The 288,358-nt window shown below is 41.6% G+C and overlaps 6 protein-coding genes across 13 annotated transcripts in view; 2 read left to right on the top strand and 4 right to left on the bottom strand.

The window, feature by feature from the left end:
* The first annotated feature begins 28,543 nt into the window (after window positions 1-28,543).
* On the top strand, window positions 28,544-31,685 carry LOC128460587 (uncharacterized). Its single transcript, XM_053445831.1, has 3 exons — window positions 28,544-29,095; window positions 30,043-31,398; window positions 31,608-31,685. Exons 1-3 carry the CDS (start codon window positions 28,544-28,546, stop codon window positions 31,683-31,685), a joined length of 1,986 nt encoding a protein of 661 aa, XP_053301806.1.
* A 92,035-nt stretch (window positions 31,686-123,720) lies between these two features.
* gja1b (gap junction protein alpha 1b) lies at window positions 123,721-129,262 on the bottom strand. The gene is made up of 2 exons (XM_053445675.1): window positions 129,097-129,262; window positions 123,721-126,926 (listed from the first exon to the last, which is right to left on the bottom strand). Exon 2 carries the CDS (start codon window positions 126,908-126,910, stop codon window positions 125,744-125,746), a length of 1,167 nt encoding a protein of 388 aa, XP_053301650.1. The 5' UTR covers window positions 126,911-126,926; window positions 129,097-129,262; the 3' UTR covers window positions 123,721-125,743.
* A 4,265-nt stretch (window positions 129,263-133,527) lies between these two features.
* mcm9 (minichromosome maintenance 9 homologous recombination repair factor) lies at window positions 133,528-184,793 on the bottom strand. Of its 7 annotated transcripts, XM_053445669.1 has the most exons (16): window positions 184,264-184,406; window positions 171,324-171,564; window positions 170,986-171,169; window positions 170,567-170,732; window positions 167,812-167,918; window positions 164,496-164,702; window positions 164,257-164,338; window positions 163,781-163,981; window positions 163,559-163,684; window positions 160,436-160,555; window positions 154,943-155,117; window positions 150,063-150,265; window positions 149,572-149,775; window positions 138,127-138,209; window positions 136,625-136,770; window positions 133,528-136,313 (listed from the first exon to the last, which is right to left on the bottom strand). In XM_053445669.1, exons 3-16 carry the CDS (start codon window positions 171,148-171,150, stop codon window positions 134,558-134,560), a joined length of 3,741 nt encoding a protein of 1,246 aa, XP_053301644.1. In that variant the 5' UTR covers window positions 171,151-171,169; window positions 171,324-171,564; window positions 184,264-184,406; the 3' UTR covers window positions 133,528-134,557. The 7 variants fall into 7 exon arrangements, with proteins under 7 accessions (XP_053301644.1, XP_053301645.1, XP_053301643.1 ...); XM_053445670.1 differs by lacking the exons at window positions 171,324-171,564; window positions 184,264-184,406 and adding an exon at window positions 184,656-184,793; XM_053445668.1 differs by lacking the exon at window positions 171,324-171,564 and having other exon boundaries at window positions 184,264-184,410.
* A 3,420-nt stretch (window positions 184,794-188,213) lies between these two features.
* On the top strand, window positions 188,214-222,252 carry rmdn3 (regulator of microtubule dynamics 3). Its single transcript, XM_053444526.1, has 12 exons — window positions 188,214-188,817; window positions 189,275-189,464; window positions 190,737-190,880; window positions 199,325-199,667; window positions 209,260-209,362; window positions 209,584-209,644; window positions 209,732-209,807; window positions 210,465-210,542; window positions 210,649-210,747; window positions 211,845-211,898; window positions 217,126-217,206; window positions 221,338-222,252. Exons 1-12 carry the CDS (start codon window positions 188,619-188,621, stop codon window positions 221,395-221,397), a joined length of 1,488 nt encoding a protein of 495 aa, XP_053300501.1. The 5' UTR covers window positions 188,214-188,618; the 3' UTR covers window positions 221,398-222,252.
* Window positions 222,240-267,545, bottom strand: rad51 (RAD51 recombinase). Of its 2 annotated transcripts, none has more exons than XM_053444527.1 (10): window positions 267,405-267,545; window positions 266,986-267,091; window positions 263,796-263,933; window positions 250,195-250,312; window positions 249,960-250,051; window positions 249,587-249,681; window positions 249,298-249,411; window positions 227,555-227,684; window positions 223,678-223,799; window positions 222,240-223,174 (listed from the first exon to the last, which is right to left on the bottom strand). In XM_053444527.1, exons 2-10 carry the CDS (start codon window positions 267,067-267,069, stop codon window positions 223,051-223,053), a joined length of 1,017 nt encoding a protein of 338 aa, XP_053300502.1. In that variant the 5' UTR covers window positions 267,070-267,091; window positions 267,405-267,545; the 3' UTR covers window positions 222,240-223,050. The 2 variants fall into 2 exon arrangements, with proteins under 2 accessions (XP_053300502.1, XP_053300503.1); XM_053444528.1 differs by lacking the exons at window positions 222,240-223,174; window positions 223,678-223,799; window positions 227,555-227,684 and adding exons at window positions 241,460-241,746; window positions 247,519-247,636; window positions 247,753-247,848.
* An 11,232-nt stretch (window positions 267,546-278,777) lies between these two features.
* The window catches only part of cenpe (centromere protein E), a 34,780-nt gene continuing 25,199 nt past the window's right edge, over window positions 278,778-288,358 (bottom strand). Inside the window, exons 34-44 of the mRNA XM_053445830.1 lie at window positions 287,966-288,046; window positions 287,689-287,883; window positions 287,397-287,606; window positions 286,710-286,922; window positions 285,099-285,302; window positions 284,008-284,184; window positions 283,741-283,841; window positions 283,088-283,185; window positions 281,422-281,557; window positions 280,986-281,332; window positions 278,778-278,979 (exon numbers count right to left, since the gene is read on the bottom strand). Coding sequence (XP_053301805.1) covers window positions 278,894-278,979; window positions 280,986-281,332; window positions 281,422-281,557; window positions 283,088-283,185; window positions 283,741-283,841; window positions 284,008-284,184; window positions 285,099-285,302; window positions 286,710-286,922; window positions 287,397-287,606; window positions 287,689-287,883; window positions 287,966-288,046 — 1,848 coding nt within the window. The 3' untranslated portion in view covers window positions 278,778-278,893. The remainder of the gene's footprint in view (window positions 278,980-280,985; window positions 281,333-281,421; window positions 281,558-283,087; window positions 283,186-283,740; window positions 283,842-284,007; window positions 284,185-285,098; window positions 285,303-286,709; window positions 286,923-287,396; window positions 287,607-287,688; window positions 287,884-287,965; window positions 288,047-288,358) is intronic.

Raw genomic sequence — 288,358 nt, 5'->3', positions numbered from 1 at the left:
TCGGGCTCGTCGGAGTCATGTAGCAGTGCCACGGCATCAAGCTGATCGCCCCAGCTGGCACCCACGGGAAAGGTGTTTCCCTGGGTGTCTTCCGCACTATCCTGTGTACTGGGGAAAAATGTTCAATATGGTTGACTGGTACTGTGCAATCCGGGTTTAATGACTTGAATATTGGTGACTTATTGGCTCCAAAAACTAGAGGCCCTCTTCTGTCATTTTGTTGTATTATATCGCTTGCAATGTTATGATTCTTAAAGTGTGCTGTTCTTGTTTAATGCATGATATTTTAGCGTTGTTAAATTGGGTCTGGAGCCTTTAATTTCTGTCTTTTTAATCTGTTATTTGTATCAAGTCCAGGCCAGTACTTCAACCTTTGCACATGATCCTGTGCTGTTTGATCAGTCTTTTTAAATAATTTGCATGAATTGAATAAATTGTATATTGCTGAATCATCAGCCTCCCGTCCCGTTTATTCTGGATATATTTGGTGAACCCCATTGGCATTCAACTGTCACCCTAAACCTTTTTGACCACTACATGTATAGGAAAATATCATCAAGATAAAGGTATTTGCAGCATTGATTAGAATAAACACTTTGTAGCATAACTGAAGGTCAATGAATTGATGGATTATTGTCAGTAATGGTAGAGTATCTGAGGAGAAATTTTACATTTCAAGCAGTCTTGTTATAATCATAGTCCATGGTCAGCAGCCACCACGATCATGATCCACCACCATTATCAGATTTATAAAGGGGCAGGTTCAGAAATGATAGCCGAGTAAGGGTTGAGGCTCTCCTTGTGTGCAGGTAAACTTGGTCTAAGGTTTTGAGATGATGCTGAACTATAGCTTTCAAAATAGGCTCATTGATTTTAGGAACTACAAAAAAATATACCTGAAATCAACTATGGTTTTCTTAGTGGACGTCATGGCCTGTCAGAGATTTCTTCTTTTGATATATGCATGTTTGCTTATTTGTATATTTGCGTATACATAATACATTAAATTACATGTCATTTTGCAAATACTTATCTATTATTTTTATACTGAATTGTTTCATTCATAACTTTCAGTGCAGATTTCATTCAGCAGAGCGGTTCCAATGTGACTTACAATGATGACGTGGTCACTAGCTGACATACTAAAGCAACTGGTAACAATACTGCAGCAGCAGTGCAAGCAAAGGGGATGATGGGAAATTTTTGTCTGCTTAAATAGACCACGTGATAAGGTATGTGTATTATAGATGTTGTGGAGAGTGAGATATGTCACATGATTGGAGCAACGCAGCTTGATTTGGCTGCCTGAACTAGCTCGCAGGCGTCATTCCAGTTCAACACTTTTATACTTGCTTTCATTATCTCTAAGATAGACAATAACTGTTTCCAGTTATTATCTCAAAGTGATGCACATTGGGTTTATGGTCTCTTTAAAATGTGTCATAAATAACACAAGCATTGAGATATGTAATGAAAATAATTTATTTGACGAGCATTTTTCCATTGGCACTCTGAGTATTGAAGTGTGTGACTGCGACTTTGCAGCAGTGAAAAACCAAAATAACATATCTCAGAGGAAAGTGAGAACAGAAACTGTTTTTCACCTCATTTTGTTTGGAATGGACAGTCATATCAGCTACATCAAGAGTCAACTTAACAGTGTTTTCACTTTACACAGCATCCTGGCAAATCTAGCCTTTATTCATTCCTCTTTCCATGCCACACAGGGCAAGAGTTTATTGGTACATGGTGGGCAGAGTCTCTATTTTTCCAATTACAGACTTGGCTATAAAGTATACAGCTTAAATGTGCAGCTAACAATACAAAGCCATTACTGCAAACACTCATGTTTATGCGGCATGTGTGTTGTGTGAAGGTATGTGGTATGTGTGTTGAGCCAAGGAGGTTTGATTGTGTGCACGTGCATGTGTGTTTGTCAGTGTCAATAGGAGGCAGCTGAAAAGGCAGGAAGCAGGGAAACAGTGCTGTTTTTAATTAGCATGCCAGTCTGAAAGTCATTTCAGGGGAGAGAACTTTACAAGCATCCACAATACGTAGTGGATGAATGAGATGAGCAGCATTTGTGCACTAACTTCTGCTGATATATAATATGTTGTAAAAAGTTTGTGAGAGTGAGAGAGAGGTGGGTTGTGATAATTGTCAGTTATGTGTCTACAGTCAGCTGAAGGGAAAGAGTCTGTGTGTGTGTGTTTTGGTCTTTGTAAAAAACTTTTTTATTCCACCCAAAGGGCTGGGACATGTGAGGACAAACACGACTGAGTACTCCGCAGATCTAAACCTACTTGTGATTTACAAAATCACTCTTTTTATGAGGAATTACATTTTTATTTTGGTTGTCTCTCTCCAATAATGATGTTGCCCTCTAAACAACCCATCAGCCCCTTTCAGTGGTAGAACAGACTTATTAAATGGAGCAGAGGCTCGCTAAACTGACACATGGCCTGAAGGCCTGGATACATTTTGTCTTTTTGTTTTATGGCCTCCTCCTATGTGCAAGACCTAAAGTCAAGGTGTACAGTTGCAATCAGAAATATTCAACCCCCTCACCTCAAAAGACATTATAGTGATGTGGATGAAAGATAATGACAATAAATGACAAAACCTCATTAAACAACAAGAGATATTTATTGATACATATTTTAGTTATTTTGACAACAGAAATTGACTTAACTTTGCAGTTAAAATGAAAAATGTACCTCTTTTAACACGTGTGCATGTGCAGTATAATTCAACCCCCAGCTTCAGTACTTTGTGGCGCATCCTCTAGTTTTTCTAACTTCTAACAAACGTTTTCGATCAGAATCTTTGCCCATTTTTCACGTGCAAAAGCCTCTAGCTCAGTGATGTTTGATGCTTCCGTGCTGCAACTGCCTTCTTTAAATCCCACCAAAATTTTTCTCTCAGATTTAAATATGGTGACTGTGAATGCCACTCCAGGACGTTCCAGGATCTTTTTCTCAACCAAGCTTTGGTTGACTTGGAAGTGGGCTTTGGATCATTGTTGTTCTGACTAAGTTGCTGAGGGCCCTTGCTGAAATATTGGGCTTTCTTCCACGGCCAGGCAGGTTTGAAGCTGCTCCATAAGTTTTAAACTTCCTTATAATGCTCCCAATGGTGTCTCTTTGAATTTATCTGACATTTTTTGGAAATCTTCTTATACCCAAAGCCCTTCAGGTTTGATGAAATAATCTCCTCTCTCAGCTTTCGTGGAAGCATCTTTGTCTTTCCCATGATTGCAACTCACCTTGAATACCTTCAAGGGTGGAGTTGATATATGCATCACAGCTGAAACAAATGAAAGATCATTATAGAGTTCCCAAAGGCTTAACTATGTTTCAACTCCACTTTAGGCCATAAAAACTGTCAGACAGCTTTAAAAAATACAATATTACATAGGGGTTGACTAATTGTGACATGGCTATCTTAACAAAATATGCTGTTACACACAAATACTACATCATGCATTTTCTGTGTTTATTTTGTGTATCATTCAACTCATAAAGAAGTCATCTGAAGCAGAATCTTGCTCTTTGAAAAATCTTTAATTGATAAATCCTTAAATTCTTTGGGGGATTGAATATTTCTGATTGCAACTGTAAATGGTAAATGGTTTTGTATTTATATAGCGCTTTTCTAGTCTTGATGGCCACTCAAAGCTCTTTACAGTACAGTTTTACATTCACCCATTCACACACACATTCAAAAATGACACACGAAAATGTAAACAAAGGCTTACATATTAAAGTGCAAAACTGTAGGTTTAAACTAGCAACTCCAACGTGATAAAAATAAATAAAAAAGAGGGCTTATTATTTAAGTCAGCAGTGCAACTTCAAAAGATATCCAAGTTTCTATCAAACCCCTTATCACAATAAAAAAGTTAGGTCTATTAAACAAAGTGCAACATGTTTAAAGTGTAAGAAACAATGGTATCCAGCTCGAAATCCAACTCAAATATTGGAATCAAACGTCAGTTAGACATGTGTGTTTTAATGTAAGAATGTCAACATGTCCACATGTTATGGATTCAGGCTAGCTCTTTTCTTGGAAACTATGTTTCCAGCTGCGGAGAAGAGACGCTCGGAAGGTGTTGATGTGGCAGGTACACACAAATAAGACTTTGCCAGAACAGCCAGAGAGAGAAACCTTGCCTCATTTGCTTTCCAGCACTGCAGAGGATGTGTACTTTTAGGCAGAGGCTGTTCCCAAAAATACTTGAGAATCTCTCCTCTCACTGAATGACTGATGACATCTGCCTCGTCCCCATTGTCATTCTGGCTGGATGTTTCTTCTGAGTTTGACCCAAGCAATGTGTCCAGCAAAGACACAGACCTCTTCTCTGTAACACCTGCTGATGTTTGGGCCTCTAGGGTTTGCTTCTGTCGCTGACTCTCTTTCACTCTCCTTTTTGCTTCTAGTGCAAGGGCTTGCACTTTCATCTGCAGTTTCAGGCTTTCATCTGGGCACAGGAATTTCAGTCTGCGAAACCTGGGATCCAGGGCAGCTGCAATTACAGTGGTGTTTGTAGCAGCATCTTTGTAGGCCATCTCAACCTCCCACCTTTTTGAGATTTCATTTGCTTCAGCAGCCTGAAATGCCTGCACATGGGTGTTGTCAAAGGCTGGATTCTGTGTGGACTTCATCATTCCTTTAATTAGTGCATGTAGAGAGGAGAGGGTCACATACAGGGCTGGCCCTAGCACATTTGGCGCTCTAGGCAAGCTTCACTCCTGGCGCCCCCCCCATTTTTCTTAATTTTTTTTTCAAAACGATTTTCCACAAAAAATTTTTTTATAAAATTATTACTTCTTCGTCGAAGTTGCTTGGACACACATACTCTAACCATAAGACTCAATGTGCTAGCATGTTCTGACAACACCAAGGAGGTACGTACCCCTTCCGTTTTCGGCTCATTTTATCCTAATGTTAGATTAATTTTTTTAATGTCAAAATATTGGTTGGAGATATATGTTATGGGTCCCAAGATTGATACCACAGCAACAAAGTATATCTGTAGAATACAGCATGAATGCAGCAGCAATAACGCCATGGAGCCTTCAGTTCCTCGTCCAGACTGCATCTTATTTAAATTAAACACAATTTCAAGTACAAGCATTTCTCTGAGTGTAACTGCATTTTAAAGTGCATAAACCATACATTCAATTATTATGATGTCTCTTTACTTCAAACATCTTAATACACATTATCACTCATAAAGAAATATAAACATTTACAATATAGAACTATTGAACATTAGCTTATAACTGGTCTTTATGAGGCACAATAACAATACATGACTTAATTACAGAGTCTGTGTGTGTCGGAGCTGAACTACACACTGTAAAGTAAACAATAGACTATCGCGACCCGCCTGCAAGACGACGTGCAGGTAAAACAAATACCTATACAGGCGAATGTAGTCCCACCCACCTAGTGGCGCGAGTGTCTCCGCTCACTGCCCAGCGGAGTTTCTAAGTTTTATCAGTCTAAGTAGATAATCAAAACGACATCAACATGTCTCAATGACACTCGTGGTGATCAAGCGAAGCTTTAGGAGCTAAAGTAGTTGACTCTCACCCACTACTAACCTATAGAATACATGATGAATGCAGCAGCAATAAAGACACGGACCATTCAGTTCCTCATCCAGACCATATATATCTATGATCCAGACTGCACCTGGCATGTGGGCAGACATTACCCCCAAAGAGACAGGACGGGGTGCAACTGCTCCCGTGCCAAAGGTTCCACCTGAGTGCTGCTGTCATTTACTGATTTCTCTAATGAAACATAAACCCACGTAACTATCATGTATATTATTAGGAATAAATTACTGTTAAAGTAATTAAATACAATATTTTGGGGGCATACCATAAATAGAAGGGGGCGCAAAAAAATCAGCTGGGCGCAGTGTTTGGCGCCCCCCCCTCTGAGTGGCGCCCTAGGCAACCGCCTATGTCGCCTGTAGGAAAGACCGGTCCTGGTCACATATGACCCCCCACTAAGATAAACAGTAACACACACAAATGGCTTGAGAGCTTGTTCTAGCCACTGTTCCGCTTTGAGGTCAAGGAAATGCTTTGCTCTTTTTGTAACTTCTGGGTCTGACAGAGTCACTGTAACAGGCCACCTCTGTTCTAGCAGCTGATCATATCGTATGAGCTGTTCCATCTCACACTAACATCTTGAATCAGTTTGTGTTCAGGTTTGCCCATTTGTTTTTGTTTTGTTTACAGCTTTGAGCTGGCAATTTCACTCTTTTTAAAATGTTCCACCAAGCACCTTGCAGCTCCAATTGCTTTGTTAATTTGTGGATTCTACAATGCTTGATTTACCACTAGTTGTAATGTGTGGCCAGCACAGCGGATTGAAGATATCCCATGCCTCTCTTCCAACAACTTGAGGGCTGCTACTACATTAGCTGCACCACAGGCGCATGACAAAGGGTTGTGGCTGAGGGGTAGAGTCGTCCTCCAAACTGAAGGTCGGCAGTTCGATCCCCAGTCTGACCCATCTGCATGCCTTGGGCTAGATGCTGAACCCTGAATGGCCCCAAAAAGAAAAACAAAGTGCTGCGAATAGATGCACTGTATGAATGTTTGTATGAATGGATGAATGTAAAACTGTACTGTAAAGAGCTTCGAGTGGTCATCAAGACTAGAAAAGCGCTATATAAATACAAAACCATTTACCATTTACCCCAGCCTTGATTCTACTTGCAGGAATTCCAAACTTCTCAATTGCTGCTTCAATCCAGGATGCAATATTCATTGCAGTGTGTCGCTCTTCAAGTGGCATAGTCGTCAAACTATAGCTTACGAGCTCCCAGTCATTGTTAATAAAAAATGCCAGGTTATGCCCAAGTATGCTTCTGTGGCAATGCTTTTCCATGCATCTTTTGTTAAACTGACCATGGAGCTGGATGAGGAGAGGGCATTTTGACTTTCTGGAATTCGTCTCATATTTCTTCTCCTTAATGATAGTGAAGCATGTTCTTTTAGGGAGAATGTAGCCTGAGGGTTTCCGTTCTATGGTTAAACATTCCAAGAATGTTTAACCATAGAACGGAAACCCTCATCTTCTACCATTGACAGGGGTCTAATGTCTTTGATGATCATGTTGAGGACACTATCAGTAAGAGCTGCTTCAAATTGTTGTTAGCAGTCCTTCTTTTGCAGGAATTCGTTTACATGGATTTGCCTTTTACTCAGAGAAAGAGAGGTGAAAAACTAATACATCATAATTATTTAACAGTAACATTCCACCTGATCCTTTGACTTACACCTTTAATTTTATTGATCACAATTATTCAAACGTTATCTATTGTATTTATGGCATTCCCCACACCAAGAAATGTGCTTAAAATAATGGCAGAAATAAAATATATAGATAAGTCACATAACATATCCCAACAAGCCCAACATGCACGAACACACACACCCCTTTTCCTACAAAAATTCCAAGTTGCTGGTTCTTGGCTGGTGCTTATGCCAGTTTTGGTCTTACTCGTCAATTATCTAAGAACCAGCTTGATTTTCCACAGACTAGAGCCAGAGTAGGGCTACGTCTTTAAATCACTTCATACGCCTCTGTCCTAGCAACGCGTCATGGTTAAGGAAAGTTAGCTCAATAGCGACTTTAACGTTACCCAAGCAATTGAATGTAATATTAAAACGAGACACAGTTAATCAATATATTTAATGACTTGACGTTCAATTTATTTTGAATTTCTGTGCAGGACCACAGAGCATTTATACAATTAGTTTCATATTCGCTGTTGTCTCTGGTCTTTTTAAAAGTAATGTGTTTTTGTTTTAGAAATTCTAGATTCTAGCCTTCCTAAACATTTTATCAAACACTTATTCAATGGAAATGCTAAAGTAGAAGACAGACAACTTTATGGCTTTAATAATGCGTGTATTTAGCAGCTAAAATGACAAAATATATTAAAAAGGCTCTCTCTACTCATGGTAATAAGAGGCGGATGAGATTCGCCTAAAACGCCTGTCTGAGGAATACCCAAAGTAAATTGAAAGCTGTTCTTGAACCATTTGGAGTACATGCATGGTCTTGGTCTGTTTTGAAAGGTAACATTCTGAACTTTCCTCCAAATAGTCAGAATCACTCTAAGTGCTACTGGCACAAATGTATTTCCGCCTGAATATCTTTCGTAAACAGATGCCTGCAGATGACTCTAGCTGGGACTTATGAGCTAGAAAACACAATGGGAGCCTTGACTAGCCCAAGTCCAAATTTGATAATACCACAGAAAATGAATATTTTGCAAATGTTTTCCTAAGGGCATGTCTAGGCGTTTTCCAAAAAGACATTTGGAGACTCCAAATGTAACCATGGTCAAATACCTAGGCTTAAAAGGCTATTTTTACAATCAAAATCCTACATTAATATAAAGGAGACAAAACCGATCATTGGTTCTAAATTTATTCAAATAAACATCTTTCATGTTTTTGGCAACATGCCAGCCATTGTAGTGGTCACAACCGGGGACGAAACACGGACGCACGATGCTCTGGGACCAGTTGTTCATTGTTGCGCAGTGACTTGCTTGGTGTCTCCGTACATTTATCCCCTGAATCAGCACATCCGCCAGTCATCAGAACAATCAGTTGTAATTGGCTCAGTCTCTTGTGTGACAGTCCTTTACAAGTCTGGGACTCATTTGCAGAAAAGAAGCACGGGAGACAGAAAAATAAAGTATAAAAATAAGACTTTACTTTAATAGTCCATTCAGGGATAAGGCAAAATCCAAAGTCGTAAATCCAGGCAGAGTCATAAAGCAGGGAGTCAAACACACGGAGGAAATAGCTGGAAAGCATGAACACATGACGGACACAATGACAATCTGGCAGAGGGTGGGGGAAAACACAGGGTATAAATAGGGAGTGCTTAATGACAAACAAGGTACAGGTGTGTGGGGAAACCAACAGGAAGTAAAGCACACAAGACAGAACAACCCAGACAATACAAAATAAAACAGGAAGTGAACACAGGTGGAGAGGAAGGTCCAGGGTGGACAACCAGACTCTTTGGCCAAGAGTCTGGTATGTCTGTGCGGAGGAGAGCTGCCCGTGCTCTTCTCCAAGTAAGATGGCAGCGGCTTACCAAGGCCTGAGTAGATGGCACCATAATCTCCTCCTCCAGCTCAGGAAACAGGGGTGGCTGATATCCATATACACATTGGAAAGGGGAAAGTCCTGTGGCTGAGACAGGGAGAGAATTATGAGCATACTCAATCCTGATCAAATTTTTGCTCCAAAGGGAAGGATTTTGTGATACCACACAGCGGAGTCCTGTCTCCAACTCCTGGTTGTAACATTCAGTTTGGCCGTTCGACTGAGGGTGAAAACTGGAGGAGAGGCTGGCTGTGGCACCAATGAGCCTACAGAATTCCTTCCAAAACCTGGAGGCAAACTGGGGTCCCCGGTACGACGACACATCCTGAGGGAGTCTGTGTAAACGAAAAACATGAGATAACATAACCTCTGCCGTCTCTTTGGCAGAGGGAAGCTTCGGTAGAGGGACAAAATGAGCCATTTTAGAAAATTGGTCCACTATAGTGAGTACGACTGTGTTACCTTCTGAAGGAGGCAGTCCTGTAACCAAATCAATAGAGATGTGCGACCAGGGTCGCCGGGGAATAGGCAAAGGAAGGAGCAAACTGTAGGGCCGCTGGCGAGAGGTCTTATTCTGGGCGCAGACAGGGCATGCAGCGACGATCTCCTGCACGTCCTCCTTCAGTGTGGTCCACCAGAAACGTTGTAGGAGGAGACTAATGGAGCGGGCAACCCCTGGATGACAGCTAACGTTGGAACAGTGTCCCCACTGCAGGACCTGCAGACGGAGAATAGACAGAACAAAAAGACGGTTATCTGGACAGCCTGCCGGGATTTCTGCCCCCTCCAGTGCCTGTCTGACCTTCTCAGCAATGCCCCATGTCACAGCTCCTATGACGCACGCCGACTGCAGGATGGTGGCATGGGTTCCGGGGGTGTCCTCCCGCTCGAATTGGCGGGACAGTCTTTGTTTAGAGTTTAGTCTCTTAGCAGTCCTTACAGTGGCGTTTCTACATTAGGGGCAGGTGCACCACCAGATGGCGCTGTGGTGCAGAAAGCTCAATACATCTGTACTTTGTGGCAAAATATATTTTATTTTATTTTACATGCAAAGTAACGTGAATGTGTGTGTGAATAAACTTGACTCAAAAGCATTATAGTCTTGTTTTGGAGTCATTTGATTCGTGTGTGTTTCTGTCTGTGTGCTTGCTCTGTGAAACGCTTCTCTCTCACCGTCCGTCTCTGCTCTGGGGGCAACGGCCCAAGCTTAAGACCGTTGCCATCGAAACACCAATGAGCGTGAACCACACAGGCCGAAGTTAACATTGGGAGATGGGCGGAGTTGGGGCACATCTGAAAAGTGCCACAACTCCGCCCACGAAATCTGCCTAGCAACTCGACTCGAATAATGCGAAACGCGGATCCAGCTCCGAGCCTGTTGTCTGCTCGGCTTCACCAGAGCTAACAGGCTAACAGGCTATCCCCCGTCAGTCTGTGGACAGGTTTCACTCACAGATCGGATGAATAATACGGTTTGATCTTCGGTTTGTTCTCCTGACAGAGAAGCTAGAGACGTCTGCGCTCCCGTTTTTGTGGTGAGTCAAGTTTAGTATTGTGTTAGTAGTGATGAGCAGGTACCTGTACATGGCTTGTTAGTTTAGCTCCGCTAGCCTGCAGGCGATGCTAACTGGACCGTACAGAGTTATTGACCCAACATGAACCAAAATGAACCGGTCCAGCAAGCAGGGAAAAGCGTTAGAGTTTATGAGGATGAGATTTACTGTGATCAATTGAAACGTGAGTATTTAAAGTCACATCTGCATTTTAAGAGTAGCTGTTTAAAGTAGCATTACATCTCCTAAAGATCTTTATTCAGAGTATTGATATTAACGTTGATGTGAAGCTATATGTCTGTCTAATCTTTTTACTTTGTTGCAAGCATTTTACTTTAATGCTGTATTATAGGCAACATCTTTGAGTCACGCTGAGCGCTAAAGAATGTGAAATGTATTTGAAACAGGATTTCTGCTCCCTGCTGGCACTAAAAATATAGCCCATAGTATATCTTACTGGTCTATATAGGCCTACTGCTTATAATAATTAGCTACCTCTATTTTTGTGACGGTGACATGACGTCATACAAAATTGCCCCACCAGAAATTTCAGGCTAAAATCGCCACTGAGTCTTTATATACTCCAAGTTTTTGTGGTCGGTCCACACCAAAAACGGCTGTTCAGCCCCCTCCAGCCAGTGCCTCTACTCCTCTAGAGCCAGCTTCACAGCCAGCAACTCCCTGTTGCCCACATCTTAGTTAATCTCAGCAGGAGAAAGCTTCCTGGAAAAGAAAGCACAGGGGTGAACCTTATTATCCTTGGAACAGCGCTGGGAGAGGACTGCCCCCACCCCAACCCCAGAAGCGTCGACCTCAACGATAAACTGCAGCTTCGGGTCTGGCAAGGTGAGGATGGGTGCAGAAGAGAGATGCTGCTTAAGAGACCTGGAAGTCCTCTTCTGCCGGATGACTCCATGAAAACCTGGTTCTTGGGGACGTGAGGGCATGGAGAGGGGCTGCAACAGAGCTGTAATTCCTGATGAAATGTCTGTAAAAATTAGCAGAGCCCAGGAACCTCTGCAGCTGCTTTCTTTCTGAGGGAACAGGCCAATCCATGACCCCACTGACCTTAGCAGGGTCCATCTGGATGCTGCCGGGTGCCACAATGAACCCCAGGAAGCTAACAGTTTGCTGATGAAATTCACACTTTCAGCTTTCACAAAGAGCTAATTCTCCATCAGCCGCTGAAGAACCCGTCAGACATGCTGCACATGTTCCTCCTCTGACTTGGAAAAAATCAAGATGTCATCCAGATAAATAAAAACATACTTGTTTAAAATGTCCCTCATCACATCATTGACAAGAGCCTGAAAAACTGCCGGGGAGTTGGTTAAACCAAAAGGCATGACCAGATACTCATAATGGCCCGCTAGGGGTGTTAAAGGCCGTTTTCCATTCGTCCCCCTCCGGTATGCAAACTAAATGGTAAACATTTCTTAAATCCAGCTTGGAAAAAGCGGATGCCCCTTTTAATAGTTCAAAAGCAGAGGAAATGAGTGGAAGAGGGTACTTCTTTTTGACAATGATATTGTTCAGACCTCTCTAGTCAATGCATGGACGTAGGGATTTGTCCTTCTTACTAACAAAAAAAAAACAGAACCATTGGGAGAATAAGAGGGACGGATAATACCAGCAGCCAGGGAGCCTTGAATGTATTTGTTCATGGCCTCCGTCTCAGGGGCAGACATGGAGTAAAGACGACTCTTAGGAAGCGAGGCCCCAGGGAGGAGGTCGATGGTGCAGTCATAGGGCCGATGAGGGGGTAAGGAGGTAGAGCGGGATTTGTTGAAAACCTCCTTCCAATCCAGGTAGACGGGTGGGACATCCGAGAAAATCTGGGGAAGAGTCAGAGCTTTGGTGAAAACAACTAGCAGAGGCAGAAACAAGGCAGGATGAGAGGCAAAATTCACTCCATCCTAAAATCAACCCCGTTGTCCAGTCAATGTGAGGGTTGTGTCTCTTGAGCCAAGGCAGGCCCAAAACAAGTGGCACCTGAGGTGAGTCAATGAGCAAAAAGGATATCATCTCATTGTGGTTACCTGAGATCGTGAGGCTCAAAGCTTGAGTACGGTGGGTAACATGACACAACAGGTGACCATCCAGGGCGTTGGCCTCCCGGGGAACAGGGAGTGATTCTGGGATCAGCTGGAGCTGCTTGGCTAACTCCCGGTCCAGAAAGTTTTCATCAGCTCCAGAATCCACAAACACCGCTAGTTCCAGGGAAACCTCAGGAGAGCTCAGACAGGCGTGGGTTAATGGTCTGAAGGGACTAGAGGAAGTTGAGGTTTGGCTCACCAATAAACCTCTCCTTATTGATGAACCCGGTTCTTTTAACGGACATGACGCCAGGAAATGGCCCAGCTTTCCGCAGTAGAGGCATCTTCCCTCCCTACGCCGGCGCTGACGTTCCTCAGAAGAGAGGGGGGTGCGCCCGAGTTGCATGGGTTCCTCCTGACCACTAGGTGGCACTGTGGCGCTGTCCGCTGCCGTCCCAGGAACAGAAGTAGTAAGAGGAATACGGGATGGCGAAGGCTGCCCCCATTGGGCTGGCGGTCTATCGTTGAATCGAGCCTTCTCCATCCTCCTCTCATGGAGTCGATTATCAATCTTTATAGCCAGAGTTACCAGAGGAACGAAGTCAGATGGCAGGTCGAGTGGGGCCAGGTGATCTTTAATGTCCTTGGATAGACTGTGCAGGAAAGTGTCACATAAAGAATTCTCACCCCACTCGCTCTCCGACGCCAGGGTACGGAAGCGTATAGCATGATCGGCTACTCAACTGCCTCCCTGTCGCAGGTCCAACAGTCCTCGAGCCGCCTTTCTGCCTGGTGTACGGTGATCGAAAACCTTGAGGAGGGCTTCCGCGAAACTCCTCGCTGAGACAGAGGTGAAAGACTCCTTGTCCCACTCTGCGGTAGCCCACTCACGGGCTCTTCCTGAAAGGTGAGAAATCATGAAAGCCTCACGCGAGCTTTCGGAGGGGTAAGAGTGAGGCTGCAGTTCAAAAATCATTGAGCAGAGTCACAGGAAGGAGCGGCAAGTAGAGGGATCACCATCATACATAAAAAATGTTTTGTGTGTGTGTGCTCCTAGACAGCACACACACAGGCCCCAGTGCCCCACCCCAATTATTCATTTAAAGCGACACATTGAGATGAGAAGCGCGTTCAGTTCAAGCAGCCAATAAGTTACTTTGTTGAAGAACAGTGGAAACATAGCAAATACAGAGTTTCCTCTACAACTTCTCAATGATCAGGGCAGAAGCTGCTGTTGGTTTGGATCGTGCTGGAGATGCCTGTCATCTCTTCCACTCTCCTGCTGACCTGCTCTCACTTTAACAATAGATATTAGGACCTGATCAGTACAAGAAGTTTACTTTAGTCTTTGTTTAAGGAGTTTGTGAGACTGCATTTAAACATCAGGAAAAAGGTAATGTCAACATTTGTGCTCAGTACAACACAAGACGTGAACAGCAGGACACCATAGATTAATACTTAAACACAAGATCGTAAATTTGTCATCTAAATCTTCCCAATAAAAAACAAAACAAATGAACGTGAACAAGCTCATTTTTGGAACCGCAAACTTATATATAAAAAAATAACTATGAATTTTAACTGATTATGTATGTCTATGTCTTTTGAACCTTACTGCTATAAGAATCTGTTGCTCTCAGCAGTTTACTTTCTAAATAATAAAAGCATGGCTCCCTAAGCCAAACAGTGCTCAAAGCATATTTCCTTTTCATAAAACATAGTAGTGGGATTGAGAAGAGACCTTAGAGGGGTTTCAGGGTACTTTGCTGTTAAGAGGAAGAAGCAAAATGAGCTTTTCATTCCAACTTTGGCACAGTTTCTATCCAAGTGGGTTTTAAAAGAGGCTGTTGTAGAGGCTTCTCAGTTTGCTTTTCAAGTTTTCCCAGGCACATCCAAAATAAAAGTCCCATGGTGCTTTAGTTGCTGTTGGTTGCACAACTACAGCGGAAATTATGTTAACTCCTGAATGACATTGATATATTAGGTGATTTTATCAGCAAATAAGTATTTGGAAGATAGACCCAATAAAATGAAGCAATGATTATGTTCCACAGCACTTAAATAGCTTGTCCTATGTAATTTACAATATAATATATTTTGCAACACTGCGATGAGTTGTCGGACACATATTATTGGTCTATTGTTTGTCATTGTCAATCAATCATGGGCTGACAGGCTCAGAGAGCCCTGACAGTGCTGTCAATCACAACACAAACCAGGGTGGGGCGGGACCTCATGGCATTGGCGGGGGGAGTCGCGGGACAGGCTGCTGCTGAGACAGAAACTTAAAATGGATAATAACAGTAAACAAACGCCCGGGTGGCGCTGAGAAGCATCGGAAAAAAAAGCTGAAGTCTCTGGAGGTGGAGGCTGCTAAATGTGCCAAACTGACTGACCTATTTGGTGCCGGGTTCACCAGCCCAGCAGCAGCAGGTGCGCCGGGAGACGAGCGAGGAGGACTCCACAAGGATGAGCGAGTGGAGGCAGACATGGTAAGTAACGTTGGCCTGGGGCTGGCTAGGCTACATTTTTTAGACATGTCCAAAACAAAGTAAAAAACGTTTTGGATTTTGTTTTAATATGCCAAATTGTGATATTATGGGTTATTATTGTTCAGATGATTTAGCTAAGCTAGCTAAGAGCTGCTAACGTCGTTTACTGTTGCCAGAGGAGTTGTTCACCCTCTGTCCCTGTTCGAGGACTTGCTCTCTGTCTGCCTCCACTCTCTGCCTTCACTGTACCAAAGTTTGTCTGTTGTGTCTCCTCTAGTCTGGCGAGTTTATCATTTTTTATGTTTTATGAAATCATACTTAATTTGTGATGATTAGAGACATTATAATGTATCCATGTCCTTCTCAGGTTGACCACTCGACATGTGAGAGCCTGAGGAGTTGTTTTCCAGACACAGGTAGAGCTGGCAGGGGCGTCACCCTGGGCCTGCCCTTTTGGGCTGGGCTTCAGCTGCAGATCTAAAGGTTGCTTCCAGGGGCGGGGGGCCCTCAGCCTTTGTTTTTCTTTGCTTCTGCACCTTACAACATACATCACACCTTATTTTCACACATCCAAACACTGTTAACACCACTGACGCGTAACATATTTTACACATCCCACTACGTAGTTAGAGCTATCTTGATTTGGAGTTAAATAAATTTACTTTTGGCTTGAGAGGTTTGTGTGTGGCCACCCTTCTTGTTGCCATCTTTGAGCTAGGTGGTAACAGTAGTATGCATGAGAGAAGACGCCGCGAGATTTGTGGACTTCTATGTGGTGTCCGCTGATAATGTAGTGGGCTGGTCTGGACAGACAATGCAAGGGCTCAATTTTTGTCCCAGTCCACCCCTGCTAGGGACTAAAAGACAGCTATTTTGTTGTTTGAACTTTTCTATTGATAGGTCTTTTTAGGTTGTGTGAAAGTAACATGGGTTATTGTTCATACCTGCTTTGTTTTTGCTTAGTTTAGTTTAATTTAGATTAATTCTTGTCAGGGTTCTCACTGGCTGGCACCCCAGGACCAAGAATACATACAGTGTATCATTAAGCCACCCAAGGTGACCCTAGTGCCAGTCAGTCTCTGGAGGGCGTATGTCTAATTAGTATCGTTGAATGGTCTAACCTTGACAAATCAAACTGCACATATTGTAAACTATGCACATGTAACAGGTGGAACAAACCATAGGAATTAAAATTAAAATAAAAGTTTATTGTTTAATTGAACCTTAAAACAATGGTTTCACGTTGAAACTCTTCCCCCTGCTCAAGACAATTCTCTAAACAAAGACACCTGTCCTACTCACCGATGAGTTCTTATAACTGAAAAGGTAGAAACAGGTGTGCATAAATGCAATAAACTCCAAGTCAAGCTTAACACTCTTTCTTCTAACTAAATGCAAATTGATTCAGTTACATTCATTCAAAAACCCATAACAAAAGATTGTTTTACACAATAAACATCTTTCACAATCAAAGTCCAATGTTTTTCACATTCAGTCTGTTCACTCGCAGTTCACTGTTTTACATGTTCAGTTCAAAGTGGTCGAGCCACAGTCCTCAAAGTGAATTGAATTGTTCCCAAAATGGACGTTACCGTCCTGGACACTTTGCTGCTCGTTGACAATGCGGAGTTACATGTGGCAGGGTAATACTCACAAACCGAACCGTCTGTCGATGGCTTGGGAGAGGGAGAGAGAGAGGGCAAGTGAGCTGCGGACCGTCCAGGGCTGTAGTGGCGCTGCAGCGAAGTCCCCGACGCTGCGGGCACATCAAAGGCTGCAGTGGCTAAATGGCTAGCTGTCCTGTTTGGCCGGCGTGGTGGAGTCCCCGACGCTGCGGGCACATCAAGGGCAGTAGTGGCTAAACGGCTGGCGGTCCTTGGCGTGGTGAAGTCTCCGAAGTTGGCGACAAGCTAGTTGCTAAGTGGTTAACCACACTTCACTAACTAGCGAGGATATTTCGCCTCATGCTACAACGTGCTATACTTCTAATAGCGACACCGGGGAATCTTCAGTGCTGGTGGGGTAGACTCCTTCTTCACTCCATCGTAATTCTTCCGCAACACGGACACTAACAAACTTAACAAACTTGGAACTAAACTTATAATTAACTGACTTATCCTTCTGTCATTCACTCATAATCAGGTGTGAGTTCTCAGGGCGCCTCCATCATCTCTGTCGCCGTTCTCCCAAGCTCTGTGGTGCTATTGGGTGCGGAACCCAGGATTGATGTCCCAAAGTAATCGCAGGGGCTGCACATAAAGAAAAATATGTCCACACTCTGGGTGTACCCCTACACACACATTCAAAAGAAATGGACTAAACACACAGCAAAAAAAAATTATTAACTCACAAAGTGACAATATACTCTCACTTATATAACATAGTCCCAACATTTCTAGACACATTAATTCACAAAGACAATGTAAAATTTGTTTATGTTTGAATTATTATAACCAGATACATTTCTAATGGGTATAACAAAAAACTGAAAGGACAAAAAAGGGTAATAATCCATAACATTTGTCAGTTAAAGAGAATGAGGGGAAAGGCCTCCAGATGTAAGTCTGGATGGCGGTTTGACAGGAGTTTAATGAGAGATATTTTTGCGGTATTTCTGCACTAATTACCCTCCCCAACAGCTCAGCCCAGACCGCCAGCCTCTCTCCCCTACTGTTTCATCAAAACCTCTAAAAGCCCCCAAGAATGTAAAATTAGTTATCATAGTACCCATCAGCGGATCGGAAGAAAAAGCATGAGGAAATGCTCCATATGATTCAAACAGTGGTTTACAAACGAATGGAGTAGTTTTTTTTTAACTATTATTATTAACAATAATGGTAATAATATTATTATTAATAATATAAACAATCAATCAGTCAATCAATATAAATATAGTTGTATAGCCCATATTCTTAAATCACAATTTGCCTCATGGTTTAACAAGGTTGAACATCCTCAGCCCTTAAGGGGAGAGGCGGTGGACTAGTGGCAGAAAATTGGACTATGGGCAGAAAATCCGACGGTGGTCTCTGGTTCGACTCCACGGAGCGACAACAGAAAAACCTACCTGGATCTGTTCCCCACTGTCGAAGTGCCTACCCCACTCTCTAAGTGCACTTTACTCCCCCCTGCTCTGTGTGTCCTCCTGTGTTCACCAGATGGGTCATAGCAGAGTCGTGCTTGTGTGTGGGACCAATAAATCTATCTTATCTATCTTATTAACCCTCAACTTGTTTGTCACACAAACCCAAACTGCCACCTGGTTACCTAGGAGAGGAGTAGCTGAAGGATTTGCCTGCCATTCTACTCTTATGCTGCTACAGATGTATGTATGTAAGCTGTGATTTCATACGGGAAGACAGGATGAAGGAAAATTTGCAAACAATCTTTAAAACCGGAGAGAACATTGAAGCTTTGTAGGTTCTGTGAGGGTACACAATCTTTTCTTAACATTTTCCTCCAGTAGTACCCTGATGGTTAATGTATTGTTTGCACAATTGTTTTCAAAAATCTCTTGCATATAGTTTGATATAGTTGCTATACACTTAATCTCATTAAAAGAAGAGACCAACAGTTGTATAATAGTTGTATTAAATCAATGTCATACTGGTTGTTATTTTGACAATAATAATGACTATTGTACTTATTGATGTAATTATTAATAGCATGATAGCAGAACCTATTAATACTATTAATATAAACAATTGTGTTGATAGGAAATAATGAACCAAAAACAATACTAATCATCATCATAATTCACATAGTAGTTGAGTAGTACATTAATTGTTAGATCTGGATCTTCTATCCAAGGAGTCAATGCTACCTGCAGCATGAGGACAGCAAAGAAAAGCTAAATCTACACATGCAGTAGAATGTGTAGAAGTAGATTCAACAATGGAGGACATTTTTGTAAATATTTTGGTTGAGTATCCCCCCAACATCTGCTCCCTGTGCGCCGTACATGGCTGCTCACTGCTCTGTGTGTCCTGCACCAGATGGGTTAAAAGCAGAGGTTGAATTTCCCTTTCATTGCATGAGTGTGCCTTTGCATGTCTGTGCATGTGTTTGGGAAAAATAAATGTATCTTAATCTTAATCTCTTAATCTTAAACAAATGTTGCTTATTGTTGCAGATCAAATGATGTGAAGAAAATAAAATTAGCATTTTGGTGAATATGCAGTCTTAGTGCAGCCTCATTTAAAACTCTTAAGCTGTTTTTTTCCACTGGCACAATTCAGCCCACTTTAACAACAATCCATGCCTTGATGACATGCATTTCCACTGCAGCCTCACAGCAACCATGCTGTCTCATGCTTATGTGGTCTCGCTTGGTAGCAGATTTAACTCCAGCAAGCCATTTGTTGAAGCAGGAAGCATGCCGCGACAAACTAGCAAATACACTATAGGCTGTGGAGTTTTTGCCTCAACCACTGAACCATATATTTATCCTCAGCCATGGCATTTCACATCGAAAATGACTGGAAACTCCTGCTTTGAGACAAATTTCTTTCACACGGGCCAATATATTGCAAGTGGCTTAAGGTAGTTTCTTAACTCATGGAAGAGGACGTACAGGTTTGTGTGTCAACAGACAGCCAACACTATCAAAGTCAACGATCTCTAAAACTGGACCAGATTGTCATGCTGGACATTGCTATTGGTACATTTTATTTAACCATTCAAAAAATAGAAACCATAATGTTTTTTATGAAAAATATCACTCTTCCCCAAAAAATCAAGTAACAACAAGTCCAAAAATCTGAATTCTCTCTATTATAACCCCCACTCCTATGCATGTTCATAATAGCAGGCAGTCCCAAAACAATTATTGTCATGGGTCATATTGACATCGGCAATAATTCCTGCCTTTAGTTAATAAAATTTTCCTTTCGTTCGTGTTATTGATTTGCTTTCATTTGTCTATTGCACAGATTAGAATATCATAAATAATAGATTCTTGAGTAAACCTGTTTTAAACCTGTTTTAAACCTGATGATGGAAATTGCAGCCACCACTGTGGGAGGAAACTGAAATAAAAAATATATTTATATGTTTGAACCTTAAAGAGAGAGAGAGAGAGAGAGTGTGTGTGTTGTTGGACGATGTTGTCAATAGTGAGATTGTGACCCCTAAAGGCGTCCATGATCTCGAGCTCCACATTGTGTCTTTCGGAGTTGAGGTGATGTAGGACAATGTCACCAATGTATATTGTGTCTCCGTGGGGAACCCTTCCTCATTTAGATCGTTTAAATCATTTTCCAGTGTGTTTCCTGACACGATAGGCTCGCGGAGAGCGAAAAAAATAGACATAGCATCACAGGCAGCTTCTGGGGGTTAACAGGGAGTCTGTTGGCTTTCAGCCAGTGAGAGGCCAGAGTTTCAAACAGCGGTTTGCAACTCCAGGGGGTCCACGATGGAAATCTGGCATACCTTTACCAACCACTGAAAACTCTGGCTCAGGCTTCTGGGATTACATGTAGGCCTCTCTATTGTTCTCTTTACCTGGTTTTAGATCTCAACAGGTCTAATAGACGAGTTGATGTTGAAGTTGTTGATGAAGTCAGCTCATAAGCATCTATCGACTCTAAATATAAACTGGTGCTACAGATGGTTCTAAGACCTCTGTACTTGATAGAGTATTTCTGAGTTTTATTAAAACACAAACATTTGAAACAGTAAAGAGAAGAACCCTGAAGAAGATGTTGGACTTGCCACATAAAACTACATAAACAGAAAATTTCCCAAAATTACGAAAGAGGTGACGTGTGTGTGGGCGTGTGGGCGTGTGTCTGTCTCCTACAGTTTCAACGTTCAACGATTAATCTGATCAAGTCCAAGTGCTAAAAAGGAGGTCAACTGGACTTGGTTGAGCTTCTTGAAAATGTTTCTACTCTCATCCAAGAGGCTTCTTCGGTTGTAACTGAGTGCAGATTCCCTGCACTCAGGTATTTTGCCGGGTCGTGAGGAGTTGTTGAGGTTACCTGAGAGGCTGGACCCACCATGATGTTGATTTTGTCGATCGCGATTTACCGGTCTAGCTTGCAGTCTACACTGTCGATCCCAAACTCTCTGAAATCACTGGCTGCAGTTGCGCGGCAAATCAGCTCTGTGTCGGTTGTCTGTTGTACAGACTGCAGAGTGTCTGTTACTGGCGGCGGAGCTGATGCTTTATCGACTGCTTTGTACTAAACTAAACACCAGTACACTACGGTATGAAGACATGCATCTTCTGGTCTGTTGATAACAATAAAAGCCCAGTGAAAACAAATGAATGGATTCAGAAATTGAAACGCTGGAGTGCTTTTACTTTATATCAGGTTCGGGAAGTGTTGTAAATATGTTTGTGTCATAGACAGATAAACGTCGTTTCACAGAAGAATAAACAGGGAAAATGATATGTCACTTGAGTTTTAATGTTTATCTGTTGAAATTATGACAAACATGCATTTTAAAATGTTAAAACCACTTTCTGTATGCATTTCAAAATAAAAGCACTCAAGCGTTTCCGTTGACGGTTTGCATTCTTATATTTAAAAAGTTTTTCTACTGTGAAATATTTGCAAGATCGGGAGATGCACCGCCTCATACTGTATAGTACTTGTATAGTACAAGGGAATACTTTCTTCAAGGAAAAAGTCATATTTTAGGCCATATTCAAGGAAAAGCCTATGTTAAACCTTCGTGCTGCAGTAGCAGCTCCTCTGCAGAACATATTGTTGAACTGAAGCTCAATAGTGTGCACCTAACAGATGCTGTAAAAATGAATTGATAATAATGTGAATAGTGTGCATTGAATAGATAAAGTTGCACAACTGCCTTTCTTTGTGTATATTTTGCTCGTACAGTCAGCCTTTAACAGAAATTGCACTAACAAACTAATAAATAAGTGGGTTTCTAAGAAGATATCAGGGTGGTAGATTTCGGCTTATGTTTGGAATTAAAAAGCGATCTTGGGCTTGAAAAGGTTGGTGATCACTGCTCTAAACCTTGGATCCTATTGGGGGCTGTTACAGCACTTATCCAGGTCTGCTCAAAAAACATCCTTCCTTGCCATAAATTTGATTGATTGCCTGAAATCTTCTATAAACATCCCACTGCCTAAAAAGTCTGTCATCAGCAACCTGAATGACTATCGTCCAGAAGCACTCACACCCGTCAGTATGAAATGCTTTGAAAGGCTGATCTCCCAGCATATCAAAGCCAGCCTCCAACCCAGTGTCAAGCCACACCATGCTAGAATGCTATTCATCGACTTCCCTTCTGCCTTCAATTCTATCATCCCAAGCAGTCACTAAACTGACCTACCATTACTTTTCCCAAACTACCTGCTACTTGATCAAGGATTTCTGAACAATACATCCCAAAACAGTTGGGGTAGACTCCCACCTCTCCTCCACCATCTTACTCAGCACCAGCTCCCCACAGGGCCGCATGCTCAGCCCCATCCTCTGCACTCTCTTGATATATGACTGTGCTCCCAGTCGGAGCAAAGCAGACCCAATATACAACGTCAGGGACTCTGTGAAAGGGTTAAACTTTATGATTCTTTGGCACTCATGTTAATGAGGATCTGTTCTTGACAACCAACACCACCGCAGTGGTGAAGAACTATGCGAGCATCAGAAAGGAATTGGAGAAAATATAAACACCCTGAACACTGCAGCTAAAAGCTATTTTTACGTCTAGAATTAAATCCTCATTTTCAAAATCTCAAAAATCTTTTCCAACCTCCCTGGTCCCCCCAGTCCCCGTCCTCCCTCCACCCTTCTACCAAGCCAACTGACCTTGGTAACCGTCGCCCGCCCGACCACCTGCCCCCTTGACGCCATCCCATCTCACATTCTCCAGTCTATTGCTCCTGACCTTCTTCTGACCACTTAAGCAAGAAGTGGGTGAGAACTTCCTCGTCAACTGGCTGTCTCCCTAACTCTCTGGCGGACGCAAGAGTTAACCCTCTCCTGAAGAAACCCACCCTCAACCCGTCTGAAGTAAACAACGACAGACCTGTCGCTCTTCTTCCCTTTCTTTCCAAAACTCTGGAGCGAGCTATCTGCAATCAACTCTCCTCCTATCAACACCATAGCAACCTTCTTTACTCTCACCAGTCTGGTTTTCAAGGCAGGCCACTCAACTGAGACTGCCCACCTTGCTGTCTCTGAGCAACTTCACACTGCTAGAGCAGCCTCTCTCTCCTCTGTCCTTATCCTTCTAGATCTCTCTGCTGCATTCGACACAGTGAACCACCAAATCCTTATTTCGTCCATTCAGGATCTGGGTGTCTAAAGCTCTGCTCTCTCCCTGCTCTCATCCTACCTCAACGACCAAACTTACTGGGTAACTTGGAGAGGATCTGTCTGAACCTTGTCCTCTCACTACTGGGGTCCCTCAAGTTTCGTCCTGGGTCCCCTCCTCTTCTCTTTGTACACCAACTCTCTCGGCTTTGTCATTTACCCACATGGCTTTTCCTACCACAGCTATACGACGATGACACCTAACTAATCCTGTCTTTTTCCCAATCTGAAACACAGGTAGCAGCACAAAATCTCTGACTGTCTGACTGACATCACTTAGTGGATGACCGCACACCACCTGAAAATTAAGAATAAGACTACACTACTTCTCCTTCCAGGGAAAGTCTCTCCCACCGATGACCTGACTATTGACAACTCTGTGCTAGCCCCCACCCAGACTGCTAGGAACCTGGGTGTGACACTCAACAGTAAACTCTCCCTTACTGCCAACATTACTACAACAACACGCTCCTGTGGATACATGCTGCAAAACATCAGGAGACTACGTCCCCTTCTCACTCAGAAGGCGGCGCAGGTTCTGGTCATCTCACGCCTAGATTATTGCAACTCCCCCCTGACCTGTCTACCTGCTAGTGCCATCCTACCTCTGCAGCTTATCCAGAATGCAGCAGCTCGACTGGTTTTTAACCTACCTAAATTCACTCACCCTACTCCGCTCCTCCGCTCCCTTCACTTGATATCAGTGGCTACCCTCATACGTTTCAACACATTAGTACTTGCGTACCATGCTGCAAAACAGATTGGGTCCAATCTACTTCCAGGACATGGTCTAGCCTTACATCCCAGCCCGTACACTCCGCTCTGCATCTGCCAATCGGCTTGTTGCTCCCTCACAGCGAGCTAAACACTCAACAAAATCACAACTCTTTGCTGTCCTGGCTCCTAAATGGTGGAACAAGCTCCCAAATTACATCAGGACAGCAGAAAGTCTATATATCCTCTGCCGCAAACTAAAAACACGTCTCTTCCTACTATACCTTGAATAAAAATAAAAAGTAGCGATTTAGCAGCTCTTATATGCCACTTACCTATTGCACTTTGTTGTTTGGTTTTCTTGAAGAAAATTGTACTTTATAGATTCTTGTTGTTCTGGATTTGTACCCGCATGGTTGGATGCACTTATTGTAAGTCGCTTTCGATAAAAGCGTCAGCTAAAGGAAATGTCATGTAAAACAAAATGTAAAAAATCATCTGTGGCTGCATTACAGACAACGGTGAACTCACAGGGCTCTACCAGAAAGGACCTTGATCTCTCAGCTACCACCTGCAGTGATGACTTGGGCGCTCTCATCAACAAACTTAATACTCTTAGAGGTGAAGTTAAAGCAATCCAAGCTAAATGTGAGGACCTGGAGGGAAGATCAAGATCAACATCCAGCTGGTGGGCATCCTGGATGGTCTGGAGGGCTCCCAACCGAGAGATTTAATCTATAAACTTCAGCAGGATATGCTAGATCTGGATGAAATGCCCCTCTTGGAACATGCCCACAGATCCCTTCATGAGAGGCCCAATGATGGGGGCCCACCACAACCTTGTATTATCAGAATCCACTCCTTTAACATCGGTGCAGAGATCCTACGGTGGGCGGGGGAAGTGGCCCCCTCTCCTATACCAAGGCAAGAGACAGTCCATCTTCCCTGACTTTGCCCCATGTGTGGCCAAGAAACATGCAGTCTGGAAATGCCTAGCTCCTCCTGCATTCCTGTCTCTGTAACAAAATGTTGCCTCTTTTACCCGGCTAAACAGAGGATCACTTTACGAAGTGGAGCCTACCGCAAGTTCACTGACCCAATTGCTGCACTTGACATTGTTAACAGGATCTTGAGGAGAGCCGCCTCTCCAGGCTCAGAGTAACAGGGCAGACGGTACTGACAATCAACTTTAAAGAAACATATCGTTTGACCCGGTAATGTCAACCTATGTTAAATAAACCCTTTCAATACATCTTTCAGGCAGAATATATTCAGTTTTTTCAATAATATCATCAAACCTATGTTAAACCTGTCATTGCTGCTTCAAGTTGGGAGGTATTCAGTTATTCAATGATATCCTGTCTATTGCCTCTTATGTACGCTAAAGTAGGATATTCACTTACTGTATCCATTTGTGGCAAGTGAAGTTGTCACCGGGGTCTTTCCACAGCAGCCAGAGACCGGGACAGGGACATAGAGACGGTTTGGAGGACCGTTACCTGGCCCAAGGGTCAGTCTGCTGGGCCTCTACAACCCTGTGTAACAGGCCATAGTATACCCCCAGTCCGGACTATACCTGGGGTTAAACGGGCCTAGGCTAGATTATACCCCAGGTATATTATGGTCTAGGACAGTTTATCCCCGAGGTATAATCTGGCCTGGGCCAAAGTATACCCAGGTATACTCTTGTCTCTGCCAAAGTAGTATCTGGGTGGGGGTTAATTTGGCCTGTTACACCTGTAATCCACCTCCCAGAAGGCAGCTGCCACAACACACAAAGAAGGGAGGACGGTCTCAGGGGCCGTCTGTCGGAAGAGGGCATCAGGTATCTGGTTGCGGGAACCTGGTCTGTAAGTGAGAGTGAAGTTAAACCTTCCAGAGAAAACGGGGTCTCAGGATAGGGCCACTCCACAACTGCCTGCACCTTGGTGGAACATGCATTTTTCTGCCTCTACAAACAACTTGTTCTCCAGAAGTCTCTAGAGCGCTAACCTGACACGCTGCTAACGTTCTTGCCAACTTCTGGAAAAGATGAGGATGTCGTCTAGGTTCATGAGCGCAAAGCAGTTAAGCATATATCTGAGTACATCGTTGACTTGGTTCTGGAAGACAGCAGGAGCATGGTGAGGCCGATCGGCATCCTCCTATACTCACAAAGTTCCCCAGGGGGGTGTTGAAAGCCATCTTCCACTCATAGCTCTCTTTAATACGGACCAGGTGAAAAGCGTTGCGTACATCTAGTTTGGTTAAGATGGTGTCTCGTGCAGGGGACTAAAAGCTGAATCTATCAGGGGAAGTGAATACTTATTCTCAACAGCGATATTATTGAGCGCTCGAAAGTCAATACAGGGTCGTAGGGAGCCATCTTTCTTTTTTAAGACAGGGGATGGAGATAGTCAGATGAGTACTCCAGACAGTGGGGATTGTGTAGATAAAACCAGGGTAGACCCAGAACCAGGGGAGAGTTTGGGGATTACTAGGAACTGAATGGTCTCTTGTGGTTGCCAGAAGTAATTAGGGTGATACTGATGTTTTGGTGGGTTATTTTAGCCAGGTGTCTGCCATCTAAGGCAGAGGGGTGAGAATTATGCTTTGCAAGACCAGATTATAGTCTATCAAGATTTCATCGGCCCCCGAATCCACCAGGGCCTTGAGGGGAAGAGAGAAAAATAAGTAAGGAGTTTGGTGTCTAGCAGAGTTCTGGACGGGGTTGAGCCTGATGAGCTTAATCTTTTAGGCTAGTACACTGGGCAAGGCGGTGGCCAGGCTGACCGCAATACAGACAGAGCCTCTCTCCTAATCTCCATTTTCGTTCTGTTGCCGTGAGCTGAGCCCTCCCCAGCTGCATAGGCTCCTTGGTGGGTCGACAGAGGTCGAGGGGGTTAATATCTCAGGTGCCGGTAAACAGGTTGAGGTTTTAGTGTTTGATGCGGGGTTTTGCAGGCGACCTGCTCTTTCTCTCTCTTATTTGTTTTTTCTTACTTTGTTAATAACGCTCTTCATCTGAGCTTGAAAAAAAAAAAGATAAATTGTATAGTTTATCTTCATTTTGTGAACGTTTATCCACAGGGCAGTGGCCCACTGAGCAGAGAGGAGACTTGCAACAAAAGTTGTTTTTATGGGATCAGAAGTGTACGTGCAATGTTGGTCATCAAACACGAGAGAGCACTGAAGCAAAAATTGTCTGCAAGACCCCAACTCACTGGACTAGCGTTCGGGAGTGGGGATGTGGGATTCATGGGAGAAGAAGACCGGGAGTGGATTTGAGTTAAAATTGCTCCAATGGAGTTTACGGAGTACACTAATCACTTGAGGGTCTGGTTATGTTGTCGCTAAAGGTTCCCCTGCAATATTATGGCATGGCGCAGTGCGTCTGACTATGCATTGTCCATGTCTGGCCAGTTTGTTCTCTGACATGTAATGTGTGTTCGACCCCAGCGCAGAGAAAGATCACAGAGCACAACGCAGCATGGAAATTTAAAGGGTGTTTATTTCTCTACTAACGGTGGATAGAGGCTGCGGTGTAGAAGACGGAGGAAGAGGGATGTATCTTTGTGAAAGAACGAGCGACTACAACTGTAGCATTGAAGACGAACTGATGACTGTCAGAACGACCAGGGTAGATATCATGCTGGTGAGCTGCAGGTGAGATGGTGAACTGTCCCCGGCCGCGCCTCTACAGAGTCATCAGAGGGAGATAGCACACACCTATGGAGGGGAGACAAACAAGGAAAGGGGAACAAAAACTAGGGGGGACAAAAAGCATCAGAGTCGGATTCTACCGAGTGCCAGTCGAAAGAAATTCAGAAAGAATAACAGAGCTATGGCATGAATATGTTGGGCCAAGCATTGCCCTTTTATGTAGTTTTGCGCAGAAATATTTTACATGTACAATAAAGTCGGCCTATTTTAAACTACACAATAGTTTTTTTCTGAGATTTTTTTAAATGTACACTGATCCGATATCATTTAACTTTATCATCATAAATGAGGTCTATCTCGTAATGGAGCAAAGCCAGCGAGCTAGTTCTGGCAGGCAACTCGAGCTGCGCTGCTTCAGTCATGTGCCATACATCAGGTGACATAAATCATGTGACATATCAGGTGACATACAGTACTTCACTTGCCACAACCAGCCACAGCACTCATCCACCGTATTAGGCGGTCTATTTAAGCAGAGGGAAATCCCATCACTCTCTCTGATTCCTAACTACTACGCAGTAGTAGACTACTGCCTCAGCGTCACAATGAGTACACCTACCAATGAGATCGGTAACCTACCTCCTGTATCTGTGGATCGCCATGTCTCTTCCCATCTCCGATTCCGAGGAAGAGTTTCAGTCCTCAGAGGGAGACGTCGGATGCATCCCCGACACCCAGGCTCACTCTGCCGAGGTCCAATCCGACATCGATTCGGATACCCAACATCAGCACCGAAGCACCCGCGTCACCCACAAACGTCTCGCCGGGTGGCCCATTCACCGTATCCTGGAAGCGCTGTATGCTAAAAAAATCTCAGCCCCAGCTGGCCTCAACCATGAGGAGCTCTTCGAGTTTCTCTCGAGTCACGATAACCCAGATGATGAGGCACACCGCAGCTCACGCGCCGCCAATCCAGCCAGCGCTCCTCCAAAAAGCAAAGGCAAAGCTCCGGCAAAGAAGCGCAGTGCTCCACCAGACGCTCTGAGACCCGCGGACAATTATACACCATCAAAAAAGCAGAAGCGACCAGGACAAGGACCATCCATCGAAGCAACCATCCTTTCCACGCTACAAGATATGAAATCGTCTTTAAACGTCATGAATACAAGAATTCAAACTTTGGAATCAAACGCCACCTTCCCCATGGCCAATGTAAACACTCCTGGACCATCCTCCGCTACTTCCTGGCCGGCGCAAGCGTGCGTACTCCCAGCTGACGTCACACCGCAAAGGACTCTGGGAACTGCAGTTCCAGCCCCAAGCATGGGCACCAGGTTCTTCCCTCCAGCAGCAGCAATTTCTGATCCCCTCAGGAATCGCATTCTATCAGGTAAAATGTCGCATCATTCTGCACACAATTATAAATAGGGAGAAGAATAAAATAAGGGAAGGGGAGCAATTAGTGAGTAAATGGTGTTACTCATATTTTGTTTGGCAGGCCACGATGTCAATCTTGTAAAAATCATCTTGGCCGGTGCAGAAACTGCGGACAAAAGATACGTGGATTGTGGGGACTTTTCAGTCGTTTTGAAAGATAGCGACCCCAGATTGTCAAAATCACTAACTCTGGCAGAATTCAACGTTGCCTTCGGAGTTTTCAGAGACACTATATGTGAGGTCTTTCCAATACGTAGAGAGGAACCTGACACCTATCTAGCAATTATTTCGGACCTCGCACTCTCATATGGTGGATCACTCTTTTATGAATACCATAAATCTTTCTCTGCAAAAGCTGCCGTGTACATCCAAAAATGTAATCAGCGACTAAATTGGTCTGTAGTCGATCTGGCCCTTATCAGTCGTCATTTTACGGGCCAGAAAATACTAGCCTGCTCCATCTGCGGTTCTTCCTCCCACACCACCTCACTCTGTCCAAGAACGGCAATACAAGAATTATCTTCTTCAAGATCCCAGCCTCAGACCAATCATCCAGCTTCCACTTCTTTAGACCATTCTTTACAGCGCAAGGTACAACCCTCAGGCTTCAATTTACCAATCTGCAATAACTTCAATGAGAGTGTTTGTAGATTTCCGAACTGTAAATTCATGCATATTTGTAGTTGGTGTGCAGACAGTCACCCACGTTTTGTGTGTCCCAGGAGGCTCCGGCCCGCAAAAGAGGGGAAATAAACATGAAGCATCCATCGACTCCTGTGAATGTCCCTGCTCTCTCTTTGGCTCTGTCAAAACACCCGTGTGGAAGTTTTGTTAATTACCTCATCACCGGCTTGGTCCAAGGTTTTTTAGCAGGTTTATGCTGGCTCCCAAAAGTGACCCATGTATGTAAAAACTTGCAGTCTGCATGTAAAGAGCCAGAAGTGGTCGATGAACTCCTATCAAAAGAAGTAAAAAAAGGATACATGATAGGTCCACTGTCAAAACTCCACTTTCCCATCTTCAGAGTAAGCCCCATAGGAATCGCTACCAGGAAATATTCAAATAAAAAACGTCTCATCATCGACCTCTCAGCTCCTCACAACTGTACAATTCCTAGCATTAACAGCCTAATTCCTAAGGAACCGTTTTCTTTATTCTACGCTTCTGTCGACAATGCAGCACAGATGATTAAATTAGCAGGTGTCGGTGCATGGCTAGGAAAGGCCGACATTACCGATGCTTTCAAAGTCCTTCCACTTCACCCCTCTCAATGGCACCTTTTTTGTATTAAATGGAAGTCAAAGTTTTATTATTCCGTAAAATTGACATTCGGTTGCCGCAGTAGCCCCTCCATTTTTAACACTCTCTCAGAAGCGCTATGCTGGATTCTTTACAACTCGTACAAACTCCCATTTGTCCTCCATCTGTTGGACGATTTCCTGGTCATAGACTTTCCCTCATCACCACCAGCTCGCAACATCACGGCACTTAGGAACCTCTTCAGCGAGTTAGGCGTTCCTCTCTCAGAGGAGAAAACAATAGGCCCGTCCACCCGCCTGGAATTTCTCGGCATAACCCTCGACAGCTTACTCATGCAAGCATCTCTGCCACAGGACAAATTGTCTCGTATCAGAGCAGCTATCAAATACCGGTCGACTACTACCATTATCAGTAAAAGAGATCTCTTATCTCTACTAGGCCACCTCAATTTCGCGATGCGCATAATTCCACATGGTCGTTCGTTCGTATCTCGCTTAATAGAATTGGCTTATTCTGTCGAGAATCTAAATGATCCGGTGGTTGTAGATGAAGGTTGTCAATCAGATCTGCGCTTCTGGTCCTTGTTATGCGAAGAATGGAATGGTATTTCATTTTCTACAATGACCATGTGGAATCTTCAGATTCCATCAAATTCTTCACCGATGCCGCCCCCTCTGTTGGTTTTGGGGGATTCTATGACAACAAATGGTTCGCAGACGTCTGGCCAACTGAAATCCAGCGCCTTAATGACCAATCCAAATCCACAGCCCTTTATGAGCTCTACCCCATTGTCGTGGCGTGCATCCTGTGGGGAAATAGTTGGGCTAGGAAACAAATTACGGTGTTCTGTGATAATGCAGCAACGGTAGACATCATCAATAAAGGCCGCTCAAAAACATCGATAATAAATTATTTAATGCGACGTTTAACCTGGGTGAGCGTTCTCAATAATTTCATTTTGCGAGCAACTCATATTCCCGGGCACCAAAATAGTATAGCTGATGCTCTTTCTCGTTTTAAATTCCAGGAGTTCAAAGCTATGTGTCCCCAGGCCAAACCCTCCAGCATTCCATGCCCTTCATTCAAGCAGACGATCATCATTTGAACACGTCCAAGCCCCTACGGGTTCTGTTGCACTCTGCCTCTAAATATATGAGACTTGGTTTGGCAAAAAGCACTATTAAAACATATGACTCAGCTTGGTTTTTCTACTCTTCCTTTTGCGCCAGCCTCCTCATCAGTCCTCTACCAGCAAAAATTTCGGTAGTTTTTGCTTTCATCGTGAATTCATTCGAATCCCGTAATCTTAAAGCACAAAGTATAAAAGCTATGCTAGCAGGCATTCAGTTTCATATGCGATGTCAAGATCCAGCCTCCCAAAGTCTTCTCACGAATCCGTCCATCCAGCTGATCCTCAATGGTCTTAAAAAGGCACGTCCCCCAGGCAACGACCAAAGACTACCTCTCACTATTTCCCTGGTGCACAAATTGGTATTAAGGTTAAGGCAGGGTTGTTTCTCACCATATATCGATTCAATGCTGGAGGCCGTCCTGTTGATGGCTTTTTTTGGGTTTCTAAGGTGTGGTGAATACACGACAAGGACTCTTGCCTTTGATCCTCAGCATGACCTCACTCTCTTTGATGTTACACTAGAAGAGCACATGTACTTATTATATTTAAAACACTCCAAAACTGATAGATTTAGCTTAGGCACTCTAATTTACATTGCAGAAAATAATACTTCCTTCTGCCCCTTCTCTTCCATGACAACATTTCTCCATCACCGTTCCCAAACCCATCGATTGGCACCTCTCTTCTCCATCGACGGACGCAAACCCATGACGAGATCCTGGTTCTCCACTATGCTTCATGATCTCGTCCGGAGCTGCGGCCTACCACCCGAGCATTATTCGCCTCACTCTTTAAGAATTGGGGCCGCGACAACGGCGCTCTACATCTGCCTGCCGCCACGCTTAAATCTCTGGGTCGCTGGTCATCCTCCGCATATCAACGCTACGTCAGATTCCATAAGGAGGACATTCTGCAAACTCAAAAGATCATGAGTTCCTGCACCCTGGAGCGTGAGTAAGTAACGTATTCTCCGGCTGGCCATGCATCTATGGGGAATGGCCACCCCACCAGAGCTGAGACCTAAACATCCGAATGCTATTCCTGGCACTCCCTAAGACATGGCCTTTGATCGTGGCATATATAGCGCTCCTGTCCATCCTGGGAGGGGGATCCCTCACATGCGGCTCTCTCTGAGGTTTCTACCTTTTCCCCTGTTATAGGGGTTTTTGGTAGTTTTTCCTTACTCTTGTCGAGGGTTAAGGACAGGATGTCGCACTCGCTAAGCCATGAACGAATCATATTGTGAATACTGCTGTTCAAACAATACATATGAGTGAAGAATGTGTACGTGCTTGCAGCCAAATAAATTGTTGCATTTCAGGTGGTTTGCTGGACTTAGAGTATTAAATTCTGGGGTATAGGTTTCCATGTGCCAAGTTCATAATATATTCTCCTACAGCCAGGGCAGTTGGGGGAACCTCACCAGGCAGTATATTCTCCCGTGACAATGTGCCTACAGCGAATGACCACCCCACGAGGGTGCATGGTGTGCATCACAGTTTCACAGGTAGCATATTCTCCTGCAGGCATGCGCCTATGGAGAATAGCCACACCGCAGTGGCATGGAACACATAACAGGCTCACTAGGTAGCATATTCTCCAGCAGGCATGCGCCTATGGAGAATAGCAACACCGCAGTGGCATGGAACACATAACAGGCTCACTAGGTAGCATATTCTCCAGCAGGCATGCGCCTAGGGAGAATAGCAACACCGCAGTGGCATGGAACACATAACAGGCTCACTAGGTAGCATATTCTCCAGCAGGCATGCGCCTATGGAGAATAGCCACACCGCAGTGGCATGGAACACATAACAGGCTCACTAGGTAGCATATTCTCCAGCAGGCATGCGCCTAGGGAGAATAGCCACACCGCAGTGGCATGGAACACATAACAGGCTCACTAGGTAGCATATTCTCCTGCAGGCATGCGCCTATGGAGAATAGCCACACCGCAGTGGCATGGAACACATAACAGGCTCACTAGGTAGCATATTCTCCAGCAGGCATGCGCCTATGGAGAATAGCCACACCGCAGTGGCATGGAACACATAACAGGCTCACTAGGTAGCATATTCTCCAGCAGGCATGCGCCTATGGAGAATAGCCACACCGCAGTGGCATGGAACACATAATAGGCTCACTAGGTAGCATATTCTCCTGCAGGCATGCGCCTATGGAGAATAGCCACACCGCAGTGGCATGGAACACATAATAGGTTCACTAGGTAGCATATTCTCCAGCAGGCACGCGCCTATGGAGAATAGCCACACTGCAGTGGCATGGAACACATAACAGGCTCACTAGGTAGCATATTCTCCAGCAGGCATGCGCCTATGGAGAATGGCCACACCGCAGTGGCATGGAACACATAATAGGCTCACTAGGTGGCATATTCTCCAGCAGGCATGCGCCTATGGAGAATAGCCACACTGCAGTGGCATGGAACACATAACAGGCTCACTAGGTGGCATGTTCTCCAGCAGGCATGCGCCTATGGAGAATGGCCACACCGGCGGCGGTGAATGGCGCACACATAACAGATACCGATTCATCCGTCAGGCTCCGAATCTGTGCAGTGTTGGGGGGTTACAGTATTAGCTCATCACTCCCATCATTCCTGTGTCAGCATATGGGGAGTGATTAAGTTGGAGCCTAGACGCCAAACACAAACTTGTTCTACTATGAATAATAAATATCTTAATAAATAAGATAAATAATCAAACGTGAGTTGTCTGACTGAAATGGAGCGAAGCCAGCGAGCTAGTTCTGGCAGGCAACTCGAGCTGCGCTGCTTCAGTCATGTGCCATACATCGGGTGACATAAATCATGTGACATATCAGGTGACATACTTCACTTGCCACAACCAGCCACAGCACTCATCCACCGTATTAGGCGGTCTATTTAAGCAGAGGGAAATCCCATCACTCTCTCTGATTCCTAACTACTACGCAGTAGTAGACTACTGCCCCAGCCCTCCACCACCCCAGCATCCACCTGTAGGCTTCAACGGGGGGGTTACAGTATTAGCTCATCACTCCCATCATTCCTGTGTCAGCATATGGGGAGTGATTAAGTTGGAGCCTAAACGCCAAACACAAACTTGTTCTACTATGAATAATAAATATCTTAATAAATAAGATAAATAATCAAACGTGAGTTGTCTGACTGAACTCATGTCACAGCAGAAAACTAAATGGACCACATTCGGTAAATTGTCATCTGGGAAAAAGTACCTGTCCATTGATCTGCACTGCTCCACAATGGTTTTATTACCATCCACAATTATTAGTGTAATACCCCCCGCCATACTTTCCATTCACCAAGGCCAATAAGGAATTCTGCATTGAAATTATTTAAAGTTCTGCTCCACCCTGCCACTAACCTCTTCTTTCTTTTCTCATTCTGTCTTAGTAGAAAGGTTGCATCTGATTATTAAGGCCCCCAAACCACACGTACACACACACACACACACACACAGCAGCCAGTATCTGCCTTCCATAGAATGAAAGTATCAGACATTAATCCTTGTTGACGGCCTCTTTGTTTTCAGCGACATCTAACTTCCTTCACAGGTGACTGGGTGACCCCCGCCTAAGGATTAACAAATTTCTTTAACAACTATGAGCAGTGTGTCACCTTTACTACTGTCTTTGCTTTCAGACATGCTTGTAAAGCATGTCTGATATGTATGGTGTGTGTATGTGTGAAATTAAACCTGATAATGGCCCATCAACATGAAACATGCATGACACTTAGTGTTGCTTTGATGAGCCATTATCAGCTAAAATTATCACAGTAATTTGTTTCAAAGGGCAGATGGCCACTTGAGGAGTAAAGAAGAAGCTGTGACAGAATTTACATTTAGTTGATTTGCGATTTGCTTTCACTCTTAATTTAGATGAGAAGACTGATATTAATTTCATGTATGAACCTTTTTGTCATGACAACCACTGTTTGAGATGTAATTTATACATCCCATTCAAAAGTCCACTAAATTGTATCTCCATCACTAACAACTACTGCAAAGCCATTAAGGAATCAGCAGAATATAAAGATTATCTGATAAAACAGGATTATTTAACTGCAGTGTATTATAGCTCCCAGGTCTACATACAAATTTAAATTAAATTAGATCAATCATTTAAAATGTATTTGTATATACCATATTCACAAATCACAATATATATATCATAGGGCTTAATAAGGTGCAACATCCTCCATCTTTAACCCCTTGACCAGAGTGAGCCAAAGTGGCCCAAAACCTCCTTTAAACACAGAAACCTCAGAGAGATTTGTGAGGGATCCCTCTGCCAAGATGGACAGAAGTGCATTAGATCTTGCATGTAACAGAGTACAATAGTATCAATAAATTATCACAGTGGTCATGTACTCATGACAATTTTTTGTGAGGCCAACCTTGACCTCTGAACTTCTTCCCACCTTTTGCAAACTTTTATCAGTTATATTCAGATTATCATTTTACCAGTGAGTCTTCGTAAACATCTGTGCCAAATTTGAAAAGGTTCTTTAAAGGCATTCTTAAGGCACATTCATAAGCCAAATGAGCTTGACCACCAAGCTCTTATCAGGTCATCCTGGACTCTAAGTGACTGTTTTTGTCCAATGTAATGAAATTATCTTTGGGCATTCCTGATTAGGGTTGCCAACTCCCTGAAAAATAAATAAGGGACACCTCATTGGCAGGGCCGGCCGACCCGATTGCCTTCATCCTTCCTGGTGTGGTGAATTTTTTTAGCCCCTTTTTTTGTGATTGAAACGATTTTGTAACTATTTGACCCTGAATTGAATTAGATGCATGTTTTTGAGTGACATGAACACATGGAAATCAAATTATTATCCAGCAATTCACTTTAATATTATAAACAAAATTAAATAAATAAAATAAGAATCTTTCTTAAACAGAAACATGTCTTGCTTAACTTAAAACTGTATACATTAATATAAAACAATAGATAGAAAGCAGAACATCCATCCTGAAATAGTGCATATATTTTTGCATCCTTTTCTGCTTTTTTCTTGGAGGAGTACGAGTCGTATTGCTGCTCGAAGCTGTATCGCCCCGTAAAGCAGTGTCAGTGGAAGACAACAAAGCAGGATGGGGGAACGTAACACAGACGCTATCTTCTCCTTATACTTACTTATCTTCCACTATCTTCTCCGCGAGCAACAGTACCTCCTCGACCAATGGGATGAGCGTATTCTGTATCATCGCATTTGTGTATGAATATGCTGTCAGCTCATTGATCCCAGAGTGGGACATTGCCAGGGAACAAGTTTACCGTAAATGTTCATATAAAGCGCCCGTTTATTCATTTTCCATTGGCATTTTACTGACCATTTTTTAAAATCTCACAGTAATACGGGACAAAGTGTGTCCCTTTTCAGCTCAATACGGGACGGGTGCTTTTGTTTCTAAATATGGGACAATTCCGTTTTTCAAGGGACGGTTGGCAACCCTATTCCTGATATATTGCAATGTATCATCATGACCTTCAACCTTTGACCTTCAACTGAGGTCAGGGGGATCTAAAAAAGCAAATGTTTTGCCTTATGAACGCAATATCTCCATAAGGAAATCCTTTAACATAATGTACAAAAAATGTTTACACTGCAGTGATAACTCATTTGAGTTTGGTTGTTGGCGGATGCATACAACCACAGTGTGTTATTTCTAGTTATGTCCTGAAAACATGGAGTTTAGTTAGCTAATAAGGATAGCTGGTCATTGTTATAGCAAAGCATATGAGCATTTCATGATAATAATAATGATAACAAATTTAAGTAAATCTGATTAATAAAACAAACCATTTAAGGGATGGCTCTTTTAATGCCAATTAAATGTTCTGGTCTCTGTAGTGGGATGTGATGATCAATGGGGTCAAAAGCTGCACTCAGACCCAACAAGACAAGATCATAGGCAAACCCTTTTTCTGAAGCAATAACAAGATAATTTGTTACTTTTACAACAGCAGTCTCTGTGCTGTGATGAGCTCTAAAACCAAACTCAAAGAGTAAGTGTCTAGTCTTATCATCTCCAAAATCATTAATCTTCTATTATGCTGTATTTTTACTTTTCTCCTAGCCTCTTTTGTGTTGTGTGCACACATATTCTACTTATTCGGACGGAAGCTTGTTTAAGGTCATGCCACAGCATCTCAATCGGATTTAAGCCCGGAGTTTGACTAGGCCACTCCAAAACCTTCATTTTTTTTTTTTTTTGCCATTCAGAGGTGGACATGCTGTTGTGTTTCGGATCATTGTCCTGCTGCATAACCCAAGTGCGCTTGAGCTTGAGGTCACAAACTGATGGCCAGACATTGTCCTTCAGGATTTTCTGGTAGAGAGCAGAATTCATGGTTCCATCAATTATGGCAAGTCGTCCAGGTCCTGAAGCTGCAAAGCAGCCCCAGACCATCACACTACCACCACCATGTTTGACTGTTGGTATTGTCGTGTATTCATTAGACTAAAACATGTTGGTATGTGTGCTTAAAACATAATGACTTGGCTTAGATTGATGATGCCTGCCTTTTGGACTCTTAGTCATTCTCAGAGAGTCCTCAAAACGGTTATCTTATTTACTCCCTAACTTTTGGGTATGACCTTTGATCTAGGGAATTGTTTCTGACCAGCTGATGTATGGATTCAGAGGGAATGTCTTTGAGTAACTTATCTTAGTCCTCAGACACAAAAATGTGCCGTTATAGTCAGAAATCCCATGTGGGATGTGTTTAACCTGAAGTCATGGGTGGAACCAAACTCCCTATATATGTGTGCTTTCGACCACTGCAAATCAGATTTCACTATTGGCTGTGTGTCTCCGGGTATCTATATGCCCGTCCCGACCTGTAATTTCTTGTAATAAACTTTGTTACACTGAAAGTACTGGGTCCTCAGAATCCTTCCTTCATCATCAACAACTTCTACAACATCATTGACCTCTCGGCTGCAACAAATATACGTTAGAACTTGACGTCACGAACCAGAACGATTTGAGGCCTGCTGCATCTCCAGACGACTTCAACCAGGGTGAGCATTTCTCATTAGGCTGTTCTGTGTCTGTTGCAAGGTCACACCGTAAAGACCCTGTTTTTAAGGACATGTCTTGTTGTGTTGTTTGATTTGAAGTGAAGCTCTGTGCTAAATTAGATTTTATTTGCGAAGTGCACATCGCAATTAAAAAGGGGGGAGTAATATAGAAAAGATATAAGTGTGAAAAAAGGAAGAAAAGTAAAGGTACAGGACATAGTTTAGAATAGCTTAAATTGTAAAGATGAGATGGTAATCTGTGCAGAATTAAGAAAAATGGTACCTCAGTATCTTAATGGTAAGTCGCGGTAATTCCATTGTGTTACAATCTAAATGCTAAAGGCATAGACAGGAATTGAGTTAAAGAGAAAAATTGGGACAACCTGGGCCCAGGTCAATTTGAATAAATAAATAAATAAATATAAAAGTGGTAAGAAACCAGAGTTGTAAAAGAGAAAAATAAGAAGTAAGGAAATGATCAATGAGCCGCAAATTTGGATAGTAAAGCCCTCAGTGTAGGAAGCGTTAGTATGGGCCGTTAAAACCTCACCACAGGTCAGTTTAAATAACTGGAGATTGTAATATAAAAAAAAATTCCGATTGATGTTTTCACTCTGAACATTTGTTGACGAACAAGTGTCTGGTGAAGCCTCTCATCGAATAATATCTACATCTCATAAAGGTAGCACAAATTTTAATAGAAGTAGAGAAATAGCGGCAAAAAGCATGCTCGGGGTGTGAATGAGCTCTTGAGTTGTTGGATGAGAATGAGTGTGTGTTTGTGTATAGGGAGCTGACTCCCAGAGGTGTGTGTGTGTGTGTCTGTGTGTCTCTCGTGTGTGAACAACCCTATTGGAGCAAGGAGGGGGTAGTAGAAACGTGAGGAGGTATTTTCAGTGTGATCACTGCGTGATTTGTGAATTGATTAATTTGTTGAGCTGTTGAGTGCTTGATTGATTTCTTGATTAATCAATTCCTAAAAGGGGGGAGGAGTAATCTAAAAAGCTTTAAGTAGCTTTAAATCTTAGCAATTACTTTTAAAATTTACAATAAGGGAGCAAAAGGAAGCTGCTACTATGGGTAAAAAGGAGACCAAAAGTCCAAAAGTAATTACTCCTGTTGATGTAGTACAGAAAAATAATCCTTTAGTTAAAGGCATTGCAAAGATATCAGAAAAATGGCATGAACGCTGGGCTAAAATTGAAAGACCATGGCCGGTAGAGGGGACTATGAACCCAGATGTTATTAGAATAATGCGAATACTTGTGTCCACATACAAATCAGAGCAAAGAAAGGGCAAACAAGGACAGAAACGCAAAGAAAAAAGACAGGTGGAGCTGGGCATTCTCCAGTTGTTTGACAATGAGGGACAAAAATTTATCAAAGCTGCAAATGATAAGAAAGATAGGGACATAGAAAATACAAGACAAACAGAAAGACAAATACTGCTGAAGAACCAGGTAGGGGAGTTGCAGACACAGAGACAAGAGCTGCAGAAAGAAGGCTCTAAACTATTGTGCATGAAAAATACTTTGCGCTCAAGAAAACAGTTGGGTCTCAAGAAAATGTTTCCTGTGGTTGTCCGAGGGCAGAATTTGGAGTATAGGCCTTGGCAGGCTACAGATATGTCAAGCATAATAGAGAAGTTACCTATTCTTCAAGATGGAGCACATTCTTGGATTTCAAAGTTGGAAGAGATTATGGTGGGAGAGCAACTTGCCATGGGAGATATTAAGAGACTCTTGGCTAATCTTCTTGGAGTTCATGCTATGGGAGATATTCTACAGAAAGCTGGACTTAATCAATATGTGGGAACTGCTTTGAATGATTCAGAATTGTTTTGTGCAAATAGAGGTCGAGTGTGTAGAGCGCTGAAAGAGACGTTTCCGACAAATGTACATCCTGACAACATTCTTGTTGAACCACTGGGACAGGAAGAAAACCCGAGGGCCTATGTGTCCAGAGCTCATCAAGTGTGGAGAAATGTCACAGGAAATGACCCTGATTTGAATCAAATGGAACAGTCAATTTTGAGAGCCAAAATACAGAAGGGGTTGCCCCTAACAGTGAGGAGCAAACTGGCAGAGGTGGTTGGTCTTGGAAGCATGAAAAAAGGTGTTTATACAGATCATATAGCCCATCATGTGGTGTTGTATAGGAAGAAGGAACATGACCAGAAAGAACAGGATCATGAGGTCCTTAAAAAACTCAATCAAATACAACTGGTGGATAATAAGAAAATTAAGAAGTAAGCTCTGGTTCTACAGAATCAGGCTCCACTAGATCAATCACTGCTACAGTCACAGCTGAACCAGGTTCAGCTCCAATGGTTCCAGCCATCATCAGTGGCTCCAGTCATCTCCTACCAAGAGTCAGCATTTGATCAAGCGCAGAACTGGAGAGGGAGATTTGATCCAAATTTTGAACAGCATTCAGAAGAATGTTATGATTGTGGACAGTTTGCCTGTGAGTGCTACTGCGGGATAGAATATGGAGGAGGAGAATACTGAAGAAACATCAGAGAAAGAACGGAGGATGACATGATTTGTGATTCATCCAAGATTTCTAAGTTGTCAACGTCGCAGTACAACAGTGTGCTTCGTCTGTTCCAAATCTATATTTGTTTTAATTTGTGTCTGTTTTGTATGCAAAGATACTGGTTCTCTTCTTTTTCATTCTAGAATATATTGGGGAAGATCACTGAGAGGGTGATTGATGTTCAGGGACTCTGATGTGTTGAATGGACTCAGACACATCCTCTCTTACAGAAAAAAAAAATAAAAAAAAATAAAAAATGAATGGACTCAGACACTTCAGGCATGAAAATACGGATGGACTGAAGGACTCTGAACAAATGTCATCAATACTACAACGGAGAGTCAATGCTGCTGAGAAACTGCAGTGTTATACATTCTTATGTCTTATATATTGCATGAGTGATATTAAAAGTGAATTATATTCTTTGTGTGTTAATTACTACGAAAAATGATGTTTTCTATTATTGAGTAAATATACTGGGACCTCAGATGTTTTCTTTTTCGTGATGGTTAAGGATAGTGGTGTTAGGCAGGGAAAGGTCCATTGGGAAGCTCCAATGGGACAACCAGGCTGACCTTGGACATTGTTTTGATTATTATTTGCTGAGAGTTCCATATGTATTTGCTTAAAGTAATTTCCTTACACAATTTGCAAAAATTTCTAATTTCAGTGATATAGGAGTACGATGTATGACCGCCTGGGCAGAGGGGTCGTGAGAGAATTTTCCTGTCTAGTTGGTTTGATGGATATTTAAGGAAAGATAGCTGCCTGACAGGTTTTTCACTCTCACTCCTAAAAAACTCTATAACTGTTGCTGTGTTGTTAAAATTATGCTGTAGACGGTTTGTTGTTTTTGTGATGATCATATGCCTGTATGTTTTATTCTTTTGATTATTTCGAGACTCTGTTTAGTCTCGAAGGGGGGTTATGTCGTGTATTCATTAGACTAAAACATGTTGGTATGTGTGCTTAAAACATAATGACTTGGCTTAGATTGATGATGCCTGCCTTTTGGACTCTTAGTCATTCTCAGAGAGTCCTCAAAACGGTTATCTTATTTACTCCCTAACTTTTGGGTATGACCTTTGATCTAGGGAATTGTTTCTGACCAGCTGATGTATGGATTCAGAGGGAATGTCTTTGAGTAACTTATCTTAGTCCTCAGACACAAAAATGTGCCGTTATAGTCAGAAATCCCATGTGGGATGTGTTTAACCTGAAGTCATGGGTGGAACCAAACTCCCTATATATGTGTGCTTTCGACCACTGCAAATCAGATTTCACTATTGGCTGTGTGTCTCCGGGTATCTATATGCCCGTCCCGACCTGTAATTTCTTGTAATAAACTTTGTTACACTGAAAGTACTGGGTCCTCGGAATCCTTCCTTCATCATCAACAACTTCTACAACATCATTGACCTCTCGGCTGCAACAAATATACGTTAGTATGATGTTGTTTTTATGAAATGCTGTGTTGGTCAGCAGTGGCTTTCGCCGTAGAACTCTCCCATGGATGCCATTTTTGCCCAGTCTCTTTCTTATTGTTGAATCACGAACACTGACCGTAACTGAGGCCTGCAGATCCTTTGATGTTGGTCTGGGGTCTTTTATGACCTCCTGGATGAGTGGTCGATGCGCTCTTGGAGTTATTTTGGTAGGCCGGCTACTCCTCGGAAGGTTCACCACTGTTCCAAGTCTTCTCCATTTGTGGATAATGCCTCTCACCGTGGTTCACTGAAGTCCCAAAGCCTTAGAAATGGCTTTGTAACCCTTTCCAGACTGATACATGTCAGTTTCTCCTCTGTTTTTGAATTTCATTAGATCGCGGCATAATGTGTTGCTTTTTGAGATCTTTTAGCCTACTTCACTTAGTCAGACAGGTTATATTTAAGTGATTTCTTTATTCTACAGGTCTGGCAGTTATCAGGCCTGGGTGTGGCTAGTGAAATTGAATTCAGCTTTCCAAAAAATGTTGTTAATCACAATGATTGATCATGGAGGGCAATTACTTTTTCACATAGGGCCAGTTAGGTTTGGATATCTTTTTTTCCCTTAATAAATGAAATCATCACTTAAAAACTGCATTTTATATTTACTCGGGTTATCTTTGTCTAATATAAAAATTGGTTTAATGATCTGAAACATTTAAGTGTGACAAATATGCAAAACACAAGAAACCAGGAAGGGGGCAAATATTTGTTCACAGCATTGTATGTTTGATAGTTGGTTTCTAAATAGCTCTGTTTGTTTGTTGTTTTGGCATTTTGTCCACTATGGCACTAATTGGTAATTTTCCCTTTGTGCTCTTGATGGTAATTATCTTCTTTATTATTTATAGAAAGCAGCTATTTAGTAATCGGGGAAGATGTATTAATCAAAAGTATATCAATAACATACTGGTTAAGTTACTTTTGTCTGACATAAATGGTTTGGCTTTAAGATGTAGTGAAAATGTCTGCTCTCTTAGTTCACTAATTGTGCTTCAACATATGTTCTTTTCAGGTGAGGAAAGTGCACAATTAGAGACATGGCAGGCACAGCATGATGCTTATTACATCCAAACGACTTGTGTACTGTGGCTTGGATATAAATCTGGGAAAAATGTAACCTTTAAATGACATGCAACAATAACATAATTAAAAAGTAAAAATGTGTTAATTTATAACGTGCAAATGAGCTGAAGTGTTCAGCTCAATACTGATTGATTTAATAAGTAGCATATTTATGCATGCTGCTTATCTATATCGATAGACATAAGATATTGTCTACACACAAAAAAGTGCCTTATGATTTAGGTTATAAACAGTACTACAATGAAAAAAAAACAAGGAGCTGTGTTGATCCTGTAACCCTGAATATGAAGGTGAATGTATTACGAACACACAGCTCAGCAGTTTACAGTGAGACAGGATTTAAAGCTCTGGCAAATAATTAATTTTATCCTTCTCCGTTTTGAGTAATCTTACCAGGAATGTGCACTTGCATGTACGGTGAGGTCCAAAGGTCTGAGACCACTTCTCCAATCAAGTGAATTGTTTGCCTATAAACTGAGTTGCTGCCTATGTTTTATAAAGTCAGCCAAATAAATGTGATGTATGTGGAAGTAAAAAATAGTTTTATTTAGTTTAAGGCTTGAGGTAATCAACAATTATTCTATCTGTGTGCTTCTTTTTTTAAGCAATATGAGGAAACAATCTACCCCTCAGCTGTGCAGTAGTTTAGTCGTGGGAAAGGTCAGACGCAGTTTTTTTCCCCTGAAAACCTTTTATGAAAGGAAAAAGGTTGCAGCCTTGTTGAACTGAGCAACCCTAGTAGACCTTCCTTTTATAATTGATCTCATTTGGTAATCTGTACACACTGAGCAAGAGCTTACAAGCGAATTAGCCTTTCTTCTTACAGTTTTGAGAGTCACATTAGTGTCAGCAATGATGCATGCGTATCAAATCTGCCACAAAATGTCTCAAGCTTCCCCAACACCAAACCTCCTGGGAAATCTTGAAAGTGGGTTAATACTGTATGTGCAGTGATGGGAGAAGTACTCAAATCCTTTACTTTACTGAGAGTCCAAATACATTGATTCCAAAAACTAAATTTTAAGTAAAAATCTTACATACACACAAAATGCCACATATAGTAAGTGCAGAAGTATTATCACATGGCTCAGGTATCAAGTCATGAAAGTACAGAAGTGTATTGCTGCCCTTCTGGAAAAAGTGTAGAATGGGTAGAGTGCAGCAGTGCAACCAGTCTTTGTTGTGATTTTGTACCATGAAAAATGTAACTAAATTGAACTGAACCATGAATATTGCAGGATATCTCTCCAATTTCACACAGTATTTTAATTTGATCTGTTTAATAACAATGTCTCCTCTTTTCAAACAACTGCTCTGTGTGCTTGTGCAGCAATATCACCGGCCCATGTTCTGTTTTGTTTTTAATATCAATCATAAATCAAATATTATTTGTATAGCCCATATTCACACATTACAATTTGCCTCATAGGGCTTAACAATCCAAATCATATCCATAATTGTAACTAAACTTAAGCAGCAAAGTAGTGGGCAGGCATACGCAGAATGAAGATGTATGTCAGGTTCACGGAAAAGAGAAGGCAAACTACTGATCAATGAGGCTCAGAGGGCGGACTTTCTGCTCCACCAGAAAAAACATTTAAAATGCACAGCAGGGTCTTGTACAACAAAGCCAGCTCAACATTTCCGACTGAACTTAACTTAAAAAACACAATCAGGCTAGGCGGTCACACAACGTTAGTTAACAAGCATGTACACATAAAAGGGGCGGTGTTCACTGCATATGACCAATCGCCAACATGGACAAGTGAACTGCCAACAGCTTATTTCACATCACGGAGCGCTATTGCAGACAACTATATATACCAAAATATAAGTGCAAACACATTATCCAGACTAAAAGAAAAAACCTCGCTACTCCCAAATGTAGGTAGGACAGGTGTCAACAAATCTCTAAATGTGTTCCTGTGTAATTCATATCGAAAAACTGGACTATCGTTCAGGGCAAGAGTAGATCTGAGTAGATCTAAATATAATTATTTTATGTTTTCATTAAATTAATACGTAATTTACATGTTTTCTCAATATGTGTATGACAGCTGATTTTAATATTTTTTAATTCAACAGGTTGAACACTTGTTTAATTTCTACTGCATTTTGATATGAATATATAAATGCACAATGAGGTCAGATCCAAACTGAACACAGAAAATAACAATAAAATGTAAAGACATAGCTATTAACTTGCAAAATGCATGTAAAATGTGCACTGCGTACATTGTTTTCGCTGAAGCATCTCTGCATTACCCACATTGTACAGATCACAACCTCTGATTAAAAATAAAAAAGGGTCTGTCTTTGTGCACCAGTCCCTGCTCTCATTGCAAATGACCGGAGTCCTTAGGTGTGGAGGCATACACTGCTGAAGCAGAGACGATAGCCAGAAGTTATCAAGCAAGTCACGGAAAAGCAGCGAGTCAGCGTCTAGCAGTGCACTCAGGACTGTTTTCTTTTACTCTTTTTAATCTCTTTGTTAAGAAAAAACATCCTGCATCATCAACTAATCATCTATGAGACATAATTTATCAACTTTCACTTAAGGTTTACGCATCTATGCTGTTACTAGGCAGTAGTCACAGGTACTGATCGTCAGTCTTTAATGAGTTGATTACGTTGATATGGTTGAAAATGGGTTGAATGAGTTTTTTTTTTGTACAACAGCACCATCACATTACTCTAATGATGATAGTCAGAGATATACTTGGTCATATAGTAAATACCAGACTGGATGTGTTTCTGCAGGTCTCTCAGCAGTGAGCTGGTGGCTTGGTTATGGCAGAGGGCCTGACAGGCCTCCTCCAGGTTCTCTCTAATAGGTGCTAATTGCATTCCATCATCGCTGGTCAGTAGGCAGAAGGAATGTGGCTGTTATTATGGTGGACCCTAGAGCCACAAGCCATCAGCACATTCTTCTGAAGTCATTCAAAACACGCCTCGTGCAACAACAAAGGTGTGAGTCAGGCTGCTGAGAAAGCAGCCCCAAGGCAAGGATTTCTGATCAGTGGGTCAGTCTATATGTTAAGAAAGCTCTGCATAACAGGTGCAACAAAATAATAATAATAATAACAGTAAGGTTCAAAGAAGCGGCCTGAACCCCACATTAGTCTGTTATTTTGAAAGTTGTGTCCAGATTTTGGAAATTCAAATATAACTTCCAGAATTTTTATTGTGGAAGTTATACGACATATAGTTGGCATTGCAAAGCTTGTGTAGAATCCATGTCTACCACCTACATGTGTATGATTTTCCCGGGAGAGTAGACAGTCTTCCACTCTCCCGGGCCCTGAAAAGAAAGTTACCCCAGCTGTCAAGAATCCATAGATCATAAAGGTTCAGATTCATTTCTCTTTGGTAGTAATGGCAGGGTACCTGGACCACACACTGACAAGATGCAGATTGTGTAATAAAGCTAATGAAGCCACAGAGCTAAGATAATTTTGTAAAACCTGCCATTTCCAGGTCAAGGATGTACTTTTTTCTCCAACCTTAACAAGGTTGCTGGTGCCAAACCTGAACCAAAGCATGAACCACAGACACATATACAGACGTGGACAAAATTGTTGGTACCCTTCCGTTAAAGAAAGGAAAACCCACAACGGTCACTGAAATAACTTGAAACTGACAAAAGTAATAATAAATAAAAATTTACTGAAAATAATTAATGAAAATCAGACCTTGCTTAAGAATTGTGGTTCAACAGAAGAATAAAAAAAAAAAAACTAATGAAAATGGCCTGGACATAAATTATGGTACCCCTAGAAAAGATTGAAAATAATTTGTTATATCAAACTTGTTATCAATCAGTCTGGCTACTTAAAGGGGGAAAAGTAGTCTCTGTGCTGTTTGTTATCATGGTGTGTACCACACTGAACATGGATCACAGAAAGCTAAGGAGAGAGTTTTCTCAGGAGATTAGAAAGAAAATTATAGACAAGCATGTTAAAGGTAAAGGCTATAAGACCATCTCCAAGCAACTTGATGTTCATTTGACCACAGTTGCACCAACCGTCGCTGTTTGAGCCAAAGTGGTCTTCATAAAAAAAACTAGACTTGAATTTGCCAAAATGCATATTGACTAGCCACAAGCTTTTGAGAGAATGTCCTTTGGACAGATGAGACAAAACTGGAGCTTTTTGGCAAGTCACATCAGCTCTATGTTCACAGACGCAAAAATGAAGCATACAAAGAAAAGAACACTGTACCTACTGTGAAACATGGAGGAGGCTGGGCTATTTTCTGGGGCTGCTTTGTGCATCTGGCACATGGTGTCATGAATCTGTGCAGGGTACTATGAAATCTCAAGACTATCAAGGCATTCTGGAGCAAAATGTGCTACCCAGTGTTAGAAAGCTTGGTCTCAGTCGCAGGTCATGTGTCCTCCAACAGGATAATGACCCAAAACAAACAGCTAAAAACACCCAAGAATGACAATGAGCAAAATATTGGACTATTATGAAGTGGCCTTCTATGAGCCCTGATCTAAATCCTATTGAACATCTGTGGAAGGAGCTGAAAAACACCTGTTGACAGGTGCAGAAGTCTCATTGAGAGTTACAGAAATCGCTTGATTGCAGTGATTGACTCAGAAGGTTGTACAACAAAATATTAAGTTAAGGGTACCATCATTTTTGTCCAGGGCATTTTCATTAGCTGTTTTTTTAAATGATTCTGTTGAACCACAATTCAAAAGCAATGTCTGATTTTCATTAGTTAATTTTCAGTAAATTTTTTATTTATTATTATCAGTGACCATTGTGGGTTTTTCTTTCTTAAACGGAAGGGTAGGGGAGAGCGGGGTAATGTGGGACATTTTTTACATTTGCTCCCCTCTAGGCGAGCTAAACTGATATATCAGTAAAATTTACACATATCCCATTATTTCAGGATGTTTTCTAGAAATGGAAATTATCAGAATGTCTTCAGGACAAAGGGCAGTGAAAATATGATTGTTTTTAAAAAAGTGGGATGTGTCCCACTTTACCCCAGCTACGGGGTAAAGTGGTCCACTTACTTTTTCCATTTTAAAACTACCATAACAACACATGTTGTAATAGTTAAAATTCCGACAGGTAGATTGACAACCACTAATATCGGACTAGTAACAGATTCATGGGGATTGGTCAATTAAGCACATTTATGATTCATGTGATCTCTTGCACACCCTAGCTTACCAGCACATTGTTTCTCTGTCCAATTGGCAGGGACAGGTATATTGTTTTTCTCTGCGTATTCAAATGCCAGTTCACTGCGCTTAACTGAAGCAAGGCCATGGAACTGGTCAGCTAGTTGTTTCAAGTGTTTGGCAAGCTCCTCCTCCATCTCATCTTTGAATATTCTCTTTACCTCAGCTACTGCACCCCAGGCTACTGATTTTATTTTCCCTTTCTCTTTTTTCTTTATGAATCTTTTGAGGGCGGTGGTCTAGTGGCAGAAACTTGGACTATGGGCAGAAAAGGTCTCTGGTTCGTCTCTGGTTCGACTCCACGGAGAAACAACAAAAAGACGAACCTGGATTGATCTGTCCAAAAATCCAAGAGTCTCCCTACCCTGTCTAGTGCCCCTGAGCAAGGCACCTTACTCCCCCAACATCTGCTCCCAGAGCGCCGTACATGGTCGCTCACTGCTCTGTGTGTACTGCACCAGATGGGTCAAAAGCAGAGATTAAATGTCCCTACCTGCATGAGTGTGCCTTTGCATGACTGTGCATGTGTTTGGGACGAATAAATGCATCTTAATCTTAATCTTATCAATATTTCTATCCCTTCCAGCTTTGTTTAAGGACTTCTTTCCTTGCATGACCTCAGCGGCTGCACTCTCCATCTCTGCGAGGGGTGTTTGGCCCCAGGTTGTCTTCCTGGTGTATAGTTTCGTGGTATGATGGCTTTTCTACAATGTTTATGACATTAAAATTAAAACATATATTATGTAATATAACAGTAGAATATGTTTAAGACTAAACTTAACTTGTGCTTCATGGTGGGGTAAAGTGAGACACTGTCTCACTTTACCCCACAGCATTCGTCCCACTTTACCCTACAGCCACCATTTTAGAAAAAACAACTTCTCTTAGCAATTCAGGCTAATCTTCAGCTAGCATCAATCACATGGTTTTATATGTTGGAAGTTCACCAACATTTATGATATAAGTTTTTCTACCTGATTCATTTTGTTTTGACACAACAGTTGATTAAGTTCAAAGCAAGAAAGTGTACTTTTACATGCAAAAAACACATTTTTGTGAAAAAACATACTTTCCACAGCACCAGCACCAACTTCTCCTTCATGGCAAGGGGGGAATGGGAGGGGCTTGAAAACATAATGGTCAAATGACCACAAATGTCATCCGTTGCCTAGATACAGGGGGTATCTCACATTACCCGATGTCCCACATTACCCCGCTATACCCTACCAACAATTTTGTCCACGTGTGTAAATTATCTCCTCCACCACTGCAATGACAAACAATATTCAAGTAGATAACCAGAAATTATTCAATTAGTTTTTTCCTAAAACACCAGTTTTGCTTTCCAGGCAAACAATTTTAATCAAAAAGATAAACTTACTAGCTTTCAGCCACATCGCATGGCCTCCCTCAATGGAGGGACTTGCCCAATTGCCATGGAGATGGTCTTTCACATCTGACACCAGAGACCATCTTTGAACAGACAGAGGTTAACATCTAGAGAAGAGTAAGTAGAATAACAGAGTTGTTTTTTTGATGACAATAAGAAAAGTAATATGTTCCCTGTTTGTTTTTTGTATATCTAATGACTGCTTCGAGTGAATCCCAACAGTGTCAACAGAACGAGGAGAGGCCTGGAAGGGGAGAGCTGTGTGGAAAAACAGAGATCAGTCTGGTCAGTCTGTTAGCTTTTCCACTGGCTGCTGGTCATTGTGTGAGAGCACACTGAGGCTTGGAAGCCTGCCAGCTGAGGACAGTGGGGGATTAAAGTAAAACGCTGGCTCCCACACAGTATGGATAGAGAACAATGCTCTCATCCAGTGACATTTTTGAAATGTTAAAAGTGTTAATACTGGTGGGAACTGATCTCTTACGCAAGTTGATTAGAACTGATATCGTCAGTGGAACACTCAGCCTGTATTTGTTTGTTGATGCAGAAATGAGGGACGGCTCGGCCTTTCTCGCTTGTCTGTTTCTCTTTCAGCATTCCCTCCAGGTCATTGTAAGCCTATGCCAAAAGGGGAAGAAAATTAACTCTCCTATCCTTCCTGCTTTTCTTCAGCTAATTTATCTGCTTCCCAGTATTGTTTGCTGCCATTCAGCACATGGTAAATTCACGTGTAGTTGTTCTGTGTTGAGCAATGGACAGAAGGTTATATGACTATTAAAAGTGACTGGTTATTTATTAAAAGTGTCACAGTGTGACTTTTGTGGGACTCCTCTGGCTTCATATCCTGTTTGCTGGCCAGAGGCTGGTGAACTGCATTTCCACTGTCTATGTTATTAATTTAGCAGATTATCACTAGGAGACATCTTACTGATTTAATCCTGGAATTTGGTTGTTTCTTCCTGGATAGTTGCTCTAATGCTCACTAGTCCTCAACCTCCCTCTTTCCGTTTAGTGTGCAGTCCCAGGGTGTTGGATTTGGGGTTAAACCCTTCAGGAATTGTGAGGAGCTTTCTTGTTTTCATATCAGCAGCCTCTACCTCCTCCTTTGGCAAGGTTGTTATACAAGCGGGGTATCTGATGACTGGCAGGACATATGTGCTAATGGCTCCAATCTTGTTCTTTCCATACAGTTGACTTTTCAGGACCTGTCTCACTCTGTATAGGTTTTGGGCTATGGCTTGTTGGATTCTCTAAATTGAAAAGACACATTTTTGCAATTGTCAATGTCATTTCTAAGTTGATCTTCAAATTTTGAGGATCCAGTGTCATCCCTGAGCCATGTTATTCTTCACGACATAACCGAATGTCCTGGACAACAGCGATTATTAAAAAAAATTATAATCTTTATGTGAAAGCAAACTGCACAGATGATGTACCTCACTATAGCAAGTAAAAGTCTCTGCTGTTGCTCTGTACATTTCAGCATCTGCTGTATGGTTCAGTGGGGTGTAGCCGCATGGAGCCAGAGCTCAGTGGTGAGTGTTTTCAAAGTAATAGTGAATGGATTCACCTTACTATTATTATTGTCATATCAGAGGCCCCTCTAAGGGGTGCTGGGAGATAACAAAGCCTACAGGCAGGGCAGATGGCTCTCTTATTGATAAACAATCTAAGATCTTTGTTGAAAATGGCTGTTTGAGCAGATGTATCAAGTTAAATAAATATAAGGGAGAGTCTATTAAATCCAGATCCTCTCTCTGAGTGAGAGTGCAGCACCAGATGCTGAATTGCAAAATAGAAAACATGTTATTGCAGTTTGAATGGTCACAATATCAGAGGTTAAGTACTTAACGTGAGTTCTATGCTGTTCTAAGTGTATTTTGACGTAGGTTTTCCAATTTTCCAGCATTGGGTCCAGGGATAGTCCTGTCTCATCTTCTTATGTCAATGTTGCTACGCACACAACTACTTGCAGAGATCTGTGAACAGGCCTACAAACGCAATCAGTATGCAGTTTATCCAGATGATTTAAGTTACTTTTGAGTTCAATACTTCCATGACAGCACATAAAATGCTGCTAACAATCTCTAATTACACAGGCAACCTACAATATATGCAATTGGTCAAAGCTGAAGCAGGGAGTGCCTTGTAAATATGGATTGGTGAAATGGACAGTTTGTGTGATACTGTTTACAATTTATTTTGCTTTATCTCAGAGTTTTGAGATGTATTACTGCTAGTTTTTCTCCACCTGGAATTTTAATTACAATGTGTTCATAGATCATGTGTCTGAACTTGCCAAGTTCAGTATTATTACTGTTAAAATAAAATAGGGTTATTCTTGAAGAAAAAAAGAGCAGACTGTGGCAAAGTACCTTGTGGGATGTGGGACTTTGTCTATTCTGGAACTTGGGAAACAGACAGTGCTTCCAGTTAATCTGGCAGAGGCATTGACAACTCCTTTCAAAAGCAATAACCTTGATGACTGGGCTGTGAAGTCTCAGTGCTGCTGTCAGGTGCTTTTGGAGAAATATTCAAGGCCTCAGTCTATGCCTTCAATGCAAGAAGAGGAAGATTCAGCCTTCCCATGTGACACCATTTCTCTGCTTGGTTCTGTACTCCAGGCTGAAAATGATTGTTCTGACTCTAGATAAATAGCAGGCTTTTTCAGCTTGTCTCAGATGCATTCTTGGGTCGACTAGGGGGGCTCTTCGTGCAAATAGTCCCTCTTGCAACATGAATAGAACCATGAACCATTAATGTTGATTCTTCTTATCCCACAGGAACAAGAGGACACCTAACAAGTAGAATAGGATCCAGAACTAAGGACAGAGGATGTCACACCCTGTTAAAGCCCTATGAGATGAATTGTAATTTTTGAATACGGGCTATACAAATAAAATTTGATTGATTGATTGATTGAACTACAGTTGGGCGATGTAGCCTCAAAATTATATCACGATATTTCAAGAAAATTTGCTCTAACGATATTTATGACGATATACATTTTATCTGTGATTGCAGCTTGCAGGCAGCAGCATTTATAACTGCAAACAAAATTAAAGGTATTTTCCATCCATCGTTTCCTTCTTGCGATGTTAGCAGCAGGTGTTTGGTTGACCGGTTAGCCTTTAGGCCTTTTTCCACTTGAGCATCCAGCGGTGAGCAAAGGCAGCCACAATCCGACTCCTCTCTGAAGAAAAAGCAAGATAGTTAGTCTCTCTCTCTGTATCTCTCTCCCCCTCCCTCACACTCACACACACATACTAGGGTGACCAGATTATCAACAAGCGAGAGCTAATAATAATAATAATAATATAGAGCTGCAGATCACCAGCTGCTCTCTTACGTTTAAGAGTAGGCTAAAACCTAACGCTTTGATAAAGCTTATAGTTAGAGCTGGTTTAGGTCTGTCTTGAACCAGCTCATATTTATGCTAATACAGGCCTAGATCGTAGGGGACACATGACACATAAAGCTTCTTTTAGCTCTTTTCAATTCACCCTCTTCCTCACTTTAATGTCTCATCAATACATACGTATAACTGACTTGACTTCTTCCTTGTGCATCATTGCTTGCAGATCCAGGATCCATTGCTATGGCACCATCATGGATCCTTCATTCATCTTTCCTAACTCTTGCTGAGGGTTAAGGGAAGGGGATTTAAGCCCTTTATGAACAATTTAGATTTTTGGATATAGGCTATACAAATTAAATGTGATAGATTGATAGTTCAAAGGCCTGGTTCACGAAATATGTGTGGAAGTTTAAGTCCTCCTGCAGTGGCCACAGTTTCAGTTTGGATCCGGCCCTTTGCTTCTTGCCTTACAAAACCACCTCTGGAATGAGATGCTCGGCCTCTGCCCCCCCGAGGCATTTTCCAATCCATTACACCAATCTTAATTTAAATAGTATACAATATGTTTACCAAAAATAAGAAACATGATCAATATATACTAATGCATGATGGGTTATTTTCTGTTCTCTTGTATAAACCACTGTGAGCCAGATGCGAAAATCTGCATGCTAACACATTAGGAAAACCACCAAATACAGTATGACAGATGTCTTGCAAAATGTCATCCTAATGCATTAGTGAAATATTTTAGTCTGGTCCAAAGGGGTGGACCAAATTGATTACCATCCACGAAGTTGGGCTGCTAGCATGACTAAAATAACCTGTTATCTAAATCAAAGGCTAATCTTCTGCAATGACAAAGCTGAGAGTGGGATAGTTCAAGGAGAGATCAAATCTGTGGTGTGTGGATCACCAACAGATGCATATGGTTATGGTGTGAGCTTGCAGTGAACTGTCATGTGGAAACATCATTCATCAGATGTAGAAAATGTTTCTACATCTTACAGAAAGAACCATATGTACTGTACTCAAACAGACAAGCAGTCAGTGTCACATTAATACACATCAATATAGAATATCTTAAAATGTGTGTAGGTACAGGTATGTGGTTTGTGTAGCCTGAATAATTATGTCCAGCACAAAGGGAAAAGTGGCTGCAGACATTTCTATATTCAGAGGATAAACTTGCTTCCTGACACGTAACGTTTTTTTTCCGAGAGGCTTGGGCTAGGTTACATTGATCTGCACTGCAAGGTAAGGTGTGGTAATCTCAAACAATGACTATGAATAAAGATTAACAGCATGTCACCATTTCCTCCCCCTGTACAAAAGTGAAGCCAAATTATTCCAGGTGCTGGCGACGTCATTTGGAGACAGAGTCTCCAAATGAGGTGGAGGAGCTATGTGATGGAACTATGAAATCCATCACAGCTGTTGATAATAAAATACCACTCCATTGTCATAGCATCAAATAACTCATTAAAACCAACAAATACACAATATACTTAAAAACCAAAACATCAACAATCACCAATCAATCAAATTTTATTGGTATAGCCCATATTCACAAATCACAATTTGTCTCATAGGGCTTTAAAAAGGTGTAACATCCTCTGCCCTTAACACTCAACAAGAGTAAGAAAAAACTACTAAAAAAACAACCTTTTAACAGGGTAAAAATAACGTAGAAACCTCAGAGAGAGCCACAGGTCAGAAGTGCAATAGATGTGAAGTGTAAAGGAGAATATCATAAAGATAAGGGTATTTGCAGTATTGCTTAGAATAAACACTTTGTAGCATAATTGAAGTCAATGAATTGATGGATTATTGTCAGTAATGGTCGAGTATCTGAGGAGAAATATTATATATCAAGCAGTCCTGTTGTAATCATAGTCTATGGTCAGCAGCCACCACGATCATGATCCACCATCAAGATCGGATGCCACTATAGTACACAGTCATTGTCCACTGCCGCCAACAGGATCCACAAGCAGCTACCAGCTCAATCGTGGTCCACCACCATTATCAGATGCCAACACGATAGAGGATCTGCCATTGTTTGGGGTGTGATGATACGCTGAAAATCAACAACAAAACAAAAACATTTAATAATAATATCAACATACAGTAGATGAATAAGTAATCAAAATAATACATATTTGGATGCAGGGCTGCCAGAGGTAGCTCAAGACAAGAGGTTGCTCAGATTAAGGACAGAACATAACAGCAAAACATACAAATCAGACATTTAAGTCTGATCAAGCAATATCAAAAATGGTTTCCACACTTTCAAGAAGTAGATTTGTGAATTCCCTTTGTTCAAATGAATCTGTCCCATCCTAGCATTAGCAATGGGAAGAATTTTGTTGAGCCACCTCCTGAAACATGGGGATTTTCTGAGAATAAAGTTATGACCAATTTATTTGTTGGAAAGCTGTACTCCCAAAAAAATAAGCAATTGACAGAAAGGTTTAGGAAAAGGTACAAGAAACTTGGAAGTGCAACCTTTTTAATAGCATTGATGCATCCAATCATAGAAAAGGGAATCAAATTCCAGGCATCCGCCTGGCTGTTGACACAGGACGCGCATTTCTCCGCTTGTTGTTGTATGTAACCTGTTCAATGGAGGGGTTCGGGGGTAAATGTTGATGGTCCTCATAGCCTCCCCCCCCCCCCTCTCTTTCTCTCTCTGTCTATCTGCTTGTGTGCTTGCAGTGGATGGACAGAGGGGGACATTTAATTATGTGATTGGGAAAATTAGGAAAATTAAAACTCCATGATGATCGGTAGAATTTATGGGGTAGTAATCAGGAAGTAGTCAATCCTAATGTATGAGTTGTGGATATGACAGAAGAGAGAAGGTTATGTAACTCATCTGTTATGAGTTACATAACAGTTGCTACATAACAATGTATCTGACAACAGATACTGTTGACAGATACCTACATATGTTGTGGGATCACTGAAAGGGTACAGCAGAAGCAGAACTTTGGTAGAAGCACAACATACTTTTACAATTTTGTCGAGGTATGTCACATCATTTCTCTGTTAATGTCAGTTAAACCTATAGGGACAGTGCTTTACAAAACAGTGTATTTATGACGGAGAACTCCAACGAGTCATTCAATGTGTATCCTAAGAGATTCTAAGCATCTAGTGTTCTCCAAGTCAACAGTATCTAACTATTTCTTGCCACAAGTGATTGCTGGTATTTAGTTCAGCTTGGTAAGAATATATTTATTCTCTGACATTGAAACCTCTGTCTGCCTTAAACTAGGTCCCCTGGGAGCAAATTAGATAAAAAATTACTTTGCTCTGTGATAAACTTATAATTTGTGCGGCCTCCCCATCCTTTGTAAATGAAACAAATGGAACCTTTTGGGCAAATGGCAATTAAATATTTCATTGTATGGTGGGACTTGTATTTTGTATAACAAGTGGCTAACAAGTTATTTGGTTTCTAAATCATATTTCCAAACAGTCAATACTACAAACTTTTTTTTTTTTTTTTTTAAGTACCGTTCCTAAATACATATGGAAGAAGTTTTCTTTATGATTCACTATTAGGCCATATAACTAGACTTGGCACCAGTCTACAATACATGACACTACTACATTGTCTGAAAAGCTTTGAATCAGTGTTAGAATAAATGACAGAAGGTTATCATTTATTATGTAAAGTAAAAGCACATGTAGTTAAATGTTTAAAAGATGTAGATGTATCAAAGTCTAGCTCTTACATGAATTTTATTCTTCCTCACTAAAAATACAGTAACTTGAAAAAATGCAGACAGTAGACCTCTAAGCATAACCTTAATGCAAGACTTTTTCATATTAAAGATGTTAACACTGATAATTTTAGCAATATATGTAATTTGTTAACCCACATTCATTTCGCGTTGTGAGTTGAGTGAAAAAACACTGTAAGCCTTTAGCTTAGGTTTCGTTAGCCCCTCAAAATCCACGCCATAATGCATAGGTCTAACTGACCTTTTATCAAAATAAAACAAACAGAAACTAATTAAAGCCAATTACATAAGATATTTAAGTGTTGTTTTCTGTACCTGATATGAAGTGGTGAAGCAGAATCCGTTGCTTGTGGAGACAGAGAAGGAGGGCCCGGGGATGGGATGTGGAATGAAGACAGTCAGACTTGTGGAACAAAATGTTGAATGTTAGACGCTAGCATTCTGCTACCCAGCGTGTTGGGGTGTTGACCATCAGTCTTGAAGAAGGAGAAACTTGTTACAGAAGCAGGCAGGTCAGTATGATGTAGAGAAGAGAATAAATAAAAACTGTATAAAAAGGACAATAGAATAAAAATAAAGAATAAAGTTAAATAAAGAAATGCTGAGTATGTACATTTTATACAGGATGATGAATGGGCAAGAAGCGAGGTTCTATATCTCGGACATATTTGGTGCAATCGAATCCAAACTAGACATGTAAGAAAAGAGTCCCGGCCAGATGACATCTAAAGAGAAAAAATGACCAGGGGGCGCTGTGATTTCAAGTCATAATTTCTGTGTAGATATCATCAAGCCGGGACTCTTTTCTTACATGTCTAGTTTTGACTCGATTGGACAATGTATTTCTGAGATACAGAACCTCGTGTTTTGATGTTGAGCCATTTTGTTGGCTCAACATTTTGAGCCATTTTGCCACGCCCATTTCCAAATACTCCAGAATACGTAAATTTTCACCACTTTTTAATTTACTGCAAAGTTTAGAAACTTTTTGAGCATGTTAAAGCCCTCAAAAAGCCAATTCATTTAAGAGAGAAATAATAATTTCAATTTCAATAGGGCCTCTCACCATTCGGTGCTCGGGCCCTAATAATCCTTTCAATTTCAATAGGGCCTTTCACCATTCGGTGCTCGGGCCTTAATAATCCTTTCAATTTCAATAGGGCCTCCCACCGATTTCGGTGCTCGGGCCCTAATAATCACTTCAATTTCAATAGGGCCTCTCACCGGAGGTGCTCGGGCCCTAATAATAACTAGGGCTACGTTGTAGCACTGGCGGGCCCGAGCACCCGTACGTTGAAGCCTGTTGCGGTCGTAGGAGAGAGCGATCGATGACCAAGCGCACATCATCGATCGTGCATGCACTTTTCCACGTTGCATGCGTTTTGCGCTCTGCGGCAGTAGGTTTGCCAGTAGGTGGCGCCATCACTATTATTACGCACAGACATATAGATCTGTTCATGTAGGCGCTCTGATGTAGCGTGAGCAATTTTGTGTCAATTGGACAATGTTAACACAACTTAATTTTCGCACTGATCAGTAGGTGGCGCTATGACCCTGAACTTATATTTATATATGGAGCTGTTCAGATCAGGATTGTGATCATAGGTCAGTAGTTTGGAGCCGGTTGGATATGCAGAGTGGATTAACAAAGTACTTCCTGTTTCATGGCGAATCAGTAGGTGGCGCTATGACACTGAGGAAATATTGACACATATAGCTGTTCAGGCTTGTACTCTAATCATGTGACAGAAGTTTGGTAGTGATAGGACAATGCACAGTGTACTTATGAAAACATCGTGTCCTTTGGCGAAGGATGATCCTTCGCCGCACCTCAATGTTTACATGGTTTGAGGAAATGTCACAATTCTGACCTTGATTCAATGACTTAACTGAGCTCATTTGAGCTGTATATCGTAAAGCAGCCAGGAGCAGTTCAAAGTATAAAACATGTCACTTCCTGTAGCCACCAGGGGGCGCTGTAATATCAAGTAAAAATGTCGGTGTGGATGTCATCAGGCTGGGACTCTTGTCTTACATGTCTAGTTTGGACTCGATTGGACCATGTATGTCCGAGATACAGATGCTCGTGTTTTGATGGCGTGTAACCAAATTTTGACGCCACGCCACGGTCACACGGTGTGATGAAAAAACAATCCCTAAATCGTTTTTTTTCTCAATCTTGTTGTGATGACACTCATCTGCATTTGAAGTTGATCAGATGAAAGCCCTGGGACAAGTACGTCAAAGTAAAAATGTGGAATATGGCCAAAATGGCCACTAAATTCAAAATGGCGGGCTTCCTGTTAAGTCTAGCATATCAATCCAAGAGACTTATTTGTTTGTTAAGAAAAGACACATGCCCAAATCGATTTTTGTACATGTCGGCCAATCGTAGTGCCGGGGCTGCCTGTTAGGGGGCGCTGGTCAGTTTTTTTGCCACGCCCATTCCTTAAATATATATCTTGAATATCTTCAGGGGGGGGATGTTGTTACACACATGTAGTTTGAGTGAGATAGAACCATGAACACTGAAGTTAAAGCAATTTCGTGTTTCACTGCGAGTTGATGAACTTTGACGAAAAGTCACAGTTATCTTATGCCTTCATTATCAATGTCTTGAGACCCATTTGATACAGTTTGACATGGCTGAGGTCAGTGGATGAGGAGGAATACATCCAAGTGTAAGACAAGCAAAAAACAAGACATTTCCTGGTGCCACCAGGGGGCGCTGTGATTTTAAGTCATTATTTCTGTGTAGATTATTACTCTTGTCTTACATGTCTAGTTTGGACTTGATTGGACCATGTGTGTTTTTCGAGATACACTCCTGATCAAAATCTTAAGACCAGTTAAAAAAGTGCATGAATTTGCATTTTGCACTGTTGAATCTTAGGGAGGTTCTAAGTAGAGTTTCAAAATGCAAAAAGAAGAAATGGGAGCAAGAGCCCAAAAGTTGTGAGCAGGCAATTTATTGAAAACAACAATTTAACTGAAGTAGGCTGTTCATCAGCTGATCAAAAGTTTCCCTTAATTATTTTTTTCTCAATCTTGTTGTGATGACACCCGTCTAATCTTTAAGTTGATCTGACGAAAGCTCTACGACAAGTACATCAAAGTAAAAATGTGGAATATGGCTAAAATGGCCACTAAATCCAAAATGGCGGGCTTCCTGTTGCGTTTTTCATAATGCTCCAAGAGGCTTTTTTCTATGATTAGTCACGATACACCTGTGTCTCGATTTTGGTGAAAATCGCTTATGTGGAAACCTAGCGGCTGGTTCCAGGTGGCGCTGTTGAGCCATTTTGCCCCGCCCATTTCTGAATACCCCAGAATACGTACATTTTCATCACTTTCTAATTTACTGCAAAGTTTAGAAACTTTTTGAGCATGTTAAAGCACTCAAAAAGCCAGTTCATTTGGGGTCGTAATAATAATAATAATAAGAAGAAAAATGCCTACAATTTCAATAGGGCCTCTCACCATTCTGTGCACGGGCCCTAATAATAATCATTTCAATTTCAATAGGGCCTCCCACCAGAGGTGCTCGGGCCCTAATTAGAACACTGGAGTGATAGTTGCTGGAAATGGGCCTCTATATCACCTATGTAGATATTTCATTAAAAACCAGATGTTTCCACCTAGAATAGTAATTTGCTACATTGACAGTGTATAGAGTGTATTTCTGATAATTCAATGTTATCTTCATTCATTTTTACTTTTTAGTTGGTCCCATCTGTTTACATGGAGAAGATGGCATTCATGCCATGTAATGCAGCCAGCCTCCAAGGGAAGATTGAGATTTTTTAGCTTCACATTTGGGAGCTGTCACTTTGTCTATTGTAACAGTTTTCGCCTGTTAACCGCGGGTCCCTCAACAGTGAACAACAGGACTCGTAAGGTAGTTTTAGTTTTGATTTTTGTCTTCAAAGACAGTTGCACGCATGTGGGCGCACACAAATGCACTGTTTGTCTTTTGGGCCGTCTTCTGGCTGTCTTCAGAACAGTATCCAAGCGTCCCCAGCATGCTACTGCTGATAAAGGGGAGAGAGTGATGGCCAGCACAGAACCACAACCACATCCCCGATCTCTCACTCCTGCAGCCGACACTGATCCCACCCCACTACCACATCTATTATTTACATTCTATGGTTTCAAACCAAGAGCGATGTGGATCGCGCATCAGAGGTCGCAATTGTGGATCCAGTATGGCGGATTCTATATCGTGTGGGCTGATCATAGTGGTAATGGCGGATTTCGCGTTGGCATCAGATACAGGCGGTGGACCAGGACCGCGGCAGCGGCTCATGATAGATCCTAATAAGCGGCAGTGGACAATGACTGTGGACTAAAGGGGCATCTGATCTGGATGATGGATCATGATCCTGCTGGTTGCTGACCATAGACTATGATTGCAGCTGGACTGCTTGACATATCATATTGAAGTTATCCTTCAAGATGTTTACCCTCATCAATGCTGCTAAAAACTTTAATCTTGATGATGTTTTGTGGCATCTTTTGCACTTCCGTCCTGGGAGAGGGATCCCTCACATGTGGCTCTCTCTTAGGTTTCTACGTATTTTTACCCTGTTAAAAGGGTTTTTAGTAGTTTTTCCTTACTCTTGCTGAGGGCTAAGGACAGAGGATGTCACACCATGTTAAAGCCCTATGAGACGAATTGTGATTTGTGAATATGGGCTATAAAAAAAATTTGATTTATTGATTGATTGACCTTCAGCTCTTTTCAGATATGGCTTATAGATTTATACATTAAAATAATGCTGGTATGTGATCAAACAAGAAAAATAGACTGGAGCAGACCAACCCAGGCCTGTGGCAAAATCCAACTAGATAATATTGATAAACTGTTGGTCTGCTACAGTTAATGTTTTTGACCCATCTGAGTTGTAACTGTGCAGTTCACAATTAACTTGATGAGTAGTTTCATAATAATAGTGATCAATTCTACCTTTAGGTTTACCATTTTTAAGCCTCAGGTTAAAAGCATCACCTCCAGATTTTATTGTAGATAGATTGAAACAGATGACAGAAGTGAATGATTATATGTTTGAAGCAGCAGAGGGCGTTGCTTTTGAAAAGAGTCCAGCTGTTTTTTTGCAGTGTTCTGTCCATCCTGGTATTATTGTAAGTGTTGATCGTGGGGAGCTTGGGAACAACTGAGTAGCTTTGTTCTCTGCCATTGTTCATCTTCAGGATGTCCTTCAGGAATGTTACAGAGGAGGTCAGAGGAGCAACTCTGCTACTGTCTGGAAGGAAGCCAGCAGGATCCAATTCCTCTGATGTCCCTGGAAGACCACAAAACAGGGTACTTTTGTTCCACTGCGATACAACTGTTCATCTACTGTGTGTGTGTGTGTGTGTGTGTGTGATTCGTTTAATAAACCATTAAACTAATAAAAGATGAGTGAAGTGATGTTTTGCTTTCTATTTTTACTATTAATGTTTGCTCAGTAGAAAAAAAAAAACATTAAAAGGCACTGTTAAAGGGATAGTTCACCAAAAGAAGGTAATTCACTCATCACCTCACCACTATGGAGGGGTGGGTGAAGTGTTGAGTCCACAAAACCCTTTTGGAGTTTCAGAGGTAGTCAACTTCATATACAATTGAAGTAAATGACGACCACTTTTTGAAACATAAAACAAAACGACAGAAAAAAACATAAAATGCCTCCATACTGCTCCTGTGGTGTGAACCAAGCCCAGTAAGCCCAGACATTAAAATTCGACTTGAAATGGACTCACAAAATGTTTTGCTTAAATGTCCACAGTTATCCTCCTCCTAGTTACAGCTGTAGTAACTGCAGTAACACGAGTTATGGCGAGATGAGATCAGCAAGATCATCAAGAACTAGTCTTGATGACCACTCAATGCGCTTTACAGTAGAGATTATTGCCATCCATTCACACACACATAATCATACAGTGCATCTATAGGCAGCAATTCGGCATGCAGATAGGGATGACAGCGATTAAACTGCCAACCTTCTGGTTAGAGGACCATCGCTCTACCATCCAAGTGTTTATTTCTGTACATTATTCTTTCTCTAAAACTCAAAAAAATTGAAAACTCACGTTTCTTAAACCTCCAGGCTATCAGTCAGACACTGCAGATGGGTTAGGGTTAGTATGTACTAATGTATTTGCAGGAAACAGTTTATTAGAAAAGCAATTGTTGGAGTGAGGATTTTTATGGATTTCCTGAGTGGATTGGCCTCTTGACAATAGTCTGCCCTGTGGAGTTTAGAGTCCAAATTACAACCAGTGATGGTTGGAAACATCTGTCCTCAATGTGGTTTCCTCTGCTCTCTGTTCCCTGTTAATGGAGCCTGTCTACACTGTTATTTGTACTCAGTAGCAGGAGGATAAACTGACGAAGAAGGGAGGGCACAATTTGATTGTGTGTGTGTTTGTGTGTGTGTGTGTCTCTAGGGCAATTACATGAAGAAGCAACCCATGATGGAATTAACTGTTCCCATAAGCATGGCAGGGAGGAGGAGTACTGAATGTGACTAAGCAACCTGAATAATGTCAAAACACACATGTAGGCACACTTGCTTTATGAGCGTGCACACACTACCGCCAATGTAGGTAAGTAGTTGGGCTCACAGGCTCACACTCTTGTTGCTGGTCTATCTTTGTTTTTCAGTGTGCAGTGAGACAGTGTGATCAGCTCTGTACTGTATTATCATCCAGCCTGAGAGCAATAATTATCTCAGTGTGTGGATGTCAGCAAACATCAAACCCTCATTTAGTTGGCTGCTGCTGAGGTCCCACTGTAAATAATTATATTTTTCATTTGATAGACTCACCCTCTTATGTTGTGTCCAAATCTCTTGTCTTTAACTTAAGTGGCACTTAGACATCAAGATAATTACTATCGTCTTCTCCAAGCTGGAACGACAATAACAGACATTGAGTGAGAAAGTTGAGGTTCTGTTTTTCACAACAAGCCAGAAACAGATCTAAGATGATTTGGGAGGTTGTTTGGAAACAGACACATGCTGAAATTTGAATCATCATTTCAAGATCTAATCATTTTATTAACAATAATGTGAAAATCAAAATCAATTACTTCTAATTGCATTTTTCTTACCTAATAAATTGTAGGGAAGAGAAAAGCAATGACATTATGACTTTTACCAAAAAATTGCTTCTCATCTGGTCTGAAATAGCTGAGGAACCTGCCCCCCTGTGTCATCCACCAGCGGTGGCATCTGAGAGGTTGAACAATCTAATATCATCCATATTTTAAGTTTGATATAAATCAGATGTTGATCGAAGAGCAGGCTTCCTGTGGATATCTTAGCAAAACAGAGCACTTAGAAATAGCAAAACACAAGTTCATCACTGTCAATAAAGGGTTAAAATCACCTAGCTCTCGTTTTATACACAGCTGGTTTGGTGTTTAGTGACCAAAGTTATCCCTGTGAACAAAGCTGACAGTGTTCTGGTTAGAGCACAGCCAGCTCTAAAGTAAACATATTATGTCGGTAATGTTGTTGACTGATCAGACGAACACACCCTACTAAACTCGACTTTAATATTAAACTTTACCGTAGATCAGCCTTCTGTTATGAAAACGAGTAAGGGATGTGGTGTACTGGATTGTTAACAAAAAAAATAAATAACAAATACATTTTTTTCTTTCCAAATTGGACATTAGCTTTTGAAATGTCAAAAGGAAAATAAAGATTCTTGCAGATTGTTGCAGCATACATGACTGGTGGTACAAACAAACATTGCCTTATTTTATGCTTTCTTCTTTCTTCTTTCTTTCTTTGTCACACAATTTATTTGAGGAATAATGTAAAAAAGATGCACTGCATGAATGTGTGTGTGAATGTGTGTGTTTAAAACTGTACTGTAAAGTGCTTTGAGTGGTCATCAAGACTAGAAAAGCGCTATATAAATACAAAAAAAAAAAAAAACATTTTCAGTGGACTAAAGCCGTTTCCTAAAAACTGAGCTTGTGAGGTAGTGTAGTTTTAAAAGTGAATTCAATGTAAGCTTTCCAGCGCTTTATTCCTGACAACATGGCCAGGTTTAGGAATAATATAGGCTGAAACTATAAATAGAGTGACAAGACAAAAGGACATATGTAGTTATGACCCTCGTTAACATCTTTATATTTTGACCAAGACCGGAATAAATAATTGTGCATAATAAAAATGTTAAGATAAAGCTGCCTTTAATAAAGCTTATGATCATTTTTAAGAAACAAAAGAACAGCTAATTCCAGAGAAATACAAACAGAAAAGATAAAGTCAGTCAGTTTGTATGTGCTTATACAGATCCTCTCAAATCATTTTTGGCAGCCTGCGATGTGAACTGGTGTTCGGAAAATAATTTAATATTATTGTAAAACATACAAAAACAACATGTCATCTATTATTTTAGGTTGTAATTTATTTGCAACTATGTCCGCAATGACATTTTTGATAGGTAAATGAGTGCCCCACTGCTCCTTTCCAATGATAAGTAAACCCACTTGGTGATGGCTAAAGAATGATGACACAGCAGTAACAGCGCTCCTTTTCAATCTCCTCACTTATTATAAGCTTGCAAAATAGATGCCTTTGGAAGTGGTGTGTGGACGGCAATGGCTGCAGGAGGGAGTAGTCTAATTATGCACAGGTCTTCTGCGTAAATAAAAAGAAGAAAATAAATACAAAATCAGGGGCCCAAACTTAAAGAGGTCAACTAAGCAATAAGGGAACTACAGCTCCGATATGGATAGGTAATGGTTCAGGTCTTTTGCCTGGGGAGCTCAGTACAAACAAAGGGTAAGTGTCATTGCTAACTAAAGACAAAGAACCAAATAATTAAAGAAAATTTAAATAAAGATAAACTATAAACAAAGGACTATGCAATTTGTTTACCGGGATGAAATGTAGAATGTGACAAATATAGCTAACACTGAGTGAGGTGAAAGTTCAACTGCCACAAGGGCCTTTCTGTGACAACAGAGATCATAAATATACACATAAGAAACGTAAAATTGCAGCCTGCTCTCTGTCCATTTCAAAATTAAATTCAATTAAAAAAAGTTGTTGTTTATTTCTGACTTCTCAGTCTCCAACCTCAAGCTTATTGATACTGGTGTTTCTGGTTACAGGGTAATACCTTCTTTCATCCCCTACTCAAATCACAAATCTGATTGGTAATGTGGGACCGTATGCTTTTGGTAATCTGGGACATATATTTAAGTTCTCTGAATGGTGGAAATGCATTTAGGGACTTCATAAATTTACCTTTAATAAAAAAATTATTTATTTTATAAATATATTATTATTTATTATTATAAAAAAAATATTAAGAAACTAACAATTAAGTAGCACTTAAACGGCACTTACTTATAGCACTTTGTAGTTTTGCTTTATTTTGAAAAAATTGTACTTTCTTGATTCTTGTTGTCCTGGGTCTGTCCCCTCGGGGTTGAATGCACTTATTGTAAGTCGCTTTGGATAAAAGCATCAGCTAAATGAAATGTAATGTAATGTTATAATAAAATTAAAAAAATTATATACTAATTAGCTGTAGCATATGATCTGCAGTTGTCAGACAGGAGTTAATGTTAAATACAGTCTGTGCCTGTCTGTTTAAATGAATTGTCTGGTTAGCTATCTAGCACAAAATGATAATATTCTAACTATTAGAAATATAATCAACCATCTCCTGCCCTCAGTTTGCACTAATACCCTATCAAAAAAAGAAATCTCAGAAATTGCTGAAAATCTTACCAATTACTTAGACAAATTCTCTCTGATCACCCTTGATCAGCTGACCAAAATAATCTCATGTTCTTAACCAACAACTTGTTTCTTAGATCCCATTCCTACAAAATTACTGAAAGAAATTCTCCCCTTTATTGATAGTGCGTTACTGAATACAATCAATCTATTCTGTCATAATCATCAGGATATGTACCACAGTCCTTTAAAATAGCTGCAATCAAACCCCTTCTTAAAAATTCCACCCTGGACCCGGAAGTTGTAGCCAAATACAGACCGATATCCAACCTCCCCTTCCTGTCTTAAATCCTTGACAAAGTTGGAGCCAATCAGCTGTGTGAGTTTTTCAAGGAAAGTAATGAATATTAAGACTTTCAGTCGGGGTTTAGAGATAATCACAGCATGGAGACAGCCTTGGTAAAAGTCATGACCTTCTAATAGCTTCAGATCAGGGATATGTGTCTGTCCTCGTTCTGTTAGATCTTAATGCAGCATTCGACACAATTGACCATCACATTTTATTACAGAGACTAGAACATTTATTTAGCATTAAAGTAACCGCCTGTGATGGAAATTCATCTTGAGATTTGAAATTTTTCAGATCGATTCCAAATCGTGCAAAATAATGATGAGTCATCTGTGCGCACCAAAGTTAATTATGGTGGTCCATAGGGCTCTGTGCTCGGCCCAATTTTATTCTCATTATATATGCTTCCACTAGGAAACATTATCAGGAAACACAGATTTTCAATGCAATGCGGATGACACCCAGTTATACTTGTCAATAAAACCTGAACAATATTATCAATTAACTAAACTCCAAGCATTTCTCAAGGACATAAAAATGGTTTTAAAACTTGGCCCTAAACACCTTAGAGATACATTATCTTATGATATAGCTGCACTAGACGACATTGCCCTTGCTTCCAATGAAACAGTCAGGAACTTGTGAGTGATCTTCGATCCCAATTTGTCCTCTAATTCTCACTTAAAACAAATTTCTAGGACGGCCTTCTTCCACTTGCGTGACATCTCAAAAATCTGAAAAAATCTGAAAAAATCATTTAACGACTTACTGCTCCAGCAGTATGAAAATATTTTAAAAAAAAATGTTAAGCTTTATACAAGTAACCAGACTATTCATTTTCATTTTTTTTTTCATTTTCATTTTTATTCATTTTCCATTTCTGCACCCTCTGTTGAAATCTATGAGTTGTTTTATACATAAAACAGATATTAGATCTTGTGTCTTACCTTCTGACTCTGATTACTTACCACATAGCCTGCTGCTGCAAGCACTTTCAACTTCTGTTGAATACCAATGTATACATTGGTATTCAACAGAAGAAAAGGAGAATTAGTGTCATGGGAAATCTTATGGAAGTTACCTGATCCCCTGAAGTCAGTGCCTATTTACAGCACGTTAGCACCGCGTTCTTCTGCGACATAAACCTGAGGGAAGCGGAATAAATGTACCTCGGAGAGGGGGTCTGGAGAACAAAGGGAGAGAGCAGCGGGGGGTCGCGGAGCGAAGGTGTTATCTAATTAGCATATGACACAGGGCGAAGCCGCTGCTGAGCCTCTCTCGATTCCCCAATGGAGGAAACCAACCCGGAAGTCACTCTTGATTGGCTGGTAGAAGTGTTGCCATTGGTCACCCTGGTTCATTGCAGCACACACGTGGGGTAAACCCCTCCCACATAATATTAATAATTAAAATCAATATGTATATAATAAATCGTTATTAGTAAGCCTTTACCAAAAGCAATGCAGTTAATTAAGACTATACATTCATTCATTCATGTGATGCTTGATGTTACATGTGAACATATTGTTCAGGGAAGAAAAAACATGAACGAGGTATATGTTGAGTCAAAACTTTATTTATATACAGCACAAATATTGTACAAACACAACTAGCCTAGCCAGTGAAAAGCTAATCAGGTGAAGCTTGAAATGTCTCTTTGCAGCCTCTGGGTCATGTTGTTTGTGGGACTGTGTCCGAATCTGCCCCAGTGTGTAGACTTCTGTGGTGTGTAGCTGTGAGATCCAGTGTAGCCTCTAGTCTTATTTGAAGTGTGGCGCTCCTGGCTGTGGAAGGATGGATCCAATTCATCTGTCCTGCTTCAATCAGCTGTAAACACAATCAGTACAATTAGCACAGTTCAATGACAACATACACCTACACATGTATCTGAAAAATGATTTAATGAATCTAACCGTACCCTCTTTCTTCTCTGCCGACTCCGGAACTCCTTAATGCTGATGCAAGGTCCTTCATACTGGCTCATAGTGGATCTTAGTAAGTCATAGTACAGGCAGCTGGAAAACATCATGAGTAATATGAGTTTATTATTAATAAACGGAAATAGCCTTGCTGCATCACCGTTGGAAGATCCACAGCAAAATTCCCCCAAAAAATCCTAAACAGATACTTACGTACAATGGCGTAGTTTTTCCGCACTGCAAATGTGGACTTTCAGCGAGTCTCAGCGTAATGTGCAGTGAGTCATTGTGCACAGGAATCTGGCTGTGAAAGCACAACGATGAAAAAGATCAGATAAAGTAAAGCTGGAGGATGTATTTTAAACAGCACAGCACATATTTAATCATACCATCGCTCTGCCGGCCATATTCATCAGAACTGTGAAGAGCTGTGAAGAGACGGAAACTTCCTAGCCTGGATGCCAGACGAACTTAGCCCCGCCCACAACATTTTCGGTCGGGCAGTTCGGTCTGGAGTCGCTCCGTTGAGGGCCAATCAGATTGTCAGGGCGGGCTTTATACGATGATTGACAAATGATCAGCGGTAACGTAATCAACCACGTCATCACAGTGCCCTTGGGTTGAATTTGTTTTCAACAAACATGCCTGCCGCTGAAGAGCTGAGATGTGTAGATGCTGCCATTGAGTCTGTTTTAGAAGACATCGACAGCGCATTCATTTTGAAAGAGGAACACAGAACGTGGAGGCGACGCCAAAGCACCGCGCTAATCCCTATCGCCCCGGCGCTTGGCTGTTCACAACGGACACTGAAGCGACGCTGAACCGCCGGGCAGGGCTAATAATATCACCCGTTGATCCAGTAGATCGCTGCACGGCTTTGTGCCGGTCACACCGGAGGCTGAAGCACCGCGCTGCGCCAAGGCTGCCTCGCGGTGCTTCAGCCTCCGGTGTGACCGGCACAAAGTTTTAACATGGGAGTGGATGGGAGCCAGCTGTTATTTAAGGCTTGGCGCTGCGCTGAAGCGTCCGGTGTGAACCCGGCGTTAGTAAATAACTCACAATGCGTTGCTTAGCATACGTCACATACTACGTTGCTCTGATTGGTTGTAGGCCTATCCAATTGAGCGAAGAATAATTTTACTTCCTGGTCAGTTGAAACACGCCCCATAATCACAGCAGCCCAATGGAGCGGTCTCAGACTCACATTCTGACTAGAATTGTGAGTCTGACAACGTCAGGCTAGAAACTTCCTACAAAAATAAAAAAACGAGAAAAGTCACGTTTTTGAAAAAATTTACCGAGAACAAACTGTTCGATTTAATTAGTTCATACCTATTTAAACAAGCACTAACTCCGCTAAAGCACTCGATGCTTTATTCTACTTTTAGCAACTGTCGCGCTAATCCCACAGTGGTTCACACGTGTTTCAAATATGAGAGTTAGCTTAGCAGTTAGCAATGGCTTCGCTCTCTAGCTGGTTCTCACCTTAATTCAGGGACTGTGCGCCTGTCTTCTCCGCCTCGACTCCTCCACACCGGGCCCGCAGCTTTGCTTTCCAACGCACTCATCTTCTCCTCCAGGGAAACAGTGTCGTGTCAACTTCAGCAAGTTATTTATCCCGAAAACAGAGTCACTCGTAGGAACACACTTCACACAATCCTCTCATGTCTGCGGCAGACGCACTCTGTATTCACAAGGCTCTGATTGGACATGCACATCAGGTGATGACGCAAACGACTGACGTAAGTTCTTCAGAGTAAAGCTTCACAACTGTCCTTTTCATCTTAAAGCAGCTGTTGAAACAGTTTTTAAATTTTAATTTGATATGGGATGAGTATGTGACTGAGGACCCGTTTATTCTATCTGGTTTTAAGTTATTGTACTTACCTGATTTGTGCTGTTCTGTGTTTCTACCCTCATAGTTGAATGCACATCCAATGTGCATTTAACCAGCACAATTGAAAAAGTGACTGTAATCATGTCACTCTGTACAGTGGTTGAGATTAAGGATTGTGTTTTGGATAATAATAAAATGCTGAAATAATGTGCATTGTTTCAATTTTTTTTTCATAGCATTGATTTTGCTCGTGGTATACAATGTAATTAATTATAGCACACTTACTTACTTAAGATCAATTTACAATTTCAGGTTTTATATTTATTTTAAGCCTGGTGTACTTACTCCAGATAGTTTAGAAAAAGGAGTTATCTGCTCCGAGGGAAACTATCCTGATTTGTGTTTGTAAAGCGCAGAGCATTGGCATTTGCATGTGAAAGCCTCCCCTAGGCTTAGGAGAAGGGGGGTCACCTCCCAACATTCTCAGGCTTGTAAAACGGCAAGACACAGAAATTTCTCCAAGAATTTCCTACGACATTAACTGCCACAAATTCTTCTTTTCATGCAGTGGTACTTCTTTATCGGTCTCCCAATAAAATATTAACAAAATGTATAACTGTTTGAATGTTGAGGTGGCAATTAATCTCTACGAACATGCATTAACTCAAAGCACTTTACATTGTAAGGTCGAGACCTCACAATATTCTAGCCCAGGATCACTGGACCAACCTTTTCGACCACAAGATCACTTTTTAATTCCAAACTTAAGCCGAGATCTACCACCCTGATATCTTCCAAGAAACCCACTTAGGAGGGTCATACTTATTATTTTTTGCCATTCCTGTTAAAGGCTTAATGTACAATAAATAAATATACATAAAAGAAGGGCAATTGTGCAACTTTTTCTATTCAATGCACAATAATTAAATTATTATCTATTCATATTTACAATGCACAATATGTAGCTTCTGAGTTCCACAACTCAGCGTTGCAACTGCAGCACAATGTTTTTACATGTAGGCTATGATTTTAATGTGGCCACAAATATTATTATTTCCCTGTATGAAAGAAGTTCCTTGTACTCAAATAAATATCAGTACTACACACTATGAAGCCGTGCATCTTCCGCGCTGGAGTGATTTATTTTGAAAAGACATACAGAAACTGTTGCAACCATTTGTTTGTGACATAAATTCATCAGATAAACATTAAAACTCAGGTGAAAGATCATCTTGTGTTTATTCTGCTGTGAACCACAATCCATCTGTCTATGGCACAAATGTATTTACAACACTTTCCAAACCCGTTTCAAAGTAAAAGCACTCCAGCGTTTGACTTTCTGAATCCACTCATTTGTTCTAACGGGGATTGGATTGTTATCGACCGACCAAAGGATGCGCATCTTCATACCGCAGTGTCCTGACATTTACTTTAGTACATAAACCAACTTGTTTTTGAAGGAATGGCAGTAGATAAACATGCATCTCACACAGCACGAGGGAAACAACAGACACACAGCTGATCTGCGGCGCACCTTCAGCCAGTGAGTACAGAGAATTCGGGGATCGACAGTGAAGACTGCTAGATGGACCGGTGTATCGCGATCGATGGGTTGGCGACCACTGTTCTAGAGAAACCAAACAGTTCCCACAACAAAAGAAAACTTTGGCGGCAGTCGGGAGAAGAAACTGTTTCATTAACTGACAGAAACCTCGAGAACCAGACTCGATGAGCTTTGAGAGACCAAAGACATTTGTGTAACCTTCATATTAAAGCTCTGTCAGACAGGTTGTTACAATGTAAATAATAAGAATAATATTGATAAATGTAATGATATTATTATTTTTATCATTAATAATATTGACAGAGGGAGGGGGGAGTGGAGAGAAAACTGTGAGAGAAAAAAAGTTAAGAAAGTTAGGGACATAGTAATGGTATAAAAATACGTTGGGGGCCAGAGAGAGAGAGGGACAGAGAGAAGTGCTAAGAGCATGATGATGCAAGTTCCCCCAGCAGCTTGGGTCTGGAAGGAGACTGTCTTAGAGACTTATTTCATGGGTGAGTCAAATGACAAGACCTGTTCAAGCATAAAACCCAATTCATGCTTCTGAGCTTCTACACCCAGATTTATAGCTGTGCATAAGTGTTTATGAGTAGTGCTGCAATAACACCGCTGAAACGCTAGTGGTGGTAGAGTTTCTATGCTGGTATTGAGTTTCTTCCGGTTACTGGTCAATCAATTAATCAATTAAATTGTATTTGTAAAGCCCATATTCACAAATCACAATTTGTCTAATAGGTCTTTAACAAGGTGTGACATCCCCAGCCCTTAGTCCTCAACAAGAGTGAGGAAAAACTACTAAAATCAACTAAATTCTGTTTCGAGAGGAGCAACACAGTCCCCGCTGGATACACTCGCGAATGAGCAGGGGGGTTGATGACAACCCCATGCTACAGACGCAAAAATGAAAAAACAAAAAGAAAATAAATATCTCCTGGTGAAAAAGCGGTGACACCCAAGAAGAAGACAAAGATATGGGTTTTTAAAAGAGTTTGTGGTGATAAGAGCTGACGACAATGTCGGGCTGCTTGAAACAGTCACTTCATGCCACTGTCTGCTGCACCGGCTGCTCCGTGTCTTGCCTGAATAATGCTTATATAAAGGATTTGTTGCTGATGTGACTTTGTATGTGCGTCTCAGACAGTAGATAAGTTTATCAAAATTAAATCAGATTATTGAAAATCTATTATAATCCCTCAGACTGCAGATAGACGGCTTATTTTAGCGTTTCAATGACAATAAGCTTTTAGCTTTCCAACTGTGCTGTTCTAAGATGAGACTAGTCTCCTGCAGACTGTTGACCAAATAAGATTTCTGTTAAATTTGTGCTTTGATTAAGTTCTTATTCAGCCGTTTACTTTGTACTACACGGGCATAGTCCCTTTCAACTCAAGTTAACGTCATTTCACCTCTGTGTATAAGCACAGGCTCTTTGTATGAGCACACGTCAGTGTTTGGTGTGTGTGCTTGTAGCCCCGCCCCAGAGACAAGGAATAAGAACAAATGGGAGCAGCTTGAAATTAGGCCTCCTATTAACAAACGCCCAAAAATCAAGGAGGAAATCATCAATAAAGAATTGGCCAATACTGCTACCTTTGGTTCTACTACTACAATCGCCTCTCTGCATCTTGACTGAGAGCTTTACATTCTTGACAAATGATTTCAGTAGGGCAAGTATGACTTGGGGCTGTGGTAATAACACACTCTGTCAGCAAGGCTGTGAAGAGCCAGTTCATCCTAATGACAGATCTGTTAATTATGCAATGGTTCATCTACATGTTAGCAGGGGCTTACTGAGACAACAATTCAGGCCTGGAATTGGACTCCTTTCGGCAACCCTTTTCACGCAGAGTACCAGACCTCTAATTTTGTAGGCTAACCCTATTTTTTGATGTGATTGTTATCAGACTAGTAAAATATTAGGCGACAAAGTAACTCACTGCCCTCTGCCATCTTTTCAATGACATCATTATTGCTGAGTGCCATAAGAATCTCCTTCTCTGCTGCCACAACCAAAACGGGGAAAATATGATACTTCAAGATCTTTTACTTTGAAAATCTACATCAGAATTTCCTGATATTGTTAAGAGTGAGACTATGAGGTGGTGAACTTTCATATCTAAGAAAAATAAGTTTGTGGAAATAGTTGGTTTCTTCATGACAGTTATTTTGTTTCTTGAATTAAAAGTTTTTCTTCATTATAAAGTTTGACTAATTATTCATACTGTGGTAATGAGAAATCATACATTTTTTAACTCAATTGTCTTTGAAATAGTCTCACACACAGTCATAAGTTTTCATCATTCATTTTATTTACTATTTAACATTACTTCATTGAGTTCAATAATGTGTGGAGACTGGTTCTCTTCCTAATTCTCTCTCTCTCTGCTCCATCTTTCCTTTTCTTCTGACCAAAACTTTCCATTTTACCGCCTATAATACTACCAGAAGCGGGTTCACGGCTGCTAAAACGACTTCAGATAGTGGAGTTGTAATATCATTTGGCTGCTATGTGCATTGCCGAGAGACATCCTGTCCCACTTCATTAAGTTGGTTGCCAAATAAGATTTTAAAGGTCCGTCAACTCATTCCTGCTACATTATTGCTTCAGTTTTGTTTGCCGGCCAAAAAGAAACAGAGGCCAGGAGGAAATGTTCCGGTGCTCCCGATGTGCAGTCCGCCACTGCATGTTAGTGTGACTTGGCTATGATACTATTTTACCACCTGATGACAGTATCCGAGTAAATACCTGCAGTGATTCTCGGATCATGACACTCCCTAACAAAAATTGAAGTTGAACTAAAGTTACCTGCCATAAAGTTCACTTTTACAGCTTTAAACATTCTTTTAAAACACAAGGGAAGTAAGAAAACATCTTCGTCAATTTCACAACAGAGCACAACACATTACAGAAACGCGCAACAAATACAGAAATGCGCAGCAAATACAGTAAATGACATCGGAAGTGTTTCCCGAGGACTCCTAATAGTGATGGACACGTCAGCTTGTTGTTGTCCGTCAGTGATCTTGGAAACTTTTAAAAAAATTGGTTTATTTTAATAAATAACAAACTTTATTACTGCAGATGTATCCTGTTAACCCTCGTGAAATTGATGAAGATGTTTTCTTACTTTGCTTGTGTTTTGTCCACTTGCATGTGTTTTCTTAAGTTGCAGTGTGTTGAGCTCTCAGGGCCACCCTCTGTGCGTTTAAGAGTAGGCTTAAAACCTTCCCTTGGTAAAGCTTATAGTTAGAACTGGTCCAGGCTTGTCTAATACCTGCTCTTTGTTATGCTGCTATAGGTCTAGAATGTCGTGGGACACATGATACATGGAGCTTCTTTTTCCTTGTCTCCCTCCTTATCACATCAAAGAAATGAATATCTCATCAATACATCTAACTGACTTGACTTCTTCCCCAGAGTCCGTATGCCTTAACGTCCGCAGATCCAGTTCCTTCCAATGCTGCAACATTGTGGTTTATGTTGATGGATTGCGAATCAGAGATTGTAATGGCAGATCCTGTATCGTGCTGGCTGATCATGATAAAAGTGGTGGATCAGTGGTGATGCATGTGTAGCGAAGCGGTAAGTGAAAGATTGCCACAACGCCACCTGAGGAGTTTCACCTCAGGATTATAACTATTAATAATGTTTGCGACAGCACAGCTTCGTTTAAATCACTCGGGGCAAGAGACGTGTTTAAATCAATAATAAACCAACTTTAATGAACACAAAACCACATAATCTAAACACAAAACAAACCTAACACTTGAGCTAAAAATGAGTAACTAATTGGACAGGGCTGTGAGTTACCGCTGCGGCGAGAACCAAACAAAAAGGGTGAAGGGGCTAATAAAACAAACCACCCGTGACACAGCACACCAAACAAAACGGGTTGTGAAGAAACTCCCTCCACCAGGAATTGGGTCGCCGCCTCCGGGAAACAGCACCTTACCACAACAAAAATATTATTAAAACAAGTCAAGGTTTAAAACATGTTTACACAAACAAACAACAAGATAACACATACAAACACAATATAAGTGAGTTAAATGTAACTATAAAATATGGGCGTCCCCCTGCACGTGTTCCCTCCACGTGCCGTGAAGGCGTAGCGTGGAGTATAGATCAAGGGTGTTGGTTAACAAGGACACGGCACTGGTCAGTTCATATGATAGTTTCTGTGATATTAAAATCAACAATATAAAACCGGAGTTTCAGAAGGTGGACCCCAAACTCCAGGGGTGCCAGAACAGCAGGTTCCAGATCTGTACACACGGGGCTGCTGGACGCCGATGAGGGGGCAGGACCTCAACCACCGTGTCAGGCCAAGGCAGTGTCTCCGTAACCCGGAGGGAGGGAGTGTTGTTAGACGCCGCCGAGTCCTGTAGCATTAGCCCGCTGGTACGCTACCGCACTCGTCTTCCCTGGTGGAGCGACTCCACGCTGTAAGCCAGTCAGGGTGTCTAAGTCAAGTGTGCACCCCCAGCCACACTATCCTGCTGTCCGCCCCCCTTGACGGGGAGGGCGCATGCAGGCACAGCGCCCCAAGTGGCAGGGAGGGCACCCGCATCTGGCCACATTTATCCCCCCCTTTTGCATCGTCGGCTTGACGATGGCCAGAAAAATCAAATTAACACCAAGGCCTAAAAATGGCCAACTGGGCATTGGACATCAGGCCTAGGGGTGTATTGTTTTCCTGAGGTTGTAGCTCAACAGGGCAAGGAAGATGGTGGACATTTGAGTGGTGCCCTGCCGTGGACCGAGCATGATCGGCGCAGGGCCCACTGAGCGCGATCTAGCTGCTCGGCTAGGAACCCTAAGAGAGCTGGTAGGGAAGAAGGCAAACAAGCAAGAGGTGTTGAGATACTGGGCCTGTTCTCCAATGGGATCAGGACAGGAGGGCTTTCCAGACTGTGGACAAAGGGTTTCCTGAACCAAAATCCACAAGTCTCCGGCATTAGAGGACTCATCACCCCGTACCGCCAAGGACGGCGGAGAGGGCATGTTAGATGGGGAATTTGGAACCTCATGCGGGACCACGGCCTTGACCATGTCTCGATGTACGTGTTTGACCTTCTGCGGGTCATTCACAGGGGTAACCGTGTACACTGCTCCATCACCGCAGGGAGCCTTCACAACCTGGTGGACCACGGAATTCCAAAGGTTGCCCTTTAACGCCGTGGTCCCTCAGGTACACCAATTGGCCTACTGTGAAAGGTAGGTCTCGGACCCGCTGATCATGCCGCGCTTTTCTTTTACTAGCAGCAGCCAACCATCGTTCACGAGCACCCTCGAAAGCAACTCTGAGTCGAGCTTGGTGTTCGACCACCCAGTCCTGCACCCCGCCAGGTACTGAGTCTTGAACTCGACCCAGAAGGAAGTCCACAGGAAGCCGAGGTTCCTGCCCAAACATTAGAAGGAACGGCGACTCACTAGTGCCCTGATGAGGTGTGGTGTTGTAACAAAACAGCACCTGGGACAGACAAGAGGCCCAATCCTGTTTTCGTGAAACTGGCAGGGTACGAAGGAGGTTATGAAGAGTTCTATAAAACGCTCGCATTGGCCATTACCTGCAGGGTGGTATGGGGTAGTACGGGATTTGGTGACCCCGTACAAAGAGCAGAGCTGGTGAATCAAAGAACTCTCAAAGTTCCTTCCTTGGTCCGAGTGGAGGCGGCCTGGAACACCGAACTTATAAAACCACTCCTGAACCAAGACCTGAGCCACAGTGGAGGCTCGTTGATCCCGTGTAGGGATCGCGACAGTAAATTTACTAAACACATCTGTCATTACTAAGACATTTTCTAAACCGTTCCGGGAAGGTTCTAATAGTGTGAAATCGATGGCCACGATCTCATTGGGTCGGGAGGCAAGCAGGTGGCCCATAAAGCTATGTGGCACGTGCCCTGAGTCCTTAGCGACTTGGCAGCGCTCACACTCTTGAACCCAATTCTTAATGTCTGAAGACATTCCTGGCCAATAACAGCGTTGTCTGACCAATTCTGTAGTTCGCTCGATGCCCTGGTGGCCGTGCTCTTGGTGAAGCTGGTTCAAGGTCTCCCGCTTGAGAACTGCAGGTAAGAGTAACTGGAGAGACTCCTCTCCCCCATCTGAGCGGAAGACTCGGCGGAGCAGAACCCCGTCTTTCTCCACCAAGCGGTCCCATTGGCGCAGAATTGCCATGACTGGCTTGGGCAAATGTTGCCGTTCAGCCAAGGTGGGCGGCGCTTTACGTCGCCAAAACACAAACACGTTTTTTAGGAATGGATCATTCTCCTGTAAGGAGCGGAGATCAGGTGCAGAGTGTGATGGGAGAACTGAGACTAGGGACTGAGTGGCGGACCACCCCGGATCTGGGTGTGGCACTTGCTGAAAGGCTAGGGGGACTGAAGTGCCAGGCAAGACATGATCAACTAAATGGGCGCCAGAAACATACTGCCGTGAAAGCGCATCAGCGTTCCTGTTGCTGCGACCTGAACGATACTTAATAGTAAAGTCAAAGTCGGCCAATTGAGCGGCCCATCGTTGCTCTGTGGCCCCCAATTTAGCTGACTGGAGGTAGCTCAACGGGTTGTTGTCGGTATAGACAATGCACTTATGCCCCAGCAGATACTCCCGGAACTTCTCCGTCATAGCCCACTTGAGTGCAAGGAATTCCAACTTCATGGAACTATAGTTTGTCATGTTGCGCTCAGGGGGTCGAAGGCCTCTGCTAGCATAGGCTACGGGTTTCACGCCATTGTCAGTCTCCTGTGAGAGTACGGCCCCAGACCACTATAGCTGGCATCAATTTTTAAAATGAAAGGTCGTGTGAAGTCGGCATATACTAACACTGGGGACGAGACCAACTTTGCCTTTAAGGCCTCAAAGCTCGCCTCACACTGAGGTGTCCACGCAGCACCTAAAGTTAGGCCTGGCCCCTTCTTGGATTTGGTACCTGCCAGCTCGGCCACAAGTTTATGCAGAGGGCCGGCCAGCTTGGCAAAGCCCTCTACGAAGCGACGGTAATAGCTGGCGAAACCCAAGAATGAGCGCAGTTCTGATATGTGACAGGGGCGCTGCCACTTAGACACAGCCTCGATTTTCTTGGGATCGGTGGACACTCCCTGGCTTGTGATGACATGTCCCAAGTAACCGACCTCCCGTCTAAAGAATGCACACTTTTCGAGTTTCGCTTTAAGACCTTCCTTTTGGAGCCAATCCAGCACTATTTCCAGCCTCTGCAAATGTTGTTCAACAGAGGATGAGAAGAAAATAATATCATCCAGATACAGTAACAAGTACCGACCTTGCTCTTTACCAAACATTCTCTGCATCAGATGCTGGAAAGTGCTTGGGCATTACACAAACCAAAAGGCATGCGATTAAACTCGAAAAGGCCAAATGGTGTTCGAAATGCAGTTTTGGGTCCGTCTTGTTCCGTCATAGGGACCTGATTATAACCGCTGGCCAGATCGATGGTGGAAAACCAGCAAGCCCCAGAAAGTGCATCCAAGCTCTCCTCGATGCGAGGCAGAGGGAATGCATCCTTTCTGGTCTTACTGTTAAGGAGGCGATAGTCCACGCATAAGCGCAGGTTCCCATCCTTTTTCCTGACTAATACTATGGGTGATGCATATGGACTACAGCTCTCCCTAATGACCCGGGACTCCAACAGTTGATTAATGTGAGCCTTCACTTCTTCTTATTCTGAGGGAGGGATACGCTGGTACCTCTGACAAACAGGAACCTCATCGAGCAGAGGTATGTCATGGGAGAGAAGGTTGGTGCAGTCACCTTCATGGGTTGAAAAGACAGATTGATATTTGCGTATTAAGGAGTTTACATTGGCTTGCTCATGCTCAGACAATTCAGACAGATCTATTGACTCTACCCTATCTGACACTGAGGGGGCCACTGTATGGGAAGAGACAGTTGCTAAGGTTGACCTCTCCTCAGTTACCCCTGGAGGCAGGCTGACAACCTGGACAGCGTTTAAAACGCCCAAACTAGTCGGTGGGTAAAGGAGAATTTCAGTTGTCCCAACGTTGACAACTGGGACATACACTGTACCCCGGACAACCTGTATAAGGCAGGGTGAAACCAGCAACCCGGCTGGTAAACCTGACTCAGGTTGCTCAAACAGAGCACTTTGTCTAGTGAACTGTTCTGGACAGGTACCAGCAACTAGTTTCATCACTCCTCCAGGTATACGCACAGCTTGTTTGCCTCGGACTCTCACAATGCCAATGTGGCCCCCTGGGGTCTGGGTGGCAGACTGATGGCACTGCTGCAAGGCCGCAATAACGGGACCAGGTGCCTGTGACACTGAAAATGAATCAAAAAGAGAAGACCCGAATGCGCCGAAAAGCTCTCAATAGCATTTGCGTATCACGTTCATTCCCAAGATACCAGGGACAGAAGACGCAAAACCAGTGACAAGTGACAGGGAGGGCACCCGCATCTGGCCACACATGGTTATACGCCACTGCAGACAGGGAGGAGGAATGGGCGACACCTTCCCTGGAGGCACCGCTGGTACATGAATACCACTCCATGGAAGATTTTCCACTTGAGCATTCTTGTGATGTCACTTTATGCTTTGCCTTTGATCAAGAGAGGAAAATGTATGGTCACATATGCAGGCATACGAGCTACTGGGCATTAAATCTATTCTGACCAGCGTATACCATCCAGAGACTGATGGTCTCGTTGAGTGGCTGAATAAGACTAAAATAAAAAAATACATGATCCGTAAGTTAATTCACAAAGATGAACGTAATTGGGATAAATGGCTTGACCCTCTGTTGTTTGCAGTGCGGAAGGTGCCACAGGCCTCACGTGGCACCTTCCCACGGAATATCTATGAGCTGCTATTTGGCAGAAAACCAAGGGGCGTACTGGACCAACTTTTAGAATTTCAGGGGTAAACAGCGTTGCAGCCAAATCCAATACAATGTATGTTCATTCAGACAATTCACGTTCAAACATTTATTGCAGAAGTAGAACAGGTTAAGTGTTTGGCGTCTAGGCTCCAACTTAATCACTCCCCCATATACACAGGAATGATGGGAATGATGAGCAAATTCTTGTAACCCCCCGAAACTGCACAAATTCTGAGCCTTACGTATGGATTGGTAACTGCTATATGTGCGCCAATCGCCGCCGCGGCAGGGCCATTCTCTGTAGGCACCTTGGCCTGCAGGAGAACATACTACCCAGTGAGACTGCTATGTGTGTGCCATTTGCCGCCGCACCGTGGCCATCCGCCTTAGACACATCGGCCTGCGGGGGAATAGTCTAGTAAGGTTCCCCCTAAATGCGCCCTGGCTGTAGGGGAACATATCTAGTGAACTTTGCACATGGCCACAAATGAACCAATACCAATATTGAACCCTTTAAGCCTATCTAACCACCTGCAATGCAACACTATAATCAGGCTGCAAAGCACATACATATTATTCACTCAAATGTTTTGCTTTTATTACCCATATTCACAAAACACGATTCATTTCATAGGGTTTAATGAGTGCGACATTCTGTTCTAAACCCTGAACAAGAGTAAGGAAAAACTACCAAAAACCCCATTAACAGGGGGAAAATGTAGAAACCTCAGAGAGAGCCACACGTGAGGGATCCCTCTCCCAGGACAGACAGGAGCGTGATATACACTCCTGATCAAAATCTTAAGACCAGTTAAAAAATTGCATGAATTTGCATTTTGCACTGTTGAATCTTAGGAAGGTTCTAAGTAGAGTTTCAAAATGCAAAAAGAAGAAATGGGAACAAGAGCCCAAAAGTTGTGAGCAGGCAATTTATTGAAAACAACAATTTAACTGAAGTAGGCTGTTCATCAGCTGATCAAAAGTTTAAGACCACAGCTAAAAAAAAAAAAAAAACCTCCTAAAACAGAAATTAAAGTGTCAAAAACTGACTCAGTAATGAGTAGCTCCACCATTATTGTTGATCACTTCAAAAATTCGTTTTGGCATGCTTGATGCAAGTGTTTCCAAAAGGCTAGTGCGAATGTTGCGCAAAGTGGTGAAGATGGCTTCATGAAAGGCATCCACTGTCTGGAACTGAAGTCCGTTTTTGTAAACTTCCCTTGCCATCCATCCCCAAATGTTCTCAATTGGATAAAGATCAGGGGAACACAGAGGATGGTCCAAAAGAGTGATGTTATTCTCCTGGAAAAAAGTCTTGGTCAGACGGGTATTGTGAATTGGAGCGTTGTCCTGCTGAAAAACCCAGTCGTTACCACACAGACGAGGGCTCTCAGTCATGAGGGATGCCCGCTGCAACATCTCCACATAGCCAGCTGCTGTTTGACGCCCCTGCACAACCTGGAGCTCCATTGTTCCATTGAAGGAAAAAGCACCCCAAATCATGATGGCGCCCCCTCCACTGTGCCGCGTAGAAAACATCTCAGGTGGCATCTCCTTGTCATGCCAGTAACGTTGGAAGCCATCAGGACCATCAAGGTAAAAAAAATTCTCGTCAGAGAATAAAACTTTCTTCCACCTTTGAATGTCCCATGTTTGGTGCTCCCTTGCAAAGTCTAAACGGGCAATTTTGTGGCGTTGAAGGAGACGTGGCCTTTGAAGACGTTTCTTGTTTTTGAAGCCCTTCCTTCGCAGATGCCGTCTGATGGTTATTGGGCTGCAGTCAGCACCAGTAATGGCCTTAATTTGGGACGAGGATCGTCCTGTGTCTTGACGGACAGCCATTCGGATCCTCTGGCTCAGCGCCGGTGGGATTTTTTTGGGTCTACCACTTGATTTTTTTGTTCCATAACCTTGAGGATCTTTTAAGAAATGCAAAATGACTGTCTTACTGCGTCCAACCTCAGCAGCGATGGCACGTTGTGAGAGGCCTTGTTTATGCAGTTCAACAATCCTACCACGTTCAAAGACGGTGAGCTTTTTTGCCTTTGCCATCAAGAGATCTTCACAGTGTGATTACTTGACAGGAAATGACATGGAATCAAAATTTTTGCACAGATTTTGGCTTTTAAAGGCTGTGGTCTTAAACTTTTGATCAGCTGATGAACAGCCTATTTGAGTTAAATTGTTGTTTTCAATAAATTGCCTGCTCACAACTTTTGGTCTCTTGTTCCCATTTCTTCTTTTTGCATTTTGAAGCTCTACTTAGAACCTTCCTAAGATCCAACAGTGCAAAATGCAAATTCATGCAATTTTTTAACTGGTCTTAAGATTTTGATCAGGAGTGTATAACAAGACAATGGGGCAGTGAATATCTTTGCCTTCATTCGCCTTGTGTCGTCACCCCTTGCAACGGAGCCCCCAGACCAAATACAGGCTCACACAACGCTCATACCTCGCGCCAGAACCTGACACACACGTAACACAGGCATCGCGGAGACAGAGGGTTGTTCACCAGCAGCCGTGCCCGGCTCATGCGGGGGCCAATAGGAGACGCCCCTTCCGGCTGCAAGGAGTGGAAGTGTGAGGTGGTAGGAAGAAGGACCCGCACCAGAAGATAGGTTTCTCCAAGATCTGGCATGCAACAATGGAATAATGACATGATTAGCATGGATGATGAGTGCTGCAGTCGTAGCTGTGCCACATCTTAGGGAGTGCGGGGAATAGCATTCAGGTGTTAGGCCTCAGCTCTGGCAGGGACTGCAAAGCTTTGAGGAAATCTCGTGATGCGTTTTCAACCATTGCTGGTGAGCAAGGGTGTCACCAGATGGGTTGGAGAGCGATGCAATTGTTTCATAGAAGAGAAAGAACAAAAAGCAGTATCATTCTTAGCAATGATAATTCAGAGGTCTCAACAAGATCTATCCAAATTGTTGTGTACATGTGTTCTTCTAAAATTAGAGTTAGTAGGATCATGTAAGATTTAATGAAAATATCCTCAAGAGATTTCTGGCAAGACTAATTCCATCATCGTATCTACTCTGACTCACCTTGACAACAACTTAATAATACGGATATAGAAAGCCTAGCTAAATGCTGGGTAAGACTGTTATCATTGAGGGTTTATAGATTATATCTATTGTAGCAGCATTGATCCATGACAAAGTAATTTGTTCTTGATCTATTTTCTGCTCTGTAGGAATCGTATGAAGGGCGTGGGGCAAAGACCATTGGGTTTGGTTGGCCAGACATTAATGAAGAATCTCCCAAAACGGCTGTGGTCTAAACTTCTTTTCTATGGGCGGAGAATTTATTTATTTATTTGTATTGTGATTAGTTTCATTTATTTATATGTACCAACATCACGACTACAACACCAAACAGTACGCAAGAGGTTAAAGACAAATTATAGTCAAATAAAGTATAGTTTCTTGCTTGGGGGACACTGCCTCAATAAGTCCTTCATAACGGTGCTTATTGCTCTACCAACAGGGATTATATGTATTCTCTTCATAATCTAAATAAAACAGAGCCTTAACCCAAATGTGTATTGTTTATATTCTATTTAAAGTGTCCATGGCTCTTGTAAATCATTGTCTCAGTAAATATCCTGCAGTTCTGTGATTTATAAAGTCAAGTTCAGAAATGATAGCTTAGTAGCCGGAAAACTTGGTCTAACGCTCCGAGGTGACGCTGAACTAGGCTGCGGCTTGCTTTCAAAGTAGGATCATGGATCTTAAGAACTATGATAAATACCTGAAATCAACTATGGTTTTCTTAGTGGACGTCATGGCCTGTAAGAGATTTATTCTATTGATATATGCATATTTGCTTATATGTATCTGCGTATACATATTACATTATATTTGGCACACGATTTTATCCAAAGCGATTTACAATTAGTACATGGAACATCTCTGAGGGGTTCAGTATCTTGCCCAATTGAACCGCCAACCTTCTTGTTGGAGGACAAACACTCTACCCACATATAGATATTATATTAATATAATTGAATGTTTCCAGTATAACGAAAACAGATTACCTGCAAGCAAAGGGGATGATGGGAAATTTCTCTCTGCCTAAATAGACCACTTGATAAGGTGGGAGTGTATTATAGATTGTTGTAGAGAGTGAGGTATGTCACATGACGTATGTCAGGTGATTGGAGCAGCGCAGCTCTAGCTGGCTGCCTGAACTAGCTCGCAGGCGTCGCTCCATTTAATGGCTAAAACTTCTTCAAATGTAAAAAAATAAAAGCAGAACAAAATATAACATGCCTCCAAACTGCTCATCTGGTGTCGCCAAATTGTTTTTGCAAATTCGACTCAAAACTGCTTAATTTGCAAAAATGTTTTTCGGTCTAAATGTCCAATGATGTCATCCTCCTAGTCACTGTTGCAGTTTCTTGTGAGTTATCATTATCACGATACCCACAAGTTGTCATGGGTCGAGATCATCGAATCAGTAACTGCAGCTATGGCAAGTTTAATTTTATTTATGTCTATTTTTTACGTTTTAAGAAGCGTCGAACTATTCCTCAATTAACGCTGTTTACCCCTAAAACTCCAAAAGTTTTGTGGACTCAAACAATTCACCCACCCTGTATTGGCATAGTGGTGCTTGGATAATGGCTGAATATTCCTTTTTGGATGAACTATCCCTTTAAGCATCCAACTTTTCATTTTCAAGTTGGAAAAATAAATACACAAATACAAGTTCTAATGCATCCAGTATTATTTACAGTATATGTACCACCCTTTGTTCACTTAAACTAATTATTAATTGGTATAAATATTTTATTCAATATTTTACCTTTCTTTCAAATACAGACATGTTTTAGGCCTTAGTCTCTATAAAAAGTTTAGGCAAAAACATTTTTATTCTACTTTAGATTAATAACACACACACAAAGAGGGAGAATGGCTGAGCGAATTCCTATCTGTAAGCCCACTATATCTCAGAATAAAAGTAAAAAGGTGGTAACACTGAATAGTAGCACAGAAGCTGTGCTACTGTTTGTTCCAAAAAGAATTGTTTAATGTAGTCTGCTGGAGAAAGAAGACATACAGACAGACAAACTATCTGTAAATTAAGCTTGAATGTAAATTCAACCAGCATGAATTGCTTAGTATTACTCCCCAGAAAGGGCACTCATCCAGTCAAGTCAGTTTACTGGCACAGTGACTCGCTGACTCAGTCTTGTTAGAGAGGGTTGAGCCAGGCCACAAAAAGAAGGAACTTCAACTTTCTTATGTAAAACCACTGGATACTGTACACAGCATGAGTGTGTGCGTGTGTTTTTTTTTGTGTCTGTCTGTCTGTCTGTCTGTTGAACCAATTACAAACTAAAAACTAGTGGGGGGATTTTTGGTCAGTGGTTGAGGTTAGGGTTATGTCAAAGTTAGGGGTATTGTCAGTGTTAAGGAAAGTAGTGTTGGTCCCCAAAGGTGACCTGTGTGTGTGTGTGTGTTTGTGAATGCATGTGTGCGTGTGTCAGAGGTTGTACATACGGCATAGCTTTTTCTGCCGAGTCAGTGCTGTTCTCGAGCATGCAATTGATTGTGCTGTGGCTTTGCCAGCCAAAAGCAGTTAAAAATACCCAGCCTCACCAAATGAGGTGCAATTTGTTTGTTTCTCTTCAAGCCTGTAAAGTGGAACCATGTGAAACAAAGACTTATATCTCCTGAAGGCTGTTTGCTTTCTTGTCTTCTTTCAAAATAATTGGAAATCTTGATATTCTAGTTACCACATTTCAAACATAATTACAAGCTGTGGGCATTGTTTCCTTGTATGATGTGGTCCCATTTCTTTTTTTCTCTGATATAAAAGAGCTAAATAAGCATGAATAGTTAGTTTTTTCTGTCTTTTTCCCAAAAAATGTCAATGCTACCCCTCGACCCTTACACAAGCTCCACATTCATGTTTTAGATGTATCCTCATACCACAGGTTGTTCTCCAGCAACAAAGGTAAAGAAAGGTAGTCTGTCCTCGCTGGACTCCTAGGGAGGACTCCTAACTGCTGTTTAGACAACGCCCCTGCAGTCATCCTGTGGTGAGGTGGCTTACATGAAAGCCTGCAGTAACTCTATTGAAAACTATAATCATCAAAAACTGTAATCACAAGCTGAGGTTTGGAGCGGGGTATCTCCTGTCCTCTGTCAGCCTCAAAACATTTTCACATGGGTGATAAACAGGAGAGGGAAACCACCTGGTGATTAGGATTTTCTTCCATTTAACCCTCCTATTATTATGGTAAATTTGAACCCATCAGAGAAAGTCTCCAAATAACAGCTAAACATGACTTTTTCCAATTTAATGGGGACAACTGGGTAAACATAAAATGGATATGATTATATTTTTTCAATGTCTGATACACATAGTGTACGCATCATTGTTCCTGGTGGTCGATTTGATGATATTGAGGTCACCAAACATGTCATCTTCCTTCTGCTTTTTGGTCCTAATCTACATCTTACCTAGCCTGACGTTGTCAGACTCACAATTCTAGTCAGAATGTGAGTCTGAGACCGCTCCATTGGGCTGTGATTATGGGGCGTGTTTCAACTGACCAGGAAGTAAAATTCTTCTTCGCTCAATTGGATAGACCTACAACCAATCAGAGCAACGTAGTATGTGACGTATGCTAAGCAACGCATTGTGAGTTATTGACTAATGCCGGGTTCACACCGGACGCTTCAGCGCAGCACCAAGCCTTAAATAACAGCTGGCTCCCATCCACTCCCATGTTAAAACTTTGTGCCGGTCACACCGGAGGCTGAAGCACCGCGAGGCAGCCTTGGTGCAGCGCGGTGCTTCAGCCTCCGGTGTGACTGGCACAAAGCCGTGCAGCGATCTACTGGATCAACGGATGATATTATTAGCGCTGCCCAGCGGTTCAGCGTCGCTTCAGTGTCCGTTGTGAACAGCCAAGGGCCGGGGCGATAGGGATTAGCGCGGTGCTTTGGCGTCGCTTCCACGTTCTGTGTTCCTCTTTCAAAATGAATGCGCTGTCGATGTCTTCTAAAACAGACTCAATGGCAGCATCTACACATCTCAGCTCGCCAGCGGCAGGCATGTTTGTTGAAAACGAATTCAACCCAAGGGCACTTTGATGACGTGGTTGATTACGTTACCGTTGATCATCTGTCAATCATCATATAAAGCCCGCCCTGACAATCTGATCGACTCCAGACCGAACTGCCCGACCAAAAATGTTGTGGGCGGGGCTAAGTTCGTCTGGCATCCAGGCTACATCTTACCAGTTGTAGTGCGAGAACCTCTGATGGCTCACCCAACATGGAGAGGCATGTACAGCAGCTCTTTAAACCATTTATCTTGGTGCTCATGTATGCCTAATCTTCAAGCTCACTCTCAATTGAAAATAATAATCTAAGAAAGGTTTCTGCCACAGTCAAAGTAATATAGAGGAGAATATGTGATTTATATATCGACAAAGTGAGAAATACTTGATTCCTGATTTTTAGGAGTTTACAAATCAAGAGGTGACACAAAAACAAGTTACTGGAACACTGACCAGACCTAAAAGGGCAATGTTTCCAGCTGCTAGGAAGCCATTCCAGGTTTTCTGTCCTGTCATACACTTTGATGACATAGTAACAATGCAGGGCTGATATTACACTGATAATTCTGTATATCCTATACAGAATATAAAGGATATACAGAGGAAGTTATAGGAAGTAGATTCAGCCTACCTTATCAATGCTGACATTTACCTTGTATAGGTTTTTTGACTGTCATGCGTTCCTTACAGGGTTCTGATGATCATGATATTGCGATATTGCATTGAAAATAAATGTTTGAAATTGTGGGTTTAATTGATTGGGGGGGGGGGTATATTTTACATAAATTGCTATTAAAATGTCCAGTGTGTACGATTTAGGTGAAAGGGATCTATTGACAGAAATTTCATATAAAATAATCCCAGTGATGTTTTCACGAGTGTGTTTCATCTAAATTATACAAATTGTTGTTTCATTTATTTATAGGTACACCTATGGGGCCTGTCTATTAAGGCTGCCATGTTTCTTGTAGTAGCCCAGACTGGACAAACTAAACACCCTTTGAGTTTTAATGAAAACTGAAAGTTACCACAGGTTCTCTTTCATGTTTTATAAGGGGAGGATGAGGTGAGGGGTATTCAGCTGCAACATGCAACTTCACCACTTTATGTCACTAAATTCTACACACTGCAACTTTAACTAGTACTTGAAACATTACCTTGGATAAAAGCTTTGATTATATTCATTTTCTGAAGGTTTAATTTGCTGGGGTCAAAGTAAACTCAAGGACAAACAATGTTAGTAAACGTGAGGATAACAGATAAAAGACTAATATCTGATAAATGTCTATCATATTTAATACCATCATCGCACAATCTAAATTTGCAACGGTGATCTGGTCCTTTGGACTCTTTATGCATGATCATAGTTTCCCTATGATCATGCATAAAGAGTCCAAAGGAGCAGATCGCCGTTGCAAATTTATATTGTGCGAGGAGTTTATTAAAAATAATTGTACTTTACAGTGTCCTTTAGCTGGTTTTAATTTTCTATTTAATTTCAACTCAATTTGATTTGTAAAGCACCAATGAGAGATGGTGTCTCGCTCCAGAACCCAGAGTGGCAGCTGGTTCCACAGGAAAGGAGCTTGGTAGCTGAAGGCTCTACCTCCCATTCTACTTTATAAATAAAGAAATCTAGAATGTGCTTCAGGAGAAAAGTGATTTATTTGGATAATACGGTGTTATGAACTCTTTGCTATATGAAGGGGCTTGATTGTTAAGGGCTTTGTATGTGAGGAGCAGGATCTTGAATATTATTCTGAATTTGACAGGGAGCTATTGCAGAGAAGCTAAAACAGGAGTAATATGATCTCTCCGTCTAGTTCCTGTCGGCACTCGTGCTGCAGCATTTTGTACCAGCTGGAGGCTTTACAAAGAATAACTTGGTCATCCTGATAATACAGAATTACAATAATCTAGTCTAGAGGTAACAAACATATGGATATATTTGTCAGCATCCTACTGAGACAGAATGTTCATAATTGTCACAATATTGCGCAGGTGGAAGTAAGCTGTCCTAGAGACTTGTTTTATATGTGCGTCAAATGACATGTCCTGGTCAAACAAAACTCCAAGGTTTCTCACAATGGAGCTAGGGGGCAAACTAACACCATCCAAGGTATCTATAGGGTCACACATTGTTTCTCTGAGATGTTTAGGGCCAATTACAGAGACCTCAGTTTTGTCTGAATTTAGAAGTAAAAAGTTCTGCGTCATCCAGGCCTTGAAGGTCTGGAACTAAGTGATTAGACTCCTCAGGCTCCATAGATATGTACAGCTGGGTGTCATCTGCATTGGAAGTGAACATGGACCTTTTTTATGATGTTGTCTAAAGGAAGGATATATACAGTTAAGATTATCAGTCCAAGGACAAAACCTTGTGGAACTCCATGAATAACTTGTGTGTGCAGGGAGGAGTCATTGTTAATGTTAACTAATTTAAATCTATTGTCTAAATAATATTTAAATCCCTACAAAAAAACAACCAGATAAACATTTAAATGAGCCAATTACCTACTTAGTGACTGCAAATTCAACTCAAAAATTATTAGCCATATAATTTGTAATTGACTTTAGATTTTTCTTTGTATTTGTGACAAAACTCAAAGGTCCACTCTTGGCGGGCCCGAACACATGCATTTAGAAGTGTTGCATGCGTTTTGCCTGAAAAAAAATAAATGACTGAGGAAATGTTGACAAATGAGCTGTTCAGGCTTGGACTCTGATCATGCGACAGAAGTTTGGTGGTGAAAGGACAATGCACAGTGTAGTTATGACAACATCGTCTCCTTTGGCGAAGGATGAACCACCACTGAGGGGCGATGTATTGATCTCCTAGTGGAGCTCCCGCCCCGGCAGGCCTGCGCCTCATGTGCAGCAGCCCGGGTTTGACTCACTGCAATTTGCTGCATGTCTCTGATACTCTCTCTCTGTCCTATCAAAAAAAGGTTGAAAAAAGCTCAACAAATATATCCTTAAGGCAGTGATTTTCAACCTTTTTTGAGCCGCGGCACATTTTTTACATTTACAAAATCCTGGGGCACACCACCAACCAAAATGACACAAAATGACACTCTATGGCCTAACACAGTACATATAATACATATAATTAGTAATATAGTTTCTAAATGTATTAAAAAGCACTATTTTAAACTATTTCAGCCCTTTATTACTCTTACCTTTTAATGAGGTATTGAATCAGATTTATGAAACAATCTTTGATTTAACTAAACTTTATTTAACAGAGACATATTATACCCATTTTATCATAGTTGATATGGTTCCTTGGGGTCTTAATGAAATGTCTGTAACATATTTTGGTCAAAATACCACAAGGATCATTTAAAACAGGACCTTTTAACCCTGTCTAAAACAGATTGACCTGTTTTGAGTGCCAATAGTTACTCCCGCCGTTCACCCGCGCTTCATTGAATTTCTTCACTTTGACATTCAGAGCACTGGGCAGAAACCGAATCGCGTCAACACCCACTGTGGGCTATGTTATGAGCCACAGCACTCTCCTCAGCTCGAGGCGGCAGGTGTTAGCTGGGAAGTTAGCCGAGGGGGGACGCTAACCAGCCGGTGACCGGAGTGAGAGGCGGAGATCTGGCCGAGAAGCAGAGCCTGCGGTCGGGGTAAGTCACGAGCCAAAGCCCCCTCCTCAGCTCGGGCTCGCTAGGTGATGTCGGGCTGCTGGCCCCATGTCAGCGGCTCGCTTCTGGTGGACCTGTCGGTGTTTGTTTACGGTTAGCAGCAGGGAGCTAACGCTAGCTTGCTGTTAGTTTGTGTTTAAAGTTGCAGCACTTTCTGGAATGGCTGCTTGTGCACGTTTTTACAGCAGTATTGCATGTGGCAGCCCACCCGGGAAGCAGCGGAGATCTGGCCGAGAAGCAGAGCCTGCGGTCGGGGTAAGTCACATGCCAAAGCCCCCTCCTCACCTCGGTCTCGCTAGGTGATTTCGGGCTGCTGGCCCCATGTCAGCGGCTCGCTTCTGATGGTGCTGTCGGTGTTTGTTTACGGTTGGCAGCAGCCGCCTGACTGATCTCCCCACGGACAGGGGAGCGTTGGCAGTGCGTGTATCGTGTCGCAGTGAGTGTCTTCAACTAGAAAAGCTGTTGTTTCGGTAATTGACGGTGACATGTAAGCTAGGTGGCGTTAGCCTCATAGCAATCAGTGCCCGGCTTGCCGGCCGGCGTCGGCGGCAGCGGGCAGCCGGCTGCTCGGTGGCGGGTTGGTCCCCGGCTGTATCCGAGCGGCTCACTGTGAGGCTGGCGATGCTCCCGCTGACTTTACACAGCTGAGAGCCGGACACGTCTCACTGGCTCAGGGTTCCCCACGTCTGCAGGGTATGTCTCATTTTCATCATTGATCATTATCGATCTGTGACAAATCTCCAGCCTGTGTGTCCCCTGTGTGTGTCCCGCTACGGTTAGCAGCAGCGGGCTAACGCTAGCTTGCTGTTAGTTTGTGTTTAAAGTTGCAGCACTTTCTGGAATGGCTGCTTGTGCACGTTTTTACAGCAGTACTGCATAAGGCAGCCCGGCCGGGAAGCATCGGACTGGGAGGTGGGGGGAGAGATCCCATTTCAGGTCTGGAGTGGAGGAACAATATACACATACAATTATATAGTGTATACACAAATATCTAATACATGTATTTAAATAATGTACATCTTTATCAGAAGGTGTAGTAGTTTGAAAATTGTAGCTTCAATGAAGAAACACAACAAACAGATATAAACAGAAATATATGTGTAGGACAGTGACTTCAAATTATTTTAACAACCTTAAATATGCTAAGGGGGGATTCAAGATGTGTGTGTGTGTCTGTGTGTGTGTGTGTGTCTGTGTGTGTGTGTGTGTGTCGGGGGCGGGACAATGAGAGGGGGGGCGGGGCGGTGAGAGGGGGGGGGCGGGGCACTCAAAACAGGTCAATCTGAGGAAGGCTGTTTTAGACAGGGTAAAAAGGGTGCTGTTTTAAATGATCCTTGGGGTATTTTGACCAAAAAATGTTACAGACATTTCATTAAGACCCCAAGGAGCCATATCAACTGTGGTGAAATGGGCATAAAATGTCCCCTTTAAATTTCAAGTTGACTTTTTAAATTATTCTTTCAGTTAGCCCAAACCTAATAAACTTTCACTGTAAAACCATAATTTATGATAGGGTTACGGCAGGGGTGGGCAAACTTTTTGACTCGCGGGCCACAATGGGGTCTAAAATTTGACAGAGGGGCCGGGCCAGGATCAGATGGATGGAGTGTTTTTGTGAACTAATATAAATGACATGGAAAAATCATTACATAAAAGGATTTGGCCTTTGGCAAGTAGCAAAGCATTTATTTCCAAGTCAATTTAACAAAATTCGCCTTCGGAGAAAGGCTTGCTAGCCTTTGCTATGTCCGGGTTAGGGTAAGGGTTAAACTAATAAACGGGTGCTCGTCAGTCACTCACCATCACAGCCCATTCTCTCAACAAAGCGGTGCATTTAAATTCGACCTCCTTCGCTCTGATCAGCTCAGCTATAATGCCACTCATGTTCTGCTGCCGGCAAATATATTTGTATTCCTCTTGGTGGCAGACATCAAGAACTTTAAAGTTGCTTGTCACACACTTTCAAGAAGAGGATCAGACTGCTATTCCCCCTGTCACTCCTTCCTCTGCCTCTAAGAAATGTACATCGAAGATGAAGCATAGTGCTGCAGTTTCCACTAATGCCGATGTGCTGCTCAGGATAGCGTTATCACCTCTGCTAAACAAGCTTGACTCCTACAGCACACCGACCATCAGGATGAAGACCCAGTCATCGCTTTGCTGATCAACATCAAGTCCTACCTCAGCAAGCTGGGTGCCCGCCTCTATTTCCTGGAGAACCCAGATAACTCTCCACAAACTTTAACGTTGCCTCAAGGGCTGTCTGCTGTTGGCGCTCTGAGCATGGCAGTCAGATCGCTGCCAATCGATGTCAAGCCACACAGATCTCTGAGAACTGCAGTTCGTACAACTTCACCGGGAATCCCATTCTTCCCACCCCAGGTCTGCACGTACTCACCCACGCACTCTTATAACATAAGTGAATGAACATTTTACACCCGTCAACATATCAGAGCTTGGCAAAGCGCTAAAGACGCACCCAAATCGCTGTTTATTTAATTACTGGTTTATTTAATTAGTGTTCTGCAAAAAGCATCCCTTGTCTGTAATAATCTCAGCTTTGAAAGAACCAGAATATAAAACAAATAAATACAAATTGATTATAGATTCATCAGCCCCCCACGACAATTGTGCTTTTAATATTAATAGCCTCATACCCCCTCTCTTATACTAAGCAACTGTTGGATATTGCTCAGACCATAGTGTCTAGAAGCCACTAATTTATTTACATTAAAAGACCGAACCACCAAATATTTCTACATTTTACCCTGGAAGGCAAACCTGAGATATTTTCTTTGAGGATTTATAGGGATGTGAAATTGTTTGCCCTTTGGATCTATGAAAATTTAAGCCGTACAACTCCATCCCTCTTCGGGACAAGAAAATATCTTCAGTCAAAACCGCTCTGGCTTTGCTGTCGTGGTTCCATACGAACAGTTCCCTTGTCTTGCAGAGCAGTGATTTTTTTTCCCACGGTGGGCACAGACAGGGTGGCTTTTCTAAAGCAGTAAACACTTTGGTGAAAACTTTAGTTGTGAAGGGTTCATGTTCATGTTCAATTTTCTGTCTTGTAAGTGTAGTGTCTTTACTTCTGCGTTGTGAATGTTTTTTAAGACATGCTTCAAATACAATGTCTTTCCAAATGTTTTTATTGTTCGTCCAGCAACAGCTAAACAGATAACTGGAACCTTCAGACTCTTTTCTCCACACTGACCGCCACACATCTGCAGTTGTGGAAACAAAACAGTGTTTGTATGAAGTAGCTGCATGCTCATCGCCTCCCCAAGGGAGTCCAAGGCAAAGATAAAGCCCCACCCATGGAATCGCGGTAATGTCATTGTCAAAGTAAAACACCCACTCCACTTCCGCCAGTACTCCCCGACCCCCCCCCCCCCCCCCCGTCTTTCTTGCTGAAAACTTAACAAGAAAGAAACAAAAAAACCTTACCACAAAAAGTGGCGATCCCCCCCTCTACTTTAGTAGCTGTGGGAATTTCCTGTTATTCAATACCTATAGCGCAACAACAAAATACTACTACTGCATAAGTTTAATTGAAGAAAATAATTGATGTGACACATGGAGGCATTTACATTGCACTGTGCATCAGCACACCTGGGTTCATAGTAAGGATAACATTTTACCAATGGCAAGGCTTAAAGTTCTGTATTGAAAAAATATCAGCTTTGCCTGACCTTGAAACGGCCCATTTCCTTCAAACTGACAGCGGCTTCTGCCAGGGGTCTGCAGCGATTCAAAGATATGCAGTCACCTTATGAGGAGCTTATCAAGGAGGAGTTCCAGGAAAGACCAGAAATGGTGTCCTTTTGCAAGAGTCTGACCAGAGGTACTGTGGAGGCCAATGCAGAGTTGGACAAACAGGTCTCTGCTGATGAACTGTTTTCTCCTCTGCAGAGTCGGCAGAGCGTTAAGTGCCTTGATGGCCTTCTACTGATTTTTATAAGGTCTGGCAGGGATGTCTAAGAGACACAACACAACACAGAGCAGTTACCTTTGAGTTGCAGAAGAGCCATCCATACTCTTTTAGCTTATTGTAAAAAATCTTGTAGAGCAAGAGATGGGGACCCTTTCCCAGGACTACTTATTATTAGAGCTGTGAAAAATAACGCGTTAACGCGTTACGATTAAATTACAGGATTAATTCGTTTTTTTTTTTAACGCATTTAACGCATGCGCAGAAGGACCTTCCAATTCCGCCGCCTCTGCACTAGTTGCCGCTCTAATGCAGTCAGACGGCAGCTGCCATTCAAACAAACAAACAACATGGATAATTCTGATGAACCTGAGGACCTTCTGGACGGGAAGATCGTGTTCCAAAAAAACAAAGATCGAACATTCAGTAAAACCAAGGTGATATGCACACTCTGCGAGAAGTTATCTTTTCAACGTAGCAATACCCGCATAACCACTGCAACGCGAAGCATGTGTTGGTTGGCGAGGGGCGTTCAAGTGGAATGCGCCAAACCAGACTCACTCGCAGGACACATTGTGCAAAAGAAGCGGTCAGCTTTACTGTCAGAGAATTTGAACAAGTTAGTTTGCCTCACCAACTGGCTAAAGAACGAGTAGCTAAGAGGGCCTTTAGAGGCATTAGATTGTATCATGGTGTGGTTAATGGTTGTGTGACAAAAAATATAAAAAATGTCAACCATCCTATGGCTAAGAAGCTCAAATAATTTCTGTTTGATTTAAAAAAAAAAAAAAGTTTTATTCAACCACACAATGGCTAAGGAGCCCGAATATTGTTTAGGATGAAGATTATATTAATGTTCCATATCGAAAAGCAATGATAACTGCTGAAGAACTGCTGAGTTGCAGCACAAAAGAAAAGTTAAATGTCATAAATCTTGTTTTCACAAAAATATTCCGAGAAAATCGGTAATGTGATTAATCATGATTAATCCATAGAAACCTGTGATTAATTTGATTAAAAATTTTAATCGTTTCACAGCCCTACTTATTATCCATGATTTTGAAGACTTTGCTGGACATCTGTTGGAACCCAGTACGGCTCACAGTCTGGTTGTAATGAGGGAGAAAAAAAATAAAAAGAGTCAAAGATTAAACAAAAGGAAACTGAATAGTTGCACTAACACACCTTGGCAAGCTCAACAAGGAAGTCAAGCCTGAGCGGAAAGCACTTTATAAGCCCCTGCTTATCTCAAAGATAAACATGAATGTGCAGGTGGCATAAAATTCATAATTATTTTGTTTAATTGGAATAAAAACTAATATTGAGTGAAACTCATAAGGGGAAATGAGCTGTCCCAAACTGTTCAGATCATAAACATAGTGTATATTCTACACAAAGGGTTGGTTTAAAGAATAATATCACTCAAGTGCCCCACTCACTCACGGTGATTCCAGCGGAGTATCTTCTGCGGAGTTTCCGCGGACGTTGTACTCATGGGCCAGCCGAATAAAGTCAGCAGAGAGTCCAGAGGCTCTTACTCTGACTTTTGTGATATACACATACAGCCCCTCTGGAGAAAGTCAGAAAGGATCTCCGTGGTTCATTGCACTTCTGAAGGCAGCCATACAGAGTCAAAGAACCGTTCACACTCACATTCGGACCCATTAACAATACATAATTGGCTACTGTTAATTGGACAGTAACCAATTAAGCTAACCTAATATTAATGTCACAATGCTGACCATGCTTCTAATGTCTAAACTACAGCTAGCTCTATTTAGTGATGAGGTGATATTATGTGGATAGCAGCAGCCTGTGATGTGTGGTACAGACTGAGTGGAATGGAGGAATCCAGGCACTACTGGTGGTGCTGTTTGATCTGCAAAATAATCTGAAACTGTCTGGAAGCAGCTTCAGAGCACTAGATTAAACTTGAAGCATTTGCTTGAGTGGTTTAGATGAAATACTTTTACTTCTGAAACTATGGACTTTGTTGGAACTTGGGTAAAGGGTCCAACTGCAATTGGCGAGAAAGAGAGAGAAAGGGGGAGGCGCAGAATGTGTGCACGCATGTGTGTTTATGCGTGCATACTTCGGGAGGGAGGAGGGACACAGTCAACGGCCAAAAACACTTAGCTATAAAAGGGATAATTTCTTTGTTTCTGCTTCATGCTGACTGCACTTCCTGGAAACCCAAACTATTTCACAAGGCATTTAAGACCCAAGAACATGATAACCTGAAAACCAAATAAATTGCCTCAGTTCCAAACAATAACTGTTTCAATACTTTTAGACTGTTTCTTACAACTTTACCACTCAACCTTTTCAGAGCACAGACATTTTCTGTTGTGAATTAGATTTGTATGATAATCCTGCACCAATGGTTGACTGTAACTACATTTTTTATATTAAAGTGGAAAGAGCTGTCAATATTTAAAGATTCCAGTTTCTAAAGGACTAAAACCGTCATAGAAACAGGAGTAGAGTAGTTGAATGATTATCTTGATTTTAATGAAGTTACCACTCCTGATCTCACAGTTGATCATCTACATTGTGATGTACAGTGTGGTAACTCAGCCGATGTTTAGTTATTAATACCCCATGAGAGAGTGTAGTGCTCTCATTCATTTCAATGGGTCCACAGTTTTAGGGCTTGCCAATGCAAAGTATTATCTGGCAAATACATTTATTTGGTTCAGTTAAATGGTAAATAATCTGTATTTAATCCTTTGTCTTGATGGCCACTTGAAACAGTTTACACTACAGTTTTTGCCATTCACACACACACTTACACACACACACATTCATACATTGCATCTATCTGCAGCACTTTTTCTATTCCACTCATACACTGATGGCATAGTCATCAAGGGCAATTTGAGGTTCAGTTACTTTCCCAAGGACACTTTGGCACGCAAATTGGAGGAGCCAAGACTCAAACCACCTTCTGCTGCTTGTTGCTGGAGTTGCATTGAAAAATTCAGTGTTTCAGATCTCAGTAAATATTAAGGGTTATTAAAACCATACCAGGTTTCTTCTGCATGATTGCAAGAGGAGATATTTTTACTTAGCTCTTTTTGTTTGTTATATTATTTTTCACAATTGTTTGATACGGTTCAGCATTAGTTTTATACCATATGTTCAGGGATGCTATACAGACTCTTTTTTTTTCTTATTTTAATAATTATTAATAATTTATTATTTTCATCCGTGTGTGTCAGAACGGACCTATCCGCTTTTATATATGTTGAAAGACACCTTTTTGCTAACGTAAATTTATTATTTAGGATGTTCTCTTTTTATTTTGTCAGAGTTAATATATGACATAAAGTCTAAGTGTTCATGTAAGTTGATTGCAACATGACATAACTTTCCTGCTGAGTTAAAAATGTATGGTTTATTTAATATAATAATAATTACTTTTTAATTGATAATTACCTTCAACAGTTTTAAGTTGGTAGAGAAGGTCGATAACTGCATTAATGGAATTTTATGTGGAAATGTCATATTTATGAAGTGGTCCTGCAGTGTCCTGCACCCAATGCAGGTGTCTATTGGGAGGTGTATATTTTAAATATATGTTAGTTGCCTGCTGCTCCCTTGATGTTCTAAGCAATGTGTTGCTTATAGATTTTACCCTAAAAAACAACCAAAAGTAAAAATTAATAAAGTTACCATGTGTATAGGACAACCAACAGAAAACAGTCCAGCAGTGCAGTGCAGACTAGTAAATGTATGTCATGTACCATCAGCGGATCAGTGCTCAGTATCTGAGCCTTTGTATAAGATGTGTCTGTCAGTAACTATGTCTCTTTGAAACCCATTTATATTTTGCATTCACTCTTAGCAAGCATGCATGGTGCTGGCAAGCAGTTAATATGTTTAGTTTAGCAGCACAGTGGTACGCAGGTGACAGATGTGTTGACAGTGTTTGTATTCTCTGAAGGACAACATAGCACAGACGAGTTTAAAAAAACAATGTCATCCAAGTGGCAACCCACTATAATCCCACCACGGATGTCCTGGTCTGTCTCTCTGCTTTCAGATGTCCTGGTCTGTCTCTCTTCAGTTTGATGTTCTGGTCTGTCTCCCTAGTGTCAGATGTCCTTGTTTGTCTCACTGTAGATAGATGTCATGGTCTGTCCATCTGTAATCGGATGTCCTGGTCTGTACCACTGCAGTCAGATGCCCTTATCTGTTGCTCTGCTTTCATATGTCCTGGTCTGTCTCAATGCTGTTAGACGCCCTGGTCTTTCTCAGATGTACTTGTCGTTCTAACTGCAGTCAGATGTCCTGGTCTGTCTCTCTTCAGTCAGATGTCCTGGTTTGTCTCACTGCTATCAGATGCCCTGGCCTGTCTCACAGCTGTCAGATGCCCTGGTCTGTCTCACAGCTGTCAGATGTCCTGGTCTGTCTCACTGCTTTCAGATGTTTTGGTCTGTCTCACTGCTGCTAGGTGCCATGGCTAGCAGAGTAGTTATATTACACCCTTGTCCACTATCAAGCTTGCCTAAGTCTAGAAGTCAAAGCACACAACTGAGTTCAATATAAATATGAATAAACAAATAAATAGATACAGATGGTGCCATAAAGGATAGGGATCTTTCATTTCTTAATATGCAATATCTTATTTCTGAATGTACATACAATTCCTATTAAATGGAAAGTACAAACTGTTACAGTTTACTTGAAAAGCCTGACAAGATTACATCTTTCACTTCAAATTAGTTGTTTCAACTTCAGTGATGTAACTGCTGGAATATATAAGAGAAACATTAAACGTTCCATTAACGTTTGCTTAAATAGGATTTCATCAACATTCAGTTTGTGTTTCAGGACATAAATGGTGTCATTTACTCAAGAGCACTTATGGCAGGCTAGAAAAGTGTTTCTCCATAAGTTATTTTCTCTCTCATGTAAAGTGTTCAGCTGGCAGGAGCACCACTCGTGATAATTTCCACTGCAGACAGAGTTCAGGCTACACTTACTGCAGCTCAGGCCATTTACAGTGCAAACACAGTCGAGTACAAAACTGTTCTGTCAGCTGAGAGAGCCCAGCACTGAGTTTTGGATAGCTGACATCCACATCAGAGCTGAGGTCTGATGGTCAATAGTGTATCTGGTTGTATGTGTACAGATCACCACTCAGTTATTTTTCACCTGCCTTCTGCAGGGGAGTGAATACTGAGGGCCAACAATGACAGCATAGTGGATAGAAATACGTTTTGCTCTTAACTTTATAACTTGTATCACCTTTCCCATCATAAATACAACGTATAGCTCTATATGGCAACATCCCTTGATTTTTTTTTTTCTTAAACTGACTTTAAGAGGAGGTGTAAACATCTGGGACTGTTGCATGAAGTTTCTGTCTTGTGTTATTGAGTGACAGAGGTCAAGGTGAAATTACACAGGGCTGACACTGATATAGTATGTAAACCTGATTTGGACATGACACATGAAAGATTATCTTACTAATAAGTATATTAAATATAATATGAGTTCAAGAAGAGTTTGGCCTGCAAGGGTTGTTATAAAAATGAAATGACTCCTGATCTATTCTTATGGCCCTGTGCTCAGCACCAAGTAACTTCACATGCAAAAGCAATTTCAATTCAGTTAAATTCATTTAAATGTTATTGCAACAAATTCATGAAATTCATTATCTCAAAGCGCTTTACATTGTAAGGTCAAACATCAAGGAACAAGGAAAACTTATTTTTTAATGTTTTTGTCAATGGCAGCACATTTCTCCATTTGGTTTCTCCATTGTTTAGTGTCTTTTTTTTCTAATCGGTTCTATTGTGTGTTTTGCAGTGCATATGTTGGCCAGCTCTCATCCCCTCTGCCACCTAACAACATTTCTTCACTAGAGTCACTAGAGTCCTGCACTTTGTCTGGTACAAGTATGGGTATGGTTAATTCTAAGTAAACATGGGCAGGTAGGGGGTGAGAATTATTTTTTTCTGGAGGAATCAGAAATTAAAAAGATTAGTAGTAGTATTTTTAACATCTTAATCAGCTTATACAGTATGAAGCCGAATCAGATGTAAGGATTTGTGACCACACTCACACATTAATTAAATTCATTCAATATATTTGTATAGTGCCAAATCATAATATACATTATTTCAAGGCAATTAACATATAAGTCAAGACCTTAATAATTATAGAGAAACCCAACAGTTCCACTATAAGCAAGCACTTTGGCGACTTTGTAGAGGAAAAACTCCCTCATTAGCTCGAAGAAACCTCTTGCAGAATCTGACTCAATGTGGGCGGCCATCTGCCTCGACCGGTGTACATATGTAAAGCCTTTCTCTATGAAAAGGGGCAATTTTGGGGTTTAGTAGCTTGCCAAAGGACACTTCGGCATGGGGAAGACTGGGATCGAACGATGATCTTCTTGTAAAAGAACAGGAGCTCTACCCCCTGAGCCACAGCTACCACCTTTAACTGCTTCGCTTCTCCTCAAATAACTGTAATTTTCATAATCAGCAGGAGTAGGAGTGTCATTACAGCCCCACCTGAGATCATAAATTAGCAGCTGATGTTATGTTGTAGAAAATAAATGTAAATACAGATCATTTACCAAATGTTCTGATGTCACTTGACGGAAACGCTTATACATTTTTTTTAACATGAAACATATGTAAATCACACAAGCAGCATGAAGTATTAAATATGATGCCTAAATATAATCTAATGTTAGGGTTGACAGCTAGAAGTTTGTACACCGCCCTGGTAAGTGGGATTGGAGTGCTCCCTGCCCTTATAAGGACAGATGCGGGAAATGACTGCCTCTTTGTCTGATACCTGGTAGATGGTGACTGCTGTGTCTGTGGGAGAGAGATATCAAATGAGGTCTCTTATACATTCAGGCTGTTGGCTGTGTCCCCATGTTTGAGATAAGATTGAAAATACTCCCCTCTTTGAGCCACAGTACAGAGTCAGACATCCATTGTCGCTGTACAGTAGGGCACCATATTGACCAAGGTCATATTTAATAGCAACATAAAAGGGTGATCCACTCTAAAGTATTTGGCTGCAATTTGATGACTGACCTTGTCCTCCCCTTCTTTGCAGATTAAGTGCCAGACTGCTTATTAGCCTGCGTCAGTGTTGTCTGACCACTGGTTTCTGCGTTTGCTTTATACTGTTGGTCCAACATCTCATGCATCACATTCCTGATGGACTGTTCGACATTTAATTGTGTTGATTGTTTTTTTTTAAATCTTTTATTGGGACCCTGAACCAACTGCGTTTCTCAGTAATTTCCTTGTTTTAGGCAGCTGGATGACCTACGGCGAGTAGTCGTGGGATGCACACCACTTTGCATGCAGCGTTGTAGGCCTGAAGGTTGGTGGTCACTTGAACAGTGTGTTGTGGTTCTGTCCTTGCAGTGTGAGTTGAATTGGTAGTGATCACCGTGTGGTCACTTGTTGGTGTCTATTGGGGTTTGCGATAGAATCTCACTGTGTTAAGTACGCTGCATACATAATGGTCCCCACTATTTAAGGCAAAGTGTGTTGTATCTCTCTGGTCTCCATATTTGTTATTTTATCTTTTATAAAATTAGGAAATATAAAGTTATTTGTTTTTAACCATAATTGTCTATTTTTTCCTTTCTTCGGTCCGCCATTCTAATCTCCCAATTATTAAATAAAGATTTAATTATGAACTGAATGCTTGTCTTGGTCTTCTTGAAATTTGATGCTGTCCATATACACTGAGGTTATTGTGGTCTAGCATGATCCATAGGATGTTTTAAAGTTAAAAAAAAATTGTCGTTCTCAACACTGTTTCAGAAATATATAATTAAGAATCGACTTAAACCATTTAAGAACTGTGCCAAAGAGGCTGACCCAATGTTCAAGTCTGTCCAGAAGAATATTATGATCCACAGTGTCAAATGCCGCACTGAGATCCAGTAGAACAAGTACAGAGAGCTTTTTCTCATCGGTGTTTATGATGAGGTCATTAAGATCTTTGACCAAAGCCACCTCTGTACTGTGCTGAGTTGCCGTAGAGGAAGTCATTCAGTTGTCTAAAAACAATTCTTTCTAAAATTTTACTCGGGAAAAAAGGTAGTCTTGAGATTGTTCTGTAGTTCAAGATGACTAAACACTGTGTTGTCCTTTTTTAGCAGTGGTTTGAAAAACTTTAGGAACACATGCCAGTAATCATTTTTTGTTGACATTTCTTTTACAAAACTGTTAAAAATCAAGTGGTGGGAATGGAATCAAGAACACAGGTAGATGATTTGAACTAACTCACAACTTTCTTAATCATTTCCAGGTCTACTGCTGTAAAAAAGTGCATGTGCACATTTAGTAACAGCTTGGGTTGTTAGTATTTTTATATATAAGTTCTGAGAAATAGGATCACCTGAGGTGTCTGATCGCTTCATTGTATTCTCTTCTTTCTCCATCTGCATCTCCATCAATATGATCAATAGCTGATTGCAGTACTGTATTCAAATTATCAACTAGATTATCAACAGCTGAATAGAGAGCTTGCAAAAACATATAATGCTATTTTCTGCCATTTTAGATGTGAGATATTGTCTTCTTACAGTGCGATTTGAATTAGCCTTGTCCTGTGACCTACAACCACCAAAATCGAATAACTTCATCCTTGAGTCCAAGTGAATATTTGTACCAATTTGAAGAAATTTCCTCGAGGCAATTTTTGAGTTCTCACGTTCACCCTAAAGGCCGGTGCATGCTTCTGCAACTGCGTCTGTGGCTTTTCACGCAGCTGTGTCGAAGGACTCGTTGTCATTCATGCTTCTCAAAGCATTGCACATGTGTTACAAAGCAATTCACCGCCAGAACACTAGGCGGAGTAACGTTTTTTGTTGAAGACGGCCTTAGGAGACGCCTTCTTTGTGAGTGGCAGTCGTCATCGACTGTTTATTTACATCGCCACTGCGGCTCCTCATACCCTTTTTCTGGCGGACAAATCCGCCAGTCAGTGACGGGTTATACAAGTGGTCATACTTTCGGATCTCTTCTGCCAAACGCTCTTCTATTTGTTCCATATTCGTTCTTCTAAATCTTCCATTGTTTCTGCCGGTATTATGGGGCATGAAACCGGAAATGCTACTCCGGAAAGGATGTAGTTAGCAGACCAATCATAGCATTGCGGGCTGCGTGAGGCTCGCAGAGCTTTGCCGTATAGTTAGAAAAATTGGGCGAGGCACGTAAGCACGTAAGAAGGGATACATAAGCACGTAAGTGGCCCGGAAGGGCTCTTGTGCTTACCGGCCCGTGAAAACGCAGAAGCATGCGCTGGCCTTAATGAGACAGACGGTCAATCCAAAACATAATGCCTCCAGCCACCGACTGTCGTTCAATTTACTTTGATTTTCGGTACGGATTGAATCCAGCCATCAATAGATTGATGATTTTGATTTCCATTGATAGTTATTGCGTAATTTTTTTCTCCACAAATTATACAATGTATATTACATTACATTTCATTTGGCTGACGCTTTTATCCTAATCGATTTATAATAAGTGCATTCAAACAAGAATCATTTATAAGTTAAGATTTTGAACTTTGTTCATTAAGTGTTCCCTTCATTCTTTTGAGCACATATATATATATATTGTCAGTGGGCAACATATAATGTACAGGCTCATAAAATGTAGGTGGCATACAGGGATATCTTTCATTAAAAGAATGATTTCCACTAGGGGAGAGCGGGGTAATGTGGGAAATTTTTTACATTTGCTCCCCTCTAGGCGAGCTAAAATGATATATCAGTAAAATTTACACATTTCCCATTAATTCAGGATGTTTTCTGGCAATGGAAATTATCAGAATGTCTTCAGGACAGAGGGCAGTGAAAATATGATTGTTTTTAAAAAAGTGGTCTTGTGTCTCACTTTACCCCGGCTACGGGGTAAAGTGATCCACTTACTTTTTCCACTTTAAAACAACCATAACAACACATGTTGTAATAGTTAAAATCCTGACAACCACACATTCCAAAACTAATATCGGACTAGTAACAGTATCATGGGGATTGGTCAATTAAGCACATTTATGATTATTATGATTCACGTGATCTCTTGCACACCCTAGCTTACCTGCACATTGTTTCTCTATCCAATTGGCAGGGACAGGGATATTGTTTTTCTCTGCATATTCAAATGCCAGTTCACAGCACTTAACTAGAGCAAGGCCATGGCACTGGTCAGCTAGTTGTTTCAAGTGTTTGGCAAGCTCCTCCTACATCTCATCTGTGAATATTCTCTTTACCTCAGCTACTGCACCCCAGGCTACTGATTTTACTTTCCCTTTCTCTTTTTTCTTTATGAATCTTTTGAGGGTTGTCTTATCAATATTTCTATCCCTTCCAGCTTTTCTTAAGGACTTCTTTCCTTGCATGACCTCAGCGGCTACACTCTCCATCTCTGTGAGGGGTATTTGGCCCCAGGTTGTCTTCCTGGTGTATAGTTTCTTAGTATGATGGCATCTACAATGTTTATGACATTAAAAATAAAACATATATAATGTAATATAACACTAAAATATGTTTAAGACTAAACTTAACTTAACTAAAACAACATCTCTTAGCAATTCAGGCTAATCTTCAGCCAGCATCAATCACATGGTTTTATATGTTGGAAGTTCACCATCATGTATGATATAAGTTTTTCTACAATTTACTTTTACATGCAAAAAAAAACGTGAAAAAAATTTGTGAAAAAACATACTTTCCACAGCACCAGCACCAACTTCTCCTACATGGTAAGGGGGGAATAGGAGGGGCCTGAAAACACAATGGTCAAATGACCACAAATGTGTTCCGTTGCCTAGATACAGGGAGTGTCTCACATTACCCGATGTCCCACATTACCCCGCTCTCCCCTAGAGTAAAACTGGTTTTAACTCAATCCACCTTGTCCTTCAACTTTTCTTAAAATAAATGTTCCTAATGAATGAACAATTATACGACTTAGGGGCCCGACTGGAGAAGACATGAACAGAGGGCTCCTAACATTCAAATACCAAAGGAAAGGGAGAGACAAACCTGCATGTGTTGGGTATTTGTCCTATTAAAGTAAAAGGCAGTTTTTCAAAACTGATCAGTAAAAAATGTATTCTTTATATCTACCTTTTAGTAAAATTGAGAGAAAGTAGGCTAATTGTTGCCATATTGTATATGATGAAATGGAGAATAAGCAGCATAGCTAATGAATGGATGGATAATGTAAGTACACAAATTTAGTATTATTCTCATGGATTCGTTTTTACATATGAGAAGCAACAGGTCTGTTAAATGAAAACATGTCTTGTTCTTTCTTCTGCCACCACTGCTGCATTAATTGTTTCCAGGGCTGTAGGTTCCACTGAGAATGCTGAGGTCATGTCCTCTGTGTTTCTTTCCTGGGGATTGGAGTTTTTAGCAACGCACAGTGCATGTTACAGTCACTTATGCAGGCCATGTTACACAGTCACACCCACATTGATTGTACATTTCCAGTTTCATGTATGTGCAGACAGAATGCCACTAGGCTGATAGTTGTTAAATCCATTTATTACATTGTTATCAAACGTAGTTGCACAAACTGCATAAACAAGCACTTTCCCTGATCAGAGTAAGCATAACTCTAAATGTGTAATTACCAATCTTTGTGTTCAGTGTTGCTAAAGCTGCTTTCAGACAGAATTCCAGAGAATCTCCTGACATTATCTGGAATTTCTTCAGCCTGCCCCCTTGTACAAACTCCAGATAATGTCCAAATGAGCCCATGTGAGAACACTATAGCTACGTTGACGCAGCAAGCCTCAGTGCTCAAATCTGTTTTTTCCTCTATCCAATTGTTTTATGGAGCTGTTCACATTATCTTTTAAAATGTGGCTATTATCAAACTCCAATGCGAACTGGTCATGACCCTGATGTGACCTGCATGAGTGAGTACAACGAGGCGTCACAGGCAGCATGCTGTGTACTGAAGTAAACAAGGAGGAGAAGTCAGTAATAAATACGGAGGCCACAGATGTGAGCGTTTACGGTTTATTTGTCTTTGATGTGCTTTCAAAGACAGACCGGTTTCAAACGGCCCCTCAAGTATTGCTTGTGCAGAACCCCACTGTGCCTCCACTGACCTCTGTCACCCATGTTTGTTTCCGTCGGGGTCCTCCCGCCTCTTTTCCTGCACAAAATTATGAGGAATTTCAAGCTAGAGTGATGTAAAAGTCGTCACTCAAGCATTAAAAAAAATCTCATCTGTTTTAGAACCACATATGAAAGTGTCCCAAATCTGTTGAACATAGTCCAACAAGATTCTCTGAGCATTTCAGGGTGAGGGAGTGAGCTTGTTGATGGTGAACTGAAAAAAGAACAAACAGTATAAAAATATCTCATGAAAAAGCAGTGCCATACACGTAGAAGACACTGACTCAGGTGTCAAGGCAGTTGACACGGGGAGATTACACGTCTGTGCGGAGAATCTGCTGCTGTATACTTCATATATGAAATAAAAACAAATAATGCCAGTGTTCTGTCAAATAATGTTGTCCCTTTTCTTTCTGATCCTGGTGAAAGTTGAAGACACCTTCAGTTTAGATGTGTGAGGATAGCTAACTAGGATATTGTACCTGTTTTGTTATATCCTGCTGCTGTGTTACGATTTTAAAACACCCAATTATATAAGACTGGAAATGAAAAGCATATACAATTACATTACATGTTTAGCTGACGCATTTATCCAAAGCGACTAACAATAAGTGCATTCAACCATGAGGGTACAAACCCAGAACAACAAGAATCAAGAAAGTACAATTTTCTTCAAGAAAGACAAACTACAAAGTCAATCATTCAATCAATCAAATATTATTTGTAGAGCACATATTCACAAATCACAATTTGTCTCGTAGGGCTTTAACAAGGTTTGACATCCTCTGCCCTTATCCCTCAACAAAACAAAAAAAAAAAAACATTTTGACATGGTAACATGAAACCTCAGAGAGAGCCAAAGTGCTATAGGTAAGTGCCATATACGTGCTACTAAATTGTTTAGCTTGCATTGAGGGAGCAACAAGCCGATTGGCAGAAGCAGAACGGAGTGAACGGGCTGGGGTGTCACGTTTGACCATGTCCTGGCTGCAGACTGGACCCCGCCTTCTGAGTGAGAAGGGGACGTATATTCCTGATATTGTGCAGCATGTATCTACAGGAACGTGTTGTTGCATTAATGTTGGCAGTAAGGGAGAGTTGACTGTTGAGTGTCACACCTAGGATCCTAGCAGTCTGGTTGGGGTCTAACACAGAGCCGTCAAAGGTAATAGTCAGGTCGTGGGTGGGAGAGTCTTTCCCTGAAAGGAAAAGTAGTTCAGTCTTGTCAAGGTAAATTTTCAGGTGGTGTGCGGACATCCACTCCGAGAGATGTCAGTCAGACAGGCAGACTCATGCTACTACCTGTCTTTCAGATTTGGGAAAAGAGAGAAAGTATCATAGTTGAGTGTCATCAGTATAGCTGTGGTAGGAAAAGCCATGTGGGTTAATGACAGAGCCGAGAGAGTTGGTGTACAAAGAGAAGAGAAGGGGACCCAGGAATCTTGAGGGAGCCCAGTAGTGAGAGGACAAGGTTTAGACACAGATCCTCTCCAGGTTACCCGGTATGTGCGGTCGTTGAGGTAGGATGAGAGCAGGGAGAGAGCAGAGTCTGACGCCGGGTTCACACCGGACGCGGAAGCGATGCCGAAGCGTGGCGTTAGCGCAGTGCCAAGCCTTAAATAACAGCTGGCTCCCATCCACTCCCATGTTAAACCTCTGTGCGGGTCACACCGGAGGCTGAAGCGCCGCGCTGCGCCAAGGCTGCCTAGCACCGTGCAGCAATCGTTTCGGCGTCAGGTCTATTTTTTGCGCTTGATGCGAGCGTATTGCGCCAGGTAACACACTGAAAAATGATTTTAAACGATATTGATGACATTTTATATGATATAAATTATCAAATATGCATCCCACACTATGAATTCCCCTTCTGTTGTCCTGGAGTTTTAATGTTACCAATGACATTATTTAATGTCCCCCTCTGCCCGTGGAGAAGTACAGTGAGTTGTATGATCCTCAGAACATGTTGTATAAAAAGACAAATGTTGGGACGCTGTTGCTTAATGTTGGAGCAACAAGTAAGTATATGCTTGAATACTACTGGATCAACGGGTGATATTATTAGCGCTGCCCGGCGGTTCAGCATCGCTTCAGCGTCTGGTGTGAACAGCCAAGCGCCGGCGTGATAGGGATTAGCACGGCACAGCGCTTTGGCGTCGCCTCCGCGTTCTCTGTTCCTCTTTCAAAATGAATGCGCTGTCGATGTCTTCTAAAACAGACTCAAAGGCAGCATCTACACATCTCAGCTCTCCAGCGGCAGGCCTGTTTGTTGAAAACGAATTCAACCCAAGCGCACTTTGATCACGTGGTTGATTACGTTACTGTTGATCATCTGTCCATCATCGTATAAAGCCCGCCCTGACAATCTGATTGGTCTGAATAGTTTCTGTTCTGGCATAATTTCTCGCCAACGGAGCGACTCCAGACCGAACTTCCCGACCTCAAATGTTGTGGGCGGGGATAAGTTCGTCTGGCATCCAGGCTAGTCCTTCTTGGTTGCTGAACCAAACCAGAGGTCCTGGGATATTGTGGATCCCCAGAAACTCTGAAGCTCTCCAAAGCAGACACATTGCTGGTGAGTATGCTGGGGGGGGGGCTCCTCCTGAAGTTCACAGTCCACGGTTTTCAGCTCCAGGTTGCTCTAACCGTAGGGTTAGGGTTAGTCCAGAACTGTAGCAGCAGCCTCAAAAACACTTCAACCAGTGCAGTCAAAGCAGGCCTTTAACTCCAGCTTTGCCTCATCAGTCCATCTCTTCACAATCTTGACCACAGACTTAACAGTTTTAAGTTTCTGCCTGTAAAGTCTGGATGAGATGAACCATACAGTGATCAGAGCCCATCCAGGTCTAAGTGAAACACAGGGCGGTGGATCTTATAAAGAGGTGGTTGTGTCCAGAAGCAGCCATTCCATCCATCATGTTGGCCAATGGAAAAATTATCCTCTGTTGTAATTATTATTTTGTCCTGTATACTGAATTAAAAAAAATGTATCAAGCTTCTTCAAATTTTATTATAATGCACATGTTTTGACAGTTTTATTTTGCATACTTTTATCTATCTATTTTATGGCTGAAGCAGCTGTAATGGAATCCGATTTCGAATCAATAAAGTATTCATGATTCTGATTAGTGCTCTTTTACAACTTTAAAATAGTACATGTAATGACTATTGGTTATTGGTTATTTGTTGGTTCTCGACCTCCAGGGAAGGTGCCGCTGGTACCTCCTACCTATCTGCAGTGTCGGACAACCTCGCGCCACAACTGATTGCAGCGTACACGTGATATGTCCCTTTATGTCATGAGCGCACCCCCGCAGACTGCCCCACTACTGAATTAAATCCAGGCCAATCAATCCACAGGATTAGAGGCAGCATTCGGTGGGACCTTGTTTACATTTTTATCCCTCTGATGTATCATTTCAACTGTCACTACAAGGGTATTTGTGAATATCATCAAATAGAGTAAACGACAGTAGGCTCATCCTGTTGGATCTTAGAGTAGCATTTGAAACCATAGATTGTAAGATTCTGTTACAGAGCCACATTTCTAGTTCTGTAAAGCCCTCTCGGCCCCTTATCCACGCCCAGCTCTTCTGCAAAGGACAGAGTAACACTGTCTCTGTGCTAATTGACTCTGGGTTCGACACCAAACTCCTGGACCGTGCGCTTGCTAAACAGCTGGGCATTGAGCAGGAGCTCCTGAGCCAGCCCATCAAGGCCATTGCCCTGGATGGGCGTATCTTATGCACAGTAACCCACCGCACCATTCCTCTTCTCTGGGGCATGTCAGGTAACCATCTGGTAAGCTTCTCACGTTTCACCTGATTCATGCACCTCAACAACCAATTATCCTGGGGAACCCCTGGCTAAAGAGACATAATCCTCACATTGAAAGGGTTTTTGGTTCCATTTTCCAGTGGAGTAACTACTGTCATACTGTCTGCCTCAGATCTGCTTCTTCACTTGCCTCCGGTCCCTCTCATTTTAAGGAGGTTACAGATCTTAGAGGAGTCCCATCTGAATACTTGGCTTTACAGGGCGTGTTTCACAAAGCACGGGCCACCTCGCTTCTCCCAGTCCACCAGTACTATTGCGCCATCGATCTCCTTCCTGGTACCTCGCCACCCAGGGGGTGTTTATTCTCCCTGTCCTCTCCTGAGACCAAGGCCATGGAGAAGTACAGTGCCTTGCATAAGTATTCCCCCCCCTTGGACTTTTTCCCATTATGTACTGTTACTAACTGGAATTCAAATAGACTTAAATAAACTTTTTCCCATTTGATCAACAAAACATGCATAGTACTTTGGAGGTGCAAAATAAATTTTATTGTGACACAAACAATAATGAGAACAAAAAAGTTGACATCTGTTGGGTGCATAAGTATTCACCCCCCTGTGTCAATACTTGGTAGAACCCCCTTTCGCTGCAATTACAGCTGCAAGTCTTTTGGGGTATGTCTCTACCAGCTTTGCACATCTAGAGATGGAAAGGTTTGTCCATTCTTCTTGGCAAAAAAGATGAAGCTCAGTCAGATTGGATGGAGACCGTCTGTGAACCGCAATCTTCAAGTCTTGCCATAGATTCTCTATTGGATTGAGGTCTGGGCTTTGACTGGGCCATTTTAAGACATTAACATTCTTTAATCCAAACCATTCCTTTGTAGCTCTGGCTGTATGTTTAGGGTCATTGTCCTGCTGGAAGATGAACCTCCGCCCCAGTCTCAAGTCTTTTGCAGACTGCATCAGATTTTCTTCAAGGATTTCCCTGTATTTGGCTCCATCCATCTTTCCCTCTATTCTGACCAGTTTCCCTGTACCTGCTGAAGAGAAGCATCCCCACAGCATGATGCTACCACCACCATGTTTCACTGTTGGGATGGTGTGCTCAGGGTGATGGGCAGTGTTGGGTTTTCGCCACACATAGCGTTTTGCATTGAGGCCAAAAAGTTCAATTTTGGTCTCATCTGACCAGAGCACCTTCTTCCACATGTTTGCTGTGTCTCCCACATGGCTTCTGGCAAACTCCAAACGGGATTTTTTATGGATCCCTTTCAACAATGGCTTTCTTCTTGCCACTCTTCCATAAAGGCCAGATTTGTGGAGTAGACTTCTCCCCTTCTGTCTCTCTGCTCACACATTCAAATCAAGTCAGATCAAATGTACTTTGGTGCTACAGCAGCTGCAGAACAGCACGTTTTACAAATAACAGTACACAAGGACATATATACAAGACCCAGAATAATAATGCAGAATAAAAGTGAGTTGAATATTGCACCTGCCCTAAAACATTTATTTTACTACATAAATTGTTGGTAACCATCTGTTAAATAAAGAAAAACCCACAATGGTCACTGAAAGACACAGGTTCCTAGAGAAATTGGGCGAGGAGGTGGAGTTGCTGCTATTTTTAACTCCAGTCTATCAATTAATCCTAAATCTAAACTCAGCTACAAATCATTTGAATGTCTGGTTCTTAGTCTTCCACGCCAATCCAGGAACCACCAACAGCCAATCATATTTGCTGTAGTTTACCGCGCTCCCAGGGCTTATACTGAATTTTTAAAGGAATTCCCTGAGTTTTTATCAGACTTAGTCCTAAAGACCGATAAAATGATTATTGTTGGTGACTTTAATATTCATGTTGATAATAATAAAGATTGCCTTAGCATAGCATTTATTTCAATACTAGACTCTATTGGTTTCAGTCAGTGTGTGCACAAACCTACTCATTGTGGTAACCACACACTTGACCTTGTATTATCGTACGGTGTCGGAATTGAAAATTTAACAGTACTTCCGCGCAATCCAGTTCTATCAGACCATAATTTAATAACCTTTGATTTTTCAATAACTGAATATATGCCACTAATAAAAAAATCATTTTCTAGATGTCTACCTGATAGTGCTGTGGCTAAATTTAAGGAAATAATCCCAATTACATTTAAACCCGTATTAGCAGTAGATATAAACAACAAATTCTTTAAAACCCTGAGCTCCATTGAGATCGACCATCTCGTCGATAGCTCTGCAGACTCATTACGATTAACATTAGACTCAATAGCGCCTCTAAAAAAAAAAAAATGTCAAACATAGTAAATTAGCTCTGTGGTATAATTCCCAGACAAATGAGTTAAAACAATTATCAAGAAAACTAGAAAGGAAGTGGCGCTCCAGCAACAATGTTGAAAATCTAATAGACTGGAAGAATAGTGTTAAAGAATATAAAAAGGCTCTCCACAAACAACCCCAGGTTTCTCTTCAGCACTGTAGCCAGACTGACAGAGAGTCACACCTCCACCGAACCCAGTATTCCTCGATCCCTAAATAGCAATATCTTTATGACATTTTTTAATGATAAAATTCTAATTATTAGGGAAAAAAAAATAAACCATCTCCTGGCCTCAATTGGCACTAATACCCTCCCAACAACAGAGATCTCAGAAACGGCTGAGAATCCTACCCATTACTTAGACAGCTTCTCTCTGATCACCCGTGATCAGTTTACCAAATTAATCTCAGGTTCTAAACCAACAACCTGTATCTTAGATCCCATTCCTACCAAATTACTTAAAGAAATTCTGCCCCTAATTGATAGTTCGTTACTTAACATTATCAATCTGTCATTATCATCGGGTTATGTACCACAGTCTTTTAAAATAGCTGTCATCCAACCCCTACTCAAAACACCCACCCTAGACCCAGAGGTTTTAGCCAATTACAGGCCAATATCTAATCTCCCCTTCATTTCTAAAATCTTAGAAAAAGTTGCTGCCAATCAGCTGTGTGAGTTTCTCCGGGAAAATAATATATGTGAAGACTTTCAATCGGGGTTTAGAGCCAATCACAGTACAGAGACAGCCTTGGCCAAAGTCACTAATGACCTTTTAATAGCCTCAGATCAGGGACTTGTGTCGGTCCTCGTTCTGTTAGATCTCAGTGCAGCATTCGACACAATTGACCATCAAATTTTATTACAAAGACTCAAACAGTTAATTAACATTAATGGAACCGCCCTTAACTGGTTTAAATCGTATTTTTCTGATCGCTCCCAATTTGTGCAAATTAATGATGAGTCATCTGTGCGCACCAAAGTTAACCATGGTGTTCCACAGGGCTCTGTGCTCGGCCAAATTTTATTCTCATTATATATGCTTCCACTAGGAAACATTATCAGGACACACTCGGTAAATTTCCACTGCTATGCGGATGACACCCAGTTATATTTGTCAATAAAACCTGAACAAAGTAATCAATTAACTAAACTTCGAACATGTCTCAAGGACATAAAAACCTGGATGACCCGCAATTTTCTCTTATTAAACTCAGACAAAACAGAGGTTATAATACTTGGCCGCAAACACCTTAGAGATGCATTATCTAATGATATAGCTGCGCTAGACGACATTGCCCTTGCTTCCAACAAAACAGTCAGGAACTTGGGAGTGATCTTCGATCCTGATTTATCCTTTAATAGTCACTTAAAACAAATTTCTAGGACCGCTTTTTTCCACTTGCGTAATATTTAAAAAATTAGACATGTCCTTTCCCAAAAAGATGCAGAAAAACTAGTCCACGCCTTTGTTACATCGAGACTGGACTATTGTAATTCATTATTATCTGGCTCTAGCAGTAAGTCGTTAAAGACTCTACAGCTTGTCCAAAATGCTGCAGCACGTGTCCTGACGAGAACAAAGAGAAGAGAGCACATTTCTCCAATATTAGCATCGCTACACTGGCTTCCAGTTAAATCTAGAATAAAATTTAAAATTCTCCTCCTCACCTTCAAGGCCCTTAATAATATAGCGCCTTTTTACCTTAAAGAGCTGTTAGTACCTTATAAACCCGCTAGAGCACTCCGCTCCCAAAATTCAAGCCTACTTGCCGTCCCTAAATTCTCTAAAAGTAGAGTAGGAGCCAGAGCTTTTAGCCATCAAGCCCCTCGGCTGTGGAATAATCTACCACTTTCAGTTCGGGAGGCAGTCACCATCTTTTCGTTTAAAAGTAGGCTCAAAACCTTCCTTTTTGATAAAGCTTATAGTTAGAGCTAATTAGTGCGCCAGAACGTTACTTGTTCTATTTTATGACACATGACACACGGAGCTTCTCTTTCCAGCTTCTCCTTCCTCTCCTCCATCCCTATCCCCCTTCCCCGGAATTCCTTTGCTTTATCACCCGCAGATCCAGGGCCTCTGTGGCCGCACCATGGATTGCGGTTTGTGGATCGCGCACCGGGGATCGCAGTGTTGGATCCAGTGTGGCGGATTCTGAGTCATGTGGGCTGATCGTGGTGCTGGTGGCGGACCCTGTGTCGCGTTGGCATTGGGCACGGGCGGTGGACCAGGACCGCGGTGGTGGCTTGTGATGGGTCCTGGTGGGCGGCGGTGGACGGTGACTGAGGACTGGAGTGGCGTCTGGTCTGGATGGTGGATCGTGGTCTGGATGGTTGCTGAACGTGGACTGTGATCGCAGCGGGACTGCTTTGCATGTCATGTTGGGGTTGTCCTTCGGGATGTCTACCCTCATCAAATGCTGCTAGAGACTTTGATTATTGATGATGTTCTCCTACACGGGGCATCTATTGCACTTCTGTCCGTCCTGGGAGAGGGATCCCTCACATGTGGCTCTCTCTGAGGTTTCTACATATTTTTACCCTGTTAAAAGGGTTTTTAGTAGTTTTTCCTTACTCTTGCTGAGGGTTAAGGACAGAGGATGTCACACCCTGTTAAAGCCCTATGAGATGAATTGTAATTTGTGAATATGGGCTATACAAATAAAATTTGATTGATTGATTGAAATAACTTGAAACTGACAAAAAGAATAATAAATAAAAATTTGCTGAAAATGAACTAATGAAAATCAAACATTGCTTTTGAATTATGGTTCAACAGAATTTTGAAAATAAAACTAATGAAAATGGCCTAGACAAAAATGATGGTACCCCTAGAAAAGATTGGAAATAATTTGACCATAGGGACATGTTAAACTAAGGTGTGTCTCTTATTAGCATTGCAGGTGTCTTCAAACTTGTAATCAGTCAGTCTGCCTATTTAAAGGGTGAAAAGTTGTCACTGTGCTGTTTGGTATCATGGTGTGTACCAAACTGAACATGGACCACAGAAAGTTAAGGAGTGTTGTCTCAGGAGATTAGAAAGAAAATTATAGAAAAGCATGTTAAAGGTAAAGGCTATAAGACCATCTCCAAGCAGCTTGATGTTCATGTGACTACAGTTGCACATATTATTCAGAAGTTTAAGGTCCACGGGATTGTAGCCAACCTCCCTGAACGTGGCCGCAAGAGGAAAATTGATGACCAAATGAAAAGACGGATAATACGAATGGTAACCAAAGAGCACAGAACAACTTCCAAAGAGATTAGAGGTGAACTCCAAGGTCAAGGTCCATCAGTGTCAGATCGCACCATCCGTTGCTGTTTTAGCCAAAGTGGACTTCATGGAAGACGCCGAGGAGGACACCACTGTTAAAAGCAAATCATAAAAAAGCGACACTGGAATTTGAAAAAAATCATATTGACAAGCCACAAAGCTTCTGGGAGAATGTCCTTTGTACATATGAGACAAAACTGGATCTTTTTGGCAAGTCACATCAGATCTATGTTCACAGACGCAAAAATGAAGCATACAATGAAAAGAACACTGTACCTACTGTGAAACATGGAGGAGGCTGGGTTATGTTCTAGGGCTGCTTTGCTGCATCTGGCACAGGGTGTTTTGAATCTGTGCCGGGTACAATTGAATCTCAAGACTATCAAGGCATTCTGGAGCGAAATGTGCTGCCCAGTGTGATAAAGCTTGGTCTCAGTCGTAGGTCATGGGTCCTCCAACAGGATAAGGACCCAAAACACACAGCTAAAAACACCCAAGAATGGCTAAGAGCAAAACATTGGACTATTCTGAAGTGGCCTTCTATGAGCCCTGATCTAAATCCTATTGGACATCGGTGGAAGGAGGTGAAACATGCAGTCTGGAGAAGACATCCTTCAAACCTGAGACAGCTGGAGCAGTTTGCTCACGACTGGGCTAAAATACCTGTTGACAGGTGCAGAAGTCTCATTGAGAGTTACAGAAATCGCTTTATTGCAGTGATTGCCTCAAAAGGTTGTGCAACAAAATATTACGTTAAGGGTACGATCATTTTTGTCCAGGCCATTTTCATTGGTTTGATTTTCAAAATGATTCTGTTGCACCACAATTCAAAAGCAATGTCTGATTTGCATCATTTAATTTTCAGTAAATTTGTATTTATTTGTTTTGTCAGTTATTTCAGTGACCATTGTGGGTTTTTCTTTCTTTAAGGGAAGGGTAAAAAAAAAATTGTCCATGTGTGTGTGTGTTTTTTCCCCTCCCATAGTCTCTGTGAAGGTCTCACTAGCGTGGACGCTAGTTATCAAACCAGCTTAATGCTCTCAAAAAACTCCATGGCAGAGATGTCAACTTTCACGAAGTTTAATGCATTGGTGAAGCTATAAAAACAATACAGACATGACAGATTACAATCCGGCTCTCAGAGTTACTTCGATAACAACTTCACACGGCAGCTCGTATATTAAAAGACAAGGCGATACCCGTTAGCTTAGCATAGCCGCTCGGCAAAACTGCCGTTGTAAACAAAATAACCTTCTGATTGTAAAGACACAATTTGTAAACAACACTACTTACAGACAATGCGTTAGCCCGCAGAAGAATAACGCAACTTATGTGTAGAGTAAATACGCAAATAAACTAACCCTGAATTATTTCCGGGCGAATCACACCTTGACCCCTGGCAATGTTATGTACCTGAACTGCCCCAAGGGGGTATGTTGTACAACTAAACAGAATACAAATTTGAGGGACAGAAAAGTCTATCTCTCTCTGCTGGTATCTCTGACTCCAGAGCTGTAGGATAACAACAATTATTATTATTTAATATTATTAATTAAATTAATCCATTATTATATGAAAGAACATTTGTGAAAGAAAAACATTTATTATGACTATAATAAAGTATAAAAACCCAAATTGCTAACAAACGTACTAACTAAACAAAGATGTGTATGTGAGTGTTTGTGTGCCGATGTAAATTGGGGTGCTCTCAAAATGGCGGTAGGCCAAAGTTCTCACCTTCCTCAACATGCTTTCAAAATGGTCTCTGACCCCCCCTAAATTTAACAGCCCCCCCCTCTTTCTGAAGTTGTTCACGGCTGGTAGCAGGGGAAGGTTTAACTAGGTGAAGTGATATGCGTGTGTCTGTGTAGATGCTAAATCAGACAAAGAGGGTAGACTGAAATGCAAAGAAAGACCATGAAGAGCATTACAAACTAACCTTACTTTCGAATAACTTATGACCCAAAATGTCACACACATATCAAACTCATAGACATCACACAGAATCGAATAAACAGTCTTGCTTAGCTTATTATAATTATTAAGCCCAGTATGTTACCAGTCCTTAGAAAGAGAGAAATTAAGTTGCTGTGCAATTCGCAGTTCTGTGAAGCCTTCTGGTTGGTCATAAGGTTCTGCATTCGCGGTTCTGTCGAGCTGTCGGCCTCAGTTGCTCGTTGAATCTTACCTGCAGGACATAGGACTTACCTGTGGAGGTTTCCTTGAAGAGATGAGTTGGAAGCTGCACCTCTAACATCTCGTTGATTTGGATGCGAAGAGAAGATTTGAGCTGGAGCAGCCAGGCTTCTCCCTCGGCAATGCAGGAAGATAGGCCGGCAGCCTCCCTGCTGGAAGGTTGATGGAAAGAGAAAGAATTGGGGCAGACCTTGGCTTATATCGGCCCGGTGACATCACACGTCTTGGGGCCAGAGTGACCAATAAGAGTTGACCCTTGTGGTTTTTCACACCTCTTTGTGAAGTTGAGGAATCCTGGGAGGATGAGTTCCCTGTGCTCTGGCTTTTTCCAGAACAATGGAACCTGTTTGCACCCTTGGAGACTCTTGTGTTTTCATTATAACTATTCAGAGCTGAAATCTCATGATGCACTAGTGTTCCTGGTCTCCCCCCCCCCCCACCTTCTCTCTCTCTTCTCTCCCTGCTTTTCCACCCATATCTCCTCTCCTACCCATTTTTCCCTGCTCACCACAAACGTCAGATGAACGCCCACATTTAGTCTGGTTCTGCTAGAGGTTTCTTCCAGCTAAAAGGGGAGTTTTTTCTCTCCGAAGTGCTTGCTCATTGTTGGAACTGTTGGGTTTCTCTATCAATTTTAAGGTCTTGACCTTCTATGTAAAGTGCCTTGAGATAATGTATGTTATGATTTTGCGCTGTACAATATTGAATTGAATTGAACCATCAGGATGAGCAGGATAATGCCTGATTCTAGACGAAGCCATCCGGTTCTCTGTCAGATTTTGTAGGAAGGAGAAGTTTGGCTCGATGGCTTACACCAACTCTGTAAAAATGAGGTGGTAATATGATGGTTGTACAACCCCGTATCAAAATTGATGTGCAACACAATAAAGTAGCTATCACAACTCAGACATGTAGCTTATTTATATAAACTTATTAAAAATTAAAATCAAGTGACAACCAAACACAGCTTTTAATGAAGTGATGTGAAAACTTAGACTGAGATAGCAGACTCATTAAATAAATAGTAAATTACCTCAATTACAAAAAATCGACTTCACTCATGTAAGCATATCTAGTATGATTATGATAAAAGATAAATTAAATAAATTTTGTTGTTGTATACTCTAGTTAAGCTCATTGGGGCGACTGCTGCCATCCTGAAACACTGCAGCGCTAGCAGGTTAGCAACAGCGGGTAGCATGTAGCCAAGCTCTTTAGCCTGAGCTAACAAGGTAACGTTGAGCTCTGTGGACGTGGCTCAGCTGTCAGTCTTTATGAGGCCTGGCTCAGCTCGACTCGCGCTCCTCCTCTTTGCCCATATTTGGGTCAACCAGGAACTAGGAGGAGTCAGACACCGGCAAGATGGCAATGGTTGAAGCGCCCACTATGAGCCCTAAATTCCCTCTTCAGAAACCAACGAGTGATGTCAGGGACACTCTATATATTTATATACAGTTTATGGTTACGACTTCTGAAGCCTCTGTCCACATGAGAGCAGTCTTAGGAAGAGCTAAGATACTGCACAGGATCATCAAAATCCTATGTGAAGGACCTTAGCTTGCAGGAGGCATACCTCATATATCATATATATATATATATATGTATATATAATAATAATAATAATAATTAACAATTCTTCCTCTGGGTGGTATGTCTTCCTGAAGCTAGGGTCTCTACCTGAAGATATATATATATACAGTATATCGTTATTATTATTTCAGGTTTTAGCAGGTTTTAATGTTTCAGTGCAGGCAGAAAGTAAGTCCAGGACGAAGTCTAATATGTTGTATTTTATGAATATATTTGAACCCATCACACTCTTCTGTTTTTACTTACCAGATAACTATGGTTTTAATGGCAACATTTTGTTCTAAAAGAAATAAAGGGAGCATTTCACAGCTCTTGAACTGGCTAGCATCAGCTTCCTAAGAAATTCAAATGAATAAGTCACTAATTAAAGTTTGATGCCCCCCCTTCTTTTTCGTACTCTGAGCCACATGTGGTCTTCAAGCTGCAGCTTAGCTCTGCAAACATGTGTTTTAATTTAGTGCCGTGGAAAGATTAAATAGGAAACTTGGAGACCTGAAAAAGAGCTGTGTTCATATTATGAAATTTAACTCTCTCTCGAAAGCCTTTATCGAAGCTACAATACACTTTAGGCCTGAATACCTCCTGAGTCCTATCAACCCACATAATCTGGATCATGACTTTATGTGGTGTTCAGAAAGCCTTGCCAGTATTAGCTGGACAAAGTTTTCCTCTGTTTCAAGCTCAATAAGCAATTCACCGTAAATGTTATAATAGTTAAGTCAGCAAAAAGTACCAAAGAGCAAAGTAAAGATTCAGCACAGAGGACTATACATGACAGTCTCTATAAATCAGAGTATACATTAGTATAAAACACTCTTAAATGCACTTCATTTAACATTTCATATTTAAATAGAAAATACATAGTACACGAAATTTAATACATTTTAAAAATCCAATAAAGAGACTGTGATTAGGAGGAGCACTGGTGTGCCAGCAGTGTGTGAAATAAAAAAGTTCTGCATATGCTATGTGAATCTGCGCTTCGAGCCGTCAATAAGACCAGAAAAGCTGAAAAGACTTTTTACCATTCAGTGCTGTGATTAGGCAATTTAATTAAACAGAATCAAAAGACTGTTAAAATTAAACTTCTATCTTTGAAGTTCAATCTGTATTTTATTGTAAACTAGATCAGAGTATAATCTGAAAAGGACCACGGCGGTGTTAAACATATTTTCTCATCTAAGATGTCATAAGATGTCAAAAAGGGTTGTGTCTGTTTTAACTGCAGTGTTAATTCAACCAACAAAATTGATCTTTTCCTCTACAATGAAGTTTAGGGTAAAACAAAGAAGTTATCTTTTAAGAGCGCTTAAAATGTTGTTGGATCCTGCTGAATTCAATTTTTTGCTGCTGTCTCAAGTTAAGCCCTTCTAATTAATAATGTACTGTATGCAGAACAGAAAAGACTGTGAGCAGCTCTATTCAAACAGAGTTAAGAGAGAAATAATTCATTTGTTGCATACATTTCACCATGTGGCCAGCTGTGGCTGATGGGTAGAGCGGTCGTCCTCCAACCTGAAGGTCGGCAGTTCGATCCCCAGTCTTTTCCCATCTGCATGCCAAAGTGTCCTCGGGCAAGATGCTGAACCCCAAATTGCCCCTCATAGAACAACAAAGTGCTGCTAATAGATGCACTGTATGAATGGCTGAATGTAAAACTGTACTGTAAAGAGCTTTGAGTGGTCATCAAAACCAAAAAAGCGCTATATAAATAAAAAACCATTTACCATGTATATAAATTATAGAAACATTACAATCTGCTACTAACAGGTCAGCAGTGCCATATTTTCGAACTCTAACTCCTGTAACTGTCAATACCGAAACATGGAACATGGAAAAATAATTAAGACAGCCTTAACCTAAATCAAAATTAGGTAAATTAACACTTATTCAAACCCCAGTGATGATGATGAATGACTGGAAATGAAGCCAAGCAATCAGTAAATAAGAAAGAAAATATTTATTGGTTAAAATTGCTCTTCACAGGTACAAGTAATGGGTTTTAATGGGTTGCTATCAATCACTTACACTGTACAACAGTGGATCCCCATGGATTAGCATTGTCTGAATAACTGCAACAAATGACTGCTGCTCATGTTCTATCAATAGATGACATCTCTTACAGAACCAGTCAATGAAACCACTGGTGTCAGATGTCTGATATTATGCACTGTAGTGATTTTGTGTTATAAAATAAATTAGTAACATGTGTATCAGAAAACTCTTAACACTTACTGTGTGCATCATATTACATCTCAGTGCAAATGCCATTGTAGCTGAAAATCCATGACATATGTAAGTACCGACAAAGTGATGCACAATTAACAATAAAAAAAATTACGCTAAAGAGAAAGGAAGCCCAAATTGAGAATTATCCTACTGCTGTGTAGTTGTGAAGCTACATTGGCATATATTTTGATATAAGTGACTAGATATTAGTCCAGATATATCTTCTAAAAACTTAAATTTGTATAGTGACACAATTAGCTGGATGTACAGTAGTAAATATCTATTTCCCAAGCAGCAAGGGTAACAACAGTCTGAAATCAAAACATTAACTACAGAATGAAGAAATTATTCATTCATAAAATGTAAAACACAATCATTCTACTGTCTTTCTCCAAAACTCATAAATGATGAAAAAAGAGAAGATACATGTTCGATTAATGACACTTATAAATTCTTCTTGATGGAGACCATATACAAGCAGATGAGTTTACTCCCAACAGACGACTTAACCCTTAGCCCTGCCTGTCTCGCACTCGCAAAGGAATATGAGGACATAAGACCACATAAATTCAAAGTTTATCAGGAAACAACAGTCCATGTTACTAATAAAAAAAACACAATTGTTTTACTGACAATAAATATACAGTTGTTGGGAAGTCGATGTTGATGTTTTATGTCAGTATGAGAAACTGGATAGTAGTCAATTCTTCCTAGTAGTATGTGTCCTATAGATGGCAAGAAATAAATATTCACTACAACTGATATAAATCATTATTCTCATAACTCTGAATTACATGCAAAGGTTGAGCCGAACACATTTTTCAACACATGAGTCCTATCTTTGTTGTGAATTCAGAGACTAACATGTGATTTTAATTGAGAACTGGGTTAAGACAATCAGGACATACATTTGAACAAAAATATTAATAGTGTTGATTTATTTATACTCTTAATTACAGAAACAAACTGTAAGAGCTGGCTTAGACCATCAAACAATATCAGTAGAGGCACTTGATAACACAGGTTTATACAGTATATAAGTAAGGGACTGTCCTTACCTGACCTATGTTTAAATGTTAACGAGAAGAGACCTGCTGTGATGTACGAGAAACTGTCTGTCCTCTCTAAGGTGACATCATTCAGCAGAAATTCTACACTGGAAACTTTACATCCTATCTTTTATTTATTGGCAAAACTCAGCATTTGTTTTCAACCATAAAAGACATCTTTTAAAAGCTCAACTAGGTAGTTTAAGTTACTTAACCACAGGGTGATACGACAGAAAAACTTTCATACGGGTTATTTTGGAAAGAACTAAAAACAATTCAGTTATATTGTTAGACCAAACTGGTTGCAGCCTGTGGTCAGAATGGAGAAATGACATGCTTTGGGTTATAAAGCTGAATTAGGAGTTTCAGACTTATACTGGGTAAACTGGGTATGGGTTGAAGTGATCAGCGACTGGTTCTATGGAATGCCTATGTTTGACTACACCATTCCTGAAGCGGTTGTGTTCTCTTACAGCTAGGTTAGCTCCACTCAAATATTGTGGTAAAAGTTACTGAACAAATATTGACTTTTACAGTGGTAAATAATAAATCTTAATGTGTCTTTAATTGACTAAGAATCCCTCTATGCTAATGACAGTGGATATGGTTAATTCCACCTCTAGTATGAACCTATGTGATTGAGTTTTTCCTGATTATCTGGCTGGAAGTGGGAGGAGGAAGAACAAGGGCTTACACGTCCAGGTCATCTGGCCTGGCCCGGCTGCTCATCCTGCTGCTGGCCCGGCTACAGGGCCTGGCGTCCATCAAAGCTAACGGCTGCAGCTCATGTCCTGCTGATGACGACAGTTTCTTATGCTCTTGGGTATCATCAGGGAAGTCAAAGGCTTGTGCATGGGAATTTGAAATAGTGCTGCCTCCACCATTTTGGCCAAGCCGGTTCTGCTCTGTGGAGTAATTGGCCCAGTTCTGCTCATTGGCTTGCTTATTATAATTACGACATGAGCCGGTTCCCCTCTCCCCTGTGGCCAACTTGTAGCCTGGGGGGGACATGGGGGAGAGTGGGGCAGTTGGGGAAGAACAGCCGTTATAGTAAGCATACTTGGTGGTGGACAGTTCTTTAGGGGTGGGGCTCAAGGTCCCTCCACTTGGGTAGATAGTGGGCGGCTGTTTGCCCTTCACACGATCTTTGATCCTCTTATAAAACACATAAAAAAGCTCAATGATGTTGAGCAGCAGGGACACCATGGATACCACCAGCATGAAAATGATAAAGACAGTCTTCTCTGTTGGTCGGGACAGGAAACACTCCACCTTCTGTGGGCATGGGGCCCTCTCACAGGTGTAGACTGCAGAGAGGGTGAAACCATACATGTACCACTGGATTAGCAGGAAACCCACCTCGAATGTGGATTTGAAGAAAATACTGACTATATAGGTTCTGAGGAGAGCCCCCTTCATCTTCACTTTGCCATGCTCCTCAATGCCATACTTAAGCTTTTTTAACTCAATTTTCTTCAGTGGTATGTCAACATCACCTCCATCATTTTGCACTGCTTTAAGCTCATCCTCCTTCCTATTAAGTTTCTGTTCTTTCCTATTCAGATAGAAGACATGAGCCAGGTAGAGGAGTGTGGGCGTTGACACAAAGATGATCTGTAGGACCCAGAGGCGAACGTGGGAGATGGGGAAGGATTTGTCGTAGCAGACATTGTCACAACCAGGCTGCAGTGTGTTACATCTGAAGGCAGACTGCTCATCTCCCCAAGCTGATTCCACTGCAGTACCAAGGACCAGGATCCTGAAGATAAAGAGGACCGACAACCACACCTTTCCCCCAGCAGTAGAGTAGGCCTGGACCTTGTCCAGCAGACGACCAAGAGCACTCCAGTCACCCATTCTCAATGGTTGTTTGCTGGTGAGAAAAATAGGACAATATTAAACTGTTGAGCAATAATATACACATAATATCAACAAGTCTCCTTACATTACTTTGGGCCTTAAGAGAAGATTGATATCTTCAGCATTCATAACATTTCATTGTTTTGGTAGCATTATGTGATTAAACAGCATTGTTATTGCAGTAGACAAAAGTAGAAGTTTCCAGTTAATCAAATTACTGATTGCAGGTACAGAGAGGATTTTTTTTTCAGTTTATGCAACACTGCCTGTTAAATCAATGTAATGATGTGAAAATATGAACTGAAACTTTGAAACATTGAGGTGATAGAGCAAATACAATCAACATTTATTCCCATCAAAATCCTCACATCAGCTAAATAATTTATGCAAGGCAGTTTTCCAGTGAAAACTGATGGTAAAAAGTTGCATGGAGGAAACTTTGTACCATCAAATAATGTTAATTTCTAAATTCAAATCCCTGCAAAATTGAACATCTTAAAATAACCAATAATATCCATAGGCTTCTCAATCTTGAGCATCTGTCAGTCTGGTCAGTGTTCCTCATGGCAACCCATATCTCTGTAACATTTTTCTCAACCATTCAAACTATTCAAATGAGAATACCTGCAAACCGTTGTCTTGCATAACTTTTAGGCCAATCTTTTTAATATATGCATCAGTTTGTACATGTTAACAACTTCCATCAGTCTTCAACCCTCTGCTGTTATTCTTACTTTGCAGAGACTCAACCCTCTGCTTCAAATACCAAAGTTCTAAGCTCCTAACAGACGCAGAGATCATCATCAGACCGACCTGCTAGGCAGGTCTCAGATAACACCAGAAAATCTATTGAATGCTAATGTCTTAGCCAAAATTCCCAGAAGAAGGTTGCTCAGAAGCCACAATGCAGTGTGATTGTGTACCCAATCTGATAAGTGTTTGTGGCTGAACAGACACTCTTGCTAAATCTATTCAGTAAGGCAAGTGTTGAGCTTCTTTCCTCAGTCCCTACAGAGACATCCTGCAGATACACAGTACATTTCCTGTGGGAAAATCTGCCCATTGACTTAAGTATGGAATCAGCTGAGTTCCCGTTGACCAGTGTGACGCAGTTAAGTCCAAAGCTCCGACAGACCGTCAAAGAAAAGAAAAATTATACTGTTCACTTATTAATATGAACTAAAAAAACACAATGTACAAAAACCTGTAAAATTAATGGATCAGTTTTAAACCACCTTTATGGGCCTCTCCTTCGATACAGATTATGAGTCTTTTGGGGCTTTATCTATGTTTCACTCTAACGTCACAACTCAACAGTTAAATCTGAAATCAAGGATCTGATAATAGAAGAAGCTTTGAAGAACTCTTACAAAGTTTGACTAGAACATATGAGGCAAAGAACAAAAGTCTGCAATAGACACACATGGAGACATATTAGATCAGAGACATAATGTGGATAAGTAGGAACCTCAGTCCGACCCACACGTTGCCAACTACTTGCATGTGCTCCCACTTATCTTGTGATATCTATGTACACTGAATCCTGTGAACTGGGAAATATACAGATTATTTATTTGCCTGCGGTTTATAGATCTGAAGATTGAAACATGATTAGTAAAAGTTGAAATGTTTTTATTAGACTGAGAACATCCCGCCATTTTCTACTTGAATGTGCCTGTTTGGTGGAACTGAACAAGACAAAGCGGAACAATAGAGTTCAGCACAATGAGCCACTTGAGGGTTTTGGATATGGACACAATATTCCCACATTAGTGAACATAGCAGTTTAAACTCTCCCTGGTTTCATGGGGCTAATCAGCAGGTATTTAAGAGAAAAGTGTATTTGCATGTAATCCAGAACCTTAATTAAAAGTCCAGTTACAGCACAAATGCAGCACAACAGCAACCAGCTTTGGATAGAAAAAATACTAAACGTAACATATTTCAGGATTTCAACCAAAAAAAGAATAAAACCTTTTTAAATAAGATCAAATATTTTCATTCAGCACACTTTGTTTTTTCTGGATGAGAGCCCCTGTCTCTGAACAATGGGAAGCTGCAGAAAAAGGTGAAGTTGCACTGCATGTATCTTACAGCGCACCGGAACTTTTCTGACTCCTTTCTCTGAAACACAGAGAGAAGCGATTTTTCTCACTGTCCAACACAAATACTGAGTAACCTACCGGCAGAGTTGAAGAGAGACAGCAGAGGCCCACCAGGACCTTTTCCGCTAGTTGTACGAGCCGAAACAGCCTGAAGATTTTCAGATCTAGGTCTGGGACCAGCAGCTGAGAGAATGAGTCCAACTTGTCAAACTTCCCTTATAAGAGTCAGAGAAGTTCTAGTCACCTGATCTCTACGTCAAGACCCTGTTTGTGTGCGCGTGTGTATGTGCGCGCCCGCGTGCGTGCCACCTGATCGCTACGTCAAGACCCTGTTTGTGCGCGCGTGTGCGTGAGAGAGGGAGAGAGAGAGAGAGAGAGAGAGAGAGAGAGAGAGAGAGAGATATCTGTTATGAGAAATATATGAACTTTATATGTCTGATCAGTAAAGGAACAAAATACACCCATGTAGGGCACACTCCGCGTGTCTTACAGCTAAAGGCAGGTTTCATTTCAAATATGATGTGTCAGTGGTTCACATCAGCTCCTCCTCCACAGATCATCTTACACTTGAAGCCATCACAGATATCAGCCTATTTCTTCTCTTACACCCTGTTTAGTTGATCAATGTGCATTTGCTTCAGTAAAATGTAAAAATTATTAGATAAAGATTCAATAGATATTCATCTTTAAGGACATGGAGTTTTGATTAACAAGTAAATGAGTCTGAAAATCAAGTCAAATAAACGTTTACATCAGTGGATGTCCGACTTTCACCATGAAGTCGTATTGTTTATGTTAATGCTGGTGTTCTTTCTTCGTCCATTCCATGACCTGAAATGAGCAAAGCTGCAACAAACAGTTTGAAGAAGAACAAGTCACATCTCCTCTCGTGGAAGAGAAAATGACTTTGATACATGGCTGAAGCGTTGTTATACTGTTATATGTATAACAATACACAGTTTATTTTGAAAGTGTAATTTTAATGTGCTTTTTAATGCTTCCTACTTTCATATATTGCATGTGATATTGTGTAGCTCTTATAATGTAATGCTGTAGTTTTGTTATTTTTGTATCATTTTTCTTTAATGTATTAGACTGCTCCTAAGATAATTTTTCACAGTCCTGTGAGAGTAATTTCTTCTGATACTATTTATTTTAATATGAATCAATATGATGTCCCTGAAGGCTTATCATCACATCATATTCACAATGCACCACTGCTGAAGTTATTAATATTCTGCTTGTCTTACTTCAATTGACAAGTACACAGCACCACCTAGAGATGGCATTTATGTTAGGTATTGCTATATGTATTACCCAGTATAAAATGCTACAACATGAGTTAACAGGGGGACCTCTCTCTCTCTCTCTCTCTCTCTCTCTCTCTCTCTCTCTCTCTCTCTCTCTCTCTCTCCATCAAGTTAATGACATTTGAATGAGCAAAATGTGTGACAGTAGCATGTAGTTTGGGGCCAGGGGCTCATTTCATAGCCAGGGTTGACTGGGGAAATAAACAAATTGCTTATTGTTTTTCTTGCACACTACACAGATGTGAAGATGCATTAGATGTATATATTACTTAATTGTCTTTTCAATTTTGTCATACATCCATTCTTTGTTTTCTCTTTTGAAGATATACATGTAGAAGCTAGAACTTATGTGAGCTACCCATGTGTTACTTTTCTCTGTATTCATGAAGTATATTTTCTATACTGTACTCATGTCCATATTTAAAATGTCTTAATAATACATAAAATATGATTTATGATTATTTATTGTACAGGTAACCATATGTAGTTGTTGTGGAGGAAGACATGCACAGACGACAGTAGGAAATGCTAAGGAAAGGGGTTCATGTAGGAGGCGGAGCTTGTGAACTTCCTGTAGTCCCTACTGATATCATTGTATTTCACACAAACTAAATCCTAACTAGTTGGCAAAGTATTGGTGGCCTTCATTTCATTGTCTGTTTTATGGACAACACAGGTTGGTTCAGATTGGCTACACAGACATTCTTATAAGTTAATTTAGTGAAGCTGTGAAGGGTGACACAATTACTTGCTGGACAGAATGGGATTCATACTATGACGCTGATACGGTTGAACTAACTGTCAGGGGTAAAGTTTCAATACGACACTGCCCCCTGGTGTTTTACTGACACACCAGCATGAGTGTGACTCGACCATGCACATACAATTTCACATCCTTCACACACACATGAAGAAGTAGACCTTCTCTAATGAAGACTTAGCTTCTTCAAATCAGTATGATAAAAAATCTCTATGACAGTTGCTCATAATTAACAATGTATGTGGTAACTAAGAAGTCTATGACCTCTAGGCAAGTTCTGTTGAAGTACTTGAACACTGCGAAACAGACTCAGTAACAACCACCAAAGTTGTAGTATGTTCCATTTGCCGGTATAATTATGTAAAGATTACAAAATTTCTGTAATCTGGGAATTTTTTTGCAATTTTGATTTGTACAGCTTATTCCAATAACTGCTTTACACATTAGATCAACATATTACATAACTTTCTATAATCCTGAAGATGTTTTCTAATTAGGATACCGTACCCAGAGGAGACATGGCACAGCTGTTTGTGTTCTTTATGCCAAAAAAGACAATTCTGCCCGAATTGAATAGTCTTGGACACTTCACTTGGTAATATGGGACACTTGTATTAGGCTTTAAAAATAAAAAAATTAATCACCTTCTTTCACTTTATATATGCCAAGCTTAATCTTGCCATTTTTCACAAAATTGTATGTAAAAAAAACACGCCCTGCTGCTGGGTTGATGCTCTTCTATGGCTCTGTCTAGCTTTTCTTATGTAACAGCCGGTCTCCTAATATCTCCTCTATGCTCTTTAGACTGTGTTAGGAGACACAGCAAACCTTATTGCGAGCTCCTGTATGAATCTGCCATCCTGGAGTTGCTGGACTACCTGTGCAACCTGATTTGGCTGCAGGTTCGACCTCATGCTACCAGTAGTGAGAAAGACACTAGCAGATCACAAAACTAGAGAATAATCAGTCAGGAAGGACAAGGAGAGAGCAGCTGTCTGTGGCCACCACAGGTAAAACCATTCCCTTTTTGGGGGTAGTCTTGCTTTTGCCTCTCCATTGCACATGTTGTCACTTTCATTTGCACCAAAGAAGTTGAATTTGATTCACAATTACTTTACTTTTTTTTCTGTTTCCTTTATTTTTTTGAGCAGTGTGTATATAATGTCCTAATCATATTTCAATTTGTTTTGTTAATTTCCTATGCAGCTTTAAAATTTTAATAATAATACATTTTATTTATAGGCGCCTTTCAGAGCATTCACGATCACCTTAAAAGGCAGAGATAAAAACACATCAACATAGAACAATGTATCAAAAACATGTAGTTTTGCAAAATCGAAGAAAATCAAATTGAACTTGGAGGTTTTAAATGATGAGTTTTTAGATGGGATCTAAAAATGGAGAGACAGAATAAATGTGACAAACGTCTGGTTGAAGGCAGTTCCAGAGGCGAGAAGCGGAGATGCTTAAGGCTATAGATCCCATGATTGTCAAACGGGCAGGTGTTACAGTGAGGTGGATGGAAGAAGAAGACATGACTGGGCACTGGTGAAATGGGCACAAGGTGGAGACATAGTACAGTGGAAGTAAGAAACCATAAACATAATCTTCCCAACTAAAGAGGAATGAGACTGGACCTTATCTAGCAGTGAGGACTGGTAAGACCAGTCTCCCATGGCTGGAGACAAACATCTGACGTGAGGGAGAAACACACAGAAAACAAACATACAATTGTGAGTTTTAAAATAAATTTAAGTAGCACAACAATTATTACTCCTGTAATGTTGTCTTCCCTCTCAGAGAAAACCACATTAAAGTGACTGACAATCAGATACAAGGATGAACCCTAAATCTGCAATATAGTACTTTCTTTGTGATACATTATTTATAAAAGCCCATGTTTGTTTCTAGGTAATAATTTCAAAAGTTGCCAGAGCCAAATGTGTGAGAAAAAAAAAGCAACATAGACATAAGCAGGTTGCTCAAGGGAAGACATTATATTTAGTAGTGAGGGTTATTCTTCCCTATTGGAACAGATGGGGTGTTATTGTCAGCAGTGGGTAACTATGCTGGGATATCTCAACATCTGTCTATGCCAAGTGTACATCTGAGGATTCTGCAATCATGGCATGTATTATAAGAGGGAAGTGAGGGAATTGCAGCCATGGTAAACAGACTGACATCCTAACCAAGGCAGTGGTCACAACTGATTAATTGATTGTTTTTCAGTATTAAGGAACTGAATTTTGAAAAATGCAATTTATCTTCTACTTATAGTTCCATAAATGTCTTTCTGACAGTATGTGGAAAACATATGATCGTTTTGTTGGTCATACTTTATATGGCGGTGAATTACAGTGCTTTTGTTTTGAAAAGTTGTGAACTTTAGTTAAATAAATTATTCATCATTTTACATAAACCACACAATTGAACACATAATAAAGAAAATTCATTTTAATTTAATAGAAAATATTGACAATCAAATTGGCTCTGCACACAACATCAAGCACACAAACAATAAAAACAATCGTGTATTATTTGACTGTTTAAGGGAAAAATCCAAAGCATTACCAAAGATTAAATGAACTGCCCATTCAGAACCGTTGTTGTTGTGTGTCCTGAGTCTCAGTGTGATTTAATTTCATGTGGAACAAAAACCTTGCATCTACAATCAGTATTATTGCTATCAATGTCAGCCAATAATTAAAATAAAAAATTGCTTAAGAACAAAATAAATGTGGCATTTTGTTAAAACAATAATGCACATATGAATTGCATAAGGATATTTATCTTATTCTGTTGTTTACTTTCATCTGTTCTTCCAATGTGTGTCTGAGTGACTTTCACTTGTCCTGATTTGTCTCCATCTATTCAGCAAGTTGGACTTCTATAACAGTCATGCTCTCAGACTTGTAGCACAAAGAAGTCTTTAAAGTAAATGAAAGAGATTGGCTTTTGGGTAATTGGACATCAATACAAAAGAAATGGGCCTCTTTAATAAATGTTTTTCTGGCAGCTTTAAATCTCCACGTGGTCTGTCACTGTGTAAGGGGAAAAAATTACCTTCAAACTGAGAGTGGACGTCAGTGTCAAGGAAAGGTGTTAATGGCTTCTAGGCAACATGGATGGATGCAGTGATGGATCTAAAAGGTCCCAGTTCGCATAAATAATTATCTACCAGCTTGGGTAGTAATTCTGCTGGACCAGGACACATGCGTGTTGAGTACTATTTGTGCATTTGTTTGAGGACATATTTTGTCATTACACCTTTCCGGTCTATAAGGAAGCGGGTTAATGACTAAATCACAAGGTCAGAACATCACAAATATTCTTAGAGATTAAATACAACAGCAGGATGAACACCTGAACTTCTGGAACAATTGAAGACGTTTATTTTCAGGGTAAGGGAGGTAACTAAATCAGAGTAAATTACTATTGTCCAAACCCATTTTTACATGGGCCTATGATTTCAAAGATTGCCTCGGTTTGAAAACTCTTGGTCCCAGTCAGTGTCAAGAACATCATTGCTAATCTCAACCGAGTCAAACAGGGACAGTCCAGAGAATGCACCTTTGGAATCATGAACAATACTTGGTGGAGGGCCCATCTTAAAACACCTTCTCTTCTTCACATTGACTGTGCTTTCATACTCAAGATCACCATTCATCACTCTCTTTGCAGCATGTACAGTCTCTCTCTGCTTTGCTTTAAAATTTGTTCTAGTTGGTGACTCTCTCCCTTGCTTTCTTTTAAACAAACCTTTTTCCTCTTCAGTTGGAGGATTTATTTCCACTTGCATTGGAGCAGTAGTCGTGGGTTTAGTTGTGCAGGTGAAAGAGAATCTGGAGAGTTTAGCAAGAGTTGAAGAGGGTATACTGGACTTTGTGTGGCCTGGATGGAATGGTGTGGAATCATTGAATTGAGTGCTTGTATTTAAATGTGGGCTGCCAGTAAAGTCATCTTCTATAGTCATATCACTATTGTTGTCTCTGGTTCTTTGTTGCTGACACAGATTTTCTGAATCATTACTTTTCTTAATTCTACCAACACCTTTGCCTTGGGCAGATATTTCCTTTCCCAAAGAAAAAACATTCCTATCCAGCTCGACTGATGTGAAACAAGTACTATCTTCAGACCAACACTCAGCCACCTCACTTTTTCTACTGCACCTACCTTGCACAAGACTTTGGAACTGATTCAGGTTTTTCTTTCTTTCAATCTTCTCTGTGTCTGTAGATGGTCGGGCTAACTCATCATGCCCAACTAACTTCTGTCTACCTATTCTGCTGCCTGTGTAGTCATGGAGACCTCTGCTGCCCAAGTTATCTTCAGTTTGAAACTTTGCACTGACATTTGAGATTGCAGTGCTGTTGTGATGTAATGTAAAATTTAACAATTCTTTAGTTTTGTCAGCTTCAGATGAAATATTTTCCCCTTGCGCAGTGCAGATGTTCTTAGTCTCAGTCTGATTTATTTTGTCTTCTTTCTCAAATCTCCGTTGTTTGCCACAGGACTGATTCTTCTGCATTAGGTAATTAGAAGGCAGGTTTTTACTTAATGACATTATGGTGCTTCTCTGTGAATCTGGATTCGCATTTAAAACATGATTCACATTTTTACCTTTACTGTCTGAGAACACCACACTGTCTCCATGTCCCCGTCCTTCCACTTTGTTACACTGCAGATTATTTGACTCCTGCTCTCCGAGTCTTCTGTCTCTCAGATTCTTGGTGACCCTCTGAAATACACACCCCAATGACTCTGAATGTTGTTCATCTTTCTGTCTTTCAGGCTGATGTACCTCTTGGCAAACTGAGCTTTTTTCTTTGATGTATTCATTTTTCTCAGTTTTTTCGTTTTCTTCTTTGGATGTGGTAACAGTTCCTTCATGGGTCAATGTTGAGCCTATGTTTTTTTGATAGTCCTCCTCAATTTGACAGGTCCGTTGTTTAATTGCAGTAGTTGTTTCTGCCCCCATCGAGTTTAGTTTTCTGTTCAGGTTTTCTTGAGTTGATGTTAATGTTGGGGTCAAATCATCTGGTGACCCTGATGAAGTGATGGAGTGGAACCAGTCCAAGCCACTCTCCACCGTGGCATCACCCTTGTAGACACTGGTCATGCCATGGACGTGTGTTTGGTTTTGGGTGTTTGTGTCCCTGGGGTGACGCTGGTAATGAGCAGTATGTGAATCAAACTTGGAGGCATTTGAGGTGTAGCTTTTTAGCCTAATGAATAGAGAAAACACACATGAACTACGGAGGTATAGGAAGGAACCCTAATACAATCATCTTTTAGGGAATTCAGAGGTCACATAAGATAAAATGTTAAACAAGCGAGCCCAGATGCATCATGAAATGTATATCACAGTTTGCTGCGGATATAATGAGAAGAGAAAATATGGTTATTAAAATTATGTTTAATGCTCATCAAATTCAACAAATCAGCACACATAGTAAAGTAGTATAAGGTACAAGTAGTTTAAAATGTCAGTCTCAGTCTCTTACAAGACAAATGTAACAAGCAGTCAGTTACTCACCTGGCCAGTCTATCCATCTCCTTCTGAAGGAGCAATGGCAGGTTCAGCCCTTCCAGTAGTACCTGAGACTGAGCTTCATACTGCTGACCAGGGTCCTCAGGGAATGAGGTCAGTAGTGCATTTACATTACCTAGCAGAGCACCGCCCTAAGAGAAGAGAGTTGTTACTGATTGCCAATGAGTGCAAGCAATTCTTCTTGTTTTAACCATGAATTACAAGAACTTGATTCAAAGTCAAATTTAATGCCTTTTAAGACCTTTGTAGGATTACAATAAATGAAATTTAAGACTCAAAAACAATTTCTTTTATAGAGTAGAGAATGTATTTAAAACTATTAATAAGCTAAATAAAACATCAGAATAATAACATCAAAATAACAACAACTGGATTGAATACGAAACCCTGTGCGAAAGTGTAAGACGAACACCTTACAACTGACCTATGAATCTGCTCATAGTTTGAATATGTGTGTGAATACAAAAAACACCATTGTCTTTCATTTGAAAACGCAGGCGCTCCTGGAAGCAGCATTTAGCCAAACACACATGCAGTGATACCAACCTTTCCTAACACAGACACACAGCACGGAGCAGGGATAAGTGTCATAAGTAATTAGTTTCCGGTACATTGAATTAGAAGCGCTTTTTGACAACCAGAGGCTTATAATTATTACAGAGGAAACCGGACATAGTGATCACAGATACAGTGATCAACCATTTATATGGATCAAAAAGCTTTGTCAGTTATTTACTGCTCCTTTCTGTGTCTCTATCATTCCTGCTGTTCAGTGCCAACCGAATCAAGCCAATTCGAGCTTAACTGTGTGCGCCCCGCCATCTTCTCCGACACATTAGCTGAGTTTACAAATTCTATTGTTTTGACCCGGATGACACCTGTTTGTGTGTGTTGGGTGCAAGTTTCGACGTAAGAGAGTGTCAGTGTGAGAGACGGACTGAATTAATGTATGAATGCACAGCTATGAGTTAAGATTTTACTAATTTAAGAAAAGTATCTATCATTTTGTGTAAATCAGTTTTATGGTAGCGGTTAGAGAAGTTGTGTGTGTCTTTGTGTGTGTGGGTGTTTGAAACTGCTATTACCATTCCCTCAAGGTCTTGGACTTTCATACAAAAGCCTGGGACAAACGTGATCAAAATATGCGGTTTCCAATTATTATTATTATTAAATTGTTACTATTTAGGTTGTTATTGTAACTCTAACTTGTAACATGGTTGTTTTGACCATTACTCTAACAAAAGTAGTGTAACAGCTTGACATAAGTCCAAAAGTTTTGTTGAAAATTGAAAGAAAAAAAGATACAAAAGAACGTCAAAAGCCATTCACCTCCCCTCTTTCCCAACACCAATCCAAATGTTAATGTTGGGACAACTATCAGTACATTTGTTCGATCATTTTAAATATATTTAAGAGTGATAAATATACAACTATAGGGTTAAACAGGAGGGGTAAATACCTTCTTAATACATTTTTTTTTTCCTTACCTGCATTGAGCACTCCATGACAGAGACAGCCATGACAGCATCCTCTATGGTCACTGTCTCTCTGTACATAAGCCTGGCATGTGCTGTAATGTTAAAAACATTTATGTGATCATATACATATGCTGGTTTTAGCCCTTACATTTAAAGAAATTAAATTAGTTAGTTAGTTAGTTAGAGCACTTTTCACAATTCTTCTAATCCTAACCTCAAGAATCAAACATATTTCAGTAACATCACATTACACAGAACACAATAGTGTGCATTCAGCAACAGTCTCAAGAATTTCCTGCTCCAACCTGGTGTTACCATCTGTATCAAGTTATCCAATCACAAGTGGATAGCTCTAAATACAGGTGTGCCTGCAACCAAGTAAAACTGAGATCCTACATTAAGAAACTACATTAAGTGGTCGTCTGGGATAAATAGGTCCACATCTCTAACGCGCACGCAAGCACCCACGTGGTTGGTGATAATTAGTGCAGTAGAACATAAAATGGATAATCTCCATCTTGTCCTATGTTCTGAAATGTGACAGCGTTTAGTTTATAAAGTCATAGAGGTGGAGGCGGTGTATAGGGGTTAGGGGTGCAACGATTAATCGACAAAAATCTATGACAAAAACTGTTGCCGTGTTTTTCGTGCCGTGCAACTGAACTAAACGTCGTTTTACCGGATGTGCTGGTGGAAGTAGCTGAGGAGTGAGCCATCTCGCTCCCTTCCTATCTCTGAAAGTCGCGCATGTGCAAAAGCGACAAAACATAGACCAATGGCGGTGTCCGTTGCAGCACCATCGCGTACCAGAAAGTCAAAAGTATGGGAGAATTTCACCCTCAACATAGCCCGAAAAAAAAATACCTGCAATATATGTAAGGCGGACCTTGCTTTCCAAGGAAGCAGGACACGAGCATTCAAAGAGGAAGCACGTTTGACCTTGAACGTAGTAGATGCAGACTCTCCTCGGTAAGATAGCCCGTTATCTAGCTTGCTATATAAACTGTGAGGATTTGTGTAGTTTGTTGTTGTTTTCGTCTCTCCTCCTCCCCTTCTCTGTTTCCCTTGACAGTTGCTGTGAGCGCTAGGGGCGTGGCTGGTTCCCTGCAGCGGACGAGGCGCACCTGCACTCAATCCCAATCATCCCCACTATAAAGATCTGGTCCGCTCAACAAGCCGGCGCCAGATTATTCCATAGATCTGGGTAGTTGTCTCGCTGATGCTCTCAACCTTCACATCTTGTGTTCTATTGTGGACTAATTCCTCTCTCTTGCTTGCTCCACGCAGAACCTCCGTGTGCCTCTTCGCTCGGCTGTCATCCTCGCCTCTCCGTTGATCCTCCAGCCAGCCTGCACCCTGCCGCTCCAGCCCGTACCTGCCTACAGTCAAATAAACTTACCTTCTTTTCACTACCTGCTCCTCCGTGTCTGCTTTGGGGTCAGAACACCACCACAAACCCTAACAGAATAATCTGGCCAAGAAAATGGACCTCGCAGACGCGGAGAAGTTCCGACAAGCTCTCACGTCCCAAGGAACCCGTGTGGGAATACACGAGAAGGCTTTGCACGAGGTGATGGAAACTCTCCAAACCCTCACCTCCAACGTGGCGCAGATCGGGGGCCGCATGGAACAGCTGACTACTCACCTCACCACGCTGACGGTCCCAGCTCCAGCTCCAGCTCCGGATCCCGCTCCAACACTTCCACCTGCTGCGTCCGCGGGCGCTCTTTCCACACACTCCCGGGAGCCATTCATCCCCACGCCCGCCAGGTTTTCGGGACAGTTAGGTTCAGGCAGGGAATTTATTTATCAGTGCAATCTTGTTTTTGATCAACAGCCGTTCACCTATTCCACGGACAAGTCGCGGATTGCTTTTGTAATGAGTCTCCTGTCAGAGAAAGCCGCGGCTTGGGCCGTGGCCATCGCTCAGTAATTCTCCAGCTTGTCTTTCTTTTTCCTCCTTCTCTGAGGAATTCCTTAAGATTTTTGACCACCCGCTGCGCAGCAGGGAGGCCAGTAGCCGGCTCCTGTCTCTTCGCCAGGGGAATAACTCCGTGGCGGCGCACTCAGTAGACTTCCGTATTCTCGCTATAGAGAGCGGGTGGGACGAGAAGGCACTGCAGGGGGTTTTTCTCAGGGGGCTCAGAGATGAAGTGAGGGATGAACTGGCCGCTCGTGATGAGACCACCTCGCTGGACGATCTTATTTCTTTATCGATAAGGTTAGATAATCGTCTTCACGAGCGGCGCAGGGAGAGATCCGGAAGGGTTGGCCACACCCCTCCCGTGACTCGGACAATGAACCCCCTTTATCGGGGGTTTGCGCCCTCTCCGCTGCCTCAGGCAGGCTCCAGCAGGATTCCCCCGCGGATCGATCTTCCCCCCCTAAGCACGGAGGAGCCCATGCAGCTGGGGAGGACAAAACTGATTCCGAGAGAACGTCAACGTCGTCGTCTCAGCGGACTCTGTGTCTACTGCGGGCAGGACGGACACCTGCTGGAACACTGCCCGTCCCTACCAAAAGGGGGGGCTCACCAACCACGGGAGGAGCATTGGTGAGCCATTCAGCTGTTGTTTCGTCTCCTCCCCGCCTGATACTTAAAGGTACCATTTCATGGGCTCAGACCTCCCTGCCTATTTCTATTTTAGTTGACTCTGGGGCAGATGATAGTTTCATTGACTCTAATTTCGCTGCCCAGTCAGGAATCCCCTCTCAGCTCCTTCCTCACCCAAGGAAGGTGTTTGCACTGGATGGTAGGCTGCTTGCCCATGTCACTCATCACAGTATTCCCGTTTCTTTGCAACTTTCCGGTAACCATCATGAGGCTATTTCTTTTTTTTTGATCCCTTCTCCAAGTTCCCCAGTTGTGTTGGGTCTCCCGTGGTTAAAACTGCATAATCCCGACATAGACTGGATTACCGTCTCAATTACGAATTGGAGTTTATTTTGTCATTCACACTGCTTACGTTCTGCCATTCCTTCAACATTAGCCACCACACCATCCCCACCTAAACCAGTTGATCTCAGTCTCGTTCCTTCTGTTTATCACCACCTCCGGGAAGTATTCTGTAAGGATCGAGCTCTGTCCCTTCCGCCCCACAGACCGTATGACTGCGGCATTGACTTGATCCCTGGCGCCCCCTACCCATCCAGTAAACTGTACAACTTGTCCAAACCGGAAAGAGATGCCATGGAGAAATATATTACGGATTCTTTGGCCACCGGACTCATTCGCCCCTCTTCTTCACCTTTAGGGGCAGGATTTTTTTTTGTTGAGAAGAAGGACAAGTCACTTCGCCCCTGCATCGATTTTAGGGGCCTTAATGACATCACTATAAAGAACAAATACCCCCTTCCACTCATTGACTCTGCTTTTGGTCCCCTTCACAAAGCAATTATCTTTACCAAATTGGACCTCCGCAACGCATATCATTTGGTGAGGATTAGGGAGGGGGACGAGTGGAAGACCGGGTTTAACACTCCCCTGGGTCACTTCGAATACATGGTCATGCCTTTTGGCCTCACTAATGCCCCAGCTGTGTTCCAAACACTTATAAATGATGTATTAAGGGATATGTTAAATTGTTTTGTATTCGTTTATCTGGATGACATTTTGATTTTTTCCCGTGACCTCCAGGAGCTTGAACAACATGTAAATATTGTGTTAAAGAGGCTCCTGGAGAATAAACTCTATGTTAAGGCGGAAAAGTGTGATTTTCATGTTCCCTCGGTTAGTTTTCTGGGGTTTATTGTGGAGAAGGGGCAGATCAAAGCCGACCCTGCCAAGGTTAAGGCAGTGGCCGAATGGCCCACTCCGACATCAAGAAAGCAACTTCAGCGATTTCTCGGGTTTGCCAATTTTTACCGCAGGTTTATCCGGGACTATAGCCGAGTTGCCACACCGCTCACCCAGGTGACTTCAGTTAAGATGCCGTTTATTTGGTCACCGGCAGCTGAGGGGGCATTTGCTCGTCTTAAATTATTATTTTCCTCTGCACCTGTGTTAATTCATCCTGACCCTAGTTTTCAGTTCGTGGTGGAGGTGGATGCCTCTGACTCCGGGCTGGGGGCTGTGCTCTCCCAACGCACCGTCTCTGACCAGAAGCAACACCCTTGTGCCTTCTTCTCCCGCCAACTCTCCCCTGCGGAGAGGAATTATGACGTGGGTAATCGGGAGCTGCTGGCGGTCGTGCTGGCGCTACAGGAATGGAGACACTGGCTTGAAGGTTCCACTCACCCATTCATAGTTTGGTCTGATCACAAAAATTTGTCTTACCTCCGTTCTGCCCGCAGGCTCAACTCGCGCCAGGCTCGATGGGCGTTGTTCCTGGGGCGATTCAACTTTACGCTCACTTACCGACCGGGGTCGAAGAACATTAAGCCGGATGCACTGTCACGTCAGTTTGCATCTCCTGTGGAGGACACATCCGGGAGCACCATTTTGCCATCCGCCTGTGTGGTGGGAGCAGCAGGATGGGAGATCGAAGGTGTGGTCCAGGGGGCCCTGAGGGATCAGCCAGCTCCACCAGGAGTTCCACCAAACCGGCTGTTTGTTCCCCAGGCGGTCAGGTCCCCAGTCCTTCAGTGGGGACACTCTTCCCGGATCGCCTGCCATCCTGGTTGTCGTCGGACCCTGGGCCTCCTCCAACAGCGTTTTTGGTGGCCCTCCATGGCTGCTGATACAAGGGATTTCGTCGCAGCCTGTTCTGTCTGCGCCAGAAGCAAGGCTTCGCACCAGGCTCCTGCGGGGTTGCTGCGCCCCCTACCCATCCCGCACCGACCGTGGTCGCACATTGCTGTGGACTTCATCACTGGCCTTCCTCCCTCCCAAGGAAATACAGTGGTTCTTACCATCGTGGACCGGTTCTCGAAGGCGGCTCATTTCATTCCCCTTGTGAAGTTGCCGTCCGCCCTCGAGACTGCCAACCTTCTTGTGATTCACGTTTTTCGCCTTCATGGAATCCCAGTTGACATTGTCTCTGACAGGGGTCCGCAGTTCGCCGCCAGGACTTGGAAGGCGTTCTGCCAGGCTTTGGGGGCGTCGGCCAGCCTTTCCTCTGGATACCACCCGCAGACAAATGGCCAGACAGAACGGGCTAACCAGGATCTGGGGTCAGCCCTACGCTGTGTGACAGCGAAACACCCGGCTTCCTGGTCCACACACCTTCCCTGGATCGAATATGCACACAACTCCCTGATCTGCTCCACCACAGGTATGTCCCCGTTTATGGCTATTAATGGGTATCAGCCTCCGCTCTTTCCCTCCCAGGAGACTGACGTGGCAGTGCCTTCCGTCAAAGAACATCTTCGACGCGCTCGTCGGGTTTGGTGCGAAGCCCGGGCAGCCCTCATCTGGACCTCTGCCCGTAACCAACGTATCGCCGACCGCCATCGCACACCTGCTCCGGATTACCGGCCAGGGCAGAAGGTTTGGTTGTCCTCTCGTGATCTGCCTCTACAGACAGAGTCCCGTAAATTGACCCCCAGATTCATTGGACCGTTTGTTATAGATCAGATCATTAATCCTTGTGCAGTTAAACTTAAGCTTCCCCCTTCTCTAAAGATTCACCCTACATTTCACGTTTCCCTCCTCAAGCCAGTGTCCTCAAGTCCTCTGTGCCCTCCAGCCGAGCCTCCTCCTCCCACCCTGAACATTGACGATCACCCGGCTTATACGGTTAATAAGATTTTTGACGTACGTCGGCGAGGCCGAGGATTCCAATATGTGGTGGATTGGGAGGGGTATGGGCCGGAGGAGAGACAATGGATTTCCCGGTCATTGATCCTTGATCCCTCCATCCTCCGAGACTTTTACGCCCAGTTCCCGGATAGACCGGGTAGGCCGCCAGGAGGCGTCCCTTGAGGGGGGGGTACTGTGAGGATTTGTGTAGTTTGTTGTTGTTTTCGTCTCTCCTCCTCCCCTTCTCTGTTTCCCTTGACAGTTGCTGTGAGCGCTAGGGGCGTGGCTGGTTCCCTGCAGCGGACGAGGCGCACCTGCACTCAATCCCAATCATCCCCACTATAAAGATCTGGTCCGCTCAACAAGCCGGCGCCAGATTATTCCATAGATCTGGGTAGTTGTCTCGCTGATGCTCTCAACCTTCACATCTTGTGTAATATCGTGGACTAATTCCTCTCTCTTGCTTGCTCCACGCAGAACCTCCGTTTGCCTCTTCGCTCGGCTGTCATCCTCGCCTCTCCGTTGATCCTCCAGCCAGCCTGCACCCTGCCGCTCCAGCCTGTACCTGCCTACAGTCAAATAAACTTACCTTCTTTTCACTACCTGCTCCTCCGTGTCTGCTTTGGGGTCAGAACACCACCACAAACCCTAACATAAACAGAGTTGTCTTGGCAACTCCCTCGATACTTGTGTGCAGGATTCTACAATCCATAACAAAAATATGGTTTGAATATAGTTTTTTTTTTACGAGTTTAAAAGTGTTATGTTATCCTATTGCCTGACAAACTTCTTCTTTAATCACAATCACGCAGAAGACTAGTTTTTGTTGATGTTGTTATTGCTGCTACTTTCCCTGTCCTTTTGTTAACAGAAATATCAATCAATCAAATTTTATTTGTATAGCCCGTATTCACAAATTACAATTCATCTCATAGGGCTTTAACAGGGTGTGACATCCTCTGTCCTTAACCCTCAGCAAGAGTAAGGAAAAACTACTAAAAACCCTTTTAACAGGGTAAAAATATGTAGAAACCTCAGAGAGAGCCACATGTGAGGGATCCCTCTCCCAGGACGGACAGAAGTGCAATAGATGCCACATGCAGGAAAACATCATCAAGATTAAAGTCTCTAGCAGCATTTGATGAGGGTAGACATCCCGAAGGACAACCCCAACATGACATGCAAAGCAGTCCCGCTGCAATCACAGTCCATGGTCAGCAACCATCCAGACCACGATCCACCTTCCAGACCAGACGAGCCTACTCTTAAATGAAAAGATGGTATCTGCCTCCCGAACTGAAAGTGGTAGATGATTCCACAGCCGAGGGGCTTGATGGCTGAAAGCTCTGGCTCCTACTCTACTTTTAGAGACTTTAGGGACGACAAGTAGGCTTGAATTCTGGGAGTGGAGTGCTCTAGTGGGTTTATAAGGTACTAACAGCTCTTTAAGGTAAAAAGGCGCTATATTATTAAGGGCCTTGAAGGTGAGGAGAAGAATTTAAAATTCTATTCTAGATTTAACTGGAAGCCAGTGTAGCGATGCTAATACTGGAGAAATGTGCTCTCTTCTCTATGTTCTCGTCAGGACACGTGCTGCGGCATTTTGGACAAGCTGTAGAGTCTTTAACGACTTACTGCTGGAGCCTGATAATAATGAATTACAATACTCCAGTCTCGATGTAACAAAGGCGTGGACTAGTTTTTCTGCATCTTTTTGTGAAAGGACATGTCTAATTTTTTAAATAAGTGGAAAAAAGCGGTCCTAGAAATTAGTTTTAAGTGACTATTAAAGGATAAATCAGGATCGAAGATCACTCCCAAGTTCCTGACTGTTTCATTGGAAGCAAGGGCAATGTCGTCTAGCGCAGCTATATCATTAGATAATGTATCTCTAAGGTGTTTGGGGCCAAGTATTATAACCTCTGTTTTGTCTGAGTTTAATAAGAGAAAATTGCGGGTCATCCAGGTTTTTATGTCTTTGAGACATGTTCGAAGTTTAGTTAATTGATTACTTTGTTCAGGTTTTATTGACAAAAATAACTGAGTGTCATCCGCATAGCAGTGGAAATTTACCGAGTGTGTCCTGATAATGTTTCCTAGTGGAAGCATATATAATGAGAATAAAATTGGGCCGAGCACAGAGCCCTGTGGAACACCATGGTTAACTTTGGTGCGCACAGATGACTCATCATTAATTTGCACGAATTGGGAGCGATCAGAAAAATAAGATTTAAACCAGTTAAGGGCGGTTCCATTAATGTTAATTAACTGTTTGAGTCTTTGTAATAAAATGTGATGGTCAATTGTGTCGAATGCTGCACTGAGATCTAACAGAACGAGGACAGACAAGTCCCTGATCTGAGGCTATTAAAAGGTCATTAGTGACTTTTGCCAAGGCTGTCTCTGTACTATGATTGGCTCTAAACCCCGACTGAAAGTCTTCACATATATTATTTTCCTGGAGAAACTCACACAGCTGATTGGCTACAACTTTTTCTAAGATTTTAGACATGAAGGGGAGATTAGATATTGTTCTGTAATTGGCTAAAACCTCTGGGTCTAGAGTGTTTTTTTTGAGTAGGGGTTTGATGACAGCTATTTTAAAAGACTGTGGTACATAACTTGATGATAATGCCAGATTGTTAATGTTAAGTAACAAACTATCAATTAGGGGCAGAATTTCTTTAAGTAATTTTGTAGGAATTGGATCTAAGATACAGGTTGTTGGTTTAGAACCTGAGACTATTTTGGTAAACTGATCACGGGTGATCAGAGAGAAGCTGTCTAAGTAATGGGTAGGATTCTCGGCCGTTTCTGAGATCTCTGTTGTTGGGAGGGTATTAGTGCCAATTGAGGGCAGGATATGGTTGATTTTATTTCTAATAGTTTGAATTTTATCATTAAAAAAGGTCATAAAGATATTGCTATTTAGGGATCGAGGAATACTGGGTTCGGTGGAGGTGTGACTCTCTGTCAGCCTGGCTACAGTGCTGAAGAGAAACCTGGGGTTGTTTCTATTCTCTTCTATTAGTTTTGAATAGTAGGCGGCTCTTGCTTTGTGGAGAGCCTTTTTATATTCTTTAACACTATTCTTCCAGTCTATTAGATTTTCAACATTGTTGCTGGAGCGCCACTTCCTTTCTAGTTTTCTTGATAATTGTTTTAACTCATTTGTCTGGGAATTATACCACGGAGCTAATTTACTATGTTTGACATTTTTCTTTTTTAGAGGGGCTATTGAGTCTAATGTTAATCGTAATGAGTCTGCAGAGCTATCAACGAGGTGGTCGATCTCAATGGAGGTCAGGTTTTTAAAGAATTTGTTGTTTATATCTACTGCTAATACGGGTTTAAATGTAATTGGAATTATTTCCTTAAATTTAGCTACAGCACTATCAGGTAGACATCTAGAAAATTAATTTTTTATTAGTGGCATATATTCAGTTATTGAAAAATCAAAGGTTATTAAATTATGGTCTGATAGAACTGGATTGCGCGGAAGTACTGTTAAAAATTATAATTCCGACACCGTATGATAATACCAAGTCAAGTGTGTGGTTACAACAATGAGTAGGTTTGTGCACACACTGACTGAAACCAATAGAGTCTAGTATTGAAATAAAGGCTACGCTAAGGCAATCGTTATTAAAAGTCACCAACAATAATAATTTTATCGGTCTTTAGGACTAAGTTTGATAAAAACTCAGGGAATTCCTTTAAAAATTCAGAATAGGCCACCGGAGCACGGTAAACTACAGCAAATAAGATTGGCTGTTGGTGGTTCCTAGATTGGCGTGGAAGACTAAGAACCAGACATTCAAATGATTTGTAGCTGAGTTTAGGTTTAGGATTAATTGATAGACTGGAGTTAAAAATGGCAGCAACTCCACCTCCTCGCCCAATTTCTCTGGGAACCTGTGAATTTATATGACTGGGGGGAGTAGATTCATTTAGACTGACATATTCATCAGGATGCAGCCACGTCTCAGTAAGGGACAATAAATCTATGTTGTAATCGGAGACTATTTCATTAACTAAAAGAGCCTTTTTTGACAGTGATCTAATGTTTAAAAGACCACATTTAAAAGTCTGGGTTTCCTGTGTTGTTTCAGAGGTTGTTTTAATTTGTATTAGATTTTTGTGTAGAGTTTTCGCTCTGTTTTTGTTTAATTTCAATAATTTAATCGGACGGTGAACAGACACAATCTCTATGGGGTTGTGTGACTGATCCAGAGGGAGCGCAGAGAAGTGTTTAGCACTGCAGCTCTGCTTCCTGGTCACAACTATGGGTTGTCATGTTATAGACTGAGTAATATTCCTAGATAAGAGAGCTGCTCCATCCCAAGTGGGATGAACGCCGTCTCTCCTAACAAGACCAGGTTTTTTCAAAAAAGTTAGCCAATTATCTATAAAGCCCACGCCGTTTACAGGACACCACTTCGACAGCCAGCGGATAAAAGATAACATGCGGCTAAACATGTCGTCACCTGTTGTATTAGGGAGCGGGCCAGAGAAAACTACTTTGTCCGACATCGTTTTAGCAAAAGCACACACGGACTCAACATTCACTTTAGTGATCTCCGACATACGAAGCCGGGAGTCGTTGCTGCCGACGTGAATTATGATTTTATTGTATTTACCTTTTTAGTTTTAGCCATTAACTTAAGTTTAGATTCGATGTCGCCGGCTCTGGCCCCTGGGATACAATTAACTATAGTCGCTGGTGTCGCTAACCTGACGTTTCTCAGAAGCTATAGAGCTACGAGGGTGAGCTCAGACAGAAAACAGAATCACTAAGCACGATAGAGTATGGGTTGTTATGTGTGGATGTTTTACTACAGACCGGTGATTTTAGCCGTAGTGCTACAGAGAAACAGCTGTGTTTAGCAGCGGAGCTAATTCACAGAGCGACTACCACCAGCAGCAAGAAAACAGGAAATGACGCAGCATGCTTACCGTAATGACGTCAGTGTACAAGCTACACGGTCTCACGAATATGACATCATACACACCATATCAAATAAATGGATACTTGATCTTTTATGTATTTTTAGTATCAACACTTGGCCTGTTCTTGATTCACAGGAAAAAGGGAAACTAGCAGTACTTATATGAACAGTATGCCTGTCCTTGGATTTAAATGGACAAATCTGAATTTTTCTTTGTTTTTGTATCAAGTGTCGATTTATATCGTTTTTATTTTCAGTCATAACATGCCTCAAGCTAAATTTAGAAGATGATGGTTAAATAAGAGCAATTGAGAATTTGTGTGATTCATAATCCGATTAGTCGATTAATTGCTTCAATAATCGATAGATTAATCGACTATCAGAATAGTTGTTAGTTGCAGCCCTAGCGGTGTATAGCTCCCCTGGTAGAGCTACCGCCCAAACGAGGCAACACCTCTCTCGCAGTGGCCTGGGTTCAAGCAGCAAAGGGAACCCCGGCCCTTCGATGCTTGATCTCCCCACTTCCTCCCCACAGCCACCTCCATATGCTATCAAAATTAAAGACCATCAAAGACCCAAAAATATGCTCTTAACGTACTCTCATGTCTGCCTGTATCGTTTATTACAAGGCCGAACCACTTGATGATGTGAAGGCGAACAGAGTTATGTCCCTAACGTCCTCCTCAACACCTGCTAACATCCACTGGTATTCAGTAACTTAAATTGTGCAGACGACCTTCAAAAATACAAGGGATATTCACCATTTAATCCAATATTAAAAAATGACTGATACTCAAAGAGATTTAGTCAAATTGTCATGCTCACCTTCAGCCAGTCGGCTTAGACTCTCCAGCATGCGGATGGTGGTGCGAGCAGCATTGCGGCCATCACTTTGTCTCTGCAGCTGGTAATAACGTGTCAGGATGCTGTTGGCTTCGTCAGACACCTGTGGCTGCAGGTGTTTAATCGCACAGAAGTAAGCCTTCATTTTGTCCATGGGCCACAGGCTGGAAGACTCAGCAGCCAGTCCTGAGAGAAAACAACACCACGGACATTTCATGATATTGAATGCTTTGAAATATCAAAAAAAGTTTTTAGATGGAACTTCAAATCAATATGAAGTATTATTATTATTGTCCTATTCAGTAAATTTTATCAGTTTTCCCCTGAAGCAACATTCTTCAAATTTCGATTAATATGCGTTCATGGCTATTTAAGATACATTTCAGAGCATATCTTTTCAAATATTATTTATTCACTGATTGAATATTAATTTGACTGCTGGCACATTTCATTTTTAAAAGCACAAGCTGTACCTCTGTCCTCCAGAATAAAAGAGGAGATAGTGTGGTCCCACTCTGCATTTCTGGTGTCCAGCAGAACAAGGACCAGGTCAAAACGACTCAGCAGAGGACTGGCCAGAGCTATATTCACAGACAGTGGCTCATTGGGATTGTACTGGCCTTTAGGGTTGGTAGCTGCCAGGATGGTGCAGCGAGTGTTCAGCTTACAAACCATACTTGAAGAAAGACAAGAGAATTTAGAGGAAAATAGGTAAACATCTAGAAAAGAGTGGAAAACGGTCCATGCAAAAACAGATTAGACAAATACAGGATTTTCAGTTTATCTCTACAATATAGTTGTGGAGCACTGGATGAAGATAATGATTGTTTCTTGCCTAAAGACTGTGTTGTCCTCCCAGAACAACATCTTGGCTGTATAGAACACTGGCTGTATGTAGAATATGGGGTTGGGCAGTACGTCGACTTTTTAAAATATATTAAGATATTTTCAAAAGGGGTAAAGGTTTAGGTAGTCCTGTTTATATCATGATAAAGCTGTGCTTGTGTTTACGTATCTCCTGAGGAGAAGAAAAGAGTCTCCTCTATAACATACTACATGCAACCCCGTCCCCACTCTCACTATGCATGTTCACAACACCACAAGGTCCCCCACTGGCACTGGAGACACCTTCATAAACCTGCTAACATCATCCAGTATAACTGGTTTTGTGGTGGGTCAGTGATGGTCTGTGTAGGCATATCCTTTGAGGGTCGCACAGAGATCCATGTCATGGCCAACGGTACCTCGCACAGAGATCCATGTCATGGCCAACGGTACCTTGACTGCTGTTAGGTAAATGGATGAAATCCTCAGAACGATTGTCAGACCTTAAGCTGGTGCAGTGGACCCTGGGTTCATCCTGTTGCAAGACAATGCCTGGTCTCATGCGGCCAAAGTGTGAAGGCAGTTCCTAGATGATGAAGGCATTGATGCCATTGACTGGCCATCACGTTCCCTGGACCCGCCAAGTACCACTACAGACTGTCCAGTAGCTCACTGATGCCCTGATCCAGGTATGGGAGGAAATCCCGCAGGACACCATCCACTGACTCATCAGGAGTACGTCCAGACGTTGTTGGGGGTGCATACAGGGGTCTGGGGGCCTTACACACTACTGAGTCACATTATACAAGTTGGATCAATCTGTGATTGAAATTGTTTACCTTGATTTTGTTGTGGTTTTGAATCCAGCCCTGAATGTGTTAATAATTTAGATTTTTCATATACCGGTGTATGTCATTTTGTTCTTAACAAATAATACAATATATATCAGTAAAGATTTTTTACTTGAATAATTTGTTCATCAAGACTTTACTTATTTAGTCATGGGAACAAGACAAATAACTTCAGAGATTCATATCTCATGACCACAGAGATATGAACCCTAACCCTGTCTCTGACTCCGAGGATACACCGTTATTGAAGCTTTTGAAATGAATAGTCAAGAAAAACATTTGGACCCATATTCGTGCGCATTTAGTATTTTGGTGAAAGGATGTCTGGCGCATCTAGAAACAGCAAGAGATTGAGATGTACTGGGCGGGGGCATTAAAATGGTTTAATCTTACCCCTATCCTTCCCCTTAAGGAGAGTGCACACTGCGCAAGACTATAGTGTCACTTTAGGGGGGCTGTCAGATGGTAAAGCGATAAACTTTCTATCTACCGTTAAAAAATTTGAAAATGTCATGGATTCCAAAAAGCGGGGGAAAGGTCAAAGTAACTAAACTTGGATTCAAGTATGGGCGGGACCTTGCCTGGTAACAGCAGGCAAGTGACATGACCGCACGAAAGCCACTGCGTCCCAGCCAACGCACATACAAAGAGGCACTTGCTTGGGACTCAACAGATAGGATGATGGAGCATATTCCTCCGTCTATCGGGTGGCGCTGGAGAATGCTTGCTGATTATGGCTCCCAGGTCTGGATACAGCTGTGAAAATGTATGTTAAATCTTATGACATTTGAAATAGAGGGACTACTTCCGTTTTCAGTAGGTGGCGCTGTTGAGCCATTTTGCCTCAGCTGCAAAATATTCTCCTTTTGGTGTACTTACGTAGGTAATCTCCTCATACATGTCAAGTTTGAGGCAGAGTGGCACATCTGCAGTGACGTAACAACCACTTACTGTGGCATTCAAGCGCACAGTAGCTAGATTCTCCCCAGAGGCAGGCTGTTCCTGCTCCCCGGTCGGCTAAGAAGATAGCGCCCCCCACTCCTGTTCCTGTTCCCAGGTCGTTAGATGTGATGTCGATGCCCCTTCCTGGTCCCTTGTCACATGTTCCCAGTCCTGTTCCTACGTTGATGACACAAGCTCTGTTCCTGGTCCTGTGTTGGACAGGATGTTGACACCAGCCGCTGTTCCTTGTTCCTCGGCAGCCGTAAGGCAGACCAAAGCCCCTGTTCCTGGTCCATCCTCGGCTGTGATGTTGACTCTTGATCCTGATCCTGTTCGGTAACATCCAAGCCAGCCCCTGTTCATGGTCTCTCATCGGCAATGAGACCAACGTTCATTCCACTGGTCCAATCCTTCCTGCTGACACCTTCTGCTGTGGATTGGAAAGGTCAGAGCTTGCTCTGTAGAGAAGCATCAGTTCATCCATCTTGTTGGCCAGTGAGTATACATTCACCAGGTTGTTTGACAGCATCGCAGTTCGAAAACCCCAGTGAAACCTTCAATACAAAATTGGTGAAAAAGTTTGAGCAGTAGCTGGTTGGAGGTTTGGGATTTTATCTCTGCTGAATGTGATCAGAGATGGAGAACTGAGAACTGAACAAATCATCAAAAACAGATAGAATAGGAGCAAAACACCGAGGCATTGGTCTGCGGCACCATCCAATCGAACAAGTACACACATAGTGCAAAAGGACACACACTCCCAACTTCACCATCTTTAAAATTTGCTTTTGTGTGGTATTTTAAGACTCATCAGTTATATATGTTTAAAGTTTCAGTAAGGGTCTTGCTGACAGCTGATGAAACTGCAAACTGATTGCTTTGAATTGAAATATGCATTAGGTGGTTGTGTTTACGATGTTCAAGCGAAAAAACAGGGCCTCTTTCTGATTCTTCTATTTTTTCACTCTCTAATTTTCATTCTAGCCAGTTCCATTGAAAATCTTGGGTCAGGGCTCTGATGAAAGATGAGCAATTTGGGGCCAATTGGACAATGTCCAGTGGAGTTGCAAAAACTTCATTTTCAGGCTGATCAGTGGGTGGCGCTGTTACTATCACTACATAAAGACTAATAGATCCTTTCAGGTTGGGACTCTGATCAGAGGTGAGAATTGATGTTTATTGTAAACCAGCCAGGAGCAGTGTATCAAAGTATAAAACATGTCAATTTCTTTCGCCAGCAGGTGTTGCTGTAACGATGAGTCAATATTGACATGTAGATCTGATCAGGCCAGGACTGTTATCGTGTGTAAGAGGTTTGAGGCTGATTGGACAATGCACAGAGGAGATATACTAAATCTCTCTTTTTTGTTGAATTATCAAAATTGGACACCACGTCACAGTCAGACTGTATGACGTACACTAAAAGTAAGGTAGATTAAGGTAGTTTTAATCTACATGAGTCAAGATGACACCCACTGATCTGATGAGAGCTCTAGGATGAGTTTGTGAAAATACCACGTGTCCCACTTAATGCAAAATAGCAGACTTCCTGTCTGGTCTAGCATATTGACCTAGAAGAGTTCTTTGTTCGTAGTGATATGACACATGTCCCTACCGATTTTTGTGTACGTCAGTCAATCATGGTGCTAGGGTTGCTCTTCAGGGGGAGCTGTTCAGCTATTTTGCCACGCCAATTGCTTAAAAATCATATGAATATCTTGAGGGGGGCTGTTGTTACACACAATGTTTAAGGGGGATTTAACAATTAACATGCATGTGAGATACAACCTTTTGTTATGATGGCAAGTCATCAACATTTCACGATACGGTCACACCATCTGAAGAAAACCTAAACTTTTAATACCCTTTAATTCTTTGCTTTATCGCCCGCAGATCCGGGCCCGCTGTGGCCGCACCATGGATTACGATTTGTGGATCGCGCATCAGAGGTCGCAATGGTGGATCCAGTACGGCGGATTCTATATCGTGCGGGCTGATCGTAGTGGTAATGGCGGATCCTGTGTTGTGTTGATCCTTCAAAATGTTTACCCTCATCAGTGCTGCTAAAAACTTTAATCTTGAAGATGTTTTCCTACACCTGACATCTATTGCACTTCTGTCCGTCCTGGGAGAGTGATCCCTCACATGTGGCTCTCTCTGAGGTTTCTACGTATTTTTACCCTGTTAAAAAGGGTTTTTAGTAGTTTTTCCTTACTCTTGCTGAGGGTTAAGGAGGGAGGATGTCACACCAATGTTAAAGCCCTATGAGACGAATTGTGATTTGTGAATATGGCCTATACAAATAAAATTTGATTGATTGATTGATTGATTGATTTAATATCCTTGTTAAAATGACTCTGGCTGAATTTGAAGTTGATCAGATGAAAGCTCTAGGATGGAGTTCTTTAAAATGGCCAAAATTGCAAATATATCCAAAATGTCAAAATTCCTGTTGCGTTAGTCAAATTGGTTTCAGGATACTCGTGTGTTCTAAAATCCGTGAAGATTGGTTAAACCGGACTTAATTGTAGCATTTTAGGGGTGGCATTTGAGCCATTTTGCCACGACCATTTCCAATTACTCCAGAATATATACATTTTCACCATGCCTGACAGCGAAGTTCAACCCGTCACAAATGCATGTCATTTGCAGGAAAAATCTAACAAAAAGCAATAGGTGCATTGATGCTGCATTATTGCATAAAATAGAATACTTGAGTGTCTGGAAAAGCATACCCAGCTTTGGCCACACTTATAGACTGTTGCTCCATAGCTTCATGAATGCTGATGCGGTCATGTTCCTTGATGCTGTTGAATTCATCGATGCAGCACAAACCACCATCTGACAGGACCAGAGCTCCTGCCTCCAGGTGCCAATCACCTCCATCCTTCACTGCTGCAACAGTCAGTCCTTCAAAAAAATGGCATTATGTGTCAACATATCTAGTTAATCCAGTGAAACGTAAACAGTTAGGTTAACACTTAGGGCAGAGTTAAAAAATCTTGAGGTTAAGGAGGTGTTTGCTATCGGCTTGCGAAGGTCTGTGAAGACCATCATCCTTTAACCCCGAACCGGTTCAGAGAAATGCGCCTCCGTCGTGAACAGCCAGGCGGCTGCTTGTACGAGAATTGGCGCTTCCGCCTCCTGTGTCCCCAACATTTACGCTGCAGAGATAGACTGTGGTCACAGTCAAATCCCCAAAGATGGGTAAAAAATAATTAAGTTATCGGGCGCAGAATTCAGAAAGGGTTGCGTGAGCTAGCTAGATAGATTTCAGACTCTTTTTATATATTTTTTAAGATATTTTTATATTTTTTTATAGCCTACATTTTTATGTGCCTGTGTGTGCATCTGGTCACAGTCCAAACAATTTTAGGGATGCATATTCTGAGATTAAGTGAAATAAATAATGTATAGCATTTCCTAATGTTTTATATATGCATATGTCAAACCTTGTTCATATTGCATTAAAATGCAGACTCCAAATGGATTCTGATGTGCATTTTCTACACAGCATTTTAAAATAATAGTTTTATACTGCATTTGTGTGTGTGTGTGTGTGTGTGTGGGCACCTGTGTATGTTCTTATGTGTGGTAAAGGCTCATGTTGAGCATCCTTGATATTCCAACAGGTTCTTTGATGAAGTACTAACAAGGGACTTCAGACTCGCCATCTACCTATTCTTCACCAGCCCCCAATGACCAAGGTGAGACAGCTTATCTATCTACCTCAAACCAACCAGGTCCCTGTTACCACAGTGACCCAACCTCTCCATCTACCGCTTTTCAATTTCATTTTCATTTCAATTTCATTCATGAAACACCAAGTTCTCTGGCTACTTCCACTTGTACTAGTGCTGTAGAGGTCCCTAGCTGCTCATATGCATCCAGAGTGCCACCATTTGCTGCTGGAAAGACCACAGGTTTTTCTACTTCTCAATCTATCCCTGTTGTTGGTGAGCCTGTCAAACCACAACCAATGGATCCTGCCGACTGGCCTGTCCTCTCTGATAAAGACAGAATTAGTCATCAGAGGACCTTATAAGGTTGAACGGGATAATATTTTATGTAAAAGAGAGGATGGACGGTGTTGCCATCGTCATTACTTTACTCAACATTAGTCAGTGGTGAGAATTTATTAGAAGCTGGCTTATCCACTCCAAGAAAAAAAGCCGTCTGTTTTGCTGCAAGTTGTTTTCACAGAAGGATTTTAAACTGGTTAATGAAGGACTTAATGATTGGAAAAATGCCACCCAGGTTTAAAAATCCCATGAAAGTAGCCCTGAGCCACTGTGATAAAATGTGGAAAGAATTGGAGATTCGCCTTGAAACTGGACAGACGATAGACAACCAGGCAAAGGCACTCATTGTAACAGAGAGGAAGAGGTGGCGTGGTGTGCCTAAAAAAAAAAAATCAGGCCCTGAGAGGATCCACAGACACACTATCACAACATAGCAACATACTTTGGAAAGAACATGCTAATTGAATTAATGAGTGCCATTAGTGGGAAGATCATGGAGGCAATTGAAGGTGAGATCAAACTCAGCAAGTATTTTTCAATAATACTGGAATGCACCCCAGACATAAGCCACACTTATGAGCAACTCTCAGCTATATTTGTGCCATGTGCAGCTCAAACATTTAACCTGATGGTGGCAGCTGCTGCATGAAGCGATTATTTATTTTGGCTACTTACATAAGATGTTCACTCTATTATCAGCATCCATCCAGAGATGGTCCATGTTAAAAAATCCTGTTAAAATGAAATTGAAGTCATGGACAGAGACTAGGTGGGAGAGCCGTGTTAACAGAGTGGAGGCAGTAAGTTACCAGGTTGAGAGATGCTCTGCTGGAGGTCAGAGAGAAGGGAATTGAGGCCAAGGCATTAGCTGAGGAAATTGGATTCCGTTAGCTTCTCCATCTGCTCAGTTGTCTGGTACGATATTCTCAGTAGCATTGAAACAGTGAGTAAGCTGATGCAGTCTGCCTCTATGCAACTGGATTATTATAGATTTGTAGATATGTTTGGAAAGATAACATTTTCCTAATAAATTACAGACTCAACGTCTTTGTTTCATCTCAGATTTCAGCTAGAGAGAAGTGTGAGGACATGAATGTGGATGCAGTCGTGAGAAAGAAGAAGCTACAGTCCACTTGCAGACAATTCATATACGAATGTCCAGATGAGCCGGAAGAAGAGAGGTTCAAGACCTTGGGTGAGGTTAAGGAGGTGTTTGGTGTGCTTGTAAACTTCTCCGATATGACAAATGCAGAGATGGAGCAGAAATGTGAAGCACTGAGCAGCACTTTAAGTTAATTTGGACAGTCAGACATAGATGGAAAACAATTTGCCCTGGAAATGAAAAGTTTCCTAGATTTAACATCAACCAATATGACCACCATTAAGATCCTTGATTTTTTGCACAAGAAGTGACAGAAAGAGATTTACCCAAACATGTGGGTGGCACTCAGGATATCTGGGACGATCCCTGTTTCTGTTGCAGCTGCAGAGGAGTTTTTCAAAGGGGCAATCTGAAATAACACCATCTGATTTATGTCCCAACTTTCTCGCCTCTTCCGTGAATTTAGTGGACTTACACATCAAAGGTGCTGTGATCCTCGGCCACGCAGCGAGACTGAGGCGGAGACGGAGAGGACAGCGCGCTGCGGCCCTGGTGCACTTCAGGGAGACAGGATTACGCTCACCTCTCCTGAGTATACTACTCTCCAATGTCGCTCACTGTGCAATAAGATGGACGAACTGCGCCTTCTCATCCGGACAAATAGAGACTTTTCCCTTTCTTCTGTTTTGTGTTTTACGGAATTGTGGCTGACCAAAGCTACATCGGACTCCGCCGCACAGCTGAGCGGCTTTCAGCTGTTGAGTGCGGACCGCGACCCGATCCACTCACGCAAGGCAAAAGGTGGAGGGATTTGTTTCTATATAAACCATGGATGGTGCAGCAACGTAAAAGTGATTTTACAGTCCTGTTTGTTAGGAATTCAATATTTTAGCTAGTGTGTCTGACTGGACTCTATGCAATAAAGTTCGGAGGATCACAGGCCTTAACGACTACATTCCAGTCGCCCTGACCTTTGTGTGTAATGGAGATCTTTGAGCGCCTCATGCTGACCCACCTCAAGTTCATAACAAACCAGCTCCTCGACCCACTGCAGTTTGCCTACAGAGCCAACAGGTCTTCATCCTCCAGCACCTCGACTCCCCAGGCACCTACGCCAGGATCCTGTTCGTGGACTTCAGCTCCGCATTCAACACCATCGCCCCAGCTCTTCTCTGTGACAAGTTGACACAGCTGAGCGTGCCTGAGCCCACATGCAGGTGGATCACTGACTTCCTGACTGACAGGAAGCAGCGAGTGAGGCTAGGCAAGCTTGTCTCTGAGCCCCGGACAATCAGCACTGGAGCCCCACAAGGTTGTGTGCTCTCCCCTCTACTCTTCCCTCCAGCCACCCCCCTGTCACACTCCTGAAATTTGCCGACGAACACAACCCTAATTGGATTAATCTCCAATGGGGACGAAGCCGCCTACAGAGAGGAAGTTGACAGCCTGGCTTCCTGGTGCAGCCAGAACTACCTGGAGCTGAACGCTTTAAAAACTGTAGAGATGTTAGCAGACTTCAGGAGGAGCCCAGCCCAAACCGCCCCCCTCACCCTGTGCGACTCCCCAGTGAAAACAGTGGAGTCTTTCAGATTCCTGGGGAGGATCATCGCACAGGACCTGAGATGGGCGGAGAACATCACCTCCACCACCAAGAAGGCCAAGCAGAGGATGATCGTCCTGCGGCAACGGAATTCAACATGCCGCGGAAAGTGATGGTTGAGTTCTATACAGCGATCATTGAGTCCATCCTCACAGCATCAATTACCGTCTGGCTTGCTGCCTCCACTGCAAATGACAAAGGCAGACTGCAGCGGATCATTCGGTCAGCTGAGAAGGTCATCGGCAGCGACCTGCCGGCTCTCCTAGACCTGTTCCACTCCAGGACCAGTAAGAGAGCAGGCAAGATCATTGCTGATCCTTCCCATCCCGGTCAGCACCATTTTCAGAGACTTCCATCGGGAAAAAAGTTCTAGCCTATCAGGACTAAAACCTCACGCCACCAGAACAGTTTTTTACCAATGACAGTGGGGCTCACAAACAAGCCCCCGCATCATACTGACTCTGCCCCCCCCCTCGCACATAATTTATCTCCATAACTTATTGTTTCTTACTTTATATATAGTCTTACTGTATATATTGTTGTTTGTTTTGTTTTCATGTACAGTGTACCAACCACACCATGGCAATTTCCAATATATGCAAATATACGTGGCAATAAAAAGAATTCTGATTCTGTATAAGAGATCAACACCCATCGGTTTTTCGAGATTAGAAACATTAAAATGGTAGTGTCTCAGTGCTAAAGATTTACAGTAGGCGACTTTCGACACCTTTCCAATCAGCCTCAAATGCACTGTCTTCAAATGTAATACTTTCCAGAAAATTTTTGATCAATTTAGGAGAATTTGAGAACTTAACTTTGTGGATTTTAAATTAAAAACTTTCTAAGGAGCCGCAGGAACCGTCTTCAGTATGTGGAGATTCAGTTTTTTCATTTACAAAACAGATAAGAAAACACTGGTGAATGTCAGAATCTTTGTAAAAACTGCGTAAGTGAGTAAGAACGGTTGGTGAATGAGGCCCATTGGGTTTATGGGTTTCATTATACAAAAATAATGCCACTACAGGAAACATGGAAAAGTATCTATTTAACCTATATATCAAATATGGTAAAATTTAGCAATATGATATTGAATAGTAAAAATATAACTTGAAGCCAGGACCTCAGAATGAAAACTGAAAATGTCTTCACTGTGCCCTCAGGGTTTAGATAATATGGGGGCGGTGTGGCCTAGGTGGTAGAGCGGGCGTTCTCCAACACGAAGGTTTCCAGTTCAAACCCCACTCTTCCCTATCAGCATGCCGAAGTGTCCTTGGCAAGATACTGAACCCCTAAATGGCCCCTCATAAATGCTGAGTGTACTAAAAATGTAAGTCGCTTTGGACAAAAGCATCAGCTAAATGACATGTAATGTAATGTAATATGTAAAATCTTCATATCTATACCTGGTAGAAAGAAACCACTGATGACCAATGGATAATGGCTTATAAGGCACTGAAAACAGACCCTTTGAAACTGAGAGCTGACAGTTAACCAGCCTTACCTGCACTTGTTGAGCCAATGCCAGCTGTGAGTACAGAACGAGGCATGATCTTAGCAGCATACTTCAAGAATTGAGACTTCCCCGTTCCTGGGTCACCAACCAGCAGCATATGACACTCACCTAGAAAAGAAAGAATTTACTCAGAGAGACAGTACTTCACAGACATCCAGTTTACCAATTACAAAACCAAACAAATGGCAAACACTTTCAGTATTGTGGTGAAATTGGCACCACTCTTTTTGACTTTGATGGACAATGATAGATAACCTTCATGTTTGAATTATTTTGATTTAGTTTCTGTTTGCTTCTTGTTGTAAATGTAACGTGAAAGGAAATTGCCACAGCCACAGTTAAGTAGACAACATTATGAGGCTGAGCTAACCACATAATTAGCATTCCAAGCATACAATCGCAGACGAAAACAAAACTTCCTTGGCCACCATTCCCCTTTTGAAACCACATTAAAATTGTATAGATTTGCATTATTTGTATCTGCAGCAGTGCATGAATTATTACCTCCCTCGAGGAGGTTATGCTTTCATGTTTTGTCAGATTGTCTGTTAGTCAGTAGGATTACACAAAAACTGCAGGAAAGATTATGGTATAGGTCAGTAAAGAACACATAAAGGTTGGTGCAGATCCAGATAAAAGGGTGGAATGATCTTTACCATTGAGAGATAGGGTGCTCCATCTTTTCATTGATATCTCAGAAACATTACATTACATTTAAAATTAAAACTGAGAACAGCGATATATAAATTATCTTTCACCTGCATTACAATAAAAACTATACAAAAGCCCATTATTTAATGTTTGACCTCATTTGTATAGTTTTTTCAAAACAACCACATATTTTTATTTTTCAAGACTATTTAAAAAAGAGTCGAGACGGTAAAGCATTTAGCACTTAATAATGTTTCCATTCCTTTTCATAACACTTAAAAGACATTTAGGCACTTAAGACAAGTGTTTCAGGGGTCAATTTGTCCCAATATTCCTGCAATAAAGTCATAAGGTTTGCAACAGTACGGGGTCTCGACATTTCAAAATGCCCCCCATATTCTCTATTGTGGCCAATTCAGGACAGCAGGCAGGCCAGTCCAGCACCCCCACCCTCTTCTTCATCAGCCATGCCTTTGTAATTTGTGCAGAATGTGATTTGCATTGTCTTGTTGCAATATGCATGGATGTCTCTGGAAAACATGTCGTCTTGAAGGCAGCAGTTGCTGCTCCAAAATCTATATGCACTTTTTGGCATAATGGTGCCCTCACAGAAGTGTAAGTTCCCTTAACGAGGGCACGGACACAACCCCATACCATGACAGACCATGGCTTTTGGACTTGTTGCTGGTAACAGTCTGGATGGTCCTTTCTTCCAAAAAAAGACCGTAAATACTGACTTGTCTGACCGCACTGAAATTTCTCCAGATTCCCTAAATCTTTTAATAAGGTTATGCACCATAGAAGATGAAATATCCAAATCCCTTCCTATCATTCATTGAGGAACACTGTTTTTTCTATAGGTTTACCACACATTTGTTGGCAAACTGGCAATCCTCTGCCTATCTTTGCTCCTTAAGAGCTAGGCCTTTCCTGGATGCTGCTTTTTTACCAAGTCATGATTACTATCACCTGTTGACATCACCTATTGAAAATCACTTCATTATTCTAATCATTCTACCTGATACTAGCCCTAAATTGCCCCCGTCCCACCTTTTGGGGGAAAGTGTTGCAGGCCTGAATGGCAGGAATGGATGTGTTGGGGTAGAGTCCACACAAAGAACCATGAAAACTGAGGCCTGTAGGCCATGCTGAAACCAACTTTAGAGTTTTTCACTCTGAAGCCAGCCTGGAGTTTTCCTCTGAGTGGGGGACCATTCCCTCACTGTCCTTCAGGAACCCCACTGTGTTCTGGGTCGCTCCCTGAGAGTTGAACCCTGACATTCAATTGGCTGAGAGCCAACTAACCCCACTGGCCCCCACCGGAAGGGGGCAGGCACCTCTCAGGTAATATAAATACAGGAGAGCTCACAGAACTCGCTGCCTTATCCCTGCACTTTCGACTTCTCCAGACCTATCCAGGTCTATCCAGATGATCCAGTTGCTAATGGGTGCAATCACAGACGTTTGTTTTATTTAATTTTCTTTATTTTTATATTAAGTCGAAGTTTTATTTTGATAGGACTTTGTTATTTTACACCAGTGGTTCTCAAACTTTTTTTGTCATGCCCCACTTTGGGCCTAGAATATTTTTCATTCCCCACCCTCTCCCCAGCCACAACAAAATGGGCCAAGTTTAACATGTGTATTTACATAACATACTCATGAACATTAAATCCAAATTACTTTCAGGAATTTTGATGTGCAAATAAAAAAAAAAACTTTTTGTGACCTTGGTTGCTTTTTTCAAAGAATAGTGCAATAACTTTACTTAAATTCAACTTAATTGAAGTTCTTTTGGGGACATTTATCACTACATTCCTCCATCAGTCTGTACTTTTTCAATAATAGAGAAAACATTTATTCAATTATAATCACTATAATCACTATGTCACAAAGATGATAAAGCTCAACCAGAAAGAACACATGCATGTGATTGTGGTGTAATGTTTCTAAGTGTCATCTTAATTTGTTGGGTCTAATAGAGTTTTCAGACATAAAATCCCCACTGGTCTCTCCTCATGTCCTACCCCAGGGATAGGCAACCTTTACTATCCAAAGAGCCATTTTGCTCCCTCTTCCCCCATATTAAATCTGTCTGGAGCCGCCCTGATAACAGTTTATGAAGTTATATAGTTATATAATGTATATAAAAACTATAGTTTGTTGCATTTATTGCATTTGTTGCATTTATTGCATTTGTTGCATCAGGCCTGAACATTCTCTGAAAGCACATTGCTGGATCCGTCCCATGATCCGTCATGATTTACACCAAAATGTAATGGGTTCTACACTGACCAATCAGTTGGTTAATCAGTCCACTGCATTTTGCATAATCCACAAAACGAACCAACAAACAAACGCAGATAAAAATATAAGCTCCTTGGCGGAAATAAAGTGAAGCTCTAAGTAAGCCCCTTTGCAGCCGGTTGATTTAAACCACATTAGAAACAAGAGCAATACCCCTGATCTTGGTCCCAGAAGAATCTATCCTCTGCACTCCGCCAGCCAACACCATGGCCACTGCCAGTTTAATCACATACATGCCAAATACCTGTGGGCACAGGCTCAACAAGATCTGGTTTCTACCTAAAGAGAGGGGAGAAGATAACATGTTTAATCAAAATAAAGCAGAACAACAAAAGTCCTACTATGTTTTTATTTCTAAGGGAAATTCTTACATACCAGCTATGGGATCATGTTTGTAATTATCCCAGAAAACAGCAAATTCTTGCAGAACATCCTTCATGAGCAGTGCAGAAGCAGTCTGTTTGTTGTTTACTTCTATATTGTTAGCTTTGAGGACCATCTCCACATCACTGCGAGTGCCCTCATATAAGGGCTTCCAGCGTTGGCACATTACTCCATAGACGGTCACGTCATCTCCTGAGAGCACACAATAAATGAGCATACTGAACACTGTCACGGTCAGTCGAAAATAGATATTGTGGTTTCCTTATCAATTGAACTTCTCACTGAATTTAATTTTAACTCTGATTCCGCAACAATGCTTTGTATCACAGCATGTGTTGTACCAGAAAAGACATTTCCAGTACAATTTCTCCTTTATCAAAAGATTTTATCTGAGGTAACTCACATCGCGAACATACAAAATAATGACACTGCCTTCAGAGCAAAGTGTCTCGGGTTACAGCTCTTACCAGATTTACAACTGTCGACCAGGTCATCCTCAAGAACTACCACCATAGAACGAGGAATACTGCCCACTGACAGCCTCTGCACCTTCGGTGCAGAAACAAGATTTACTTTGACAAAAAGGAAAATCCAGATTTTACATCCTGGGTATACTAACTTTGTTATCTTAAAAAAAACTATTATAGCAAGGATACATTTTCTTTTTTAATTAGACAAATGGGGATTGTATTCATAATTGCCTTACTTGTTCTTGTATCTTGATCTCCTGATAGTCCTTGCAGGCTGAAGGCTCAGATCCTCCTGACAAACAGCTGAATTTGTATGAATTACAGCCATCAGGATTAGGGCAGTTCACAGGTGGGACTGAGGCATAGAACTGGTCAAAATCTGCCTGCATCGAGAAAACATGTCGACACTTGTCACACATGTAATCACGCTCAAATTCCAGAACCTATGAGAAGCAGATGCATAATTCATGAGAAAAAACAACAACATGGCGACACTCACCAAACTTGAAAAAATGTCAATTTTGTCCAAATGTATATTTCTTTATTGAGGCACTTATCACCATAAACTGTCAGGATAAAATATTGGCAAAAAGTACTCTGCAAATGAAACAAAACCAACTTGACCTGGAAAGCTACAAAAAAGTTGAGTACACTGACTTTTATATTACCAATTATGGCTTACTGCATGGACAAGCATTTAAAAACACACTTTTTAAGCCTTTTGAATTTAATGGAACAGAAATTGTAAGACAACTGACAAAAGATGAAAGAAACCAGATTGATAGACTAGCTCAAACACAGTTGCAGCAGTGTCTAAACCAGGGGTCTCCAACCTTTTTTCAACTGAGAGCTACTTAGAAAAAAATTAAGTGGCCAAGAGCTACTTGCATCACATCGCACATATTTATTAATCAACTGACTTAAGCTTCTGTTTGTACACGTGTGAAATTGCAATACACAATGCTTATCAAAAATAACTCAACTCTAATACAATAACTTAATAACTCAACATCAAAGGTCCAAGAAAACATTAGTACACTCACTCTTTTTAAAACTTAGTGAGATGACTGGCACTGCATGGAGTCCTTCTGTTTGTACATGTGTGAAATTGCAATACACAATGCTTATCAAAAATAACTCAACTCAATAACTCAACATCAAAGGTCCAAGAAAACATTAGTACACTCACTCTTTTTAAAACTTAGTGAGATGACTGGCACTGCATGGAGTCCACCAAAGAGGTGTATGCTGGAGTGTATGCACTCAGGTTCACTCTAATACAGTCATTTAAATGTTCATCTGTCAGTCTTGTTCTGAATTTAGATTTGATGACATTCATGTCAGAAAAAGCAGCTTCACAAAGGTATGTCGAACCAAATAAAGCAGAAATTTTAAGTGCTGCTTGGTGAATGTTCTTGTAGTTTTCTGGGTCTACAAGGCTCCAGAAATGTTGTGAGTGTTGCTGAGACTTAAGCTGAACATGATTCTGGAGATTTATAACCTCCATCTCCATCTCCACAGGATTGACAGTGAACAGTTCAGCCATCTTTTCTGAAATCTCTGTGATGTCTACCTCCATGAATGGGTTGGCAATGAATGCCACACATGGCTCCAGCTTATCAAAATCATTGAACCTATCCTCAAACTCCTGGCCTAGCTTTGACATGAGGTCACAATATTTATTGACATCCAAAACAAAGTCAGCCCCTGCATGGCTATCTAACATCTTAACTACTGTTGGGAAGTGTTGCAGTCTTTTGTTTTTCAGTTGCTGGAGGTAGAATGACAGTTTTGCTTTAAAAGCCTTAACAGCACTGATCATTTTAGAAATTGTTCTGTCTTTACCTTGTAACTGGGTGTTGAGCTGATTGAGTTTCTCTGTCATGTCTGTCAGGAACGCAAGATCAAGCAGCCACTCAGCATCAGACAAAAGTGTAGTGTCCTCCTCTCTTGACTCCATGAAAGCCTTGATTTCGTTCAGCAATGAGCAGAAGCGATGCAGTATTTTTCCTCGGCTCAGCCACCTCACCTCAGTGTGGAGAAGGAGATCACTGTGTTCAGCAGACAGTTCCTGGAGGAGCAGTTTGAAGCTTCTGTGCTGCTTGGCCTTTGCGCGAATGGAGTTGATGATCTTAATGACAGGTGTCATCACATGATCAAATCTCATGACTTTGGCGCATATAGCCTGCTGGTGAATGATGCAGTGATAGTTCACAATTTTAGGAAAGTCCGGGTCGGCCTTGCACAGTGCAATAAATCCTGAGTGGCGTCCTGTCATAGCTGGTGCGCCGTCTGTTGTAATAGACACCAGCTTTTCAATAGGCACGTTATTTTCAACGAAGTACTTTTTCACAACGTTGTAAATATAGACTCCTCTGGTTGTGGTTTTTAGTGGAAGCAACGTCAAAAACTCCTCTCTGGTGGAAGCGTCTTCGAAAACCATCCGGACAAACACAGCCATCTGAGCGGTATCAGCCGCATCCACCGACTCGTCACATTGAATTGAAAATTTGCATTTAATCATGTCCCGCTCCAACTGACCCACTGCATCGGCAGAGAGCGCAGACACTCGCCGTGCCACTGTGTTTGCGCCAAGCTGTACATCAGCGATAGCGGACATGATTTCAGTCTTACTTTTATGGTCCTTGAATAATGTGTCGGCCACCGCTGTCATTGCTTCCTTCACCATCCCGCCATCGGTGTATGGCTTCTTGTGCTTTGTCAAAATGTGCGCCACTTTAAATGATGCCTCCGTGGCCGCGTTGGCTTTCTTCGTCAGTCCGATGAATAAACATTGCTGTTTTTTAAGGTTTGCTTTCAGCTGGTTCACTTTCTCAGTCCGTAGAGTGCTGCCTGCTGGAAAATCCCGTGCAAAGTTACCGTGGACTTGAGTGTGGTGGCGCTCCACGTTACCTCTTTTGCCGACCGAAACACTGCTCCCGCATATGAGGCACACACACTTGTCCTTCACGCTAGTAAAGAAGAACTCGCATTCCCACTCCAAATGGAAATTGTATGTTTTCTGCTTTTTCTTGACTTGGCCACCTTGGTTTTCCATCTTTGTTGTTTGTGTAAAGTTCTGCTAATACCACCAAACTCCTCACTTTAGCTTAGCGAGCGTACAACGTCACTCAACGTCACAACGTCACTTTGGCTACATTTACACCGGACACCAATGTGACATATATGTGAACGGAGTGAGATGAGGTGCATTTACTGTCGTCGGAATATAATTTTTTTTATTATTATTTTTTATTTTTTTATTTTTTTCGGTCAACCTATCAGGCGAGCTACTGAAAACCTGCCCGCGAGCTACCGGTAGCTCGCGATCGACGTGTTGGAGACCCCTGGTCTAAACCTTACTATGTTAAGTACCTTGATATAATGTATATTATGATTTGGCACTATACAAATAAAATTGAATTGAAATTGAATTGAGATATAGAAGGAGTCACACTAACAATAACAGAGTGCACACCAATGCTGGCACACATATAAAAATGGTTGCAAAAGTTATAAGACGATCAGTGACGATCAGTTACCTACTGTTACCTTTGCAACACTGGTACGTATGATAGTACCAGTGACAGACAAAAAATGCCCTACGTCTCTTGACCTGGGAATGGTCTCTCTGGTCAGTTCTGGACAAACTGGTAAACCTAGACACACAATAGTCAGGGGGTCAGTAAAGAACAGAAAACTTGAAAGGCAAATGTAATGAAAATGTTGTCATTTATGGATTTGATATTAACTGAGCAGACGTGTATGCGGAAGTTTGACCAAATCGGCAACTTTAGGTTTACGATTACTGATCAGAGACTATAACTTTATGGAATCTCTTAACAAATGGCTGGGATCTCACATCTGGGGTCTCACTCTAGAGGTCTTCCACAGTAAATGAAGACAGGATGTCTCCCACCCTGATAAGACATCAGGAGGGTAATAAATACATTTAAATACCCAATGGAGGAGGCTGTGAGTTATGAAAACACAGATTTCTCCTCTGTTCTTCGCTCATTTGTACATGTCGTTCAGGTAATGTGTACTGAGTAAGTCCATCTGCAGATGCTGATTTAAACTTACAGAAAGAAGTGTTTGACTTTGTGCTTGATTCACAGAAATTGTCACCACACAAATTGACAGCAAACAAAATTATCCAGTCTCCAATAGAATAAATATTTTAAAGATTTGACTCTATATCCTTTTTTAAAAGAACAAGCTATGCAAAAGTTTTGTCTCACAACCACCCAGTGTAAGACTTAGTGCATCTTTGGTGAACAACTGTCTGTGTTTTCATTTCTCATTTGGGATGCACTGATTGATTTGTTCAGTCATGAAATCATCATCTGTACACCTCTGTCTGTGAACGACACTGGGATCATTCATAGGTGTGGGATTTTTTTGCTGTAATACATGTGAAATATCTAAAAAAAATTCCTGAACCTATTTTAGCTCCCTCTGTGAGGTTACCTATTCTTCTAACAAAGATGTGCCGGCGCCCTGCTGACTTGGTGTAAATTACACTATTTCAGGTCGAATATGAACGTCGGGGCTCACAGACACTTTGATTACACCACACGAGAAGTATTGAGGCATTGACTTCAATTGTATGGGATTCTGCTGCAACAAAGTTTACCCATGAAACTCCCTAGGTGTTTGGTTGACTCAAACACTTCCAACCCCTCCATCGGCAGAGTGGTGAATAGGTAATGAGTGAATTAAAATGTTTCAGTAAACTGGCCCAGAAGGCCAGCTCGATCTTGGACTGCCTTAATGGCTCCATTCAGAAAGTGGGTGAGAGGATGATGTAAGCGAAGCTGAAATACCATCTTGTAACACCTATTACCCCTACATAACACTGTGGGTGCCATACGAAGCTCATTCAGCAGACTGCTGAACCCAGAGTGTAAGGACGAGCGGCTTCCAAGGGTCCTTTACATTTATATGTATGTAGCACATACTAGTTTGGTACTCATATTCATACAATAAACCATACCTGCTTATATACTTATTACTGTCTATATATGCATATACATGTATACATCTCTTTCAATCTCCTTACACATAATGCAAATAGAATAATATCCTCATGCAATCGTCCTGCGCCACAGAACTTTAATCTAATGAATTTCTGAATCAACTTCACAATCTAAGCTCTGGGTAACAGCTGCTAACATCAGATCATCTTTCCAAGGTGGATGTCTAACCCAGTGATTTTCAACCAGTGTGCCGCGGCACACTAGTGTGCCGTGAGAGATCGTCAGGTGTGCCGTGGGAAATTATCTAATATCTAGTGTTGCACCGAAGATGTTTTCCGACATCTGCACATCGGTAATAAACTTGACTTTCACTGATATCATTGGTATTTGTGGTTAAACTGCTGGGCACGTGCCGCGGCTGGGGGAGCAGTCGCCCCGTCGCCCTCCTCTCCGCGCCTCCGGACACCCGGCGTGCGGCACGTCTCAACGTTTTTTTGGGGGGGGAGGTCCTCTTCTGCGGTGCCTCACGGCGTCAGTGGTACGGGGGCTTTCTTTCTCTTGGACCGCGGGGTGGTGTCCCCCGCCGGTGCGGAAGGCAGGCCGTTGGAGGGGACCGGGTACGGCGGTCGGCGGCGGCGACTCTGGACGCGTGTCGGGACCTTCTCGCAGATCACCTCAGCTACAGCGCCCGCTGGGGGAACCCTCCGTTCGCGCGGGGGGCCCTTCCGGCGGTGCGCCTCGGCTGGCGCCTAGCAGCTGACTCTGGTGCGGACCAAGGGAATCCGACTGTTTAATTAAAACAAAGCATCGCGAAGGCCCACGGTGGGTGTTGACGCGATGTGGTATCTGCCCAGTGCTCTGAATGTCAAAGTGAAGAAATTCAATGAAGCGCGCGTGAACGGCGGGAGTAACTATTGGCACTCAAAACAGGTCAATCTGTTTTAGACAGGGTTAAAATGTCCTGTTTTAAATGATCCTTGTGGTATTTTGACCAAAATATGTTACAGACATTTCATTAAGACCCCAAGGAACCATATCAACTGGGATAAAATGGGTATAATATGTGTCCGTTAAATAAAGTTTAGTTAAATCAATAAAATCGGATTCAATACCTCATTAAAAGGTAAGAGTAATAAAGGGCTGAAATAATTTAAAATAGTGCTTTTTAATACATTTAGAAACTATATTACTAATTATATGTATTATATGTACTGTGTTAGGCCATAGAGTGTCATTTTGTGTCATTTTGGTTGGTGGTGCGCCCCAGGATTTTGTAAATGTAAAAAATGTGCCGCGGCTCAAAAAAGGTTGAAAATCACTGGTCTAACCTGTAATGCGAGCATGAAGTGTGTTTCTCATTCGGTGCTCCTTTGTTCTTTGTCCTTCGAAGTGCTTGAGAGAAGCATTCTGTGACAAGTCCATCGCTGTTCTTTGTAACACTTTATCAAATATAGCCAGGACATCGTTCGGATAGGCGTTGAAATAGTCCCCAACCTATGGACACACATATTCGATATACCATGTAATTAATGAAAAACAGGTTAAATAAATAAGTGTTTTTAAAGAATCTCTCCAATGAGCAGATCAGTAAACAATACTTTAAACTCGCAATACAAACGTTTTTGTTTTTTTATATTATCATCAGCAATATATCTATACAGTAAAAATAATCCTCTTCCCTGGCCTGTAGTTGAACTGATATCCATATCACAAGTACCCCGGCATACTTCTGTTTGTTTTAACTTACCTCCATATTTGTTTCAAACAATGTCATTGCATTGACAAGGACAGGGTGATGGGTCTCCTCATTAGCATCTGCAATAAGCTGAAGAATGTCACCATGATGATGTTCTGTCAGATAGGTTTCAAACACCAGTCCAATCAGTGCCTCCTGTTCTGAGTTTATCAGCATGTTGAAGCGATTAGAACTCCTAGAAAAAGAGAAATTATCAAATCAGACAAATGTCGTATTCACTAGAAATAAAATATGGCAAGTACTTAGACTTTTATGGTCACAAATAGGTACAGTATTACTTAATATACACACTGTGACAACCCTCTCCACCCTGTGTGCCTGTTACTTGCCATATCTCCCAACGACTGATGTATAATCACTTCACCTAGGTTCCTCCTCAAACACTTTTTCTTCTTATTGGATTCGGCAGACTAGACACTGCAATGACATATTGCTGCCCTCTACTGTTTGTTATATCTGCACCTTTTGATCATTATTCAAATGTGTTTATATTGTCCACTATTATGCAGAAAGTCCATCAGCTTCGTAAAAACTGTTTCTCCAGTTGTTCCCCGATCTCTGAATAGTTTTCTGCCAAGGTGAGAATAGAAAGAACAGAGAACATTATTCCTTCTCCCTCTCAAAAAATTACTTTTCAAGGTCAGAAAATTTACGAAAAGACCCCAAAATTAACACTGTAAGTGGGCTTAGTAAAGCTATGCATGACTCCCTGGGTGTCTGCCCTGGACTTGTGACTTTTTATTTATCGTCAGTCATATCGCCATCGTGACATTAAACAACGTTATCGCAGATCGCATGTATTCTGATGATCCATGTCACAAGTTCAGTTCTATTCTTCCCCATTGGCAGCATTCTTTGTGAAATGATCTCAGAATCAGAATCAGAATTCTTTTTATTGACATGTATATTTGCACATACAGGAAATTGCCTTGGTGTGGTTGGTGCACTGTACATAAAACAACAATATAAAAACAGCAATATAGAACAACAGTATATATAGTAAGAGAGTTATGGGCACGTGCGGTTCTAAGATGCAGAGATTGGTGATAGTGCCAAAAATATATAGTTATAAATTATGTGCGGGGGGGGGGGGGGGGGGTCAGCAGAGTCAGTGTGATGCAGGGGGCTTGTTTGTGAGCCCCACTGCCATAGGGAAAAAACTGTACAGGTGCAGGTGGCACAAGGTTTTATTCCTGATAGCCCGGAACCTTTTTGGGATGGGAAGGATCAGCAATGATCTTGCCTGCTCTCTTACTGGTCCTGGAGTGGAACAGGTCTATGAGAGCCGGCAGGTCGCAGCCGATGACCTTCTCAGCTGACCGAATGATCCGCTGCAGTCTGCCTTTGTCCTTGGCAGTGGAGGCAGCGAACCAGACGGTGAGGATGGACTCAATGATGGCTGTGTAGAACTGAAGCATCACTTTCCGCGGCATTTTTAATTTCCTCAGTTGCCGCAGGAAGAACATCCTCTGCTGGGCTTTCTTGATGGTGGAGGTGATGTTCTCCGTCCATCTCAGGTCCTGTTCGATGATTGCCCCCAGGAATCTGAAAGACTCCACTGTTTTCACTGGGGAGTCGCACAGGGTGAGGGGGGCGGTTTGGGCTGGGCTCCTCCTGAAGTCTGCTACCATCTCTACAGTTTTTAAGCGTTCAGCTCCAGGTAGTTCTAGCTGCACCAGGAAGCCAGGCTGTCAACTTCCTCTCTGTAGGCGGCCTCGTCCCCATTGGAGATTAATCCAATAAGGGTTGTGTCGTCGCCAAACTTCAGGAGTTTGACAGAGGGGTGGCTGGAGGTGCAGTTGTTGGTGTAGAGGGAGAAGAGTAGAGGAGAGAGCACACAACCTTGTGGGGCTCCAGTGCTGATGGTCTGGGGCTCAGATACAAGCTTGCCAAGCCTCACACGCTGCTTCCTGTCGGTCAGGAAGTTAGTGATCCACCTACAGGTGGGCTCAGGCACGCTCAGCTGTGTCAGCTTGTCCCGGAGAAGAGCTGGGGCGATGGTGTTGAATGCGGAGCTGAAGTCCACAAACAGGATACTGGCGTAGGTGCCGGGGGAGTCAAGGTGCTGGAGGATGAAGTGGAGTCCCATGTTGACTGCGTCGTCTACGGACCTGTTGGCTCTGTAGGCTTCCTCATTCCCCTCTACACCTGTGTGTGCCGGTACGGTACCCAAATAAAACCCACCTCATGCCCTGCTTAATGAATTCTATATAATGTTTGAAAAATATGGGGGGGGGAAATTGGATTTGGTTTAGTCAAAACTGCTTCTGAGTCACTTCATATTTCTGAATTAACTGGTTTATATTCTGCTACCCACCATCTGATCCAATATCCATTTTTATGTCCTAATTCTGGTATGTTTACCCCAAACACCACTATCCCCCTGTTTCGGTGCTTTGATCCAACTGTTTAGATCTGTATGAATTCCACTCATTTTGCAACCGTGGTTTAATTTCCCAAACCATGATCCCTGAAGTCTTTCTTTAGCCTTTATTCAATATGGTTCGATCAACATTGGGTTCTGGGATGAGACATAATGGAACCTGACCAGCAGACTGGAGGCCACACATCTACATCTACAATTCCAATTTCCTCCGCTTTAGATTTTAGCTGAATTCCGATATTATTTTAAGTCTTTCGGGACTTCCGGATGTGCTTTGCCGTGTGAAGACGTGCATGCGGAGGCTCCGTGTAAAAGTTGTCAAAAAATATTAATATCGCCATACTGTTATCAGTTTGGGGGAGTGAATGAATACTGTTTTGTTCGGGTACTAGCAAGTGCGCTTTCAGTACATTTTTAGACCGAAAAATGACGACTCGAACGAGTCGAACGGGTGGAGAGAAGCAGCAGGTGGCTAGCGGCGTAGCCTCCTTAGCTAGCAGGGACAGTGTTAGCCCATCACGAGCCGACAGCATACCTCAGTGGGCTCAGGACATGATGTCCGAGATTAAAAAAGCCAACGTTGCGGTTATGAAATACAGAGAGGAGACAAAGACTGAGGTCGCAAAGTGTAAGGAAGAGATAGAAAAAGGAAGAAAAAAGATGACAACCGAGTTGGAAAAATGGACCAAAAGTTTGGAAGAGAGCACGAGAGCCCAATCTGAGTTGCTACGTGGGGAGGTGAAGCTGGTTGCTGATAAAATTAGAAGTCTGGCTGATAGGATGGACAAACGGAAAAATTAGGTAGATGAAACGTTAAATGATCAGTCCGACACCATAACCGACATGGGGACAAGACTGAAAGAAATGGAGAAGGAGATACTGAAGCTGAGGGGACGCAGTGAGGATCTCGAGGCGCGATCACGGCGCAACAACATACGTGTCGTGGGCAGTGTTGGTCAAGTTACTTCTAAAAAGTAATTGGTTAAAGTTACAAATTACTTCTCCCAAAAAGTAATTGAGTTAGTAACTCAGTTACCACATTGTTAGAGTAATTAGTTACTCAGCAAAGTAACTGTGGCGTTATTTTTCATGTTTTATAACGCTGTTACGTTCTGTAACATCTTTAACGTCAAAGATGTTTATATTAACTGATTGAAGAATAAAAACACTATACCTCGCTCACCTGCAGGCATTTTTGTTTGGGACGTTTTGTTTGGGGATTATATTATGGACCTGGGGGGGAAATATTGATGTGTTGAATGTGTGTAAATAGCGTGTTTATGTTTACGGGGCCGCCATGGTTTGCGGGCTCGAGCACGGGGATATGTGGGATTGATGTGGGTTTTGTTTAAATACACTTATAATATGGAACCTTTTTGTGTCGAATTCGTTTATATTTATATTTATTTAATTAGGGGTTAGACCGATAACAAGGTCATCGGTCCAACCAGGGATCTTTCGTTTATAATAACTTGGTCGGGCAGCGCGCAAGGTACACAGCGGGTCGAGTCCGCCCGTGTCCTTAAAATTAAAAGCGTAGAGCATTTCCCCTGGGGTTTGAACAGGGTGATTTGTTACAACCGCACGCTTCATTCAACCAAATTGTAGTAACGCGCCACTTTACATTATCAATAACGATAACGGCGTTGTAACGATGACAAAAGTAATTAATTAGATTACTCCGTTACTGAAAAAGAACTCCGTTAGTAACGCCGTTATACTTAAACGCCGTTACTCCCAACACTGGTCGTGGGGGTAAAAGAAGGGGCCGAGGCAGGCAAAAAGCCGTCGGAGTTTATGGCGGGCTTACTGAAAGAAAAGTTGGGTCTAGCGGCGGCACCGACGCTGGACCGTGCGCACCGGGCACTCGGCGCGAGACGAGACGGGAACGGAGGCCCACCGAGAGCATTTGTAGTGAGATGTCATTACTACACAGAGAGAGAGGAGATACTGAAAAGGGCGAGGGAAATGGAGAGAACACCCGAGGGTCGGAGCGGAGGGATTCACATCTTCCCGGACTTCACCCAAGACGTAAACAGTAAGAGAGCAGCCTTCAGAGAAGCAAGAAGCCTCCTGCGGACCTGCACGGGGGTCAGATACGGGCTACGTTACCCGGCAACACTGGTGATTACGCCAGAAGGAGGACAAACGAAAAGCTCCGAGAGCCCAAAAGACGCTGTGGACTACATCAAGAAGAAATTGAGCCCCGGGTGAGACCTATAGACGGATCTGATTCTGGCTGAGTAGATACTATACATGCTTACACTGTTGAATTGGTTGGGGGATTAATGTAGGCAGGATATTGTTCACCAGTCCTGACAACATTGACAAAATATTTGGCTTCAGTGTATATTTAAAAAGAAGTTATGTATACATATTTATAATCCTCATCTTTCTACAAGCTACTGTTGTCCTCCCTCATACTACTGTTTTACTCTATTCAAGGTTTGAGGGTTGAATGTTCCCCCTTGACTATTGTTGCCTACCCTTTATGGCATTGTTTTTTGTTTTTATTTCACTGCTTTACCCTATTCAGGACCTCATTGTGGAGAGCTCCCCCTTTTTGTTTTTGTTTTTGTTTTTCCCATTAGGTGAATAAGTTAAAAGGGTGATGTTATACTTTTATAAGAGCGATATACACGGAGCTGCACACGGTAGGCTTGGTGTGCAGGAGATGGTGGACCGGTTGGCCACGAGAGAGCTCGATAAAGAGCATTATATTTGGGTTAGTGTTTATATATGTTATGTGTTATGTATTGGCTGTGTCTGCGTGTGTGATGCCCCCCCCTTCCTTTCCAGACCCCCTCCTTTTAACTTTTTTGCTTTTGTTGCCAAAGGCCACAGTCTAATGACATGGCACCAAACATGGATCCGAGCAGAATGGCCACAAAACTGATGAGCTGGAATGTAAGGGCGATCAATAATCCAGCTAAACGGAGTAAGGTATTTTCACATTTGAGAGACCAGGGAGTAGAGATAGTATATCTACAGGAGACACATTTGTTGAACAGGGACCACCTCAAGCTCTGTAGGGGGGGATTTGATCAGGTTTATCACTCGGATTTCAATAGTAGGGGTCGGGGAGTGGCCATCCTCATACACAGGAATGTACAATTTGTAGAAACAACCACTATAAAAGATAAACATGGTCGATATGTTATTGTAGTTGGAAAATTATTCAATATGCCAGTGGTTCTGGCAAACATATATGCACCCAATTGGGATAATGTACAATTTATTAAGGACCTATTCTCATTATTACCAAATTTGGATACTCATAATCTGATCCTAGGGGGAGACTTGAATTGTGTCCTAGATTCAACTCTGGACCGCTCTAGTCCAACACCCAGTGTACTGAGCAAATCAGCGCAATGCATTAACTCCTTCTGTAAGGCATATGGTATATTTGATCCATGGAGATACGTAAACCCAACCTCCAGGCAGTACTCTTTTTATTCCCCACCACATCGGACGTATACTAGGATTGACTACTTCTTATTAGACAATAAACTGACCCCTATAGTAACAGGTATAGAATACTCTGGTATAGTAATATCCGACCACAGCCCAGTCATATTGAAACTTCACTTTCCAGAAAACACGCCACCTCAGAGAATGTGGCGCCTTAATAACAGGCTATTGGCAGATGATAATTTTACCAAATTTATAAACTCGCAAATAGTTTTTTTCTTAGAGCTTAATGACACCCCCGACATAAGCAGTGCCATTTTGTGGGAATCCTTAAAAGCTTATATTCGAGGACAAATAATTTCATACAATGCTGGTGAAAGGAAAAGAAAGATGAAACGTACCACAGAATTAACAAAGGCAATAAAAGAAGTTGACCTGGCAAATTCTAGGGCTCCCTCTGAGGAGCTACACAAAAAACGTATTTTGTTCCAAACTGAGTATGATATCTTAATAAATCAGCATGAGGAGGATCTATATCTTAGGTCGAGACTGGATTTCTATGAACATGGTGAGCGTGCAGGTAAGCTCCTCAGCCACCAGCTGAAGCAGTCAGCAGCCGCTGGTATGATAGTGGAGATAGGGGATAACCTGGGGAATAAGATTATAGATCAGAAAGGTATTAACAACCAATTTAAGTCTTTTTATAAGGATCTTTATACTTCGGAAGTAAATGACAGGGGGTGAGTGAAGGATTTTTTTGAAAATCTGGAAATGCCATCCTTAGAGAGGGCAGATAGGGATAGACTAGAGGGTCCCCTGACTGCAAGGGAGATAGAGAATGCGATTCGAAACATGAAGACAGGCAAAGCGCCGGGCTCTGATGGGTTCCCGAGTGAATTTTATAAAACATTTGCCTCTAAACTGATACCCCTGCTCTGTAGAGTATATGAGGAGGTCCTTGACAGAAAAACTTTACCTCAAACAATGTCACAGGCTATGATCTCTGTGCTCCTTAAGAAAAATAAAGATCCACTTAAGTGTGGATCATACCGCCCGGTGAGTTTACTTGGATGTGATTATAAGATATTGACCAAGGTTCTGGCAGCTAGGATTGGGCCTGTTATAAGTAAGATAATACATCCTGACCAGACAGGGTTTGTTGCTGGCAGACAACTTTCCAGTAATCTTCGTCGCCTTTTTAATGTGATATACACGGCCGAGGATAATATTGAGCCCGAGATTGTGATATCCTTAGATGCCCACAAAGCCTTTGATAGAATAGAGTATCTCTATTTGTTCACTCCTTGAGAGATTCGGATTTGGTCCTAATTTTCGTTTGTGGATTGAGATAATATGTGCGAACCCCCAGGCTATGGTAAGAACAAATAGTATAATATCTGATCCTTTTCCTCTGTTTCGGGGAACAAGACAGGGGTGTCCCTTGTCACCCCTGCTCTTTGATGTGGCAATTGAGCCCCTTGCAATAATGCTGAGGAATGCTGCTGGACTGGGGGGAATACGCAGGGGGATGCAAAACCATAAACTTTCTCTATACGCTGACAACCTCCTCCTTTTCCTGTCGAACCCTGTCACAAGCATCCCGGTGGTTCTGGATATTATCGAAGACTTTGGGAGGGTTTCGGGTTATAAAATTAACCTAGAAAAAAGTGTTATTTTCCCAATTAATAAACAGGCGAGGAGACTATCATTCCAGGCCTATCCTTTTACAACAAACAAAGATAAATTCACCTATTTAGGTGTTACTGTAACAAGTAAATACAAAGACTTATTTAATCATAACTTTAAAGTAACATTGGACAAGGCAAAATTAGATATGGAAAGGTGGTCATCTCTCCCAATATCATTAGCAGGGAAGATAAATTCTGTTAAAATGACTGTAATGCCACGGTTCCTGTTTTTATTCCAGGCAATGCCAATTTTTATTCCTAAATCTTTTTTTAAAGAAGTGAATAAATGTACATCTACCTTTATTTGGAAAAAAACAGTCCCCCGGATAAGAAGAGAGTTCCTAGAGAGGCAGAGAGAAGAGGGCGGCCTGGCCCTACCAAATTATATGCATTATTATTGGGCTGCTAACCTACATAAGCTGTTGTTTTGGGTCTCACAGTTAAATGATGATGAAACCCCAGTGTGGGTACATATGGAAAGATATGCATCTAGCCCGGTATCCCTACGCTCCCTGGTCTGTGCTCCTCTGCCCTTAAGCAAACACCTTTACACAAACAACCCTGTTGTACGTGACTCTATCAAAATCTGGGTCCAATTCAGAACTCATTTTAAAAACAGAAACGCCCTCCTGTCTGCTCCCGTTTATGGCAATCACTTGTTTTCTCCGGCCCTTGGGGGAGCAGCGTTTAGGGAATGGTATAGAGCTGGGGTGGAATGTGTTAAAAATCTGTTTAAAGATGGTATATTTATGTCTGCTGCTCAGCTGGAGAAGGAATATGGAATCCCCTTAAGGACTAACTACTTCAGATACTTTCAGATTCGAGATTTTGTGAGAAAGACATTCTCCTCATCCCTTGAACTACCACAGAGTGGGTGGATAGATGGGCTATTGGACATGGACCCGACTCTTAAAGGGACAGTTTCTATGCTTTATGTGAATATCCAGAGGGTGGCTTCCCCATCCCTTGATTACATAAAAAGGAAATGGGAGGAAGAATTAGAGTTGGACATATCGGACGATGAATGGAGATGGGCAGTAGAACTAATACATTCTTCTTCTATATGTGTTAGACATGGATTAATACAGTTTAAGGTGTTACACAGACTTCATTTCACGAGGGACAAACTGGCAAGAATTTACCAGGGAGCTGATCCGACTTGCCCTAGATGTAAACAGGTGCCAGCCAACATATGCCATATGTTCTGGTCTTGTCCCAGGCTCAAAGAGTTTTTGACCAAAATTTTTGAAACCTTCTCATCCATCTACGACAAAAATATAGAGCCCGGTCCTCTGACAGCCATTTTTGGTGTGGCACCAGGGGAAACACAATTAACGATTGCTCAAAGGAAAGCAATAGCATTCTCTTCATTGTTGGCCAGGAGACTGATCTTATTTAACTGGATAAAGGCAGCACCGCCAACACACAAACGGTGGGTAGAGGAGGTGATGACACACCTAAAATTAGAACATCTTAGATTTACTTTGCAGGGCAACACTAAGAGATATTCTAAGGTCTGGCAGCCTTTTATTTCCTATTTTGAACGTGAGTTTTCATCTGCTCCAACATAATTGGCAGCTTCTGAACCTCCCCCCCCCTTTTTTTTATTATTTATTATTATTATTATTGTTGTCATTTCTATTTATGTATTTATTTTTAACCCGAGAGTGTCTGGACTACACGGGTGGTGGGTATGTCTGATGTCTAGGAAGGGACCGACATGCATCCAGAGTCGCTGCCGCCAACCGCCGTACCTGGTCCCCTCCAACCGGTCCCCGCCTTCCGCACCGCCGACAGACACCGCCCCGCGGTCCAAGAGAAAGAAAGCCCCCGCACCACTGACGCCGTGAGGCACCGCGTAAGAGGACCTCCCCCCCAAAAAAACGTTGAGGCGTGCCGCACACCGAGCCTCCGGCTGCGTGGAGAGGAGGGCAACGGGGCGACTGCTCCCCCTGCCGCGGCACATGCCCAGCGGTTTAACCACAATTACCAATGATATCGGGGAAAGTCAAGTTTATTACCGATGTGCAGATGTCGGTAAACGAGGCGAATATCGGCCGCTACCGATGTTCGGCCGATACTTCGGTGCAACACTAGATATTCGATAATTTCCCACGGATCACCTGACGATCTCTCACGGCACACTGGTTGAAAATCACTCTGCGATACCATGCTTCATCATCATTCATTCTGTATCAGCCCCCAACTAAGAACCTGCCCCAAACCTATGCAGATTTATAATTTTTTCACATTTTAATGCAACCTCGTCTATGTGTACCAGTCTGTGTTTCCAAGTCAAATCTTTCATCCAACTACACTCCAAGAAACTTAAGTTTTTAACTTTCCAATGTTTTTAACTTTCCCTTTTCAATGTCAAGAAAAACTGCAACTACAGCTTATTTTGTTATACAGCATTCTTGATGTCAATGTCTAAATTCAGGACAGAGTCCATTGTTGAGCGTCCTTCTCTAAAGCCACTCTAGTACGGCACAAATTATTAACCCTACCTCACACAGAAAGCCCGCCATTTTGGATTTAGTGCCCACTTTGCAAGTGTAACTTAGTTTCCAACGCATTCAAATTGTGTGAACGAAGTCTTGAGCCCTGTGGAAGAAGATTTGTGCCTTGGTCAAACCATGGACTTACACTGCCCTCTGGTGACTTAATATTGCAGGTTCAGCTAAATTGTCTTCATTTGGCACTTCAAACTTTGACGCCAACCCACGGTCACACCGTGTGACAAAAAATGTATCTTTTAATAACTTTTTATCTCCATCTTGCTGTGATGACACTCATCTCAATTTTAAGTTGATCTGATAAAAGCCCTACGACAACTAAAGTCTGCAAAGGACCATCACTGTTGCCCTAAAAGACAGTGGTTTTGAAAACATCCTGGCTAAAGGTCAAGAGTTGAGAGCACAGCAAACTTCACAAGGACAGCAGGAATAGTCGCTAGTTCAAGATATTGCCACCCGATGGAATTCTGCCTTGGAGATGATCAAACGGATCCAGCGAAACAAGGGTCCGCTTGCTGCCACACTGGCTCAGCACAAGACCAACATCTCGATATTGACTGCACTGGAGCTGGCTAAATTGGAGAAGTTGGAGCAGCTACTCGAACCATGTATGCAAGTCTCTCATCCTCTCGTGTGCATTTTTTTGTCTGCCTCGAACTCTGTGTGTTTGTGTTTGTGCACGCTTGTGCATGTTTGTGTGTGTAGGCCTACTTACTCTCTTCCTCTGCTAGTATTTTCTGCATGTAGCCTAAGCTACTCCTCTCCCAGTTTTCTCTCATTCCATCTGTGCCTCTACTCTCCCTTTCTTTTCGATAGGGCCTATAATCGTACTCGATGTCTTCTACCCCCACTCTCTCTTTCTCTCATGTCATCTCTGTTTTGTTTGCATGTTCATATGTGTAGGTCTACTTATACTCTCCCTTTGCTAATGTTTGTGTGTGGACTACTCTGTACTCTGTCCCTTAGTTTGTAGGCTATGTGTCTTGTAGGCTATGCTTCCACTCTGCTAGTATTTTCTTTTTTTCTGTTTCCCCGTCCTGTGTGTGTGTGCATAGGTGCGAGAGTGATTGTTTTAAGGCCCTTATTAAAACATGCCTGCACCTCTTATTGCAGACATGTGACTTAACTACTGGGAGGAGAGCAGTATGTTTCCTGTTCAGTAGTCTTACCAGCCTGGTGCCACCTATCCAGGGTTATGGAGTCATCTGATGATGATCCCATCTACGTAGTGAAATTAAAAGACACCTTAACTGCAGACTTTGCCAATCGCAAGTGAGAATACATCTCTGAAGATGCTGAAGATTGCGACACTGTGTGACCCCAGGTTTTAAGGACTTGAAGTGCCTCCCGAAAGAGGAAAGAGGTGAGGTGGGGGCTTTACTGCGCAACCTGATGCTAGAGGACAAAGGTGGGATGCATTCTACACCTGTGAGAAGAGAGAAAGAGGATCCAAAAAAGCAGACAATGTCCTCCTTCTTGTTGGCCTCCTCTGATACAGATTCAGAGGAAGAAGAGGAGGAGTCCATTGAGCACACACATGAGAAGCTTGCAGGAATAGCAAAGAAACACCTGTCAACCCCAACTACCACAGTGCCCTGTGAGCGGATTTTCTCACTCTCAGGTCATATTGTCCAGAAGAGGAGAGCAGCATTGGCTCCAGAAAATGTGAACATGCTTGTCTGTCTCAGCAATTGGCTGAAAGTAAAAGATGATTAGGCACAATTCTGTTAAAGTAGCAGAGATCTTCCTGTTTTCATTATCATGTTTGTTTGCACTTTAAGTTTTTGCACTTTACAGATTTGAATGGCAGTTCAGTTTACCAAGGCCACTTGTTATGCTGTCGTGTGTGCTGTTAAATGTTAAAGATGACAGTACCAATGGTGTCTCAAATACACTTTTTTTTTTACTAATCTGGATGTTCTACTGAAGAAAGAAGCAGGGTTTTTGTTTCCAAGGACATTGGGCATGTTCTCAGCTGGATTTTTTTATCATACATGATATTTAAATACCTGGCTTCCACTTTATAGGTAGGAGTTATAGGCCTGAGCCTCTTTGAAAACACAGCTCTGTGTAGTTTTGTGTTTAAAAAAAATACTATTAAACAAGTGTCTAAAATATGCATTGTCTAAAGTGATTACTCTTTAATTTATAAGATTTAGTCTTTAGAAGAAAAACTAAATTTGAATCGCGATTAATCTAAATTAATGAATTTAAAAATGTGAGATTAATTAGTTTTTTTTAATCTATTGACAGCCCTGAAGAAATACACAACAAGTCGTTCGACAATGAAGATGTAGTTTTACAGATTTGTCTCGTCACACATGTGTCATGTTGACGACACACAGGACACAGTTCACACAGATCATCGGTTGATTACAGACAGATAAACAACACTTACATTACAGAAACTACAAGTTTCACCAGTTTTCTTATGAGCGTTTGTGTTGCTTTCATTCTCAGATGATCGATCCTCATCAGAGTTAATCTTTTTAAATTACGTCTGTTGACTTTAACCAGCAGCCATAGGAGGAAACATGAAACGTAACACATCCAATAAAAGCAGGTTCATCAACTTTACTCACAAAAACACAGCAGGAGCTTCCACCTGAATGATGTGAGTGATGGTTTCATGAGACACGTGTTCGGTGCGTGCACATGATCACCAGCGTCAAAAGAAAGCACTTTGAGTGGAGCTGGCCATTTCCGTGAAAAACGCTTAACAATGGTTAACGGCTTGGTGGCGTAATGAGATAGTCATCCGTTCCAAAGCAAATACAGCTTCGAACTGTCGCTTCGAATACCACTTAAGTTTTTGTTATTGTTTAAATTTGTTTCCCCATGTGATTTTTAATGTTGTCTAAACGTGATGTTGACACAGACATTGCATTTACTCGTGATGTGTTTTAGATTGATGTTTATTTCAACGAGACTTTCAGTGTATCAACGCACTTCAGAAACAGGCACCAGTTGCCACGGTCCCCAGTTAAACTGGAAAACTGGACCTATACAGGACTTCGGTCGATACCCCCACAAACTGTACTTGACATACTTGAAATAGCGTATTAATATACAAATCAATCTCCCGCGGCAATGACACATCCCCGTATCCACACAGTGAAAGTTGTCACATGTCCCTTCGCCTACATTTCCGGGGAGACCTTGCGCTTGAGGAGCGTCTCCAAGCTTGGCTTTTTTCTGCGCTTTTTCCCCGTCACTTTATCTGCTGACACACTAAGACCTTATAATCTCAAAACATGTTTGCTTGCCTTACCGGTGCTTGATTTAAGCATGGAGGCTTGTCGTTGTTTTGGTTGCTCCTCCTCCTCCTCCTCTTCTTCTTCTTCTTCTTCGTCTTCTTCGTCTTCTTCTTCTTCTTCTTCTTCTTCTTCTTCTTCTTCTATCGTTATCATGCATTACCGCCACCAACTGGTATGAAATGGGGCTCGTGGAGCTAAATACATGTACATTCGCTCATTCTATACAGTACCAGTCAAAAGTTTGGACACACCTTCTCATTCAATGTTTTTTCTTTATTTGTATTTCTTTCTACATTGCAGATTTATATTGAAGACATCAAAACTATGAAGGAACACATATGGAATTATGTGGTAAACAAAACAAACCAGAATATGTTTTATATTTTAGATTCTTCAAAGAAGCTACCTCTTGCCCTGATGACAGCTTTGAGCACTCTTGCCTTCTTTCAATCAGCTTCATGCGGTTGTCACCTGGAATGGTCGAAGCGAGTAACATCCTCCTGCAGAGCCGAAGAGTGTCTGTTCCACTTCCTGCCCATGTCCCCTACATTTTAGACCTACGCATGCGCAAGCCACTGTTTTAGACCCACGCATTGGGGAGCAAGAGCCACCATTTGTAACCAGTTCGAGACCCACTAAGAGAAGGAAACTGAGTATTTGTATTAACATCATCTAAAATGAAAATTTACTTCTTGATCACTTCTGCTGCTGAGGTTCTTCCTGAAAGAGTATATATTGGTTCTCTGGCTCATCAAGTAAAGAATTATGAAAGAACTCCTTTATGGTCCTTTAAATGTCAAAGATTTGGGCACAGTGTGAAATATTTTGCACCAGAGACCAAAAAAAGATCAGCGTCAGACATGATTCAATTTGTGGGTGAAGGTCTGAAAGACTTTGTCCCAGAATATTACATGAATTCATTAGATCTGGTCAGGTAAGCAATATAGAGAGGGAGGAGCAGGAATTGATGATAGAAGGTGAAGAGTTAGATGATGGTGACTTCTTTAATAAAGTGTAGTTTTATTTGATGCTCCTTGTCTTGCCGTGGAATGCAAGAAGATTGTTTTCAATGGCTCTTATTTTTCTAAGATTTTTGTTGCTGCCGGTCAGCAGCCGTGCAGTGTTTCTGCTCTTAAGTTTTACTTACCTGTTTTCATTTCCTTCGTGTTCAGATTCTGCCAGTGTGTTTCGCTGCTGCACCAGCCTCAGCTTTTCCAGATTTCCTGTGTTTCTCTGTGCACTTGGCCATCAAGTTTTGCTGCCTTAATCTGTAATTTAAGACCTTTTTTCACATTCTTACACCTGCCTGAGTCTCTCTGCTTTAAGGTCCAACCACAAAACATAACAGGGCCTACCTTATTATTTAACTTATTCAAGTTAAAGTTTTCCTTATTTAATTTACAACTATTGTTCTATGAGATTTTTTTTCGTATCCAGAAAATGTATTGTACACTGAAATATCCTTAACTAAATCGATGTTCTAATAAATCAAATGGCATCGAACCCAGCACTAGTATGAAATTACCGATGCATATGGGAACTGCCAAGAAATTGTATAATTGGTCTATTACTGCCAGATTATTATTATTTGTCAGATGTGTGTGATCGATCAAAGACCTGATTGACAGCCAGTGTGAAGGAGAGCAACTTAAAAGATAGACAAACACAAGTAAAAATGGATTATAACTGGGGTTTGTCAACCCTACTACCAAGGAAAGACTTCCACCCTGACACCATCCCATGGATCAACAGCACCATGTCCAAAGACTGAGCCTGGCAACTCAATGTCCACATGGCCCACCACCCTAGATATCAACTGTCTCTACAACAACGTCCACCTGTTGAAAAACACAGTCTCCATCTTTGCCCGGCGACTGAAAGACATTGCTTTCAAAAGAGACCAATCCATGGCCCTGCTGAACAAAAAGCTTGGTCCACAACCCCCTCAGATAACCATCCTGTCAACTAAACCATCACCCAGACAAATCCCATGGGGACCAGACCACCCTCATATTACCCTACTACATCCCCCCAGGGCATCAATGATATCCATCAAGCCAGGTAAGACCAACTATTGTACCCTAGAGCCCCCCACCAACCCCAGCGGAGATGTATGTAGAATGTATGTTTTTTATCTAGGAAACTTGGAGTAGAGGAGACATTTCCAATGGTTGTCCATCAGGATAGAGAGAGAGTATTCCCATCCACAAAACTAGAAGGATTAACCCAAGGCAGGAATTCAGGAGGAATGTTGATATGGTACATGGAATACCTTAGGCAAAAAAAGGTGAATTTTCAAATAGGCTCAACTAAAATGAAAAAGTCATCTCAACAGAAAAGACAACCCATCAGAATTATTATAATGAAACTGTTTCTCCCCCTCTGAAGAGTTGATCTATCACTCAGAGGTGGGAAAAAGTCATTGTTTGTCAAGTAATAAGTCAGTCTCAAGTCCAAACACTGAATTATTGAGTCAAGTACCAAGTAAAGAAGAACTCCCAAGTAAGTCCCAAGTCAAGGCTTACTAAGTCAATGTCAAGTCCAAGTGCTTAATGTGGAGCAGCTCTCTAGGAATATTACTCAGCCTATAAAATGAAAAACCCAGAGTTGGGATCAAGACGCAAAGCTGCAGTGCTTCAAATTTCTCTGCACTCCCTCTTGATCAGTCACACAACCCAATAGGGACTGTGTCTTTCCACCGTCCCATTCAATTTTTTAAATCAAACATTAACAGAGGGAGAATTCTAGACAAATAACTAATACAAATTAACACAACCTCTGCAAAAGCTCAATCAACAAGACTCAAACAAGACTTTTACATGTGGACTTTTAAACATAGGATCACTGTCATCAAGGCTATTATGTAAATTAACTAGTCTCTGATCCAAACATTTTTTAATTGTCCCTCGTTGAAACCTGGCTGCATCCTGATGAATATGTCAACCTAAATTAATCCCCTCCCCCCACTCATGTAAGTACACACAATCCCCGAGAATTTGGCCGAGGACGTTGAGTTGCTGCTATTTTTAACTCCAGTCTATCAATTAATCCTGAACCTGAACTAAGCTACAACTCATTTGAAAGTATTTTTCTTAGTCTTCCACACCCATCCAAGAAATACCAAGAGCCATCATATTTGCTGTAGTTTACCGTGCTCAAGGGGCTTTTTCTGAATTTGTATCATACCTAGTCCTAAAAACAGATCAAATTATTATTGTCGGGGAGTTTAATATTCATGTTGACAATAATGATAGCCTTAGCATAGCATTTATTTCAGTACTAGACTCAATTGGTTTCAGTCAGTCTGTTCACCCACCTACTCATTGTTGTAACCACACCCTTGACCTTGTACTATCACACAGTGTCAAAATTGAACATCTAATAGTACTTCCACGTAATTCGATTCTATCAGACCATAATTTAATAACCTGTAACAGTAGCTAAATTTAAGTAAATAATTTACATTTAAACCCGTATTATCCGTCGATATAACCAACAAATTCTTTAAAAACCCTATTATTCTTTAATAACCCCTATATTTCCACTGAGATTGAACATCTTGTCGATAGCTCTGTAAAGTCATTAACATTAGACGCAATAGCGTCTCTAAAAATTAATGTTAAAGTATATAAGAAGGTCCTTCACGAAGCAAGAGCTGTCTACTACTCCACACTAATAGAAGAAGATAAAAACAACCCCAGGTTTCTCTTCAGCACTGTAGCCAGGCTGACAGAGAGTCACACCTCCACCTCTCATTATCATGAGATACTAAGTCATAACTATGAGATACTATCTCATTATAAAGATACAGATTTTTATTTTCTTCACCACAGTGGCGGATATGGGCCTCCATAATATCAACCCCCATTATAACAATTTAAGATTGAATCAGTGTGCATGTCAACAATGGATATATTATGATATCAACGCGTTTTATTTTATAAGTTCAAACCGGAAGCTGCTGGCCTCATTGGCGTTGGTGCTGCCGGGTGCGGATGTTAGGTAGCTACGATGTTTATATTCACAGCATCATCGTACATTTTGATTTGAACAGATGTTTGAAAAACGAAGTGTCGACATCTATAATTGTGGTGCCAGAAGAAACAATTCACATTTGTGTAATTCTTATTTAAAGTGGTGAGCGCTGCTAGCCAAACTGAAACCCGAGCAGAGGGACTGGCTAGTGACCAGCTGGTGACACTGGGCCAACTAGTCCAATGCAGTGAGCGTTCCCGTTGTCAGCCGTGACTTCGGTCGCGGGCATGCTGGTTCCAGGCTGAGGCTCTGTAATGGTGGGAGACAGCGGTGTGTGTAACCAACCCACATTAACGATATTAAGAAACGACTAGTGTCTGCTCCGAGTAGCGACATGAACACACATCTCGGAAGGAATGGTTTGATCGGTCTTGCTGTTGGAGCTACTGCCAGTTTGGGTTTGATGGCATTCATAATTTACAGAGAGGTCAGTAAGAGAAGATTCCAGAGACCGGTGCTGGAGGCCCTTCCATCCCGCCGACTGTTTGACGGGGCTGGAGCAGAGCTGCTGCAGGAGACACTGGAAGCTCAGGGTGGGTTACCTGGAACTGGGATGCACATAAGGCAGGCACCAAACATGTCTTATATTGTCTACATTTTTCTCCCACCGATCTAGATTAAATACCACATAATAACACAGCTAAAACAGAACTTGATAATTTTTGCAATTAGGCAATTCTTTGACATTCATATCCAGGCACTCAACTCAGTAAATAGTTGAAGCACCTTTGGCAGTAAAATTGCATAAAAATACGTGAAGAGGTCTGATTGCAGTGTTAATGAATGACGTCCATGATACCATTGTTAGGCTGCTCTGCCGCCTAACAACCTGGACAAACAGGACAAAATAGAGGGATTTACATGTTAAGAGAGTGGGAGAAAGGTTAGAGATTTTAGTTATAGAGGTGCCTGTTGAGACAGACAGGATTAAACGGCAAATAATACCAAACCCAAATGATAAACTTTCTTTCGTTCTCTCCCTGTTTCCAGAGGAGAAGACTCAGCAGCAGGCTCTGGCAGCGGTGGAGGCAGTGGTACGGGGTTTGTCCCCAGAGCAACAACTAGAGCTCAGGAACCAGCTGGACCAGGTGCTGAGCTGCGTGGATTCACTGCGCTCAGAAGTGGCTGAGCTGAGGGGCGGCCTGCAGGACATCGCCGTGCAAATCATCCAGGATGTCAAGTAAGTGACAGTGTCATGAGCTGTTCTGAGTCTATGCTAGTGTGCCTCCCATATTGTACCAAATAGTAATTTTAGCCAGAACATTAAAATTAAATATTATTTCTTCAAATCTACATATCCACAGTAGTTTCATTTAAAGCATTAGAGTACATTCTATGATTGCCTTCGATAAAGGGTATTATTATTATTATTATTGTTAATAAAAAATATATATTGTTTCGGAGTATTTTCTTATTTTGTCATGTGTTTACATTGAAATAACAATCATGCGTTTACTTGTATGTGGATGATATACAGTAATAATTGAAGGTCTATTCAGTTTTTTGGGGGGTTTTAAGAGAGGTTGCAACAACAGTTGGATTTATCCAGACAGTGAATACGAAAAAAGGATCCAAGAAAACTACCACAAAAACCACATCACCCATTGAAGTCTATGTATTATAATCATCATGTATGTTCAAATACAAATTGTGCTAAAGTAGGTAGCATCAGTCATTCATATTCATTTATTCAAGGAATGGGCTTCATACTTGATTAAATAGATCTTCCCTTCCAACTCTAAGGTGGAACATGTGCTGTGGTATTCCTGGCCCATTCATTTGTATTTGAGTCTTTTAGTAAGTACAGGTATGTTCTTAAATACTGGCAGATACATGCAGTGTAAGTTGGTCAAACTATTTGGTTTCTCTTCTGTGGAAGCTTACTTTGTACGAAATTGAAAGGTGAAAGAATTTCGTCCTCAGAGGGTTGTGTTGTTGTGGAATGTATTCAATCTACTATTTTGTTAATTTCTCTTTATTCTTACACCATGCACCCAATAATACATAACATAGGTGTCAAATTCAGTGAAATAAAAACAACTGTGATGCAGGAAACCATCAGAAACACCAAAATTCTAATTGAAATGAAAAAAGCACTTTATTCTGATGGGAAATTGAACTGTAGACAGAAAGTAATGGACCTACAGAACGGAGAAACTTGTTAAGAAAGGCTGTATGCATTTGCGTGTAAACTAGCTAATGCAAATAATAATAATAATAATAATAATGCATGAAATCACAGTAACTGTACAACACCGTACCAACTGAGTAAGTTTTTAGTTCTTTTGAGGCTCTAGCAGCTGCATTTTGCACATTCAGGGAACGAAATGTTAAAATGATGGTACTGTATGAAGCATAGGGGTAATTCTTCTAAATGAGGTTGGGTCCCCACATGTTGTTGAAATTGTTTGACTGATGTGCATGGATTTTCCTTCTGCTCCTTCACATTCAGAAAGGGAGTGGAGGACAGTCAGCGAGTACGTAGGCGCCGTCATGTTGTCCACAGAGACCGCAATGATTCCACCAGTTCCAGCTCCATCTATTTCACTGCCAGCCAGGGCATGGCCAGTGCATATGAAGAGACCAGCGAAGGAGGGTATGTCATGGGTTGGTGGTGCTTTTGTTTTGTCATATTATTGATCTTGTGTTTTTTGTTTTTTTTTAAAGGCTTTTTAACTAATCAGCTAATGCTTGTAAGACAATTGCTGCCAGTTAGGATGTGTCATGTGCTAAGAATAGGTAAGTAAGTAGTAGCATTAATTCCTACAGAGTTTAGCATAAACATGGTGCTGTGATTACAAAAATGCAGGTGCTTCTCTTGTAGGAGTCAGTGGTTTCCTGTACAGAGTAGATACAAAAATACGATCCAGGATTGAATAATGGATTACTTCTCAGCCACAGTGGCGGCCTCCTAATCCAACATCCTGAGACAAAAAAGCAACTTAAGACACACTTAATTAGATGATAATAGTTTCCTCGTACCATGCACCTAGTAGACCATAAGTGCCTATGAGCATTCAGTAGAAATTGTTTTCAAGTTGTATTTTTGTACTCATGTACTTCCTGGTGTGAGGGGCCAGCCAAATGAAAGTGAATGTGGGTTCTTAAAGGGCTAGCTCACTGAAAAATGAAAATTCACTCATTCAAGGTCACAGTGACCTCTCGTTCCTGTGAATGTGATATGCACTATATGGACAAAGGGATTGGGACACCTACACATCACACCTACAGGAGCTTTTATGACGTACCATTCTAAATTCATAGGAATTATTATGGAGTTGGAAGTCCTTTTGCAGCTGTAACAGCTTCCACTCTTCTGGTAAGGCTTTTACAAGATTTTGGAGTGTGTTAATGTAAAGTTTTGCCACTTCATCCAGAAGAGCTTTTGTGAGGTCAGACACCCGAGAAGGCCTGGCTCGTAATCTCAGTTCTAATTCATCCCGAAGGTGTTTGATAGGGTTGAGGTCAGGGCTCTGTGTGGACCAGTCAAGTTCTTCAACACAAAACTCACCCATACATACCTTTTGTGAACCTTGCTTTTTGCACTGGGGCAGAGTCATGCTGGAGCAGAAAAGAGCCTTCCCAAAACTGTTCCCACAAAGTTGGAGGCATGTCTTGGTAATTGAAGCATTAAAGTGGAATTGAAACACTGAATGTTTTTAGCATAATTTAAAAGAAGATTTGTACTGTCTTGATTCTTGTTGTTCTGGGTTTGTTCCCTATTGGTTGAATGCACTTATTGTAAGTCGTTTTGGATAAAAGCGTCAGCTAAATGAAATGTAATGTTATGTAATGTCATATTCTGCTAGCCCCTGATGTGACGTTGTGCTGTTGGTAGAAGTGCAAGTCCTGCATTAGCTGGCAGCACTAATAATCTCAGGCAGCACTAATAATCGCAGAATAATTTTAAAAACCTTGAGCTCCAAACTCGTTGGTTACCGTAAATGAAACGGCAGAATCCTCCCTTTAGCAGTAATGCTAGGGTGTGTACTGAGCACTTCATAAAAGAAGGCCATCTGGAGGAGAGGGTTTTTGCGTCCGGTGTATTGGTGGTCGGACCAACAAGCTGAAGTCCATCTGTGTTTAACTTTTCCTCTTACAAGGTCATCTGTACAGACCGCCCGACGCATTGTGCTACCAAAGACGTAGCAGCACGCTGTAGGGAAAGAGCTCAGCGTCACACACAAGGCAGAGTAGAGAAATGTACTAACTGACTGTAAACCATCTCTCTGATTGGCCACGTAGCTTTGGACTCCACCCATCTGCTTGAAGGTCCACTACACTTCTCATATCTTCAATTCCAGGGTACAGTTTACCATCAGTATATGTCAAGAAAGACATTGCACTATCCATAATTCACAGACCTAATCAGTGGTGAGAGAAGCACTCAGATCTTCAAACATGTTAAAAAAGCAATACCAGTGTTTAAATACTCAGATGTAAGTCAAAGTCAGCGTACAAAGGTATTGGAATCAGAATTATTCTTAAAGTACAGGAAATGTACTTATTTTGCAGAAAGACCCCTTTCAGAATCATATATATTACAAGAATATATTTACTTATGCATTAACAATAATTTTCTGTTGCTGGAGTCAATGTTAATTACCTTATGTACTACTGATTAGCTTAACCTGCAATATATCAATTTATCAGTAAACCTATATTTTGATCTGAATATGAAATCATAAAAGTACTTAATAGTTATTACCCAATAGATAGATAGATAGATAGATTACTTTATTCATCCCCGAGGGGAAATTAAGTCGTCATAGCAGCCGGTACATTTGAATACAATAAAATACAATACAATAGAATAAAATATAAAATATAAAATATAAAATATAAAATATTGCGGTAGAAAGAATAAAAACAGAACACAAGATAAATGGGTAGGTAAGGTGCAGTGGCAGATGATGGTAATAGTACTGATGATATGATGGTAATGTTATTGTTAGACAGTATATAAAAGATAGTACAGTATATATAGTATATAATATATATTTATATATGATAGTAATTATACCAATATAATAGCAGTATATAGTAATAATAGCAGCAACAGTATATATAATAATAATAATAGTAGAATATAATAATAACATGTACACATGTATAAATAAAATATGTGTATATAGACTTATATATACAAAGAATATACAAAGAGTATGATATAATATATGATATATAGTACGGGTATCAATATAAGTATTTGGCGATACAATAGATAATATAATATACTGTGAGTAAGAATATGTAGACAGAGTGTTCAAAAGACAATATTATTGTATGAAATGATGAATTGAGACAGGTATATTTAGATCAGTTCTGTGATGGTGGCTCTGACAGAGGTAGAGGAGTTGTACAGTCTTATTGCGGTTGGGAGGAACGCTTTCCTGTATCGTTCCTTAGAGCAGCGGGGTTGAATGAGTCTGTGGCTGAAGCTGCTCCTTAGCTTGTCCAGTGTTTTGTGGAGGGGGTGAGAGGGATTTTCCATGATTGCCAGCAGTTTTGCCAGCATCCTGTCCTCCACCACCTCCTCCAGGGTGACAAGCTTAGAGCCAACCACAGACTCTGCCTTCCTAATCAGTTTTTTCAGTCTGTTGGCGTCCTTTGCCTTGATGCCCGTACCCCAGGACACCACAGCAAAGAAGATGGTGCTCGCCACAACAGACTTATAAAATAAACGTACTTGAGTATAAGTATTACATTGCATAAACCACACACAGGAATAAACATTTAACTGTTAAAAGCCTGTCAGAGTGATTATACACAAATATACATTACATTACATTTCATTTAGCTGACTCATTTATCCAAAGCGACTTTCAACCATGAGGGTATCAACCCAGAACAACAAGAATCAAGAAAGTACTATTTCTTCCAAAAAGCAATACTACAAGTGCTATAAGTAAGTGACATTCAAGTGCTACTAAATTGTTAGTTTATTCCAGGTATAGTCGGAAGAGGTGTGTTTTGGGTTTAGTTATACAAATTACACATCAAGTGCAAAAAGGCATTCACAAGAATAACCACAACTCTTAGTTATTTTTTCAATGTTATTAATCCAAGCAAAGTTCCATGAGATAAGAATAACTTTTTGTCACACAAAAGTGTATATTATACAGCCTTCACTTCTCAAGATACTCCAGAATGCTTTATGGCCAAACACATGTCCATAATGGAAGTCACCACACAATCTGGATTAATGATCCGATTCCTCCTCCCTAGATGTCCTCTGGCCTACAGATTAAACTGCTGATAAGCAGTTAACCTAAACAGACTGACAAAAATGTGTAATGCTGTGTATGATTTATTATCATGTAACACGAGACAAACGATACTGGACAATACCATTAACATGTTAGTTTAAGTGGAAGAAGCTTTTTGTTTAACTAAGTCTGTGACTACCAATCAATCAATCAAATTTTATTTGTATAGCCCATATTCACAAATCACAATTTGTCTCATAGGGATTTAACAAGGTTTGACATCCTCTGCCCTTAACCCTCAACAAGAGGAAGGAAAAAAAAAAAAAAACTAACAGGGTAAAAATAACGTAGAAACCTCAGAGAGAGCCACATGTGAGAGATCCCTCTCCCAGGACGGACAGAAGTGCAATAGATGTCAATTGTAAAGGAGAACATCAGCAAGATAAGGGTATTTGCAGTATTGTTTACAATAAGCACATTCTAGCATAATGGAACGTCAATGAATTGATGGATTATTGTCAGTAATGGTTGAGTATCTGAAAAGAAATATTATATATCAAGCAGTCTTGTTGTAATCATAGTCCATGGTCAGCAGCCACCATGATCATGATCCACCATCAAGATCGGATGCCACTAAAGTCAACAGTCATTCTCCGAATCAGGATCCACCATCAGCTGCCACCTCAATCATATTCCACCACCATTATAAGATGCCAGCATGATACAGGATCCACCACTATTATCACTATCAGCCAGCACGATACAGAATCCGCCATTACGTTCACGATCTCTGATACGCGATCCCCAGATCATAATCCACGATGTGGAGCTGCAAGCGATGAGGCGAAGGGACTCCGGGGAAGAAGTCAAGTCAGTAACATATATTGATGAGATATGAATTACTTTGATGTAATAATGATTTGAGAAGGAGAAGGAGAAGCTGGGAAGAGAAGCTCCGTGTTTCACGTGTCCACCGACATTCTAGACCTATAGCGGCATAACTAAGAGCAGGTCTAAGACAAGCCTGGACTGGCTCTAACTATAAGCTTTATTAAAAAGGAAGGTTTTAAGCCATCTCATAAACGTACAGATGGTGTCTGCTTCCCGAACTGAAAGTGGGAGATGATTCCACAGGAGAGGAGCTTGATAGCTGAAAGCTCTGGCACCAACACTGGACGTGTGGTTCAAACAAGAGATTCCACACTGATGACGTCGCTAGCTTGTTAACATGAGGGACTACAAGCATTAATTTAATGTTAAACAAAGGGTTTACTCGCCTTAATCAGTGTAATACTTAGGGAAATAGCCTCCAAAACGCGTGTTTCAAAGTATAAGAGAAGCATCACATTGAGTATTAGCTCAGGTACATGACCCACCGGCCTCAGCTGCCTAATGGTAATCATGTTAGTAAATGTTAGCAAACAGTCGATCTCGCTAGCCTGCTAATTAACATAAATAATGTTAGCTTACAAACTGAGAATGCAAAGGTGGATATTAAAGTTAATTTAAAATGTGGACTTGGAGAATAACGTTGTTTCGATGTTTCAAACACTCTCTTTCCAATATTACATGCTAGCTAAGCTAGCGATGTTTTGAGCTAGTTAGATTACCTGCTGTTGATGGGGTGCTCCAGGTTCTCTGCATGGACTTCATGTAGGGAGAGCACAGTCCCCTCCAATACGTCCCTCTCACAACAGAGGATCAGGAAAGTCCTAGCCAGGGTAATGCAGGGAAGACCCAAAGCATGTGATGCGAATCTGCCACGTTGCAACAGTTCAACTGGCTTGTGGTTGGCATTGCAGTACATTTTGTGTTGCTCACTCTCTCTGCACATGGGGAAACTGATTGCTGCTGCTCCTCCAAGTAAAATAGAGTTGTTGTCTGCACTCTCCTCCTGGCTCGAATGCATACACCCTCGGGTTTCAACATATCTCCTCAAAATCCCTCTCGGTCTTGTCTTCTGCCATAATTTTCACTAATAATTGGTCGTAACATCCTATCACTGCTGTTGTCGTACTGCCGTCTCTACAACCAACTAAATTACTACACACTTACGTTCGTACAGACGGGTTCCAGTCCTCTTTAAGGGGGGCCTAGTCAAACCAATGGCAATGGGACAACATTTTCTCCATAAAGAATATATGGACTGCCTGTCGGGAATTACATTACATCTGGCACAATTCAGGTCAAGGTCACTTGGCTGACGGGTAGAGCGGTCGTCCTCCAACCCGAAGGTCGGCAGTTTGATCCCAGTCTTCTCCATCTGCATGCCACATGTCCCTGGGCAAGACGCTGAACCCCAAATTGCCCCACATAAAAAATAAATTAAAGTGCAGCTAATCGATGCAGGGTATGATTGTATGGGTTAGTGTCAAACTGTACTGTAAAGAACTTTGAGTAGTCATCAATACTAGAAATGCTCTATATAAATACAAACCATTTACCATTTAAATGTAATACCTCAGGAACACCTCAAGGGAATTCTTTCAAATTTGGAACATATATTCACTCAGTCTCATGGATTACTTGATCAGATTTTGGTGACAATTATAATTAAGCTCTGTCTGACTTTTGATATTTAAAGACATAATTATGTGATTAATGATTAAGTTGTCATCTCGATGCTGCAGCTCTGGAGTCCTATACCTGCAGAATATGACACAGAGAGAGAGAAACTATGGGAGGGGAAAAAAACTCCAAGGTGACATCTAATAAAATAAATAAATGGGGGGAAGAGAGACCGAAAGGGAGAGTCAGTACATGATGGGATTTCAGTGGTCAACGGTAATTGTGACCTAATATGAATCGGAAAAAAATTATGTAGATTGAAACTGCACTGGTTGGCGGAGCTGTTCAACCGCACTGCGGTAGTTAAGAGTATACATTGTTCAACTAAGTAATCTACAAAGAACATGCTTAATTTGCATTGTGTTATATCATTTCTTTTATTATTATAAACGTCCATAATATTTAGGTGGATGCAGAGATCTAGGAGACATTATCAATAAACCTGGACAAATCAAACAATTAACCATTTAGAACTTATTTTTAAAAAAAAATTGCAATTTGGGGGAATTGATATTTAAAACATCAATAATATTCAAAAATGAATACTCTGTTGTATGAAATTGTGGTTTCTTGAATATATTTACAACCTTTTCCCAGCTAAATAAATCCTACATAAATAACAGATGATCCTCAATATACAGTTAGGTCCATAAATATTTGGACATTGACACAATTTTCATCATTTTGGCTCTGTACACCACCACAATGGATTTTGAATGAAACAATCAAGATGTACTTTAAGTGCAGACTTTCTGCTTTAATTTGAGGGTATTTACATCCAAATCAGGTGAACGGTGTAGGAATTACAACACATTTTATATGTGGCACCCCCCTTTTTAAGGGACCAAAAGTAATTGGACAATTGGCTGCCCAGCTGTTCCATGGCCAGGTGTATGTTATTCCCTCGTTATTTCATTGACAAGGAGCAGATAAAAGGTCCAGAGTTAATTTCAAGTGAGGTATTTGTGTTTGGAATCTGTTGCTGTCAACTCTTAATATGAAGTCCAAAGAGCTGTCACTATCAGTGAAGCAAGCCATCATTAGGCTGAAAAATCGAAACAAACCCATCAGATAGATAGCAAAAACATTAGGTTTGGCCAAATCAACTGTTTGGTACATTCTTAAAAAGAAAGAACGCACTGGTGAGCTCAGCAACACCAAGAGACCCAGAAGACCACGGAAAACAACTGTGGTGGATGACAGAAGAATTATTTCCCTGGTGAAGAAAAATCCCTTCACAACAGTTGGCCAGATCAAGAACACTCTCCAGGAGGTAGGTGTGTCTGTGTCAAAGTCAAGAGAAGACTTCACCAGAGTAAATACAGAGGGTTCACCGCAAGATGTAAACCATTGGTGAGCCTCAAAAACAGGAAGACCAGATTGGAGTTTGCCAAAAAATAACTAAAAGAGCCTGTACAGTTCTGGAACAACATCCATGGACAGATGAGACAAATATCAACTTGTACCAGAATGAGGGGAAGAGAAGAGTATGGCGAAGGGAAGGAACTGCTCAGGATCCAAAGCATACCACCTCATCAGTGAAGCATGGTGGAGGTAGTGTTATGGCGTGGGCATGTATGGCTGCCAATGGAACTGGTTCCCTTATATTTATTGATGATGTGACTGCCGACAAAAGCAGTAGAATGAATGCTGAAGTGTTTCGGGAAATATTATCTGCTCATATTCAGCCAAATGCTTCAGAACTCATTTGACGTCGCTTCACAATGCAGATGGACAATGACCCAAAGCATACTGCGAAAGCAACCAAAGAGTTTTTTAAGGCAAAGAAGTGGAATGTTCTGAAATGGCCAAGTCAATCACCTGACCTGAATCCAATTGAGCATGCATTTCACTTGCTGAAGACAAAACTGAAGGGAAAACGCCCCAAGAACAAGCAGGAACTGAAGAAAGTTGCAGTAGAGGCCTGGCAGAGTATCCCCAGGGACGAAACCCAGCGTCTGGTGATGTCTATGGGTTCCAGACTTCAGGCTGATATTGACTGCAAAGGATTTGCAACCAAGTATTAAAAGTGACAATTACATGATTATATTAGTTTGTCCAATTACTTTTGGTCCCTTTAAAAGGGGGTGCCACATATAAAATGTGTATTTGGATGTAAATACCATCAAATTAAAGCTGAAAGTCTGCACTTAACGCACATCTTGATTGTTTCATTTCAAATCCATTGTGGAGGTGTACAGAGCCAAAATGATGAAAATTGTGTCAATGTCCAAATATTTATGGACCTAACTGTATGTCCCAGTTACTCCACAGCATATGCTGAGTCAGACTACACAGACCGGGACACAGACAGAGAGGAGCCTGAGAAGGAGCCTGAGCAGGAGCCTGAGCAGGAGTCTGAGGAGGATGAAGACGGGAGCTGTGCCACAGTCATCACGCTCCGCCAGGAAGACTCCCCGGAAGAGGAGTTGGATGAAAGTAGAGAGCTGGAGGAGGAGGAAGCTGATCAGGGTAGGCCAAAGCTGGCGACTGAAGTTCCCAGTGGGGAGCTTGCTCTCCTTCTGGCTCAGAGTGACATCCTCCACACAGGAGATCCCAGTTTAAAGGCAGAGGGCTTTCGACTCCTGCTGGACAACAGAGCAGAGGTCAGTAATAGGACACTGACTTATTGTTTACATGATGGTAAACTAGTACTGAAGCTAATAACAGAAAAAGGTTATTTGTGTGGAATCAGGTTCAGTAACTATAAACTACTTAACAAATCACAACATGCCATTATCTCAGGGCACTGTAAAGATTAAGGTTGAGATCTTACAATATTATTCAGAAAGACAACAGTTACCACAAAAAGCAGATTTGGGGTGAGTGGCCATCTGCCTCGTTTGGGATAAGAGGCAAGAAATTGATGGAGAGGCAAAAGAGAAAGGAGGGGTGCTGTTGTGTTTAAGCCAGTCAGACTGGTTGTCCATTGACAGTAATAGTTACAGATGTAACAACATTTCTCACAGAAGTAATTCAATCTATAACGGTAAAAGGGGTGCATTTGTATGTGCATGAAGGCAAATAGCGCTTCAAACATCAAGTTAGAGATTTGTATTGTATTGTATTATGAGAGGTTAAAAAAAAATTGGTTCATCATAGCTTTTTTCAGAGATGTCATGCGAAGGAACTCCGGAGAATTGGGTCTGGACCTTCTCCGCAGTTTACCTTTCACACCTGCACAAAGTTTCTCGCACAGACACATTCACAACAGCAACAAAAGTGGTGATCAAGTGTTTTTTAACAGCACATTGAGACCAGCGTCGTCTTTTATTACCAATAGTTTAGGAGCAGAGTACAATATAGTGGGCTGTAGGGCTGTGCAAGACCCTTGGTAAAACCATAGACTGTATATATAAATGGACGGAGGGTCCTTGACGTCACCCGTTGGTTTCTGCAGAGTGACATTAAGGCTAGTTGGAGGCGTTCCCCCTTTACCATGAACTAGAGGTAAGTAACCTTGAAACTATACAACAACAAAACCTATTGCTTTATGTATCATCATAATCATATGCTTACATGCCTTAAGTGGTTTTTAATATGTAATTGTTATAAAAGTTTCCGTTTATTTAACACGTCTAATGAACAGATTGAAGCACGTTAACTACAGAGTCGTGTGTTTGGTTGTGACTTGATTTTTTTAATATCAATACACTACATGTGTAAGTTGCATGTGATAGTAAGTATGTTTCACAAATAATCTAATACAGGCTGGTATATCCACCATTACTATTGCCATCTCGTTTAATTAGCCTGTTATGGAATTTTAGAGTGAATTAGACAGTTTAGATATGATTATAATCTCCACACACCAGTGTTGTAAACAGTTCTCATAATAATTATATAATTATGTTTTCACACTGAGGGAAGTGGAGAGACCTGATGTGGACTGTTATCAACAGCTCTGTGGGAGATTATCACCTTGAATATTACAGATGAGGTAGAAAGACATTTTATCTATTTGTAAAATGTTTTATTTCTTTCAGTACTTATTTCTTTCAGTACAAAACCGACTTACAATATGTGCATTTAACCATGAGGGTACAAACCCAGAGCCCAGTACATCTGTTCTGTCTGAAATCTGTGGTGCTGAACACAGAATAAACTGTATGAACCAGTCTTTGCTAGAGCATACACAACACAACACAAAACTTTCTTTAATAGTGAGTTTGTTCTTTTCAATAGATGAAGCACTGCAGCAGCTGATGTCCTCAGCAGCAACATGGTGGAGATCGGCAGCAACAGGCTGGTCAACACGAGGACACTAGCTTCATCTGCACAACACTTCATGTTTTCCACCCTTAACTAAAGATGGCCTGCAACTGTTTAGAGTTGGCAGTCATTGCTAAGTGTCATGGATAATGGAGTTTATTTCTATATTCATTATGGTTGGTTAAAAAAATTAACACTTATTAGAACAATGTTTATCTTTTACTTTATGATTTGATACTCTTTAGATAATCAAATCAATCAAATTTGATTTGTATAGCCCATATTCACAAATTACAATTCGTCTCATAGGGCTTTAACAGGGTGTGACATCCTCTGTCCTTAACCCTCAGCAAGAGTAAAGAAAAACTACTAAAAACCCTTTTATAGGGTAAAAATACATAGAAACCTCAGAGAGAGCCAGATGTGAGGGATTCCTCTCCCAGGACGGACAGAAGTGCAATAGATGCCACGTGTAGGAAAGCATCATCCCCAACATGACATGCCAAGCAGTCCCGCTGCAATCACAGTCCATGGTCAGCAACCAGCAGGACCACGATCCACCATCCAGACCAGACGCCACTCCAGTCCTCAGTCACCGTCCACCGCCGCCCACCAGGACCAACCACGAGCCACCGCTTGTTGCCACAATATCACACCACATATCAAACTTATAAACACACACAGATCAAATAAACAGTCTTGCTTAGCATGTATAATTATTAAGCCCAGATTGTTACCAGTCCAAGGGAAAAGACGGCATTCATCATAAAGCTGTGGCAGCGCCGTTTGAGAAAAGTATTTTCTGCCAGGGAGCTCGTACCTGGGGTCTAACACTTTGATCAGTTTCCTGAAGCCGTCCCTAACCACTGTGCTCAGGGGCATCATATCTTTAGCTAAGCAATAATTAATAGCGCTCGTTATATTTTTGCCCCGCTTCGATTGTTTTTCATATGGGGCAATGGCTGCGAAACACGACTGGATGGACTGTTGTTTTGCTAAAAGAACAGAATCGCTCCCGTTAGCATCGCGTACGGGAGACGTAGTGGTCTTGCCTGTCTCTTTGTTTGTTGTCGTGCAAACTTGAGCCCGCAGAGTCAAACTCTCTGTGTAATCACTGGGATGGTGCAGTCTCAGGTGATTGAAAAGGTTTGTGGTGTTTCCCGTCCTGGCTGGTACCGACCGCCGGCATATTTTCCAGACCGGCTTCGTCTGCTCCTTGACATTTTTGCCGTATCCAAACCACGTCCACACAACTGACGTCGCGTTACCCTTTTTTTCGACAATGTCTTCGGTTTCGGGTGATGTAGTGATGTCGCTTTCACATTCTACATTATTTCCGACCTTAGTTTCACTCATTTTTTCTCCTTTTTCCAACTTCGTTCTCTCTTTTTCTCTCTCTCGCAACTGCAGCTACTCTCACGATGGGAAGTGGGCGTGTCGTGTCCTACCTGCAGACGGCAGCCGGCAGACTCCGACACTGTTGTTGCGCTTACTTTTGCAACGTGCGATCGAATACATGTCACAAGGAGATAATCGAAATCGATCAAAATTTTATCGCGATCCCCAAATCGAGATCGAAAAATCGCCCAGCCCTACTTCTCCCTATATTGGCCTGATGACCTCACGGGTCTTGGGCCAGAGTGACCAATTGGAGTTGACTTTTGTGGCTTTTCACACCTATGTGTGAAGTCCACCAGAAGAGGAGGAACCTATTGCCCCCTGGGAACCTGAGTTCCTGGACTGTCTCAGAACAATGAAACCTGTGGCATTTTGGGAGATTGAGTTCGCTCCAGCACATTCGGCATGTTTGTTTCAAGACAAAGGAACATGTGCTTTCAGGCTTTGACTACACATACAGGCTGAAAAGGAGACCTGTGGTTTGCACAAAACCATATCCCAACAGTGTTATTGTCTATGGTGAGACTACCTTGTTAAGGATGAAATGATTCTAAACATGGTTAGAAACATACAGTCCCTGACAAAAGTCTTGTCGCTTGGGTACATGTTGACCTTAAGTACCCCTCAAATATATTGGTAATCAATTTTTTTTTTTTTTACAAGAATTGGCTAATTTCAATCCCAACAACTTCTGAAATAATATTTTGGTGCCAAACGAAACTGCTGAAGAGCATTCTAACTTTCACAGCTTGGTAAAGCCCACTGAGTCAGTTTTTGCAAAAACAAGTCTTGTCGCCTTGTCATATGATGCACCCAATCCTAGATTACAGCCTCACCTGTGATCAATAATTGATCAATCAATTAGTGGGTGTGTATAAAAAGAACCCCAGGACACCAGACCTTCACATCAACTGCAACTTGACCTCTGACAACATGCCTATGATTCACCCTGAGACCAAAGCGTTGATTATAAAGAGGCTGAAGACCAGATCCACTGCTGAGGTGGCTGACACCTTCAATGTGTCTCAGCGTCAAGTACAAAGAATAAGAAAAAGTTTTGAAGAGACTGGAGATGTTTTTGATAAGCCCAGGTCCGGCAGGCCCCACAAGACAACTGCTCGGGAGGACCGTTTGTTGGCTCGAAAATCCAAGGCCAGACACTTTTCCACTGCAGCAGAGCTCCACGAGGCCTGGTCACCTCAAGTCCCTGTGTCAACCAGGCCAGTTTGTAGAATTCTGTCTCAAAATGGCCTCCATGGACGAATCAGTGCCCAGAAACCAGCACTAAACAAAAGGCAATTAAAAAAACGTGTGGCATTTACCAATGCCCACAGCCTGCTAAAAGGATGGACGCTGGAAAAGTGGCAGAAGGTGGATTTCTCAGATGAATCTTCGGTTGAATTACATCACAGCCGCCGCAAATATTGCAGGAGACCTATTGGAGCCTGCATGGATCCGAGATTCACCCAGAAAACAGTTAAGTTTGGTGGCGGAAAAATCATGGTCTGGGGTTACATCCAGTATGGGGGTGTGCGAGAGATTTGCAGTGTGGAAGGAAATATCAATAGCCTAAAATATCAAGAAGTATTAGCTACCTCTTACATTCCCAACCATAAAAGGGGTCAAATTTTGCAGCAGGATGGTGCTCCATCGCATACTTCCATCTCTACATCAAAGTTCCTAAAGGTGAAGAAGATCAAGGTGCTCCAGGACTGGCCAGCCCAGTCACCAGACATGAACATTATTGAGCATGTCTGGGGTAGAATGAAAGGGGAAGCATGGAAGACGAAACCAAAGAATCTTGATGAACTCTGGGAGGCATGTAAGACTGCTTTCTTTGCAGTTCCTGATGACTTCATCAATAAATTGTATGAATCATTGTCGAACCGCATGGATGCAGTCCTTCAAGCTCATGGAAGTCATACAATATATTATTTATGGATCTCACAGCCCCACTACTTAATTCACTGATGTTATGAAACATATTTTTGTATTTGAAGTAAATTATTTGTTCAATTTTCACATTACTCTCTGTAGGCGACAAAACTTTTGTCTTACAATAAAATCATAATTCACGTCGGCAGCAACGACTCCCGGCTTCGTATGTCGGAGATCACTAAAGTGAATGTTGAGTCCGTGTGTGCTTTTGCTAAAACGATGTCGGACAAAGTAGTTTTCTCTGGCCCCCTCCCTAATACAACAGGTGATGACATGTTTAGCCGCATGTTGTCTTTTAACCGCTGGCTGTCGAAGTGGTGTCCTGTAAACGGTGTGGGCTTTATAGATAATTGGCTAACTTTTTTGAGAAAACCTGGTCTTGTTAGGAGAGACGGCGTTCATCCCACTTGGGATGGAGCAGCTCTCTTATCTAGGAATATTACTCAGTCTATAACATGACAACCAATAGTTGGGACCAGGAAGCAGAGCTGCAGTGCTAAACACTTCTCTGCGCTCCCTCTGGATCAGTCACAAAACCCCATAGAGACTGTGTCTGTTCACCGTCCGATTAAATTATTGAAATTAAACAAAAACAGAGCAAGAACTCCACACAAAAATCGAATACAAATTAAAACACAGGAAACAACACAGGAAACCCAGACTTTTAAATGTGGTCTTTTAAACAATAGATCACTGTCAAAAAAGGCTCTTTTAGTTAATGAAATAGTCTCCGATTACAACATAGATTTATTGTCCCTCACTGAGACGTGGCTGCATCCTGATGAATATGTCAGTCTAAATGAATCTACTCCCCCCAGTCATATCAATTCACAGGTTCCTAGAGAAATTGGGCAAGGAGGTGGAGTTGCTGCCATTTTTAACTCCAGTCTATCAATTAATCCTAAACCTAAACTCAGCTACAAATCATTTGAATGTCTGGTTCTTAGTCTTCCACGCCAATCCAGGAACCAACAACAGCCAATCATATTTGCTGTAGTTTACCGTGCTCCCAGGGCTTATTCTGAATTTTTAAAGGAATTCCCTGAGTTTTTATCAAACTTAGTCCTAAAGACCGATAAAATTATTATTGTTGGTGACTTTAATATTCATGTTGACAATAATAAAGATTGCCTTAGCGTAGCATTTATTTCAATACTAGACTCTATTGGTTTCAGTCAGTGTGTGCACAAACCTACTCATTGTTGTAACCACACACTTGACTTGGTATTATCGTACGGTGTCGGAATTGGAAATTTGACAGTACTTCCGCGCAATCCAGTTCTATCAGACCATAATTTAAATAAACTTTGATTTTTCAATAACTGAATATATGCCACTAATAAAAAAATCATTTTCTAGATGTCTACCTGATAGTGCTGTAGCTAAATTTAAGGAAATAATTCCAATTACATTTAAACCCGTATTAGCAGTAGATATAAACAACAAATTCTTTAAAAACCTGAGCTCCATTGAGATCGACCACCTCGTCGATAGCTCTGCAGACTCATTACGATTAACGTTAGACTCAATAGCGCCTCTAAAAAAGAAAAATGTCAAACATAGTAAATTAGCTCCGTGGTATAATTCCCAGACAAATGAGTTAAAACAATTATCAAGAAAACTAGAAAGGAAGTGGCGCTCCAGCAACCATGTTGAAAATCTAATAGACTGGAAGAATAGTGTTAAAGAATATAAAAAGGCTCTCCACAAAGCAAGAGCCGCCTACTATTCAAAACTAATAGAAGAGAATAAAAACAACCCCTGGTTTCTCTTCAGCACTGTAGCCAGGCTGACAGAGAGTCACACCTCCACCGAACCCAGTATTCCTCGATCCCTAAATAGCAATATCTTTATGACCTTTTTTAATGATAAAATTCAAACTATTAGAAATAAAATCAACCATCTCCTGCCCTCAATTGGCACTAATACCCTCCCAACAACAGAGATCTCAGAAACGGCTGACAATCCTACCAATTACTTAGACAGCTTCTCTCTGATCACCTGTGATCAGTTTACCAAATTAATCTCAGGTTCTAAATCAACAACCTGTATCTTAGATCCCATTCCTACAAAATTACTTAAAGAAATTCTGCCCCTAATTGATAATTCGTTACTTAACATTATCAATCTGTCATTATCATCAGGTTATGTACCACAGTCTAGTAAAATAGCTGTCATCAAACCCCTACTCAAAAAACCCACCCTAGACCCAGAGGTTTGAGCCAATTACAGGCCAATATCTAATCTCCCTTTCATGTCTAAAATCTTAGAAAAAGTTGTAGCCAATCAGCTGTGTGAGTTTCTCCAGGAAAATAATATATATGAAGACTTTCAGTCGGGGTTTAGAGCCAATCATAGTACAGAGACAGCCTTGGCAAAAGTCACTAATGACCTTTTAATAGCCTCAGATCAGGGACTTGTGTCGGCCCTCGTTCTGTTAGATCTCAGTGCAGCATTCGACACAATTGACCATCAAATTTTATTACAAAGACTCAAACAGTTAATTAACATTAATGGAACCGCCCTTAACTGGTTTAAATCGTAATTTTCTGAACGCTCCCAATTCGTGCAAATTAACGATGAGTCATCTGTGCGCACCAAAGTTAACCATGGTGTTCCACAGGGCTCTGTGCTCGGCCCAATTTTATTCTCATTATATATGCTTCCACTAGGAAACATTATCAGGACACACTCGGTAAATTTCCACTGCTATGCGGATGACACCCAGTTATATTTGTCAATAAAACCTAAACAAAGTAATCAATTAACTAAACTTCGAACATGTCTCAAGGACATAAAAACCTGGATGACCCGCAGTTTTCTCTTATTAAACTCAGACAAAACAGAGGTTATAATACTTGGCCCCAAACACCTTAGAGATACATTATCTAATGATATAGCTGCGCTAGACGACATTGCCCTTGCTTCCAATGAAACGGTCAGGAACTTGGGAGTGATCTTCGATCCTGATTTATCCTTTAATAGTCACTTAAAACTAATTTCTAGGACCGCTTTTTTCCACTTATTTAAAAAATTAGACATGTCCTTTCACAAAAAGATGCAGAAAAACTAGTCCACGCCTTTGTTACATCGAGACTGGACTATTGCAATTTATTATTATCAGGCTCCAGCAGTAAGTCGTTAAAGACTCTACAGCTTGTCCAAAATGCCGCAGCACGTGTCCTGACGAGAACAAAGAGAAGAGAGCACATTTCTCCAGTATTAGCATCGCTACACTGGCTTCCAGTTAAATCTAGAATAGAATTTAAAATTCTCCCCCTCACCTTCAAGGCCCTTAATAATATAGCGCCTTTTTACCTTAAAGAGCTGTTAGTACCTTATAAACCCACTAGAGCACTCCGCTCCCAGAATTCAAGCCTACTTGTCGTCCCTAAAGTCTCTAAAAGTAGAGTAGGAGCCAGAGCTTTTAGCCATCAAGCCCCTCGGCTGTGGAATAATCTACCACTTTCAGTTCGGGAGGCAGACACCATCTTTTCGTTTAAGAGTATGCTCAAAACCTTCCTTTTTGATAAAGCTTGAAGTTAGAGCTAATTAATGCGCCAGAACGTTACTTGTTCTATTTTATTACACATGACACACGGAGCTTCTCTTTCCAGCTTCTCCTTCCTCTTCTCCATCCCTATCCCCCTTCCCCGGAATCACTTTGCTTTATCACCCGCAGATCCAGGGCCTCTGTGGCCACACCATGGATTGCGGTTTGTGGATCTTGGTGTTGGATCCAGTGTGGCGGATTCTGAGTCATGTGGGCTGATCGTGGTGCTGGTGGCGGACCCTGTGTCGCGTTGGCACTGGGCACGGGCGGTGGACCAGGACCGCGGTGGTGGCTCGTGATGGGTCCTGGTGGGCGGCGGTGGACGGTGACTGAGGACTGGAGTGGCGTCTGGTCTGGATGGTGGATCGTGGTCTGGATGGTTGATGACCATGGACTGTGATTGCTTGGCATATCATGTTTGGGTTGTCCTTCGGGATGTCTACCCTCATCAAATGCTGCTATAGACTTTTATTATTGATGATGTTCTCCTACACGTGGCATCTATTGCACTTCTGTCCTTCCTGGGAGAGGGATCCGTCACATGTGGCTCTCTCTGAGGTTTCTACGTATTTTTACCCTGTTAAAAGGGTTTTTAGTAGTTTTTCCTTACTCTTGCTGAGGGTTAAGGACAGAGGATGTTACACCCTGTTAAAGCCCTATGAGATGAATTGTAATTTGTGAATATGGGCTATACAAATAAAATTTGATTGATTGCCAAAATCTGACCTTTCTTTGTTCATTAAATGATCAATCTTTCTTCAGTGAAGTAATTTATTTTAGTATATTAAACATAATTTGGGAGGGTTTTAGCTTTCATATGAGCCATTTCTAAAACCAATGGATTAATTAAAAGTCAGGTTATAAGCTGTTGTTTCTACAAAATGAATAAGTGACAAGACTTTTGTCAGGGACTGTAGGTTGTAACATAGCTAAATGTGAAAGAAGTGAAGAAATAATTTAATAGACATTACATATAACATAAACACAAATTAAATAAATGTTATTTATCACCTTAGTGCCCTCTCAAAGTTTTTTGGGACCTTAATAATGAGTATGCCAGAAAGGTGTGTGATGGTTTTCTGATTTGGTGCTTGCAGTATGGAGACAACGGGGAGTTTCTATGGAGACTGGCTCGGGCATACATTGATGTGTATGAGTCCACTGAGGACAAACAAAAGAAGATGATATATGCACAACAAGGTAACTAATTAATACACACACACACACACACACACACACATTTGTGTAAATGCTTACTCAATAATAGTTTTTACTCACATTTGATTAAGAAAAAAGTACACATTAGGAAATGATCAACTGCTTGTGTATCCTGCTAGAACACAGTAAACTTACTTAATTGAAAAGTTTAAAAGTTTGCATCTTCCAACAGATTTTGGAAATAAACTGAACATGTGTTGCAGGTCGTATGGAGGCAGAGCTGGCCCTGAAGAAGAATGGCCTGAACGCCGAGTGTCACAAATGGTAAGATGAAAATGAACTTTTCCCTAACATTCCGTTTAAATATTTCTCCCATGAATGAACACATGGTTATTTTTGTGTCTGAGGCAGGTTTGCTGTGCTGACAGGACTCTGCTCCCAGTATGAGGGCATGCATGGCAAGCTGAAGAGCAGCCTCTTACTGAAAGTAATTTCTCCTTTTGTTTCATTCATGAGTTCTTTCTGGTAGTGAGATCATGTTCATTGTGTTAGAATGGCAAAGCCTGTAGTGTAAAGAGGTTTTAGTGGTCAAGACTAAAAAAAAATTATAAATTCAGACCATTTAATGTGCATGCATGTTTCTACACCACCAGTGTGTCTGAATTGAGTTTAACAGCTGTAGATGATGTTGAAGTGGGGATGTTGGTCAAACACAGCAGTATGTGTCCATACAGGAAAACTAGGTTACACATACAACTTATTATCATAACACTTACATAAATTAACCAGAGGAATATGGTTTAATTGCAGAAGTTAATACTAAACAGTATAGACACTGTAGAGACATAAACTAGTGTTTGTTAAGTAAATAGTAAGACTGATTCATAACCTAATCGAATCACCTGTTAAACAAACACTTAGAAATTCGGTAGTTTCATCTATTTGGTCTACAGGCGACATTTGTTGTAAAACTTTTTAATTTATCTTAATTGTTTGACTAATAAATAATTAAACTACCCAGCAAACTGGAGTCCCTGCTGACAAGGATGGTGACAGCTGTCATCTGAAAATCTTATGATTGTATGACACCTTATGAGCTTCTGATCAAATGAGACATATTTTGTGATTTGTTTTTTACACCCAGGAGCATCTGGAACGTGCTATCTTCCTCAGAGATGATGACCCCATGTGTTTCTACCTGCTGGGTAGATGGAGCTATGAGGTGAGATAGAGGGAGTTTTGTTTGACCAAATGCAACTTCATCATCCCACTTTGTTACGGTATAATACCTCTGATGTCAGTGTTTCAAGTGTTTGTTTTCTCTGCAGGTAGCCACCCTGGACTGCTTTGAGCGGAAGGCGGCTGCTGCCCTCTACCACAGCCCCCCCTACTCTACACTGCATGACGCCCTTGAGATCTTCCTCAAGGTATAGGATCAAAGACTGCTGCTGCTTTGGTCTAAGGGTGTTTTAACTTAGGTTTGGTTTGATCTGGTCACATTCAGTGGATAAGTTGAGTTATTAACATTAACAAATTATAATTTGTCTGAGTGTGACTTAAATTTGTTCTAGTCTCTGTAATGGTATCTCGTTATCTATGGTGTCATATGCAGCACATATAGCAGGACATGTACAGGGACAAGTTCATTGTCTGAGGCCATGAAAAGGTCAACGGCATTGACAGTGCTGTTTATGTGCTGTGATTAATTCTAAATCCTGATTGAAAGCCTTCAAACAGACCATTCTATTGCAAATCATCACACAACTTGTCACCAACAACCTTTTTTTAAGGTTTTTAGAAATGAAGAGATGGTTCGATATGGGTCTATAATCAGCTAAAAATAAAGAAGGCTGCTAGTGGTATAAAGCACACTGGATAAAGGTATTTAAGTTATGTGTTCCCACTACAAATTAACCACTCCAGAATTGTGATCACTCATCCTAAACACTGCACTTTCTAGTGTCCCCAGATATACACCTGTCTTGTTAATGAATAGATAAAATAATCTACAACTTGTTTCAACAACGAATAAGACTATGAGACACAATCTGTTGTCTTTGAGCCGAGGAACGTATATTATAGACACCCCCCAGTCATGATCTTCTGCTATAAAGAAGTGTCTCTAGCTGGTAATAACTTAATAATATTACACAATTTATTTGAAAGAGACCAGAAATATATATACAAGTAGAAGCAATGTAACAAAGGGTATCGATTCAGGGAATCACAATGCTTTTCTTTTGAGATAAAAGTATTGTGCTTTTTAAATATCATTTATTGTATTTGTGCCTTTATTGATGTTATTACAGTGTAGAGGCACAGGACCTAACGTTCTGTGGCTAGCATTAACCCAGGGACATGGTTGTTTTTTACAACACTCAATCAACCACAATGCAAAGATGAACTTGACCAAGCGTTCAGCGAGTCTTAACTGTTCATCTGCTTTTCAGTGTTTAATGATATTTTATATAGTAAAGTGATTATTCAACAGAATCTTTGTCTTGTGTGTTATTTGAACACCCAGGCAGAGGAACTCAGTCCAGGTTTCTCCAAGGCCGTAAGACTTTACATTGCAAAGGTAAACAAGCTTCTCACTGACACTTACACTGTAACTCATTGTCCAATTTTTTTCATCACTAGACAAGGTGACTGTGCAGATGACGCTTCGATGATCATGATTCAAATGTGAATAGTCTGTATTAATACAGCCCATTTCTAGTTCTGATGACCAGTCAAAGCACTTTACAGTACAATTTTTACATTAAAACTAGAGCTGTGAAAAATAACGCGTTAACGCGTTATGATTAAATTACAGGATTAATTCGTTTTTTTTTTTTTAACGCATTTAACGCATGCGCAGAAGGACCTTCCAATTCCGCCGCCTCTGCACTAGTCGCCGCTCTAACGCCGGGTTCACACCGGACGCGGAAGCGACGCCGAAGCGTGGCGTAAACGCTAATCGCTGGCGCGCCGGCGCTTGGCTGGTCACACCGGACACGTTAGCGACGCCGAAGCGCCGCGCATTACTAATAATATCACATACTTCTGCTGTTATCAGCCTGCAGTAAAAACGGCATTTAATAATTTTTTTCAAGCATATACTTACTTGTTGCTCCAACATTAACTGCAACAGCGTCCCAACATGTGTCTTTTTTGGTGTTGTCTTTATACAACATATGCTGAGAATCAACAACTCAAGTTACTTCTCCACTTCAATGATTAATTTAATGTCATCCATGTTGAAGAACTTCTCCGCTGTTAGCTCCGGTAAATGTCGGGTGTCGAGGGTAAATTACGTATTCTCCACTCAAGCCTATGTGGAGAATACTTAGCCCCCCCCCCCCCCCCCCCCCCCTCTCTTTTTTATCTTTATGACTGCTTGTGTGGCTGTAGTGGATGGGCAGAGGGGGACATTAAATAATGTGGTTGGTAAAAGTGGTAAAATTAAAACTCCAGTACAACAGAACGTGAATACAAAGTATGGGATGCATATTTGATCATTTATATCGTTTAAAATCATTTTTCAGTGTGTTTCCTGTCGCGATACGCTCGCGTCAAGCGGAAAAAATAGACTCGACGCCGAAACGATCGCTTCACGGCGCTAGGCAGCCACGGCACAACGCTACGCTTCAGCCTCCGGTGTGTTCAGCGCTGCGGTTTAACATGGGAGTGGATGGGAGCCAGAGGATTGGCGCTGCGCTTACGCCTCGCTTCGGCGTCGCTTACGCGTCCGGTGTGAACCCGGCAGTCAGACGGCAGCTGCCATTCAAACAAACAAACAACATGGATAATTCTGATGAACCTGAGGACCTTCTGGACGGGAAGATCGTGTTCCAAAAAAACAAAGATCGAACATTCAGTAAAACCAAGGTGATATGCACACTCTGTGGGAAGACGTTATCGTTTCACCGTAGCAATACCCGCCTAACCACCGCAACGCGAAGCATGTGTTGGTCGGCGAGGGGCGTTCAAGTGGAATGCGCCAAACCAGACTCACTCGCCGGACACATTGTGCAAAAGAAGCGGTCAGCTTTACTGTCAGAGAATTTGAACAAGTTAGTTTGCCTCACCAACTGGCTAAAGACCGAGTAGCTAAGAGGGCCTTTAGAGGCATTAGATTGTATCATGGTGTGGTTAATGGTTGTGTGACAAAAAATATAAAAAATGTCAACCATCCTATGGCTAAGAAGCTCAAATAATTTCTGTTTAATTTAAAAAAAAAAGTTTTATTCAACCACACAATGGCTAAGGAGCCCGAATTCTGTTTAGGATGAAGATTATATTAATGTTCCATATGGAAAAGCAATGATAACTGCTGAAGAACTGCTGAGTTGCAGCACAAAAGAAAAGTTAAATGTCATAAATCTTGTTTTCACAAAAATATTCCGAAAAAATCGGTAATGTGATTAATCATGATTAATCCATAGAAACCTGTGATTAATTTGATTAAAAATTGTAATCATTTCACAGCCCTAATTAAAACACATTCGTACAGTGCATCTATGGGCAGCACTTTTCTCTATGAGAAGCAGCAATTTGGGGTTCAGTATCTTGCTCAAGGACACTTTGGCATTCGGAATGCGGAAGACTGGGATCAAACTGCGAACCTTCCTGTTAGAAGGCGACCACTCTAACCCCTGAGCCACAGCCCCCCAAATGTGTGAGAAATAAAAACAGCACTGCTTGAATGGAGCGACCTACCAATCGTGTGGTCCAGAGTCAGCTAGTTATTTCTGAGGACACACGGATGGCAAAGGAAGAGTACAGGGTCAAGGCCGGGGAAATGTTAATGCTGCGCAGATTTATGGAAGCTGCCACAAGCCCACTTAGTTTCCTCATTAGGGCCACCTACAACACCCTGCCCTCCTACGAGGGCAGGTTGTTGCACAAGTGGCTGGGGACAGTGCAAGCCTGTAATCTCTGTGCAACCACCAACGCCTACCTCCAACACACTCTTGCAAGTTTCAGGACTGCTCTCCCACAGGGTTACTTCAGGTGGAGACACGACCAGGTGCTCAGGAAGCTGGCGAAAGTGGTGGAGAGAAAGGGCCATATGAAGATCCATCAGTGGATCCAGTTCGAAAGACAAGGGGGAGTCTACAGATACCACCAACAAAAGACCGGCACCCTTGCTCTTTTTGTCTGGGAAGTTGGGGGTTGGAGGTCGACCTTGGCAGGCAGCTCTATTTCAGATCTGCAGCACCACAATGCGACCTGAAATGGTACTCTGGTCAGCTAAAATAGCCTCAGGTGGAGCTGACTCTGCCATTGGAGGAGGGGTTGGAGACAGCACATGAAAGGATGAGGGCAAAATATGCAGACCTGGTTGCGGAGAGCAGGGATAGCTGACTGAATACAAAACTCAGTGGAGATTTGTTAAATGAGCTTTGGTGGGAGCTCAACATTACACCTGCTCCGAGATCTAGGGCTATTTGGTAAGACCAATTGAGAGCGCTCTGAAGAGGCAGAAAAGGCCAGCTTCTGGTTATGGTTAAGAAAGTGGGACAAGAATTGGGGAGCAAGGACCTCCTGAGAAAGCTTAGCTGCGGGTAGTATCAAGGAGAAGTCCCTCTTCAATGCCCTGCCACGAGGAGATGTACCGGAAATGGGGCGGTGAATCGATGAATGGTGGTCCCTGGCTTATGACTGTAGGTGGTGCGGCAGGCCCAGAGCCGAGCGTGTTCCAAAATCGACTTCTTCAAATCAACTCGTATACAAAAAACCTGTTGAACATTCCGGCAAAATACAAAAAGAATTTCAACTTGGATTAAAGTGAAATTCTAGCAAAAACAAGCAAATTTTAAAATGGTTAATCAATCAATCAAATTTTATTTGTATAGCCCGTATTCACAAATTACAATTCATCTCATAGGGCTTTAACAGGGTGTGACATCCTCTGTCTTTAACCCTCAGCAAGAGTAAGGAAAAACTACTAAAACCCCTTTTAACAGGGTAAAAATACGTAGAAACCTCAGAGAGAGCCACATGTGAGGGATCCCTCTCCCAGGACGGACAGAAATGCAATAGATGCCACGTGCAGGAAAACATCATCCAGATTAAAGTCTCTAGCAGCATTTGATGAGGGTAGACATCCCGAAGGAACCCCAACATGACATGCCAAGCAGTCCCGCTGCAATCACAGTCCATGGTCAGCAACCATCCAGACCACGATCCACCATCCAGACCAGACGCCACTCCAGTCCTCAGTCACCGTCCACCGCCGCCCACCAGGAAACCATCACGAGCCACCACCGCGGTCCTGGTCCATCCCCCGTGCCCAATGCCAAAGCAACACAGGGTCCGCCACCAGCACCACGATCAGCCCACATAACTCAGAATCCGCCACACTGGATCCAACACTGCGACCCCCGGTGCGCGATCCACAAACCGCAATCCATGGTGCGGCCACAGAGGCCCTGGATCTGCGGGTGATAAAGCCAAGGGATTCCGGGGAAGGGGGATAGGGATGGAGAAGAGGAAGGAGAAGCTCCGTGTGTGTCATGTGTCATAAAATAGAAAAAGTTACGTTCTTCCGCACTAATTAGCTCTAACTATAAGCTTTATCAAAAAGGAAGGTTTTGAGCCTACTCTTAAATGAAAAGATGGTATCTGCCTCCCGAACTGAAAGTGGTAGATGATTCCACAGCCGAGGGGCTTGATGGCTGCAAGCTCTGGCTCCTACTCTACTTTTAGAGACTTTAGGGATGACAAGTAGGCTTGAATTCTGGGAGCGGAGTGCTCTAGTGGGTTTATAAGGTACTAACAGCTCTTTAAGGTAAAAAGGCGCTATATTATTAAGGGCCTTGAAGGTGAGGAGAAGAATTTAAAATTCTATTCTAGATTTAACTGGAAGCCAGTGTAGCGATGCTAATACTGGAGAAATGTGCTCTCTTCTCATTGTTCTCGTCAGGACACGTGCTGCGGCATTTTGGACAAGCTGTAGAGTCTTTAACGACTTACTGCTGGAGCCTGATAATAATGAATTACAATACTCCAGTCTCGATGTAACAAAGGCGTGGACTAGTTTTTCTGCATCTTTTTGTGAAAGGACATGTCGAATTTTTGAAATATTACGCAAGTGGAAAAAAGCGGTCCTAGAAATTTGTTTTAAGTGACTATTAAAGGATAAATCAGGATTGAAGATCACTCCCAAGTTCCTGACTGTTTCATTGGAAGCAAGGGCAATGTCGTCTAGCGCAGCTATATCATTAGATAATGTATCTCTAAGGTGTTTGGGGCCAAGTATTATAACCTCTGTTTTGTCTGAGTTTAATAAGAGAAAATTGCGGGTCATCCAGGTTTTTATGTTCTTGAGACATGTTCGAAGTTTAGTTAATTTGTCAATAAAACCTTTGTTCAGGTTTTATTGACAAATATAACTGGGTGTCATCCGCATAGCAGTTGAAATTTACCGAGTGTGTCCTGATAATGTTTCCTAGTGGAAGCATATATAATGAGAATAAAATTGGGCCGAGCACAGAGCCCTGTGGAACACCATGGTTAACTTTGGTGCGCACAGATGACTCATCATTAATTTGCACGAATTGGGAGCGATCAGAAAAATATGATTTAAACCAGTTAAGGGCGGTTCCATTAATGTTAATTAACTGTTTGAGTCTTTGTAATAAGATTTGATGGTCGATTGTGTCGAATGCTGCACTGAGATCTAACAGAACGAGGACAAAAGCAAAGCTATACGCCAAAATATCAGGCTATATTTGCTTGCCTGTGCTCCACTGCCACATCATCAGTGTGTTACTGTTGTGAAGTCAATGAAACTAATCATCGTATTTTTATGCTCATAGTGTCACAAGGAACTGGGAAACATATCGGAGGCCACAAACTGGACCGAGCTGGCTCTGAACATGACCACGAACAGTGACAATGTGAGATCACACCTCACCCTATCAACAACTCAAATTTTATTTGTATAGCCCATATTCACAAATCACAATTTGTCTCATTGGGCTTAATAACAGTATTTAAAATATTGATTAGAAGAAACAGTTTAAACAGGAAGTTGTTGTATCAAACATGTGAAGTTGGTTAATGCACAATATAACAACTTCCTGTTTTACGGTTAAACCTTTAAATTCTACACGCACACACCCGCTGACCAATATTCAGTCATAGCACACCCTACAGTAAAATATTATTAACATCTTTTATACTGTAATGTACTACAGGGTTCCCACGCTTGCCTTGAAAAAAAATTCCATGCTACCTCCTGATTTTCCAGGTACCATATTAAGTAATGATCTATAGGCCCCTGAAGCTTTCCGCACCCCCCTCCCCTCACAAACACAACCCCCTAGGACACCTGACTACTAACTTGATTTAAAAGATGTGCCAGTCAAGTCTACATTGTAAATGCTTAGAGATTATGTCTTATTGATATATCAATGCATGAAATAATGCAACAATCTGTAGATGAACAACAATTTATTGAACGGGAACTTTGAGACACATGAGCACTGGGATTGATATTTGTTCTCTCTTCCACTCCTCTCCTATCTTATCCTGTCCTCTTCTCTCCACACCTCCCCTCTCGTATCCGCTCCTGTCTTCTCTTCCTACTCTTCTCAACTCCTCTCCACTCTTCTCCCTTTTCCTCTGTCATCCTCTACTCTTGTATCCTCCTCTTTCATCTTCTCCCCTCTTCTCTTCTCTTCCTCATCCTCATCCTGAATCTACAGCGTGTCATTGTCACTCACTCCTGTAATGCATCACACATTTGAGATTATCAGTCTTATGTAGAAGAGGTAATATGCCTACTCTTACTCTGTAAAAGCTTTTGTAAATCAAACTAATGAACCTAAAAGGAAAAACATAAGGCTGGTTCCCCTGTGGTTCCTCAGTACAGCAACCTCAAAAATGTCTCACCCCAAATGTTCCTATTTAGTAGTATCATTTTTTTAAAGAAAAAACGAAAAATCACAAAATAGCTAAAAGTAGATATAAGAATGAATGTTACAAATTTCATCAAGACTAGACTGGTCATGTCAACTAGCATAGAAGTAATGTCACAGCCTAATGTGAAAATGTATTGGTAGTTAGCTAGCAACGCAAGCTAGCCAACACTAGCTAGTTAGTTAGCAAGCTGAATGTTGGCTAGCAAGATTGCACTGCATGTGCTTGCTAACCATCATTAATGAATCCAAATTCAAAACAAACTCCCCTAAATGTGGTGAATAACACGGTTTTAGGAAAAGTCAGTGAGTGAAATACATATGGGGATCGAACATAGTTCTAGTATTTTAAAAGCAAGGTAAAAATTACGTCAACAATTCTAGTGTAAGCTGAAGCTAGCAAGTTGCAGCTTGCTAGCTAGCAAGATTGCACAGGTTACTAACTAACGTTGATAAACCCAGGTTTATCACACAGTTGAAACACAGCTTCTTACATTTGAGGATAAACTTGCATAAGAAGTTTCACTGTAGATGTCAAGGCTCCCGTGTTGGCTGGGAAATGCATGTATTTGACCCTTCTATTGAGATCGCGAGTAATGTTTCTCGGTTATTATTCCCGAAGTCCACCAATCCGAAACTATACTTTTAAAGTCCATATCACCAGGTTGCCTCATCAAATTCCAACATCCAATACACCAGATAGGATGCCAAGAGCATGTTCTACAACATGGGATCATCCATTTCTATCTACAGTAAGAGCTGTTCACATGTAAAGGGTTTTTATAAACTTATCTTAATTCTGTGCTCAATAGTTTAATTTTATTACTATTTTACACATCATCCAATACAATTTTCCAGGCTAACTGTTTCAATTTCCATGTAAGTGTTCACTTTTGCTCAGTTTCCATGACTTTTCTAAACCTGGAAAATGAAAAAATAAATTCCATGTTTTCCATGGTTTCCAGGTACCGTGGGAACCCTGTACTAGTCCCAAAAGGTTGACCACTCCCAGCTACAATTAGGTTGGAAGACCCTTTTGAAGGAGGATTTATTAGATCAGCGTAATGTAAACACCTTCAAGATGAAAAGTTGTACTCTTTAAGAGTTCGATGTTTTGCCTTGAAACACACAGTTCTTCCAACTTGACCATACATTGTCCAATCTTTATCAAACTTTTACAGGACCAGATCCACCTAAAATATGGTCCACTACCCATACGAGATGAAAGCATCTTCTGAATGTTGTGCGGCAAATGTTGATGGCATCTTTGTAAGAACTAATGAAATGACAAATATGGGTTTTGCACTTCAATGAAGCAGCCCTTGCATGCCGCTCCATCAACATGTCTAAAAATCAGTATGTAAACGACACTATAATCAAACTCCTTGAATACAATTGACAGTATGAAGTAGGGATGGGCGTTCGATTAAATTGTCTTTGTCGATCGTCGGGAGAGTTAATGACGAATTTACGATTAATCATTAATATTTTGAAGTTCAAAAATTCACTATTTATAAGCTACATTAAAATGCAGTGAAAAACAAAGCGTGTTTCCTCATTGAGATCTTTATTACAAGATGAACAAAATATGCGCTGCCATAATCCTAAGCAGCGGAGCCGACAGCTAGAAGCCGGTGCTACTAAACACAACTGACCCTCGTTTTTTTTTTCTCCAAAATAAAATAAAAATAATATAAAAAAACATAATGTTAAACAACAACTACAAATATATAATACTTAGGTCTGACAGGTTTTGCCAAATGTAACTCAAAACTATCAAACAAGGTACCGAGTCGAGAAAGCTTCATAAATATAACAAGTAACTCACATACAACTTCAGCACCAGCCTACGGATTTGTGTTGAGAAAGATGAGCATGATAACATGCCCCGGGTCAGACGTGAACGCAGCCTGGTGACCGTCAGTCCAGCCGCCGAAAAACCCTCTCTGAGGGGACTGACGTTGCCGTGATACACAGGTAGCTCCGTGCTAACTTGGCTAACCTGGCCGCGGCTCCGGTGTTTGCGCTCCCCTCGGCCGTGTCAGACAACGCAGGCTCCTCGTCTCCCCCAGCCTCTGGGATAGCTTCGCAGTGTTGGCAGTGAACCAAGTCATTTTTTTAACTCAAAATGGTCCCATGCAACACTTCGCCGTGACCTCTTCATGTTTACTTTGGAAATGGAACTACACGGTAACTCGCAGCCAGTTGCAGGTAACTGAGTAGGACTGTGGCGTTTTTTTCAAACACTGCCCCCCGTGGTCAAATGTGTAATTAGCTAATTTCTCGATGAAAAAATTATTTCATCGACGAAATTCTTAATGATCAATTAATCGATCGTCGATTAATTATGCCCATCCCTAGTATGAAGCCATGCACTTTTCGTTCCTGCAAATATTTCACAATAAAAAAAACTTTTTAAACAAAAGAATGGATTCGGTCAACAGAAATCGTTTATACTTTTCATTTGTGTGTCATAACCTGACAACCCTTTGGTCCCTAGGCAAACACAACTACACTCTTACGCTGTTCTTGTCTTATCATTCTTCCTGTATGCTGTTGTAACAAGTGATTTTCCAAAGTGAAATCGATGAAGTCAGTCTTATCTAATTTGAATACAACAATTAAACCATTTACCTTATTTTCATAATCATGCATCGCTAACAACAAATACAACACTCCGCTGCATATGTAAAACATATGTATGTTTGTTTTTCATGGTCTGATCTTCACTTCATATGCTGAAACATAACACAGCCGCAGCACACATAATACACAATTTCTACTCAATTTCAAGATCTTGTACTATAAACAACCCCTTTTACAAAATTAATTACATTACCTATAATGAAAAGCTGTGCTAATCATAAGTCTTCCTTTAAGAGCATGACTACGGCCATATGGCCATGAAGTTCCACTAATTTGATTATACATTGTCCAATCTGATGAAAGTCATAGCACCACCACTTCATGTGATCAACTCCATCATGCCCTGTGCAGATGCATTACATATTACAAGGCCATGTCAACCAACGACCAGTAACTACACGCAGCAGGTGAAAGCTTGCAGCTTTAATTTCTATTTATTGTTGACTTTTCTTTGTTTTCTAGGATGAAGAAACATCCAAACTGGAAGCTCAACTTGTGGTCTTAACTGACAGAGCAACTTGAACAATTAATTTAGACTGAGGTCTACCAGATGGAGCCTGGCTAGTCTGGCCATCCATCTGTGATTGATCAGTCCGGTGGGCTTTACACAAGGCACATTCTATCCCTTCATTGGTGGATATCTTTGTTATGCTGCCACTGTGAACTTATAAAGTTTTTTGATGTCGATTTATTTTTCTGCTGACTTTATTATGCTTCATTGAGTCAGTATTAGTAATTAATATAGATTTGTGTACATCCGATAACTATGTCCTTATACCTAAAGTTCATTGAGGGTTGTTTTACCAAAACGTGAATGCAATAGAATTTGTTCACCCAGATAAACAAAAAGACCATGCTTATATTTAAACTTAGTGATTCATAGTCATGCAGATATCTCAAGGACCAGACAAATTAATCTATTTGCACGGCTAGATACCAGAGGTAAGGTCATTTTATTATTATTGTTCTTCAGTTACATTCAATCCAGTGTCATAATGACACAGTGGAAGATTTCCACTAGTCAAAAACTACAATTTTCCACTACAGACACAGAATATTTACTAATATGCGATGGTAAAATTAATTGGAGGTAGAAGTTTTTAATTGAGTAGTCTGGTTGTATCCCAATTTTTTTTTTTACATGATTCCCTGAAGTGAAAGTACAGGTGCAGTATTTAATTGAGTCATCAGTTTATCATCTAACATCACTTTAATAGTACTGTGTTTTCTATTCCCTGGAATTTACACTTTTGAAATGCATGTGCTTTGAGTTAACAGGGGATATCAGAAGTGATCTTTTTCACAGTTAATGAATGAAAAATGTGGCATGCAATTCGGTGACACAGTGATTACATTTAATAAACTTCTGTTTTCACATTTTTGTCTTTATTAAGTTGTAGTTGAGTGTATTGAACCACCGTGACACCTCAGGTATGTTCAGGATCTGTGTAACCAACAACAACATGGGGATAGCTCAGACAGTAAAAATATCCTTCTGCGATGATGCAAAAGGTTTAATTTATTGGTAAAAGGAATTTAATTCTCTTTATGGTAAATAAACAGAGAAGGGACTTGACAGAAGTGGATTGGCTGGAGAAAATAAAAAGGCAGATAAATATCAGTATCTTTGTGGATATGTGTTAAATAATGTTTCAAATGCCTTCCGGAAAAAAACTTCACCATCGGACCAACCAAAGAATGCACAACTCAACAAAAAATTCATCAAATTAACAGAAAAATAAATGTCACAAGCTATAGCAAATCATTTTACCCCACTTTCTTTTTTTAAAGAAACTGCAACACATTCGTGACTCAAAATTATGAGATGTGACACATTAAAGGTAGGGTATGGGCTAGAACTAATAGCGAAAAAATAAATCTACAGATTTTTTGTAATTGAGGTGGTATACCATAACTATGAGATTCTATGTCATAACTGTGGGAAAGAGTTTTTTTTTCCTTTGTTGAATACACAAAACAAATATTTTAATGTCACAGCGTTATCATTGAGCATGCAATGCATATAGGCAGGACCGTCTTTTTGGGAAGCCAACTCAAAATCCAATGAGCCCATCTGTGGCTTTGTGTTACGGTCATCGTCATTCAACACAGTTGACCAAGAAACAAGAGAGCAGGTGATAGAGCATTTACCGGCACCTTCCTCTCTCTGCCCACTTAGTCCTTGACATCGCCTACTCCGTCAGCATTGATGGCAAACATGGCTTCAGCCTCTGGCAGGCAGGGCGAGTCGTAGATTTTACAGATCCTCGTCTCTCCTCGACCTTTCCTAAGGTACAGACTGGAAGAACAAGACCAATTAAAAAAAATTGTGTGATGTTAGATTGATGTAACCGAGGTTTTATCAATCTGCAGCAGTCAAAGCCTTCCAGCTGCTGTGATGTGTGCTATCATCCAAGTTTCTCTAAACCCCGCCATTTTTTTGTGGTCTCAAGCACTCACCCACCCCTCCATCTTCAGAGTGGTGAGTAGATAATGAGTGAATTTCCATTTTTGGGTGAACTATCCCTTTAAGCGACCAGGAGCCGTTCTAAACTCAGAACCTTTCACCATTCAGCAACAGAAAGACACCACAATTGATTCTGTTTACAGAGTGAGGACATGAAAGCATTCACTTGTTATCACAGAATTATTTTAAACATTCAGCTGTTCACGGAGGGAAATATTACTATGATGACACCAAAATATCTGCTCTTTCATGTTTTGTGGTGCAGAGGGATTAGGCATCTCCTGATGATCTTGAAAATGGAGAATAATATAAGGATGACACACTGCATCACTCACCGTGTGGTGGAGGCATGAGCCATAATGTTGCCACCGATTGGTTTCTTGGGATCTGCAGAAAACATGGCTGCCCCGTCTACCTGTGCTACCACCTGGTTTGATATCACCACAGCAACGCCAAACTATTGTGAAATAGATCAGACAGAAATAGTTGTTAGACAACTCACTTTTCTTGGTTAATCTGACAGAGCTATCCAAAGTAAGTCCCAAGCAGGATTGCCGAGTCAAGTCGAAGAGCTTAAACTTAATTTTAAAGACATTTGCATTCTAGCCTACAGAGTAACACTAAGAGTACTTAATTAATACAAATACCGAAAAAAACTTAAGACAAATGAGCGAATACTGAATACTGCTTCTGAACACAACTATATACTTACTTTGGTACTGTATCCAATGAGTCATGCTTCTAAATGAGGAGCGTACGTTAAGTGTGGGTAGGGATGAATGAGTGAGGTTTTTGTAACGGGGAGAGCAAGTGAGTTGCCTTTACAGTATGTAATATTTTTCTCTTTCATCGAAGTGAGACTTAATATTTCGATAAATCAAATAAATGTTATGTTATGTTATGAATGCATAGCAAAGGAGAAAACACTGTGCACACAGCAGAAATAACTAGAAATCTTGGTCTTTAGTAACTCCTAATATATAAAACAAGAGATCTGTCATTTTAAACAGCCCACCATAGAGAAAAAAGTCAAAATTGAGGGATATTTTTTCCTTTCTTGTCTTAACTTTGGGGCTTGGAATCTCTAGACACCTCACAATTCAATTAGATTCTACAACGCGTTATTCATGTTGAAAATCTTTACTGTTTGCGAAACTCATTGAGAACAAATTAACGTAAGAAGCGCCAATGGAAACCAAAATCATTGTCAAAGTGGAAATTTTTAATCACAGGCCATCCAGCTTGTGTGGATTTTCATTCCAACAACTCGTAAGGGGGTTCTGTAGTGTGTATGACCACCATGCGCCTGTATGCACTTCCAACAATGTCTGGGTATGCTCCTCCCAGACCTGGATCGGGGCATCAGTGAGCTCTTGGACATTCTTGGACACTGGACTGTCAGACACAACGATACATTACGTCCGAGATGTTCTCAATCGAATTCAGGCCTGGGGGAACATGAGGGTCAGTCAGTGTCATCAATACCTTCGTCATCCAGGAACTGCCTACAGCTGTGGCCAATAGTTTTGAGAATGATTCAAGTATTGGTTTTCACAAAGTGTGTTGCTTCAGTGTTTTTAGATCTTTTTGTCAGATGTTACTATGGTATACTGAAGGCATTGTTCGTCACCAAACTGATGGTAGCGCTCACCTTTTCTTCTCCAGACAAGCTTTTTCTTCGCCCTAAACAATCGGTAAGGGGATTCATCAGAGAAAATGACTTTAGAGGTAGTGAACTAGTGGCAGAAACTTGGACTATGGGCAGAAAAGGTCTCTGGTTCGTCTCTGGTTCGACTCCACGGAGAAACAACAAAAAGACGACCCTGGATTGATCTGTCCAAAAATCCAAGAGGATTCTCCCTACCCTGTCTAGTGCCCCTGAGCAAGGCAACTTACTCCCCCAACATCTGCTCCCCGGGCGCCGTACATGGCTGCTCACTGCTCTGTGTGTCCTGCACCAGATGGGTCAAAAGCAGAGGTTAAATTTCCCTACCTGCATGAGTGTGCCTGTGCATGTCTGTGCATGTGTTTGGGACTAATAAATGCATCTTAATCTTAATCTTCATCTTAATCCTCAGCAGTCCAATCCCTGTACCTTTGGCAGAATATCAGTCTGTCCCTGATGTTTTTCCTGGAGAAAAGTGGCATCTTTGCTGCCCTTCTTGACACCAGGTCATCCTCCCAAAGTCTTCGTGGCACTGTGCGTGCAGATGCACTTACACCTGCCTGCTGTCATTCTTGACTAACCACTGCACTAGTGGTGCCCCGATCCTGCAGCTGAATCAACTTTAGGAGATGGTCCTGGCGCTTGCTGGACTTTCTTGGACGCCCTGAAGCCTTCTTCACAACAATTGAACCTCTCTCCTAGAAGTTCTTGATGATCAGATAAATGGTAGATTTAGGTGCAATTTTACTAGCAGCAATATCCTGGCCTCTGAAGCCCTTTTTGTGCAAAACAATGATGACTGCACGTGTTTCCTTGCAGGTAACCATGGTTAACAGAGGAAGAACAATGATTTCCAGCACCACTGTCCTTTTAAAGCTTCCAGTCTGCTATTTTGTCTCAATCAGCATGACAGAGTGATGGCCAGCCTTTTCCTTGTCAACACTGTGTTAACAAGAGAATCACTGACATGATGTCAGCTGGTCCTTCTTTGGCAGGGATGAAATGCATTGGAAATGGTTTTAGGGGATAAGTTCATTTTTGTGGCAAAGAGGGACTTTGCAATTAATTGCAATTCATCTGATCACTCTTCATAACATTCTGGAGTATATGCAAATTGCCATCATAAAAACTGAGGCAGCAGACTTTGTGAAAATGGTTATTTGTGCCATTCTCAAAACTTTTGGCCACGGCTGTACACACTCGGTTCACATTCGGCCGGGCATTGTCCTGCACCAGGAAGAACCCAGGGCCCACTGCACCAGCATAAAGTTTGAAGATCGCTCAGAGGATTTCATCCTGGTACCTAACAGCAGTCAGGGCACCGTTAGCTCTGAAATTAAGGTCTGTGCTATCCTCCAAGGATATGCCTTCTCAGACCATCACTTAACGGCCGCTTAACCGATGATGTTGCATAAAGATACCCTTGGTGTTAAAGTCAAGTCTGAAGACATCGTGACATTGTGACTTGAATCTGACTTGAGTCCAGGTCGTATGACTCGAGTCCACACCCCTGGTGCTTCAATACGACAGTTACACAGCCTTACTATATAAAGTGCCTCGAGAGTATATGTTTATTGTGATTTGGGGTGATACATATAAAGTTTAAGGGCAGTGTGGCCTAGGGGGTAGAGTGGTCTTCCTCCAACAAGAAGGTTGGCGGTTCAATCCTCACCCTTCCCCATCTGCATGCCGAAGTGTCCTTGGGCAAGATGCTGAAATAGCTAAAATGGCCCCTCATGATGTTGAATGCACTAATTGTAAGTCGCTTTGGATAAAGCGTCTGCCAAATGACATGTAATGTAATGTAATTTAATGTGCATCACTGTGTGGACTGTGTAGATTGAGAGTACATTTCCGTAATTGTGACAAAAAAAAAGAATAAAAAGTGTGAATTGGTCTTTAAGGTATCCTGATTTCAGTCCTATACAGCAGCACATGAGCACATTACCAGACAACTAGGACATTATAGGTCCTTTTCAGACCTAGTAATAACATGTCTCTAGTGATCTGATCACAGTTGGAGTGCTCCTGACATTAGAATGTGTCTTCACGTGTCTCTTAGATAAAACAATTTTAGTGCTCTATATGAAAATGAACATACACATCATTTCACAGAAACATTCTATTTTCACCCACTGGGACTCTATAGATGTGTGCTGGAGAGAAAGAGAGAGCAGAGTAGCTGAGCAATTAAATGCAATTTAAAAAAAATAAATAATGGAAACCAATGTGGCAGTTGATAATACTATGGTGTCAGTGTCCACAAATAAGTCGGTTTAGGTCAATGTACTTTTGGTTCATTATGAAACTTTACAGGGTCAGAATATGTCAGATCAGTTGACGATACTTCACTGTGGCCCGCAGCGCATTTGCATACACACTGCTAAAAGAATGCGGCCACATGCCTCCAAGACCATCTCTGAAAACGGTCAGTATTTAAATCTCCTCAATATGTCTCAGGTTCGTTAACAACTGTAGTTAAAGCTAACCATTTGTGATGGTTCACTGAAGACAGATGTTAACACCAGGTATTAACAGGGCCTTACCTCGTCTGCCAGCCTGAGCAGCATTCGGAGGAAACGTCCCAGGTGTCCCTGTCTGGCCGACAGCTCTCCTCTACCCGAGTAGTCTGTTCTGTACAGAGCAGTGGCACTGTCCACTATCAGTAGGGCATACCTGGCACAAAGAAAGAGTGAGTTACACACCAGGGGCCTCATTTATAACCGTTGTGTATGCACAAAAGGGGGCCTGAAACGTGCGTACGCCACTTCTCACGTAAACGTTGGGATTAATAAAAACAAACTTGACGTGAAAATTTGCGCATTTATTTTTGCTTACGCAACATAACTGTTCCATACGAACGTTAAATTGAAAAAGATCTACAACAACTTAAAGCAAATTACGTTCCGATACCATTAAACAGCAGAGTTAGAGAGCCAAGTTAATAATGATGAATTTATAATTATAATTGTGCTGAACTGAGTCCAGTATTAGACCGAACCGACGGAACCGATCCATCCATCCATCCCAGTACAAACACAATACTATAAATATAATTCTGTAAAATCTATGATTACATTGGACGATTCAATTTAAGAGCAGGCGATACAACAAGATCTCTCACATTGTGACAGTGTGAAGACATAATTTTTTTTGCCTCTACCTTTGAATTAGATTTGCTTTTATTTCAGGCTCTTTTCTATTTATCGTCCTCACTCTCCCTCATTATCAGCAGAAGTGTATCAGTGTATTTTCTTCATTAATGACATCACTGCTGTCCCATAAAATTGCTCTTCACCTCCACCTCAGTAGAAAAACACATCGATGTCAGTGTCAGAGAGTTTCGCTTCCTCTTCCTACCTCTATCTCACTGCTTGATGTAATGACCCACCGTGGTAATTTAATTTCATGAGGTGCTTTGCATTGACCATTTATGGCTTTCACAACAATATTAGTACTGTTTAGGGCTGTTGGATTGAATTTTGGGAGTCAAACATAAAAAAGACCAAGCTTAACCCTAGAACACTAACGTCTGGTGTTTTTTACCCGAGCAAGTGTGGTCATGGGATTTTCATTGTGTTGCTGCTGTCTGAGTGGCGTGGGTCCTTGGGTAGCTTCAGTCTGCTGACTGACGTCATGGAAGGTAGGGTAGTTTCCCTGATCCCATCCCCATTTTTTTCAATAGGCACTAACGTCGGGTAATTTTCACCCAACGTTAGTGACAAAGGGTAAAATATTTGTTGAATATAATATAAGTTGTTAATGATGCAGGGAGACTGTGCCTTCACCAGACATGTTCCAGGAACGGCTGGACTGAAAAACATGTTCCCAGCTCAATTTTTTTTAAGGAATATTTCATTAACGACTCCCTATTTTTTCACAAATTCTAGAGCCTTTGTATAGGGTCCCCCCATGATACCCTTTTTTCGTTCATGAGATGTTGTATTGGGGTATATAAAAGAAGAATACTTCATATTGCCATGTATTGTTGTACATTAATATATTTTGATGAGTATTTATTATTATTATATCGGGTAAAATGTACCCGACGTTAGTGATGGTGTGACTAATTGTACGTTAGTGTTCTAGGGTTAAAAAAGAAAATACTATTAGAATGCTGTTATCATAATTAAAATGTATATTTTTTCGTGCTGATCTGTTTCAGCAACTCGGGTGCGTGTTGACCTCGAAAGGGCAGTGGCGGCAGCCGCCATACAGTTAACAACATGGTTTTGTTTACCCTTATTCTGACAGTGACAGAGCAGAAACAAGAACAAGCACCAAACAAAACTCCCTTCAACTGATGTTTTCATTAAAGGAACCGTCGTAACTTGAACCCTATCTGATAAATTCCAATATGTGCAAATGAATAAGTCATCTGTGCGCACCAAAGTTAATCACAGTGTTCCTCAGGGTTCTGTGCTCGGCCCATTTTTATTCACTTTTTATATGCTTCCACCAGAAAAATTATCAGGATATAATCAAAACACCATTAATGCAGATGACACCCAGTAATACCTATCAATAAAAACAGAACAATGTTTGTAGTTCTCAGTCAACTCTGTGCATTGTTCTTCATGCAAAAACATGGTGATTTCCAAACCATTTGCAATGAAAAAAGCAAAGGCCCCAAGATTGGCCATTGTTCTCTTCTTAATGACACTACGAAAAGTAGAAAGTTTATAACTCAGAGAACAACAGAGTCTGTTTTTTACGCCATCCCTGCAACCGCCAGCTGAGAACATTGGCTAGGAGACTGGACTGAGAAAATTTCTCACTTGGACATACTTCCCCTCAGGAGAATGTCTGGAAGATCTCTAAAGGTCAGTGCATATCTGAAAGCAGCTATGGAAACATAACCAAGTACTGAATTACCTGGTGAGATTATATCAATGTCCGACCCTACAGAAAATTAAGCACAGTTCAAAGGACAGCATTTTTCAAGGGGAACCAGGCCAGTAAGGGCCTTCTCTACTTATCAGGAGTGGTCAAGTGGAGCAAGCCAGAGACTGGGAAATGCTAGTTGATATAAGCCAGAGGCTTGTATTACCATCACAAATTGTCATTACCACTCTAAGACCAGGCCTTGTACTCTGGTGCAACTACCTGCGTGCTGTTTACGTCGTAGAATTTAAAGTACCCTAGGAAGATGCTGTTAATGAAGCTAATGAGAGGATATGGCTGTTTTATTCAGAGATTGAATCTGAGGCTAAACAACAGGGCTAGAGAGCAATAGTCTGCCCAGAAGAGGTTGGCTGAAGGTTGCAACATCCATCATCAAAGCTAAGAATGCACTGACAAACTCTGCGCCGAGCCATTCTGGAACGCAGAATGCTGCAGCCAATGTGGTTATGGATCAGTGGGAAAGACCCTAACTGGGTCCCAAGATCTTAGGGACACATACTGTACAGCCAAATTACTATGTTTTTGTTGAAATCTCATCAACTCTGCAACGGAGACACCCCGTACCCACACAGCTCTGGAGCTCTAGAGTCGCTAAAACAGAATTTTGGAAATGCTATTGGGCAGAAACTGAGTAAGTAAGTGATTACCTCAAAAAAAAGCTGATTGGGTCTTTTTGGTCATGACCAGTGTTTCCACAGTTACTTTGAAAAAGTAACTTAGTTACTTTACAGATTACTTGATTTTAAAAGTGACTTAGTTACTTTACAGATTACTTGATTTTAAAAGTAACTAAGTTAGATTACAAGTTACTTTATTAGTTACATTCAGCAGCTGCCGACAACACCCCCGCTGCCTCAACATAAAAATGGCAACCAGTTTTACCAACACTCACTTTATTAGAAACCGCCGGAGAACCGCTCGAACGGAGGGTTCCCCCAGCGGGCGCCGTAGCTGAGGTGATCCGCGAGAAGGGACCGACACGCGTCCAGAGTCGCTGCCGCCGACAGCCATACCCGGTCCCCGCCTTCTGCACCGCCGACGGACACCGCCCCGCGGCCCAAGAGAAAGAAAGAAAGCCCCCGCACCAGCGACGCCGTGAGGCGCCGCGCACGAGGACCTCCCCCCCCAAAAAAACCGTCAAGGCAACACTAGATATTAGATAATTTCCTACGGCACACCTGACGATCTCTCACGGCACACTAGAGACGCAAGAAGAAATCAAATATATATTTTACTATTAATGACAGAATAGTAACACACAGAGACTTGGACAAGTAACTTTAATCTGATTACTGGTTTGGAAATATCAACGCGTTAGATTACTCGTTACTGAAAAAAGTGGTCAGATTAGAGCAGTGGTTCTCAAACTTTTTTTTTCATGCCCCACTTTGGGCCTAGAATATTTTTCATTCCCCACCCTCTCCCCAGCCACAACAAAATGGGCCAAGTTTAACATGTGTATTTACATAACATACTCATGAACATTAAATCCAAATTACTTTCAGGAATTTTGATGTGCAAATAAAAAAAAAACTTTTTGTGACCTTGGTTGCTTTTTTCAAAGAATAGTGCAATAACTTTACTTAAATTCAACTTAATTGAAGTTCTTTTGGGGACATTTATCACTACATTCCTCCATCAGTCTGTACTTTTTCAATAATAGAGAAAACATTTATTCAATTATAATCACTTTGTCACAAAGATGATAAAGCTCAACCAGAAAGAACACATGCATGTGATTGTGGTGTAATGTTTCTAAGTGTCATCTTAATTTGTTGGGTCTAATAGAGTTTTCAGACATAAAATCCCCACTGGTCTCTCCTCATGTCCTACCCCAGGGGTAGGCAACCTTTACTATCCAAAGAGCCATTTTGCTCCCTCTTCCCCCATATTAAATCTGTCTGGAGCCGCCCTGATAACACAGGTTATGAAGTTATATAGTTATATAATGTATATAAAAACTATAGTTTGTTGCATTTATTAAATTATAGAACGACAATAAAAAAAACTGCTATTTTTACCCATTACAAAAAAGGAAAACATCAAACTCTTATGAAGAGGAGAATAAAATACATGTGTAGGCCTACTTTGAAATAAATGAAGCACAGAACTATGCTTTTTTTGCTCATATCCAGCTTGGTACTTTTCAGCAGATGCTTTGTGCTTGCTCTGGAAATGTCTTCAAGCATCACATTTTTTTTGTTTGCTAATTCCTCGCCACATATCAAGCATACAGGTAAACCTGCATCGTTGGCAGTGATAGCAAATTAATCTGTCCACGCAGAATTAAACTTTCTATTTTCCTCCCTGTGTGTCTGGGCGGACACATGACGGCCTAATACGATGATGACTTAAAAAAATGAACGTGAACGGTACGTTCACTCACGTTCATCATATGAAAACTGATTCGTTAAGTTCACCGTTCTCGAAAAATATGCGCAACATTCACAGCACTGTACAGGGAGCCATTGCAGAGGGGCTGAAGAGCTGCAGTTTGCCAACCCCTGTCCTACCCCATTGACTGTGAACCCAAGAGCAAGACAGGCTTCTTCGTACTTTCTTTTCAACTTGGTTTTTGACCACCGTCTCGTTTGTCCCTGACGGGCTGCTTCACGTGAACGAGCTCTGATCTCCTGTGTGTGTCTCTGAGCGAGTGAGCGGGGTGGGGGGCGGAGCCCCGGTGCCTGAGAGTGTTTGAGAATCACTGGATTCTCAAACTGAATCACTGAATCACTGGATCAGGCGTTACTAAGTAACGCGTGATGCACTAACGCGTCTTAGTCATAGTGCATCACTGGTGATGCACTAAGACTGCATCACTCGTCATGACGCAGTCTTAGTGGATTCTTAAGGCTCCCATCACATGATCCTCTTCCAGAAGAAAACAACTTGCAATAGCTCCGGCTACCAGTGTAGAACGCAACATGAATGATCAATTACAAGTAGGGATGCACCGAATATTCGGCCACCGAATATATTCGGCCGAATATTGCAAAAAAGGCCACATTCGGCCACATTCGGTATCCGGTAAAATGAGTGAAAAACAAGGCCGAATATTAGAGGCGCGTTTTAATGACGCAAGCAAACAGCGTCTAGTGACGCGATAAACGTAAACAAAGATGTCCGCGGTGTGGTCATGTTTTAAAGTGTCGGAGAGCGACACAAGAATTGCAGTTTGCAAGCAGTGTTTAGCCGAAATATCTAGAGGGGGGTCGTCCGCAAAGACCTTTGGCACTACTGCCTTAATTAACCACCTTAAAGCCAAACACCCCGAGCAGCATGCTCAGTTTGAGCGAGCGACGGCTGCAGTAGCATCAAAGAGGAAAGCTCCGAGCAGCACCCACACTCCGTCCGTGGCCGCGGACAGAGAGGGGGGAGAGGGTGCAGAGACAAAAAGAATCCGCACCACGGAGGCAGTACGTGTGCCCTCACTCTCTGACATGTTTGAAGAGATCCTCCAGGAAAACAACCCAGATGCCAGGCAGACAACGAGTGCCACTGCTCAACAGCTGGACTCTTACTTGTCAGAAGTCCCCATCCCCAGGAGTGACAATCCTCTAACATATTGGAGGACCAATCAAGGACGCTTTCCTGACTTAGCACAGATGGCACGCAGGTAATAACAGTCAATAATTTTTACAGCACCTTTCAAAACATACTTACAAAGTGGTTAACAGTGGTAAAACAAAATGTATAATGTAATTAATGCAACATAAAACAATATAGGAATACTACAATGCAAGTGCACAAGAGTAATGGTGATGTACAGTAACATTTAAAACAATAAGCTAAAAGTATGGGAAAGGATTGGTTTTCTTTTTCTCTTTATTACTATTTTTTTATTGCTTGATAACAATGAACTGAACCTACAATGTTGTTTCCATTCCAAGGTACCTGGCTGCTCCATGCACAAGCACTGATAGTGAGAGGCTGTTTAGTGCTGCATCACATGTCCTTGATGAGAAGAGGAACAGACTGACATGTGATAAAGCAGAGAAGCTTCTCTTCATAAAGAAGAACCTGCCACTGTTCCTGTAGGAGTAGGCTAAGTAGACCTATGGCTTGATACAGGCACAGTTGTTTTGTTTTAATGTTTTTGTCTGTAAAGCAATTTGGGTTGTCTTGTCTCAGATGTCAGTTTCTTTCTGATGACAAATCTGTTCTGGTCAGGGATATGTTATGTACCTGTAAGTGTTTGATGTTACAAGCACACTTGCTATTTACCTCAGCCTTTACATTATTGTTTACATTATAGCCTACTGTTACTTAGTAGACTTGTGCCAACTTTTGCACTTTTTTGCATGTCAGAAATGTTAAATAAACATTTACTTTCTTTGAAAATCATGTCTATGTATTTTATTTTTGCAAATTAAAAAAAATAAATAATGAAAAACTTAACCACATTCGGTATTCGGCCAAGCGTTTGATTATTATTCGGCTTCGGCTACAAATTCTCTATTCGGTGCATCCCTAATTACAAGCGTTGCTGAGCTTGTGTCATTGCTAACAGCTGTTTAAATCAGCATTTTACAACATTACAGCTGCTTATATTTTTTGGAGACAACCTATTATTTGAGCAATCTGTGACAATTCCAATGTCCAGCAGGACGTGCATGTCTTACTCTTTACAATAACAATGCACATGCCTAGTTAATGTGCGGTCATGTGATACACGATTCTCGGTTTGTTAATATGGACTGATATGGTCCCAATATGTTTACATGGAGATTGTAATGGTAGGTTTATTGTAACATTGACAGACAGAATATAAAAAAAATCCCCCAAATGACATCATATAAAATGTATAAATTGATTTGCATTTGATTTTGTGAAATAAGTATTTAATCCCCTAGCAAACATGACGTTGTACTTAGTGGCGAAATCTTTGTTGGCAAGCAAGGAGGTCAGACATTTCTTTAAGGCTGTCGCTTGGCATCTCGAAGCTTCAGCTCCCTCCACAGATATTCTATGGGATTACGGTCCGGAGACTAGCTAGGCCACTCCATGACCTTAATGTGCTTCTTCATGAGCCACTCCTTTGTTGCCTTGGCTGAATTTTTTGGGTCATTGTCATGCTGGAAAACCCATACACAGCCCATTTTCAGTGTCCTTCAGCGGTGAAGTCGTCCTATCCCCTTAGATGGTGAAGGGCAATTCCTTTTTCTTAAAGAACAAAGAAAAGAAAAATACTGTCTTTGTTCATTCCCACAACTCCATTGAAAAATGGAGGCAAGTCTGTCAGACCATGCGGATCAATCAAAGCTCGTGCAGTCTGTATTGCTACGTATATCGTCGATGCAGATGCATAAATTGAATGCAGTAGTTTACAGTAGCACGAGCATGTGGAAAATTGCGCTGTACAGACCAGGTTAGGGATTTCTTATGTTATGAGAAGTGTTAACATCTTTCAATTCATTATGAAACTGCATGAAATATTAGAATATGAGGGGCCATAAAGAGTTTTGATAATAATGTCTCTACCAGCTTTGCACATCTAGAGATGGAAATGTTTTGTCCATTCTTCTAAGCAAAAAAGCTGAAGCTCAGTCAGATTGGATGGAGACCGTCTGTGAAAAGCAATTTTTCAGTCTTGACATTGATTCTCAATTGGATTTAGGTCTGGGCTTTGACTGGGCCATTTTAAGACATTAACATGCTTTGATCTAACACATTCCATTGGAGCTCTGGCTGTATGTTTACAGTCATTGTCTCGCTGGAAGATGAACCTCCGCCCCAGTCTCAAGTCTTTTGCAGACTGCATCAGATTTTATTCAAGGATTGCCCTGTTTTTCCCCAAAAAGCTAAAATCCTCTGCCTGAACGACTACCGCCCAGTAGCACTCACTTCCATCATCATGAAGTGCTTTGAGCGGCTGGTCCAACCATTCATCACCTCCTCCCTCCCTGACTCTCTGGACCCTCTTCAGTTCGCCTACAGGTCAAATAGGTCGACTGCAGATGCCATCTCCCTCACCCTCCACACTGCCCTCTCCCACCTGGACCAGAGGGACACATATGTGAGAATGCTGTTCATCGACTACAGTTCAGCATTAAAAACCATCGTGCCCCTGAAGCTCGTCACCAAGCTCAGAGACCTTGGGCTCAACATCGCCCTCCTTGAGTGGATACTGAACTTTCTGACAGGCAGACCACAGGAGGTGCGGATCGGCACCACCTCATCCTCCACCCTGACTCTCAACACCGGTGCCCCCCAGGGCTGCGTGCTCAGTCCTCTCCTGTACTCCCTGTTCACGCATGACTGCGTGGCCACCCACAGCTCCAACACCATCGTTAAGTTTGCTGATGACACCATTGTCATAGGCCTGATCACCGGCGACGATAAGAAGGCCTACAGAGAGGAGGTCAGAGCCCTGACATCTTGGTGCCAGGACAACAACCTCCATCTCAATGTCAGCCGAAGGAGCTGATCGTGGACTACAGGAAGAGACAAGGAGTGGAACACGCCCCCCTCTCCATCAACGGCAGCAGCTTCAAGTTCCTCAGGGTCCACATCACTGATGACCTGACCTGGACCCATCACACAGACTCCATCAGGAAGACGGCCAGGCAGCGACTCTTCTTCCTCCGCAGGCTGTGGAGGCTCCACATGGACTCCAGGATTCTCTGCAATTTCTACAGGTGCACCATAGAGAGCATCCTGACTGGCTGCATCACCGCCTGGTATGGCAGCTGCACCGCCCTGAGCCATAAGGCTCTACACAGGTGGTGAAGTCTGCCAAGCACATCACAAGGGGGCGCTACCATCCATAGAGGACCTCTACACCCAGCGGTCCAGTATGAAGAGCAGCCGGATTATAAAAGACCCCTTTCACCCCAGCCATAAAAATGTTTGCCTGCTGCCGTCTGGACGACGGTACCACAGCATCCGGGGCCCGCACCACCAGGCTCAGAGACAGTTTCATCCCCCAGGCCACAATACTTTTAAACTCCTCTGAACTGCAATAACTCAACCAACCTAGCACCGTGACATATTTGCATATTTGCACAAATTGCACTATTGTTGTTTTATTTTCTCTTCAGCTGTTTATATATATATTGAGATATATATATATATACTTTATTTTCTATTTTAAATTTTGATATTCTATTTTATTCAATTTATACTATTTCTATTTCATTTTTTAGGTTGTAATTACTTGAGCATTGCTATAAGAGCCTGTGACTCAAGCATTTCACTGCCAGCAACTGCTTAATGTTATTGTTGTGCATTTGATAATAAAAATCTTGAATCTTGAATCTGAATCCATCTTTCCTTCAGTTCTGACCAGTTTCCCTGTACCTGCTGAAGAGAAGCATCCCCACAGCATGATGCTACCACCACAATGTTTCATTGTTGGGATGGTGTGCTCAGGGCGATGGGCAGATTCACGTTTTGCATTGAGGCCAAAAAGTTCCATTTTTGTCTCATCTGACCAGAGCATCTTCTTCCACATGTTTGCTGTGTCTCCCACATGGCTTCTGGCAAACAGGATTTTTTATGGTTCACTTTCAACAAAGGCTTTCTTCTTACCACTCTTCCATAAAGGCCAAATTTGTGGAGTAGACGACTAATAGTTGTCCTGTGGACAGTTTCTCCCACCTCAGCTGTGGATCTTTGCAGCTCCTCTGATAAATGTTCTCCTTGTCCGGCTTGTCAGTTTGGGTGGATGGCTTTTTCTTGGTAGGTTTGCGGCTGTGCCATATTCTTCCATTTCAAGGTGATGGATTTTATGGTGCTCCTTGAGATGTTCAAAGCTTGGGATATTTATTTATAACCTAACCCTGCTTCATACTTCTCCACAACTTTATCCCTGATCTGTTTGCTGAACTCCTTGGTCGTCGTGATGCTGTTTGTTCAGTAATGATCTCAAACAAACTCATAGGCCTTCACAGAACAGGTGTATTTAAACTGAGATTAAATTACATACATGTGGACCCTATTTACTAATTATGTGACCTGCAAATGTGCCTTGTGAAGGCAATTGGTCGCAGCAGATCATTGTTAGGCTTTCAAAGTAAAGGGGGTGAATACACTCAACACTTTTCAGATTTTTATTTGTAAATAATTTTGATATCCATGTAGTATTCGTGCTGATCGTAGTGGTATTGGCGAATCCTGTGTCGGGTTAGCATCATATAATGGTGGTGGACCACGACCGAGGCGGCGGCTGATGATGGATCCTAATAAGCGGCAATGGCCAATGACTGTGGACTATAGTGGCATCTGATCTGGATGGCAGATCATGATCTTGCTGGCTGCTGACCATAGATTATGATTGCAGCAGGACTGCTTGACGTATAGTATTGAAATTATCCTTCAAAATGTTTACCCTCATCAAATGCTTCTAAAAACTTTAATCTTGATGTTTTCCTACACCTGACATCTATTGCACTTCTGTCCGTCCTGGGAGAGGGATCCCACGTATTTTTATCCTGTTAAAAGGGTTTTTAGTAGTTTTTCCTTACTCTTGCTGAGGGTTGTTTTGTGTTAAAAAATCTGCAAAATGCAGAGTGAGGTGGAAAACAGCTACTGCCAGTGTATACCAAGAGTATATCAAATACCAGTTATATCAATTAATTGAAACTTAAAATGTAGCATTTGCAGAAATAGGAAATAAGTGTTTACATTTACACAAATATAAATGTCTGTGATGCTTCCCGATCAAAATCGCTATTTTCCAATATCTTTATTTTTTAACATCAGTTTATAATAACAATAAAGTGCCAAACACTTCAATATGTAGGACTGACCAGCCAGGCCTAGAACTGTTGCAATGGATACACACCTAAAAATATCAACAATATCTACCAAACAGATTTTGGACGAGTAAGGTCATCCTCATGGGTTCCAATGATTCTTTAAACATTTTAAGGACTTTTCGGGGCCCAACTCTCTCACATTAAAGGACCCAAAATGGCAAAATCGAGAAACGCTTTACAGATGCTTACAGAAAGCAATAAGACTTGCACTTGTCAATTCTGCTGTATTACAGTGATGGCAGACAATGTGGTATTTTATGTTCTATAATATAGCAAAGAAAAACTGTATTGAGACAACCTAAATTGTATATTCCTTCAAAATATACAATTAGCATTGGAAATAATTAGAATGTATCTACATTCAATCAAAGTTGGTCCCTGATTTCGAGGAAACTTGAGTAGTTTATGCCCTCAGTTTCCCTGCATATCTGCCAATTTGACAAGAATCACTCAACTGAGAAAAGGTATTTAATTTAAGAAATTAAAGTGCAGACAGTATTCATTAAATAAACAAGATCAACAACAAACAAATGTTGATGCGATAACATAATTTTTTGAAAAGCATAAGACTATGTACAGAGAAACATTACTACCAGCATTTATAAAGTCATCCATCAGATTCACTGCAGCTGACAGGCCAAGTCAATCCTTGTAATGATAGTGTTTTCCCTCTCTTCCATCTGTAACAAATATCTTGCATACAGCAGTTTTTTTAGCTGGTTTTGGGGATACCTTGGAGGTCATGTCCGGGTCGTCATCTCGTCTGTTGCTCGCCAAATAAGCAAGAATTTTTCTAGATCCTGCTGGTAACTATGTTGGGTTCCAACCTCCCCTTGACTGAATCTTGATGTTGGCCTAGTGTTGACCTCCTTTGGCGATCTCTCAATCTGTGCAGACAGGTCCTCTTCGACAAACCTGGTTTTGGAACATAAAATTTAAGATGCACGATTACGGATATTTTAGTTGGTCTTGTGTGGTAATAAAACGGATGATACTTCTTAACATGTAAAAAAGAAAAGAAAAGAAAAAAAAGAGATAAAACATCTTCAAGTCAAAAGGCGATGAAACACACAGAAGGCACAGGAGGCAAATGTCTAGAGAGGTTGTGGTGATAAGAGACAACACTATCTGTGTGTTGTCAAGAAAATAAGGTGATCTCTGCAGCGGAATTACTATGTTACTTTCTACCCCTGCCTGGGTTGTAACTGTTAGGAATGTATCTGTGCAGAAAAAGTCTCTCTTACTTGTGCATGAAAGGTCTTAAAACAGCTTGGATTTGTTCAGCTGTTTTTCCAGGCTACTTTGTATTTCAATATTTTATTTATGAACTTATTATGTATTTTCCAGCAGTAAATAACACCCATTTAGTGACCATATGGCAAACACATCTTTACTTCTCACATGTGCTTTCAGTGTTCCATGCAACAACTGAGTCCCAACAGATTTGGTGGATGTTAAAAAGAACATCTGTTTGTGAAAACATGTACCATGTTTGCCTACATGTACCATCTGGCATCCTGTGTCTCAGTATTGTCTTTTATGGGTCTATTGTGATGTGCTCTATTTGGAAAAAAGACAATGCAAATCAACAGTCAACAGAAATAGCTATGTTTGCCATGATAAACTAACTGATACACCTAAAACAGTAGCTTTTAAGGCTAAAATAAGACTACTGTTAAAGTATTTGCAACGCAGTTGACTAAATAGCAAGGTGAATCCGTTTTCACATATTAACTCCAGACATGTGTCTCTTGTGTGAGTGAGACGCATTCTTACATGCTGGAAATACTTGTGTGTAATGTGAGGTGGTGTGGCTGATCTGAGTAAGGATTTCTTTTGTAAAGCAGAAACAAGCACTAAGTTGCTAAACTCTCCATTATGACCACTTTTACTCTGAATTCACTGGACAATTAGTTATTTTTACCCATTGACAAGAAACAATGATGACAATGAAATCTACCCAGGCTTATTTTCCCCTCTTTCCTCAACCTCCCCAATAGCTCCTTGTTAGCGAGGTAAGCAGGTTTCGTGAATTGCTATGGATTTGGAAACAACTATACTAATAAAAACTTTGGAGGATGGTTACATTTAATGCAGTTGTGAAAATAACGCCTTGAACTTTACAGTAATGGTTTAAAACTGTTCACGTTATCAGACCAGTTAGTGCACAGCTCGGCTGAACTGTTATGTGAAAATCCCCATTAGCCCCTGCAGCTGACTGGAGCGACTGTACATAACATTGTAAACTTACAGTCTGTAATGAAACTGTATTCTGAAGCGATCTAGACTGAATACTAATTGAAAACAAACATTTAACTTATGTTACTTACGGGTTGCGTCTCTGGGTTCTCCGCCATCTTTCAGCAATAACCAAGCTGCAAATACAGCTTCAAGCTGGGCTCTGTTGATGAGAGTCCTCCGTGAAGTGGCGTAAACAAACAAAGAAGGTTGCATGTGGTTGAACGTCAGTCCTATTTACAGAACGTCAGTACCGCGTTCTTCCGTGACGATAACCTTAGGGGAGCGGAGTAGACGTACCACAGGGAGGGGGGCGGAGCCGCTGAGCGAAGGTCTGATCTAATTAGCATGACTGAGCGAAGCCGCTGCTGAGCCTCTCTCGATTCATCATTGGAGGAAACCACAGACCCTTGAAACGAAAAGTCACTCGTGATCGGCTGGTAGAAGTGTTGCCATTGGTCACCCTGGGTCATTGCAGCACACACGTGGGTAAGCCCCTCCCACACAATATTAATAATAAAAATTAATATGTAGTTGTTACTAATAATATATATAATAATATAGTCAAAGCTTTATTTACATACAGCACAAATATTGTACAAACACAACTGGCCTAGCCAGTGAAAAACTAATCAGGTGAAGCTTGAAATGTCTCTTTGCAGCCTCTGGGTCATAGGTTCTTTGTGGGCCTCTGTCAGAATCTGCCCCAGTGTGTCTGTGGTGTGTAGCTGTGAGATCCAGTGTAGCTTCTAGTCTTATTTGAAGTGTGGTACACAGGTTGGTGAGCTCCTGGCTTTGGAAGGATGGATCCAATTCATCTGTCCCACTTCAATCAGCTGTAAACACAATCAGTACAATTAGCACAGTTCATTGACAACATACACCTATACATGTTACTGAAAAATTATTGAAAGAGGACATATTATAAAAATTCCACTTTTGTAGTGCTTCTACACGTTAATTTGGGTATCTGGCATGTCTACCGTCCCAAAAGCTCTGGAAAAAAACAACTCCCGCGATTTGTTGTGGTTCCTCTATGTCAGAAACGATACGCTAGAGTGCGTCGGATGGGATTACGACCGAAATAAACGTCATAGTCACACCATGCCCATGTAGGGAGTCTCGCTACATGGCCTTGGAAGAGCGAGCTAACGCTAGCCGGGATGGCGTAGCAGCAATGCCTGCTACTACTAGGGCTGTGCTAAAAAAAATTGATAGGGCGATATATCGTGACGTCGTCATGCCGATGCGCGCATCGATGCAGATGCTGCTGTATCGATACGGCATCAAATGCTGTGACGGCTGTTTTGAAAGCGAAACATCACCTATGGTGCAGTGCACAATAAAGCCAATAGGTGGCAGCATGTTTATTCAGAACAAACATGGAAGGAACCCCTGAAAAACTGTTTCCACCGCCGGCAAAACTCAAGGCAAAGATATGGGAGTATTTCGGATTTTTGCAGACACCAGGAGGTCGGGAATTGGACATGAGTCATGCAATATGCAAGCTATGCAGAAACAAAGTAAAATACTGCGGCAACACGACCAACCTCCGTCTTCACGTGACAAGACACCACGCTGATCAGCCGCTACCAACAGGTACTACACAACGTGTGTCGTCTGACTCGTCTCAACCAACCCTGAATGAGGCTTTCAACCAAAAATTCCCCTCATCATCCCAACGGGCTAAGAAGATCACAAATGCACTTTTGTGCTTTATATGTAAAGACTTGCATCCGTACAGTGTTGTTGATAACGAAGGCTTCAGGCAGCTGCTTAATGAGTTTGAGCCACGCTACACCATCCCCACTCGTAGGTTCGTTACAGAGACTGCAGTTCCTCAGTTGTACGGAGATGTGAACTCTTCTGCAAACAGAGTTGCCATTACATGTGATGCATGGACTTCGAGAGCAACCCAGTAATATGCAACTCTCACATGCCACCATATTTCTCCCGACTGGAAAATGGTCTTGCACGTCCTGCAGACCAGAGCTATGTTTGAAAGCCACACCGGGTCAAATATTGCAGATTTGCTGCGGGACGTGGTTAATGAATGGGGACTTGTTGACAAGGATCCTGTGTTGGTGACAGATAATGCGTCTAATATGACAATCGCTGCACAACTGGCGAAGTTAGTGCACATTAAATGCTTTGCTCACAGTCTCAATTTGGCTGCTCAACGTGCACTCAAGACGCCCACTGTTTCCCGTCTACTGGGAAGAATTCGTAGCATCGTGGCTTTTTTTCGGAAAAGCACAATTGCAAGCCATGTCCTAATTGAAAAGCAGAGGCTACTAAATCTCCCCCAACACAAGCTCATGACGGATGTCGCTACGAGGTGGAACAGCGCCTGTGATATGTTGGAGCGCTTCTTAGAGCAGCAACCCGCAATTTGCGCAGCATTACTCTCACCTGATGTGCGGAAGAATGCCAACGAGTTGTGGACTTTATCTGCTGCGGACCTGGCCTGTGCTGAGGATGTGGCTTAAGCCCTGAAGCCGCTAAAGGTGGCGACACTGGTTATGTCAGAAGAAAAGACCCCTACTCTGTCGGTTATAGTACCGCTGCACGTCCAGCTGTGCAACGGCGCTCATGTCCTGGCAACAGACTCGGCCAATACGAGGGAAATTAAAAAGACTGTCTCCGGCGATCTTGGGAAGAGGTACTTGAGCGACAGATCTTTTCTGTGCATCGCCTCAGCAATAGATCCACGCTTTAAAGCGTTACCCTTCCTGAATGAAGACCAAAGACAGGATACGTATACCACCGTGGCAGCAGAGACAGCGCGGATTTCTCAGTTGAGGGTTAATTAACCTTAGTATACTAAGTGTTTTTTTGTCCGTAAAAAAAAACTAAATTTTCACTTGACTTTGGTACAGCAGGTTGTGCAGTATAATGTAATGATATAACTATACAACTGTGACTAATCTTTTGTATTTATGAATGCTATGTGGTCTTGGTTATAAGCTTTATATACAGTATATGGTTATAAGTACATTTGTATGTTCTAATTTCAGAAGCACCAGAACCATGTAACAGAACAAGAAAAGGCTGACACTAGTTCTTCCCCACCCTGCAAGAGAAGACTCTACCTGTGCTCTAGCAGATTTATTTGGAGAGACATTTTCTCTTCCCAAAAGACAAGACTCACCTATGTCACAACATGATCATCCTCTTGAGGAAATCAGGAAATACAAAGAGGAAGAGCCATTGACTCTTAATGGTGATCCACTCAGTTGGTGGAGGGGGCACCAGGCTGCCTTCCCCTTACTATCTAACTTAGCTAGAAATACCCTCTGCATCCCAGGTACAAGTGTTGCCGCAGAGAGGGTGTTCTCCACCGCTGGAGACATAGTTACAGCTCAGAGGAGTGCTCTGAAACCTGAGCATGTGGATCAACTGGTGTTTCTGTACAAAAATCATCAACATGTTAAGCCTTAGCTGCCAGTAGAAGGCCAATTTTAAGTTTCTTAAAACAGATTTATTTATTATAATTTTTTTTTATAAAATAACTTAGTTGTTGTGCTGTTCCTATAGCAAATAGAAGTGCACTTAAAGTCAAGTGAAACCAGAATATTATGGCTATTTTAAGTTTAAAAGTTAAGGAATATTTTATTTGCATTTATTAATAACTCTGAGAGTTGAAGGAGTATTATTTTTATTTAACTTTCAAGATCTTTGTTGGCCAGAATTTAAGATGTGCAATCCTTAATACTTTGCCTTTGTTGTTATGTGCAATAAGAAATAAACAGCTGTTATAGTAAATTCTGTGCAGGACAAAGTCATGTTGGGCAAGAGTCCCTACTGAACTAACCATGTGGTGGGGTCCACACAATGGGTTGTAAAAGTGAGGCGTGGGGGCCAGCCTGAAACCAGTTCTACCAGTTTCCACATTCCAATGGGCCATAAAGTGCTCCTCTGAATGGGGAAGCAGACACCTCGGCAGGCCTAGGAGTCTCCCCCTGGTGGTGGAAAATGTCCTGGGGATCCCGCTGAGTTCCAAGCCCCGCCCACTCAGATCGATTCCTGACAATTCAATTGACCGATGTCCTATGACCAACTCCTCAAGGAGGAGGACCTCTCAGGTAATTTAAAAGCCCTGACACCCCCAAAAATCTTCGTCATTTTTTTTCCCTGCTACAGACTTCGCCAGGGCCCCTCAGGGTCTTACAGATGTCTTAGCTCTGATAGGGGGCAACTTGAATTTGTATTCCTTTCATCGGCCATTCTCCCTGCTAAGGACTTCGACCAGGACCCCTCCGGGTCTCCCAGATGTTCCAGCTCTAAAGGGGGCAATTTTAACTGTTAGTTTTATCAGCCATTTACCCTGCACTGAAGACGTCACCAGGACCCCTCCAGGTCTTCCAGATGATTTAGTTGCTAAAGGGGGCAACATCCACAAACGTTTGTTTTATTTTTCATCTTTAATTTCATTTTCTTTTATTTCTTTATTCAGTCGACGCTTTATTTTGATAGGACTTTGTTATTTTAACTTGAAATAGATCGCCACAGGAAGTCCACTCGCAGGCCGAGATCACAGACTTTCTTTTTCACGATCCCCACAACTGCGCCACAGTGATTAATCCCTGCAGGACAAAGCATCATTCAGTCACAGAAGGACGAATCAGAATCCCGTCGAAGAAGACGAACAACGTTTAATCCCGTTCCAAGAGCACGAGACGAATTCGCTCTGTTTCCGGCCCAGCCGACACCGCTGCCACCGAGGAACCAGCGCCACCGAGCTTGAGCAGCCACTATCATTCACTGGACTTACGGAATATCCGTGCTACACGCGCATGCAACACCGCGAAGGTCACAGTAAGAGGCTTTATTGTATGGGCAGAGACTAGTTTTAATACTTAGCGTGTCATTTTATTTGAGTGTATGTTTGTTTGAAGACCGCCATGTCTCTACCTTAGTCGTGTTCTAAACACGGCGAAACGATACGTCACTTCCCGTTCCTTTGTACCGTGTTGAAATGTTTTAAAGTGCTTCGCGCCGTTATGGAGAGTCTACGGCAGCACTGTGATCGTCCGACTGGGTTTGCAGAGACTTTGCCGATAAAAAGTTCGGTACAAAACTCCAATTTGAGTACCGAGTGGTAAAGTTTCTGTAACCTTGTCTCTGACGATGTTTTTTAGAGCTTTTCTGATCTCTCTCTTTATCTTCCTCTCTCTCTCTCTCTCTCTCTTCCCTCCTAAACCTGCTTTTACACCCGTCCCGACCTACACTCTCATATTTCACGTTACATGGAGAAATCTAGACTAAAAGAGAATGAATACATTTCGACGCCATTTGGCGCCAAAACCACGAGATAAGAAATCTCTTTGTCTAAAGATCCCCTTAGTTTAAAGTCCGTGACCGGCCGCCATTTTGCCTTTCGCAACGTGGCCTCACTTAGGTAACCGCCATCTTGTCTTCGGCCTCATGGCATCGCACACCTCCATTTTGAAATGACTTGAACGTAACATCCTCTTGAATTCGGCCAGACGACGTTACCACGTGACCTCGTCATTACGCCATAAGCCACTCCCCCTTTCCTTTGTTACACACACACACACACACACAGACAGGCAGATACACACGACCACACGCACACATTGATATCATCAGTATTAATTGTGTCTCTAAATTGTGATATGTGCTGCTGCTGCTGTTATCTTTGAAATATTGGAGTTTGTTAAATGAAGAATCATTGAATAACATTAACTTTATTTCCCCTTTTAATAAATCCTTTTGTAATTAAAGTATTTGTTTTCTGTGATTACTTGTGCATATGTATATGAATACAGCTGGATTACTATATCCTGTGCTCGAACTTAAAACCCTTCATTGTTTATTATAAAATCTTTAATATTAAATATTGAGATTATTAATGTAACTTATATCATTTGAGACTGATATTTAAAGATTGAATTGTTGGTCCCTGTAACCAGGGTGGTGCCCTGCGACGATAAGTAATAATTACAGATTGTTTCATTCTTAATTGATAATGTTATTGTTTTCATTAATTATTTAACTATTATTAATTGATAACCGTTTCATTTCTAATTAATTATTTTACAATCTTAATTAATAGCTTTTTAATTTTTAATTATTTTTAATAAATAATTTTTATTTTAATAATCATATTTCATGATTATTAATAGTTAGCCAACGTCAAATCTACTACTACTATTGCACAACAGTCATTATTAAAAAGCAACGTGTATCGTGATACGTATATTGGCCTCCGTATCGCAATACGTATCGTATCGCGATGTTGTAGGCAATACCCAGCCCTAGCTGCTACCCGTCAAACATTTAAGTGGCCACATAAACAAGGGACCCCCAGGACACCTCTCAACGTTGACTCAACAGTATGGGAGGATGCTCCTGCTGCGCCAGCTCAAGCTCCCACTGCGGGGCTGCGCTGGGGAGCTGGGGCACTCAAAACAGGTCAATCTGAGGAGGGCTGTCTTAGACAGGGTAAAAAGGGTGCTGTTTTAAATGATCCTTGTGGTATTTTGACCAAAATATGTTACAGACATTTCATTAAGACCCCAAGGAACCATATCAACTGTGGTAAAATGGGCATAATATGTCCCCTTTAATGAATCTAACCTTACCCTCTTTCTCTCTGCCAACTCCTGAACTCCTCAATGCTGATGCAAGGTCCGTATGGATCTACTGGAAGCTCCTTCATACTGGCTCATAGTGGGTCTTAGTACGTCATAGTACAGGCAGCTGGAAAACAACATGAGTAACATGAGTTTATTATTAATAAACGGAAATAGCCTCGCTGCATCACCGTTGGAAGATCAACAGCAAAATTCCTTAAAAAATCCTAAACAGATACTTACGTACAATGGTGTCGTTTTTCCGCACTGCAAATGCAGACTTTGAGCGAGTCTCGGCGTAATGTGCAGTGACCGCCCTCCTTATGTGCGGGAATCAGGCTGTGAAACAACAACGATGAAAAAAATCAGATAAAGTAAACAGCACATCTCTTCTTTAATCATACCCTCGCTCCGCCGGCCATTTTCATCAGAGCTGTGAAGAGACGGAGAGCTTAATACAAAGATAAAAAAAACGCGTTTATGAAAAAACTTACAGAGAACAAACCGTTAGATTTAAGTAGTTCATACATATTTAAACATGCACTAGCTCTGCTAAAGCACTCAATGCTTTATTCTACTTTTAGCAACTTTTGCGCTAATCCCACAGTTGTTCAAACGTTTTTTCAGATCTGAGAGTTAGCTTAGCAGTTAGCAATGGCTTCACTCTCTAGCGGGGTCTCACCTTAATTTCGGGTCCGCGGCTTTGCTTTCCCACGCACTCATCTTCTCCTCCAGGGAAACAGTGTTGTTTCGACTTCAGCAAGTTATTTACACCGAAAACAGTCACTCGTATGGAGCAAGCTTAACACGATCCACTCATGTCTGCAGGAGACTGACGCTGAATTCACGAGGCTGTGATTGGACGAGCCCATCAGGTGATGACGCAAACGACTGACGTGAGGTTTTCAAAGTAAAACTTTACAACTGTCCTTCTCATCTTAAAGCAGCGGTTATAACAGCTTTTAAATTGTAATTTTATATGGGATGAGTACGTGACTGAGGACCCGTATATTCTTTCTGGTTTTAAGTTATTGTACTAACATGATTTTTGCTGTTCTGTGTTTGTACCCTCATAGTTGAATGCACATATTGTAAGTCGCTTTGGATAAAAGTGTTTAGTGTTTTAATGGAATACTGAGAAAGTTTAATAAGAAGTTCAAATTATGAGGGAATTTCTAGTATTTTTGGAGGACAGATTTTTTTATGGAAAGCCAGTAGAAGTTTGGAGCCTACAGGGCACAGACACATCATATCCAGCATAATTTCTTCCTGTGCATTTAACCAGTACAATTGAAAAGCGACTGTAATCATGCCACTCTGTACAGTGGTTGAGATTTAGGATTTTTTTTGGATAATAATAAAATGCTGAAATAATGGGCATTGTTTCCATTTTTTGTTTCCATTGATTTTGCTCGTGGTATACAATGTAATTAATTATAGCACACTTACTTACTTAAGAACAATTTACAATTTCAGGTTTTATATTTATTTTAAGCCTGGTGTACTTACACCAGATAGTTTAGAAAAAGGTGTTATCTGCTCTGAGGGAAACTATCCTTATTTGCATTTGTAAAGCGCAGAGCATTGTCGTTTGCATGTGAAAGCCTCCCCTAGGCTTAGGAGCAGCGGGGTCACCTCCCAACATTCTCAGGCTGTTGTAAAACTGCAAGAAACTGTTAATGGAAATTTATCCAGAAATTTCCCACGACACGTACTGACACAAACTCTTCTCTTCATGCAGTTTCCCCTTTAAGACCCTGAGAGTGAAGACATGTAGTGCTGACTGACCTTGACTCAGCCATCATGGCAGACGCTTGATACAGCAGCTGGGTCTGATGGTCTGTGTTAAAGGCTCGGGCATAGGCAACGTTGTCTAGAACATCACTGCCCACCAGCCCATATCTGATGAAAGAGAGATTTAAGTCACATGAAACATACTTTTTTGGCATTATTACAAAACCCAGATCCTTTTATTGGTTTAAACAAATCTCCAGAAACTTGAAGTCTCAGGAACAACTTAAATGTGGGCCCATATTATAGCCTTTAGCCTTCGATCATTGATGAGGCGCTGACTCACTTCTCTGCTACAGCAAGGAGTCGCTCTGGTCTGAAGGTTCCCTCTGTATCAATGTACATTGCTTTACCTTCTCCACCCCCCTGATCAATGGGCAGCTGCAGACAGACAGGACAATGCAATAAAAAGTCAATTTGAAGATTTAGGCTTCATACACAGTATTTATGATTGCAATATAACCTCACACTTACTTCAAAATAAATGTAGTAACTTGATTTCTGTACATTTTAAAAATAAAAACATTATCTTTCTTGTCCGCAACCTCAGTCCCTGCATTCAGACTCATTGCTTGAGGTGTATAAAAAAGCTTCTATTGATACAACTGAGGCTTCCGCAGTAGAAGAACCGCCCACACTGGTGTTAGTGTGGAATGTACCTGACAGGTGACAGCTAGTGTGTGGCACAGTTGAGTCTTCCCTGTCCGAAACTCTCCAAACATCTCTGTGATGGAGCCTGTCTCAATGCCACCTGCAGAGGAAAAAGGGATCTCTATTAACGTTGACCATAAACAGGACCCAGGTCTTATGTTCATAACTAGACCTTGGGACGTGCCAGATGGTATTTTTCTATTAACTTAGGATCAGGATGATTTTCAAGAAAGACGTACAGACCTTGTAGTAGCTTGTCGAGCTCCTTTGAGCCTGTAGAAATCTGTATGATCTCGGCTCTCCTCTGGTGGAACTCAGTGGCTGTTGTGAAGCCCATTGGCACCAATTTGGCTGCTTCAGCCTGGCCACGAAGAAATAACATTATAAATTAGAAGTCAAATAAAGATCTCCAGAGTATGTCTTGAAACACTCCTCGTCTCCCCTCTTTCCTTTTGGGCAATGTGAGATTGCTTGCAAAAAAAGAGTTAACAGTGCTAGCCAGGAGTCAATGGAGTATTTGGAGTGCAGTATCATGTGCTGCACCAGGACAAACATCTTCATAGAGGGCTTTCATATTGTGTAGAGTTGAGAGCACGAAGAGCAGGAGGCATAAGGGGGGCATATATATTTTATACATCTTATATTTAACATTCTCCTCCTCACCTTCAAGGCCCTTAATAATATAGCGCCTTTTTACCTTAAAGAGCTGTTAGTACCTTATCAACCCACTAGAGCACTCCGCTCCCAGAATTCAGGCCTACTTGTGTTGAGATATTTATGTTTCTCTGTATCTTGTGATTATATTTTACCTATATCCTATGAACATTTTTGGATGTATAATCCATATAATCAATAATGCTACAACTGTTTCTTATATTTGGAATGATGTATATCTTTTTGATTCAGACGCAGGGTCAGGCCCAGAGCACGACCACTGAAAGAGCAGGTATCAATCTGAATGCCAATCTGACCCAAAATACAATTCGGAGAAAAGTGTGTGATGGAAATTCATTGTATCAGCCAGAACTAATACAATGAGGTGCTTCATGAAACGTGGTGAGAAAAAGACATGAAATCCTCCTGAAATGTTTAATCTGCTGGGTCTCTCCACTGTAGCAAGCTCCCTGTTTGCCAAGGCCACAGTAGTGGGACACCTGGTCATTTGAAAGTGATGTGCTTGCAAAAAACTGCACTTTGAGGAAACAGTGTACATCTGGCCAATGGCTGAATTCCCTCAGGGAAAAATAACCGCCTCTGTGCCCACCCTGTGTCTGATTATATATACTGTGGACTTAGGATTGAACTGGGCTTCTTCTCGACATGATCCAGTGAACCTGGTGACGTGTCCGGCAGAACCCCAGAGACTCTCTCTTAGTATTTCATTATTTTACAATAAATGTTCAATTTCCAGAACTTCATGTATAAGTGTCTAATTATTCCTTCTCAAATCCTGGATCAACAAACACGTTTGTCAAATCGCCGGAGGCGAGGTCAAGTTTAGTGCCTGGCGACGACACTTGTCGTCCCTAAAGTCTCTAAAAGTAGAGTAGGAGCCAGAGCTTTTAGCCATCAAGCCCCTCTGCTGTGGAATAATCTACCACTTTCAGTTCGGGAGGCAGACACCATCTGTTTGTTTAAGAGTAGGCTCAAAACCTTCCTTTTTGATAAAGCTTATAGTTAGAGCTAATTAGTGCGGCAGAACGTAACTTGTTCTATTTTCTAAAATAGGAAGCATTTAGTCTAAAAGGGCATAGAGGTATTGATGACTGATCTCTCTGAGGTTTCTACGTATTTTTACCCTGTTAAAGGGGTTTTTAGACGTTTTTCTTTACTCTTGCTGAGGGTTAAGGACAGAGGATGTTACACCCGATTAAAGCCCTATGAGACGAATTGTAATTAGTGAATATGGGCTATACAAATAACATTTGATTGATTGATTGATTATATGGGACAGCATACTTGGCTGAAATCACAGATTCATTCAGCCCATCCTAACTCCTTTCTCTCTATACCGCTCACTCTCTCGTTTACTCATGCAGACACACGGACACACACACCTGTATACTTACACTGGGTTAAAAAACAAACATTGGTCTATGCAAACAGAAATGATGGTCATGATCATTTGAAGAGATTCAATAAAGTGGTGACAGGAAACACGCTCAGGACTCATTTTAATGTCAGGCGTGGCACACGTACTCAACACTGTAATGGATCTCTTAAGACGGATATTAATACCAAGTTTGATCAGTGACAGTGTAATGGGAAAAATTCTGTATTTAGTTTAATGAAAGAACAGACAAGTATATAGAGAATATTATGACAAATGTATTTCTGTAGATAGACTTGTAACTTGTGGGGGTTTGGAAGGGAACTAAGATGTTTAGTGACTTCTTCTACTCAGATGTGTATTGCTTTGAGACTTCTGCCTGTTGCTAAACAAAAGGTTTCACACCAAGACTCTCCTAGAGTCTGAGCAGAATCCACATGTCATTGTGGTGTAGACTTCGAAGAAGACCTCATTGACATTGATGGAGACAGAATGTCTGATCAGTCTGATCACGACACCCAGAGAGCTGATTGGATAACGTTCTTCTCCTGTGTGAGGAGGAGCTTGTTTAGTATAAATGAAGTGGACTTTACATGGCTCAGGGCCATTGAGTTAAGGTCTTTCACCGTGACCTAACCCTTTGAGCCACCGTCCGCAGACGGTTGAATTAAAAAACCAGAAAGATAATTGTTTGCTGTGTCATGTATTGGAATTCCTATTGCAACAGAAACAGAGTCCTGAGTACAAAGACAAGTAAAGGAGGATATTGGAGTGGAAACTCCAACAGAACACCATGAAAGAGGTCTGGATTGGCATTAGGGCCATCATTGTTCTCCCCTACAAAAAAGTAGACATATACATTTGGTTAAATTCTCCAAATTATTACAATTTGTAAATTGATCAAATACCAGGGCTTGAGTCTTTTGTATAAAATCAAATGATCTTTGTTTTTTCAGTTCAATTAATATTTGTTTGTAGACCACTATAGCGATGGTGGTTTAGTACAGAACACCAGCACATTTCCCCCGCCCCACAAATTACAAACTAATCAGCATTCAAAAGGGATCCTGGTGTGAACTGGGCATTTTCTATAAATACTCCATACATAACAGATTTATAATTTAAATCAACATTAACAAAAACAAAAAACAGGTTTGCTCTTCATCCCAGACACAAACTGCAAACTTATGTTAACAGCTTTCTATGTGGCAGCCCCCACCCTCTGGATCTCTTTCCCGGCCGAAATACGCAACCCTGAATCCCTAGACTTCTTCAAAAACATTCTCAAGCACCACCTTTTTCACTAAGTCCTTTGGCTTCAGTTAATGCCCCACCAGGTTGTTTATTTCTATCATGTCTTGTACTCTGTTTTGTTTCCACAGACAACTGTAAAGCAACGACTATCGACTGATATGACAAATTATCCTGTTAAGATTTATTTCCATATCGCCCAGCCCTACACTAAATTTTTACCAATTACTGGTTCTGACGCTACTCCATCCGTCATGGATGCCCCCTTTGGATACTGGATGATAAACTACTTGATAGGTAGATCACAGTATTTGCGGTCGCAACAGTGTGCTATTGTCGGCCGCATGACTGGACACAGACACATCAGAGAACTTCTGCAGGTGACAGGTTTGTGAGAGGTAGGTGAAGTCTGCACTGTAGAGGGTGAATAGGAACAGAGTCAGGACCATTACCTGCGGGGCCCTTGTGCTGAAAACAGCCGTGCCCGACACACAGTCCCGGATCCACCCATACTGGGGTCTGTTGGTGAGGTAGTCCAATATCCAGGATGTGAGGCGCAGGTCCGCTCCAGTTTGTGCCTCAAAAGTGTCGGTGGGGCGCAGCTGAGCAGCGACATGTGAAGAAGTGTTTTGGTGAGCTCTGCTTAGATTGAAAATTGATTTAATATTCCTCCTCTCCTTCTCCTCCTTTCCGGTGCGAACGTGTCTCTAAAGTGCCTCGAATTAGTTTTTTTTTTTTTATTATTTCTAAGCTGCTCAGAATGCCTAAATATCAAAAGCCGGGACCGGACGCCACAGACTCTCCTGATGTTGATCCGACCGCGGAAGTGAGTTCAGGGTCGGATCTCGAGGCAATCATGGCTGCCATTAAGCAAACGGAGCGGAGTGTGCTAACCAACATCGACTCGTCTGTGATGGCGGCTGCAGATAAACTGCACAAGACAGCTTGGCGTGTGTCTTAAAGACAGAAATCCTGAATGTGCGCGCAGAGTTTACGAGGGTGACGGAAGCGGCGAGATAACTGCAGACTAATTGGAGTGGAAGAGGGACTCGGAAACATACGACCGGAGAGAGCCGTGGCCGAATTGCTGAAGGAAGCGCTGGCTCTCAACTACACGCCGACGCTTGATCGGGCGCATCGGAGCCTGCAGCCGAGACCAAAGGATGGGGATGCGCAGAGGCCAATAATCGTCAAGTTCCACTACTTTCAGGAGAAAGTGGATATTCTTCGAAAGGCCATGGGTGCAGGTCCCATCACCCACAAAGGCAAGCGTTTCTACATCTACCCAGATTACTCGGCCGCCGTCAGAAAAAAGAGAGCCGCCTTCACCGAGGTGAGAGGATTGCTTCGCCGGTGTGCGGGCGTGAAATACGGTCTCCGGTATCCAGCCACACTGAAGATCACGAGCCCAGCTGGCGAGCAGGGATCTTTCGATGACCCGATCAAGGCAAAGCACTACATCGAGACCGATCTGCGCCCACGGGAGATGGAGGGAGAGTGACAGTTAACTCACGGGGCCATAACAGGTATCATATATGCTGCGTGTTAACATTGCAGTAGTCTGCATATGCTGACTTTCTTGACTGATAAACGTCACCACAATGCAGTTGGATGCATTTTATGTTTGGACTTATAATTCACCCCCTTATCACCACCAGTAGTACTAATTCTAGTTGATTTTGCTCTTTTTTTGTGGGGTTATCTTCCAACTGTAAGTGCTAAGAACCTTATCAGCCTGTGACCAAATAGTGCCAGCACACATGCAGCAAGAATAGTATTGAGAGGAAAGCCCTATTACATTTTGTTCTGCCTTTGCAGAGTTCATGTAAGAGTTTAAGTTAGTGTAGACGTGCTATATGCTTAGGAGAGAGAGGAGAGTTTTCAGGGCAGTCTCAGGTTTAAGGAAGACAAGCCCAGGAGTCCAGGATGGTAAGGGGTTTATCTATGTCTATTTGTTTGTTTTTGTCAGTCTTCTTTTGGATTCATTTGTGGTTTATGGTTTGACTCAAACATGCACTAAAGTAAATCAGATATAGCCAACATGCAGGACCGGCTCACTACAAACTGTTGCGCTATGATTCTGAATAATGCAAATTATCAACAAGAGGCAATTTCGTTCATTAGCTGGAAGGTCAAAGGCCTGAATAACTTGGTTAAACTGAGCAAAATATTTAGTCATCTGAAATCATTAAAACCTGATGTAATATTGCTACAGGAGACACATTTAAATATTAATTCCCAAAAAAGACTAAGTTGTAAGTGGATTGGACAAATATATCATTCACGTTTTAATTACAAAGCCAGGGGAACAGCAATCCTAATTAGGAAGGGGATCCCATTTGAACACTCTGAAGTAATATCAGATGCTAATGGCAGATATATTGTTGTAGTGGGCAAGCTATTTAATACACCATTAATATTGGCTAACATTTATTGACCAAACTGGGACAATGCACATTAATTTTTCTTCCGGACCTTAATTCCTACAAGTTAATTTTAGGTGGAGACTTCAACTGCGTCCTTCATACCCAGCTAGACAGGTCAAGTGTAAGGGCAAATAATACTCTCTCATCAATGTAAACATTTTTGAACATTTCTCAACAATCAGATTGACTTCTTTTGGGAAATTAATGATACTCAGGATGTTTCAAGGGGAATTTTATGGGAGTCTATGAAAGCCTACATTAGGGGCCAAGTTATCTCTTATGTGGCACATAGGAATAAGGAGCGTTCCAAACAACTTAAAGAGCTTGCTGACAAAACTGCAGATATTGATAAGCGTTATGCTCTTTCGCCTACACCAGATCTTTTTGATCCTTGATCCTCCTGGATCTCCACAGCCGGGGAGTTGCTCTCAAAGCGTGCATAAAAAGGTGTTCAGATCCTCTGGGAGAGATGCAGACACTACATCAGCCCTGCTGGTCTTTCCTTTATAGTCTGAGATGGTTCTGAGTCCTGCCCACATGTTCCTAGTGTTGGAGCCTTGCAGTGTGACTCCACTTTGTCCATGTAAAATCCCTGTTCAATTATTCGGAGCGCATAGATGGACATCCAGTACTCCTCCAGATCAACTTAGATGTAGGCATCAGTCTACGCTTTGAGTGATGAAGGATGGCGCTGAGGAAGGCTGCCGTGTCTTAAGCTCCCCCTCAGCTCTGCTTTAAATTTATTCGTTATTTATTCTACTTTTTTTTTGGCATTGTGCACTCTGACAAAGCGAGCCCTATCATCATACATGTTAAGAGAACAACATTTAGTTTTGTGGCCAGAGATGGTTTTCAGACCTCTCCAGACACCGCTGATGTTGTTCTGCTGCTGCTGCTGCTGCTGCTGCTGCTGGTCCTCCATCTTACTTCCACAAGTAAGTAGCTGTTCTTCCACACCCTGATCCTCCTCCTCAGCTCCTTTTGAACAGCTCTCAACTCCTCCTTGTCTCCTGACCTGGAAGCCCTCTTTTTCTCCTTGAGGAGAGCCTTCATGTCCGGATTAATCCATGGCTTGTTGTTAGAGAAGCACCGTACAGTCTTGGTGGGTACAGTGTTCTCCACAGAGAAATGAATGTAATCCGTGATGCAGGTGGTGAGGCTGTCGATATCTCGCACATGACCCTCGCAGAGTTCTTCTGACACGGTTGACAACTTTTCGAAACAAATTAAACTCCTCTTAGAGTCCATCGGATTGGCTTGATACTTTCTTGACTCTTGTTGTTCTGGGTTTGAACCCTCTTAGTTGAATGCACTTATTGTAGGTCGCTTTGGATAAAAGCGTCAGCTAAATGAAATGTTATGTAATACTGGGTCATTTTACCCATAACACCCTCAAGATGGGGTTTATTTGTGTCTGTGCTGTGATGTCAAATTTGCCATTTTGACTTGAAAAGTAAGTTCTTCCAACTTATATCTTCCATCTATATTCAATCTGCACCACACTTCACAATATCATATCCAGCTGAAAGTTGGTCCAAAGACCATTTGTTAGAGTGTGATGGAGACATCTTGTGAAAGTCATGGCAACAAGGATTTTTTTTTTAATGTTTTTTACGGTTGTTGCATTTTTTGAGGAGCTTAGTGTGCATGAGAAGCTGCCAAATGGTGAAATGACTTTTCACCATTTACTTCTACTAAGGGTCTTGCATAAGCTTGTGGCATAATTGCTAGTTAGCCCACCCTACACAATTTCAAGTTTAAAGGTTCCCCGACATATGAAAATGGGGAGGTATGCATCGTGGCCAGACATACAAAAAAGTCGCGGACATTAAAGATGTATGTGGCATAATGTGAAATGTTGCTGTGAAATAGTATGTGTCAGAGTACATGCTTAAAGGGATATTCCACCGAAATATTAAAATTCACTCATTATCTACTCACCACTATGCCGAGAGGGGGGGGATACAGAGTCCACAGAACAGGTTTGGAGTCTCAGGGGTAAACAGTGCTGCAGCCACAACCAATACAATTGAAATAATTGAACACCTTCAGACGTTGCAAAAACAGCAGAAAAAAACATAACATGCCTTGATACTGCTTGTGTGGTGTCATCCAAGTGTCCACAAGCCCCAAAATTCATTTTCAACTGGAAACAGCGTCATTTAGCCTAAATGTCCTCTGATGAGGTGCACACTAAAACTGAAAACTCTTGCGAAGAATATCTGTTCATATGGCTACGTCCGCTAGCATCACCACCGATAGTGGACATATAGGCTTAAAACCCAGTGTAAATTACCTTGTGTTGAATCGAATATGGATGTCGGCGCTTGCAGATACTTGGATGACACCACAGTATGAATGTATATATGCAGTATGGCTGAAACGCCTAGTGTTTTGATGTTGTGACCCCAATTCTGCCACATTTTTTAAACAAATGAATGATACCTATCCAGGTAGCCTCAGTCAAATGATTGAGTATGTTAAATTGGGATTCGATGAAAAAGGGAGGTTTTAGTAAAAGGCAACTTGAAAAGCTAAAAGGAGAAATTGGAAGTGAGAGAGACGAAAGAACAACAGCGGATTGCAACTCTGTCCAAAAGAAAATGGAAAAAATGGAAACCTTTTCAAGCAATAGGAAAGCCCCACCTCCACAACCATCTCGCCAGGTGGAAGGAGACACAAGCGATGATGAGCCGGAAGAGAGAGGTTCTAAAGGAGGACCACACCCTGATTCCACCACAGGCAGTATGATGCATGATAAAAATATGAATGAGACTGTCAGTGCATACTTGCAGAGGCTTACAGCTTATTTTGACCCGCACAGTGGACTCACATGTCCAGCTAATATGGGAGCATCCCCATTGTCTCCCTATGGGGTTCACTTAAAATAACACTTCTTAAGCAGGTTAAGACCCAATCTCTCCAGTGCAGTCAAAATTAAGTGTGTGACCTGGAAGACCTGCTATGTTTTCAGCTTTCATAGGTCCAAGCCAGAGGGGGAGGGAGAGGACAAGGTCGTCGGCATGGAGGAAAAGGTAGAGGAGGTCACAATGACCCATATCTATGCCACAAGTGTGGAAAGACAGGACACTGCGGAAAACAATTGCCAAGAGACCTCTTTTCTTAGAGGAGACTGTGGGATGGAGGAGGGAGGGTGGACCGAGGAAACAGACCACCATTCACCCAGATGAAGTAACACACACACACATGCACATAACAATATAGCTCACATAATCAAAGGCTGTCTGCCTTTGCTTTCCCAATGCACACTTATGATAAAGGATATAGAATGTTTCAACAGTTAACTTTGTTTATCCGAGGAAAACCTGTAGTGTTTCTTGTAGACTTAGGTGCTATAACCTCAGTCTTGAGATCTGATGCACTTCCGGTTCAGGAAAACACAGATGACTGCTGCGTGTCTTACTCCTCCGTGAAACCAGGACAGGGTTCCCATGCCTGCTTTGAAAAAAATTCCATGCTACCTCCTGATTTTCCAGGTACCATATTAAGTGATGATCTATAGGCCCCTGAAGCTTTCCGCCCCCTCCCCTCACACACACAACCCCCTAGGACACCTGACTACTTACTTGATTTAAAAAGATGTGCCAGTCAAGTCTACATTGTAAATGCCTTGAGATTATATCTTATTGATATATCAATGCATGAAATAATGCAACAAGCTGTAAATGAACAACAATTTATTGAACGGGAACTTTGAGAAACATGAGCACTGGGATTAATATATTTTCTCTCTTCCACTCCTCTCCTATCTCATCCTGTCCTCTTCTCTCCAAACCTCCCCTCTCGTGTCCGCTCATGTCTTCCTACTCTTCTCAACTCCTCTCCACTCTTCTCCCTTTTCCTCTGTCATCCTCTACTCTCGTATCCTCCTCTCTTCTTCTCCTCTTTCAACTACTCCCCTCTTCTCTTCCTCATCCTGAATCTGCAGCGTGTCATTGTCACTCACTCCTGTAATGCATCACACATTTGAGATTATGAGTCTTACGTAGAAGGGGTAGTGTGCCTACTCTAACACTGTAAAAGCTTTTGTAAATCAAACTAATGAACCTAAAAGGGAAAACATAAGGCTGGTTCCCCTGTGGTTCCTCATTACAGCAACCTCACCAGTAAGCTTAGCTTAACAGTATAGATGTATAGAATCAGTCTGGTCATGATCAATGATTTTTCAAAAATGTCTCACCCGACATGTTCCTATTTAGTAGTATCATTTTTTTAAAGAAAAAAACAAAAAAAAAAATCACAAAATAGCTAAAACTAGATATAAGAATGAATGTTACAAAATTGATCAAGACTAGACTGGTCATGTCAACTAGTATAGAAGTAATGTCACAGCCTAATGTGAAAATGTATTGGTAATTAGCTAGCAATGCAAGCTAGCCAACACTAGCTAGTTAGTTAGCAAGCTGAACGTTGGCTAGCAAGATTGTACTGCATGTTCTTGCTAACCATCAATAATGAATCCAAATTCAAAACAAACTCCCCTAAATGTGGTGAATAACACGGTTTTAGGAAAAGTCAATGAGTGAAATACATATGGGGATCAAACATAGTTCTAGTATTTTAAAAGCAAGGTAAAAATTACCTCAACAATTCTAGTGTAAGCTGCTAGCTAGCAAGTTGCAGCTAGCTAGCTTGCAGGATTGCACTGCTTAGTTACTAACGTTGATAAACCAAGGTTTACCACACAGTTAAAACACAGCTACTTACATTTGAGGATAAACTTGCATAAGAAGTTTCACTGTAGATAGGGTTAGAATTAGGGCTCCCGTGTTGGCTGGGAAATGCATGTATTTGAGCCTTCTATTGAGATCGCGAGTAATGTTTTTCGGTTATTATTCCCGAAGTCCACCAATCCGAAACTATACTTTTAAAGTCCATATCACCAGGTTGCCTGATCAAATTCCAACATCCAATACACCAGATAGGATGCCAAGAGCATGTTCTACAACATGGGATCATCCATTTCTATCTACAGTAAAAGCTGTTCACATGTAAAGGGTTTTTATAAACTCATCTTAATTCTGTGCTCAATAGTTTCATTTTATTACTATTTTACACATCATCCAATACAATTTTCCAGGACAACTGTTTCAATTTCCATGTAAGTGTTCACTTTTGCTCAGTTTCCATGACTTTTCCAAACCTGGAAAATTAAAAAATAAATTCCATGTTTTCCATGGTTTCCAGGTACCGTGGGAACCCTGCAGGATATCGGTGCCAAGTTGTTCAAACCCTTAATGATGGCAACCTTAACACTCTGACTGGCGCGGAGAAATGTGGGTCCGGTTTGACCGGTCTGAACAGCCAGGCGGGAGCGCGCTTGAGAATAGCGGTGCGCAGCGCCGCCTCTACATGATGTGCTGCTGCTCGAACTTTTTCAACCCTTTTGTCGATCAATCGGGGCTGCCCGCCCTGCTTTTCCACTCGCGCTATTTTTTTCACCGCCGGTCACCACACACACAACTCGCCTCTTTCACTTTACAGTTGCTTGAGAGTGAGAGCCAGTCAGCTGGGCCGCTAAATGCTTTGGGGGAAGGACTGAATTGTGCATGCTAAATAATAGTTTCAACTCGATTATAGTAGTTTGGAGAACGTTTGACCCAATAATCTAAATCACGATTAAATTTTGATTAATCGAGCAGCCCTACTTCACAGTAGGAGCTGGAGGGACACCCATTGTGGAGCATTGCTCAGTGCATCTAAGATGTGAACTGGACAACAAGGTAACAATTCTTAGTGTCAACACACTGTCCCATAAATTTGATGGGCAGTGATTTGATGTGCTACCTCGTTCTTTGTTCAATACCAGAGGGCATCAAGATTTTAAAACCAGGAAATGTTCTCCTTTGCAAATGGTTAAATACAGTCCCAGTGCACTCTTGTATGCATAAGAGTGCAAGCTTGTCAACAGTAATGTCACCTCCACATCTACCTGATTTCATAATTTCATTTCTCACACAGTTCATTACACCCGATTCACATCACATGTGAGTTCAGGGCCAGTGAGCAGCTATGAGAAGAAGTGGTATAAAGACACGATAACACCATAAAGGTTTAACCTAATACATGTGTATTGGACAGAGGATGCTGCTGCTGTGTATGTCTCACTCCCTCCAATGCAGGCGAGGAGCAACCTCATCCCAAAGCATGTTGACCAGCTCGTGTTTTTGCACAAGATTCTAAACATACACAAGCACTAGCTTTGCATAGCCTACATGCAAACAACAGTGAAGCATAGCCTACTTTTTGTTTATTTCAAAGTTTATATTTAAGGTAAACTTTGATTCATTCTATTTAACTACCTTTTATTTATTATTTACATAATCGTCTTAATCTGTCAGTTTGTGTGCAGTTGACCGGGGCTATACAATAATAGGGCACATTTTTAATTTATTTTCTCTATTGGCTGCTCGGCAGTCATTAAGTTAATGTTATTATTTGAAATAAAATTTGTAAAGCTCTAAGTGAATTTGACTTGTTGTATTTGAAGGTATGATTCAACTGTTTTCCATGGTCCAGTATTTAAAAAAATAAATAACCAAAAGAAATCGCAAAAATGTTTAATATCGAATCGCAATACTTACAGAATCGCAATACATATTGTATCGCTAAGTATCGTGATCGTATCGTATCAGGAGGTCCCTGCCGATTCCCGTACCTAATGGTGTCCCCTCAAGGATCAATTCAAGGACCACTTCTGTTCCATTTATTCATTCTCCCACATTGCCATATCATTCACAACAATAATCTTGCCAACAATAGTTATGCTGACGACACCCAGATTTACAGTGATTTACAGTAAAGATGATAGACTCGGGCTGCTGCTCACCTAAAGGACAACGAATTACACATAAAAGAGCAGGGGGGTATTCTATCAAAGTAGCTGAACGCTAATCCTGGCTTACTTTGATAATTCTGGCTTATTTAAGTTAAGTGTGAGATTTTGTACCTTGACTCTGGCTCACATTAATTCTGGCTCAGTAGCCATGGTAACTTCCACCTCTGAGTTAGCTTTGACGGGTGCAAACAAGTTGTCGAAAGACAGTTCTGCCAAAACCTTCAATTTAGAGTTTATCAGACACGTATTTAAACACATTGGAAAAACGAGACGAGGTGCAACGCACACCGCCAGGATTCCAGGGTTAAAGTAACCGGAACAATCTGTATTCAAGATCCGACACCATCGCTTAATAACTAAATACATGTGTCAATAGCGACAGAGACGAGCAGACGCACACACACACTCCTGCAGATAGAAGAGAAGTTCTTGCCTCAGATTATGATGCAATGCTGTGTTTTAACTTCCCTGTTTATCCTCGAACATAAATATATATTCAGCAGGTTTTGATGTGTGTGATGTTGTGGAGATGGAGATGGATTCTGACATTAGTGGCAGAAAGAAGGAAGCTGCCCAATAAACAGGCTATCTTGGACAATGTCGCACACCCGCTCTATGACTTGCTGGCTCAATGAGTACATTCAGCAACTGACTCTTTCCACCCAGTTGCATCACAGAGCGCCACTGGAAGTCATTTCAGCCTGTTATCATCAGACCTTACAATTCCACGCTCTTCAATTGATCAGCCCTGGACTTATTTCACCCTGTAAAATAGACCTGGACAATACACCTTCATTTTATAAGAAGTTATCAATAAGTAAAGCAAAGATCAATAATATCCCAACCATTGACAACAGGTGATTAAGGATTAGTGATGAATGACAAGCAGAATGTTGAGCATGATCATGCAGAAGCCTAAACAGTTGCCCAAAGACAAAGTCAAACTGATTAAAAACCTCCAATAAATTGAAGCTGATTAATTAAATTAAGTATGTTGAGCGAGGAGGGTATGCTGAAATTCTGGGTTCATTATCATGTTTGAATGATAGATGGAGCAGTCAATCACCCGTTGATTTGTCTATTTTAAACAAAAATAATCCATGCTTTCCAGACCATAATGACGTTAGACACTCATTTATAATTTGGTGATTATTTTGTCCGCAGCTCATATTTGCATTAACACTTTTGAACATGTAAAACCTGCAATAGAAACATGGAGTAGTTACATGCTGCATGTAAATTGGCTTTGGCTTCTTACCAGAATTTTGTCAGCTTTGGCCTCACTGATGCCCTTGATGTTCAGCAACTCCTTCTTAGGTGTATAGGCCACCGCCTCAATCGTGTGGAAACCTGCATCCTCCAACTTCTTGATGTCACTGGCACTGATACCACATTGCTGTAATGGAAAAATTTCAATGGGTGAATTTACCAAGCAGTATTCAGACATGTTTTGCGTAGGATCTCTGGGGTAATTGGGTCCACGCACTTTGCCTTTCACACAATACACCAACACAATGTATTTATATAGCACTTTTCTAGTTTTTACGACCACTCAAAGCACTTTCTTTTTTCCATTCACCCATTCAAACAAACATTCATACACTGCATCTATATAATTTTGGGGTTCAGTATCTTGCCAAAAAACACCTTGGCATGCTTATTGGGAAGACTCGGATCAAACCACCGACCACCTAGTTAGAGGTAGTTCTTTCTACCAACCTCTGATCATGTAAATCATGTGATATTGTTTACATCACCATGTCATCCTCTAGTATTGCACTGCTTTTTCATCCTGATATGTTTGTAGTTGTGGTTAGTTTTTTGCATTTTTGCATCTGTTGCAATGTTCAAGATTTGTTGTCAGCTTTATACTCTGGGGGAAAGGAGAAAGACAGCTCTCACTCGGACATTTGGATTCACACCTCCTCCAGAGAAACTACTACACTAGAAAGCAGGCTAAGTGAGGTTGAAACAAAGTTAACTAAGGCATGTGTAAGACTTTTAACATCTTCTTTGAAAATGTATACATTTTCACAATCATACCATCAGAAGTATGAAAGCACAATAGAAGACTAGATGGGACAATACAATGTAAAAATTATTATATCATTACAGTTTGTCAGTGCTTCTCAGCAATACAGTGGGGCAAAAAAGTATTTAGTCAGCCACCAATTGCGCAAGTTCTCCCACTTAAAAAGATGAGAGATGCCTGTAATTATCATCATAGGTACACTTCAACAATGAGAGACAGAATGGGGGGAAATAATCCAGGAAATCACATTGTAGGATTTTTAATGAATGAATTGGTAAATTCCTCTGTAAAATAAGTATTTGGTCACCTACAAACAAGCAAGATTTCTGGCTCTCACAGACCTGTAACTTCTTCTTTAAGAGGCTCCTCTGTCCTCCACTTGTTACCTGTATTAATGGCACCGGTTTGAACTCGTTATCAGTATAAAAGACACCTGTCCACAACCTCAAACAGTCACACTCCAAACTCCACTATGGCCAAGACCAAAGAGCTGTCAAAGGACACCAGAAACAAAATTGTAGACCTGCACAAAGCTGGGAAGACTGAATCTGCAATAGGTAAGCAGCTTGGTGTGAAGAAATCAACTGTGGGACTAATTATTAGAAAATGGAAGACATACAAGAACACTGATAATCTCCCTCGATCTGGGGCTCCACGCAAGACCTCACCCTGTGGGGTCAAAATGGTCACAAGAACGGTGAACAAAAATCCCAGAACCACACAGGGGGACCTAGTGAATAACCTGCAGAGAGCTGGGACCAAAGTAACAAAGGCTAGCATCAGTAACACACTACGCCGTCAGGGACTCAAATCCTGCAGTGCCAGACGTGTCCCCCTGCTTAAGCCAGTACATGTCCAAGTTTGCTAGAGAGCATTTGGATGATCCAGAAGAGGATTCGTCGTGTTTGGAGGAGAAAGAATGCCGAGTTGCATCCAAAGAACACCATACCTACTGTGAAGCATGGGGGTGGAGACATCATGCTTTGGGGCTGTTTTTCTGCAAAGGGACCAGGACGACTGATCCGTGTAAAGGAAAGAATGAATGGGGCCATGTATCGTGAGATTTTGAGTGAAAAACCTCCTTCCATCAGCAAGGGCATTGAAGATGAAACGTGGCTGGGTCTTTCAGCATGACAATGATCCCAAACACACCGCCCGGGCAACGAAGGAGTGGCTTCATAAGAAGCATTTCAAGGTCCTGGAGTGGCCTAGCCAGTCTCCAGATCTCAACCCCATAGAAAATCTGTGGAGGGAGTTGAAAGTCCGTGTTGCCCAGCGACAGCCCCAAAACATCACTGCTCTAGAGGAGATCTGCATGGAGGAATGGGCCAAAATACCAGCAACAGTGTGTGAAAAGCTTGTGAAGACTTACAGAAAACGTTTGACCTCTGTCATTGCCAACAAAGGGTATATAACAAAGTATTGAGATGAACTTTTGTTATTGACCAAATACTTATTTTCCACCATAATTTGTAAATAAATTCTTTAAAAATCAGACAGGGATTTTCTGGATTTTTTGTTCTCATTTTGTCTCTCATAGTTGAGGTATACCTATGCTGAAAATTACAGGCCTCTCATCTTTTAAGTGGGAGAACTTGCACAATTGGTGGCTGACTAAATACTTTTTTCCCCCACTGTATATCAGAATAATCCCTAGCGATATAATCAATTTAATGAGCATGACCTGGACATGGGTTGGCAGAACAAAATGGATACTGATTACATTATCAACTAAAATTGGTAATTCATTAAGGTACGTTTCAATTTTTGTTAAGATCAACACTGCACCATTCACAGCTGATTCACATCCTGTGAAGTGTCAGTAAAAAGTTTAAGAACATCTCAGTGATGGCCAGCTCAGTTAAACAGCTCCACAAAATACAGCCTCCAAACTGAACATTAAAATAAATCAGCACCACTTTAAGTAAAAACAGAACTTTATGATCACGGGGGATTTATTGCAGAGCTGTACATATATCACATTATACAGTATATCACATTATCATTAAGATCATACCCCATCAGTGACTTTTAAATTATTGATACTGAAATGATTAAATGATTAGATGGCTGTTTAAAATACTGGATTATTACTGAATTGAAAGCCAAACAGGAACCGCACTGGTCAATAAGAAACAAATTCTTAAGGTATGGATCACACTTGCAGGTCTCAGCTTTGTGGAGGGGAGACTCCCTATGGACTACAACTCTGAACCAGCAGCAATCACAGAATTCAATGTCACAAAATTGCCTTTAATAATACTTAGTTGCTAGTAAGGACAAACAAAATTAAAGTTCACCCAGCTTACTTCCCATTCATTCCACAGCGACTCTGAATTGGCTGCTAATGGATGTTCGCTCTCACTCAGAAACAGTGGCAAGTTACATTTATTAAACATACACACAGATAACAAACCTCTAATCTGGACAGAGGTTGTGGTCCACAGTTTTCTTCCTCCTCTACCTCTGCCTCGTCTCTGACTTCGCTCCTCATAGCCATGTTTAGAGTATGACAGTCTGGTCTACAGAGAAGAAATAGAAGGCTCAGTGTTGAGGTGACTACAGTGAGCATGAGGGCTACATTCACGTAAGAACTGAGGGATGTTGTCACGGAGTAGTTCATAATTCACAAACCCTGAGAGAGTGGCTACTAAAACGTTGACAATCTTAGCTGAATGCAATGGGCGATGAAAGACGTGGTTACCCTGTATCGACCAGTATATCATCTAGCAATGTAATACGCATACTAAAGCTTAGCTTGTTAGCATAAGCGCCACCACAAACAGCGTAACACGTCGTCAAATATGTGGACTGAAATGCCAAGCTGATACTTACATGCAGCTTCTTGATTCCCCTCAAACTCTGTCGTTTGATAACTAAAGCTCCCGCGCGAAATACGTAATACGCACTTATTTGACGCAATCACGCAATGGACGTCGACACCGCAAGTTTTGTGATCAGTTAAGCCAGGTAAACACAGGAAACAGGCCGATCTACCCTTCAAAGTAAAATCTCTGAAGATGGTCAATCTAAAGATTTTAGTTTGACAATTCTGTTAGGAAGTATATATAAATCTGACTGAGCGGACATGAATTGAAATAAAGCGTACTATGGTTCAGCGTTAATGTTGTTTATGATTTAAATGTTCTTTTATTAATATACATTTTTTAAATGTATTATTATTGCATTAAAAATGATTGACTATCTTCTCTGGCTAGTTATGTCTCTAGTTTGTTCATTAAATAATTATTAATGAATCACTATCTGGAGGAGGTTTGAATTATATAACTGATATTGATTTTACCTAATTCATGAAAAAATATATGCACATATAGTGTTTTCCTGTGCTGCTGCAACTGGACATGTGTTGTGCAGAGGTAATTATCCCTGAAAGAAAGTGTTCCCCTCACGGCGGGAAGGCACATGATGTCAGTGAAGGCTGATTTGTACTTTTCTGTACGTGTTACCAAACTTTTCCCATTGTGCCGAGTTTGGCAATCAGGGTAATCACATTTTTTTCCTATTAATGCAAACGTTTTTTTAATGATAATTTGTTTATGTTTGAGGTTAATGCACCAGGGTTAGTTATCCGCCATTCAGAAGCCAAATCAAAACATGCTATAATTCAACCATTACTTGTGAAAAACGATCAAGATTACTGTCAATATTTTAACACAAAGATAACACGAAAGATTGCACTGCTCTGTCTGCAACATGGTGGAGGGGTTCTTTCTGCAAAGAGCTGTGGAATTGTTTCTCTTGATGTATTTTTTATGTTTACATAATTTTGCAGTCAGTGATATGCAATCCTGACATGTAAATACTGTGTATCCCTCTGCGACCTTAATACTTACCAACGGAATTAACATATATATATGTGTTTGCTCAGTATGTTCCATTAAATGGGAATGCCACCAGAGCAGCTTGCCAAACTACAGCATTTACAAAATAAGCCTGGTTCACCCTTGTTGATTTTAGGTGATTTCAATAAATGCAGCCTGAAGAAATCCAGGATTTTATCAATATGTGAAGTTTAACACATGCGACGACCCTCCTTCTACCTGCCTGTATGCCTTGCTCAATGCTGGTAGGTGGAGCTTCGGCCACTTACCTGCCCACCTGGTGGGCCGTCCCAGAGAGTATAAAGGATTGCTCTTCTGGGAGTCTCTCTCTCTCTCTCGCTCTCTCTCTCTCTCACTCACTCACTCACTCACTCACTCACTCACTCACTCACTCACTCACTCTCTCACTCTCTCTCTCACTCTCTCACTCACTCACTCACTCACTCACTCTCAGCAGGGCCTGCTGCACCAGCCTGATCCTTTATCCTTTTGTCGCAGTAAAATAAATTCTATTTGATTTAAAGCTCTGTGTGTGGATCTCCCTTTTTGTTGCCAGCCTTGAGCCACGTGGTAACAAATGGGGGCTCGTCCGGGATTGGAACTGATTAGTATTGCTAAATGATAAATATAGCTTTTGTTTAAGGGAGTTTTGCCACACAAATGTTTGGTTGAATTGTATTTTCCTGAAACTGCTGGCAGAGGTAAGGACTGTTAATTCATTTGGAACCCTGAGGGGCACTAGCTGTCTCTCATTGAACCTTTTGTTGTTTTAGTTTGTTATTTTTGTGCAGTATGTGGTAAGAGCAGTTGCTCGGGGGCACTTCCATGACTGTCTAGGTGACTTTCAGCATGCTGATGGTTAACCGGGTTACTGGGTTTCGTGCTTACTTTATCCTGCCACTAACCTGCATGAAGACTAGGGATGAGTTACTTAGTTAGAACTGGTTAGGCAGTTGGTCAGAGGGATGGGGTTCCTTGTTTAAAGCAGCCTGTCACCCTGTTAGTTAGTTATTAGTTTGTGGGAATTGTTTTTTTGATAAGTGCCTCTAGGTTGCAGGTATACTGGGGAAATGGCTTCAATTGACGACTTTGTTAATTCTCCATGCGATGAGTTGCTTAACTCTTACAGAAAAGATCAGCTTGTGAAGGTGGCTGAACACTAAGGTGTTGAATTTCCAAAAAAGTTTAATAAAGATGAATTGTTGACCACCTTAAAGGACCAATTGGTTGAGAAAGAGTTTTAAAACACCTGTAGATGAGTATAGTGTTTTGGATGTAGACTCCACCAGGGTAACTGAGCCAGTAAAATTGTCCAAAATGGCTCCTGTTTTGACTGGACTTGGGTTTACATTTGAGCAGCAAAAAGAGCTTATGCAACAGGAACATCAAATACTCTGGAGTTGCAAAAGTTAAAACAGGAGGCTGAATTAGCCCATGTTCAGGCAAGACAACAGTTAGAGTTGGAGCGATATATGTTGGAGCTTATGAGTCAAGGAAAGCTTCATACTAAGCCACAGAAGTTTGGAGAGTCAGAATTGTTTGTTCCTCCTATTCTGTCATTTGATGTTGCTGTTAACTTACGGCTAGTTCCTAAGTTTAATGAAAAGGACCCTGACATTTTCTTTGTGTTGTTTGAGCGTTTAGCAGAGGCACGAAAGAGGTCGGACGCGGGGCGAACCCCATTACTTCAATGTGTGCTCACTGGCGAGGCCCAGGAGGCTTTCTCAGCCTTGACTGTTACTGATAGTGGTAGCTACCAGTCGGTTAAAGCTGCTGTACTTAGAACATATGAATTGGTAACGGAAGCTTATCGTCAGCGTTTCAGGCTACTCAGAAAAGAGAAGCAGTCAGAGTTTGTTTGTGAGTTATCCACTCACTTTAGTCGCTGGTGTGCTGCTTCTCAGGTTAAGACCATGGAGGATCTTCAAGAACTAATCTTGCTTGGGCAGTTCAAAAATACTTTGCCTGACCGGGTTGTTACCTACATCCAGGAAAAGCAAGTAAGCAAGGTTACAGATGCTGCTAGATTGGCAGATGAGTTTGTCCTGACCATAAAGGTTTTTTTAGTGAGAGCCGTGGTCGTGGAGATTCTGGCCCCCGAGAGAGCATTGTTGGAGTTAACTCCCGTAAGTTTTGGTCCGAACGGACAGAAAGAATTTCAGGTAAAGCATAGCAGGATTTAAGGGGAAAGCTGGACCCAAATCGCATCTGTAATAACTATCATGGAAAGGGTCACTGGCGAAATGAGTGTCCAATCCTGAGGAAAAAATGAATGCCTGCTTATTTTCCGGCAAAACCATCTGCGGCTGCTGTGTCTCTTCATGCCGAAGAAAGAAGTCGTTTCATTGCCGCCGTGCAGCCCCACACTAGACCACCTTCGTTAAAGTCAATAATTGAGGTTCCGGTTTGGGCTCAAGAACGGCCGTGTTCCTCATCTAATGAGGACGTTGATCCTGGTTTTGCAGCATTTGTTTCTAAAGGTTATGTTTCACTGGTTGGAAGTGATAGAAAAGTACCTGTCAAGATATTAAGAGATTCAGGGGCTCTTGACTCGTATATTGTGGAATCTGTGTTGCCATTCTCTCCTGAGACAGACACTGGTTCCAGTGTTGAGGTCAGAGGGATGGGTTTGACTGTCTTCTCTGTTCCTCAGCATAAACTGACACTAGTCTCAAGTATAGTGAAAGGTGATGTGATCATGGGAGTGCGTCCTTCTCTGCCTATGGGGGGAGTGCAGTTCATCTTAGGAAATGACCTGGCTGGTGGTTGAGTCTGGCCTGATGTGCCAGTGGACCCTCTATCCTCCCAGGTAGGAAAATCTGAGTCCCCCAAAACCCCTTCTGTAGTACTTCCCACCTGTGCAGTGACACGCGCAATGAGCCGTGCCAGTGAGGATTCCTATTCTGGACATTCCGAGAAGAAAAGAAAGTCTGTATCTTTTGTGCCTGTTTTCCCCTTGCCTGTGTCTTGCAGTGACCTTGTGAAAGAGCAACAAGATGACCCAGCCCTTCAGGCTCTATACAACCAGGTGCTTCCAGATGATGAGGTGGAGAGTGCAGCCCATGGTTATTTTCTCCAAGATGGTCTGTTGGTGAGAAAATGGGTTCCCCAGGGGGAATGTTTTATAGGGGATGAAACTTTACAAATTGTTGTGCCCTCTAGTGTAAGACTCTCTGTACTTCAGACTGCTCATGATGGCGTTGCAGGTCATTTAGGGGTAAGAAAAACCTATGATAGAGTTAGGAGACATTTTTACTGGCCTCTTTTGAAAAGGGACATTTCTGCTTTCATCAAAACTTGCCATCTATGTCAATTGACGGGAAAACCAAATCCGATAATTCAGCCTGCCCCTCTTTATCCCATACCAGTTGCTGAACAACCATTTGAGCATCTGATCATTGACTGTGTTGGTCCTTTGCCACGATCCAAAGTTGGCAGTAACTTTTTGTTCACAGTGATGTGTCAGGCTACGCGCTATCCTGCGGCCTATCCCCTCAGAAACATTACCACCAAGTCTGTTTTGAAAGCTCTGACACAGTTTATGTCTATTTTTTGGTATCCCAAAAACTATTCAATCTGATCAGGGGTCTAACTTCACTTCAAAGTTGTTTGCAGAAGTGCTGAACCAGTTAAATGTCAAACATTCTCTGTCCAGCGCATACCATGCCCAGAGCCAAGGAGCTCTAGAAAGGTTTCATCAAACGTTGAAGTCCCTCCTCCGTGCATATTGCACTGAATTGGACCGTGATTGTGAGGAAGGATTACCTTGGCTGATGTTAGCTGCCAGGGAGGTGTCCCAAGAGAGCTTGGGTTTTAGTCCCAATGACCTGGTCTTTGGTCACACAGTGCGAGGCTCTTTAGCCTCCCTGCACAGTGACTGGCAAGCCAAGGAAGCCCCCAAAAACTTAATAGATCATGTAAATGGTTTCAAACTCCGGCTGTATCAGGCAAATAAAATGGCGAGAGAACTTACAAGCAGTTAAAAATAAAATTAAGAGTCTTTATGATCGGCGTGCGGAACAGCGGGAATTCGGTACTGGAGATCAAGTTCTGGCACTCCTGCCTTTAGTTGGGTCTCCTTTCCAGGCCAAGTTCTCTGGCCCTTATACAGTAACCCGAAAAGTATCGGACCTTAATTATTTAATCTTGACCCCTGACCGGAAGAAGTCGGTACAGTTGTGTCACATTAATTTGTTAAAACCCTACTTTGCTCGCTCCCCTGTGATAGGTCCTGAGTCGTCAGTTTCATCTGTTGCTGCCGTGGTTCCAGTGGGTCCTTCAACTCCAACTCTTGATCCAACAGGGGAATTGGAGGAAGAGTGTTATACACCAGATGATGGAATGTTGAAAGGGCGTCTTAAAAATTCAGAGTCACTTTCCAATCTTGATGTAATATTGAATCATTTACCTGAACCACAGCGAACAGAGTTGATGAATATTATTAAAGGTTATCCCTGCCTGTTTGCAGATACACCTTCTCGTACTCATCTTCTTGAGCATGATATTGACGTGGGAGAAGCCCAGCCAGTCAGACAACGCTTTTTGGGGATCCAAATGAGGACCCCCATCTTAAGGGAGGGGGTGTGACGACCCTCCTTCTACCTGCCTGTGTGCCTTGCTCAGTGCTGGTAGGTGGAGCTTCAGCCACTTACCTGCCTACCTGGGTGGGCCGTCCCAGAGAGTATAAAGGACTGCTCTTCTGGGAGTGTTTCTCTCTCTCTCTCTCTCTCTCAGCAGGGCCTGCTGCACCAGCCTGATCCTTTATCCTTTTGTCTCAGTAAAATAAATTCTATTTGATTTAAAGCTCTGTGTGTGGATCTCCCTTTTTGTTGCCATCCTTGAGCCAGGTGGTAACACACAAGGAACAACCAACTCCTTGATAGGTACTATGGTGATACTGAGGATGCCTACACAGCCAGAGCTAGACCTCCCCTTGGTAACTCTGATCATAAGTTTATCCAACTGCTTCCCAGGTGCTTGTCAGTTTTCAAGTCCAGCAAACCGGAAATTAAGTCGGTAAATGTATGGTCCAGCGACAATACAGAGGAGCTAACTACTATGTAATGACAATTGATGGTTAATTTATTTTGAATCAGTCTGTGTTATACTGGACTCAGTTCAGCTCAAAGATCCCAGATCATACCTCCATTCTGGAACATCATTTGGAAATAGAAGTCTGAAGGTGAATGCAATGTGTTTTTTTGTGAGTGGTCCTCAATGTGCTCTATGCGGCTGAGAGCACAGACACGTTCACAGCAGCAATTTGAAACACACTCATTGTTTTTAGAAGAATACTAGAAGAAGTAACTAATCATTACTCTGTTTTGTAATTGTTATTTTATGATATTTTACCATAATTTACTTTGATGATTTACATATTTTTCAACTAAAGATGTTTATGAAAGAATTATGTTGCGCAAGCACAAATATGACTGTGGGTTTTAATATCATTTGGGCACAGCAATGGAAATCTGAGTGGAGATACAGAATGCTGCTTAATGCTGTTTATTACTTACTTTTATGCCACCAGTATATTTATTTGCCTAGAGTGCTGAAATTAGTTTTCAGCCTCGATAACTTTTATACGAATACTAGGTTCAGTTTCCTTGTCTTAGTTGCATGGCGTTGCAGGACACATGAACTTAAGTTTTCATTTAGTTTAATGTAGTTTATTGGTTTGAGTGTAGATTAAGAAATGCTCAAGTTGCAAAAATTGTTTATTATTCAATTGTTGTTTATGGCTATTGTCAGTCGTGTTGGTTTATCCTAAATATTAGAAGATGAGCCGAACTCGGTTTGTTCAATCAAGTATTTATTTAGAAAGCAATGAAAGGTAACAATCAGCAAAGCAATGGGCATCCAACAAGTCTCATCAGAACACGAGACCCATCAGAACGCATCAAACAGCCTGTCTATTTTATAACAATAGATCTTGGTTCTTCCTCCTCGAAAGTGCGCAGGCGTAGCCCCTCCTTCTTGGCTTTGGAATAAGGAAGTGACAAGTCTCAAAATGTTCATCTCTTTACCAGCCTTGACACAAAATATTGAAATCCTGACACTATGCATGTTATTGGTGGATTTACAAATTACACAAACCAATATAACATAAAAGGACACTTTATTACTGTACTTTTACATGTTGTGGACACCACCTGCATATATACACATAGAAATACTGTACATGCTCCATTTACTCAATCCTCAGGCTCTTTTATAATGGCTGGTTCCCTTCTTGTTTTAATCTCCTCTCCACCCTGTCCTCAAAGTGTTCTCTTCATAATGGAAAGTATAACAATGATAAAATTGAGTAGGATAATACACAGAATATCAACCTTAGCCCCTTCATTGAGAAAAAACACAATTAGAGAAAATTGTTTCATACAATAGTTGTGTAGGGTATGAACTAATCTCCAAAAGGCATTGTGATGGAAATCTGAAAATACAGGAGCCTGGAACACCAAATTTATTGTCTATTTTAATATGCGCTTTCTGAAGAAATGATCAACACAGAGAGTCCGAGGGATCTCAGAGTGAAGATGGAGAACAGTCAAATGCAAGGATCTAATATAAGAGAACTAAGGCTGTTTGTCTGAGCCAGTTCATACTGGTTCTGTAGGCACAGTTTGAGACACGAATAAATGATTTGCATAAATTTCCATTAGGTTCTTGGACAGTCAATAAGTAATGGAAAGGTCATACAGGTATATAAAAAGGTCATACTGGTTTCAGATCATAAAAACTTCAGGTAATACAAGTCTTAGACGGGTACAACCGCACATAGTTATTTTCCACTACAGCATATAATTGTAATTATTTGTTGATATTTTAACCAAGATTATTGAATTTTACGTCTGTAATTTCAGATGTCGTGGCCTGTCTAGAATGAAAGAAAAAATACATATTCAGTTCTTTCAAAAAGTTAGAATGAGCACGTCTAGACCGTGTGCTTGCGCATGTGTACATCTAGAACTGGGTCTTGGCATGGGCTATTCGACTCTGCAGGTCGATGATATTGTCAATAACTGCAGACTCCAATAAAAGCCTGTAAGCCTGATATATGAATCAAATTATAGCTGTACTCTAGCAATAATGATAGAAGCAGTTTGAGCCAGATAAATGGCCTTCACACAAATGATTAATAATAACCTTTTCCTTCCTACAGTTTAATCTTGAAATTAGAATGTGTTTCATTGTTTTGGTTGAATATAGCAAGAACACAATAATCTTTTCTCCAATTGTCAACACCATTGGCCCACATGCCATCAGCTGTGTCAAGGCCTTGGGAGTGGCTCCTTGTCACTTCCTTATTCCAATACCAAGAGGATGGCCTACGCCTGCGCACTTTCGAGGAGGAGGAACCAAGATCTACTGTTATAAAATAGACAGGCGCCGGCTGTTTGATGCGTTCTGATGGGTCTCGTGTTCTGATGCGACTTGTTGGATGCCCATTGCTTTGCTGATTGTTACTTTTCATTGCTTTCTAAATAAATACTTGATTGAACGAACCGAGTCCGGCTCATCTTCTCATATTTAGGATAAACCAACACGCCTGACACATACATGACCCATTTTCTTAGACCACTGCATCTAATTTAATTCATTCAATCCTTTCTTCTTTATCTTTACCAACTAAAGTATTCTCTTTGCAGGAATATGGTGCCAGTATGACTTTATCTACAGCAACAGAAATAAGAAGAGTCAAGACCAAATCAAAAATGTTTTACACGTGTCTGCATTTTTGAGTTCAGGATAAACACAAACCAATACTCTCACCCAAGGAGCACGTGGTAACATCAGCATTACTGCAGCAGTAACTAAGTTGGCTGGAATACTAAATCACACCATTACACACAACTTTCTGCAGGATGCATAACGATGAGGTAATGAATTGTATTTCTCAGACTGATCTCATCCATCTTGTTTGTAAGAAACCTGAAACACTTGTGTTGTGCCATAGTGCTTAAAAAGTGTTACCATAGAATGGTGTGCCTTTAGGCACTCAATAAATTTGGTTATCAAAATAAAATATAAAACATTAATATTTAAAATATTAATATTAAATCATAACTTTAATTGGTTAAAGTTCTCGCGGGGCACCACCCTTCAAAGAAGGGAAAAGATAGCCAATTTATTAATTAAGATCAGTCTCAATTAGATGTAGTTCACTAAGAAATCTCAATAGCTTACTATTAAAGATTATATAATGAACAGTAAAGGTTATGGAGTTCTTAACATAACAGTTGGCAAAATTCACTTATGCAACATTAATGACAGAACATTTGTGAAAGAAAACATTTATTATGAACATAATAAAGTATAAAAACACAAATTACTAAATAAAAGTACTAACTAGCAAGGATCTGTAGGTGAGTGCGTGTGTATTTAAATTAGGGGGGGGGGGGGGGGGTGGGTTCTCAAAATGGTGGTTGACCAGGAGAGTAACACCTTCCTGTGGGCTTTAAGATGTCCCCTAAGATAACAGCCCCCCCACCACCATTCCTTTGAAGTGGGGAAGGAGACAAGTAAGGTGAAAACTATGCGTGTCTGTGTAGTTGTTAATCAGAGAATGCAAGAGTCAGAGAAACCTACAAAGGAAGCCTGTGAAGGCCATTCTAACATTAGCTTTCATTTAACTTGTTGCCACAATATCACACCACATATCAAACTTATAAACACAAACAGAATCAAATAAACAGTCTTGCTTAGCATGTATAATTATTAAGCCCAGATTGTTACCAGTCCGAAGGAAAAGGAAAAGAAGGTTGCTGGGCAGTTTGCAGTTCTGACGTCTCCGGTGGGTCGAATGGTCTCTGCCTACTATGGAGCCGTGTGCTCAGATGCTGGTTCGAAGGCCTTACCTGCAGGAAATTGAGTCGCTGCTAAGAAGTTGTAGAGCGTGAAGGGTGAGGAGATTTCCTTGAGAAGATGAGTTGGAGAGCTGCACCTCTGACCTCCGGTCATTGGTGGGAAGAGAACATTTGCTGGAGCAGTCAGGTTTCGCCCTCTCGCCGATGCATGACGAGAAGCCGGCAGCCTCACTCCTTGAAGAGTTTTGGGAAGAGAGCTGGAGCAGCCTTCCGCCCTTGGAGGGATTGGAGAAAGAGTGAATTTGGGGGGAGCCTCTGCTTATATTGGCCTGTCGGCCCCCAGGTCATGAGACCCAATGACCAATTAGAGTTGACTTTTGTGGCTTTTCACACCTATGTGTGAAGTCCACCAGAAGAGAAGGAACCTGTTGCCCCCTGGGAGCCTGAGTTCCTTGACTGTCTCAGAACAATGAAACCTGTGGCATCTTAGGAGATTGAGTTCGCTCCAGCACATGCGGCATGTTTCTTTCATGCTTTGAGCACACATTTAGGCCGAAAAGAGGCCTGTGCTTTGCACAAAAACCATGTCCCAACACTTGGGAGCGCTGGTCTGCGCGTGTTAACCTTTGGCCTAGGGCGTAGCCTAGAAATTGGATTCCACTCCCTCCTCTAACGGCATCGTTTTGTTGGTGGGATGGAAAAGACGGACGTGTCTGAAGTATGCAGGGGGATTAAACCGAACCAAATGCCAGCAGAAATTGTTAAAAAAAGGGTTTAACATCCTGACTGCCGTAAAATTGCTGCTCTGACCTCAAGGTAATCCGACTTGAGCCCAGACAATGAGAGTAGTTTATGGAAAAAGACAGGCATCTCCCTAAAGGTCTCATTAGCTGTTGTGGGTCATAAAGAGGCTGCATTATTTCAATGACAGTTTCATCATCAGGTAAAAAACACCTTGTAGGGGTTTTTACCCTTCCGTCAAAGTTATTTTAATCTGATTGTGATGTCACAGCTGGGACCCTGTATCACATGGATTATTTGGACCGTCTGTCTTCTCCTTACTTTTCCGTTGTTTTTCCAGTCGTGAATCTCTACCATCTTTAAGATGTGTTTGACGCTGTTCTTTTGAAACAATCTGCAACCTGAGGAAGAAGACCAGTGTGATTTAAATCTATGGGTGAGAAGGACAGGCGATTGTGTAGAGGACACTCCCACTGTTGGCTATAATGAAAGAACATTGCCTCTTGTTACTTTTTAGAAGGCATTCTTTTAACATATACCTCTGGTTCAGTCTGCCCATAAGGATGTACAGTATGTGTTTACTAAAGACATGATCACATTACTTTTCATAAATATGTTTTATGTTTAAAATAATACTGTCGTGAATATGTCCCACAAATCAACATCATAAAAAACTACTTAATTATGTACAGACATGGAATTGAATGACTTTCAGACAGGATATTTTAGAGGCTCAGTCGTTCCCAGTGTTTCCATTTCTATTTGGGTTTATTTTAAACAAATTCACCGTGTTAAATACGTGAAGGAGACAACAGATGTTCATTATTAAGTATTACTAACCTTTATTATCTAAATTGAGAAAAGACAAAGTAAACAAAAGCAATACAGAAAACAGAAATTATGACTAACACATAGGCTTTTAAAATATTTGATTTTACTGTGTTTTACACATGTCTTCTTGTTTTGGAGACTGAGGCCACCACTCGTCCTTTGTGGCTGCATCGAGACCTGTAGCTGCATCTGCAACACACCAGACTTTTATCAAACCAATGAAGATCAAGTAACAGTAGAAAATAAAATCACCTGTTCTACTGTGTTTTATAGTGGCAGCGATGATCATTATGGTCTTAAATTGACCCTGTTTCAGACCTGAGTCAAACCAGATATTAATGTAGCAAACAGCCATCAGAGTGTGTTTTATCTGACTGCAGTGTTTGTTGTTCATTACCAGTTAATAATGTCGATACAAAATCAATATATTATATTTATTATATCGAAAGACTGCATTATAGCTCATACTGCAACATAAAGCCACCTCTCCATGAATTTTATTTTCTACTTGTTGGACATCTGAATAAAGGACTGAATAAGCCACTGTAAAGTGAAAAATCCTAAAAGTTCACTGGGTTTTGTAGCCTTACAGCAGACATTAGCATTGCCCTACTATAAACTGACACTTTTTAATAAAACTAAAAATGGTCAAAATTCTGCCTTTAAAGCAAGCAGTGGCTAAACATTTTATAAGCCCTAGATGTGCTGCAAAAAGATAGGGATTTTAGATGCAGAGACTGTAATATAGAAACCGATTACAACAGGAAATCCAATATTGTTGGCAGGGAAAAATGTATCAAAAATATCAAAAAAGAACTGATAAGCATTCAAAAGCAATGTCATATCCACTTATTCTAAATTACTAGCATCCAACTCACAAGCTGAGGTGGTTCAAATCTTTGTATATTTTTGACTTACTATCTTGTCAAATTATTTTAATATGTCATACTTCTGACTGGTGTCATGATTCTGTATTTGTTGCATTTAATTTGTCCATCCTTTTTATATCAGCAAATATCAGAAAGACAAGAGTGTTCAACAGCACCACAAGAGTGTTTAAAATTATCACACAGATGAAGCAGCACCTCTCAAACATTTTCATTACAAACTGTCTATTGGAACATTTATGGAGGAGTATTCATTTCAGGACTGTTGCATTAGACTGCTTTTTGCTTTTAGCTACTGGATACATGAGTGATTTGCTCGGTTTTGGCTTATATTATCATTCAGTTAAATTATTATCTTGCTCAGCGGACAGGCACAGATTGAATGGAACTTCACCAGTTCAACAGTTGAGGACGGTGCTGATTCATGTTTTAATGGAAGACTGATCAAATCCATCAACCCAAGTTTCTGTCAGTGCAACCCAAGTTTCCCTCAACACACAGTGTGATATTGCAGCAGTTACCCCTCTCTGCATCTGGAGTATCAGGAACATGGGAAATCTCTGGCAAAACAAACAGCTTCAGTGTTCATGTTGTACAAAAACTCTTAAAGGGATAGTTTGCCAAAAAATGGCACACCATCTACTCACCACTATGCTGATGGAGGGGTGGGTGAAGTGGTTTAGTCAAGAAACTTTTGGAGTTTCAGGGGTAAACAGTGTTGCAGCCAAATTCAATACAATTAAAGAAACTGGTTACTCCCTCTAAAGAACCAAAATAAATAATACCATGCCTCCATACTACTCGTGTTGTGTCATCCATGTGTCCGGATGCCGAGACATTCCAATTCGACTCGAAACAGCATAATTTACACCATGTTTTCAACCTAAATGTCCACAGATATCCTCCTCGGAGCCACTTTCACATTCGTACCCACACACTGAAAACAAGCTGCATCCACTAGTATCACTACTTCCAGTAGAGGACTTTTAGGCTTAATACATAGTGTAAATGAAGCTGAGTCGACACTTTATGACTCAACACGAGCAGTATGGAGGCATGTTATGTTTTTTATGTGTTATTATGTCTGAAGGAGTCACCAGTTACCTAAATTGTATTGGATTTGGCTGCAACACTGTTTACCCCTGAGAATCCACAAGGGTTTTGTGGACTCAAACAATTCACCCACCCCTCCATTGGCATAGTGGTGAGTAGATAATGAGTGAATTTTCATTTTTCGGTAAACTATCCCTTTAAAAAGGATTGTGGCAGACAAGCTACACAAAAAAGTAGTTGACATAAGTTTTCTACCTGGAATGGTGCCAAGGCTGGAGTTATCAAAGAATTGCTTGGGAAAGGTTCTGGGCAGCAGGTCCGAGCTCCCACCCACATCAAAGAAACTGCTTTTGGGGGAGTCGAGCTGATAGACCTTTGGAAAGTCCATCACCTTCCTAGGAGAGTCTAGGATCTTCCTAGAAGTAACCAGCAACTTCTTAGGTGAGCTGAGGAAGCTGGAGGAGTCTGAGGTCTCTTGTAGGCCCCTCTTGGTAGTCTTGCAGGGCGATGAAAGCTTGTCCACTTCAACTTTGCTCTTTGCCTTCAGATTGATGGCTCGGCTCTTCCACTTGCTAATCTCTGTCTGCTGAGTGGACACCAAGCTGTATTGAGACAGGGGCAGATGACAATATGGATTTAAGAGTCATCGAAACTATCTGAGCAGTTCCACTGTCAGACTGGTTGTACTTACCATTCCAGCTCCGTTATTTTAAGGCAAAGCTGTTTGACTTCCTTCTCAAGTTTGGTCTTGTCCAGCAGAATGCTGCTCTTGATCACCACACCTCTGGGGTTGGTCAGTTTAGTGTGAAGGTCCTCACCCTGCAAGACTAAATTTTCACATTGTCCATTTAACCAGTCTTCCTCTTAAAATGGGTAAAAAAAAAAAAATTATCACCCGTAAAATTAAACGATTCAAGAGGCTTCATTCTTCGTCATGTGCACTGTAACTTTTGTGTTTAATTACTGTGGAACAAGGAATTTATGTTACAAGCTGTTGTGTCTAATGGTAGAAAAGAGGACTTTATACAATTACTCCATTAATTTCCTTCACATCAATACTCTTCTTTTATTGCGGTCATGATAGCTGTTTTGTCAACTTGTAGTTTTAACACAGTTGATGCTACAGTGTAGCCCAAATATTGGGCAGATGGCTGCACACCACTGTGTACGGACAGCACAAATGTATATTTGTGAACCTGGTGAAGTTATTGGAGCCTGCCTGTCTGGACTGCACGTGTTTACACATCCAGCAGACACAGAGTAGGAGTCCTATTTTATGTAAAAGGGTTATAAGAGGTGTGTCCGTCGGTCAACCTCATATACACTCAAATCCACATATAACAGAAACTTAGTAAAAGGATTGAATTAATGTAACACTTGTCAAGTCTTAACCACTGCAAGCACAAGTCACATTCAGACATACATTAATACAGTTCTTGTGTGAAAGAAGTGTGTGGAGAGAAGTATCAGCTGAACGTGCTTCACAGTGACTTTTAGCTCGTTGCTTATCAGTTCGTTTTACTTCAATCTCACTGTCGTTTCAAAGAAACAGAAACATCCTCTGTCCATAACGTGCCGATTTCTGCAGCTAGTGAATCCAAAGACTGCATGCTCTGTAAATTTTTTTTTTTTTTTTCTAATAAGCTCACCAGGGGGCTGTTCTAGAAAAAAAGCAAGTTTGTCATTTCTATGATGTGTTTTTGTTGTCCTGCGCCACTTCACCTAACATCGGCCATCTTAGATAATCTGTGCTACGAAGCTGGTTATCAACTCTCCCCTGCTACAAGTGCTTTCATGTGACAGAGGTGAAGTTGTTAATTTTGAGCAACATTGTATGAACAATAAATAAAGTTCTCAATCTAAAAGGAGAAGAAACAATAAAATCTGTCAGTAGAGTCTGTAATAGCAACATTATTAAATTATTATCACATATGAAACAAAAAAAGATATAAATGTAAATCTTTAATGCATAAAGTTTAAGCAAAAATTTTGCAGAGGAATTATATTATGGTCAAAATTGTAAAAATTTAAATCTCTTCATTAGTAAGAATCTCTGTTTTAGAACCACCGTGGATACATGAAGTCATGAACAGCATAAACATTCATCCTAAAAGGTGATCATGTGTTAATAATGCATTCAGTTTGTTACCACTCCGTTAAAGTGAAGGTAGACGTCATCTGAACCAGCTAAAACACAGTTTAATTTCATGTCCATAATCTTTACTAATTTGTGATCCAGCTTCTACATTCCTATTATCAATTATTTTATGAAACGGCCAAAGAAAAAGAACACGGTCACTACCTGAAGCTGAGAGCTACAGTTGAGGTCTAAATACATTTTCACACATCTGACTTACATGACTCCTCTCCTTGCTGTTGTAGCCTCCTCAACGTATCCTTCAGATTCCTTAATGATTCTTCCTTCACGTTCAGCACTGTACTCATTCTCTGGATCCTGAGAAGGAAACACTCTGGTCACAACATTCAGCCACAGAACAAAGAGCAAAGTACAAATAACGCTCTTATGTGTCCTAAATGAGGAAGGTTGACAGCTAAGAATTTCATTCAACTGTCAACAGGCATAATTAGATTTAAAAAAAAACAGTGATAGTTCCTCCACTATCTGAAGAAAATAACTACAGAATATTGCAATAACACATTAGGTTCAGTCAACAAATAAGACCAAACGGAATAAGAAGAAAAATAGAATGGTACTTAAGATAGCGTTTAAGACCGTCAAGGCTCAACAGTCTCCTCGTGACACCACATTTTAATTCTCGAGTCCCATTTTTTTGGGAGGGATCTGCACCAAAGTGCACACATTCATAAATATCAGTCTCCTAAACATGCCCGAGTGTTTTTATGAATAATAATCTGACAAAGCAATTTCACAAAAAGAAAACATGGATTCCATCAGTCAGACGTTTGTGTAATTCCACTGACTCACAGACAGACAAACAAACACAGATGAAAACATACGTCCTTTGTGTAGGTAACAAAAGGCTCTTACTCTTGTTTGTGTTTATCAGATGCAGACCTCAACTCCACCTCCATTTTGAACAGTTTAGTCTGGAGATTTTCCAGTTCAGCAGCACTGGGTGACGCTATTTTCTGATAAGGAAAAGAAAAATACAATAGGAGCTGCTTCATGCGAGTCAAAGAACCAACATTTAAACAAAAAGGACTGCAATAACTGAGCTCAGAGTCTGATATAAAGGTAAACAAACCTCTTCAGCTATAGAACGGCTGCTATTTAGTCCGTACAGACAATACAAACCTCAGACTCTTGCTGTTTGCCCCTGAGCATTTGGATTGTCTTCTCTTTCTCATCGTTTTGCGCACAGCTGTCCTGCAGCTCTGTCTGCAGAAGCTGAGTGGCCTGCTTATGGCTGGACAGCCCGTTTGTGGCCTTTATATGTGCCTCCTCCAGCTGCTCATTTTGTACATGCAAAGCCTGTAACAAAGAAAAAGATGTCACTGGCTGTTGGACAGGTTTACCCCTGAGATGGACACTGTAAGAAGAGACAGGAAAGGGATATAAGAAATTAAGAGGTCTTTACGAGCTAAGCTTTTATGTCCAATGATGGCAGCTAAAAATAACAATGCAATTGTCCTCATAGGGTGTTCAGACCCCTTCGGTATCTGTTCTAACTACTCAATGTTATTGAAATGAAAAGATGGTGCAGTTTGAACCTGAGATAGTACAGAATATCACAGTATGCCAACACAAAAAGCAAGTTTAATAATAAAGCAAAATAACCAGCAGGTGGCGATGCTAGAGAGGGAAATATTCCTTTTCACACTGAATTAGAATTAAAAAACTAAAAGTGCATCTTAAGGACATAAGGTAATACAACATACATAATTCAGTAACTTCCGCCTTTTTTAATAGACTCAACACTGCTTTCATGCACAAACATGAAATAAAAAAGTCCAACTACTGAGAAGTAGTTTCAAAAAGATTATGTAGCTTTAGCTGAGAATACTCACACACTGAATGTATGGCAACCAACAGTTCACTATGGAAAAAAAGCAGTGTCTTGAGTAGCAGCTTTTATCCACAAACTCAAAATGCAATTCAAAAAGATTCATGCTCAATTAGCATATGAAATTAAACTGGGCAGGTCTTCTTCTATGCTGTGAAATGGCGGGTGTCTATTAGCATTACAAGGCATTTATGCCAAATACTGTTAAGGACAGCGTAAAAATGGCATGCCGCTGCATCAAAAAAAAATTCGCTTCAAATTAAAAGCACAGGATCGTTTTCTTAAAATTATTTTTTGCCAAGGCAAAGTCCCGCGACCCACTGCCCACCAGTTGAGAATCACTGTACAAAAGGTGTCAATATCAGGCATCAAACAAACATACTTTTACTTTTTCTTCAGTTTGCATGAGTTGAGTAAGAAGGTTCTGGTTGTCCTTCAGCAAGGAGAGCTCTGATTTCAGAGGAGCTCCCTCAATCGCCTGCAACAGAGTGGAACTTTTGCCTTTCTCCTCTCTGAGCTGAAAACGAGCCTGAGCCTCCAGCAGCTTCAGCTCTTCACTCAGAACACTCTGTTCAGCAGTGATGCCCTGTAGGAAGTCCATTGACAATATGACATTAGGAAGACAAGAAATAGCATTGTAGTGAACATTTGATGCAAAATTGTTACACTTTGTTATTAGCCAGACCACATTTAAAAACACAGGAACATGTATGGATTAAAATATTTACTATTAAAAATAGCAGTAGTTGTGAGCAACCATATCTCAGGTTTTCAATAACTGAAGTGAATGAATGGATCCTATTTGCTGAAAAATTCTGTGGCTGAACTGTTGTGTGCACTTTAAATGCTGTACACTTTGTGATGGGTAAACCGGTGCGTGAATGTGTCACTCATTCTCGAAACAGAATGAAATGATCTGCAGTGACTTTGCAAGGCTTTGTCAGGCCTGAAACTGGCTCTCAGCTACTCATGGCTTTAATTTGGGATTGGGCTCATGAGATGCTTCCTTCTTTTAACACTAAATGCTAGAGTCCACAAATTACCATTTGTGTCTATAGCCCCTTCACACACTCCGTATTAACGTGGTTTTCGTGATGTGAGCACAAAACGACACCTCCGAGTGCCAAAGTGATTTCCATAAAATACAAAAGGCATCATGAAAAGTTGTAAACCCAACAGTACAAGAAAGCATTAAAAATAAATTAAGACTTAAATACAAAATAGAATCAATAAATGAGATATAAGATATAAAGAGAATAAACTGTGTAGTATAAGATATTTATAATTATTTGATTGAATAAAATGCCGTGGAAAACAGAAAAGTCTTCAGCATTGATTTAAAAATTTAAAGACGACCTGAGGGGTCTTGATGGGTCATAATGAAACTGGAAATACATACACATACCCCTGCTGAAGGCTTCATTTAAAGTGAAGAAAGCTGTAACAACAGAAATGATTTGCTATACCTTGTGTCGTTTGTGTTATTTTGATATCTTCTTTTCTCCTTGCTTCTTCCCGCCATGCAGTGCATCTTAGCTAGCAGAGATGATGTAAGTGTATATTTACATATAGTGTGGGGAAGTGAGATCTGATCCGAGATCAGATCAGGAGACGCATGTGGGGCCACATTTTAATGCCAAGTGTGTCACACTTTCTTCACAGTGAACTTTGAATTAATGTGCTGTTGAAATCTGCTATACAAATAGTATAGTTGCATTGCCTTATACATAGGACATACAGTAGGTTGAGTAAGCAGCCTTTCAATGGAGCAAAGGCCATCTTCTCATTCACACTGCTAAAATAATGTTGACACGTGGCCCAGACCACCTCCGAATGTGGTCTGGCGTGAGCGGATGTGTATCCGATCTGAGTTCGTGTGTACCATATGTTTCCATAACACGTCCTCAAAACTGTAGACATCCTGCTCACTAACAGCAGCAGATCGCCCCTCCTGCCTGTTGAAGTAATCAAAGAGGTGAATATTGAACACTACCTGCAGGATCATCTTCTTGCTGTGGGCCAGGGCAGCTCTGCGGTCCAGCTCACAGCTAAGGATGCTGTCAAGCTCACTGAAGCTGATTGGCTGGGTGCTTATTGCGCCCTGTAGCTGCTCCTTGAACCTCTCCCTCGCTGTGATCTCCACCGACAACTCATTGGGATGAGAAGCCACATTGTCCAAGAACTTCTCCAAAATGATGGACATTTTCTACAAAGCCAGCAGAGTTGTTATGAGATTTCAGTATATTAATGTTGGAGAGATGTCATCCAATCCTCAACCTGCTGGAATTTATACTTCAAATTGCTCTGGATAAAACCATTTACTAAATTCTAATATCACTCAGTACAGTGTTTACCTCTGCAAAGGCCCTCATTAAACCACATTTATTTACACTAAGTCAAAGTAATCAATCAAACTCAAGTAAACCCCTTATTTTGCTATGTTAGAGAAAGTGAAAAGATTTTCTGGATCCATCTCTTGATCCAGATCCGTATCAAGATTTTGTGTGTTTCTCCCTGACCCTAAGTTTTGTGTCAATCAGTCCAGTAGTTTTTGCATGATCTTGCTTACAACACCCCAACCAACACACAAATGGACAGGGGTGTAAACATATGCTCCTATGTAGAGGTAATGACCGAATTGGAAGGCAAGCATTTTGCAAAGGCTGGGTAACATTCTCACCTGCTGGTAGCGCTGCCGCTTGTCCAGTAGATCAGCCAGTCTGTGTTCCCACACAGCATGGAAGTCCACGTCTTTGACAGAGAGAGTGGGTGCCTGTACTCTGCACATCAGCACATCATGCAGCCGCCTTTCCTCAAAAACAGACAAGTCTTTCTTCACCAACTCCTCAAACCGATCCCGACAATCCTGGGCCTTCACCTGTAGGCACACCTGAGGAAATGATTTACTGGTTACTACTTTATCAAGAGTAAGACCTACATGAAATTTCAAGTGGACAAATGTTGATATTTACTACAATGTTTCTCAGAGTCTGAACAGTCTCAAGTCCTAGCTGACATATAGTCGTGTAGGCGCTCATGGTGGCTTTTGGAAGAGAGGTCAGATAATCATGGTTCAAGGCACTCTGCACCCTCAAAACCTTGTCCATGGGTGTGGGGATGTATTTGGAACACGTGTCTATAAAGTGCTGGAATCCTCTGAAGGTCTCCTGCAACAAGTAGAAGTAGAATTATTCAATTCTTTGTGTGCCTTTCATCTGCTGATGAATGCACATTTAGAGGTTACATTACCTGAAGCTGCCTGGTGGAGTCCTTCAACCTTGATGACACCGTCACCTCGACTCCAGTGGAGCCTCGATCTTCACTGAGCAACTAAAAGAAAAAGAAAAAAAGACGTAGGCCGGTAAGTAGGCCGGTCTTCACTAGCAACAAAAAGAGAACGAAACACCATTCACTCTGTGTATAAATGTCTCTTACTAAAGCCGTTTCATTATTGTTGAGGAATTTTTGACCATCCTCACACATGACTATATATGCCAGTGTATATTATATATTACACTATATCTGTAGAGGAGAATAGTGTCTGTCTAATTCCACAGATTCTCCCTTCTATCTCTTAGCGGTACCAAAGGTCAGGTTACAGATTAAGGGCCAACCAACTTCCACTCTCACCAACAAGCACTT

Source organism: Pleuronectes platessa, chromosome 17 (assembly GCF_947347685.1).
Source record: "Pleuronectes platessa chromosome 17, fPlePla1.1, whole genome shotgun sequence".
NCBI lineage: Eukaryota > Metazoa > Chordata > Actinopteri > Pleuronectiformes > Pleuronectidae > Pleuronectes > Pleuronectes platessa.
Note: the sequence above shows the minus strand (reverse complement) of the source record. Positions and strands in the feature narration are given on the sequence as shown.

Excerpts from the sequence above, each read along its gene's own strand:
- LOC128460587 (XM_053445831.1), top strand. The coding sequence starts at position 28,544 with ATGTCTCTTCCCATCTCCGATTCCGAGGAAGAGTTTCAGTCCTCAGAG. Across the intron at positions 29,096-30,042 it reads CCACCTTCCCCATGGCCAAT|GAGGCTCCGGCCCGCAAAAG; the intron begins GTAAACACTCCT and ends TGTGTGTCCCAG. Across the intron at positions 31,399-31,607 it reads GTGCATCCTGTGGGGAAATA|GAGTTCAAAGCTATGTGTCC; the intron begins GTTGGGCTAGGA and ends TTTAAATTCCAG.
- rmdn3 (XM_053444526.1), top strand. The coding sequence starts at position 188,619 with ATGAACACACATCTCGGAAGGAATGGTTTGATCGGTCTTGCTGTTGGA. Across the intron at positions 209,363-209,583 it reads GATGATATATGCACAACAAG|GTCGTATGGAGGCAGAGCTG; the intron begins GTAACTAATTAA and ends CATGTGTTGCAG. Across the intron at positions 211,899-217,125 it reads TAAGACTTTACATTGCAAAG|TGTCACAAGGAACTGGGAAA; the intron begins GTAAACAAGCTT and ends TTATGCTCATAG.
- rad51 (XM_053444527.1), bottom strand. The coding sequence starts at position 267,069 with ATGGCTATGAGGAGCGAAGTCAGAGACGAGGCAGAGGTAGAGGAGGAA. Across the intron at positions 227,685-249,297 it reads GCCATGATGGCTGAGTCAAG|GTATGCCCTACTGATAGTGG; the intron begins GTCAGTCAGCAC and ends TCTTTGTGCCAG. Across the intron at positions 223,175-223,677 it reads GCTCATGCCTCCACCACACG|TCTGTACCTTAGGAAAGGTC; the intron begins GTGAGTGATGCA and ends TTGTTCTTCCAG.
- mcm9 (XM_053445670.1), bottom strand. The coding sequence starts at position 171,150 with ATGCTGATAAACTCAGAACAGGAGGCACTGATTGGACTGGTGTTTGAA. Across the intron at positions 167,919-170,566 it reads ACTTCATGCTCGCATTACAG|GTTTACCAGTTTGTCCAGAA; the intron begins GTTAGACCAGTG and ends TTGTGTGTCTAG. Across the intron at positions 164,339-164,495 it reads AGATCAAGATACAAGAACAA|GTGCAGAGGCTGTCAGTGGG; the intron begins GTAAGGCAATTA and ends TCTGCACCGAAG.
- gja1b (XM_053445675.1), bottom strand. The coding sequence starts at position 126,910 with ATGGGTGACTGGAGTGCTCTTGGTCGTCTGCTGGACAAGGTCCAGGCC.